The sequence below is a fragment of the Halichoeres trimaculatus genome, unplaced genomic scaffold (assembly GCF_033239565.1).
Source record: "Halichoeres trimaculatus isolate MK-OKI-2021-1 unplaced genomic scaffold, fHalTri1.1 fHalTri1_scaffold_5, whole genome shotgun sequence".
NCBI lineage: Eukaryota > Metazoa > Chordata > Actinopteri > Labriformes > Labridae > Halichoeres > Halichoeres trimaculatus.
In genome coordinates, this window is record NW_027437183.1 from 33,581,901 (window position 1) to 33,826,807 (window position 244,907).

The 244,907-nt window shown below is 41.6% G+C and overlaps 8 protein-coding genes across 9 annotated transcripts; 4 read left to right on the top strand and 4 right to left on the bottom strand.

Moving 5' to 3' along the window:
• Nucleotides 1-3,582: 3,582 nt before the first annotated feature.
• On the bottom strand, nt 3,583-13,290 carry vamp5 (vesicle-associated membrane protein 5). The gene is made up of 3 exons (XM_074669780.1): nt 13,008-13,290; nt 7,624-7,767; nt 3,583-4,651 (listed from the first exon to the last, which is right to left on the bottom strand). Exons 1-3 carry the CDS (start codon nt 13,008-13,010, stop codon nt 4,493-4,495), a joined length of 306 nt encoding a protein of 101 aa, XP_074525881.1. The 5' UTR covers nt 13,011-13,290; the 3' UTR covers nt 3,583-4,492.
• A 16,283-nt stretch (nt 13,291-29,573) lies between these two features.
• On the top strand, nt 29,574-46,385 carry ppm1f (protein phosphatase, Mg2+/Mn2+ dependent, 1F). 2 transcript variants are annotated; one of them, XM_074669774.1, is made up of 8 exons: nt 29,574-29,653; nt 31,649-31,877; nt 36,569-36,699; nt 38,411-38,619; nt 38,718-38,906; nt 40,760-40,903; nt 42,384-42,477; nt 42,931-46,385. In XM_074669774.1, the coding sequence occupies exons 2-8, from the start codon at nt 31,711-31,713 to the stop codon at nt 43,323-43,325; spliced, it is 1,329 nt and encodes a 442-aa protein (XP_074525875.1). In that variant the 5' UTR covers nt 29,574-29,653; nt 31,649-31,710; the 3' UTR covers nt 43,326-46,385. The 2 variants fall into 2 exon arrangements, with proteins under 2 accessions (XP_074525875.1, XP_074525874.1); XM_074669773.1 differs by lacking the exon at nt 29,574-29,653 and adding an exon at nt 29,681-29,810.
• A 9,380-nt stretch (nt 46,386-55,765) lies between these two features.
• LOC141790346 (Golgi-associated plant pathogenesis-related protein 1-like) lies at nt 55,766-57,778 on the top strand. Its single transcript, XM_074670168.1, has 4 exons — nt 55,766-55,772; nt 55,860-56,060; nt 56,408-56,485; nt 57,618-57,778. The coding sequence occupies exons 1-4, from the start codon at nt 55,766-55,768 to the stop codon at nt 57,776-57,778; spliced, it is 447 nt and encodes a 148-aa protein (XP_074526269.1).
• Nucleotides 57,779-77,301: 19,523 nt separating this feature from the next.
• Nucleotides 77,302-82,186, bottom strand: LOC141790117 (alpha-(1,3)-fucosyltransferase 7). The gene is made up of 2 exons (XM_074669775.1): nt 82,093-82,186; nt 77,302-78,396 (listed from the first exon to the last, which is right to left on the bottom strand). Exon 2 carries the CDS (start codon nt 78,340-78,342, stop codon nt 77,302-77,304), a length of 1,041 nt encoding a protein of 346 aa, XP_074525876.1. The 5' UTR covers nt 78,343-78,396; nt 82,093-82,186.
• A 798-nt stretch (nt 82,187-82,984) lies between these two features.
• abca2 (ATP-binding cassette, sub-family A (ABC1), member 2) lies at nt 82,985-192,689 on the top strand. Its single transcript, XM_074669749.1, has 49 exons — nt 82,985-83,368; nt 119,810-119,903; nt 129,806-129,917; nt 130,093-130,256; nt 133,087-133,208; nt 134,043-134,153; nt 137,035-137,211; nt 137,545-137,766; nt 138,357-138,763; nt 141,303-141,462; nt 143,821-143,949; nt 144,206-144,373; nt 147,467-147,563; nt 148,283-148,456; nt 150,204-150,306; nt 153,914-154,028; nt 154,323-154,513; nt 155,012-155,162; nt 155,243-155,447; nt 155,643-155,807; nt 157,277-157,457; nt 158,813-159,025; nt 160,541-160,737; nt 161,131-161,304; nt 161,794-161,984; nt 165,046-165,166; nt 165,354-165,644; nt 166,390-166,611; nt 169,286-169,388; nt 169,547-169,872; nt 170,115-170,328; nt 172,413-172,518; nt 172,600-172,711; nt 172,810-172,870; nt 173,600-173,774; nt 173,905-174,020; nt 176,207-176,354; nt 176,523-176,646; nt 176,748-176,880; nt 180,190-180,310; nt 180,505-180,683; nt 181,762-181,903; nt 183,373-183,507; nt 184,693-184,796; nt 184,883-184,975; nt 188,003-188,105; nt 188,430-188,567; nt 191,111-191,320; nt 191,515-192,689. The coding sequence occupies exons 1-49, from the start codon at nt 83,303-83,305 to the stop codon at nt 191,548-191,550; spliced, it is 7,602 nt and encodes a 2,533-aa protein (XP_074525850.1). The 5' UTR covers nt 82,985-83,302; the 3' UTR covers nt 191,551-192,689.
• Nucleotides 192,690-195,477: 2,788 nt separating this feature from the next.
• Nucleotides 195,478-197,917, bottom strand: LOC141790120 (galactose-specific lectin nattectin-like). Its single transcript, XM_074669779.1, has 7 exons — nt 197,838-197,917; nt 197,446-197,511; nt 197,099-197,114; nt 196,574-196,665; nt 196,310-196,441; nt 195,858-195,969; nt 195,478-195,682 (listed from the first exon to the last, which is right to left on the bottom strand). The coding sequence occupies exons 2-7, from the start codon at nt 197,509-197,511 to the stop codon at nt 195,528-195,530; spliced, it is 573 nt and encodes a 190-aa protein (XP_074525880.1). The 5' UTR covers nt 197,838-197,917; the 3' UTR covers nt 195,478-195,527.
• A 2,539-nt stretch (nt 197,918-200,456) lies between these two features.
• Nucleotides 200,457-207,796, bottom strand: paxx (PAXX non-homologous end joining factor). Its single transcript, XM_074669777.1, has 7 exons — nt 207,598-207,796; nt 206,293-206,353; nt 206,140-206,189; nt 205,736-205,920; nt 205,519-205,569; nt 200,878-200,968; nt 200,457-200,793 (listed from the first exon to the last, which is right to left on the bottom strand). The coding sequence occupies exons 1-7, from the start codon at nt 207,696-207,698 to the stop codon at nt 200,745-200,747; spliced, it is 588 nt and encodes a 195-aa protein (XP_074525878.1). The 5' UTR covers nt 207,699-207,796; the 3' UTR covers nt 200,457-200,744.
• Nucleotides 207,797-211,601: 3,805 nt separating this feature from the next.
• On the top strand, nt 211,602-225,220 carry LOC141790114 (NLR family CARD domain-containing protein 3-like). The gene is made up of 9 exons (XM_074669769.1): nt 211,602-211,726; nt 213,114-213,189; nt 213,343-213,568; nt 216,091-217,894; nt 218,004-218,177; nt 218,272-218,445; nt 221,775-221,942; nt 222,046-222,092; nt 224,501-225,220. The coding sequence occupies exons 1-9, from the start codon at nt 211,614-211,616 to the stop codon at nt 225,043-225,045; spliced, it is 3,327 nt and encodes a 1,108-aa protein (XP_074525870.1). The 5' UTR covers nt 211,602-211,613; the 3' UTR covers nt 225,046-225,220.
• Nucleotides 225,221-244,907: the final 19,687 nt, after the last annotated feature.

Here is a 244,907-nt window from a genome sequence, read left to right on the forward strand (position 1 = left end):
TTGAAAAAGCAGATGAGATAATATATTTACAAATAAATGTAAAAAAAAATTAACCTTAGCAAGATTGGCAAGCTAAACTGTCAGCATAATGTACGGAGTTGTTCCACACAGCTGTGACTCTAGGTTAAATAACCCAGAGAAACAAGCAATTCAGGGGTAACTTTCCATCAGTGAAACACTGATATGGGAACCAAAATAACCATAAATTAGATAGATGTTTGGTATTGTCTTACAATGACAGTTTGGCATTTCACCTGTAGCTTTCAAGAGTTCTGGCTCAGCATTAAAGCCATAATAACACAAAAGGACCTTTGATTCAACACGTTTTTAACAGGGGGTTGGTTTCGTTGGAAGTAAACACTGTTGAGGTGTGTCTGTGTTGGAACGTTTGGATTGACATGACATGTGACAAGTTTTGGGTGGGTGGAAGGAAATCAACTGAAATCAAACATGATGAGGAGCTTTGGAGTTAAAAAGAGTGAGTTGAATAAAATGAACATTAAGAAAAAGGTAAATTGGATAAAGAAATCTGATTGATGTTGGCTCTATGAAGATGAAAGTTAAGTACAGTTGGTACACTTTTGTCTTTTACTTCAGGATTCAAATTCATTGTCCTCTGAAATATAAACTAAAAATGGAGAAAAAAATGTTTTAAAATAAAGTTTTTTCTTTAATGTCGTGATTTTAAAAAATTACAACCATGCAAACAATCACTAAGCTGTGTAACTGGAAAACCACTTTTGAAATGGATTTATAAATGAGGGCTGTGTTGGTTGGATAGCTGTGCCTCATAATATCCGGGAACATAGCATTTTAGTGTGTGTTGATTTATTGTCCAACTCAGTTCTGACTTGGTTACCCAAAATTGCACGCTAGCTTTTAGAATCATAATTCTTCTGCCTTTAATGAGTGCTGCAGAGAGTTTCTGTCACAAATGCACCAATTGAAGGTCTTCACTTCACCAGAGCTGGCTCATCAATTCTTCATAAAGCGTCCAGACAGGCTGTTCTCCTGCAGTTCATTGACATTTTGCCATCATGAAATTGATATGAGAAGCATAACACCAAGAAAAATGTGATAAGAAGGATAACTTCAGAACTGTCCTGCACACATACTGCACTTGACATTGGATGATTTGCCTTTAGGGATTTCTGGCTCTAACTTATTTCTCACAATTAGTTTAACGATCATATCTACTTTGATTACATGTTGTTAGCAGGAGGTTGGCTGAACCAAAAGCAGAGTCTGTTAATGTGTTTCTGTTGGTTGTAAAGTTTTGGCACAATGTGCCATCAAATTCTGGGCGGGGATAACTCATTAGTGGAGTCGGTCGTTGGACAATCGAAAGGTTTGCTGTTAAATCTGGGTCCTCCCGACTACATGTCCTTGGTCCTTGTGAAAGAAGTCAAAGCTACTTTCTCTCACAGTCAGGTACAGTTTAACAAACCAACAAGTTTAACACCAGGCAACTGAAGAGAAAAGAATATACACAGAAGCTACAGAAAAAACACAAACTATGACGGTAAGTGATTACATGGGAACCAAGAGCACAAAAAAACTTGAGAACTGTACCACAATGACAGTTTGACATCTTAATGATACCTTCAGGGATCCTGGCTCAAACTTTTCGCAAATCATATATATACCCAGTGGCATCCCAGTGTAGGTCACTGGACCCAGTGATATCCCAGTGTAGGTTACTGGACCCAGTGATATCCCAGTGTAGGTTACTGGACCCAGTGATATACCAGTGTAGGTTACTGGACCCAGTGATATCCCAGTGTAGGTAACTGGACCCAGTGATATCCCAGTGTAGGTAACTGGACCCAGTGATATCCCAGTGTGGGTAACTGGACCCAGTGATATCCCAGTGTAGGTAACTGGACCCAGTGATATCCCAGTGTAGGTTACTGGACCCCGTGAGGTTTTCTCTGAGGGGCAGGAGGAAATGTTGATCCTCAAAAATTAAATAAATAAATAAATAAGCCACCACTTTCATGGTTACAACCATTTGTGACTCTGATTAAAAATACATACACATACACATGCATGCACGCACACACACACACACACACACACACACACACACACACACACACACACACACACACACACACACACACACACACACACACACACACACACACACACACAGAAATTTACCTATGTGTTCTTTATCCAGCTACACTGTAGTGTTTGAGCATAGATACTGTTGAGGAAGAACCCATGAGTCAAACAGGAAGTGTTTTATGGTCAGTCACAGAGAGAGACATTGCTCTGGATTGTTGGATTTCAATAAACCTCTTTTAGAGGTGTGTAAGCTCTGTTTTTGCTTTTTTTGTCTTACTGTTACAACTTACCTCAGGATGTGTTACAAAGGGCCTCCATGTATTTGACGAGGATGAGGTCTGTGATATTCTTGCAGAGGTTTGAATTGGTGCCATTCGTAGTAAACAAATGTGGGAACTTTGCATTAAAGTTTGAGAACTCTGACTCAAAAATTTAGTGAGTTGGAGGTATTGAAGCAAGCGTGTTATAGCCATACCTGGTCTCCTCCTTGTGTCACACAACTGCTAAGTTCCTAAATTACCTTTTTGGTCCATTCAGGATCTGAACAAAAGAAAATTCAGTTCCTGGAAAAAAAAAACTCTTTAGGAACAGAAGTCCTCAAGGTGAAGTCAAAGTGGAGCTCCAAGATGAACGGAAATGCTAAGAGAAGTAAACAAACAAAAAAAAAACAGTCATGAAAGCTTGCTGCTGAAATAAGTATTTGTGAGACCCTAAAAAGTAAACCGCTAACAGACTATCACTTATTTAAGAGTAGAATGACAACAGCGACCAGGCTGAGCTCTAACTTATCATCTGAGACTCTGTTTGTACCCAGAGGCTGGACGTGGAGGACTTTTTTCTTGCTGTCGTAGCAATCATTTACCAGCAGGGGGTAGGGCAGAACACAGTAACTCAGGTTGGTTCTTCAGTGGGACTTGATAACAGAGCAGGTTCACACCACACATGAAAGTTTAGGACACAAATACTTCCTGCTGTACGTATGTTCATACATGTATATGTATGTTTCCTAAAGATTCAACTCTTCCATCAGCTATAATATTCTATTGAGAATAACAGAGATAGTTCTTTTTGAAGAAACCTTGAAGGTGGCTGGTGACATTGTGATGAAGAGAAAGATAAAATGACGCAGCCTGTCAGAGCTGACACAGGCTTAAACTGAGCCCAGGAAAATAGAAAATGAAAAAATACAAGGTGAGATATCTGACAAAAACACTGCCATATCCATATCCCTAAATAAGCCATAAAGGAAACTAGAAAATTATTTTCTACGGGTTACAATTTAAACTTTTTGGTATTCGACTGAGAAAAAATGAAACATGTTTAGGTCTTACAGGTTTATATCATCTGGGTGCTGAAGTAGAGGTGTTAAAGAGCAGAAATAAGATTGGAAAAAAACACAAAACATGAGCAAAGAGTGAGCATTTAAGGGCATTTATCTGTTAAAGATACCAAACTCATAGAAGTGCAGATGATTTAAGATTGAGAGGCCTTCTTACACAGCTTTATACACACTTTAATGACACGGACACGTTTCTACATGTTTGACTAAATACACAAAAAAAGTTTGATTAGACAGAAAATCTGATCATTCTTGCCAATTTAAAGGTAAATGCTCTCATGTGAAAGTCAGCTTTTGAAATTGAGCTGGTTACATTTTTACCAAACCACACAGCAAAACCTGAAATGTGAGCAAGTGTTTTGTTTTACTTATTTCTGACAAAGTGGTCTGATAAGATTATATATGAGCTACACTTACCTGACAGGTCCAGAAAATGTCTTCCTTTAATACAAAGACAGAAAGTCTTTTTTTAAAGATGTTTTTCTTGTTTAAAAAGACTTAACATGTATGTTTTTGAAACAGACATCATTTTTGTCCTTTATTGCAAAAAGACATTTTTATGGGACTGAATGTTGCTCATATTTAGTCACAGAAGTTGATTTTAACCAAAAATAAGACATAAACGCTCAGATTTATTTCACTCTCTCTTTTTTTTTTTTTTTTAACTCAGTAGCAACTGAATCATCAGAAAAATAGATTCTCTCTCTTAAGTTCAGCATCGAAATTTCTTCCATTTTCTCCTCTGGTGCCCTCAGTTGGGAACCACTTCCCACAACTAACAGCACGAAGCAGATTTATTGTTGGTTCAATTCTCTGTATCAGTGGGGACATGCCGAACAGTTCTTGTTGAAATGTTATCTTCATGATAACTTGTGCCTTCTTCTAACCTCCTCTGACAAAGACACGATCACAGCGAAGCAGCCGATCAATCAATGGTACCATATCAACAGAAGACTCTCACCCTCATGTAGCAAACACACAATCTTCACATACTGCAGAAATCAAAACAGATGCTGGAGTCTGACAGTCTGTACACCAGGTCACATGGTTTCTATGCCTTGTTTTGTTATCCTCATCCTCAGGTTATTCTTTTCCTGTACCATCAACAATGGCAAAGATTATGAGTCCGATAATAACTAGCGCGGCGACCACCCCGACACCGATGAACACCAGCTTCATCTTCTTGTTTTCCCACATTTTCTTCTGCTTCACCTGATGTGCAGTCTTCTCAAAAGCTTTGCTCTGGAAAGAAACAGAGTTGAAACAGAGTTTAATATATGGTTCTGTAACCAAACCATCATAACATGTATGGTAGCCTAAGAAATGTTACACTTCACTTTCTGGTAGCTTTTGGGCCCTTACTGAGGAATCCCCCCCAAAAAAGCCTCCTGCTGTTAAAATGTAAAAAGTGAAGTCTGAGCTCCAAGAACTGCTCCTTCAGACAGGGGAGGGGTTGGCAGGTCCATGTGAACCTGGATTGGGCTTTGATAGGGGCCCCTGAATGCAAGGGTTCAGCTTAGGGCTGCATGATTATCGCAATCGCAATCGCAATCGCAATTGCAATGTCAGCACATGCAATTCAGATTTTTCTCCATGATAACCAAGCAAGTCTGTAGGCTCATCATGACACAACTCTTTTTATTCGCAAGCACAATCGCAATCGCAATATTGTCCACCTAATCGCAAATCGCACCTTTTCCCCAAATCATGCAGCACTAGTTCAGCTCCCACATTTGAAGGGATTTCTTATGCATCTTGCTGGAGATTGGTGACATGGACCCCTTGGGGCCATGTTCAAGTCTTCACTGTGGAAAGGGCTGTTCAGGTTGTGGCCTGAAAGCTATTGGTGTCATCATTACAGCAAACCACTGGTGGACATCAGCAGTGAAGGGGGTCATCAGAATGAAGGAGGCCTGTAAGGCCTGCTAGTCCAGACCTGGGTACTGGTGGTTAATAAGGTCATGGACTTCTGGTTTGCTAAAAAGAAGTCCTGAAAAACCACAGGGCAGCTCAGTACAGTAAAGCAAAGAACAGCTGACCCAGGGTGTAGAGCAGGGGAAGGAGCACCGCAGGAGACTCCTGAATCTGACTCACACCCCCTGAGGAGGAGATATCAAGGATGGAACAGTTTATAAAAAAAACAAAACCGTTCGTTTTTTCTCACTCGGTTCGGGGCACATGTGCTTCGTTTGGTGTTTTTCTTTTTTCTTCATTCTAATACTCAGTTTGAAGCGAGTTTGTAGCTTCAATCATACGCATGTGCAACATGAGGCAAAGGACTAAGAAAGTGGAGTGGCTCCACTCTCGAACGATGTATCCCCTAATTCACCAGATGATCAGCTCAACTCTACTTCAGTGGAGATCCACCAAAAGCTGCTTCTGGACGAGACAGCTATAGCGCCATCTACAGGCCTGGCATGCTTACTACAGTGTTTCCAAGCCCTCAGCATTTCTGTGTAAACGCAGATTTTTTTCACTGCGTTTTACACAAGGCTTTGCCTGGACCAGCGTGGATTACCACTGTTTCAGCATGGCTGCCTCAACCAATGATAGTGGTCTAATGGGTTAATGTTTCCCTGAGGGAACAGACAAAAAACAACAACTACAACAGAAAAAATAGTTTAAGTGAATTAAAAAAATCAAAATTTGTCTTTAAACAACAAAAAATACTACTTTACTTATTCATACATGCACATATTTTTCTTTAAAAGTATATTTCAGTTTAATCAGGCTAAATAAAAGAACTCAGCACACCAATTCATAGGGCTGACTCCTGTGAAGTTTTGCCTCCACCCGCTGACGAAATATGCCACCCACTGATCCCCCATACCAGGCATAGGCAAACTACGGCTCGAGGGCCACATGCGGCCTGTTTAACGTTTTAATCCGACCCGCCGAACTTGAAAAAATTAAATGAATAAACCTTGTTAATGTTTAATTTTCCCTGCAATTCTGATGTTTTCCCACTAGATGGCGCACAGTAGATACATTGGCTTTGTTGAGGTGAAGCGTAGGCCTATTACTCCACGTTTGCACTTAATCCCTCTGACCCATCAGTCCTTCTGTAAAGTTGAACGGACCTAAGAATTGACTGAAATTGACGGACCTAGACTGAAAAACACGTTTTTTCTGTCATGGTTTTAAAAATGAAAAAACAAAAATGATGAAAGATTGTGTCAAAATTGTTTGTGTGATATTTTGATATTAAATGTGAACATCTCTTTATAAAATTTAGACAAATAACTCACATTGAAGGTTTATACTATTTTGTATTTGTACAAAACGGAAAAACAGCTTTATGTCTTGTTTCTGTTCGTGTCTTTTATACCCAGGAAATAGACTGATAAAATGTACCTTGGTCCAGCCCCTTTGTCAAATGTTAGAACCCATTGTGGCCCACGAATCAAAAAGTTTGCCCACCCCTGCCCCATACTGTTTGGCTAGATAAATATCTTTTGGTTTTATTTTTCAAATAAAAACATTTAAAAGGTTAAAGGACTGTGTGATAACAAAATAAGTGGTTCATGCCCTCAGGGCAACACCATAGAGGGTTAACACATGTAACACCATACTGCAAAAACTGAAATCCAAGAGAGTGTTTGTCTTCTTTTAGTAGTTGAGAATAACAAGCAGGTTTTTTAGGAGTATCTCTCTATCTACACACACACACACACACTCAGTTTCAGGACTCAGTGGGACTCTGTACTCCAGCAGAGTCCAGCAGCATAATGTGGGAATCTTGTGACCTGCTTTCTGACCTCCGGACGGACATTTGCCTTGTGGCACGTCCTGCACTCACTTTGTCATACCCAGGGAGACCAGCCTGCTTCATTCATCTTAGGAAACAATAGGAAATACCTCTCTAAAAATATCCCCATAAAACACTATCAGGATGTAAATTGTACATTTGTTTTCCTCTCCAGCTCCACCTAAGGAGTATTTTTAGACATCAATATGACTTTTCCTGAGCGCATGTGGACAGGGGGTCAGTAAGCAGTAAACAACACCAAGTCATTCACCTGAACCATACAGCTCAAACACACACACACACACACACACACACACACACACACACACACACACACACACACACACAAACACACACACACACACACACACACACACACACACACACACACACACACACACACACACACACTGACAGTGAAGTGTGTTTGTTCTGTCACTCAAACAGATTTCAGGATCCACCCTACCCTCTCCAGCAGAACATCAGCCCGGTCCTCCAGGTCACCCAGTTTGCCAGCTCTCTCATCAACCTTCTCTAGGTTGTCCAGCATGATGACCTTCACCTCCTCCGCTGCCTCCTGGGTCTGCTGCAGGCGGCTCTTTCCGTTCTCCTACCCAGTCAACACACACATCGAGATTACACAAAGATAAACCAAGTTATTCAAGCCTGATCCCAGAATTTTAGGTGCTCATGATGAATTAAGTTCCTTTTAGTAAAGGAGGCAGTATCCCTTTAACTTTTCCAGAAATATACACACAACGTTTAATAGAAGATAAATTACAAGCAGCAACTACTGGTCAGAAAATGTGAGGCCCATGTGGAAGTAGGGATGGGTGCCGAATTAGGTACTTTTATAGGTACCGACTGAATTTTGTCAAAAGTACCGAGTATCGACTCAGGTAAAACCAAAAGGTACCATATTTAGGTATCTAAACACATCCTTGTGACTGTGAGGGAATAGAAGAGTAGGCAATTTTCCACGCTGCGCATGAACACACCATTGCAAGGTTATATATCAAAAATAAATCTGTTAAATTATTTTTTAAAAATATTTCATTAGTAAACAAATTGATATTCTCTACCACATAAACACAAGAAAGTACCGAAAATTGGTACCGTTGAGTACCGGTACTGATTGCCAGGTAACTGGCTTTGGTACCGTATCGTTTCAGGTGTGAAAGGTACCCATACCTACGTGGAAGTGTTAAAAAATGTAGTTCTCAGAGATTCTGCTTGAGGCTTTTGCATTAAAAAAAACAGAAACTACAAACACACCATGCTAAAAAAGATGATATAAATATATAACAGTTGTGGTTTGAATAGCTCCTTTCTCTACCAGCACACACTGTATTGGGTTTTCATAACTTATTTCTGAACTTAAAAAAACCTGATTGACAGGCAGGCACCCTCTAGCTGTCTGCAAAAAGGCCAAAGACCCGCCTCTTTACCTCATCCATACTCAAAGTTGAAATTTGAGGTCTACATTTTCTACATGGCTCCTGCGAGAGAGTGGCTTCAAAACTCTGAACTAAAAACAAATGGGTGACACCACAGAGACAGCATCTATAATGTACTATACAGCATATTGTAAAGTGTTGGTTGAATCTCAATTACCTCCCTAAGGCCTGATCCTTGAGCCCTTACAGGCTTTATTGAGACCCCCTGGAAAGTGGTTGAGAGCATGAGTCCAGAAGGGCTCACAATGACAAAATTCAGAATGGGTCAGTACTTTGGCACTTCTCACATAACCTGCATTTCATCATCTAGCTCACGTGAGAAGCATTATGAAATATTATTGAACAGTTTTCAGTTAAAAATAAATTTAAATTTTTACCAAAACACTCATATCAGCCAAATCAGCTTTACCAGAGAAACAAAAGAAATATGACCTTAAAAACCTTAATATATTAATCAAGGCAGATGTCTGTCTAACATGAGTCTGGTTCTGTCCGAGGTTTCTGCCTGTTAAAGGGAAGCTGTTCCTCTCCATTGAAACTTATTAAATGCTGCTAAGTGCTGTACTCATGGTGGATTGAGATGAGATAACACTCCTGATCTTGTCTTGATGTTGTGTTTCTGTTAATAAAATGATATTAACATTAATGGGTCTAGACCTGGTAGTGTTTCTGGAAAGTGTCCTGAGATAACGTTTGTTATGATTTGGTGCTATACAAATACAGACTGATTGATAATAAAGCTGCAACTACAGTATGTGTACAGATTAATGAGGATTAGAGCATTTATTCTTTAGGATGGACAGACATATATCTAAAGCATCAACAAAGGTTTTAATTTCTATGACTTTTGTTTGTCATCTCTTTTTTTTTATTTCTGTGTCCAGTGGTTGTTTGCCCTGCCATGTTTTAGGGCTTCCCTGGCAACTCCATGTTTCTATGGTTTTATGACACATTGCAATGAACTCTGGGTAATTCCCTCAAGCTAAGTCCACAAATACGCCCACTTACAGAAAGGGTTTAAAAAGTCAGTGCCAGAACCCTCATAGACATGCCTCAAAGTCAGAGCAGAACATGTGCATCTGGTGAATATCCAGGCAAAGAATTAGATACACACATAAACTTTAGAAATCAGTTTATTAGGGGTGAGTACTGTCAAGAACATCATGATACTTGGGTCACGATATTCTATCCAGTTAACTATTTGGTTGAAAATAACTTTTCACTTTATTGTGGTTGAAATAATGGAAGTCAGATGCAGAGTTTCATACAAACACTTAACTTGAAAACATAAAGTTTGTCAAGTTTGTTGCTCAAACGACTAGAATTTTCTATCAGTCAGTGAATCTGATAAACGCCACTTGGTGTAATCAATGTTACTCATAAAAAATCTGATATTGTGCAAAACATGAATATGATTATTATTTTATCAGTCTACAACACAGCAAAAATTAAACTTAAAATGATTTTAAACTTACTGACCCAAGAACACAGAGAAACATTGATGTTTATGGCATCAAAACCCACATCATCAAGTTTAGGAATGAAATGTTTTAAATACACTTTGAGATTATATTTATTATACAGTTTATGAGCAACATACAGTGGAATAGCTCTTTAGCGCCATCTACTGCAGTGGAGGTGCGGAAGACGTATTGTACTTCTAACTCACCTAAAATTTGAATTTTTAGTTTAACAAAAAATATTGATTTTAAGAGCTGAAATATAAATAATTTTCTACAGGTCAAAGTATTGCTATTTATCGCTAATTTTTTCCCACACCTCTAGTTTATTAGATGCTAACTAATCATAGCTTTGTCTAACTCATGTTCATGTAGGTCGGGGTTTCCCAAACTTCTCAGTTTGTGACCCCAAAAACAGCAAGCCTGTGACCAGTAAACCCTTGCTGTATGACTACACTCACCCAAAAACTGGCAAAACAAACTAAAAAAGGGCTTGAGATACTCATTTTAACTGATTGGTAAAAAATTAGATTTCCTATGTGCGCATATTGCTGTGTTTCTGAAATGGATCTACTTCCACTGATACTGTTGTTATCGGTTTAATGACATCAGGGGTCTCCAACAAAGAAATGTGAATAAAGACCATACATTTTCTGTTTATTCTTTTATATAAAATCTAGCCCCTGCTCTTGTTTATCTATTTGTGTAATGGTTAAAACATGGAATAATAAATAGTTTTGATTTTGGAAGTTGTTTTGAGGCACAATTAGTGATGGGTACCTTTCACATTTGAAACGATGCGGTACCGATCCCCGGTACCTGGCAATTGGCATCGGTACTCAATGATACCAATTCTTGGTACTTTTGTGTGTTCATGTGGTAAAAAATATTATTTTGTTCAATGATAAAGTATAAAATGTTTTCAATTTAACATATTTATTCTTCAATATATATTCTTGCAATGCTGTGTTCATGTCCAGCATGGAAAATTGGCTACTCTTCCACTCCCTCACAGTCACAAGGATGCATTTAAGTACATAAACATGGTACCTTTTGATTTTACGTGAATCGGTCCCCGGTACTTTTGACAGAATTCGGTTGGTACTGATTTAAGTATCTAATTTGGTACCCTAGGCACAATAGGGGGACACAACCCCCACTTTGGGAACCACTGCCAAAGCTAAATTAACAATACATGTGATTAGATTAATGAATGTAGCTGACACGTTTCAGTCCCCCTGCCCCCCTTATACTTCTTTTAAAAGATTTTCATGTTTTTACATGAAAGTACACCGTAGATCCTCTTATTCCTAAAAAGTCCATTAAAAAAATCCATTAAAGGCTAAAAAGTCCATTAAAGTCCAAAGCATGATTTCTGCAGTACTCAGACTTCACATGAAGGTCATTCACTTTGTTCATCAAAGCAGTATTATTTTCTAGTTACATGTGAGCACATTTCCAAAAGCTCTGTCAAGTGATAATCCAAAATCTAGCTTTTAGGACCAGTTGACCAGGTTGTCTGTTTGATATAGATCAGGCTGGATTTAGGTTTGTTTCATAAACACAGCAACATTCCTGCAGTGAGTGTTCAGTCAGGTCAAGCTGTGACACGTTTCTTAAGTAGAAAAAACCAAAAGCACATTTACTGGTAGCTGTCGTTCAGCTTGTTCAAATCATACCTTGGGAAGGATTATCATAAAAAAAACCAGCAGTCTAAATCAGAGTCAAGAAAGTGAAAGAAACCCATTGTGATGAGGTAAAACAGGCTTTCCCAGTCTTAGAGGAAAACGTTCAAGCAGAAGTGAGCAGGACAACAACTCAGCAGCACCACAGACAGGTAAAAACCCATCTGTCGGCACATTGGAGCAGGAAATTTAGAGAGTAATTGTGCCATAATAGGTATTCAGTCTTGAGTAGTAAGAGGAAATCCCCAAGTCAGATGTTGACAGGAAGAGGAAACCAACAGATAAAACACGTAGCCAACACCCGCAGCACCTGTGTTTACCACATGTCCCACTGTTACTTTCTGTTCTGCAGTGAAAACCTGAGACTGAGCACGCTTCAAGTGACTGAGCCCTGAGTAACGAGGTAGCCCAGTTTTAAAGAAAATGTGGGCAAACAAAAGTGTGTGTTTAAAATTCAGCTGAGGACGTCGTTACACAGGAACTGCTGCCCATTCCAGCTCCCTTCTTTGCTTCCTTCCTTCCCTCACTGCCTCCCTCCCTCCCTCCCTCCTGTCTGCATTCATCTACCTGGCATTATTTAAGGAAACCGCACCTACAGTATTTTATGGGTTTTCATTAAAAGGTGTTATCTGTTAGGAAAACTGCTGCACTCCTTTTGCTCTGTGACAAAAGTGTGCTTGAAGAGAGCATGCTCTGAGGCTCATGATGATGATGTTGGCCAATAAAGTCACCTTTGCTCATAACCTGGTTGACTTTCAAAGAAATGCCTGTTTTATAAGACATTTATTACTCTGTGCACACCACTTTCACCCAGTTTCATCTCTATTTATGGCTTATTTATGGCTTTCCTGCTCCTATAATCAACCTGAAATTGACTTTAACCTAAAACTGTAGTTTTCTTAAAGTCTGTTAGTTTTATATGAGGCTCTAAATGTAAGTTATTTATAAATGTTTCACTTAATTTCAGCCTTAAAGTAATTTTATTTACAATTTCGAGTCACTTATTTTAAAATCACATCTATAAAGTAGTCTTTCTTATTGTTATTTATATTATGCACACTCAACATTTTGAAGTCGTCACATTTGACATCGACTCTAGAGTCCACTCCACCAACCCTGTGCGTAAAGGGAGCCTGCTCAGATTGATCCTGTTTTAAAGAAGTTTCTCGCTCCTTTCTGGAGGTTTTCACCTGTTATTAAAGTTATTCACTGTTATGAATAGTTTGTATTAAATGACAGTGATCTTACCATGTCTGTTGCGTCTCTTGTTGTGTTTGTGTTGAAGTCGTCCGTCACCGGATTGAAAACATTGAGAGGACTCCAGTCAACTTCGCAAACAGGAAACTAAACGAAACACCTCTTGAGTCGTAAACCAAGCTAAACGCTGTGCATTGCTCTCACAGAAAAGCCTGTCTAACGTGTTGACGTTTCTATTTTAAAGTATCAGAGCTCGCCCACTTCGCTTTCACTTCTCTCAGCTCGGTCTGTGTGATCTCGCAGTGGGACTTTGAGCAGTCTAACCGCGGTGCGTTCACGGCAGTCCAGGAAAGGTCGGAATTACCATAGTTGGTCATGTGACCACACGCAGACGGGACGTTCCCTCGCCCCTTTGAATATTAAATGTTGTGGACAGGTTAGTGCTTCTGTAAGAGCCTTTGTTTGCGAAAGGTGAACTCGCTGCCTGGATTTCCCCCACCTTTTTTTTTTTTTTTTTTTTTTTTTTTTTTTAACCAGCTTCTGACGGAAGCATGTTCGATGGAAGCCTGTTTCCTACTAGCTAAAAAAAAATAAAATAAAAAAATAAAAGAAGGGATTCTTTATTTGATAAGTCATAATAATAAGGTATCTCATCATGGTAACCTAGAATTTTATAGTTATGACATAGTATCACACAAGTATAGCTCAGTATTTCATTAGCTACTAAGCCATATCTGTGACCTAGTGTCCCACAATTATAAGAAATGTATTCATAAAATAAGATATTGAGTCAAAATGTTGAAACACTAACTCATAATAATGATTAACTTTTTCACAATTGAGAATTTTGAGATATTGAGTCATAATAACGAGAAACTATCTTATAATTATGAACCAGTATCCCACAGCTATGAGATACAGAGTCAAACTAATGGGATACTTTTTCATTATGAGAAGTCAAAGTTGTGAGTTTATGGGTCATAACTGTGACCCAGTATCCTACAGTTATTGGATACATAGTCATGTTTATGAGATACTAAGCCATAATAATAATATACTATCTCATAATTATGATATAACTAGTCAGCAAGAGAGTATTTCACACTTTTGCCTGAATGTCTTTTAATTCTCAGATATTAAGTTGTAGAATGAGAAACTATCTGATAATTGTGACCTGATATCCTGCATTTATGAGATGCTAAGTTATAATAATGACGTACTTTTCCTTTTTTGTAACTAGCACAAATGGGCTTCCACGACATACTGACTTGCAATAAAAACACAAAAACAGCATCATTATGACATTTAAGTTTTCTTGTTATAACAATATAACCCAGGCCTACTGTTAATGGTGTTACAACATGCGTGCTAACTTGTTATGTGCTAATGTTAAAGGTTTTGCATTTTTCTGTGATCAATCATACCGTTACGTCCAAGGAATGCTCTCGTTACTGCAAGATAAAGAGCTACAGAAAAGAATCACGTTATAATGTTATATTTTTATGTGTCCTACTTACTTGACAATGTCTTATTATAACATGAAACACATTGTCGTAACAGGAAACTTTCACATTATAACATGTTACCTTCATGTTTTTTGTTCCCGCTGTGGCAGCAATACACGTCCATAGGTCCAAATGCTGAGACACAGTATTGGTAAAAGTAGTAGAATAAAAATGATCTCAATATTAAACCATTTTTTATGGCTCAGTTTCATCATGACTGCTGTATCTACATCAAGCAGTAATCTCCAGTGTAAAAAAAACGAGACAATCTCCAGTGAACTCTCTCCAGTGTCCACTTGAGGCTGGCTTCGGAAGTACAGGAAGTCTTGTACTCACCAAGCCAAAAAAAGCTGTTTTCAAAGCAGAAATTAACATATTTACAGCCTGGTTCAAAGAACGTCTCCTGTCTGAGTCGCTAATTTCACTACTGGCACTCACTGTACCGGGGGGTCCATTTTTTTTAACACGGCCGTTCAGAGGATAATAAGATCACGAGCTCCCCCAATAAGAGGCACAGCCGAGAGTCACGTGACAGCCGGCGCCCTATGGCTGTAGGCGAAGCCCTTGCCACTACCAACATGGCCGCCATGCTTGATTTGCTTCAAAATTCGTTTCAGAAACAGATGGGTGACGTTGAGGAGCCTATGTCCAGTAATTATACAGTCTATGATCTATGTTAGTCTGAGAAGTATAGTAGCCTTCTTATTACTTTACAATACAGACACAACATTCATAACTAAAATATTCAGACAGAGTCACTCAATTATCATTGTGTGCAAGAACAAAGCAAAGCTCTGTTAACAAAAATTCTTCACAGCAGCTCATATGTAAGCATGCTCTCTGTCTTTCTCAAAACACACAAACACACACTCAAAGCATTCAGGGGTATTCAGCATTCAACCTTTAAGGGTCACAGGGGTTTGGAGCTGAATAGATCTTTGAGGCAGGGTGGATAAACCAATCTAAAATTTAAAGCCACGACAGTCAGTCTGGATTTCCATTAAACCGCGGAGGGAAGTGGAACCACCCAAGGGAAACCCAGGATGAGCATGATCACTGCGCAGAGAATGAGCCTCTGCTGTATTGAGGCAGAGCTTGGCACTACAGTACTAGAGAAGTTTATAACTATATGACTTCTTCTTTTGTAAAAAAAAAAAAAAAAAAAAAAATCACATAGCATGAATTTCCCTTTGAAGTGCTCTGATCAGATCTATGTTGGCTCTGTTTTTCTGTAGGGGGCAAAGTGTAAGGGTCAGTGTAATCTAAAATTATGGATCTTAAATCTTTTCAGTTCAAACCTCATCTTATGCAAACATTTATTCTGTGATTTGCTGACCTTTTGTGATCCGAGCTAATACTTGGTGAATCTAAGTGTTCACTTTCTGCCACTATCAAGATCGGAATGGATTTCATTTCTTTTCCCTCTCTGCTACTGTTTGAAATATGACAAAAAGTAAACTTTGTCAGTTTGTAAGTAGTTTAGTAGCCAGCTATGTTTAGCACTACTGACATCTTGGTACTCTAAGACATGTCAGTGTAACGTTAGTGAATCCTGGTTACCTCCTGCCAGTCATCTACCAAGCAGAGCTAACGTAACCTCACTCTTCATTTTATTGATAGACTCTCAAGTTTGAACAGACCACTGCAGAATAACTGCTGACTGTGGGTTGGATGGACATTAGCACAAACAGTTTAGCTCCTGTGTTAGCCTTTAGCTCATGCTCTATCTCTCTCCTGTTTATCTGTCTTCTGCTCTTCTGTCCTTTTTCTGTCGGACAGTTAGGCTCCTGTGTCCACTATCACTACAAAATTAATCACAGAAATTGTTTTCAGCAGAGAAAAACACTAATCTCTATCTTCTCACTTCTAAACTTGATCAGCCAGTGTGGTGTTGTCATAGAGACTTGGATGAGCTGTACATCAATTCGGTCTTGCTCGACCCAATCGGGAAATAGTATTTAGCATTAATCTATACTAGTGCTGATAATCTGGTTTTAAAGTGTGGGTTATGATCGGGCATCTAGAAGGGAGACTTTTTTTTAAGATCACTTAGGAAGTCCTCAAACCCCTTTAACTAGAAATTTTGAAATTTAGAAATTTAGAAATTTTAATCTAGAAACAAGTAGGCATTGAGAAGTATTTCAGAGTGTTGAAAATAGAAGAAAATGCTCAACTCTAAATTTAACTACATGAAAAAGACTTCTTGAAACACAAAAACAAGTAATATTTGCTGAAAATAAGTTTTGTTTTCTTTTTGAACTTTTAATTTAAGCAATTAAAGCAGTGGAACAAGAAAATACTTTATTAGGAAAAAACCTCGGTATTAGAGAAGTATTTTTTCTGCTGCAAAGAAATACACTTTTTTGTAAATACTATTGCCTAAAAAATGGACTTTAGGGTGTGTGAATGTACCAGGATTTGTGGCTGCTGTGTCTCCTCCACATAGTTTTTACATGATGCCATTCAATGGTTAAAATCTGTTTTCAACACATGTATTTTGTGTTTATCTTTAACCAAGCAAATTTTGGGGGTTACTTAATTTTGAATCAATTTTTATTTTGATTAAATTTGGTGAGAGAACCCGTTTAGCTCTGAATTTTACCAACCATTTAGACCAATATATTGAGACATGGTGCATTTGATAAGATCTTTGGTATGTACCGATACACGGTACACGTACTCGACGAAACCAGTTTTTGGTACTTTTTTGTGCTTAAGTGGTAAAACAATCAAATTGTTTAATCATAAGTATAAAACGTCTTCAGTTTAAAATATCTATTCTTCAATATATAACCTTGCAATGCTGTGTTCATGTACAGCATGGAAAATCGGCTTCTCTTCCATTCCCTCACAGTCATAAGGATGCATAAGGATTTAGGTACTTAAACATGGAATCAGCTCCTATCACAGGTAACTGGCTCCACCTCCTTCTCGTTCATCCTCGCAGCGTCTCAGCTCTTTTACACAGTTGGACGCTGAGCTTCTTCTGACTTCAGTGGGGAAGCGTAGAGTGGGTTGTTCCACTGTGGAAACTGGACAGTTGTTGGATAAACGCTGGGCTTTGTCCCGCCCATCGGACGCTCAGCGTCTCTGGGTGTCAGTGGGCTGGCCTGGACGCTGGGCTTCTGGATGATGATTGGATGATCTGTCTGAGGCCAAATCCCTTTTTGATTGAAAGTGAAATGAGCCAGTCAAGGATCTTGAAGTATAACCCTCCACCAGGGCATCTTCTGTGTTTTACAGTTAGTTGTTCTGGACTGATCCTGAGGTTTTGTTGATCCCCAGCGAGTTTACTTTTCTTAAAAACGACGAGCGTTGTGTTTAAAGATTCTCTCTCTTTTCAACAAAAAGCAGCTCCAGCTCCAGCTGCGAAGCTTCTCCCCCTGTCAGTCACATTTGACAGGATCAATCATGAAAAATTGTTCAGGAAATTGCTGGGAAGAGGTGTCCCTAAATTCTTAGAGAGAATTTTAGCGTTTTGGTATGCCCATCAAACTTTTTATGTAAAATGGGACAATGTTATATCTGCGCCATTTTGTGTGTGTAATGGGGTCAGGCAAGGAGGTATATTGTTTCCTATTTTATTCAATGTTTACATGGATGACTTATCTTATCAACTGAATAGGTCCAATACAGGCTGCTGTGTGGGCAGTACTATTGTGAACCACCTTATGTATGCGGATGACTTGGTCTTAGTCAGCCCATACTCGGCTGGGTTGCAACAGTTGCTGAAGGTTTGCTCTCAATACGGCATAGATCATGATATTAAATACAACCCTAAGAAAAGTCGCATCATGATAGTAAGAAGTACTGGAGACAGGAAATTGAGGTTTCCGACCTTTTATCTGTCTGACAGCCCTCTTGATGTGTGTGAGGACATTAAATATCTTGGTCATGTCTTGTCTAATGACTGGACGGATGACAAAGACATCTATAGACAGTGTTGTAAATTATATGCTCAGGCGAACATGCAGATAAGGAAATTTTCTATGTGTTCTGTCCCTGTTAAGTGTTCACTGTTCAGGGCTTACATTACCCCACTATACACTGCTCATTTGTGGTCTAACTTCAAGGCACTGAGTATGCAGCGGTTCAAAGTAGCTTACAACAATGCTCTGAGGCTTCTGCTTCATGTCCCAAGGTGGCATAGAGCCAGCCAGTTATTTGTGTCCAATCAGGTGCCAACATGTGAGGCTTTTTTAAGAAAGATGATGTTCAGTTTTATCTGTCGACTTGATCAGTCTGAGAACAACATAATAGAAGCCTTAGTCAGCCCAAAGAAAAGCTGCTATAGATTTACTTCTAAGCTGAGGCGACATTGGTGTAATAGGATATACAAAATCTAATAGCTCTGTAACCTGCCTACTTTTATGTCTGTTTTTTTTTTTTTTTTGTATTTGGACCTGTGTCTGCAATAAAGATTTATTATTATTTACAGCCTGTCATAGTCTCAGCTCCAGCTGCTAACAAGCTGACACGCAGGGTAGAATTTACGTTTAAATAAATAAACAAATTTGATGATGTAGGCCGGAAGAAAATGAGCTTCCCCTCCTTGACTGACCAGCAGCCGCCACTGCTTCGGTACCCATCCCTAGTTTAGAATATGGGTCATTAGACATTAGTAGGATGCAAAGGTCACCTGAGCTGCATCAAGACCTGACACAGTATGTTACAAATTTGCAACAACAGGCATCAAGCAGGTAAATGTTAGCTAGTGCTAAATAATTAGCAGTTTGGGAAGGGGTTTATGGTCTCCAGCACCACCATTTTTGGGGGTTTTTAGGTTGAAAGTCTGGAGCTCCAGCTCTACGGCACCTGAAAATCAGTATCATAACGTCTTAACACTAAAGCACATTGGTCTTTTAATCCACAATAAGAGTGTATCTCTGTGAGTAGAAAGGGAAACACTCCCCTCTTAGCAGAGTGCTACAGGATGCCACTAATCAACCAAGTCTCTCAGAGGAAGAACTACACAACAGAAGTATCATAAATCCACCAACACACTTTTACACAAGTTAAAGTCCGACAGCATCTCATTTATTCTGCTTCACCTTTTCCACCAGCAGCAGCAGCAGCAGCAGCAGGCCTCTCTGGGCTCAGCCTGCAGCAGAACACTGTGTTCTGTTGGGTCACTTATAGGTGTTGGCTCCTTTATGGGCTAAACCAGGGTGACTTGCTGGTCCACCCTGAGGAGAAGTATGTGTAATGTGATATCCTCTCAGGGCCTAAAGGCATGTCTGCACCATTAAAAGCCACATTTATACTGTACATGTAGTTTTTTTCTCTCTGGATATCACCTTTAACCCTTTGCATTTGAAGTTGTCATCTTATCCCACAACCTGTCAACAGTGGGTCCTTGTCTTGCCTCACTAAAGCATTCAGCATCTAAGTCCGAGTCACAAAGCATCTGCTCTTTCTCTGAAACAGCACAATTAAAGCCCAGTTATCCATCAGTTAGTAAAACTGGATGGAAGTGGAAGCTGCACAGGCTCCAAATTCATGACTGCAGACAACATGACCCCAAAGACTTAACTGCGTCACTCATAGAGCAAATTAAAATTCTTGGCGGGGTCTAATGTTTATTCAGTGACAACTTAATGCCAAACAAAACTTCAACGGACAAACCCCATTAACCCTGTTTTAGGAAAGGCCCAATCATTGTTAGACAGTAAGGAGATGTGGTGAGATACACTGAAAACAGCTATTGTGTTCTTTATCAAAAAGACGCCATAAACATATCCTGGGAAGCTGGAAGAGATCACAGAGGTTGGAAAGTGAAATATCAGAAACAGGAAGAAGGGTAATTCACATATTTTGAAACCACAGTAAAAACAGAAGTGTTTTACTTACATAATTGCATTGGTTAATAAATCCACCTGTATCCAGTGTTTGTTTGATGAGCTGTAACAAAGCCATGCTCACTGTATCACAGAGGAGAAAGCTCTGCAGGAATACTGAGAGTTAATACATGATGAAGTCATGACAAATCAAAGTGGCTAAATAGGAATATGTGATGGTGCTGTGTGATGCTTTGTCATTACAAGCTACAGACAAAGCGTAGAAATGTGGGTATTTATCTAAACTTTGCACATAGAGTAAATAAATTTGTGTTTGCTAGATTATTTCTTTGTTGTGATAGTGCTTCTTGGTATTAACCTTACCCTGTTGTAAAGCAGTGTTTCTCAGTTTTTTTCAGACCAAAGACCACTTATCCCCCAAGAAAAATCTTGCGGACCACCACGAGCTAAATAGCCCCAGAACAACACCTCAGAGAACAAACTGATCTACTAGAAACTGGAGTCATATATGTTCAACTTGCAAGGGCTGCAACTAACAATCGTTTTGAAAATTGGGTTAATACACCAATTATTTTTACGATTAAAATTATACATTTTATTTCTTCAATTCCCTTTATTCATAACAAGTATTTTTTCCCAATGACAGTGCACAAAAAGTGCACTTAGTCCCTCAAAGTTTGGTGTTGTTTTTTTTTATTTATTTCATTTTTAATTATTTTATTTTATTTTATTTTATTTACATTTTTTTAGAATGAGGGAGAAAATGGACCTGGAAATCTGGGTATAACTACATCACTGATATATTATTTCATAATACTTAAAAATTCCAGTATTTAAATACTTAACTACTTAGATTAAATTAAATAACTCAAACTCAAAATAATCAAAATAACTTTATTATTATTATTATTATTATTATTATTATTATTATTATTATTATACTATATTTATATAGCACTTTTCAATACGAGTAACAGATAGCTTCACAATGTACAGTAGAAACAGGTAAAAATGAACAGCAGACAGTAAAAACAAATGAAAACAAGACAAGCAGCTCAGCAATAAAATAAATCATTAGAAGCAAAACTAATAAAATCCAGATAAAAAAAAAGATAAAAATAAGATAGAATTACAAAATAAAACATTTTATACAAAAACAAGTCTTCAGTAGAGAAATTAAACAAGGGACTGGTTGTGAAAGTCTGATCTCCTCTGTCAGGCTGTTACAGAGTCTAAGGGGTCCTGCTGAGAAGGCTCTGTCACCCTTGGTCTTGAATCTAGACCCTGGAACAGCCAGTAGAGCACTGCCAGAGGATCTCAGACTGCGTGGGGGTACATATGGGGTTAAAAGCTTTCCTGCATATGACAAAAAGGTTTTAAAAATGTCTATTTTCAGTATAAAACAGAGACCCAGGCTAATCAAACAAATTCACTGTCACCATTTGAAATAAACATAAACTCCACAGTCAAATGTTCTGCAACAAAATACAAAGTGGTTAATGGCTTTTCTGTACTTTTTCTAGTCATAGGAAAAATACTTCATCAAACCTAATAATCACTCTTTGTTTGCTATAATATTGATGATAAAAAAGAACAAATGTGAACTCCTGGTTCAATCAAAGCCCCAGCCCCCAAACTTCTGGTCAACGTGGAGTTTGCCCTTCTTCCCAATGAGGGATTTTGTCGATGTGGAGAGTGACACCTCCTCCAGGAATTGTTGCCTTGATAAGAGAGTCCACCTCTTCATCACCATGGATGGCAAGCTGCAAGTGAAGGGGAATGATATGTTTCACTGTCAAGTTTTTGGAGGTGTTGTCTGACAACACTAGTACTTCAGCAATGGGGTACTCAAGCATATCAGCACTGTGTACAGCGGCTGTGGCTCTTGCATGACCCTGGCTGGTTGTGTGGGTCTTTAAGTGTTCGTGGATATATCGCTTAATATGTCATAATGTCCCAACACAACCCACGCACGGCCCGCCTGTGTCATCATGAATTGTTTGTTTACAAGAAGTCTGGTTTCATCAGAGTCAGCAAATGGTCAACACAGAAACCATGGCTGCGACATCAGTTAAGTCTTGGCTTAGCCCTCTTATACCCTCGCCATTGTTTAACATGTCTGTCAAGAGTATTATTCGTAATCAGTGATCATTCGTCATGGATTGTACGCCATGTCCTTGTTGTGTATGCGTGCTTATGCTTATGATTGTGCATGAAATGGACTATGCTGAAGCGCACCACTCTGAAGTGTGCCAAAGCAAGGAAGTGTACCATGACTGAGCAGGATAAGGAGTGGTCTGGACTTAAGGCTTGAAGCATACTCGGGCATGGTACTATACATCATCGTGACTGCGCCCTTGGCTCTAAAGTGGACAGTGACATGATTTATTCATATAAAAACTGAAGAAACTGGTGTTAATACCAAGCAGCAGCCTGTGGTTTAAAAATATGCAGCCTCTGTGAAAGTGCTAAAAACCGCAGTTCATTAAGTGCCCACTAGAGGTTGGCTGCAGAAACACCAAAAGCCACACAGACTCCCATTAAAAAAGCTGATCTTTACATTAAAAATAAACATGTTAACAGCCTGCTTCAAAAGATGGTTTCAATCTTAATACGTAATTTCTTTAACAACACACACTGTACAGGGGTGATTTTTTTTTTTTTTTTTTTTTTTTTTTTACTATAACTTGTTGTTTTCAGAGTGATTAAGCTTATGAGTTTTGCACATATCAGGGCAAAGCTGACAGGTGGGCACCCTGTAACTGACTGTAGAGACACTAAAGACCCGCCCCTTCGCCTCATCCTAACTGAAATGAAACTACTGCCTCAGATAATGGGCCTCAGGAACAGATGGGGGATTTACAGACATCATACAGTCCATGGTTAACACTCGGGACAACTGCAAACACAGAACCACTGAGTCATAAATGGATAACCAAATGAGAAAATACATCCTGTGGCGTTGATATGTTGTTATCAGAGGAAGCAGGGGGAGCAGCCTGGCGCCTATTTAAAGCTGTTTGTCATATTACATAACCTGATGAGCTGTGTTTGTGCTCTGTATTACTGTCATATATTTTACATATACAGTAAACAAAAGGGGCAATTTTAACTTTCCCTTTATCTGTAAATAAAACATTTTCTACATTTAAATTTATTTTATCGGTATGTAGTAAACTTTGATTCTTTTTTATTGTATAGAATAGCAGTGAAGCACACAGTGGTGCAAGTACATACATGCTCTCATGCTAACTACAGTATGTTGTTTACAGTAAATAGCAGTTGATGAAATGCAGGAGTGTACGATGATGCTCTTTCTTACACAACACAGAGACATGAATACTGATGTACAGGGTGAGCAGCAATCAGGTAACAGGAAAATCTCATGTAAACAAAAAGGATTAACTTAAGCTGTATAACTTCAGTCCATATTTGTTTGAAATCGTATTCTTTACCTGCATCAGCCACCAACATACTCTGCAATTTGTTTGAATCTGAGTCATCGTGTGTACAAAATCCCACTATATGTTCACTGTTGATTCAGAATGAAGCATTTCCCGACAGTAGCTGCACATGAGGCTGTGTCAGGTCAGAGCTGTTTGGGCCAACAAAAGGCTTCTTCTGTGAAAAGCAGCCCCAGCACAAAGACCATATTCAGCCTGCTGAGCGAGCCCCATCTACATCATTGTCTAACACTCATCCATGACTGGCAGAGTCACATCCACATGACTACAACTGAGTCTGAGTCCAGGATGACTTCCTGTCAGAGACAAACAGGCCTTCAGTGATTGGTTTTTGTTTGTGCTTGTTGTCCTTAATACTGATCAGATTTTTTTTGAAGGTCGATAGAAACATCACATTTTAGTGACTGATTGTCGACTAAACCACACAGTCAGCCCTCAAAGATGGAAGCAAAGCATTGTTGGGTAAACAGTCCCTACCTGAGCTGACTTATCCTCCTGGTGGCTTGTTTTGCCTTTTTTGAGGGTCTTTTGCAGAGTGGTTCTCATAGGCCTTGTTCAGTTTTATAATATATATATATATATATATATATATATATATATATATATATATACATATATATATATATATAGTACTCAGGTTATAACAAGAAAGACAATAAAAGTAAAAATCACAGTACAAAAATGAACAAAGATGTACCGTAAGGAACTAAATCCATCCAAGTCTTTCTTATTTCTAGTAGTCTTAAAACATGAATATGAGCCAAAGTTGTGTGACAAGTCCATAAAAAGATCTTATTTTATGTCTTATATGCTCATACAGAGTGAAATAATCTGCTGATGGGATAAGAAAAAAAATGCTTGTTTTTTTTTCTCTATTTTTTTTTTATTTGAGACAATTTTAATTTGAGAAACGAACTATATAAATATTGCATACCTAAGTGACGGTTTCTTTTTACTCTTTACAAGCTTTTTTGTTTTTAAATAGGGTGTTTTCTGGACTTTTCAGTTGAATGTGGCTCAACTTGAGTTGAACAGATATTTTTCACTTGCAATGAAATTTTGCTTCAGTAGTATGTACAGGAAGATGGAATCACATGCTAGGCATTGCTGCCAGTCATGCCTCCTCCGGTGCCCATGGGTCAGCTGCGGGGTGACCAGCCACGAACCACCAATCAACATTGCACTTCTGTTATCCTGGACCATCTCCTGGTGGTGGGGCAGTAGCAGGGACGTCTCCCTGTCACCCCCTGCAGGTGATTTTGGGGTTAGCTCTCCTTCAGCCTCTGCCAGCTGTTCGGTTGCCTTCTTTAGGATCCTGTGGTCACTCCTGTTACCTCAGAAAGCATGTGGTTGACAGCCTCTTCGAGCCTCAGCATCCAGCTTCCAGTGGATAGATGGTAGTCTTTCAGCCAGCCATGCAGCACTCAGCAGCCAGCTCTGAGTAACTGGCCTTTTTGTGCTAATATTACTAAGCCCCACTTGAGTGGCAGCTTGTTGCAGGAGCTTTCTCTTTACTCCCCTATTTTCTCCCTCCTTTTTGTCCTCTTGTTACTTATCTTTGTATTTGGAACCTGTCATTACTTTTTATGTCTCATTTGTTGGTCATTGTCACCAAACTGGTTGCTTCTGCAGTGGTGCTTTTACTCTTTCAGTTCCTGTGTGTCTGGAAGTCCTTCATGAAACCATTGTTGCACTGTTTACACACAAGATTTCACCTGTTAGCAGCCTGTAGCATGTGGGTGCTAAATGGTGCTAGGCTCAATGTCCCCTACGAGCTGAGGAGAAGAAGGCGAGGACAAGGTAGTGTTTCTATGGTGTGAGCCAAGAGATGACATCAACTTATCCCTCCATCCATTGTAATGTGGAATGTAAGATCTATCTCCAGTTGGATGGACAAGCTAGCTGTGCTAACCCGGCACCAGAGAGAATACCAGGGGGCAGAGAAGCCTCATGCTATTCACAGAAATGGTTAATAGGGCTAAATCTGAACATTAACACCACATTGGAAGGATTTCCCCATCTGTGGGCATACAGGATTCAAGGGAGCAAGACTGTTCAGACTTGTGAAGGAGACTAGCTCAGTCCTGGACCGTGTGGAGGTGAAGGCTGATTGTAGAATTGCCAAGAAATGCCAAGCAGTGGTCTCTGATGGACATTTTTCTTCTAATTAACACTTATTTTATCATTCTATTTGTAAATTCTTGATCTTTTTGCACCGTATACTTACTTTTTTTGCTGCTGTATCTCTTAACTTCCCTTTGTGGGAATGAAGTACATGGTATTGTATTGTATTGCATTGTATTGTATTGTATTGTATTGTATTGTATTGTACTGTGAGCTATATGGGGAGCACAGATGTTGCCTTGGTGGACCCTGCCACTATGTCAGGGAGGAGAAATGTAGCCTCAACTGGGAAACGGAGTGGCCTGTCGAGGTCGACTGTCATGTTTCACTCCTGGTCGGGGGAAAATGGCCAAGGTGTTTCTTTTGGCCTGATGTTTCTCCTCCCCTCACATTCTGTGATGAAGCTGTGGTTCTCTGCAAGGGGTATCCATTTGCTGCCCTATCAACGGTCCTCCAACACTCCTTCTAGCTTCCTCAGGACCTTGTTGTGGCGCTATCTATAGCAACCCTGCGAAAGTGCGATCTCACAGCCTGGCTAGGTGTCATGGAGGTTTGCATTAGGGATGTTGCAGAATGTGTAGCATTCCTTACCCCCCAAACCACTGGTGAAGGTCCAGAGGACAGGAAATCATGAGCCTCATCTGCAGGATCTTCTATAGGTCTGTTAAACTTAAGTTTCGGTCGACAACGGATCCCTCCCAGGTTTTCCAGGTTTCCCAGGTTCCTTATCAGCCCTGGGAAACAGCCTTGATCTTGTTGCACTCTTTCTTCATCCTCCTTAGATTTCAGTGGTTTCTTCCACTTTAGAATTTGCACAAAAGTAAGGAAATTTGTGTTTGGTAGATCATTTCCAGATGCTCAAAGCAAGAGTCATTGGCAGAGGCAGTTTGGCAAATTTTTCATGGGTGCAACCCACATACTCAGCTCTGCTGCTCATCCCATAAATGCATGTTCTTTACAAATGTGGCTCCATGTCAGGAGGCAAAAAGCAGACAGCACAGCAACATAAGGGTTTTTGTCAAGGAACACAAATTGCCTCACTTTTTTTAATAATATATCTTTGCTCCTGTATTTACCAATAGCACAAACGTCAGTTTGATTGTTACCTCACAGTTGTATCTTCTTATTTCGGAGCAGATGTGTTTAGGGCAGGCACTCTGGAAACTAGCCTAACCAGCTGGTCTTGATTTCTCTTAGCTCCCATTTTTTTTATCAGCATTCTTCACAATGCTCAAACATGACCCACTTTCCTTTGGGTATTTGTTAAGTTAAATGTCCCTTTCATTGCGGTGATAGTACTATCTCAAAAACTTCCCCAGCACCCTGTTTTAGATTTCTTTGTAAAGCTTCCTCATGTTTCTGTTCCTCAAAGTAAATAAGATGAAGAGAAACCAAACGTGTGGGAAAGAGTGTAAATTTTCCCTTGCACTTTCACCTAGAGCTGATTTTAACCAGAAAACTTCCAGGGAAGCAACTTATTTCTGCTTCTTCAATGCTCAGCATAGCTGGACTCATTATTAAATGCTGAGGCTGTTTGATGTACATACTAACATAGAATACAACTTTATTTCAATGCTCTGGTTGGGAGAGCAGTTAGCTGCCAGCTACTGTGAGCGCCGCCATGGTAACCAACAAATAACATCAAAATCCATAAAAAGACATCATATATCCAAAGTAAATTAATACATAATAAATGGTTAATATCTATAGAGACTGTAATTTGAGTCTTTATGTAAAGAAGTGATATCATTTTTACACAGTGTGGATTATTTTTTAGTTTAAATGTGATGACATTCTGACCTCAGAGGGATTTTTTTGATCACTTTCAGATCACAATCAGCTGTTACTGGTCAAATCTTTGATAAAAAAATAAATAATAATAATAAAGAAAGAAATAGAACAAGTACAGAACTGATGCACTGACCTGACTGATGCTAAACTAAACAGCAGAGAGGTGCTGAGTAAGCTCTGACTGAGGGAACCTGACCATTGACCCAGCAGAGGAACCATGGAGGGTTTGTAAATGATCTATTTCAGCTGCTCAGTGATGAAGCACAGAGACTGTGTGTGTGTGTGTGTGTGTGTGTGTGTGTGTGTGTGTGTGTGTGTGTGTGTGTGTGTGTGTGTGTGTGTGTGTGTGTAAAAACAGACTGAAAACCGACCCTTACCAGCTGACCCTGGTGGTGTGTGCCAGAAAGCTGAGGTCTGATCTCTTGTTAGTGTCCTGAATCAGCTCTTGAGTGACCTCTGCTGGTGATAAAAAAACCTCACAGCTGCAGGAGCTTGCTGAGCTGAAGTAAGGGAGTAAAAATCTGAGCACAGCTGTGTTTCATAACCCTCCAAAGCTCTTCAAGCTTTGAATGATTTTATAGATGAGTTTTGACAGAGTTCACACTTAAACTGTGAGCAGTAGAAAAGTAAAGATTGACACATTTCAGTAGTTTCGTTTAGAACAGAGATTTTACATGTTTTGGATTATTCCTTCATGAAACCCTAACCCTCTCCTATAATGTGTCCTTAGTTTTTATATTTGATTTTTCCTTAAACGCTGTGTTTGCGGGTTGAATCTGTAGTATAGTATGAAAAATGTAAAAGGATGTAAAAGCTGTGAGTAGAATTGAAGACCACGACCACCAACAACAATAAAAATCAACATACTCAATCTTAATTCATTACCAGACTGCTGTACTAATCATAATGCATGAACTGCATCCATACACCTTCTTCATTTCAAATCTTCTGAAATTCCATAAGATCTTCTGATCTCTGTAACTTTGATTGTGAACAAAGTGAGTTTGTACGATCCTGATATCCAGCCTGATGGATGACCCATATTGCTTTCTTCATGCAGAGTAAAAAAAACAACCTCTGAACAGTCACCATGAGCATTAAACCTTAATTCTAGTCCTTTTTGCAAAGCCTTTTTAAAATAACAGTGATGAACCTGGATCTAACTCAAAAATCATGAAAAAAGTGAACACATAGGTGTAGCAGGCCAAATTTACTCTAGCAGGGTATATTTTGGCCCAGTGGTATAAAAGAGGCTGGTACAAAATATAGGGGAGGCAGCACATGCCAAAATAAACTCAAGGGTAAAACTGACCTGGGCAAAAGTATAACTGAGGTATAATCTATCCTGGGGAATAGTCTGGATGGAGTTATATTTTGACCTGTTAAACTGGTGCTCTGAGATATGCCAAGAACATTTAATGTTACAGAATCCTGGTTATGTCCTACCAGTGCTCATCTACCAACTCCAACCTCACCAAGCAGAGCTAACGTAACCTCACTCTTCATTTATTGATAGACTCTCAAGTTTGAACAGACCACTGCAGAATAACTGCTGACTGTGGGTTGGAATGAACATCAGCAAAAACAGCTTAACCCGTGTTTTAGACCGTGCGCTATCACAGCTTTCTTCTGCTCTGACATCCTTTTACACCATAACTATACAATAAATCCACCCCTCCTTCTTTTCTCTGAAAAAAAAAAAGAGAGGCAGATCTCGCTTCTCAGTGTTAAACTTTGTTGGAGGTGTGTAGTGTTGTGATAGGGACTTTGTGCCATAAATGGATTTGTTGAGTTCAGAAAAAAACTATTTTGTGGGTGATTCTTTCTACTATTGCCTCCGCCCTGTTATAGGAGCCCTGGCCCTTTAAATGGTCACTGAACGGAAGTGTGATGACGTAGACGCTAGCCGTCCAATAGCGTGCTGCGCTAACCGCAGATCTCCAAACAGTACTGAGTGAACGTTGAGCTTGAAGTATCTGAAACGGAGTGGTTTATCGTCAGGCCTCACAGCGCAGGTTAGTGTCTCTGTCGGTGGGTTTTATTAACTCTTTGTCTGAGTCAGGGCGTGTTTCTCCCTCAAACTCGGCGTTTCTCTCAGCTGGAGTTTGAGGAGGTCTAGTCTGGGGTAGTTAGCTGCTAGGCTAGGAGACTGTTCCGTGTGAGCTAACTCAGGTAAGATGAGGAAACGGATTTCTGCTTCTCAGAGTGTTTTTCCTGTTTCTGTGATAAGTGTTGTTACACTTGCTGGCTGCATGGCAGTGAAATCTAAGGGTCTTAACCACAGACTGTATGGAAAACAGCGTGAACACATGGGGAGGTTAACATGGAGAAAAACATGACAGGGGTTTTACTTGTCAAGAAACGTACAAACAAACTACATTAACAAAACTGTTTTGTTATTTGGTTTATATTCCAGGCACATGTCTCTATACAGAATAATTATTACATTGGCTCTGTTCTGTTACTTCTGATTGCAGCTTTAGAGTTCATTTACAGCTACTCTTACAAATGCATGGTTTGCAACTTTATACTGTGTAATTCACTGTTCATAATCTAATATACTAAAATTTCAAACATACTAATGAAATAACCCACTGCTTCTAATACACGTAACTGATAAACTACATCTGTCAGAAGTGTGTAAAACCTTTGGTATGACCTGGATTTCTGCATAAATTGGTCATAAAATGTGTTCTTCATCTTCATCCAAGTCACAACATTACACAAAAGCAGTCCGCTTAAACGTAAAGCACACAAAAAAAGGATATGTTTTCATGATATACACAATGTGAACATTCACAGTAGAGGGTGGAAAAGTATGCAAACCCTTAGGTTTAGTAAATGGTTGACCCTCTTAAAGTGGCAATAACCTCAACCAAACGTTTCCTGTCTTTAGATCAAACCTTCACAGGAGGAGGTCAGGAGGAATGTTAAACCATTCTGTGAAAAAAAACTGTTTCAGTTTAGCAATATTCTTGGGATGTTTGACGTGATTTGCTCTTTTAAGGAACAGCAACAGCTGATCTGTCCAGGCCCTGAGGCAGAAAAGCAGCTCCAAATCATGGTGCCCCCTCCACCTTGCTTCACAGCTTGATGGTGGCGTGTCTTTTTTAGATCCACACATAGTGTTGTGTGTTCCTTCCAAACAACTCAACTTTGATTTTATCTGTCCACAGAATATTTTTCCAGTAGTGCTGTTGAACATCCAGGAGCTCTTTTGCAAACTTCCCTGTTTGTACTCCATTCTTGTACATCTCGTAGATTTGTCAACAGAGATGTTGGCCTGTCCTGGAGATTTGTGGTCTGTAGCTGACGCCTTAGGATTCTGTTCACCTGGTTGAGAAATCTTTGCCGTGCTCTTGCAGTCATCCGAAAAGGATGGATACTCCTGGGAGAGTAGTAACAGTGCTGAACTTCATTTACAAACAGTTTGTCTGACTGTGGTCCAAACATCAAGGCTTTCAGAGATATATCTTTTACCATGGATGTTAACATGTGTTCAATAGAATACATGAAAATGTATAATTGTTTGTGTGCTATTAGTTTAAGCATGCTGTGGTTCTCTTTTGTTGTGACATAGATGATGATTAGAATGCATTTTATGACTAGTTTATGCAGAAACCTAGGTCATATTCCTGAACGCTTCTATAAAAACTGTCTGCTTGGAAGCTGATACTGACAAAGAACACAGTAAGGGAGAACATAAAGTCAGAAAGAAAGAAATAAAAAACAAAATGACTAATTGGACCGGGAAAAGATTTATTTTTTTCAGAGAAAAATAACTTGGAGCATGCCAGTTGTTAAAGTTAATATTGTGATTATTTGCTTTCATCTGTTTTTCTTCTGAATTAAAAAAAATGAAGTTAACCTAAGTAAGGATTCATTATTTAACAATATTGATCACAGTTTATGAGAAATTTTCATGATCTGGAAATCAAAACATCCATCTTCCATTGGTGTGCTTCATCATAAAAGTTCCAGAGTGACATTTGATTTTTTTTTTCTGTTAGGTTTAAGAGTGAGAAGTGATAACCTGTCCACCTGAGAGTTTTCTGCTGTCAGAGTTGGAGCAATGGAGGAGGGGGAGGCTCGCAGCTTTCTCAAGAAGTTTGTGGAGGAGTTCCCTGCTGCTCCAGAGGAAGGCAGCCCACTGCCAGTGTCCCCCCTGAGCCGCAGGGTCTCTGAGGAGGAGCTGCATGGAGAGAGTCTGGAGCTGGGCCTGCGGCTGCTGAGTGCAAGGTAGGCCTGAACACGAATCTTAAGACCTGAAGGTTACGAATGAATAAACATACACAGTGCGAATGAATGCTCCCTGCTCTAAATAGTCTAATTAAAAAAATCTCAGATCCACTTATCAATAACCACTTTATTCTTATTTATTTGTGTTTATGTATTTGTGTTGGAATCAAAATTAACAAAGTGCAGTTTGCTGGGTAACACTGCAAAATAAACAAAACACATTAGAAGTGATTTGTGGAGTAGACCAGTTTGACTAAAATCAGTCACAAATAAAATTACTTAAATATTAAATGCAACAGGTTTGGCTGGATTCCATCCTGCACCCAGTTTGTGGACCATAACCTTCAATAATGAGACCATCACACCAAACTGGTACCCCAGCACCCCCAAAATTAACATTAATGTTAAAAACTCCATGTTTTTGTGTTTGAAACAGTTTTTCTGAATCTTAGCCCATTCCTCATCCCATGGCTAGCAGTTCACAAACATTATCTTCATTCTGCAGTAGCTTTCTTCAAATCAAATAAAAGTTATTTTCTGATGTTCAGGTCAGGTAACTGAGAAAGCCAGTCTAGAATATTCCAGAAATGAACTACTCTGAGACTGAGCCTTGGTGGACTTGAGGTTTCCTTTAGATTGTTGCCCTATTGTATGGTCAAACAACCTAAGAGATGACATGTCGATGGTTTCCTGATACTTGATCAGAGAATTGTTTTTAGAATCTATCCGCCCCACCACACCAGAAGATGCGAAGCAGCCCCAGAGCATCACCTGGGCACCGCCATGCTTAACTGTAGGCAGGTTGTTCTTTTCAACATATGCTTCAATGATAATCCAAAGGCTCAAAAAAATACAGTTTTGTCTAGTTAGTTCTCTGAATTGAATTCTGATACATCTGTGCTTTATTCATGTGGTTTCAAGGAAACTGGAGTTGACTTATCTTAAGCTTTTGGGTCAGTGAAGGTGTGTGTCCTGGAGTTCAACCATGGAGGTCTTTAGTGTTTGACGTGCACATTACTGTGCAAACTGCTGCAACCAAGTCCTGCTGCAGTTTTATTCATTCACTCAAAGGTTTCCCGTCTCCTCAGGAATCTGGTGGCAGCAGTTGTTAGCTTCCTCTCTATGCCAAGTTGAGGTAGTGTTGCTGCCGTTCTATGCCTTTTGAGCTTGAATCAGTGTCCTTGTTTGTGCAGGACAATAATCTTTTCACTTACCCATATTTACCCATGCAGCCTGATGTTTGATTTGCCTGAAGCAGACCTGATGCAACAAATGACTCCCTGAGTTAGTTGCATCAGATGTGCCACACTTGGTTTGCATTTGTGGCCTCTTAGCAGCATTTCTCTTCAGAGGGTTGAATAATTTTGAGATCAGTCATTGAAAGTGGCCCTTAATGTTGAAATTTGAGAAAATATAGCAGTTGTGTTTGATTTGTTTATTAAAAACACTTAGAAGTTTGCACGTTTTGTTAATAAACCTTATTTGTGGTTAGGGTAGAATAATTTGGACGAGAAGTCTGTGATAACTGAGAAAAGCAATTCTTTCCACGGTCTTAGCTCGAGAATGAAATGAATATAATAAAATATTTCTGATTTTGACTTTTAGATGTATTTTCTTTAAAAAATACAGGCACTCCATTATGCCGTGACATCATGACTTGGGCCTTGTTTACACAACAACATTAACACTGAAACGCTGTAGTGAGCATGCCAGGCCTATAGGTGGTGCTATAACTGTCTTCTCCGGAAGCAGCTTTTGGTAGAGCTCCACTGAAGAAGGGTTGAGCTGATCATCTTGTAAACTGGCGAATAGTAAGAGCAGAAGTGGAGCAACAGATGCACATTTTGTTGCAAGACAGTCAGCAGATTCAGCAGATTGGGCAGCACATGCACAACACGGTGCTCCACGTCGATCGTAAAAACGATACTGTTGTCCTGTTGTATGCGCGCACGAGGCGGAATGTGACGTCAGTGTTTCCACTGAAAACGCCGGTGGTACACCAAAATCTGTGACCCGTCGGAAACTGTGACTGCAGGGGGCAACAGTGAGTTCTTTTTCGGCATGGCCGTCTTGGTAGACGGGGGAGTAGAAGAAGTAGAAGAGCATTTACGCGAATTACAAAGGGATTAAGCTTTACGAGGTTTCTTACCCATGGATAGCAGAGAGTTCTTACCAATATACCCTATTTGGGACTCTTAACTGTATGGATATGAACAATAAAGTGATTTGTGCTGCATCAAAATGTATAACTGGAATATGTGTGTGTGTGTGTGTGTGTGTGTGTGTGTGTGTGTGTGTGTGTGTGTGTGTGTGTGTGTGTGTGTGTGTGTGTGTGTGTGTGTGTGTGTGTCTGCGTGTCTGTGTGTGCGCGTGTGTGTAAATTTGTTGGTGCTTTACGCATATTTACAGGTGCATAGAGTTAATGTGACCAGTTAATTGCCGTCAGAAAGTGTTACCCCACTGTATCTGCGTGATAATAAACCCAGATCCTAAACGTGTATATATGAACTCCTCCATCTCTCCACTTAATTCTGGACCCAATAAAAAAAGTGTCACCTATAATATGGCCAGCAGAGCCCAGGTCACTATTTCTGATAGCCATCAGAAACTGTTACCCTACTATATCTGCATAATAATAAACCCAGATCATAGATAATAGGTATCTAGGAACTTCCCCACCTCTCCACTTCATTTTGGACCTATTTCAAAAAATGTGTCACCTCTAATGGGCCAGCAGAGCCTAGGTCACCATTTCTGACAGCCATCAGAAAGTGTTACCTTACTTTCACTGCATTATAATGAACTCAAACTTAAATTCCTTAACCCCTCTGTTGTTTGCATAAATGCTCTTCTACTTCTTCTACTCCTCTGTCCACCAAGACAGCCATGCCGAAAAAGAACTCACTGTTGCCCCCTGCAGTCACAGTTTCTGATGGGTCACAGATTTTGGTGTAACACCTGCTTACTGTTTACACGGCAACGTTGTTGACAGTGTTTTAGAAAAATCCCACTCTGGAAGCCGTTCTCAAAAGTGTGCATTTTTGGTCGGCCATAATGCAGTTTCTGTGTAAACGCGAGGCTGAAACGCAACAAAACTTTTGCGTTTCAGCCTAAAACCGTTGTCGTGTAAATGGCCCTTTAGTCTTTAAAACATTATCAACTGTTGACACCAGAGAGTGTTTCTTTAAGATCCTGACCTGAAAAAAAGAAACAGATCTTGTTGGATTAAATTCCCCTGGCCATCAGTTTCACAAATGATGATCGGAGAAACACAGCTGAATTTTGGATTTCATTTTCAATCCTAACCCCAGTTAAGTTTTACACAAGGGTAAAAAAGTCAACATATCAAATCCACTGTTGTACTGTCTTTGCTAAATAATGATAAATGAACCTAGATTTTGTAATTCAGCTAAAATTAAGAGCGGCCCTCTGACTGGGGATCCTCTGCCCAAGGATCAAAGTCTTTCCTTTCTACTCCCTTCATGATAATTTTGCAGTTTATCTGTGTGTAACCTCTGTGTATGTGTGTGTACATTCCTCACATGCCTGACAGCTCTGTTCCTGCCCGGCACGTTCTCTCTGCCTGTTTTAATCTGCTGTTTGTGTTCATGCTGCTGAGGGGACAGAATAACTGTTACTGACACACAGTTTGAAAAGAATAACCAAAACAGAGAGCTGCACAAGAGCCAGACTGAAACAGAAACAGGTTCTATATCAGGGTGTATTTGGCCAGGAGCTGCAGGGAGAGGATGCAGACTGGTAGATGAGTTGAGGTGTTTGTGCTTATTGATGGCTGAGGCTCTGCACATGAGCAGATCTGCAATTGTTTTTAGTGGTATCCATACTGTTTTTTTTTTTTTTTTTTTTTTTTATTGTTACAAACCTGCACACATCATGTTATCTGTGCTAGGCCTGCTTCAAACTTCACTCCAGAGGAACAGAATCAAGTCTTTGGGCAGCAACTAATAATATCATACCTACACCTTTTCTCTACATGCTGTATATTAACTGATTGAGCCACAAGGATGCAAACAAGTTTATGGTGCACATAGGTTAGCAAAGAATCCATTATCAGCCCTTTATTACCCAAGTATCATACAGGCCACCTGGACTGTTTTTTTGTTATTTTGGCCTTAAAGTCCCTCTGAGGAGTTTCTTGGTGATCTTGAAAAAGTCTCACTTGTAGATGCCTGATCATCTATGCCACAACTTGAATTGAGTTTATCAGCGCCAATATAGGTTATTCCTAAACGCTATTTCTCAGCTTCTAAGGTCAGAGCAGAAGAAAACTAAACAGGAGAGTGATACAGGCCTATACATATCATATGTTCAATATGTGGTTCAGTTTTTTGTGTTTCCTGAAAAAAGACAGGGCCATTATTTTTAGAGGTATGTAGCCAATAATTTGGCCCTCAGTGCTCCCTTCTTCTTTCCCTCTTTCTGTCCCTCTGCTCACTCTGTTCCCTGTCAGGAAGACTTGATATCCTGTCTGCAGAAACACCATTGTTCTCCTGAGTTCCTGTTTCCACAACCCGCTCTCCTGAGCTGCTCAAATGTAACTCTGGAACGGAAAATGACAAACAGATAATTGAACCTGAGCCGTAAACGTTTTATTTCTGTGCTGATGTGGATCAAACCTGTCAGGAGAGATGAATCCTGTCAGATCATGTTTTCCTTCTTTGTTGGTTCAGGGGATCTCCGGCAGTACTTAGCGCCCTCATGTGCCAGGCAGCTCTGTCCCAACTGCTGCAGGATGACCTCTCACCTCATCACTGCCCACAGGACGCTGAGGTCAACCAGGAAGAGGAACAGGAAGCAGTCTGTGAGTTATGTCAGGTTCTTGATTTGAGCTATGCAATGTGTGACTCACCCTCAGTGATAAAAAAAACCCTGCATCATCGGAAAAGAGCAAGATGTTTTAAAGCTTGTTTTGAAATTAACAACAGTTACTGAGGAAACAATAAACAGCTGATTTAAGCTGCATTTCCACCAAGCAGTCTAGTTCAGTACGATTTGGCATGGTTTGATACGGTTAAGTTTGATCCCGTTTGCGATTCCACAGCAAACTGTGCCCTCTCGTGGTAGGTGGTGTGTAAGCCAGATGCTGAAAGCTGCAGCTGTTGAACAATAGCCTGACGCTGTAGCAGTGCGACACAGTTTGCCCCTCTAATAAATCCAACAAAGAGGAAAAATGTGACACAGTAAACAAAGAGCATTGATGGAAGACATGGAGCATTTCGTCCTCTCTGTGATTGGCATGTAGCTCTTTGATACAAAGAACAATCAAGCTTTGTTTCAGAGAAGTCTGTGTGCTGCCAGGAGAAATGCAGCCACTGTCGCACGGTAAGTGACAATTCTTTCGACCCATCAACGGTCTGCAGTGTTGTAGCTCCACCTTCTGTTGGTTGGATGGGTTTAGTCTGGCACCCATACAGAAAGGGTCCCAAAAAGTGGGACGGCTCATCTCCGTTATTTGGGGATCTGTCTCGGGATCAGTCACTGGAAACGCTGTGAAATACGTGCTGTGCCAAGACAAACCGAACCATACTGCTCGGTGGAAATGCGGCCTAACAGTCATTAAAATCGTTCACTTTGTCAAATGTTAATGAAATCACTATTTTGGGGTTTGCGAATCACTTAAAGCCAGCAAACACACATTGTTAAAACTTTTAAACTAGGGCTGTCACTTAAACATGTTAATTAGATTAATTAATTGTACCACAAATTAATGCCTTATGAAAATTAGTGCAGTAACTAATTGGCTGCTGACTTTTTTAGAGCACCTTGAATAATCTTTTAAGACCCAAATAATATTTTTTTCTATGACTATGTAAACACCAATACTACCTTAGAAGAGTGGACTCTCTTTTTTTATGCTTCTCTTCCTGTTTCTGATCCAAAAAACAGTAAAAACATACTTGTTTTGATTGTGTTTACCTTGTGTGGTCCATCCTTTGATCCTCTCCTGGTCTCCGTTGTCTTTTTCTTAGGACCACAGCGACACATCCTTAGTTGGAGCGTGAGCTGCCTGAACTTTTCTGACTTGCAGCGTCTCGCTATGTCTCTGTCATCTCACATCTTCTCCTCATATCCATGCTGATCTCTCATCCAAAGAGCGCGCCGCTCTCACCCACAGTAGTTTATGAGCAGGATTTTGATTGACAAGCGCCGTAGGCCCCGCCTCTATAGACGCCGACACTGACATATTAAAATTAGCCAGTTGAAAAAAATTATATTTATAATCGTCTCTTCTCTGTGTAGTCATTAAATCAGTCATTCACTACAATTTTGTAATTTCCTAAAATTCAAATTCTTTATTTGGGAAATTTAAGCAGATATGAGATTAAAATGTGATTATTTACAAATCCTGTAATGAATTAGAATATTGATTTAATCGCGTGACAGCAGTTGCTAAAATATTATTGCTTATGGTAAAAAAAAGAAATCTGCTTATTTTGAGCAATCTTAAATGGAGGGATCTGTTTTCTTCATTTTTGATTTTATTAATTTTTTTGTCTGTATTTCATCATCAGTGTTGCAGTCGGAGGCTGTTGGACGTCTCTTCTTCCACCAGCTGATAAATGTGGCGCTAACATGGCACCAAAACCTCCCAAAGCTCCCTTCTCCTCCCTCTGCTTCCCAGTACCTCCTCTGCTCCGTTCACGCCATCAAGAACACGAGGAGGAAGATGGAGGACAAACATCTGGCCCTGCCTGACTTTAACCAGCTCTTTGGTTTCCAGGTTGGTGCGTCACCTGTTTTTAAACATGTTTACCTTTTATAACGAATGAAACACACCACTCACGCTTCTTCTGTCTGTCCCTCTGGGCTCCGCTCCAGGACGGAGTGAAACGATCATACTTTGCCGTGTTTGACGGCCATGGAGGAGTAGACGCTGCCATCTTTGCGGCCACACACCTCCATGTTTCTCTGAGCAAGCAGGAGAGTCTGCAGAGTGACCCAGCCGCAGCCTTTAAAGATGCCTTCACACACACAGACCACATGTTCAGAGGCAAAGCCAGGAGAGAGGTACTGAGATATTAAATTCACACCTTCTGAATGAAGAAATACGTTTAATTTCTCTCATTTCAATCCAAATTAAAATCTTAAGCATGCATGAATCCTTATTTTTATGAATATACAGCTATGTTTGTTCTGATAACCAATTTAGTGGCTGATAAATTAGAAAATCAGCAAAATAATCTTTTTTTTATTATGTATTACAGAAGGGTGTTTCACTTTTTTTCTACAATAATTTGTCCTTTAGTTTTTGTTTAACTTTACAACAAAGAGGAATCTTCCTGTACAAAAACATGCAGAGAACAACAAAACAACTCTTAACTCTTTGCCTTGTTCAGAACCCTAAACTTGCAGTAGTCATGCTAAAGTTAGCCTTGTGCTTGCATGTAGCTTCCTTCTATCCTCCTGTTTGGAAAACATTTACCTGTTAGTATTTTAGTGTTTGGAGTTTTCAGTATTGTTTACAAAGAGTACATGCAATATTTCTGAGGTGAAAGTAATCTTTTTTTTTAAAACCAAAGTTATACTGCTGACTACTAGCATATCAGCAGTTTTCCATACACATTAGCATCAAGCTAGCGCTGTTTTCTATATGGTTTTTGGCACAATAGGTGTAAAATGCACAACATGTTGAATGTGCTGAACAGGGATCCTTTGTGAGGGTAGTGGTCATGTATCATAATTCAGTTTTACAGACAGAAACTACCTTAAGCTAGGTTAGCACAACTTTAATAATGAAATGCCAAAGAAAAGTGTGACCGAGGCAAAACGCATGGATCACTCATTGTGACACCTGGCAGAAAGGGTTGAACTGATATGGAAGTCATGATGAAACATTGTTTGTTTCACAATGTTATAATAAATTTACCAGTCGCCAAGCTTCACTCAGCCCACCTGTGTAATGTTGCCTGGCTGTAGCTAACTCCTGGACACAGCAGTGAGGACGTAGGATTGAATGGGGAGCGCCATCTAGTGGACAAACATTGCAAGGACTCTGACACTTAACAGCTTAACTGCTTTAGGAAAATTAAGAATGAATCAGCATCTCATCCGGATGATGATGATTATTTTGAAAAGGGCTATAATGGGCTAGCTATATTGATTGGACCTCATTTTAAAGTATCAAAAAGAACAGAAGTTTATGAAAAAAGGTCATACTTGCACTGAAAGAGGGAAGAGATGGAGTCAGAGTATAAAGGGTGAGTAAGGAACCAACTTTTTGGTTTTCAGTCAATTTCAGACTTGTTCTAAAGAACGTACAAAGACGTCCACACCTCTGAAGAAACGTGCTGGGAGGTGCAGGGCTTTCATATCTTTGCTACGCTTGTTAAAGTGATTCATCCTTCTTCTGCTTTGTCCTGTAGTCTGTTACACCCCTGTGTATGAAAAAACTCCAAAACAAAAGAAAGAAACCCCAAACTGTTGTCTCTCACTTGGTGCTATCTTTTTATAAAGTTGTTTTCATGTCTGCTGAAGAACATAACCGCTTTCACCTGATCTAGTCTGTCACCGCTCCAGGCTTCAGTAATCAGCAGTGTGAGGTTCCACTGGCTCTAGTGGGTCGTGTTTCCCCCCTTTTTAGTTTTTTTTTTTTTTTTTAAATACATGAAATTTAGGGTTTTTTTTGTTTTCCATTTATAAACGTGTCTGCCTAACATTCCATCTACAAGTGTTTCTGCTAAATCTAAATCAAGGCCCTCCCACCAGTCGCCAACAGGAAATATACCACATGAAATCTTTTGACCATTCAGAGCCGTTCACCAAGATCTGAGTATTTTCCGTGAGCTGTCCTGCAGAGTAACCCAGCTTCAGCTGAAGACTGATGAGTCTGGGTTTTTTTTGTTTTATTTTTGTGTTGTCAGCGTCTGCGGAGTGGCACTACGGGTGTGGCTGCGCTTATCCAGGGTCAGGAACTGTCGGTGGCCTGGCTGGGAGACTCTCAGGTGATCCTGGTCAGACAGGGTCAGACTGTCACACTGATGGACCCTCACAAACCAGACAGAGAGGTGAGGACGTCACACATTTATTTCACACATCTGCCCTTTAGTGACCTCTAGTGGCCAAGTGAAAAACAGGTCATAAGATATTGGTGCAAGCAGTTGTACTGTTTAGTTTGGGTGCAGCAGGCAGGTCCAAAGGCCAGTCATGGCCACAGATCCATTTTCATACGGCCCCCAGTTTTAATCTTAGAGTTTATTAAATATGTTACTGAATGAATCATGCCCTTAATTAAGTGAACATTAACATTTTCTGTTAAGGTCATAAATCAAACTAAAGTCTATCTGTGAGCCCTCACTGAACTAGATTTGGACTGTGCATAGTCTACTTGTCTGAAATTAAAGCTCTGTTCATTTGGCAGAAATGAACTCTTACAGCTGACATTACAAGCTGCCAGCACCCTTCCTGTCCTGTCCAAGGTTAAAATAGTTTAGGATTTGTCATTATAGTTAAGTTTTATTTAGTTTTGACATTTTTTTTCCATTATAGTTTAGTTTTCATTAGTTTTGACTTTTTTTCCCATTATAGTTTAGTTTTAATTAGTTTTAGAGCAGGCATTCTAGTTTTTATTTAGTTTTGATTTTTGCAACAAGGCTTAGTTTTAGTTTAGTTTTAGTTTAGTTTTAGTTTAGTTTTAGTTTTTCATACCGTATTAACCAGGTGCAGGATTCAAAAAGGTCAGAGTAAATATTTTGTAATACTGTTTATTTTCCAGTCCAACATAGTTTTCACTGCTCAGTCAATGCTGATACAGAAATGTTGGCTGCTGCCTTAAACACATGAAAATAATATAAACTTAATATAAGAATATAAACATAAATTATATAATGTTATATAATAAATATAATATAATTAAATAATGTTAACATGAATTAAATAAAAACAATAAAAACATACATTATATAAAACAATATGAGCTTTAATAATTAGAAACTTGGACTCTGTGACAATAAAGTCAGACTCACATGAAATTAAACTATTACAGATGCTCTGATTCATTGCTCCTCTACGTTTGGTCGCAGCACAGCGCACAGCCAGTCAGTGCAGTAAACAAGCACATCCCAGTACGTCGCTATGATGGTGCCGTACGGCACTAACAACTGCCTAAAACTGTCGTAAAATTGGTTGGGAAAATGTGTCAGATTAATTTAAATCCTAAAGGCTATTAATATCGCCAAAAACTACAACTAAGGACATTTTTTAAAATAATTTTAGTTAGTTTCAGGTAGTTTTGTGAACGTTCGTTTTAGTTAACTATTATAACCTTGGTCCTGTCTTGTCCTTGTTCCTGTTTTTCTCTGTGTTTTTATCTCCTGAAATATATTAAATCCAAAAACCAACTCATGTCAGACTTAGGTTGGTTTCAAGAATAGTGCAGATTAAAACTCACTGAACTCATCAGGTGTTCAGTGAGTTTTGAAGTGTGTTCAGATGCGGTGCTGATCTTCAGATTTTGATCTTTCTTTGCTTGTACTATCATCTGTCCAGGATGAGAAGCAAAGGATCGAGGACCTTGGTGGTTGCGTCACCTTCATGGGCTGCTGGCGAGTGAACGGCACATATGCTGTGTCCAGAGCTATCGGTGAGTCCACCTCATCCCACAACCAAAGTTTCATATTCATTTCACATACCCCTGAAGGTGTGTTAAACCAAAGAGTAAGTAACATTCATCCAAGTACTGAAAAAAAGAGAAATGCTGGTCAGAAAGTTTGATTTGAAAACATTTTAAACAGACATTTGTACAGCTGACAGAGCTCCCTGTTGAACATTTCAGTCACTGCACCAGAAAAACTTTATTTCCTCTCTTGCTCACCTCATCAGCTGTTTGTCCTTTTTAGTCCTAAGATCCACACCATGCTTTACTACCTACAGTCTGACATATATCTAACCAATGTATCAGTGAATAATATCTGCTCAGCTGTCTTTGTTTTCTGCCCTGTTGATGTGTTATTTGTCTTTTACCAATCTTATTAAAGTGGTCTATGAGACAGAAGAACGATGTATTGATGTGTCAACCTTCATGTTCCCTCTCCAGGAGACTTTGACCAGAAGCCCTATGTCTCTGGCGATGCTGACTGCTCCACAGTTCAGCTTCTTGGGGACGAAGACTACCTACTGTTGGCCTGTGACGGCTTCTTTGACGCCATCTCCCCCTCTGAGGTCCCGCGCCTGGTCCTGGATGCTCTGAAGCAGCCCGACGACCCTGATGAGCTCGGGGGAGACGCTCTGCTGGATCAGTCCGATGACGCGGTGGGACTGAGGGTCGCTCAGAAGTTGGTAGGTCACGCTAAGTCGGCTGGCTCTAGTGACAACATCACAGTGATGCTGGTGTTCCTGCATCCACCGCTCCAGCTGCTCACTCGAGACTCCGCAGCAGGAACAGCAGAAGCTGCACAGGACTCCACCTCCCATGGTGCACCACAGGAGTGAAGGGAGAGGTCTGCAGCACAATCACCACTGTGCCAAGCTACTGACTCTTTTCTCAGCCATTGGATTGTCCCCTGGTGCTGTTCCACACCCTGCAGACTGTTATCTCTTAAAAACACTTCAAACAAGCAAACAAACACAGCTGATCAGATTCTTTTAAAGGTCCTGAAGGTGAGTTTGGATCTGACTCGCCCCTAAAGCATGATCCCCAAGTCCAGGTAAACACAGGCTGTGTGTGTGGCTTCGCAAAACTACACGTTCACTGTCATATGTGACTTGGACACTCTGTCCTCTCTGCTACCATTTTGTTTCTGATGTTTGTCTCCAGCGTCCGGCCTGTTGCTGCTCTATAGCGCCTTTAACTAGATGTTGTGAGAGCGCTGCTCAGCCCATTTAGAGTTTGTGGGGAAAACGGAGACTTTAGCCCTGTTTCCACCAAGCGGTCCGTCATGGACCGGTTAAGTTTGGTACGGGTTGGATCAGTGAAGTCCTGTTTGTGTTTCCAATCCGGGCCTCTCTTGGTAGACGTTGCGTAAGCTGGATGCCAATGGCTGCGTCAACTACGTTATAGCATGAAGTCATAGCAGCGTGACACAACGTACCCTGCTAATAAACCCAACAAAGGGGAAAAATGCGCCACATTAAACAAAGAGCAAAGTTGGAAGACATCCAGGAGTTTGTCTTCTTTGTAGTTTTGATGTGGCTCTTTATCAAAGCTGTGTTATGCTTTTCGTGCAAATGTAAGTCACTGAAATGAGATGCACGAGATCCATGTAAGGCTTTTATGCTTTTTAACACCCCATGTCTGTTGCTGTCCATTCCCAAACTGCAGGGGGCAGTGTATCACAAACATACGTCTACCAGAGAACTACACAAGAGTCGAAAAGTTTGGCTTTGTTTTTTTTTTTTTTACATTTCTGTCCCCAAGATTTTTCCACTTTCTTTTAACTGATTCCTCTTCTTTGCCAAGAGTGGCCGTAATTTCACGCCATGAATTAGTTACCATTCGATTATATTAGTGACCATTCAGTTATCATGGTGATCTCTGCGCGAAGTGCGTAGACTGTAAACAAAATGAACGTCATCTTGCTCAGCTCAAAGTGAGGTCTCCACTAAAACTGCTCCCCCTTGTGGCTGGCTGCAGTATGGGTCAAAAAATCTGGCCCTCTCGTCATTCCAGATGGGCTGTGGTCAAACTTTAAATAATCAATACATCTTGTAGAAATGTTTCTCACCTCAGATTGTTGTGGTGATTATCAGATATCATTTGGCTGCCTTGTATTCAAGTCCCCTTTTTAATGAAAATTTTCATTTTCATTAGTATTAAGAGGTGAAAACAAGGTTTTATGTCATGTTTAATGATGACTGACAGCTGCTGTTCTTGTGAATTTTTTTCAGGGATTGTGAAATATGTCGGGAGATGTAGTCAAGATATAATTAGACTCTCGAAAGAGAAACAATTGTTTCAACCAATCAATGGACTGGAGTGTTTTCAGCTCCTCCTTCTGGAATTGGATCAGTATGTCTGGCACCCAGAAGGGTAGCAAAAAGTGGGATGGTACAGGTCGGTAATTTTGGGACCTATCCCAGTTTTAGTCAATGGAAACACCACGAAAAGTGTGACGTACCAAGACAAACTGAACTGAACTGCTTGGTGGAAACGGGGCTTTTGAGAAATGTTTGTGCTGTGGATGACAACCACTTTCTGATTGGCTCGAATTATTTATGTTGTTTTTCTTCCCTTGATTGGTCACATTCTTTTTCAGGCTTTTGACTGTAGTCCTAACACATTGACACAAAATGATGATTTAGAGATGATTTTTAATCTAAAAAGGATTTACATATCTCTGTTTTTCATGGTTCGTTGCACTGTCACAGTTAAGATTCTTCTCTTTTTGTGAAGCCACACTCAAAGCGTGTGTTATGGGACCTTTTATGAACTTGTGAAACAGTCTCTTGGGGTCTGCTAAAGTGTCAAAACAAATACTTATCTTTACTTCCATCACCTCTGTGCATCAAAAACCTTCTCAGTGTCCGGACGAGTCTGTTACTTCAAAGTGTCTGTATTCTCTGTTTTAATATTTATTATCAAACCACAGGTCTCATCCTTGTGTTTTCTTTGTATTATCAGTATTAAGTGGCCTCTGGATTCACTAAAGCTGTACAGTTCCTTAATGACCGACAGTTTCTCTCCTGAGTTTCTCCTCTAAGAAGAAAGCTCTCATGATTTAAGTTCTTATTTTTTGTCCCTGACAGGCTCAGGTTGGTGTTTTAGTTCAAGAGGGAGATGAGTGTGATCCACAAACAGCTGTTACATCACTGAAGCTAATGTAGTGTAGCCTCCTGGCTGCTTAATTAGCACGTCTCAAAAGTTCACTTCAACTAGCCTGTACTCTGTGTTTCATGCAGGTCATATCAAACCTAACATCCCAACCCCACGCCACCCCCACCCTGTAGAGAGACAGCAGAAGCACAGGGTGCAGCAGTAAAATAACACAGATTAAGTCAGTGGTGGCCCCTGTGTTTTCAGCCATTCAGATGCTTAAATGTGTGAGTTTAGGTTTTAACACACCAACCTGAAACTCAGCCTTTGTGAAACACCAGGAGTAGTAACTCTCCTCAACTTCATCCTCAGTGTTCAAGTGCCTAGCAGCCTGTAAGATCTGTCTGTAAGCAGTCCTGATGCTGAGCAGAATAACTCCTGAAGTGTTTTTTCCCCTGAGCTCAGAGCAGGAAGTAGGAGGACTGAATCAGTTAAGGAGCTGAATCTCTGCTTTTTTTGGGAGCTTCTTCCAGGAGGAACACAGAGACAGAAGGGTCACAGTACAGAGGGTGTTTCTATAATGAGGTTGTGATGTTGTGCCAAACTGGCTTCATAAGCTCAGCATGCTGTGGTGTGGTGGGGGAGTATGAATTGATCACTTTGTTTTCCAGTATTACTGTTTTTATATTTCTCTTTAACATTTCTAATCATGCCTTTTATAACGCTTTCAAGATTTCATCTGTAATAAAGATAAATCTGCTGTAATATTCTGTATCGCTGTGTGTGTGTTTCTAAATAATAACATGAGGTTTCACATTTTCAGCTAGAAGATGTTTCTGAATTAAACCTGATTTCCTGCACTGAGCTGGGCGCTGTTTGGCCTTTTTTTTGAAACTTCATCTTGTTTCCTCTGATGTTTTTTTTTTTGTTTGTTTTAACTCTCATATTTTCACAATGATAAATGATGAATCCGTTTATTTAAAGATGTCAGCTCTGAGAGTTGTTGAGTTTCTGCAGAATGTACAGAGCTTTAGCTTTAGACAAGTAGCCTATGCACAGTCCAAATGCAGTTTAGGGAAACCTTACTGGATAGACTTTGGTTTGGTTTGTGACCTCAACAGAAGATGTAAATGTACACATCATTTAGAACATGATTAACTTCAGTAAAATGATTAATATGCTGCAAGATGAAAACTGGGGACTGAATGATAATGAAACTCTCTCTGCAATTGGCCACCGAGCCTGACTTTGGAAATCTCTGGTCCAGTATCTGTACATCAACAATCAATGGCACTTCTCAACCACTAGGTGACAGCATTATCACAGGATCCATAAAGATTAGTCAGTCTTTGTAGAGTTTTTGATAAACAATGCTTCTGTAAATAGTCCCCATTCACAGAATCTTCAAACAGAAATGTTTCAGTCTTTAAGACACTACAAAATAAAATAATATGAGGGTAATGAAGGATCGAGACAGTGGATAATCTGTATTCATATTTACCTCACCACAGACACTGGTAGCTGAGACAACTGAGCAGAAAAACAACAACACAAATTTAAATGGCATCTTTTAAGATCTTGTGTCTGCTCGTCTTGACAACTTCACATGATTTGCTTGTGTGAGTGACTGATTTTGTGTTTGTTGTGAACAGCTGTGGGATGGCATTCAGCAAAGTGGTGAAGTGTAGGGAAGTCGCTGAGAAAGAAAGACTTTTAGTTGAAGCACTTTATGATGCTGGATTGTTTTCTCTTTTAATGAGAATAATCTGATACCTTCAAGGTATTCAGCGAAGGCCTAATAAAAAATATTGAAAGAATTTTTGTAATCCTAAATAATTATTTTATTTCTTTATTTTGTTTAATTTTGTTTTTATTTATTTATTTTACTCAATGAAATCATAGCTATGACTTTTATATTATTTTTATAAACTTGTCCTGGCAAACAATGGGTTAATATAACTAAATGGAAAATGGACCAATCACAATTTTCCTGTTGATGGTATCTGGGTAAATCAGCGACACATTCTGGCAGGCAGGGCCTTCAGTAACTGCAACGAATGCCTGTGTAACTCAAGCGAAGATGTTTTTTTTACAGTCTATGATGTGGACACAATTTGACACTGACAGCTGTCTTAGCCAATCATATTTTGTTAAGTTGTGGGCGGGATCATTTCCTGTCATCTTCTGGGGATTCGCCAATACTTACCAAACACCCCCTCCCTGCTCCTCTGCACTCTGACGGGGCACATTTTACTTGACCAAAAACACAAATAAACAAACTCCCACCGAAAAAATCTGATATCGGTCTGCATTCACGCTTTATTTAGATAATTTTCAGCGCGTTACTTTCACGCAAAAACACCGCTAAATAAGGCTCTAGTTCTCATCGTGTAGTAAAACGGCACTACCTCCGCTGCAGAGCCACAGCTGGCTACGAGACTCTCGCCACTTAGTATATCAGTCCGCGCGCAGCGTGCAAGATATAAACAAACGCAGGTAGTCTGCCAGGACAAAGAGACACGATGAGAACTAGAGCCTTATTTAGCGGTGTTTTGTGTGAAAGTAACGCGCTGAAAATTCTCTAAATAAAGCGTGAATGCAGACCGATATCAGATTTTTTCAGTGGGAGTCCGTTTACTTGTGTTTTTGGTCAAGTAAAATATGGCCCCGTCTGAGTGCAGAGGAAAGAACCTGACGAGCAGGGAGGGGGTGTTTGGTGCTCTGGGCTTCTGCTGCACAAAATCACTGCTGTAGGGGTAATTTCTGCCCTAAACCTTGTGATAGGACCCAACTTGGTCCATCCCGGAATATCACTTTAATGGGTAAGCGCCGAACTGTAGCTGTGAGTGAGTGAGGAGAAAAGAGAAGATCTAGTTGGCAGAACGTGAAGAGAAATGGTGGAAAGTAATGGAGAAGACCGTGTGGTTGCTGGATTACTTGAAACTCAGTTTTTTTGTTTTTTGTTTTCAATTTTACATCTTAATTTTTCTAATTGTTTGAAGTTGTGTTAGGTGTTGCAGTGTTCAGTCACATGCTAAATTTGTAATCCCACAAAACTATCAATATACTAAACTTCCATGTCACATGATTTTGGCTATTGTTTTTATTTCTTGGTTTGATTGTTTATTGCCACGTGTGGTCCCATGGTCCTACTGAAGGCCCAGTGGCTGGGGCCACGGTTCGCCATTGATCATTTGGCAGGCAGAGTGGGTGTTTATTTTCTAGATTCCCTTAGTTAAAGTTAGTATAGGTGTTTTTAGCCTGTAGCAGACCTTCAGTTGTATTTATCCCTCCAAGAAGGTAGTATCCTTTAAGGGGGTTTTGTTAGTGTCGCCCATCTCTTTGTTTTCCTTTCTACTGCTGTTGCTGATATTTGTCATTTCATGTTTTCATATAAACTCTTTATTTGTGTTTCTGCTGGGTTTTTTTTTGTCTCTGTATTGTCTGCGCCTAAGTCTCTGATCAGCCCCGACCGTCTCTGTTTGAAAATGCTGACTCTGACTGACTTGTAATCAACATAACAAAGAGGTGAAGCGGAGGCTGGTCTCAGTCCTCCTGCATGGTAAACCTGTCAGTCAAGTTCAAGCCTTGATATAATCAAAACAGAAGTAATTTGGAGAATTCAGCCCAGGTACAGAGTGTATGAATACAGAGAAAGACTAGTGAGATGAGATACTGTGGGGCTTGTTAGGGCCCGAAATGTAACAACGACGGAAAATGTAATAATAATTAAAAGTAATAAAACCCAGATCACATTATCTCGTCGATAATAAAATTATAAGTGTTGAGCCTGGAATGTAATAAAGCCCAAAAATTTGTGGCATCTTGGGCTTAAAGTTACCACATTTGGGGTCGTTGTTACATTTCGGACTCTAACAGGGCTGTGAAGATTTATATCTTTGCTGGCAAATCATGCGTTCAAACATGGGTGTCTGTGGTGTCTCCTTGGATTTTGCTGCAAGCCTGAAAAGGACACTCAGGGAACTGCACTTCGGTTTTCACTTCTGCAGTGACTGTATTTTTGGTTTACTAACAAGCTGTGTTTTTGATGCAGATGAATAAAGAGCAGATCTACTTCTTAACACTATTTTCTTTGTTTGGAACGACTTTTTACTGGATACAAAGTGATAAGGTGACACATTCATTTATTATTGAAGAGTTACATAGAGCTATCGTTAAAAGGATAAGTTTGGTTTATACAGCTTTTACATTGTTTATAGAATAAAGTAGAACAAAATACTCACCCAGAAGGTTTTCCTGATCCAAGCAGTGCTTCAGGAGATATTTAGATCCAAAATCCTGCAGCGGAAAACTCATGTTTTTCACCAATATTCCATCATGGTCCGCTCCGGGTTAGTCCTCTGCTGCAGTCTGTGTCACTCCAGACAGCGCTGTGCGGCTGTACTGACCTCTGAACTGACGAAGACTTTGTTTACGTCCGCCCCTCCACGCGTCGTCATGTAGCCTGCCGTCTTCCCCTGAAACAATGAGCCGCACTGTGCATACGCTGAGGGGCAAACGTAAACGAAATCTTCGTCAGTTCAGAGGTCAGTACAGCCGCACAGCGCTGTCTGGAGTGACACAGACTGCAGCAGAGGACTAACCCGGAGCGGACCATGATGAAATATTGGTGAAAAACACAAGTTTTTGGACGATTAATGCAGTTTTAGGAGCTGCGCTGTCTTTGCCCCGATGGATCCCATTATACGGACGTCCACTGCACGATTTTGGATCTAAATATCTCCTGAAGTACTGCTTGGATCAGGAAAACCTTCTGGGTGAGTATTTTGTTCTACTTCATTCTATAAACAATGTAAAAGCTGTTTTAACCGAACTTATCCTTTAACAGGCGAACACTGTAAACTCAGTTTGACCTGTAGTTTTATCAGAAGGCTTTATCAAACATTACTAACAGCTCGGTGCTCTGACACATGCCTGTAATGTGTAACACGAGTAAATCCTGGTTATGTCCTACCAGAGCTCATCTACCAACTCCAACCTCACCAAGCAGAGCTAACGTAACCTCACTCTTCATTTATTGATAGACTCTCAAGTTTGAACAGACCACTGCAGAATAACTGCTGACTGTGGGTTGGATGGACATTATCACAGCTTAGCTCCTGTTTTAGCTTGTGCTCTATCATTCTCCCATTTATCTTTCTTCTGCTCTGACCTATTTTTTCTTTTCTCCAGTATCCAACATACACACATACAAAATACAAAATGAATCCAAGAAATACATTTTAGTAGAGACAAAAACCACAGATCCCTCTTCTCACTACTAAACTTTGTCAGCCTGTATAGTGTTGTCATAGCGACTAGTGCCATAAACCAATCCTGTACATCCTGACTGGGAAGCTGAGAAAAAAACATTTAGAGATAACCTACTTTAGCGCTCATTATCTCATTTTAAGTTGTGGATTAAAATCAGGAATATGTGTATAGACATGATTTTTTTCAAGATCACTAAAAGAAGTCCTCACTGTCCCTTTAAAAACATTTCTGGATTTTTTCCCAACTGAGTCAGTAACTGTCAGGAATACAGGCATTCGTATTTGCTGTAGCAAGCCTCTAAATTTTATCCAGACTCCGGGTCTTTTGGGGTTAGATATTGTAGAATATAGTTAGGCGAAGATGTTGATTGGTTTATGGTTGATCCTATGGGAGGGCACTGAGATAAGAAATGATTGCCTTTCTGAAATCATCTGTCACCTTTGTTTGGCGTGGATGAGAGAAGCAGGGTGTATCTTTTGTTGACTGCTGTCTTCGTTAGATTTCATTTCACTTCATTTCACTTCATTTCACTTCATTTTCCACCACTTATTATGGTCCAGGTCGCGATGGCCGCAGTGCCATCAGCAAAGCCCAATGACCCCTGCCCCTGACCACTTCAACCAGCTCCTCTGGGGGATACCAAGGCATTCCCAGGCCGGTCAGGTGATATAATCTTTCCACCCTGTCCTAGTCTACCCTGGGGTTTCCTCCCAGTTGAACATGCCCGAAACACCTCCCCAGGGAGGTGTCCAGGAGGCATCCTCATCAGATGCCCGAAGCACCTCATCTGGCTCCTCTGGATGCAGAGGAGCAGCAGCTCTACTCCGAGCCTCTCCCACGTGTCTGAGCTCTGAACCCTGTCCCGAAGGCTGAGCCCAGACACCCTGCAGAGAAAACTCATTTCAGCTGCTTGTATCTGCGATCTTGTTCTTTCAATCACTACCCACAGCTTGTGATCATAGGTGAGGGTGGGAACGTAGATTTACCGGTAAATTGAGAGCCTTGCCTTCTGGCTCAGCTCTCTCTTCATCACAACAGACCGTTATAGTAAGATAAGATAAGATAAGATAAGATAAGATAAGATATACTTTATTGATCCCTGAAGGGAAATTCATGTTGTTTGGCCTCTCTTCCAAGCAAAGAATTGTACACTCTGATGGCTGCAGGGAGGAACGATCTTCGTTGTCTCTCGGTCCTGCAGCACACAGAGGTAAGACGTCCCCTGCTGCTTTTTCTCTGGACTATGATGGTGTGAATAATGATAATAATGGTGTGATAGTGTCCGCATTACTGTCGATGCCGCCCCAATCCTTCTGTCAATCTCTCCCTCCATTTTCTCCTCACTCATGAACAAGACCCCGAGATACTTGAACTCCTCCACTTGGGGCAAAGACTCTCTCCCGACCTGGAGTGGGCAGTCCACCCTATTCCAACTGAGAACCATGGCCTCAAACTTAGAGGTGCTGATCTTTATCCCGGCTGCAAACCGCCCCAGTGCTAGCTGGAGGTCAGTGTTCAATGAGGCCAGCAGGACCACATCATCCGCAAAAAGCAGAGATGGGATCCTGAGACCCCGAACCTGACTCCCTCCACCACTTAACTGCGCCTAGAAATCCTGTCCACTAAAGTAATGAACATAGTCGGTGACAAAAGGCAGCTCTGGCGAAGTCCAACCCTAACTGGGAACAAGTTTGACTTATTGTTGGCAATACGGACCAAGCTCTCACTCCAGAAATACAGAGACTAAACAGCCTGTAACAACGGGCCATCGACTCCATATTCATGAAGCACACCCCACAAGATACCTCGGGGGGTGGAGCCAACCATGCCCTGTAAGACTCCTTCTTTAGCTTTGGCACCCTCCACCTCTGGTGTCCATCAACACATCGGGGGATTACTGCCGCGACAAGCACCAGCCGCCTTGCGCCCACAACTCCCGACAGCTGCCTTGGCAATGGCACACCTGAACATGATCCATTCGGATTCCATGTCCCTGGCCACCCCTGGGATGCAGTCAAAGCTCTGCCAGAAGTGTGAGCTGAAGACCATCGGGACGGTGTCCTCAGCTTGGCGTTCCCAGCAAACCTTCACTCTTTGTTGGATCATTGTTGAATATCATTTTTCACTTCACCACTAAATTGTAATCAGTTTATTATTGTTTGCATCAATAAAAAGTTTTAAAAAAATCTGATTTAGCAAGTTGGACACATTACTAGGCCCAACCTCAGCCTCTCAGTAACTTTTTTGTTCTTTGAAGTCAAATAAAAATACCTCAGGACCATCATCAGAACCTACTTTGACAAGATTTCTAGACTCCAAATCCTGAAATGTGGTCTCAGTGGTAATGCTGTGGACCAGTGATGTATTGATTGATTGATGAAGATTAAATGTGCTCTGAATTGTTTGCTCATTTGATTCATAGTACACAGTCGACTTTGCATTCAATAATGTTGTGTCAAACAAGATCATTTTTTAAAACCTCATTCAAGTTGATAAAAAGAAAAGAAAAAAAATTCAGGAAGGTTTTATACCGCAGGAGAGTTAAAGGTCCCATATTCTGCTCCTTTTCTGCAGTTTAATATGTATCATTGATGTTTTCATGAAATGGTAGTAACAGGTTTTGGTCCAAAAAGCCAATAAATCAAGCACAGCAGCATTGTTTCCAGGCTCTCATAGCCCCTCTGTTCAGAACACTCTGATTTATTGGGAGTGACCTTCATATGTAAATGAGCCACTGCTGACACCGCCGCGCTCTTCCACATCTCTGAGAGCGACGCCACAAGCTCCGAGTGCACAATGTTTAGAAAACAGTGAAGCTCATTTACCCTAACATTACAGACTAAAACAGCTGGCTAACTACAGCTAAAGTTAGCATCCTGAAGCTAACACAGAGACAAGGGGGACACTGAGGAAAAGCTCTTACATCTGCTCCACAGCACACAGCATTTAAAATACTCACATTTCCAGGGTCAGAGGTTTGTTGGAGGATGGTTGGTAACGCCTGGATTCAAGACCAGTCTATTCTCTAGCTCTCTGTTGTACTGTCCAAGTTGGAAAAGCAGTCGGCCGTGAAGGGACTAGCACACACATGCACAGTTTTACTGGATGTAGCTGGAGCATTTCCTTCGTAAATGAACGCCCCGATGTTCGGCCAAGATTATCTTCTAGTGTGAGCGGTTGACAGATGAATCTTTAACCCCACGATCGTCTCACAGACTTGTTGGAGCCGCCCCGATAATTTTCAAACATGTTTGATATTTATCTGGATGATTACAACATTCATTCTCACTGAGGATGACAGCAGCCGAGAGAGAGAGAGAGAGAGAGGGAGAGACCCCTTACAAGAGACCGGACAACAGACAACAAACGCAGGCTAAAAATGAAAGGCTGCACGCAGTCAGCTGACTGCACACTCCTCTGGCCCACTCCAGCCAGTTCAATAATGGCTTTAAAAATAACACATAACCACGCCATTTTCATACAGTGGCAAACTGTTGTTTTATCAGTGATCGGTGTGAGATCACGCCATTATTGGCTGATACAGCAACAGTTTCACCTCTGTCCCTCTGCATGCGCGTAATGGATGAAAGGCACCGCTGCAGACAGCTCCTCTTCTCTCTCCTCCTGTCCCACCAGTGCGCTACAAACCTCAGATCAAACAACTGAGCACGTGTGGTCCATCACTCTCTCTGGTCAAATAATCTTGGTGAAATCATGTAGTGTGTGCTGGTCAGTATTTTTCAAATCTTGTTGTTAGAGCGTGCTTAAGATTTAAGAGAAGATGATCTGTGAAGATTCTCCTTATGTGTGAGATACAACCCGATTTCAGAATCTTTTAAGATTTGTAAAATCCTGTAGTGTGAGCCAGGCTTTAGTCTTGTCTTCTTCTTAGATGGGAAGCTTGTGCATGGAACTATGTGGTTGTTTACAGCCAAAAACAGCCACACTCCTCTCCCCGCATCTGGAGAGATTTCTCTCCAGATGCAAGGAGAGGAGTGGGCGGGGAGGGGGAGAGGGGGGTTTTTGCTCCGGTGGACCAATCAGGTCAGACTTGCTCCTGAATATTCAAAAAAGGGACTCACTAACGTCTGCAGAAGTTTTAAACAGCTCGTTTTAGGTCAGGATTTTTTTATTAACAAGAACTACTAAGCACAGGTTTTGTCATTAAATACCACATTTAGTGGGCTGGGAGGAAAACCAAAGACCCACAAATTTCACTAAAAGACTTAATAAAGTCATTTTTGCAGAATATGGGACCTTTAACTACCTCCTGTTTGACAACGTGTATATGTCTATGGTTTTTCGTTCTTTGTTTTTTGTTTTTTTTTTCACTTGAAGTGAGATGATCTGGGATGGCAGCCCAGACTAAACAGAAAACCTGTTTAACTCAACCCGAGGAGCAAACCGTAAACAAAAACACCAACTTATTGCCACAACCTTGATTACTTCCTGCAGAAGAAATACGTTTTATGCCCTTTGTTTCTGAGCTATCTGATTCTGATGATAAAGATACAAAAAAAAGTCTTCAGAAAAATTCAAACTGACACGAGGAGAATGTGAACTATCCTGCAATCAACAACGCTAAGTTGTTTTCACAAACGGTAAATGGCACAGAGGCCAGTGATGGGTGTGAGTCTCCTCCTTCATGTAGATAAGGCAGGAGAATGAAGGCTTCCTGATATAAATAAGTCACCCTGTCTCTCAGGACATCACTCCAGACTTAGAGGAAACACCCTGAACAAGGTAAGACAGCGAGAGGAGGAGGGAGCTGCAGTCATGGGACATTAGTGTTTACTGCCATGAGATCAGGCTCCTGTTGCAGCAAGTTTGGATGAAATCTAACACTGGGTTTGTCATTTCCTCTTTACACTTTCTCTGAATTTTAGCCTTACTGGTCACAGGCACAATGGCAGGTTGGTGCATCATCACCATCATCATCCATGCAGCCTAAGCTGTCGACTCAATGGGCTCATTAACTGATAATGTCACATAATGTTCAGATGCTCGTTTTCAGCAGGAGTTCTTGAAAGCCCACAACGCCTACAGGAAGAGGCACAGTGCCCCGCCGCTGGAATACAACGATGAGCTGAACGCCACTGCACAGAGTTGGGCCAATCACCTGCTGGCTTCAGGTGCCTTTGGGCACAGCAACACCAGGGATGGAGAGAACATCTACATGTCTGCAGGAATCAAACTGACAGGTAGACTCATCATCCAACCCCTCTTTCTTTTCAGCAAGCTGATTTATTTTTCTCACTCTAAAACAAGAACTTTAAAGATAAAACTCAAGTTTTACAGGAGCAAAGAAGCTAGCTGGAACATACTCAGAGGTTTCCTGTGATGTAACTTCATGACTCCTCTCTAATTATTCTGGATTATGTTAGAGAAGCTGCCCATCTGACTGTCTCTGCTCTGAAACACAGATCTTTTTTTGTATCAATGCATTTAAACTATTTCCCTGTGAGGCTGAAAGATGAAAAAAAGATCATCTATCCTCAAAAAGTCTTGATATCATCTTTTTAAAAATGTGTTTCCTCATTCACTGCAGGTCGAGATGCCGTAGACGCCTGGTTCAGTGAGATCCAGGATTACAACTTTTCCTACCCCGGGTTCTCTGGAAGTACAGGTGAACTCACCCCACCTCCTGGCTTTAAAACAGATTAAACAGATTAAACAGGTTATACATTTGTCAGCCTGACTTCTAAAATGAATCATCACGCAGAGTTCCTGTGAAAAGATTGTAGCTGGTGAAGAAATAAACTGATAATGAAAGTAATGCTTTTTTAGGACCAACAAAACAACTAAAACTATCATAGTGAAAATGGACCATATCTTTTTTCTTAATTAATGTTTTTTACAATGTACACATTAAACAAACTGATACAAGACAACAGCACAAAACCCATAAAAAGAAACCAAATCGATACGTTTGAAAAACAAAGAAAGAAAAAATGATTACATAAAAGTACCCTTGTTGACAACACATCAAAAAATCAAACTCAACCTTCATAATTTCATTTTTCTTCATTTTATTATTATCATTTTTTTTGTTTTTGTTTTTGTTTTTAATTTCTATGAAGAGACGCTACATGCCTTGTTTAACCCTCTAGCATTGAACCTGGTATTTTGCGCTCACTGCACTTTCTTTTTTTGTGACAATTTTAGCTGTGTTCATGCTGCTGGGCTGAAATTTTCCAAGGATTGGTGTTATCATTCCAACTTTAATTTCTCAATTTCAGCACCTCAAATTTATCAAAACATATGGTTTATTTCAAAAACTACCTCTCTTCATGAAAGTGCCCAAATGTGCCCAATCTACGTCCATTCAAACCATGTTTTCATTCCATGTAGGATCTCCAGACAAACACAGCAGAAAAAGTAGTAAAAATATCATGAAGCCACAAAAAGTTTGGTGTCCATGACCAACAAATTAGCCACACAAAGTAATGATCCACTCCAAATACAAAGATGATGAAAAAGAGACAAAACAAATGACAAGAAACAGACAAAGAACAGAGAGCTGATGCAAAAGGCAGCCATAGCCAACAGGGCGGCGCCTAGCAAGTTTGACGTGTAATTTCATTCTAAAGTTAGCTAATTATCTTCACCACAGCCAGCCAGCAGGGGGAGTTCTCAATCTTTTTGAGATCATTTGTTTGCATCAGTCGGTGAACAGTCTATGGCTCTGACCTTTGTGAGGATCCAACATGTTTAGGTCCCAGATGGATGAAGCGTTCACAGCCTGTTTCCTCCTGCAGGTCACTTCACTCAGGTGGTGTGGAAGTCGACCACTGAGCTGGGTGTGGGCATGGCCACTGATGGATACAGGGCGTATGTAGTGGGCCAGTACAGGCCTCCTGGAAACATGAACATGCCAGGATACTTTGCCAAAAACGTCCTCCAAGCAGGTAAGACGTGATCTGGATTATGATTGATTTACTGTTTACACAGAAGATTAACGCTCCATCAACAAACTCAGTGGAGAACAAATGATTTAAGAAACTAAGATTTTCTGTCTTGTTTTTGAAAAAACAGTCAGAATTCATTACATTTAAACTGTGAAGGAAAAAAGTTCCCATCAGCTGTTTGAGGTCTGCATGATTCAAGTATAAAATGCAGAAATGAAAATCAAACATTTCAAACCAAAGTTGAACAAAACACCACTTAATAACTGACTGACTTATTCTTATTACCAGCTGCTGACTGCCTCTTCTTTTCATACTCCATCAGTTACTATGTTTGCTGTCACTTTCCAGAGTAAAAGCTTCACACTTTACAACTGACAGGGAACCTGGTGGAGGAGGAGGAGGAGGAGGAGGAGGAGGAGGAAGAACAGCAGGAGGAGGGACAGGAGGAGGAGGAGGAGGAGGAGGAGGAGGAAGAGGAAGAGGGAGGAGAGGAGGAGGGAGAGGAGGATGGAGAGGAGGAGGAGGAAGAAGAGCAGGAGGAGGAGGAGGAAGAGGCAGTAGAGGAGGAGGGAGAGGATGAGGGGGAGGAGGCAGAAGAGCAGGAGGAGGAAGAGGATTAAGCTGGAAGAAAACCTGCTCACTGCTGTAGAAGATCTGGACCAAACCACAGACCTCTGCATACAACCACATAAACTTGCTGGAAACTCAAGCTGTGCATGCTATGAAAAATAATAACAATAAAACACCATGACGTAAAAAATCTCTCCTTTTACACGGTTTCAATAGGTGTGTGGAATAAATGTTTGTGTTTCAAAATGTTTGGGAGAAAGCAAGAAATCAGAATAATAACCATTATCTTATTTTAGAGATCGTAACAGTAAGTCACACCATGGAGCACACGTACCTGGGCCTGGTAATTACTGGCTCAGGACCCCAATTAACAAGAGAAGCATGAGATTTACCAACCACCCGATACAAACACAGAGTTTATCTGGAACAGCAGCGTTTCTGAGCCCAGAAGAAAACACCACACTACAGGAAAAAAGATCTGCTTTTTCAAAATTAAGACCACAATAATGAGAAATATTACCATCAGTGGAAGTTGGAAACGCAATCAACAACAGATTAGAATGTTTTAACTTATTAAAGACAGAGTTTAAATTAGGCAGATTATTTGGCAGTCATTAAAGAGCCTTTAAAGAGACAGACACCTACTCAAAACACACTATCTGATCATAAACAGGCTGATCTAGAAGATTCTGTCAGCCCAATATGTGACAGATTGTCCCTGCTGTGAAAGACAGTTAACAAGGTGTTATTTGGTAACAAAAAACATCCATGACCGTATAAATATGAATCAGTGTTGGAGTATTATTATTATTATTATTATTATTATTATTATTATTATTATTTTTTTTATTTATTTATTTATTTATTTATTTATTTATTTATTTTTTATGTTAATACTCTTCTTGCTCTCAATATTTTTTTTGATCCCCTATTTGATCATTGGCTTTGGCAACATGTTTTGTTGTTATTTTCATTTCTTTGTCCTAACTGACCAGAAACAGCTGAACCAGTCCAAACAGCCCACAGAGCTCAGAGGATCCACTCAGATGGTTTTATTGTTTTATATTCCAAAGGTATTTACAGATAATTTAATCATATACACACACTTCATATAAAATAAGGTATTTACACAGTGCTGGTGATCGTTATTTGATATAAAGTCTTGGCATTGATCTTCCTCCTCCTCCTCCTCCTCCTGAGTCAGACTCTCACAGCTTGGTCGTGGTCTGGGGTCTTGGTGTGCGCTGAGTGCTGGTCTGAGCTGATGCCGTCGCTGTGGTCCTGCTCACAGCTGTCTTCTTCTTCTGACTGAATCAACATTAAACACAGTTAGTCAGAGTCCTGCAGGTTACAGCAGCTCTTCATCAGTTCACTGTGAAACCAGCTGCTCTCACCTGTTCCTCAGGAAGAGCTTTCCTGCTGGAGAATCTGGATCCACACATTTTTCCCTGTTGCCTGTCGTGATGAATCTGTGACAGGAACCAGAGAAAACCTGGTCAGAATCAAAACCTCTCAATGATCCAGGATCAAGACATGAGGGCACACTGCGTGGTTTTACTCACGTGATCTCTGTGCGAGGACAGAAGACACTGGGCTGATGTATGAAGGGCCCAGCCTTGATGATCTTTGAGTGGACCTTGCCCATAAACCAGCCTGAACACTTGCACCTTTCAGCCATGTCTGGTTGTCCTGTGTGAGGAAAAGACACAAAGACACTAAATATAAAAGATGATCATCTTCAGATCTTCAGAGCAGACAGAGAGCAGCAGGATGATTATCAGAGAGAGGACGGCTCCACACACACACACACAGATTTACACCCACTGAATCCGGAACTTTCTACGATCAGGAACACGTTTACACTTCACTAAAGATTCATTTCTGAATAACTCAGGATGTTATTCAACACAAGACTTCATGTCTCTGCTGCTCAAAGCTCACTATAACCTCATTTCATCACTTTGACTTTAAAGCTCTGCTCAGAAACTTTCAGCAAGTGTTGATTTTGGCGCCCCCTGTGGTCAGAGCGATGCATCTTATCTCTCTGATGAGTTTCTCTTGAACATTAAAAAGTGTTTTATTAAAAACATTTTGAGTGTTTTTTTAGTTTTAAAAATATTTTCTGTGCATTTTTTGTTCTTTTTTTGTTAAAGGTAAAAAACAATAATAAAGTAAAGATTAAATTTTTTAAAGCAGCGTTTAGATGAACATGTTTGGTTTAAAAGTAAGAATCAGAGTCAGAGTGAATCAGATAATCTGATGACAAAAATCCAGATGTCAGGTTATAAAATAATGTCTCACCTTGTGCACAGAGGACGAGCAGGCAGGAGAGGAAGGCGATGATGGTTATCTTCATGGTGTGTGTAGAAGTTTCTGGATCACACTCCTCTGTGTGTCTGTGTGTGTCTGTGTTCAGTCAGGACACTGATGGTGTTCAGCTCAGGACCGTCTCTGTCTTTTATACACAGAGGGCGCCGCTGTGACTCATGATAACACAGTTTCACTTTCCAGTTTCCAGTTTTCCTTCAACATCCTGTTTCTTGTAATCTCAGACACTTCTTTGATCTGAGTTTCAGCTCCAGAGTCAGTCTGCAGGAGACGTCTCTGCTATAAGTATTAGTGTGTTTATGCTGAATGTGAAATGTTAATAAAAACAGGTTTTGATGGTTTGTGGTCAGTGCAGTGGATTGTGGAGCTTTGTGAGCTGATTGTGAAGAAGAAAAATGTAAATTAAAGTTTTTATTTCTTCCTCTTCACATCATGTTAGAATCTACATCCTTTCCTGATAATTTAAATAGTCTGATGTTTCAAGGCCTAGCTTTAGAAATCTTCGTCCCACTCACATTGCAGTCGTTAAATCCTCTGAATTACTCATAACTGGCCTGAAGGATATAAACTCAGAGTATATCAGATTATTTTAGATTTACAAAGTATAAACGTTTGTCTCAGAAACACAGCTGCTCCTCTGACAGAGAGCTGGACTCTGCTGAGAGTCTCATGAACACTGTTCATTGGTTTTCTTTGGGTCAGCACCATCCTTCACTCTGACAGCAGAGTCTAAAAATGTATTAATTAAACTTAAACTTTACAGCATTCAAAACAACTTTCATTTATGGAGCATGATGGAGTCCTTTTAGAGGAAACACTCACGTTTTTTTAAAGAAACCACCATCAGATTACTCAGACTCAGACAGAATAGAGAAGTGTGTTAAAGATGGTCTTCAGATTTCTGTGTGATGAAACGTTTCCTCAGTAGGACGTCTTGTGTCTCTTGCTCAGATTGCATCATGGTATATTTGTGTTCATGTGTTCATGATTATCTGGTAGCTCTGTTCTGCAGTGTCAGCACGTGTTCCTGTTTTATTATTCAAAGTAATTCTTCTACTGAAACAGGAACTGAAACCAAGAGGCAGAGGGACTTTTCCAGGTTCAAATGGGACCCCTCAGCCCTCGGATGTAAAGGGGAGGTGAGAGGGGGCTGCCAGAGGAAGCTGAAGGCTGGTTCATGGGAGGCTGATCTCTGAGGGGGTAAGGGGGGAAGAAACCAACAACTGTTTTTTCAGACTCAGACAGAATAGAGAAGTATGTTAAAGATCGTCTTCAGATTTCTGCGTGATCAAACGTTTCCTCAGTAGGACGTCTTGTGTCACTTGCTCAGATTGCATCATGGTATATTTGTGTTCATGTGTTCACGATTACCACATTTTCCACACTACAAGGCGCTTCGGAGAATAGGGCGCACCTTCAATGAATGGCCTATTTGAAAACTGTTTTCATACATAGGGCGCACCGCATTATAAGGTGCATAGAATAGAAGCTATAGTAGTGGCTGGGGTTGCGTTATGTATCCACTAGATGGAGCTGCGCTGAAGGGAATGTCAACAAAACAGTCAATAAGTCAGTCAAACTCAGGCTACATCCACACGGAGCCGCACATTTTCCTATCCAACTATTTTCTGTGCTGTTTTTAAAAAAAAAGTGTGCTGTAAAGACAAAGCCGTTTCTGCCGTCCACAAAAGTCGTTTCCAGAAATCAGTTCAAATGCCAGACCTTTGGGGGGCGCTGTATTGCTCTAACAATAAACAAGAGAAGAAGCCCGGGCCAGCCAGTGAGCTAATGTTAGCACTCAGCAGAATTCCCCTTAACAGGTTCTTACTGCTTACCGCTGTTACTCCGGCAACGCCCCCTAACTATGGTAGCCATGATTAATCAATATTGACCCATATATAAGGCACATCGGATTATAAGGCTTATTATAATTACTGTCGGCTTTTGAGAAAACTGAAGGCTTTTAGGTGCGCCTTATGGTGCGGAAAATACAGTATCTGTTTTTTTCAATCAAAAATCTTTTTTTTTTTTTTTTAATTCAAAATTATAGGAAAGATGCACCTCCAAAAAATGCTGATGGATTTGCCATAGATGAAATTGAATCACTGTCTTATAGACTTTAGTGTTTTAATTTTTGGTCCCATGTTTTTGTTTTTAAAAGAGTCGAGCCAACGATATATCAAGGACATTTTTACAAGACTGGCATAGAAATATGGAGTCAGATCAGTCCCTTTATTCCTAAGTGACATGAACCTGTATGGCATCCTCATCTGTAGTTATGTACATCAGCGCTGTCTTACCCCTGTCAGCGTCCTGTGACCCGAGATCTGGTGCAGTTTTGGTCCAGACGAAAGTAGTCCGGGAACATGGCTGGGGTCACGAAAATAAAGCGTTTTTCCTCTCAAAGCAATTTGTGTTCAAAAGAGTGATAAATTTGCATCACAAAACTGCAAACCGGAAAAAAGTCAGACTCCGTTATCACTTGGCACTACTTTCTGGTGCGTATCACTGAGCCCCGCGGTGCATCCAGCTGCCTGGCGCGCGTTGTCATCGTCATAACAACTTAAAAAAGTTAACAATAACATGTCTGACTACGACACTGATGAAGATGACATTACATTTAGCACAGAGCCAAGGGGATATCTTTATGAACCTGAATATACTAATGCTGAAATTCGTCAGATGGAGTTAGAACGGGTAGAAAGAGAGACAAGGCACAGTCATGTCGCTCCTGGAGCCACACATCACGTGAAAGAGAGAGTGACAGACATATGGGGGTGCACTTGTCAGAAGTACGAAGTCATGCCGAAAGAGGTGGAGTGGTAGAATAGAATAGAATAGAATAGAATAGAATAGAATAGAAAATACTTTATTTATCCCCGAGGGGAAATTCAGGAGTCACAGCAGCATTTAAGAAAACAAAAGTAAGAAAGTGTATAGAAAATGCAAAAAGGTCTATGAGAAAATAGATGACGACATCCCATCCACCACTCTCCAGCCCAGCCAGTCTCCACCTCCACAGGGTCCAGGACTGAGCCTCCCCAGCAGTCTGTTCAGTCTCTGTCTGTTTCCCAAAGCCCAGGTACCTTGCCTTGCCTTTGAAGGCAGTGCCTCCGAAGCCACTTCCTTCCAATCCAAGTGTCCTGCCTCTGCTCAAAAGGAGATGCTAATGGAACAGCCTACAAAGGCATATTTTACCATCAGATTCCTGTCACAGTTTTTTGTGTAATTGGAGTCACATTGTCTTACATAACACGTGTTGCACTGTGGACAGTGCTTAGAAAGTTAAAAACAAACATGGGAGTAGACCGTATGCTCAAGCGGCCACAAATATTGTCATGGCTTGCCACTTTTGTATGCTTTTTGCTTTTTTATTGTCACATCATTGACACTCTGCAGGTGCAGTTTCTCAGTAATTATAGTTACGTGAGTGACACACAAAAGAGTCAAGTGTTGGACATGGTATAAGTTGTTATTTTCAGAGGAGTATTTTGTTGCCTACATTTGAATTGGAATTTACCACGCGCCTCCACTGGAGTGTCTCTCTCTCTGGTGCGTCTTTTCCTTCCATTTTTTCCTTTTTCGTAGATTCACGCGTTGCATGTTGGGTATTTATAGCCATGGCAAGGCAGCCAAGGATACACCTGTGTATCCTTGGTCAATTCGCCACATGCTAACCAAACGGAGGACATATGCCTCCGGAGGACATGAACATTGGAACAGCACTTGGGCAGCATCTGATGATGTGGATGCCTGCCCTCGCCCACCCCACGCCCACATCAGACCAAGGCAAGGCAAGGTACCTGGGCTTTGGGAAACAGCCTCTGTCTCCTGGATCCTGTCTGCTCACAGCAGGCGAAACTCCTCCAATGTGGCGCCTGTTTCCGATGTCAGCTCAGTCAGCCACGTCCGTGAACAGCACGATGCCGCTGGGCTAGCACGGCTAGCTCGTCCATCTCACCGGAGGTAGACCCCACTTTCCCTCCTCCTCCTCACCTTAAGGGAAATCATCGTGCCTTACACTAGTTAGCATTGACATGCTACAGGCTGCTAACAGCCAATTTCACATGTAAACAATGCAGCCATGGTTACATGTAGGATCTCCAGACAAACACAGGAGAAAAAAGTAGTAAAAATATCACTGAAGCCACAAGAAGTTTGGTGTCCATGACCAACAATGAACCACACAAAGTGATGATCCACTCCAAATACAAAGATTACGAAAAAGAGACGAAAAAATTACATGAAACAGACAAAGAAGAGAGAGCTGCTGCAACAGGCAGCTACTTGGGCAGCGCCGAGCAACCAAAAAAAAACAACAAAAAGTAAAATATGTAGAAACAAGTTAAAAAAATAAATAACAAGTAGAGAAATAGAACCATAGATAAAAGTGGAATAATCATAACAGGTCAGTGACTGGTGGCAATAAATAGGCTTACAAAAATATATTAATATACAAGCATTATATATCAATTCAAGGAAAGAATGAATTGGATTGTTTGTTAAGCAGAGAGATGGATGTTGGGAGAAAAGAGAGCTTATATCGATTTGTTTTGTGTTTGTTTGCTCTGTATCGTCTCCCTGAAGGCAGAAGTTCATATTCCGGAGAAAGAATATGGGAAGAATCATTCAGAACTTTCTTTGCCTGTTTAAGGACGACACTGTCAAAGACAGACTGGAGAGAAGGGTGGTCTTTCTGACCTATCACCTTCATAGCTGATTTCATCAGTCCACTGATTTTTGATTTACTCTGGATGGATAATGTGCCAAACCAAGCTGCCAATCCATATCTCAACAGACTCTCGAAGATGGCATTATAGAAAATCAAATTCAACTCCACTCATGTTTGTAGTCGCTTAATTGAACTTTTCCATCAGTGACTGTTATTCTCTGCTCACTTCTGGATCATTTCACCGATAGATAGATCAGAGATACGAGCTGAAAAGCAGAGTTTGTGGACATCAAGTCAGTAACATGAGAGAGGAGGGTGAGCCGTCACAAAAGGCCCATGTGTCCTTTGAATTTTCTGGTTTTCATCCTGGATTGTTTGTCACTCAGTTGTTGCTTCTCTGCCACCTTACTTCTGTGCACTTTTTTCCCCTGTGCCTTGAGGGTCCTCGTGACAACGACCCCCTCAGAGATCAGCCTCCCATGAACCAGCCTTCAGCTTCCTCTGGCAGCCCCCTCCCACTTCCCCTCTACTTCCGAGGGCTGAGGGTTCCCATTTGGACCTGGAAAAGTCCCTCTGCCTCTTGGTTTCACTTCCTGTTTCAGTAGAAGAATTACTTTGAATAATAAAACATGAACACATGCTGACACTGCAGAATAGAACTACCAGATAATCGTGAACACATGAACACTAATATACCATGATGCAATCTGAGCAAGAGACACAAGACGTCCTACTGAGGAAACGTTTGATTACACAGAAATCTGAAGATGATCTTTAACACACTTCTGTATTCTGTCTGAGTCTGAGTAATCTGATGGTGGTTTCTTTAAAAACGTGAGTGTTTCCTCTAAAAGGACTCCATCATGCTCCATAAATGAAAGTTGTTTTGAATGCTGTAAAGTTTAAGTTTAATTAATACATTTTTAGACTCTGCTGTCAGAGTGAAGGATGGTGCTGACCCAAAGAAAACCAATGAACAGTGTTTATGAGACTCTCAGCAGAGTCCAGCTCTCTGTCAGAGGAGCAGCTGTGTGTCTGAGACAAACTGCAGGGACAGGAAACGTTTACACTTTGTCAATCTAAAATAATCTGATATACTCTGAGTTTATATCCTTCAGGCCAGTTATGAGTTATTCAGAGGATTTAATGGCTGTAACAGAGTGGAATGAAGTCACAAAACCCAGAAAGAAAATGGATCTGTCATGGTTCCTCCCTCACTCCCTAGTGTTTCAGTTGTTTTCCCCTCCCTTGTGTGTGTAGTTTTTTTTTCCCCTGGTCTGTCTGTCTGTCAGGGCGTGGCTTCCTGCACTCTCTGGTTGCCTGTCTCCTCCACACCTGCAACTCATCCACCTATCAAGCTCCTGCAGTATATATAGCCCTGCTCCTCGACCAGTCTTCGCCTGAGTGTTCAGTGCAACTCGTGGTACCAGCTTTAGTCTAAGAATTTTTCAAGAGAAACTTTTTGCATTCTTCCTGAGATCAACTCTGTTGCTAACTCCTGGTTTTCATTTTTTGTCTCAGGATCTCACCTCACCCTGGATTGAAGTTTGTTCTGGCCCACCTGCCCTGCTCCACCAAAACCTCAACCTCAGATCCTTTTGCCTCAATAAAACTGGAATTCAGTCTTCAGAATTGCTGTCTGATTTTTTGGGTCCTGGAAAGATACCTTTTGACAGAACACTCAGGCCAACATGGACCCAACAGAACAGGATCAGGAGACTGACACCTATACAGCATTAGTCAGTCAAGGAAGATTACTGGGACAACATGAACAGGCTCTTCGGAATCTCACTGAGAATAACCAAACTCTGGTAACTCAGATTGCACAATTAACTGCTCAAGTTGCCATGTTAACTTCTCATCTCACCCAATCAGCTACACCTGCACAGGCCACCGGGCCCGTGCCTCCTCCTCCCCCAGTGGCTCCTCCAAGCAGAGAATCTTATGTTCCTGACCCTGAACCTTTCTCAGGCGAATTGGATAAATGCAGGGGTTTTCTGCTCCAGTGCTCCTTGGTGTTCAAACAGCGGCCTCAGACTTTCCCTTCAGATCAATCTAAGGTATACTACATCTTGGGATTATTGAGAGGGAGGGCCTTGGCTTGGGCAGAAGCAGTAAATTCCAACCAGTCTGTGGTCAACCTGTCCGTTGAGGATTTTACTGCTATGATGAAATCAGTCTTTGACCATCCAGATCACAGTGGAAATGCTGCTAAACGTTTGTTAAATCTTCGCCAGGGATCTAGGAGTGTGGCTGATTATTCTGTGGAGTTCAGAACTCTGGCGGCTGATTCCAAGTGGAATGACGAGGCCCTACGAGGAGTGTTTGTAAAGGGGCTCAATGAAAGTTTAAAGGATGAACTGGCTTCTCGTGATGAACCTACTGACCTAGATTCTCTTGTTTCTCTCGCTATCAGGCTTGATAATCGTCAGCGAGAACGGCAAAGGGAGAGGGCTGGACGATCAAACCAGTCAGGTGCCTCTCGCTCCTCCACACCTCATCTCTCAAGGGCAGTAGTTCAAACTTCTCCAGTAGCCCAAGCAGCAGCTTCTCTTCCTGAAGAGGAACCCATGCAATTGGGTCGAGCTCGCTTAACTCCAGCAGAGCGACTCCGTAGAATAAGTTCGGGTGAGTGCCTTTACTGTGGAAAATCAGGTCACTTTATCGCTTCCTGTCCAGTGCGCCCAAAAGACCAGGCTCACCAGTAGTAGTGGGGTCATTGGTGAGCCAAACTGTTTCCCCATCTCCAAGTAAACCAAGGATGCAAGTTCAAGCCACCCTTTGTCATGGACAGTTTTCCCTGCCTCTCCAAGCTTTGATTGATTCAGGTGCTGAAGACAGCTTTTTAGATAAAGAGGTAGCCCTTCAGTGTGGGATCCCCTGTGAACGCTTACATGCCCCCATCAGGGCCAGTGCACTTAATGGTAGTTTTTTGGCCAATGTAACCCACCGCACAGTTTCTGTACCCCTGGTTTTGTCTGGCAATCACCGTGAAAGCATTCAGTTTTACATAATTACCTCCCCTGAATCTCCCCTTGTGCTTGGTCATCCCTGGTTGAGGAAACACAATCCTCATATTGACTGGAGGGCTGGAAAAATTATAAGCTGGAGTCCTTTTTGCCACTCAACCTGTTTGCAGTCAGCTGTGCCCCCGGCAGAGGTCACTGTTGCTCCCACCAGCCAGGACACTCCTGATTTGTCCACTATTCCTCCTGAGTATCATGACCTGAAAAAGGTTTTCAGCAAAGACTTGGCCCTCACCTTGCCCCCACATCGCCCCTATGATTGTGCGATAGACTTGCTCCCAGGAGCTCCTCTCCCCACCAGTAGGCTTTACAACCTATCACGCCCTGAGAGGGAGTCTATGGAGAGGTATATAAAAGACTCACTGGCTGCAGGCCTGATTCAACCTTCCTCCTCCCCTGTTGGTGCAGGGTTCTTTTTTGTTTCTAAGAAAGATCGCACCCTTCGTCCCTGTATAGACTACAGAGGGCTCAATAACATCACGGTAAAGAACAAGTACCCTCTACCTCTCCTGAACTCAGCTTTCGAGCTTCTCCATGGTGCAACACACTTCAGTAAGCTCGACCTCAGAAATGCATATCACTTGGTGAGAATCAGAAGTGGTGATGAATGGAAAACAGCTTTTAACACACCCCTGGGACACTTTGAATACTTAGTCATGCCTTTCGGACTCACAAATGCCCCAGCAGTGTTTCAGGCTCTTGTGAACGATGTTCTGAGGGATTTCATTAACCGCTTTGTGTTTGTCTACCTTGATGATATTCTCATCTTCTCCCGAGACAGGTCTGAGCATGTTTCCCATGTCCGCCAGGTTCTCCAAAGGCTCCTGGAGAACAAGCTCTATGTGAAAGCGGAGAAATGTCAGTTTCACGTCAGTACCGTCAGCTTTTTGGGATTCATCATTGAGAGCGGGCAGGTGAGAACTGACCCTGAAAAGATCAGAGCAGTGGCAGAGTGGCCAGAACCCACTAACAGAAAACAGCTTCAAAGATTTTTGGGTTTTGCTAATTTTTACCGCCGCTTTATCAAGGATTATAGTAGGGTTGCAGCTCCACTCTCATACCTCACTTCCCCCAACATTCAGTTTTCCTGGACCACAGAGGCAAGACAGGCCTTCTCAAAGTTAAAAGAGCTTTTTACATCAGCTCCTGTTTTGGTCCAACCAGATCCCTCCCTCCAATTCACAGTTGAAGTGGATGCCTCTGACACTGGGGTAGGCGCTGTTCTCTCCCAGCGCTCTGGCCCTGACCAAAAGCTACATCCATGTGCTTTCTTCTCTCGTCGCCTCTCCCCAGCTGAATGTAACTATGATGTTGGAAACAGGGAGCTACTTGCGGTCAAACTAGCCTTGGAGGAATGGAGACACTGGCTTGAGGGGGCAGAACAACCTTTTGTGGTCTGGACAGACCATAAGAATCTAGCCTATATCCAAACAGCTAAACGTCTTAACTCCCGCCAGGCTCGTTGGGCACTGTTTTTTGGTCGCTTTAACTTCATTCTCACCTACAGACCTGGTTCCAGAAATGTCAAACCTGATGCTTTGTCCCGCCAGCACGTTTCTGAGGAATCACCCTCCAGCCCTGACACTATCCTCTCCCCCTCCAGTGTTGTGGTGGCAGCTGTTTCCTGGGAGATTGAATCTGTGGTGAGGGAGGCTCAAAAGAATCAACCAGCCCCAGGTAATAGCCCACCTAATTGCCTGTTTGTGCCTGATTCAGTTCGTTCCCAGGTTCTTCAGTGGGGACACAGTTCCCGGTTTGCCTGTCACCCAGGCATGAGTCGTACCTTGTCCCTTCTTAAGAGACATTTCTGGTGGCCTACCATGGATGCCGATACCCGTGCCTTTGTTGCAGCCTGCTCTGTTTGTGTTCAAGGAAAGTCCTCTCACCGCCCTCCAGCCGGCCTCTTACGCCCTCTGCCTGTCCCTTGTCGGCCCTGGTCCCACATCGCCCTAGATTTTGTTACTGGACTACCCCCTTCACAAGGTAATTCTGTCATTCTCACTATTGTTGACAGATTCTCAAAAGCAGTTCACTTTGTAGCTCTGCCCAAACTCCCATCAGCCCAAGAGACTGCGGACATCCTGGTTCTCCAGGTTTTTCGTCTTCATGGCATCCCCCTGGATATAGTCTCTGATCGAGGCCCTCAGTTTATATTGCAGGTTTGGAAAGCATTCTGTAAGGCACTTGGGGCTACTGTAAGTCTTTCCTCTGGCTTCCATCCACAGACAAATGGCCAGACAGAGAGGGCAAACCAAGATCTGGAAGCAGCCCTCCGATGTGTTACTGCTACCAATCCTTCTTCCTGGAGTTCCCACCTTTCCTGGATAGAATACGCCCATAACACCTTAACCAGTTCTGCCACAGGTTTGTCTCCATTTGAAGCATCTTTGGGTTATCAACCACCTTTGTTTCCCTCCCAGGAGGATGAGATAGCTGTTCCCTCTGTTCAAATGCACCTACGTCGCTGTCGAAAGATCTGGAAAGACACACGCTTGGCTCTACTTCGCTCTGCTGATCAGAACCGGCACATGGCTGACCGACACCAGACCCCAGCCCCAGAATACAGACCAGGTCAGAAAGTTTGGTTGTCTTCCAAAAATATTCCTTTGAAGAGTGAGTCTAAGAAGATGTCACCTCGTTACATTGGCCCATTTGTTGTGGACAAGATAATCAATCCATCTGCTGTGAAACTGAAGTTACCAAAAGCTATGAGAGTCCATCCCACCTTCCATGTTTCCCAGTTAAAACCAGTCTTTTCAAGCCCTCTCTGCCCTCCTTCCGATCCCCCTCCACCCGCCCGGATTGTTGATGACCACCCAGCCTTCTCTGTACGGCGCCTACTGGATGTACGTCGTCGTGGTAGAGGTTATCAGTACCTTGTAGACTGGGAGGGTTATGGACCAGAGGAGAGGTCTTGGGTACCTCGATGCTTCATTATGGATTCCCGGCTTGTCAGAGAGTTTCACAGGGCCCATCCTGATAAGCCTGGAGGGTCGCCAGGAGGCTCCCATTAAGGAGGGGGTACTGTCATGGTTCCTCCCTCACTCCCTAGTGTTTCAGTTGTTTTCCCCTCCCTTGTGTGTGTTGTTTTTTTTTCCCCTGGTCTGTCTGTCTGTCAGGGCGTGGCTTCCTGCACTCTCTGGTTGCCTGTCTCCTCCACACCTGCAACTCATCCACCTATCAAGCTCCTGCAGTATATATAGCCCTGCTCCTCGACCAGTCTTCGCCTGAGTGTTCAGTGCAACTCGTGGTACCAGCTTTAGTCTAAGAATTTTTCAAGAGAAACTTTTTGCATTCTTCCTGAGATCAACTCTGTTGCTAACTCCTGGTTTTCATTTTTTGTCTCAGGATCTCACCTCACCCTGGATTGAAGTTTGTTCTGGCCCACCTGCCCTGCTCCACCAAAACCTCAACCTCAGATCCTTTTGCCTCAATAAAACTGGAATTCAGTCTTCAGAATTGCTGTCTGATTTTTTGGGTCCTGGAAAGATACCTTTTGACAGGATCACACAAAAACATTACATCAGATTTGTATTTATTTATTTTTCAAACTTACACAGATGCTGTGTAAATTCTGAGTCTGACTTTCAGAGATTTTACAGCTATTGAGGGAGGTGCAAGGTGCTAGATCTGATGAAGAATCACTACAATGAGGATGGGGGCAAATTCAGAATCACTGGTAATGATACAATACCGTTGTTAGGAAAAAAAAACAAGCGTGAAATAGCTTCAAAGCTGCTGTAGTTATGGTCATTCTTGATATTGACTTGTTGCAGCATGTCTGTGTTTTTGACCCGTTTTGCCTTCGTGTGACCTTTAAATCCATTTCCTGTTGAGTAACCCTGATTCTGGGGATTTCCCTCATGGATCAGAGAGGAAGAGAAACTTGGGTTAGACCTTCAAGATGACAGTGGCACAGTCCTATGACAAGAGTCCAGCTGGAAGTCTTAAGGGCAAATGTTGATACAATTTATATAAAGCATCCCAACTATTTGTGCAACAAGTTGTAGATTTTATTATTTTTAACTTTTTTTATTTAGCTTCACAGAGACATACTGGACAAAACCATTAAGGAAAAATGATTGTCATATGTCAATTAACACCCCCTGTTCTACACAGTTGTATGAATCTGTAAAAATCTGTAAAAAGAAAAAAAAAAAAAAAGGGACGAAGACTGAAACCAAAACTGGATGGACCAGATCTTCAGGCCCTCAGGCTGAAAGACATGGCTCTGTGGTGGAAATTACTGCATTAAAACCATCATCTGTGAATAGGGCATCAATGCATCCATGAATTTAGATTCAGAGTCTACCTTTCATGAAGGAAAACATAAAAATAAACATGGTCCAGAAATGATTCCTGCCACAGCTGAAAGTGTGTTGGAAAGACTTGGTAGCGGAGACGGTCAGAGCCGCTGTCCCTGCAGCAGGAGAATGGACAGCGGGGCACATCGGAGGACATGAAGCGCGTCACCTTGTGGGCCAGCTCCCGGGACAGATTTAATCTGTTCCTTTGTCATTAATAGGGGAACAAAATGAAGAGACAGTTACACAGCTGGCTTATCCATTCAGAATACTTTTGATCCACCTACACTCCTGGTTTGTCATCACCAAATAGCAGAGCCTTTGGTGATATACTGTATACTCTCCCGGTGTCTCCACCTCATCCTCCTTACAATAATGTACTCCACCTTTTTAGATCACGTTAAAAATAAAGATTAAAACAGAGAAATATGGGAAATCACGGGTAAATCCTGAGTGACATACATTTATTTTGTCTCTTTTTTCTTCGTCTTTTCTCTCCCTCTTTTCTTTAAATTAAATGAAATGAGAGAACCAGATATATACTCAGTATCAGATGTTAAGGCTGTTTATTGTTTAATTGTAAGACGTGCATCAAACTTCCAGCTGCCGTCAGGTTAACTTTCCATTATGACAAACGGCTTTAATCTGACATCAGATGTGATAAGACAGTTAATATAGATACAAATGTAAATGCTGGTTCAAACGGTTAAATAGTGATTGCTGTGATTGTTTATTGCATTAAAATGTGTCTGACACTCTGGAAACCTGCCTCTGAGGCTTTATTGACATGAGCGCACATGTGCGCCTGTCACCAAATTACAGCTGCGCAGGGTGCGCTCCGCTTTGCGCCAAGAATAGACCAGGTGGGAGCTGGCGAGCTTTCAGTGCACTTTCTGCGCTGTTTTTGGCACAAAATTGTCACTGCGCCAACATGAACCTGCCGACACCCCCACGGTCAAGTCCCCCTGGCGCGCCGTCACGCCCATCTCTGTGCAGACAGTCTGCCAAATTGTCAAATTGGCAGCACAAGGCGGTGCGTCACACTAAATTAACACTGCACGGGGTGCGCCAGGCTTGCGCCCCCCTGTGCTGCCCCACAAAATCAGACTCCTGAGTGTTAATTCATTAATGATATCTTATTGTTTTTCTTTCACATAGATCCCAGATAGAACATAGATTTCAGATAGATCCCTGGCTCCTGTCCTGAAAGTGACCCGTCCCTGTGATTAACCTTGTGGTGTGTGTGACAGTTCCAGATCTGGTATTTCAGCCACAGATCTGACAATATGAAACAGTGGTTTGGAGAAAATGAAAACTGTTTCAAAGAGAAACACAAGTTGTTTTATATTCAGTAACAAGAACTTCACTCAACCAAACTGTTTTGGTTTATGATAAACTCTGATGTTAAGAAAGAAGAAATAAAAACTTCAATTTGCGTTTTTCTTCTTCACAATCAGCTCACAGAGCTCCACAATCCACCGCACTGACCACAAACCATCAAAACCTTTTTTTATTAACATTTTACATTCAGCATAAACACACTAATACTTAAAGCAGAGACGTCTCCTGCAGACTGACTCCGAAGCTGAAACTCAGATCAAAGAAGTGTCTGAGATTACAAGAAACAGGATGTTGAAGGAAAAAGGAAGAATCTGGGAAGCGAAAGTTCAACTGGAAAGTGAAACTGTGTTATCATGAGTCAGAGCGGCGCCCTCTGTGTATAAAAGACAGAGACGTTCCTGAGCTGAGCACCATCAGTGTCCTGACTGAACACAGACACATACAGACACACACAGAGGAGTGTGATCCAGAAACTTCTACACACACCATGAAGATAACCATCATCGCCTTCCTCTCCTGCCTGCTCGTCCTCTGTGCACAAGGTGAGACATTATTTACTTTTAAACCAAACATGTTCATCTAAACGCTGCTTTTGAAAATGAATCATCTTTTTTATTTTTTTAACCTTTAATAAAAAAAGAACAAAAAATGCACAGAAACATTTTTGGGTGGATAAAAACTAAACAGACACTAAAAATGTTTTTACTGAAACACTTTAATGTTCAAGACAAACTCATCAGAGAGAGCCGTCCTCTCTCTGATAATCATCCTGCTGCTCTCTGTCTGCTCTGAAGATCTGAAGATGATCATCTTTTATATTTAGTGTCTTTGTGTCTTTTCCTCACACAGGACAACCAGACATGGCTGAAAGGTGCAAGTGTTCAGGCTGGTTTATGGGCAAGGTCAACTCAAAGATCATCAAGGCCGGGCCCTTCATACACCAGCCCAGTGTCTTCTGTCCTCGCACAGAGATCACGTGAGTAAAACCACACAGTTTACCCACATGTCTTGATCCTGGATCATTGAGAGGTTTTGATTCTGACCAGGTTTTCTCTGGTTCCTGTCACAGATTCATCACGACAGGCAACAGGGAAAAATGTGTGGATCCAGATTCTCCAGCAGGAAAGCTCTTCCTGAGGAACAGGTGAGAGCAGCTGGTTTCACAGTGAACTGATGAAGAGCTGCTGTAACCTGCAGGACTCTGACTAACTGTGTTTAATGTTGATTCAGTCAGAAGAAGAAGACAGCTGTGAGCAGGACCACAGCGACGGCATCAGCTCAGACCAGCACTCAGAGCACACCAAGACCCCAGACCACGACCAAGCTGTGAGAGTCTGACTGAGGAGGAGGAGGAGAAGGAAGATCAATGCCAAGACTTTATATCAAATAACGATCACCAGCACTGTGTAAATATCTTATTTTATATGAAGTGTGTGTATATGATTAAATTATCTGTAAATATCTTTGGAATATAAAACAATAAAACCATCTGAGTGGATCCTCTGAGCTCTGTGGGCTGTTGTTGGTTCAGCTGTTTCTGGTCAGTTAGGACAAAGAAATAAAAAGAGGAGACATCAGAGGAGATGGGAAGAGAGGCTGATAAATGGTGTTTGTGGACATGTGTTGTTAAATGGTTAAATGTAGGAATTAGGAAGCTGTCCAATCAACCAATCACAGGACTTGAAGCCTGTGTCACTTCAACAGATCTTTCTGAGGTTTTCAGGCTGCCGACGTACATCTGTGTTGTGCTGGGACATATTAGCGTGGTGAACCAACTGTTTTAGGGTATTCTGCTTTATGATTATCTTTAATCAGTAAAACAAATGTAAAGTATAGTTTTATGTTCACAATCCAGGATTTAATCAGCACCAAAATTGATTATTTCTGGAAGCTGTTTCTCAGTATCAGTGTTCAGCCAACAAAGTTTAGTCAAAATCTTTTTATTGGGGCACAAACATGTATCCAAACAGCGCAGTTAGCAGGCAAATCTACAAAAGTGGGAGCCATACACAGACAGACAAAGAGAGTTGCTAACTGCTCATGGAAAGTTAATGAGGCATGGACCAACAGCAACAGCCTATGTTACCATTTTCTTTTTAAGTAAATGAAAATAACAAGGTAAACAAAAATCAAAACAAGAACAATAAACAAATTGTCCATGAAATAATCCCAAACCTCTCACTGCTAGTGATATAATAATTCCCTCAGACCCGTGAAAGATCTTGTTATGCATCTGAAAAAGAGAGATGGTGGAGCTGCATCTGGATCATGGTTTAATGTGAACAGAGTTCAGGAAAGTTCCACAAAGTTTCACTACACTGTGTGTTTGAATGTTGGAGTGAGAATCTGATTTTCTCTATCTTTAAGCAAGTGCCCCAGCCATTGTACATGCTGAGGAGGGGTAGCATCCCCCCATCTGAGAACTACGACAAGAGGAGAAACTTTAATTTAACGTTAATGATCCAGGACATGGTGTGATCCTGTCATCAGAGGTGTTCACAAAGAGCTGAGTCTTTAGCTGTGTGAAGGTAGAAAGAGACAGCAGATCATGGAGTTGTGTGTTTCAACAATATGCTGAGGACAGGGATGGTCACAAGACCAGCATCAGGATCATCATCACAGTTTTTGTGGTTTTTAATCGACATTCCTATCTATCTATCTATCTATCTATCTATCTATCTATCTATCTATCTATCTATCTATCTATCTATCTATCTATCTATCTATCTATCTATCTATCTATCTATCTATCTATCTATCTATCTATCTATCTATCTATCTATCTATCTATCTATCTATCTATCTATCTATCCAGAATGTGCACATGTGAAAAGCCAATAAGATGAGTGATGGCATTAAAAGTTATGATAAACAACAACAACAACAAAAACAAAAGCAAAGAATTAAAGAATACAAAATCCTCGTGTCCACCTTTAAATCACACAGTCAGACACCTGATCATAAGACATTCAGAAGATTTCGGTCCACGGTTTGTTTCCTACCATGGTTTTGTGGTCACGGTTTCGGTTCGGTTCGGTGTACAAACCATTCCATCCCTGATCAAAGATATGATTTATGACCAACAAAAAAAAACAAAACAAAACAAAAACAAACAGGAAAACATACTTCATTTCCTGTTTAAATAACAAAAAGTATCTGTTTAAAAATAGCTTTATATCTTCAGCTTGAATTGTTTTTTTTTTCTTCTCCGGGATAGTTTAGTTTTCCTTCTTACAACACTTTTTCAGCTGCTTTAAATTCATCTTGGGGCATTCTTTGGTCTTCCCTGGCCCTCAGCTGTTGACCCAGCCTTCCAGGTCCTCATAGACCCTGCGTGGGGGTAGCCTGGGGTATTGAACACAGATCTGGCACAGCCTTTCTACCCAGTCAGTGTAGGTTTTTATTCTGTGAGTGTGGTGCCACTGAAAGTACTCCTCATACGCCCTCCTGTCAGCTGCCACACGCTTCAGATAGGCAGCCAGGTCCTCTGTGCTCCTGAAATCTGACACATGGATAAAAGAGCCAGGAGGGGCTAGGGCCTCGTAGGTGGCCCTGTTGGGGCCGAGGACCACCGGTACGACTCCTGCTTGGAAAGCGTTTCTCCAGAGCTTCTCGCTGATGTAGTCTGTGGATTCAGAGTTCTCAAAGGAAAGGTAGAAGAAGCACTTTGAGATGGTGGGCAGCAGCTTCCTGTCTGACAGTGCTCTCCCATTCCACCTGCCGTACACCTGTACAGGGACGGACTTCTTTAGACTCTGGTAAGCAGCAGCCCTCGCCTGCTCAGGCCGGTATTTGCTTACCACCCAGCTCACTAAGCAGGAGCGGTTTGGAGCAGCTCTCAGGACCAGTTCATCCCCTCCTGGAAGGGTCTGTCCATACGGGACAAAGATGTCTGCGTCCCGCCTGTAGCTCATGGTCCAGTTGAAGAGGCTGTTGAGATGTGAGAGGTTCCCACTGTTGATGGGAGGCTCCAAAGACAGCCACACCCAGTGCTGGGAGGCCGGGCGGTCCTTGTGCAGAGGCAGCAGAGACAGACCTCCTCTCAGCTCAAAGTGATGGAAGACCACCACGTCTGCAGCTGAGAGCGTGGAAGTGTCACGAGAGAGAAAACAGCCGCTGATGTTGTACTCGGTCAAACATCTGTCTCCACGGAGCCTAAAAGAATGTCCGAACGGCCTGTGCCACAGCAGGATGCTGAGGTTCCTCTGAGGAACATGTCGGTGATGTTTCAGCGGAGACAGCGTCTGCTGCAAGACTCCGAAATAAAGCAGAGACGAGCTGAGGAGGGAGAGGAGGAGGAGGAGGAGGAGGGCTTGAAATGCAGACGGTATCATGGCTGCTGGATGTGTTCCAGGTCAAAGGGGCACAGATCACAGGTTGAGTCACACCTCAAAGAGAAGAAAGACAGGTCAGAGACTTCATTTCACTCTCATGAGTTTTTCAAAGAGGAGCAAGGACAGAAACATCTGCTGCTGTAAATCAAACTCTGTTCAAACACAACAAATGATTCTTCATCTCCTCTGAGTCACTGGTTGTTAAGTTTTCACAGTCAGGAACACTTTCCGGGTCATGGATTCCCATCAGCCTCCTCCAGGTTTGAAGAAGCATTAAACTGAACATTTCTGCTGAAGCTAACGTTGGGCAAAGTGAATTTACTTGGCGACATCTATGTTCCTCACTCGTCTCTCCTTCTACATGGATCTTTACGGCTGACTCTCCTCAGAGCAGGTGACATCATCATAATCATTATCTCCTCTCTGACCACTGATAACACTTGCTCAAGTTGTTCTCTTAAGTGATTGTTTGAATAATTGTTAGGACACAAGGACTGACGTTCTGTGTGTAACAGGAGCGCCCTCTGCTGGGTCCCTACAGACATGATACATGTGCCCCATGTTGTGTTGATACGTACGAGGCTAAAAGCTAAATACAAATGCAAATGTTTAAAGATGCTATGAGGAAACAAATTTTCTTTGTTCAAGTCAACTTTTTACTGGATACAACACGCTAAGGTAAGGTATTTATCAGAACAGTTACGCAGCGCTACGGTTTGAATTGTGATATCAAGCAAATGTTGTAGTAGCTATATGTAGTGCTATCGGCATCTGCTCTGACATATCTGTAGGGTAATGGGACAACAAGTGAACACTGTCAGTTTGTAAGTAGTTTAGTAGCCGTTTATATTTAGTGCAGCTGGCGGCCTGGTGCTCTAAGACATGTCTTTAATGTGTAACGTTAGTGAATCCTGGTTATCTAATCTACCAATCAGAGCTAACGTAACCTCACTCTTCATTTATTGATAGACTCTCAAGTCTGAACAGACCACTGCAGAATAACTGCTGACTCTGGATTGGAATCAACATTAGCACCAACAGTTTAGCTCCTGTGTTAGCCTTTAGCTCGGGCTGTATCTCTCTTGTGTTCATCTTTCATCTGCTCCTCTGTCCTTTTTCTGTCTGACAGTTAGGCTCCAGTGTCCACCATCACTACAAAATTAATCACAGAAATCGTTTTCAGCACAGAAAAACACAGATCTCTTAGGGGTCATTTACACGACAACGGTTTTAGGGTGAAACGTAAAAGTTTTGTTGCGTTCAGCCTCGCTTTTACACGGAAACAATGTTTTAGCCGACCTAAAATGCAATCTTTTGAAAACAGCCTCCAGAGTGGGATTTTTCTGGAACACTGCCAACACTGCTGCTGTGTAATCAGTAAGCTGGTGTTTTCAGTGGAAACGCTGACGTCACACTTTGCATCGCGCAAGCGCATTCAACAGGACAACAGAGCTGTTGTTACGATCGTCGCAAACTACCATGTTGTTCTTGTGCTGCTCAATCTGCTGTATCTGCTGACTGACTTTATACAAAATGTGCATCTTTTGCTCCACTTTTGAATTTAGTATTCCCCAATACACCAGATGACCGGCTCAATTCTACTTTGGTGAAGATCTACCAAAAGCTGCTTCTGGACAAGACAGTTATAGCACCACCTACAGACCTGGCATGCTTACTACAGCATTTTCAGTCCATCAGCGTTTCCGAGTTGACGCAGATTTTTTTTCACTGCGTTTTCACAGCGTTTTAGCGTTTTCAGATGAAATGTTGTCGTGTAAACAGGGCCTTAGTTTTATCTTTTTATCGACTACACTTCATCAGCGTAGCATTGTCATAGAGACCTAGACGTGCGTGCCCTAGATCAATCTGGTCCTGCTTGCCTGGATTGGGGAGCTAAGAAGTGGCATTTAAGAATAACCTGTGAGTTTTTTTTATCTTGAATTTTCCTTCAAACACTTTAACAATGTTGATTTGCTGCAACTTCAGATTTCTGTTTTTAAGCTTCATCAGACAAATCCTTTGTTCATCTTTCTTCTGGTCAACTCACCAACTTTCATCTGAATCTTTATTTTCCATCTGTTGCTACCCTGAGAGGATGTGTCTGTAGTTGAGTGATGACCTAATGCACTCAAGATAACAACGCTCACATGAGATAGACAGATTCTCTTAAAGGACTTTAGGAGCTGAACTTTTGTAAAACCTGTAGTGAAACTATCTGTGTCAGTTCTTCTTCTTAGTGTTTCCTCCTCTGTGTTTCGCAATCCTCCCTGCTCAGAAATCTGTTATGTCTCTGCTCTAATCTGACCGACGCTTTCGGCTGTCAAACTGTTTCATGCAGGCATGAGATGGGGCATGTTGTGAAAGGAAACTGGCAGAGAGAAGTGAAGATGACACACCCTGGCAGCTCAAACCCCACACAATAATCAGATCACCTCAGAAAAAGGAGTTCAAATAAATTAATATGAATATAATGACTATTTCTACACTGCAAAAAACTGAAATCTTATCAAGTGTTTCATCTGATTTTAAGTAAAAATGTCTTTTTATACTTGATATGAGCCACATTCACCTGATAATTCAAGAAATACACATTTTTTTCCAAATTGTTCCAAGACAAAAATGAGGTCTGGACTGCTTTTCACAAGTAAAAAAAAATCTGCCAATAGAAAAAGAGAACAGTTACTTGTATCAAATCATTCTGATTTCAAAAAACATGACAAGCAAATCTGTCTTATTCCATTGGCAGACTTTTCTTTCCTTTTTTAAAATTGTTACAAGCAATTCAGACCTATTTTTGACTCTAAATAACTTGAAACAATATGTTTTTCTAGACTGGTCAGATGAATGTAGCTAGTACCAAGTATAATAAGACATTTTTACTTAAAGGTTTAGTTTTAAAGGTAGGTTTAGTTTTTGCGGTGAAAAAGTTTGCAGGGACATCTCACTCACCTGTGTGTAATGATACCTGACTGTCAGCTGCCTGTAAATCCTCAGCCTTCTCAACACGTCTCATAAATAATAGTCATGTTTCTGACTCATCTTTAGTGCCAGATTCTCAGATCCTTGCTGGTAGAGGCGGAAAAAATTCAAAGCAGTCTTTGTTTAAGATCATCTCCACCTCCAGGCTGGTCTTCTGGGTTTAACTGAGTCTAATGTTGAGGATCGAAGGAGGTGAACCCCTCACCCATCAGCACACGAGGAGACAACAGGCCCCTCAGTGTCACACTCTCTTATTTCTCTGATAAAACATCTGCTCTGTGAAGAATGGAAACACCCAGCAAGGTGGCAAAAATTCATTGCATTCAAAAACCACAAGCTGGTCTTTCTCTTCCTGTTTGTGTGTATGTGAGAGTGTGTGTGGGCCCTGACACAGTCATGTTGGCACAGACTCCATCATAGCATCTGCACATGCAGTTTAGTTTTGTCACAACCTGCTCTCTCTGTCTCACTGTCAGTCACACATTCAGCACAGCACCACTCGTCCTCTGGTTTACGTCATTTGCTTTTGATATAAAACAAATTAAAATCACAGCTGAAATGTGCTAATTGCAACAATTTTAATGTGTTTTAAACTTTATTTTGTCCCACAGAGGAAATCAAAAAGTGCTTTATGACCATTCATACCAAGAACTTTTATTTTCAGGAACTACTCTTTCAGGACCTAAACTGCATGATTCATGTGGCCCAGAGTTGTCTGGAGCCTGACGTCAAAATCAGAGCAATGACATACAGAGAGCAAACTGCAATTACAGTGTCAGACCAGGAGAGGGCAGTGCACCTTAGATCAGTCTCTTCATGTGCAGCATCAATCAACACTGTGAAGGAGAGCAGGCAGATTTGTTAAACATGTGGCAGAGATCTCCCATTGTTTTATTTAAAGGCCCTGTTAACAGACTTGGATGTATTCCTTGCACACAGCTTATCATTAAAAATGGATTATCATTAGAGTGGATTCTAAAAGTGCATCCACAAGTTTACACATTTCAGTGGTTGAACCAAAACTTTGTTTTGATGAACGTTTCAACACTTTAGTTTGTGTTTTGTTTCTGATAAAACTGTGATGTTCGCACTGTGTTTCTTTTTTTTTTTAATTTCATAAAACAGTGCATTCCACATGTCGACACATTTCAGTGGTTGAGTCAGAGATTTGGTCTTATTTACATTTCTGCAGAAGAGAGGATTTATATTTATTTTTCAGATTATTTAGATTCAGAATTAGATTCTTTATTTAAAAAAATAAAAATAAAATAAAATAATAATAATAATAACAATAATAATAATAATAATAATAATAATAATAATAATAATAATAATAATAATAAATAATAATAATAATAATAATAATAATAATAATAATAATAATAATAATAATAATAACATATAAAAAAAAAATGCATGCTTAATGGCAATCGCAATATTGGTCCCAAAAAATCGCAATGAAAATATTTTCCAAAATCGTTCAGCCTTCATAAAGCTCTTCTCTCCACATTTTATTTTCTGTGCTGAATAAAGTTGGCTACAGTATTTAAACTAAATCCGGCCATGTCCGCTTGGTTTTCAATGATATTTAGCGGGTCTTTTGTTTTGAAGGGGAGACCGGATGTGCTGCGTGACTCTCCTCTATGGACTTGACGTCGGGCTGTTGCCTCTGGTTTCCTGCTGTAACTCTGTGGAGCTGTGCAGCCGGTGCTCCACCGACACACGGAGGATGACAGTCCCACTACGACTTTCACCGCCGGGCACCGCCACATTAGCATTCCTCTGTGCAGCGACCTGACTGAATACTCTTCTTATTGGTATCTGTTCCCTTCTGGTGTGGACACATCGGAGCAGAGTGACGGGCTTGGACGGGATGCTCGGGGACGGGATAGATATTCCCCGGTTATTTAGATGCAGTCACAGGCCACCGCCGCCGGTCTGCTACATTTAGGACACACTGAAGCAGAAGTGGGAGGCAAACATGGGCTTCATGCACCAGCTCCATCTCCTGCTGTGGAAGAACATCTCCCTGAAGAGGAGGGGACCGGTAAGACCTCATATGCACACACCTGACGGGCTGATTATTCTGATTATATAAGGACGAGCAGGGCAGTCGTGTTACAGTGTTTTCAGGCAGACGGGCGTCGGTTCAGTCGGGTCCGCAGCCGGTGCTCAGGCTCCCAGCACCGGTCTGTGTCTGCTAATGTTCCCGTCAGACGGTGGAAACACACCGCAGTGAGCTCAGACAGGAGGAGATGATGATGTGATCCTGGTCTCTGGATGTGTGCATGCTGTCAAACAGGTTGTTGTGAAGGATAAACAACTGTTGTATAACCAGGTTGATGCTATAAAAGGCCTGCTGTGCTGAGGACAAGGAAGTTTGATTTTTATCATCATAACGAGCTGCAACTAATGTAAGAGGCCTGACTGATGTAATCACTTCACATGATAAATAACACGTGATGAAATGATTCCCCTGACCTTAAAGCCAACCACCACAAGCTCCACCTGTGGAAAACACTCAGCCAGCAAAAAACCACCCTGTTGGTGTATGACTGGAATATTTATTCATGTGCAGAGACTCTGTTCTCCCTCAGGATACCACACTGCAAATGGGCAGCTGCACCTAGAATAATGTGGAGATAGATAACAAGAGAATGAAAATACAAAGTAAAAGACACATTTCATGATTATATGACATGACTGAAATTACTGGGATGACTTTTATTTTCTTATAATGATCCAGTTTGATAAAAATGGCAGACTTAAAGTCCTGTGAAGACTTACCAAGTGACATTAGATAGTCTCTCTTTTGTATATTTGCCTGTTCATAACCCATGATTTAAGAAACCATTATCAGAGCCAAAATTGGTCTTTTCTAAATTTGATTGAATCAGACTCTCCGAGAAGGGAGATCTGGCCTTTTCTAAAAAAAAAGTATTTCTTGGATTTGCTATAGCCAGTAGTACACCTTCAACACACTAAACTACATTACAAACTGAGTTTTCGAAGTAGTCGTGTTTTAAATAATTGCTCTATGTAACTGCAAATAAATACATTTATTACCTTGTCGCATTGCACCCTGGGAAAAAATTCTCTTGAACAAAGAAAAACAGTTAAAAAAAAGATTTGCCCTCAATTTATCCTGCAAAAACACTACCTTTGTTTGAGATATTAGTGATAGCAGTTTGTGGTGTCAGTAACTACAGTTGCTGCACCTTTTTTAGCTTAGTTTGGACTACTTGAGCTAGAATGACAACAGTGGATCTTGAAGGTGGCACAGAGGATGGTCGTGATGAAACGGTGGAGATACTAGTCAGATTAATTTAATTCAACTTGTTACCAGGAGAAAAAATGAAATAAGATCAGTGATCTCTTCTTCTTTTTAAAAAGCAAGGCAACAGAAAAGTATGTAGGCTCTAAAATGACAGTATACAATATTATTATTCTTTTATTGCAATTACAAGTTTATATCCTTAAATCCAAAACATTGCTGTTATTGACTTTTAACAAGCCTACACATTCTGAAATGGGCAGGAATGTCTGGGTGAAAGACAAAGACAGCTTTATTGTCATCATTCACTGCACTGTGATTTGATTTCACAGAGATGAAATGGTGCTTTTAGTCTTTAGATGTAATTTACAGATATTCAGAACTGTAAATTTACTGTCAAAAGAATGCATTTATTTGAAGTACCAATTTAAAACTTGATTTTTGTGCTTGAACAGGAAAACAAAAAGCAGTGTTTTTATAAGAAACAGGGTGTGATTTGTTTGGGGGACCCTGTCAGTGCTCCATCCATGCTCCCCAGTGAGCAGAGTGAATGTGTCCACACTGAATAGTCTTCTCTTAAAGGACCAGACATGCGTTTGTTACCTGCTCAAAGGTTCCCAAAGATGTGGTGAAAAAAGGGTGAAACTCTGTAGGTAACACACCAACAGGAAAGCCAAAAGGGGGGCAAATGAAGCCCAACACTAGAGCAAACTGTTAACTTAAACTAGTTAGCTGGATTCTTGTGACCTAATGTGAAACCTTACCTGGTTAGGCTTTAGAGTCCCCGTTCACCTGAAATCCTCTGCTATGTGATCTGCCCTCATCCATGGTCCTGAAACTTCATCAGCCGGATTGCAGGTGTGGCTGTCGTAAAAAACTAAATGTTTCATGTAGGGATGGGTACCCAATAAGGTACTTTTAAAGGTACCGACTGAATTATGTCAAAAGTAGCATTATAAGGTTATACATTGAAGAAGAAATATGTTAAATTGAGGAAAGTTATAATTCATTATTAAAAAAATTGATGTTTTTTACCACATACAGCCAAAAAAGTACCGAAAAGTGGTACCATTGAGTACCGGTACCGTTTACCACATACTGGGCATCGGTACCGAATCGTTTCAAATGTGAAAGGTACCCATCCCTAGTTTCATGTCTTTAGTTTGTGTTAAAGATAAATGTTCAGCTGTTAAAAATGTAAGAAGACAGACCTACAGTTAATTTAAAAAAGAATTAGGCCATTTATTGCTTGTTTTTTCATAGTTGGAAAAAAAAACAAAGAACAAACATCCTCCCTCTGTTGCTGGACAAATTACACCCCGAGTCGGCCAGCCGACTGTTCAGTGCATGTCTAGTTTTTACAGTGATATCATACATCTGAGTTGTTGATAGCCAGCTCGCTTCATATCCTGAAGTCTTAAGTAACTAGGCAATCACTCTTTAGTTTCTTTCTGTCGTTCATATTCCCCTCATTCACGTCATCAGTGAGCTGTCCGTCAGGTGAGCTGTGCCTTTGATTGGTTAAACTGGTGATCTTGATCTCTTCCTAACTGTTAGTGGTTAGAAAAAAGTCCACTCCCTAAACCAAGTTGTAAACATGTTTATTAATACTGTTAAACATGTTTTTGGTTGGGGTGCTTGGTGTGAACATAGTTCCAGTCTTTGTAGCACAGCTCTTCCACATAAGCATCATTTCTCCTGGCTGGTGGTTACCACTTGGTTTTCAAATGGACAAATCTTCCATGTCATCTGGAGAGCTGTCATCACAACAAAGATGAATATGAAGCAGCAGTAGCTGCAGCTAGCATCACCACCACAGATATAGTGGACACTGTTGCCTCGGTTCAGCACAGAGACAGTATTTTAGAGCTGCAGAAAGTTTTTTTCTGTTGCGGTTCCTTGTCTTTGTCACGTTAAAGCCTTCATCCAGCTACAAGGCTGAGATGTGTAACTCAGCAGGAGTCCATCTGTTCATGGTCGGACATGTGTCCCTAATGTTGTGGATCAGACTGTGGAGTTGAGTTGAGATCACATCATGCAGGGCAGGTAGAGGGATAGCTACAGAGACACTGTTTCAACCCGTTAGCTACCTGGAGAAGGTATCATGTGGTGTAAACTCACTGATTTTGATTCATTCACTACATCAGTTTTGTGTTGTCTCGGGTAAACTCTCTGCTGCTCTTCAAAGGGGCTGTGAGGAGTTTCTAAGTGATCTTGAAATAACCGTCCTCATAGATTTATGCCTGATCGTAATCCACACTTTAAAATGAGATTATCAGTGCCAATATTGCTGGTTACAGGTTATTTTAAATTGCTACTTCTTAATTTCCCAATCGGGTTGAGCAGGAACGGATTGACTTACCACACGTCTAAGTCTCTATGACAACTCCACGCCAGCTGACAAAGTTTAGGTACGAGAAGAGATAAAACACAGAGATCTGTGTTTTTCTCTGGTGAACACAGGAACCTAACAGTCAGACAGAAAAAGGACAGAAGAGCAGAAAGAAGATAAACAGAGATACAGCTCGAGCTAAAGGCTAACACAGGAGCTAAACTGTTTGTGCTAATGTCCATCCAACCCACAGTCAGCAGTTATTCTGCAGTGGTCTGTTCAAACTTGAGAGTCTATCAATAAATAAAGAGTGAGGTTACGTTACCTCTGATTGGTAGATGACTGGCAGGACAAAACCAGGACGTTACATGTTACAGACATGTCTTAGAGCACTGGGCTGCCGATGTCACCAGCATATAGATGGCTACTACGTTTGCTTGATGTCACATTTCAAACCGTAGTGCTATGTAACTGTACTGATAAATACCTTACCTCAGCGCATTGTATCCAGTAAAAAGTTGACTTGAACAAAGAAAATTTGTTTCAAACAGATCTCTATTTAATTCCAAAACAAATACTCACCTCGCTAAAAGAAACTTACGACAGTGTGCGGAGACTCCGGGCCAGAAGGTGGCGAGGGAGTGCAATTACAACAGATCCTCCTCGTAACATCTTTAATCAGAACTGTAACACTTGTTATGTTTTAGAGTAATGCTAGCTGCAGCTACTACTGCTTTACAACCCTTAAAGCCAGTTTTGTTTGGTGACATTTTCTCAGGAAACACAAAGGATTCTCTTTTCCTCCTCCTGGGAAACTTGTTGCGTATGTTTTTCAAGCCACTATCATGTTGTTTCTGACACAGGGAGAAACTTCCACACCAGTAAAGCATTTTTACTGCTGGTTGGTCTTCTGAGTGCCTAACAGTGGACCACATCCCACCACCTGCTGTGGCAGACTATTTTTCTTGTTTTGTCAAATAAAATGTGTAATTTGATTACAAAGAAAGAAAGAATTACCATCATGGGGTGATAGTTTATTGGACTGATGCTACCCTGTCAGTGGTAGCAAATGAAGTCAGAACACCATTTCTATTTTCATTCTGGCTCAAATGTTCATCTTATCTCCAGTCATCTAAAAACATCTGCTGAAGTTAAAACTTTAACAATGATGAAAGAATATCCCACATCAGTTTGGATATACGTTTGGAAGGTTGGATGATTTATTTTTGATTTCCAGTCTTAGACAGAGAAAAACATTAGTGTCTTGGGTGAAAGTCCTGGGTTTGTTAGACCTGGTCTTTACTCCTGTGATACCTGATTTATCAAAAGAGGATCTTGTTGTCTTGAAATTGTTTGATGTATTTGTTGCAGTGCAGGATATTTAAAAAGGGTTGTGTTGGATGTCAACGTCATTTGGAGTTAAAAGGTCATCTGTTCTGGTTTGAGTTGTTTTGACTCCTGCCTGAGGATCTGATGCTGGTGGGGACTTTTTGTCATATGACTCTGATAGTTATAAGTCCAGAGCCGACCTAACCAGTTTTTCTGTTTGTAGGAATGCTGCAGCCTTAAACCCATCAGTTTGTGATCCCGTCAGCCTGATAGGAAACATCATTTTCAGATTGAATGCCTCTGTCGTCCTGATGAAAACATGCTGCAAATATGCTGTGAGCTCTTCAAATGCCATCGTCCAGATGTGTGCTACAATCTGACGTGCTGACCTCCTCATCCTCCACATTGTGAGGCCTCTAAGCCGTGCCTGCTCTATTATTAGCCATCAGAAACCAGCGGCCTGTCAGCTGCTGGGTTTTGGTGATGTTTGTGCCGTTTTTAAAAGCCAAAGCTGATCTGTCCTCAGGCAGCCGCGTGTTTTTTTTTTTTTTTTATCTCTGCCTGCTGCCTTTGCTGGTGTCCTGATGGAAGGGGTTGTGTTTGTGTGTTGGGATGAGGATGGAGGGGGTACAGCTATTTTTAGCTCTTCTACCTTCCTACATCACAGTGGGAGGAGGCACGTGCGATGCACCGGGGAGCCTCTGTAATAATAATAGTAACAGCTGCGTCATTTCTGTCTGTAGATTTATAATCAGGCCGCTGGGGTCCGGCCTCTCTGAAGCTGTCTGCAGGATTGATGATGAGAGCGGAGCGTCCACTCAGCACTTACAGAGAGCTCCAGTACCATATGTTGGTCCACACTCACGGATGTAAAGCTCCTGCAGTAATTAGAAGAACATCCAGGCCCAGATATCAGGATTACACGGATTAACTTCTGAAGTATCTTGTACCATCTCTTATAAGATGAACGTACGGTGATAGAGGGCATCTGATTGTTCAGTGACGTGAAATTACTAAGAAATAAAGCTACTGTGATAAGGTTTGAGGAATGATTGTGAAACAGACTGAAATTAAAGGGGACATACCATGCTGATCCCTGATTTGATACTTACATATAATATAATAAATTTGATATCAAGACCTTTCACCCCCTGAATTTTCAAAAAATGAGATATTGTATTTTTTCTGATATCCTAGAACGAGATTTGATGCCTCTGAAAATAGGTCATTGCCAGATGGCCGCGAGATTTCGAACGTCGTGACGACACGAGGATCCTTTCTTTTTATTGGAGTAATCTGATAAAGCAGCTCCTCCTCTGTGATGTCAGTTAGTCACACAACCACCACCGAGGGATACACCCACCAGGTCCGAGTATAAACGTATAAACTATACATGTTACAGTGCCGGTTTGACTCACCACACTGAAGCGTCCGGAGATGATCTGTGTCCAGGTGGATTTTCTTCCTCCTGAGCTGCAGAACCGTCCAGGTCTGACTCGGGGTCCAATACAAAAGGACGTATCCTACACTCTGCCATTTTACTAGTGCTATCAATGCCTTACGGTGAAGTTTTGGCAAACAGCAAACTCGCTCGGTCTGCTCCATCCAGTGTGGGGATTTTGTAAATACTGCCATGTTGGGGTTACTGGAGGTCATTCTGGAAACGGAGCGTTTCAGCGAGATCTTCAGAATGGCCTAAACTGAGGATATTAAGAACGCTATTGTGGGGCAATGAAGGAACTAAATGACTTGTACTGAGGGCAGAAATGCTTTACAGGCATCCTAGTCTGGTATAGTGAAAAGGAGAAACAAGCATGATATGTCCTCTTTAACAGTAATGTCTGTAGATGACCAGCAGAAGCTCACAGATCAGTGAAGAAAATGTGAAATGGCTGTTATGTTTTGGTGACATTCTGGTGTTGTACATGTGTGGGCTCAGTGAAACCAAAATTTATCTCTGTGAACATTTAATCTTTTCAAAAAGAAAAAGACAAGTTCTACTGGAATCTGATTGCTACAGAACCAACGTTTATTTCAGTAATGGATTACTCTGACAATTATGTATATGATTAATCAACGAAGCTAGGAAAAAAAGTACGAGAATGCATAATAGTAAAACTCGCAAAACCAAACATTTGTTGTTATTTTAGTTGATGACTGTTGATTGCTCAGTGATATAGAACCGTTTGTGTGAATTTAGTTTAAGCTGACCAGATGCTACATTTATTAAGTATAAAACGTAACATGAATGTATTGTCACTTGAAGAATCAACAGTTTGGGCAAAATAACAGAAAATATATTATTATGTCATCAGATAAAGAACCTAGTGGGCCAAAAAGGCAAATAAATAAAAATGTGTCCTCAATCTTTTCATCTGCAACACAAACAGTTCACCCCCTCTGCTCTACCACTATCTGTAGCAGCTAATGCTAAAGCTAATGTTAGTTTAATGAACTCTTTGTGGTTTTTAAACGGGGTGACGATTTAATAAAAAGACTAAACGAGTCCTAAAAGTCATACTATACATTTCACAACATATGAAAGGAGTGTAAGTGAGATTTTGTAGCCTTTATTGTAGCCTCCTTTATTCTGAGCCAGACCTCACACCCAGCAGTCTGTGTGCTGGTCTTTGGTTTGGGAGGGTTCCTGCTTTATCTACACAAGTTTATGCCTTCATATTTGACGGTCTGTACACGTCCACAGATAATACAGTCATAAACAGTGAATGACTTGTGTGTTTAATCCTCTGAAAAACGACTATGAAATTGTCTTGTGAGTAAGCGCTTTGGCCCATTTTTCTCAAATACTTGGAACTTTTAAAATCTGGGAGTTGTTTCCAACTTACTGCGTGTTATATTAGAGTGAAACAGTTTAAATTGGAGAAAAACACAAAAACTGAATTTGGTTTTAGAAGAGAAGGAATAAAAATACTGTTCTGGAACATAGACAACAAATTTTCAAGTCACCACACAATAATTCTCCAGATTCTCCTTTGGTCTAGAAATCATGCAGAAACCTCTGTGGAGGTTTTACGCTCCAGGGGATGTTCTTATAGGCATTTTAGACAAACTCAGCTCGGTATTTCTGTGCTTTCCTTTTATCTGTACACTCACTATGTATTCGTGGGCTTCCTTAAATGCCTGAGTGAAGTTACTTAAAAAACCCCAGATTGGCTGAAAGAGCGCAGTTTCAGCTTTTAAAAACCGTTGAGATTTTTCGGATTGTGTAAACCATAGAGGAAAAACGGTCATTCAAAGTGCGCTTGTACAAATCTGTCGGCACTGACACATTCAAAGCTCCCTGAATATCTCTCCCCCTGCTGCTGTCCTCCATCCACTCAGTGGTTTCTCATAGAGCTGGAAGTTGTTAACCATCAGTCAGAATGATGCTATTTAGGTAAAAATTGTGTTTTTGGAGGTTAACCCCCTAGAAAAGCTTGACAAACCAGTGTACTCCCATTACTTCTGAATTGTATGGACCCTTTTTGGACTGAGTCAGAGTCTTAGAGCAGTGGTTTTCTAAGTGGGGGCCATGGCCTACAGCCTACTTGTGTGAGTCTCGCTTTTGTTTGTTAATAATTTCCTGATCTAAACAAAAGTAATAATTTTTAACAAGTGAATAAAAGTTAGAATAAAAAAAAAAGATATTCTTAAAGTTCACATTTCTTTAAATATTTTGAAACGTTACCTTTTTCCAAAGGGGTCCCTAGTCAGAGGCAAAAGCTGTTTGAGGGGGGCTTTGTCAAAGTAAAGTTTGGGGACCCTTGTCCTAGAGTTTCCATGAAATGAGTCTCTGAGATGCTCTTAGTTTATATTATTTGATTGATGGTGTAGCTCAGGTGGAGTCCTGTCATTGACAAAAGACTGTTTAGTGCATGTTACTGGCCTTGAATGTGTTTCATTCGGTTACTCTACGAAAGCAGGGACTGTGGTTTAACTCCAGAATCTACTGCATCCAGTTGTTGTTGTTTTTTTCTTTAAGAAGAAAGAGTCTTCAAGCTGCTCTTGGGAGAAAAGAAGAGTCTTTCTTTGCATCAGGAGAGGGCGGCTCAGATGACACACACTCTGTCCTAACTAAGAAAATCTGCTGCTCTAGAGGACTGGAAACACAGAGGCACAAATTATACTCACTTTCTCTGTCTAAATTATTGTCCACAAAGGCAGAGCAGTGAAGCATGTTACTAAGACACAGGGTGTTTTACAAAGAGAGGGAAATCATTTTCAGACAACAAGTCATAAAACCAGAATGAGGTCAATATTTTTTAAAGAATTTAAAGTCAGGGTCTGCAGGGACTTACCTGACTTGTAAGTCCCTAAACATAACAGTCAAACTGAGCTCCTCCTCCTTGGATCAGTGCCAGCGGCAGCACACACCCACTACCTTCAACCATTAGCACAAGCTGATCATGGGTGTTTGACTCATATCAACTCACATTGCACTTCGCCACGTGCGGCTCTCCAAGTGCCCGAAAGTGAGTGAAGGTGTGCCAAGCTTCATCCTGCTTAACCAAGCTTTATCTGTTTGGCGTTTTGTTTTTCTTTCTCTGTGCTACGTCCACTATCGTGGCTGCTCTGATAAGCTTCCTCCACTCACTATTATCAACACTCAAAGTCACTTGTGCACTTGGTGCGCTGTGATTGGCTGATGTAACCACGCTTACTCTCCGCCCACAGACGTCCCAACAGAACCGAAATATCAACCTACAGACAGAGGAGAGGGTTGAGGCTGACACAGACACTGATACACATGTATAGAAGCCCAGAGGAGATGATTGAGCAGGATTATTCCCGTATAATTTGACATTTTATTTTTTTATTTTCAGAAGTGGGGCTGTTCCTGCTTCTTTCTGAAAGTATGACTTTATTTTGATTTGAACTCTCTTTAACAAATAAAATGAACATTTCTTTGATTTTACGCACAACAGGATGTGTCAGGTATAACCAGTGATATCCCTTCTTATCTCTCAGGCTATCATCGTCTTCTTTCATAAGAAAGCCTGTTGACTTTGTATAACGTGCTGCAGTCCTCCTCTCTGTGACTTCCTCATTGCTATTAGTGGCACGGCTGTTGAACACTGAATTTGTGTGTAACCAAATGCGACAGGTGTGTAGCACCAGCACCCAGCAACAGTGAACCCACTGAACAATGCAGCTCTGTGGAAAAGAGGAAGCAGGTAGAACATCTGTGTTCATAAATCACCTTGAGGGAGAGGTAACGTGAGCAGTTTTGGAAGATAAGCTGTGTGTATGATGCATGTTTTGTTGCCCTTTGAATGTAAAAGGTGTGTGTGTTTGTGTTGTGGGTGTGTCCTGGGTTTGACACACAAACATTGGACAGAGTGACATGCTGTGTTTGTGTGTCAGTGACAAAATTGAAATCCAGCATCTTTCTGCACATTGATACTCAGTTTTGTAAATGAAGGTCTCTGAAGTTTCTTCAAAGCCGCGTTTCCACTGAGCGATTCAGCTTGGTTTTTCTTGAAACGGCTAGTGTTTTATGCTGTTTCCATCCCGGGACAGATCCCCAAATAACCAAGATGAGCCATCCCACTTTTTGGGACCCTTCTGTAGGGGTGCCAGACTAAACTGACCCTGAAGGTGGAGCTACAACACTGCAGACTGTACACTGGTTGTAAGAATCATCATTTACCGTGCGACAGCGGCTTCATTTCCCCTGGCGGCACACAGTCTTCTCCGAAACAAAGCTTGATTGTGTTTTGTAACAATGAGCTACATGGACATCACAAAGAAGATAAATTCCTGGATGTCTTCTGTTTTTGCTCTTTATTTACCTTGTCACGTTTTTCTTCTTCATTGGATTTATTAGCTGGCTACACTGTGTTGTGCTGCTTTGGCATGTAACATCCAGCTTACACGCCGCCTACCACAGGGGCACAGTTGGCTGTGGAAACTCAAACAGGACCAGGCTTAACCAATCCAACCTGTACCAAACTGTACTGATCTAAACCAGACTGCTTGGTGGTAACAGGGCTTATCGTCCATCCACTGCTGATCTCTCTGTGCAGTGAAAATGACCACGGCAACGTACACTGGGCTTCTGACTGAAATGTGCTTACATGTCTTGATGCATGACTGTCTCATGCTGCCAAGAATCCCTCTGTGCCGTTAGCTGCTATAAGCAGAGAAGGAGAGGAACCCATGGTGTGGCCCTCATCCTACCCTGACCTCAACCCTCCTGAAAACCTTTGGAGCAGAAGATCTCTGTGGGTGGGAAGCAGTTCAGATCCGAACTGGTCTAAAAAGAAAACCTGCCTACTATACATGCACATGATTTGACCCCACTAGGTCTTGGTTTGGTTTGGCACTTTTTTGATCCAGTACGCCAGAAAAACATGACTAACACTGATATTATATTAGACACAACACAATTCCCCTCGTCATTGTTTACTACACTCATTATACTACTCCCTTGGAACCGTGTTTACGAGATCAGGTCTTTATAACGGGGCTGCTGACTGAGGGCTCACTTTAGTTTTGTTTTCTGAAGCCCCACAAGAGGCCTGGTATTAGATGACGTGATCTACACCGCACTGAGTGCTCTCTGCTTCGTACAGTCCCTCCTGCTCCTCACTGAAACACACACTGATGACCACAGGTGACTGCAGTCTAAGCTTACAGCACTTAAATGATCACAGGTGAAATTAATAATACTCAGGATGTTTTCTGGTGAGTTGCTGAGAAAGTCATAGGACATTTTTTTAAAGTACCATGGTAAAAAGTAAGTAGTGGAAAAAAAATTGCGGGCATCCTTCTAAATACATATATATATATATATATATATATATATATATATATATATATATATATATATATATATATTAGGGCTGGGCAACGATTAAAACTTTTAATTGTAATTAATCGCATGATTTCCCTGATTAATCATAATTAATCGCATTGTAAAAGTGCCATAACATCTGTCATGCAAACACTAAATCAGTACTTGTTATACAGTAATAGTTAAATCACATATTTAGTGCAAATCAAATTTACAAAATGTAAATACAAAATTAAAGCTTATTGCCACTGTCAGGGCATTAAAGTGATATTCCTGGATGGAACAAGTTGGGTCCTATCACAAGGTTTAGGGCAGAAATTACCCCTACAGCAGTGTTTTTGTGCAGCAGAAGCTCAGAGCGCTCACACCAAACACCCCCTCCCTGCTCGTCTGCACTCAGACGGGGCCATATTTTACTTGACCAAAAACACAAATAAACGCACTCCCACCGAAAAGCTCTGATATCGGTCTGCATTCACGCTTTATTTAGAGAATTTTCAGTGTGTTACTTTCACACAAAAACACCGCTGAATAAGGCTCTAGTTGTCATCGTGTCTCTTTGTCCTGGCAGACTACCTGTGTTTGTTTATATCTGGCACGTCGTGTGTAACATCCAGTTTGGACCTGAACAGATATATATATATATATATATACACACACACACACACACACACACACACACACACAGTGGAGGAAATAAGTATTTGACCCCCCGCTGATTCTAAGAAATAAATGAAGAGTGTATGATTTTTATGGCAGCTTTATTTAAACGGTATTAGAAAGGATATCAAGAAAAAAATCGAGAAATTTACATGAAATTAAAAATAAAAATTAATTTGCATTTCATTGCGGGAAATAAGTATTTGACCCCCTACCAACCATGAGCAATGTAGGCTTCCACAGACCATTGACAAATTCATAATCTCAGTGAAGTCATTACCTTCATTAGAGACACCTGTCCCAAATTGTCACCTGTATAAAAAGCCACCTGCCTACAGACCCAGAGACACTCCATCATCTCCACCATGGGCAAGACCAAAGAGCTGTCTACAGATGTCAGGGACAAAATTGTTGACCTACACAAGGCTGGCATGGGCTACAAAACCATCAGTAAGAAGCTGAATGAGAAGGTGACAACTGTTGGTGCTATTATTCGGAAGTGGAAGAAGTACAACATGACTGTCAATCAACCTAGGCCCGGGGCTCCATGCAAGCTCTCACCTCGTGGGGTCTCACTGATCATGAGAAAGGTTAGAGATCAGCCTAGAACTACTCAGGAGGAGCTGGTTAATGATCTCAAGGCAGCTGGGACCACAGTCACCAAGAAAACCATTGGTAATACACTGAGACGCAATGGTTTAAAATTCTGCAGTGCGCGCCAGGTCCCTCTGCTTAAGAAGGCTCACATCCAGGCCCGCCTCGAGTTTGCCAATGAACATATCAAATGATAAGTTCGGTTTATACAGCTTTTACATTGTTTATAGAATGAAGTAGAACAAAATACTCACCCAGAAGGCTTTCCTGATCCAAGCAGTGCTTTGGGAGATATTTAGATCCAAAATCATGCAGCGGATGTCCGTATAATGGGATCCAACGGGGCATAGACAGCGCCGCTCTTAAAACTGCATTAACCATACAAAAACTCATGTTTTTCACCAACTTTCCATCATGGTCCGCTCCAAGTTAGTCCTCTGCTTCAGCCTGTGTCATTCCAGACGGCGCTGTGTGGCTGTACTGACCTCTGAACTGATGAAGACTTTGTTTACGCTGGCCCCTCCGCACATGCGCAGTGCGGCTCATTGTTTCAGGGGAAGACGGCAGGCTACATGACGACGCACGGAGGATTGTTGTTTATAAGAAAACAACAATAACAAAACTAAATTCTTGACAGTTTAAATATGTCAGTTCCCAATATTGGTAGTATCAAAGTCAGCAAATAAAAAATAATTTCTTCAAACCTTGAACCAAAAATAAACCATCAACATCACCTAATGAATATTTTGTCATCCTGCCAATAGCAGCAGCAGAGCTCTAATCCTGTCTGGCATGTTCCCCTCCAGCCTGTTACACTGCTGAGGGCTCATCTTGCCCTATTCTTCTTGAATTACTGCCTTTAATTCTTCAAAATTCTCAGGTTTATTCTTTGGAACAGACTTTTAAGCCGCGTTTCCACCAAGCAGTCCGGGTCGGTTCACTATGGTTTGGGACGGTTTGGTACAGTTAAGCCTGATGCCGTTTGCGTTTCCACAGCAAACTGTGCCCTCTCGTGGTAGGCAGCGTGTAAGCCAGATGCTGGAAGCCGCAGCTGTGCTCTGCAGTGTGTTGCTCCACCTTCCGAGAGCGGATTGGTTCAGTCTGGCACCCATACGGAAGGGTATCAAAAAAGTAGGCCGGCTCGTCTCAGTTTTTAGGGATCTGTCCCGGGATGAGTCAGTGGAAACACTGCAAAAAGCGCACTGTACCGAGACAAAACCGAACCGGTCTGCTTGGTGGAAATGCAGCTTTAGATAATACACCACAGGTTTTCAAAGGGGTTCATGACCAAGAAATGATCTGGCCACTCAAAGACCTGGATCCCGTGCTCCTGCAGCCAAGTTCTCCTGGTCCTGGATGTGTGGTGGGGGGCTTTATCTTGGTGTATCATCCAGTTTGGATCTGAACAGAACAGAGCATGTGCAGAAGGGAGCATGTGGGTTTGGAGAATGGCTCAGTCCTGGTCAGAGTGCAATGAGCCGTCACAGACAGAGAGATGAGCAACAGCAGCACTCATGGACCCCCAAACCCTGATCCTGCCTCCACCATGCTGACTATAGGTTTTGTACCTGCTGCAGGTGATGCTGGGCCTGGTCCTCTGTGTCCCCTCACATGAGCAGGAAGAAGATAAAGCTGGTAACTGGACTCATCTGACCACACAATCTTCCTGTAGTTCCTGGATGTTCAGGTCTTTTGTGCTTGGACCCAACGACGATGGGCTACCCTCTGTCTCTCACTGATCAGGGGCTTCTGACAGCCTTGTAGGATCTAAAGTCATGGTCTGAGTCAATCACACTCAGTACAGGTAGAACACAGGACACAAGTTTGGTTTGACCACTGCTGCTGAAGTTCCTGTGATGCCATTTGGTGGTTTTCCCTGCTCATGTGGATCAGGATGTGCTGTAGAAACCCTTGGATGCCCAGATCTGGGTTTGTCTCCCAAGCCGTTGGTTGGTCTGTATTTCTGCAGACTGGATCCAACTGCTGAAGGACTTGTCTGCACTTCCTGGTTCTCTGGCAGCATCTCTACCTGTGGCTGAGAATCTGTATCTTCTGGTGTTTCCTGCGTTAGGCTCTTGTTTTAGTCATTTCTGTTTCTGAAAGTCACCAAGCAACAAAAACTGTCTTTTAATTAAAAAAGCACAACCTTCATTAGTGGATCACTGGAACCAAAATGACACAACAGTCAAAATATCTTGTACTTTTGTGGACCCAATCAATCTTAAGTTCCTAATGCTCTTTTTTTAAGCATTTTGGCTGTGACTGTGCTAAAAAAATGCACTTGAAGACCTAAGAGTGGTTCTTAAAAAAAATCACTAATACATGGTGTGTCCAAAAACTTTGTTCCACCACTGTATGAGGTACATTAGATATGAATGACTTTATTTCTGCTCTCGATCATTGAGGTTACACATTTGTACTGAACTTAAGATGCCAAAACAATTCAAAGTTAGGGTCATTAAAACTTTCCATAGAGGGAAACCTGCAGAGCACATTTCTGTCCTTGCACACACGGTCATTTGATCCTTTGGTGATGTTAAATATTAAACAATACAGCTCACGGAAGAGTTAATTTTACAGGTCAGGTATCCAAACAGGTTCATGCAGGAACAAAATGACGGCTCACTCTGATCAAACTAAGACCAAATAGGGTGTACGGTAAACAGAAACCCAAACACATGACCGTGCCTACAGTGTCTCCAGCAGCGGAGTGTCTGACCCAGATCTGCTCTGTCTTTGAATGATAGTCTTACAGTGAGCTGGGCAGAGCACACTGACTTTGTATCTATGGAGACCTGAGAGAGCCAGATTTCAGCATGGAGAGGGGAAGAGAGAGACAGAGGCTGATAGCATGTGGGCTGAGAGAAAGAGAGACAGGAAGGAGAGAGACACGTTGTTAGAGGATGAAGGATGAAGCTGCTGACTGATAACAGAGTGTGCAAATCTGTAGCACAAGGTTAACAGACAGCTAAATGAATTATAAATGCTATCTGTGAAGTCTAATAGACCAGCAGCTGGTTCACAGAGGCTGGGCCCTGAGGGCTGCAGGGGTCAGGTGTAAATCCTGTGAGGTAACCATCCTCTGGAGGGGCAGCTTTAATCCCAGAGTTCTTGTGGTTCCTGGTGGTTCAGAGTGGAACAGATATATTTATATTTGAGTTTAAAAATCAAAGATATGTCCCCTGTCGACTCTTGGAATAGTATCAGTTTTTATTTAGTCCATCCAAACAGACACTGAAGGCTCCACACAGAGGTGAATGTTATGGTCACCATGTCTGCCTGCCCTGCCTGGATGGGTCAAAGGACGTGTTACTTACTGGGAGTTGATGCTGAAGGAATAACTCACAGAATTCCTGGTGGTATACTAGGATTATCTCCTGTCATAGTGGACATAGTTAACCTCAAGCCTGTTGACTCCTGGCTTGGCTGCCCTCAGATATGGAATGAGCAAATGATACACTGATACATATTGTATTTTATCTTCCTGATTGGTTCCTGCTCCTGTCTGCTCCCATTAACTTTTAAACCCATGGGAGTACCGTGGGAATGCTGTGGGATCCCCCCCAAAAAATATCAGTCGCTAATGTCAAGCAAGTCGCCTTAGGAAGGATTGATGATGGACTGAAGCTAGGAATGGGTACCTTTCACATTTGAAACGATACGGTACCTATGCCCGGTACCCGGCAATCAGTACCGGTAATCAACAGTACCAAGTTTCGGTACTTTTTTGTGTTTATGTGGTAAAAAATATCAGTTTGTTTAATAATGAAATATAAAAATAAAATCAATTTAACAATTTATTCTTCAATATATAACCTTTCAATGCTGTGTTCATGTCCAGCATGGAAAATCTCCTACTCTTCCACTCCCTCACAGTCACAAGGATGCATTTAGGTACCTAAACATGGTACCTTTTGATTTTACATGAATCGATACTCTGTACTTTTGACAGAATTCGGTCGGTACCTATGGAAGTACCTAACTCGGTACCCACCCCTAACTAAAGCCCTCCTTTTTCTCTGTACTGGTATGTGATCTATCTACACTACCTGTGCAATCATGATTGATGTACAGGGCACCCCTGACACGGCCCTCCTTTAACCGAGAGACTGCTGTCTGACTAAACATGTATCAGTTAACAACTGGAATCAGGAAATCAGATGATCACCCAGACCACACTGCCCTCGTGTGCTTTGGAGGAGTATTGCTGAGCAAAAGAGACACATCGGCTGCTGCTGCGGTGTACAAATATAAACCAGACTGATGCTTCTTTTTTCTGCCTTCTGCACATCTGTGCTACATTTCCTGTGTACATGCAACAGATACAGATGACATGTAGAGTTTTCCTGCTGTATAGGGGCCAGAGCAGCAGGTATTGAGTATGCTGAACATACTCACAATTCACCGAACTGAAACCAAATAAATGTAGACAAAGAAGTAAAACTGTAAGCTAAAATAAAACAGTGATTTAGTATCTTCAGGCCAGAGCTCAGTTTATTCTCACTGAAGTGTCTCCAGTCTGTGAGCTACGTTTAAAATATCTGCTCTGTCCGGATTAGATGTGACGTTGTTTAAAGCAGAGAGTACTCTCTGTTATAAAACGAGTCCAGCTTAGATAAATCCTGCTGACAGTCACACACAGCAAAAAGCACTTTTCATTACGGCCCATTATGGTGGAGAACAACTGCTGGCACAGAGACGCTCAGTGCGCTCAGCTGCCAGTCTGTGCCAGCAGCAGGATTCAGCAGCAGGACTCAGCAGCAGCAGCAGCAGAGGTTGGTGCTGGAAAGAGAGCCTGAGATAGCCCATGAATTATTGAGATTTCCTCTTTCCTCCTGGGAAATGCAGCAGGCCGGAGTCTTAGATTAAATCTGCAGATGAGAGGGAGAGAAGAAGGAAGCATGAAGAGAGCGGGGAGAGCGACAGGTTGTGCTGGGTTCAGATATGGCTTTGGTTGGTAGGGGAGGAAATCAGGAGATGTGTTGAAACAAAGACTGAGAGGAGTGCCTCAAACCAGTGCCTAATAGAAACTCTCATAAAGTGCTAACAGTTCACTGAGATGAGCTAGTTCATCCTGACTCATCGTGCAGATGAACTTGAGCCTTCAGCTGATAGTAAAACAGCAACAACATTTACTCACGTCAGGTTCTGCACAGTCAATAAGCTTTATTACCCCTGACAGATTAAACAGGCTGTGGGAGTGTGTTCAGGGAGGAGGATTTTGTGTCACCACTGATCTGAACTGAAGTGGGATGTTGATCCTGGCGTCTGAGGAGCCATGTGCACCAAGAGGAATGTTCAGGAACCAGGAAGCTGCTGTAGAAATGTCAGATTTCAAACTTTGTCATCAGTGATTTTTGTCCCTCTGTGTGTCTAGTAGGGATGAACAATTAATCAAATTAAACCAACATTGCAGTGTTACAGAATGCGATTTTTAAATCACAAAAGTTGCAAATGATAAAAAAAAAGTTTCATGCTCACAAACCTGGAGGGAATATTGTGGTTTGTACTCACTCCCCCTTAAAGTAGAAATAAACAGTATGATGTTTTTTTCTGGTAAAAACCTTGTTTACATTAGTCTGTACGATTTGTTACACTTACTGATACTGGAGGTCACTAAAATTTCACAGTGTTCCTGTTCCTTTTTTTTTTCAATTAAAGAGTCCGCACTTTTACATTTCACATTTAAGTGTTTGAGCCAAAACTTTGTTTTAATTTATATTTCTGCACTTAAGTTTGTGTTTTGATAATGAGAAAAGATCATTAAGATTTTTATTCATTTGGTATTTATATTTATGTTAACATAGTGTTTTTTTTTTATTTATTACAAAGTGCACTCCACGTGTTGACATATCTCAGTGGCTGATCCAGAGATTTGTTTATTGTTTAATGTTAGATTCATGGAAGAGAGGATTGATATATATTTTTCATATTATCGTTCATATAAGGCCTATTGTTCAGCAGTGCTTCCTCTGATTTTATTTAAGGTAAGTAAGGATACTTATATAACATGTCTACAAGTCTTGCGTTAAATCAATCTGTCAATATTCTGCCGTGATTTTATAGTTAAAGACGTGTTATTCATATCGAGGTCATCTCATTTCATCACAACATGTAGGCCTGGCCCACGGAAAAGAATAGTTCGTATGTTAACAGTATCCTTTGTCATGTTGGTCATACTATAGAATGATCTATTGCTTGTGTTTAGTGAATAATGCAGGAATAATGCATACTTAATCAAAATAGCAGTATTGGTAAAAAATATATATCAATCTCTACCATGTTTCTTTACATTCCCTGTTTTATTTTGGTAACTGGTTCTTGTTTCAGATCCTTCTCTTCTGACCCTCACATGTTTCCTTTATGCTGAAGTGTCTGCAGCTCATTGTGTCTCATTGTCTTCCCTCTTTGGATGTTGTCAAACTGTCCTCTACCCAAGCTGTAGAAACTGATTTGGCAAACACATAGTATTTAGTGAGTGAGAGGAAAAGCAAAATCTGTAAAATGTCGATGTAAAAAAAATCCCAGATGAGATGGAAAAATTTCTCAGTATGCAACAGGCCGGTCTACCCCACAATACATGGTGCAAATCTTCTTCTTCTTCTGTGAGAGAAACTCTGCTGAATCTTGTCATTTCTCATCCTTACAGCAGTGATACCATCTCACAGCTTACTGTTCATTTCAGTTAAAACTATCAAAGTCAATATAAGACCACTCATTTACTTTTTAAACCATAGACTGAAGCTACAGAAGTTTTTTTTTTTTTCCAACAGATTTCCAAAGCAATACCTTCTAAATTTGTGTATTGTAGGTTTGTTTTCAAAACAGCCTGTCCTCCCTGCCCTCAGTACCAGTGCCAACCTTCACTGTTTTTAAATTTGATTGTTTTCCTGCTTACTCTTTGGTTTTGTTTGCCTTGTGTTTGCTGGCTACAAGTGTCTGAGTGTGTCACACATTGAGTCTTGTGGTCAGTGGTGTTTGGTGTTTGTTTCAGAAAGACACAAAAAGCTACTGGGGCAGTGTCAGTTCAATATTTGCCGTGCCCTGGTGTTGTCTTCTATAGCGTAACGCAAAAGTTTAAACTTAAGCTGGGATTACTTGTGATGTACTGTACCGTTCTGATGCTTTAAAGCATGTGTCGAGAAATCCTGGAAGAGTTTAATGAAGCGTGCATTAGTGCTTGTTTCATTCAGGGTGAGTGACTTCACTGATGATGTTTGAAGCCTGGTTGGCTCAGAAAGTGGTTCAAGTGTTGGTATGATTAGTTAACATACTGCAACTGATCTGTTCCCACCTTGCTGGTCAGTGTTGGAGATCTGTTGGTTTGCAAGTGACATAGAGGAAGGGATGGTCACTGAATAAGGTACTTTTATAGGTACTGACTGAATTCAGTCAAGAGTGCTGGGTACCGATTCACGTAAAATGGAAAGGTACCATGTTTAGGTACCTAAATACATCCTTGTGACTGTGAGGGAGTGGAAGAGTAGGCGATTTTCCATGCTGGACTTGAACACAGCATTGCAAGGTTGTATATTGAAGAATAGATATGTTAAAATGAAAAACTGAGATTTTATTATCAAACAAATTTACATATTTTTTAAAAATATTAGGACAAAAAAGTACTGAAAACTGGTGTCTTTGTGAACCAATACCCATTTCTAGGTACCAGGCATTGGTACGATATTATTTCAAATGTAAAAGGTACCCATCCCTACACAGAGGTGCATTTTGTTAACCTGATTCAGAAGTAGGAAAAGTTGTTTCTAAAAGGAGGAATCATCTGAGCACCAGCACAGTGGAGCATGTTTGATTACTGAACAGAAATAAATAAAGTCCTTAAGTTGTACAAGAACATTCACTGCCTTTTTAATGTTCACAAGCACATACAACACCCCTAAGTCTGTTAAAACACTGCAGCAGTTTAAAAACTCACAGTTGTCACTGTGAGTTTTTAAACTCTGACAAAATTATTTATTGATCAATATTTGAAAAGTAATGAGAGATTTTTTAGTATTTTTTGATGATATTTTATTATGAAAATGAATACATGAACAATGCATAAAATGCACTTATTAAGATGAATAAATTTCCTTTACTTGGTGGCAGTTATTTCCATGGCTGCACTGCTGCAGGACAGTCTTGAATGTTTTGCACACCTTGAATATCTTGAACACATCCTCACACGGACACTCAACAGGCTGTAGTTTTTTCAGCACTTCACTTTTCATGGCTGGTGGTAGCAGCTTGGTTCCATCTTCACTCCACTGCGTGTTGATAGCGTGCTCTCCCACCCGTCAACTCACACTTTGCTGTGTGTGTGTTCAGTCTGGTACCTTTCAGGACCACCAGACAGCTGAAGTCCCGTGCTCCACACCCCACTGATCATGATCTCCTTATTCATGTTGGGCTGTGAAACCTTGTTATGTTGTTTGTTGCTGTAGTCGAGCTAAATACCATCTGGTGTCAGACAGTTTATTTTATTTTGAAAGTCACTAGATGTTTTATTGTGGTTTCAGTGTCTGACTTCCTGTCCTGCTTGATCTGCTTCATGCAGATGTGTTGTTGCAGGAGAAAGTCCTGTGTTTCTGATCATGAGAGCTCCCATCTGCCGGAGCTGGTGTGAGTTAAACAGTGGCTAGAATAGAAACCTATGAATCTGTATTTATCCTAGTCTGCTGAAGACAGCACTATATATTTGGCAGTTTTTTTTAATTTAATTTAATTTAATTTAATTTAATTTAATTTAATTTAATTTAATTTTGTTTTATTTTATTTTATTTTATTTTATTTTATTTTATTTTATTTCATTTTATTTTATTTTATTTTATTTTATTTTATTTTATCTTTTGGGCTTTTAAGCCTTTAATTGAAGAGGACAGGAGTTGGATGGAGCAGGAAACAGGCCGAGACAGGAGTGACATGGAGGAAAGGAGCCACAGGTTGGATTCAAACCCCAGCTGCTTGCTCAAGGGCTTGCCTCCTTTGGGTGCACAACAGAGACCACCGGGCTCTGCTGGAGGTATTTGGCAGTTTGATCCACTCCTAAACTTCAGAGAAGTTGATGCAGTGCAGAGTGCAGGAGCTGCGTGATCAGAGCCAAAATGACAAACCTGATTATTCTGATCAATACCAGGACCACATTTATTAATCACAATGATTCATAATTAAAGGGCAAATTTTTCTCTCATCATGATGGAGAGTAAAACTGAAACTGGCAGCCTGGATGCTTTCCAGCACGCTGTCACCACGAGCACAGTACAACACAGCTTTATACATTCTGTCAATGAAAGACGAGGTCGGATCAGGTACATGTGACAGAGAACGGATCCTTCCTCCATATTGACACTTTAGCCAGTGTGTATTTTGCGCTTCACTTACCCTAGTAGATCAGCAGGGACAGCGCAGCAGTGCATTGTGGGAGAGTATACTAGGCTACATTATCCAGGAAGGACTCAGATACAGTGCATGTGAAAGAGTTCAGGGTGAAAGGTTGGTTTACAGGATTCAAACAGTTGGAGAAATGTTCAGCTCCTGATGAGTTTGAAGAGAGGAAACATCTACAATAAAAGTAAAAATGTCATGATTTTTTTAAAGACAAACAAAAAAGGAAATAAAGAGTAAAATGTACCGTTTTTATTGCAGTGTTAAAACAGAATTTTATCCTGTGCATCTATTTTTTCACAGTTTAGAAATGTCTGGGTATATTTTTAGAGTCTGATCCTGCAGGATGCTCCTCAGTATGGAAGATGACACATTGGATGATTCACAGAAAAGTTGCTGTGTGGCTTTAAGTGGCAGTGAAGCCTGTCAGTGTCCTGCAGAGGAACAAGTAACAAGGACAGCAGCTCCTGTACCGACACAGCCTGTCTCCCTCTGCTCCCTACCTGTCTGCTGAGTGCTCTGTGTTTGTGTGTATGTGTGTGTGGGTGTGTGCGCTCACGTCCCCCTGGAGAGATGACTTTGTCCTCATACAGTGAAAGTTAGAGACAGCAGGTATGCAGATGAGAGCTGGAGGAAAAGAACTCAGTACAAATTCTGTTACAGCTGTGTTTTCTTGTGTTCAGGTTGTGTGTGTGTGTGTGTGTGTGTGTGTGTGTGTGTGTGTGTGTGTGTGTGTGTGTGTGTGTGTGTGTGTGTGTGTGTTTTAGTGTGTTAACCCTTCAAGTTTAATCCTATAAACCTGCATGTATTTATCCACTGTAACCGCTGCTTGTTACTGTCTGCTCCTGAGACATGTTGTGTAAACAGTAGATGGTATTTTTGGCTCTGATATACATGCTCAGCAGACATCTTCTGTTTAGGTTCTGCAGAAAACTGAAGTCAGGGAGCTCATCAGCTTTGTTTGCTCTTACTACATCCTCAGCTTCTCTTTATATGTGTGTTTGATAGACGTGTGATAAAGGTAATAGCTGTGTAAAAACAGTTTCCACATGCACTGACCCCAGGATGTGACCTTCAAGCGAGCAGGACAGGTGATTTGAAGCTGGTGTGAACCAGGTGAGGCTGTAATGTGGAAGTCTGCGCCACAAGGTGAGATTATTCATGAGGGATGGGTCCTGAATTTGAGGTTTTGAATATTTATTACATTATCAAGAAATCAAGCATTGTTACAAATACTCTCATTGAAAAAATAAGAAATCACTGCTTCATCTTTTTTTTTTTTGTTTACAGATGCTTGGCTGTAATACTGTATTTCCACCAGATGTTGGCTGTAGTGCATCTTACGCTGTTTGTGACTGCACTGAATAAAAGAGGAAAAACCTTAGCAAGCATAGCCCGAAGTACGTGCATGACTGTGAAATGTCAACCAGTTGCCAAAAAGATGCTAGTGGCAATTAAATGTTTTTTTTTTAGCTTTAGCTTGCTAGCTTTAGCCTCTTTGCTTTCCAGGTAATCCAAGGCAAGTTGTTTTACCAGGATTTGCTTCGTTTCCTTTTTCAGCTCTTTTTTCTGTCTCTTAGTTCACTCAGTGTTTTTCTGGATAAGCTCTTTTGGCCGTGATCCTGGTTTGACCATGAGCTCATAAGCTTTGGTGCTTTTGGATATAATCGAGTGTTAAACAATGAATTATGTATTATTTGAAGTCCCTGTGAGGACTTTCTCAGGGAGTTTAAAAAAGCCTCACTTTCTAATATGTGCCTGATCGTAGTCCACATCTTAAAATGAGACAGTCAGCGCCAAAATACGTTACTTGTAAATGCTCTTTCTGATTACCCGTGGTCAGGTCAGGTCACCCAGGGCTGTATTGATTAATGGCTCCAGACTGCCCCTATATGGTTGCATTTTGCCCCTAAAATGTAAAACAGCGTGAGTAGATATCTTATCTACTCACGCAGGTGCAGCCAGTAAATTTGCTTTACTTCTGCTCCACACTTAAAACCAGTTGTTGGCGACAACTTACAAATGCTGATAATACCGATCGGTCTTGGTCTTGAGACTACTCTCCTGTCTTGTCAGGGCCTTGACAGTCTTTAGTTTGGGGTCCCTTGGTCTTGGACTGAGTAAGCAGTCTTGAAAGGATTTGTAACCTGTAATATCCAGGCACGCTGCTGACCGTGTGAATTGTGGCGTGCTGCATGGCGTTACATGATTGAGTAGTTGTTCCTCTTTTACCTGGGACTTTTACCTGTCTTTCACTGTGACTCTGTGTGTTCCTCAGCACCCTCCATTTAGCATTAATCCATCTGTTCATTAGAAAGTAACATCATGTACCTGGAACAAGGTACATACTAAAAATCTGGGGTGTGTCTAGACTTTTTAGAGTGGGGTGCCCCGACCAGTGCACTGACCTATGCAGGGGGGGCATGAATAATTTGAGCCCACACTCCAATAAATGGCATTTATTTTTTTGTTTTTTTAGTTGTATTAAAATTACAGGACCAACAGGCAACAGCTTTGAATAAATAAAAAAATAAAAATGAATGAATAAAACCCGCACAAAAATATTATTTGTGGAACATAGTGAAAGAGTACCATTTTTTCCATACAGATATTAACTAAGATTTTAAAGGTCAGGATTTAGTTCTTTAGAACTATGCTGCACACTTACTCTTGTATTATGTTTGTAGTATGAGGTTTTCAGAGTAAAAGCAAGTCCTCTTCCTCCATCCAGCTGACTACAGACTCACAATCAGCCCTCTTAATTATTTAACATGTAACACTAACAAATGAGCTGTGAGCATGTGCTCAATAATACAGCAGAGGGTGATCCTATGTGTCTTGGGCGTGGCAGTGTGTGTGTGTGTGTGTGTGTGTGTATGGGCGGGAACCAATCCCTACAAAAGCATTTTAATCAACACTGGTCTGTCACACTGTTGTGATTGTCAAAGGGGGCGTGGCCTGATAATCAGACTCATTTTCAAGTCAATGTGTCGACTCACACTGACAGGTCGTAACATTTATGCTGCTGCCTTTACTTTGCCAGCTGCTGGAGCTGGGATGTGTCAATTCATTATAGGACAGATCAAGCAGGGCAGGAAGTTGTGCACAGAATTTCAAATTCCAAAATTAAGCTTTATTAGCATAAACGTTTTTTTTTTTCTGGTCTTAAAAAAAAAAAAAAGTTACCAAAGCCAATCCACAAATAAAAGGATTGGGAAAACAAATTGACAAGCAAACATGTATTAAGAACAAGAAAGTAAAAGCATCAATCGTAAAAAGAAATTTAAAGAAAAATAAATAAATAAACTCACAATGATCTACGTTTAAATAGATTAAGATATTTTTTTTGTTACCTGATAACACCTTGAAGTCTTTCTAACTCCAGGGTGAGATGTCACATATTAGGTTAAATTGAATTAAGAGTAAATTAAGTAATTATCAAATTAAGAAACAAACAGAAACTAGCTAAAAACTGTGTACAGTAGGGTCATAGTTGGGGGTGGGGCTTCTCGTGGGGCAAAAACAATCCTTCTTAAGGTAAGTTCAGGTGTCTTTCAGCCTCAGTGCTCTCATACTCAGTCCTGTGCTTTTTTAGCTTATGAAGCTTTAAATTCAGGTTTTTTATTGTGTGGAAGGAAACACAACCAATCCTCAGATCTGTAACTGGCAGTTTGTGTGTGATGTTTTATGGGTTGATGTTTTAAACATCCAGCTCAGGTTTGTGTGCTTTAACTCTGGTAATGTGGGGTCCACATCTGACTGCTGTGGCTCACACTGAGACTAGAAATGTAGGAACCAGCACACTACAGTGATGGTGAGAAGATATTTTCCTCTCCTCAGCTTGAGCTGCTTCCTTGTTATCCTATTCATGCTCCTGCTAAAAAGATCATTTGTTCCCATTTTTCCAATTGTTGAGACATAATCTCAGTTAAAGAGCCGTGAAAGGCCATGTTTGCCGTCACACTGAACTCAGTCGTGTTCTGATCGAGTGTCTGATGAGTCTCCATGAATTAACCGTCTCTGCTATCTCCAAACAATACAGTCTGTAAACTAGCTTCTACTAAAGGACCCTTCTTCTTCTCCATGCTGAGGTTGGGTTGGTATCTGTGTGTGTGTGTCTGATTGTGCATGTGTGTGTGGGTGGAGTCCACCCTCACACTCTGGCTGTGTATCTCTAACATTGAGTCCATTGTAATCCTAAATGTTTTGAATGACATCACTTCTGTGCAGCACAGAGGGGACTAACAAGGAGGACAACACACAGGCCTGAGAGAGTTTCTGTGTGTGTGTTTCTTTTAGAGTGTGACATGTTTGGCTGTAGCAAAATCAGTGTTGGGCAAGTAACCTTTAAAATTACTCAGCTATAGTTACTTTTCCAAAAAGGAACTGAATTAGGAACGTAATTACTCCTTCATTAATGTAAGTTGTAACTTAGAAAGATAAATATAAGTTACTGTTTTGAAAAACCTTCAACTATGAAAAAGTAATTTGGGTTTTTGAGCAGGTTTTGCGCTTGGATTTTTTTGCCTTTTTAGTGCCTGAACTTCCGTCCTATAACTAACTCGCCATTGTTGCATGTCTGGTTCTCTGTATGGCAGCTTGCAGTGTGTTGAGCTTTGTCTGTCTGACTCTGATTGGCTCACCATCAAATTGTACTCTAGCTTTAGCCAGTCATCATTACTTAGTGTCTGTCACCATTTCTCCAACGCCAAAGAGGGACCATCATTAGCCTGTAAAAAAAAAAAAATGGACGTCATCTCACTCAACTGAAATGAGGATGCCACAAAAACTGCTCCCCCTGGTGGCTGGCGGCGGCTGTGGCTCAATTGGAGGGTCGGGGTTTGATTCCAGCTCCTGCAGTCACATGGTTGAAGTGCCCTTGAGCAAGACACTGAACCCCAAATTGCTCCCACTGTTGGCCAGTGGTGTGTGTTGGTTAAAACTGATGGTTTCTAATGGAAAGCCTCTGCCATCAGTGTGTGGATGAGGTGTGGCTGGGTGAATGAGGCTGGCAGTGTAAAGTGCTTTGAGTGGTCAGGGAGAGAGACTAGAAAAGTGCTCTATAAGTACTGATCCATCTACCATTTTACCATTAACTGGCTGCAGTGTAGGTTAAAAACTCTGTCTCCCTATCCATTGTGGTTGAGCTGTGGTCAAACTTAAAAAAAAAAAAAAAAAACACGTGGTAGAAATGTTTCTCACATCTGTATCTTATGGTGATGGGCTGGCTATGAATCAGTGGTAAATGCAGAGTACTCATTTCTCAATGAGAAGGTCAGGGGTCTGATCCCAGCTCCTGTACTAACATTTTATCTACCATCAGTGTGTGAACGTGGTGTGATTGGGTAAAATGAGGCTTCTGTTGTAAATCGCTTTGAGTGGTCAGGAAAGACTAGAAGAGCGCTGTATAAGTACTGGTCCATTTACCATTTACTAAGTTGCATCGTGTTTAAGTCCTCTTTTCAAGTTTCTTTTTCTTTAGTTATTTTTTTCATTAGGTTAAAAACAGGATTTAAGTCACATTTAATAGTAATTGACATCTGCTGCTCTTGTGTAGTTTTTTCAGGGATAGTAAGTTACATTGGGAGCAAGAAGCAAGAGCCAAGAAGAGATTAGACTCTCTAAAGAAAAAATCGTGATTGGCATGTAGCTCTTTTTGACACAACAAACAATCAAGCTTTGTTTGAGAGAAGTCTGTGTGCCGCCAGGAGAAATGCAGCCACTGTCACACGGAAACTGATGATTTTTTAGACAAATCAATGGACTGCAGTCTTGTAGTAACCTGACACGCCACACAGACAGTTTCATATATCCGCCACGGAAATATTTTACTAGCCCATCTGGGTAGCAGCTCTTCCGATTTGTTTTCAGAGGCAGGACTTTAAAAAAACAGCAGCTGGTGATTGGACGACCATTCTGATTAACACACTCACCACGGACCAATCCACATCAAGCCACGGTATGACGTAGCTTATGTGAGCTGATGCTTCTAAGAAACAATAGATGAACAACTACTGAATCACGAGAAACAGCTGTGAAAAAGGCGTTAGACGACAGCTTCCGTTTTTATAAATTTAACTTAAGAATCAAAGGAACGCTGGCAAGTACGAAAGTCTGCTGACATCACGTCTGCTCCCACAGCTCCCGCCTCTCTTCTCTGATTGGGCCGGTCAGAATTTAGCCGAGTAAAATCGTTGGTCGTTGGAGTCTGGCAAGATGGACCTGCAAGAGTTCAGAAACTGAATCAGGCAGGTCCGTCTGCTCTGCAAGGTTAGTCTTGTAGCTCCACCTCTCGAGATCGGATCGGTTTAGTCTAGAACCCCTACGGAAGGGTTCCAAAAAGTGGGATGGCTCGTCTTGGTTATCCGGGGATCTGTCCTGGGATAAGTCAGTGGAAATGTTTTAAAGTGCGTGCCGTGCCGAGACGAACCGAACTGAACCACTTGGTGGAAACTGGGAAATAGTCTCTACTGCACGGACTCTAGCTGCACAATGGCCGCACCTGTGACAGAGGTTTTATGGTTTCAAAACTGTACGACGGTCAACGGAGGAGCCACACTGTTCATTCTGTCTACAGTCAATGGGAAAACCTGAAAAAAAAATTATTTGCATCTCCTGTGCTGTGCCTGGCTGAGGGAGCCAGGTGGACTAACAGCTGCTATCAGTGAATAAGAATGCTCCACATTTCTTCGTTGGTAACGGTAAGATCAATGTCACGTTTGAAGAAGTCATTAACTGGACGCTGATACACTGTTTGTGCACAGGTAGTTCTCATCCTGATCAGAAGAATGTGACATCCCTGGATAACAGTAGTGTCAGTGAATGGGATGTGTTTCGTAATGAGGCTCACTTGAACAGAGAGGGACAAATCTTACAAATAAATGAAACATTGATCATTTAAATGTATGCAAACAGCACAAGTTAGAGACACCATTAGCTCTGCAGCGTAGTTCTGGGAGAATTCATCCTTTAACATGCACTCTGTGAATATGATGGTGTCTTTGTGTCTGCAGGTTTATCGGGTGCAAAAGCTGTGCATGGGTTATGTAAGACAGGCCCAGCATCTCTGAAAGGTCTGAGTCATTTCACCCTGAAAGCTTTACTCTGAACTCTTTATTGCACAGCTATGTGATGACAGCAGCCTTTAGTTCGGGCTGTAAAACGTACAGATCAGATGGATTTTGTTCTGGAGAGTCTGAAGCGTTCCACTAAAAGTCTCTCTGAAGATCTCCCGTGTGCGGTTTCACACTGATGATTCATAATGTGTGTAGGCACAGTGTGAAACATGCATGAGCAGATCTGTGAGGCATGTTCGCTTTTAGAAACACGCTTTCTCTGTGAGAGGAGCTTTGATTTGTATGTGGATGGTTTGCTTCTTGCTATTGAAGGATTGTAGATCAGCAGTGATGGGGGCAATGAAAGCGTTTAATCTGAACTGATTTATTCTAACAGAAACACCAGAATGTGCCTGTGTCCTTGTTTTATTTTCTTCTTTAATGTTTAAAGGCTCATTGAGGCTCTGTATGTGTCTGATACACTTACTGAAATGAACCATCTGCTCCTTCTCTGCGCTCATGTTCATACTTATGCAAGTTTCCTGGAAGCTTACAGATCAAAGTTAGAGAGTGCACAGCTAACTGTGATCAGGGTTTAATATATCAGAGCATTTTCACTTTTTCCTCATTTCATCTCTGGAAGACGCTCTGAAAATCTGTTGGTTTAAAAAGCTGTTCTGGATGGTTTGAAGAACTTGTTCAGAATAGACTTGTTTTTCCTTGTAGTGAGGATTATTCAGACAAATGTGAACACAGCAACCACACTCTGTTTCAGAAGCAAACAAGCCAGTCCAGTACTGTAAAGAAAAGTTGGTCTAAGCTCTCATCCAATCCAACCCTGGAACATTTTTATTCCTCAACCATTGTTGTTACGCACGGTTTCCTTCCAATTCAGTGTGAACAGAGGAGCTGGTGCTAACAGCTAAATCACACCAGAACTCAAGTCAGTGTGTTTTAACTAGGGATGAGTATGAATTTGAATTAATTAATTGAATTGAATCAATCAATTCTCTTTCAATTTATTGATTGCTGATTACAATTTTATGATTTTTTTACAGAGTTTAAAAGTTATGAATATTAAAAGAATCAAATTTAGCCTGCCTTCATCGCTGGGCCGCTCAGACTCTTTTAGTATACTGTCAGCCATGAGGATGATTTTCTTTTCTTTCATTAATCATTACTTTTCTTATGAGGATAGATGACCGGAATTTGCACACGTAAATCATTAAAACATGAGAAAGAAGAATGTCATGAAAACTAGGGATGGGCGAGTACTGGTATTGGTATCGGGTATCGCGCTGATACCAGCAGCTGAAAATCTTGCGTTGAGTAAGTCCTTCTCGCCCATAGTTGCCACTACATGCTGTGGTTTGACACCAGAATAAATGTGCCTCAGGTCCTGTTTAAACAATAGGAATTAACCATATTATACTGTTTTATTTAAATTTATTTAAAGGTCAGAAGAGCAGAAGAATGCTAAACAAGAGACAGACCGAGCACGAGTCAAAAACACTTGCTAAAGGCTAAACCACCAGCTAAAGGCTGAAACTCAAGTTTAAGGCTAAAACACAAGCGCTGGACTGTTTGTGATCATGCCCATTCCAACCCACAGTCAGCAGTTATTCTGCAGTGGTCTATTCAAACTTGAGAGTCTATCAGTAAATGAAGAGTGAGGTTATGTTAGCTCTGCTTGGTAGATGACTGACAGGACAAAACCAGGATTTACTGACGATGTGTAAACCACATCCTGTCATGAAAAATAGATGCAAAACATAAGACTTTTTAGTCGATTAAACTAAAAAAAAACAAGGCATAGACCTGATTAATGAGAGAGGAAACACTAAATCACTTCTACTGTGATCTGGCACTGTATGAAAAATAAAATTAACTTGACTTACAGGGGGGGCGGGTGCCTCCCCTAAACAATGGTAGGAGAAACACTGATGCTTTTTTAAATTCAATACAACAACTTAATTTCAGTTTCTAGTGCTAAGCTAAGCTAAGCTCTAAGCTCTGCCCATAGTTTCTACACCATGAAGACTCTTCTGAACTCTGGCAGCTTTATGCATATTAGAAATACTGTAAAAAAGGAATTGTTTGCCTCACTGTAAATGCAAACTGGCATGTTTACCACTGAGATGAGACGTTACAGCAGTCCTGACTCCAGCTGTCTGATGTGTATGTGTTGGACTAGTGTATTTCAGATGGTTCCACAGGGCTGCTCTCATACCTTCACTTCCTGCTGTCAGTATCTCAGTCACTGAAAGCTCCTCTCATTCATACTCTGACTCACAAGTTTGTAAAACTCTTTGAGAAGTTTCCAACATTTGACTGATATGCTCATCTGCCTTAATATCTATGAGACATCTCCCTCCTCACTGACTCACTTTGCTAATAGGCTAATTGGCTAATGTTGGTGTCATGGAGTTGGCTTCCCACAATGCAAAGTGTTACAAACACACCTGTTTTTTTAAATCTATGCAGGTGATGTGATGATGTAAGGACAGTGGTGTGAAGCCTAGCTACAGGTTGACAGCAGTCTCAGAGTGCAGTGTGCGTTTGTTTGCTCTGTGTTAAAGGTTTTGAACTCTCTGATGGGGTGGCATATGTTTCTTGGGAAAGACATCGATTTTTTTGTTCCTTAAAGGTTAAATAAAGGTCAGATAAGAAAAGAAAGCACAGGCTGTGTCAGTTTTTTCGAGCAGATTCAAAGGTGAAGAAAGTTGAAGCTGGAGATGAGTTTATGGGCGGTGGTGATGCAGAAAGTTTGACCTCTAACATGTAAATGTGGAGGAGAAGGGAGGCTGCAGCTCTCAGAGCGCTCTTCTGTTTTATTATTCAAATCAGACATTTGCTTTGGTTCCTCTGAGGCATGAAAATCAATACAGGGTTTAAAGCAGAGACTAACACTCCTCTGAAGGCTGAGTGTGTGTCGTAAGAGGCTTACAGTATTTATGAACTCACATCTACAAATATTCTGCTCCACGACTCTGACTGTTGAGCTGATGGTTTCAAACATGTTTGTTTAAATTTGGTTTGTTTTCATGTTTTTAAAATCTTCAGTGACAACATCTGTAAGAGGCCTTTCTTTTTTAGAAAGAACTCTTTGTTTTTTGTGTGTTTGTTAGTGTGTGTTGTGTGTAGTGTGTGTCTGTGAGTGCTCTCCTCTCCGTGTCTAAAAGGCTTGTTTGTCTGTCCTGACCTTCACAGACAGAAACACACACACAGACACACAGACACACCAGCTGTTTATGGACAGGTTAGTGTGTGTGTGTGTGTGTGTGTGTGTGTGTGTGTGTGTGTGTGTGTGTGTGTGTGTGTGTGTGTGTGTGTGTGTGTGTGTGTGTGTGTGTGTTTGTTTGAAACAAAGACATCATGGTTCTCATGTAACCAGAGAGCACTGTGCTGTCATAATCATCATTCAAGCAAGCGCGCGCACACACACACACACACACACACACACACACACACACACACACACACACACACACACACACACACACACACACACACACACACCACACACAGTGCCCTCATGTGGCCTCGTCCTCATACAGCCTGATGGGCTGGATGAAGAGCTGTTAGAGGAGCTCTCCTGGTTCAACTCCGGACGCTGTAGGATGAAAGTGGAACTTTTCAGAGCCTCTTTTTGAAAAATGTTAAAGGTTGTTTCATAATTGGCAAACCTTGGTCTTATTTTAACATAATTTGGAATAGAATATCTCATCTGTCGGGATAACAGTGGAATAAACAGCTGCTCATTAATCAGAGCAAGTGGATCACAATGAGATTCTTATTCTGGTTGTTAGGGAGGCTGAAGACCTTTTTCTTAAAGAGACAGTTCTTAGATAATCAGATTCATACTGAATCAGACAAAGCCACTATGAAAACTAGCATTGCTATGACTCACTTTGCCATATGCAGCATTGTTTATATTAGAGTGTTGTGAGATGAATAGGCGCTGTTTTTTTTTTAAATTTATTTATTTATTTTTTTACAAATTATCATCCCAACAGGATAAGCTGGACCTTGGTGAGAGTGATGGCTGGTCTTTCATGTTGCAAGTAGTACGCAGCCATCCTATTTTTGCCTGAGATGTGACGCATAAATTCAGTGTAGTGAGGATTAAGCGAGAGAGGAAGTAAACAGAAACTACCTAAAAACAGCCAGAGACTTTCAAAATAAAACAAACTGTGTCAAAATCGGTTCATATTAAGCTTGACAAAGACAGTTTTGAGGTTTTACAGCCCAACATGAATGAAGAGAGACTCATAGATGGAGTGGTATGCGCGGGGACTCCTTAGTCTTTGACTCTAGCTGTCTGTCAGTCATGCAGTGTGTCAGGCTGAACATGGAGCCATTGTGTGAGTTGAAAAACACAGTCAACATGCAATGGACGGAGTCAGACTGCAGTTGTATCTGGTGTATTTGAGGTGTAAAGTTTTGTCGCACCCTGAAGTAATTCCTCTTCTATAGTCGCCGGCTCAGTGTACATTGTTACCTAACTAACACTGTTTTCAGTTGTTTTAATGAACTCTTTCTCTCAAAGTCATAATGTGACTAGCTCAAATGCAGTTCATGTAAGACATCATAGAGCTATGGAGCATCCATATTTTCTCAGGTGGTCCTGTGGCAGCTTATGTAATGAAAACTGCAAAGTCCTCAGCAGAGCTGGCAAACTAATAGTGATACTGTGTTCGATTTTTTTTATTTTTGACCTAAAAGTCCATCAACTTGTAGTTCCTGGTGAAAAATTCCATCGTTTGTCTGTTTCCACTACTGCTCAAAGACCTGGATAAATTATGCAAATCCAGCTTGTGACATAGGGACATTATTACTGGTTGGGAAGCACTGCTTGAGTGGGAGCTTATTGCAGCAGCTCTATCTAATTTGTCTTTTTATTCTACTTATTTATTTTCTTTTTTAGTCATTGCATTAGGAGTCTTCAATTACATTTATGGCTAATTTGTTTTTCATGGACGCAAAACTGGGAGCGTTTGCAACTGTGTTTGGACTATTACTTTGGCCCCATGTGTGTCACTGGATCCCGTGTAATCATGGTTGCTTTATTTACACATGAGATCAGCTGTTAGCAGCCTACAGCGTGTTGATGCTAACTGGTGCTAGGCCCAATGTTCCCCACGAGCTGTGGAGAAAGAGGCAAGGACAATGTACGGAGGCTGCGATGAGAGCTAAAAAGAGGCAATACCGACCTTTCCCACCATCAATCATATGGAGAAGATCTATCTCCAATAAGATGGACGAGCTAGCTGTGCTAACCCAGCACTATACCAAAGGGCAAAGTAACATCATGCTAGTTCTAAATCCAAAAGCTCCAGTTGATTTTCCTTGGAGAGAGGACTGAAGAGAGGTGAGGGGAACCCAAGGACTTTTAGTTCATATTGTTCACATTTTATCTTGTAAACTGGAGAAAGTTTGACAAAAATGCAATGCAATCTAACTGAGCATTGAACCCAAATCGGAAGAGATTGGATTAGATTGGATTGACCTTGTCTTTTTTTCAAAGTTTCCCCTAAAAAAAAAAAAAAGGAAATGTCCTTCATGAAGGGGTGATTTTTGTAAAATCATAAATTTAGAATAACAGTTGGAGTCTGTCAGGAACAAAAACAGGAACTTCAAGTTCATTTTCATTATGTGCAATAATGCAGTGACTTCAGGCTGTTTCACTCCTGCTACCTCGGACTGTCTACTCAAGATACAGTGATCTAAAACTTTGTTTACCTAGAAAACATGCAGACTCCAGAATTTGTAAAAACAAAAACAGCAAGTCAGGCTCAGAGGTAAGCTGAGGTGAACTTGCTTTAACTCTCCATCAGGGAGACCGCAGCCATTTGAGCTGCAGCTTTAATTTGTGCAGACCCTACAAAGAGTGGAATTTATAATACCTGACCGTGATCCCTCTGAATATTCATGGGAACAAATTGTGTTTGAGTTATAATAGTCAGGTAAGGGGGCAGACAGGTCAATTACTTTTCCAGGTGGTCAGTCTGCACAGTGTTTGTCTTTGGAGGTGGACACTGTGTCCGATTAGAGCATCACAGTCATAAATCCTTGCTATCTTGGCGCAGTAATGTTGTCCCCCCTCCTCCTCCTCTCTCCTGCAGCCTGAGTGTGAATTATGAACGTCTGCTTCAGGGCGTCTGCTGCGTGTCCAGCTCAGAGTCTGCCTTCTTAATTGAATTCTTAACTACTGTCACTTCTCTGCTCTCTGAACTAGAGATGGGGATAACTAAAGAGGGACAGCAAAACAAGGGTTATAAACTCATGTTGGGTTATATGGTCAAATTCATTTGTCTCCTTAAGGAAGTTATCGGATATGAATCTATGCTCATGATCATAGATCACACTCTGCATGTTGAGCACACTGAATATAACCTTTATGTTGACGTCATGGACCTGAGTGTGGGAGCAGTCAATCTAACCCAGAGTATGATCCACAAGCGAAGAGATGGGGCCTGAAAATGAGAGTTTCTTTGTGGCAGGATCGCAGCACTGACATTGGTTTGGATCATAGACTGTGTATAGAGTGGACAGCATGGCTCCGCCATTTATCATTGTACGGTTTTGAAGCAAAAATATGGCTGCCTCAGGCGCCACCATTGTAGCAGTTTGGAGCCAGATTCTGCGCAGTAGAGACCATGAGGGATTCTGGATACACAAGAACTGCAGCTGTCAATCATCGTAAAATGTTAAATAAAGTTTCGTTTTTAAGCTCGTATAACTAATGAAAACGAAACTTTTCCGAAAAAAGAGGACTTGGATACAAGACAACCAAATGATATCTTTAAATCACCAAAACAATCGGATGTGAGAAACATTTCCACGGGATGTATTACTTTTTTAAAGTTTGACCATAGCCCATCTAGAATGGCTGGAATGCCGTATTTTTAAACCTATACTGCAGCCAGCCACCAGGGGTAGTAGTTTTTGTGGCGACCTCACTTCGAGCCAATCAAGCAGACGTCCCTATTTTTTTTAACAGTCTATGGTTTGGATTTGTTACAGCACATATCAGATTGTTTGCTTTCTTCCTTTTTCCTCCACAGTGGGTGCTGGCCTTTGAGATCTTCATCCCACTGGTCCTCTTCTTCATCCTCCTGGGTCTGAGGGAGAAGAAGCCGGCCATTCCCGTCAAGGAAGGTAAGCAAATGTGTCGGAGGACCAGGGGGGTCCCTGTATGTTTTGGTAATTGGATTTTCCATTCAGAAAACAATATTGAAAAAATCAAAAACAAGTGGTTATTCAATTTTTGTTTACAAATAAAAAAATGAAATTAAGAAACCATTTAATTTTCCATTTCTGTTTCTAGAAACAGAAAATAAAATACCAGAAGACAGAAACAAAAAAATGCCTTTTTTTCATTTGTGCAACTGAAAGTTTCTTTCAAATTAAGAGTTTCAGTCAGGACAGTGCTGTGTAGGACAGAAGATTAATTTCGGCGCTGCTGTGTAACAGCAAAGAGTGTGTATGCGTGTATGCGGGTGCGCGCTTGCGGCTATAGGGAGAGTAAATCCTTACCAACTTTAACTGGCATTTTCTATGCCCGTTCATCACAATTATAAATAATTAAGTTACGAAACATGTATTTGTATTATACCAATATCAACAGAGACAAACCCCTTAATCCAAAAAAACATGCACGCACATTAGTGTTGTCCAATCTCAATGCAGAGATTGTGCTTGTTTGTTTGTTTGTTTTGTATTTAGTTTTTCAAACGGGACCTACACATGGAAGAGGAATGATGAGGGGTTATTATAAAAGGAGTGCATGCTGCAGAGACACAAATTGGATTAGTGCTCAGGACTAAGCACCAAGCAAAACGTCAGGTTTATACTGTCTCAGACTCAGTATCTTATATCACCAATTATGTACAACTAATAGCTTATATAGGATTATAACCCAAAAGGTCAACATTAAATGCTTTCATTTTTTATGTATTTTATGTGTATTTCACTTATGTATTTGACAGTGACCCCACACTGAAGCAGACTATATGGGTCCAAGGGTTCATTGGGTCCTTGTAGGGATCAAACTGAAAAGCTGTTTTAGTTTGTGGTCACCCATGTTTTAGCCTACACAGAAGTCCTGACTAGCGCTCTTACTTTGAAAGGCAACTTCTAGTTGCACAATATGAAAAAACAGTCGTTTTTTTTGTTTCTGTTTACTGACATTTTATTTTCTGTTTTTGGAAATAGAAAATGAAAATCAACCAGTTTTTCTGTTGTCATTTCTAAATTTGAAAACAAAAATCAAATAACCACTTGTTTTTTGTTTTTATATCATTTTCTAAACGGAAAATCCAATTACCAAAATATACACGAACTCAGGAGGATGAGTCCTGGAAACAGACCTCACTACTTCCTTTTCAGAATGGTTTTATTTTTGTGGTGGACACGCTTCTTCTTTTGGGTATTTTAGGGTAGGTTTGATTTTCAAACCTGCCTGAGCAGAGTGATCTGCTTTTGGCATGTATATGAAAGGATCAAAGCTTTCAGGCCGCAGGTATGAAACATGGCAAACGACTCACCTGTTCGTGCCACAAGCAGAGCATGGTTCATGGGCAGAGAAGTAAAATGTGAGGGGATAAACTGACTTTTTATTAATTATGGTTACATTACGGTCATGGAAAATTTAGTAACACTTCTCATGTTCTTATCAAAGTATAACTTAATCTGTTTTTGGTGCAATGAGACAAATATTACTTTTATTTTGATAATCTGTCTAAGACGAACAGCGAAAGAATTTGGTTTCAAAAGTTTGTTTTTGAGTCTGCTGAATTTTCTTAAAAATAAGTTGCAAATGATTGTAATCCCTTTTTAATCTAAAAAACAGTCGTCTGTTTGGACCGGATCTCTTCCTAAGAATTTGGAAGTAAAGCTAATATTTCTTATTTTACTTCATGCTAAAAATAATGGGTCTTTAAGTTAAAGATTTTACGTCAGTGTCTTTTTTTTCTCATACAACAAACAACAAGACAAAGATTTGTTTGACTTTAATTGACCTAAATCCAATTCCATACCAGCTTAGGAGCCACGGACCATAAGAGAGTTTTTACAGAAGGAAGAAGGATTTCTGTGCATCAGAGCTTAACAACAACTAGCTATGGTTTAAAGGAACATTTCACTAAGATTGTGTCCTCTTAGTGTGGTCACAAACAGATTCTAAACGTGATAAAATGAAGCTGATGCTGCAGATGTGCGTCAGTAGCAGGGAGTTAAGGTTGTAGAGTGAGTCTGTTATCAGAGGAGAGCTGTCCTCACTGGTGTTCAAACGCCACCTTCTCTCCTCTCCACACGAGGCTGCTTCAGGTTTGTGTTTTATTCAAATCCAGAGGGTGAACACTTCTGCTGAGTCATGTTTGCCTGCAGTTGTAAAGATGCTCCTGAGCAGCTCCCTGGTACATCTGCTGCTGTTTAGACATGTGAGCACCATGAGCTGTAGTATGTTCAGCTTCTAGTGTCTTTCTCTGTTTGAGTTCATGTCTGAGTCTGGTCCATGTTTTTGTCTTGTACTTCACATGTTTTTTTGTTTCTGTTCTCTTTTATCTTTTTTTTGTGGTCGTTTTTTCTTTTTCTTTCCCGTGCGTGATGCATGTTCACGACATGTTGGACGGAGCAGTGTGTAAGTGTTTTCATTGGTTAGTTTTACCCAGACTCCTGATGACCTCATGAAAAACATTCAGTTTAACCTGTTAACGTGTTAATCCTGGTTTGGGGTGTTTCTCTGTGTGTGACTGTGTGTGTTCTTAATGAGTGTCTTAATCCTGATCCATAATACACATCATGAACCTGCTGTTTTCACTCACTCAGAGACTCACAACATGTTTTACTCACAGTAGAGGATCTTTGATAAAGGCCTATGGCCTTGACCCTGGAGAGCCACAGTCCTCTAAAGTGGACTCATCAGTTGGATGCAGAGCTGTGACGCATAAATTCAGCGCAAGGAAGAGCTAGCGGGACAGGAAGTCGTGACCAGAAAATACCTGAAAAACCAAGTGACTTTCAAAATAAAACAAGCTGTGTCAAAATCAGTTTGTATTTAGCTTGACTACGATGACAAATAGACATAACGAGCAGGAACAGACCAGGAGTCAACAGGTTTGAGGTTTTACAGCCCAACATGAATAAAGAGGGACTTATTAAAGGTACCCATAGTCTGCTCCTTTTCTGCAGTTTAATATGGATCATTGATGTCTTCATGAAATGGTAGTAACATGTTTTGGTCCAAAAAGCCAATAAATCAAGCACAGCAGCATTGTTTCCAGGCTCTCATAGCCCCTCTGTTTAGAACGCTCTGATTTAGTGGGTGTGGCCTTCATATGTAAATGAGCCACCACTGATACCACCCCGCTCTTCTGCGTCACTGAGAGCGGCGCCACAAGCTCCGAGTGCACAATGTTTAGAAAACAGTGAAGCTCGTTTACTGTAACATTATAGGCTAAAACAACAGGCTTACTGCAGCTACAGTTAGCATCCTGAAGCTAACACAGAGACAGGGGGGACACTGAGGAAAAGCTCTTACATCTGCTCCACAGCATCACAATTGTGATTCTTCAGTATTTATGAATTCTAAGATTTTTGCGATTTTTATTTTCCTTTTTTAACACCAGACCAGGTGAAAAAGTGAAAAAAGGATGATAATGTTTAAAGATTATATCAGGCGCCAGAGAGAAACATTTCACCCTCTGCTGGAGAAAGGTGGTTACTTCTTTCCAATCCAGTTTTTAAACAAAGACTGAAATGAAGAAAAACAATTTTTTGATATTTTTTTCCCGATTTTGATATTGTCTAACAAAAAATCCCGATGTATCAATTTTCATTTTTTTTCCTCCACCCCTACTTAAGAATATGAAGGTGGCCTAGTTACATCTAACACAGGTGCAAAGTAAAATTACTGGATGTCCAGACCAAACCTGTGCAGATTTTCAAACTTCTACACATTCACATTTTGTAAATCCCAGTATCTCTCTGTAAACTGATCAAAACACTCCATTCTGAAATAGGACGGGATCTTCATGAGATCAGAACACCGGCCAATCAGAGGAAAGAGGGGTTTGTGGAGCAGGGAGCCTTATGCACTGTTTCCACCAAGCAGTTCTGTTCAGTCTGCCTCTGTAGGACACGCGTTTTGTGGTGTTTCCTCTGACCAAAACTGGACCCTAAATTACCATAATGTCCCACTTTATGTACCCTCCTGTTAAGATGCGGGACATATAGATCTGACCTCAGAAGGTGGAGCTAGAGACACTGCAGTCTGTTGATTGGTTGAAAGAATCGTCACTTCCAGTGCGACATCACTGTCACAATATTATGTTCATGATGTAGCTATCAGCACCTTGCTTTAACGCCACCCACGAAGAAGAGCACGGTTGGCTTTGAAAACACAAATAGGATCAGGCTTTACCGATCTAACCCCTACCTAACTGGATTGATCCATACCAACCCTCTTAGTGGAAACAGGCTTTGAAGAGACAACAGCTTAAACTTAGTGTTCAGAGTCTGAAATAATACAATATATTATGTGAAGACCTGGTCTACTGCTTTTTTTAGTCAGATGTGTCACTCTGTGAGAATATTCACTGTTAAAAGAGGAAATCTGTGTCTTCAGGGCTCTGTAATTATCACGTCTAACACCTTCCCCCTGGCAGCTGTTAAAGCCATTCAACTTTACTGAACAGAGATGGACTTTATTTCAGCTGCTGGCTTTGCTCACTCTCATGGGTCCTGTAAAGACTTCAGTTTTAAGCCGTTTTGATTCTTCTCTGATGTTTCTGAGTCTCTGACTGACTGAACTTGTGTTTTCACTTTGAGGACAGAGACAATGAATCCGTATCCAGCTGTGATTGTTCCCCTCTCTGTCCTCCTCTACTGTGACACACTAATGTGAACATAAACTAAATGAAAGAAAATAATCCATAACCTAAACACATGGGCAGCACAATATAGTAAAAAATTTTACAATACATGTTTGTGATTTCTTTTTTACACTTGGTCAAAGTGTTAAACTACAATAAAGATTTCTCTTTGAGGCTTGATGTGCAGACTCCACCTGTGTGACCTGGTGTGTGATTCCTCTGTGTGTCAAGATGATCACGTTCCTGTGGACGAAAAATGCAATTGTAATTCTATCTGCACAAAAAGCTGTTGTACTAATCAGTGGATATAATTCTTGTCTCATTCTGCAGGTTTTGTTCTTAAAGGGGGAGTTCTGGTATCTAGCATCACACCTTTTCGTAATTTATACACAGTGGGGAAAATAAGTATTGAGTGCATCAACTTTTTTCTCATCACATTTATTTCTAAAAATAACAATTCAAACAAAATTTTTTACCAGACATTGGTTTTAACTCAAATAATCCACACATGAAGAGAAATCACAACGTTCAGGGCCATAAATAATGCTTATGTGGAATTTCGTACGATAACACAGGAAAAAAGTATTGAACACTCTAACTGAGAATCATCTAATACTCAATGGAGAAGCCTTTGTTTGCAATGACAGCTTCCAAAAGCTTCATGTATGTTTAAACTAATCGCTCACACTGCTCAGGTGTGATTTTGGCCCATTCCTCTGCACAGATTGTCTTTAAATCTTGAATATTTTTTGGTGCCCTCTGGTGAACCCTTTTCTTTAGTTCTTTCCACAAATGTTCAATTGGATTGAAGTCAGGTGATTGACTACGCCATTCTAACAGATTGATTTTCTTTTTTTGAAACCATTTGAGAGTCAACTTTGTCGTGTGCTTTGGATAGTTGTCCTGCTGGAAGGTCCAGCCACGTCTCACCTTCATCATCCTGGTGGATGGCAGCAGATTCATATCAAGAATTTCCCCATACATGGCTCCATTCATTGCTCCGTCAATGAAATGAAGTTTGCCAATACCATGAGATGAGAAACAACCCCATGCCATGATGCTTCCACCTCCAATCTTCACTGTTGGTGAAGTGTTTTTGGGTGATGTGCAGTGCCATTTCTCCTCCAAACATGGTATGTAGTATGACAGCCGAAAAGTTCAGTTTTGGTCTCATCTGACCAGACAACATTCTCCCAGTATTCTACAGGCTTGTCAAGATGCTGTTTAGCAAACTTTAAACCAGCTTCAACATGCCTTTTCTTGAGGAATGGAGTCTTGCAGGCTGAGCGTCCATAGAGGTCATGGCCATGGAGTGCATTGCCTATTGTTTTCTCTGTAACAATTGTACCTGCTGCCTCCAAGTCTTTCTGGAGCACTTTCAGGGTGGTCCTTGGCTTGTTGAGTAATCTTCTGACTATCTTTCTGACTCCCTGGTCAGAAATCTTGCTAGGGGCTCCTGTGCGTGGCCTGTTGATGGTAAGGTGGTGCTTCTTCCACTTGTGAATAATGGCCCCAACGATGCTGACTGGAATATTCAGGTGCTTTGATATAAGTCTGTAACCAGTTCCGTTCTGATGCTGAGCAACAATCAGGTTGTGAATGTCTTCAGAGAGCTCTTTGCCTTTACCCACCATGAGGTGTGTCGTATTTCATCTTGGTGAAAAAAACAACCTTTTTATAGCACCATCAATTTGCTCTAGCCCAGCTGATGTTGATTTGCACTAATTGGAAGTTTAAGTAATAATTACTGACAGATTTCATGTGGTATGGTGCATTTCCTTGCCAAAGTATACAGCCTGTCCATGGTGCGTTCAATACTTTTTTCCTGTGTTATCGTACTTAATTCCACATAATCATTATTTATGGACCTGAACGCTGTGATTTCTTTTCATATGTGAATTATTTGAGCTGCAGAAATTTGTCAGTGTTCTTGCTTTTGAATGTAAAAGCGATACACTCTGTGAATGAGAGCTGACTGAAAACCATTCTTGGTGAGTTCTCCATTGAGTCTTTCGTGAGGAAGAACAGAGGAGCAGGCAGTCTGTGCTCGTTTGTCGATCAGGACTAGATTTAATCACAGCTTCCACAGCAGATCTCAGTGCTGTTGGTTGAAAAATGAAGTCTTTAACTGAAGCATCAAGGAATTCAGAAACAGCTTCAACTTTTGGTCATAAAGTCATTTGAATGTGTTAAGAAATACCATCCGTGTGTAAAAACCAGAAACCCCCTTTAACTCTTGTCTCTTTAGGCTTTAACTCAGTGAAGAACGCTGATTAACTCTTTAACTTGAATCTTTCTTTCAGAGAGCTGGACAGAGAGGACACATGTCAATGCTTGGAATGAATGGACCTGATTCATTTACTATTTTTATTTTAATTACCCTTTGTGCTTGAACAAGCTGTTTAGTATCAGTTTAAACTCTTTTTACTGCTGATGAAAACACCGTCTGATCTAACTGCTTTGAAAACTCTCAGAGCTCAGCTTCAGGTTTATTCTGGGATCTAATTCATGAGCTGTTTTTTTAGACTTTATTTTTACCCCTGAACTTTTGAAAACTTGTTAAAAGGGATTTCTGTTCATGAGACATAAATAAAGCTGCTAAAAATATCTGCTGCACATTTTAAACACAAACTACCGTGGTCTATAAAGTCAACAAAGACGTACTTTATCTCATCAGGAATGTGCAGATGGAAGATTTTAATTTCTCCTGAGAGTTAATCAAGCTCTGAATCCAAACTCTGGCTTTATTTTTCTCACCGTCTGTTCTGCATTTTCTGCTCAACTCTCTGAGGTTGTTAGAAACACAGTTTAATTGAACATTACTTCATTAGAAACCTGGTTCTGTCCCCTCGAAAAACACATTTACTGCTTCCCTTTAAAGCACAAATATGCTTTTTTCATTTCTGGAAATGACTTTGTCCATCAGGGGTAATCATCATGAGAAAAAAAATCTCTAGAACAAAAAATAGACGATTATCGCTCATTTTAACAGCCCTAAAAAGTTAGGAAGCTGTGTATGATTGTTTGCTGCTCACTTAAAGCTGAGTCAAGCGTAGTTTAGAGAGAATGTTTTAGATGTTGAAAGAGTTGACAAACCTCTTAAAAAGTTTTGTAATGCTCAATAACAGCTTGAGGCACATCTCTGAACAGGTTGTGGGCATATTTTCAAGAATCATCTTTCTGACGTTAAAATGACAAAGAATTGTTAAAATGTCATATGATATGATATGATATGATTAAAAGATCCAGTGAATCGGGAGAAACTTTTGTACAACAGGGACAAGGACCAAAACTAATACAATATGGACCAAATCTTCAGGCCATCAGGGAAGACTGCATTGAAACCAGACATGGCTCTGTAGTGGAGGCCACTGCATTTCATAATTTCAATTAAAAATCAATTCCATTCAAACTTCAAATCAATTAAAAAATCACATTTTTTTTGTTTTAACAACTGATTTTTTTTAGGTCTTTTTTTTTTCACTGTGTTATTAGTAGGATATTGGTAAGATTTTGTTTATGTCAATGCTCTCTCATCTATGCTTATTGATCTGATTATTTATCAATTCCCATATCAATTCCTCTGATGAGTTTTCTTTGTATAAAAGGTAGGCTGTACCGGTTTTCTGTTTCAACAACGTTTTTTTGAGCCAAGAAGTAAAAAAAAAAGCAAAATCTATCATTGGATCTCGATATCTCAGGTAACTAAGAAATAAAAACAAGTAAAAATTGCACGTTATTTAGTGCTGTTGTAATGTTTTGTAAGTGGGATAAATTTTCATCAACAACGGTGGATGGGCGCGCAACTTGGGTGCAGAAGCACTGCGGAGTATAATGGTTTGTCAACTGATGTGGAGGAGCTAACCACCAAAAGATGTATTTTTATACTAAATATCATCACTTATACAGATGGTGAACAGCTCTCAGGTTTGTGAAAAAGCAGTGAGTGAACAGAAGATATCAGCAAGTGGACAGATATTAGGTGGACGTTTTTAGCAAAACTTGATAGACGTTGTCTCTGTTGTGTAGTATTGTTTTTGACAACTGACCACAGAACAACCGTACATTTTGATGCTGATAACAGGTTGAATTTAGTCTTTAAAAACCGCTAACTCGTCTGAATGAATGGAGCTAAACCAAGCTAAACTCTGCTTCTGCGGTCATGATGCGGTTATGATGACGTAGACTTATTGACTGAGGTAGGCCGTCTAGTGCCTCCAAGTGGTTACAGCAATGCTGAAGTCAGCCATGAACCTGCACGTAACTTTTCCTCTATCTTCCTGTTTGGAAAACATTTACCCGTTGGTACTCTGACGTTTAGAGTTTTCAGTATTGTAAAGCGTAAATGTGATATTTTTATGTGGTACTATATGCAAAAAACCCTAGGTAATTAGCATACATCGATAGCAGTTAACCGCGAGCATATAAATTCAATTTCCCATCAAGCTAGTGCTTTATTTTCTATATGTCGTATTTGGTACATGAGGAGATGTCTCGCATGTTGAATATTTTGAATAGGAATCCCTTGTGAGAGAAAAACACACATTTCTTTTGTGTGTTTAGTTTAACGGGGCTTCTGACAGCGCCTAAATTAGCTAAGTCTAGGGAGAAGTGGACATATGCTCGGGCTGCTCTGGCTTAATGTAAAGATTGACAAGGGAACTGTTGTCGATGTATTCGACCGTTTCTTATTAATTCTTAACAGGAACCGGTTAGCGATACTCATCCCTCATTTCTGTCTCTACCCCTGATGCAATAGTGGTTTTTGTGCACCAGAGATAAAAAAAAATATCTTCCTGTCCTGTCTTTAATATGTCTAAAATGTGAAATGGGCTTGAGCACAAGTGTAACCATGGTGACATCAGCCCGTCTTTATGAATGAACAGATGAAAAATATCCAGGTCCATGGTTTCATTATGAGCTCTGTACAGCTCTGTGGTGATGACAGGTCCGTGTTCAGCATTGACATGTGTTTACCTCTCTGCCTGTCAGCCGCTCCTCTCTCTTTTTCTCCTCTCTAACACAGAATCTCTTTCCTCTTTCATTCTCATTCCTGTTGCTCATCATCCTCCTCTTTTTTCTCCACCTTAATCTTATTTATTCCCTCTCTTCCTCCCTACTCTGTGGTTTTGTCTTTTCTTGTTTTTTTCCCCTCCTCCCTTTTCCCCCTTCTTCCCTCACATTCAGCTTTTTACAGCGCGGCTCCTCTCACCTCGGCCGGCATCATTCCCATCATGCAGTCTCTGTGCCCGGATGGACAGAGGGATGAGTTTGGGTTTCTGCAGTACAAGAACTCTACGTGAGTAGACAGCTTTCAGCATCTAGAAGTCTGTCACTTTTACTCATATTTTTCAAGTGTTTGTGACACAGAACAAAACACAGGAGAGATGCTTATTAACAGTCTGTACTTGGACTGTACCCAAAGTAGAACATAAACATGGATCTGTTCCTGTTTTTAATATTCCCTCTGTCAGTGTGACCCAGCTGCTGGAGCGGATCAGCGAAGTGGTCGAACAGAATCGCCTCTTCACGTCTGACCGGCCAGGTTTTGGTCAAGATCTGGAGACGTTGCAGCACCACTTGGAGACCCTGAGCTCAGCCCCGTTTCCTCCAGACTACAACTTCAACAACAGCCAAGGTCTGATCCACAACCAGTCTGTGACTGATGAGTGAACGCGGTGACGTTCTTTTTCAGATCTTTGGCTTGTGTGCTGTTGTTGCTTTTTGTGCTTAAAGATTTCTGATCACCATGATAACTGAAGCCGGAACGATGCAAACTGTCAAACGGCAGCTCTACATAACTATTAATTCCTTACTTCATCACTCTGCATCCTGTGAAAATTTGTCTTGAACAAAGAGAAGCAGAGTTAAAAAGAAGATCTGCTCTCCATTCTTTTTTTAGTACAAATGCTCACCTTGGTAAGAGCTTATGACAGTGCGTGATGGTGCTCATGGGAAACGGAGTCTTTATCTTGGAAAAACACAACAGATGGACCTAAAGGTGTCATTGGAATTGGCATCAAACAGATGGTGCTCACAGAGCCTTTAAGTTAAAACATAATAGATTCAACATCAGTGAAAAAACACAGACTTACATGTGCAGATGTTTTTAAAGTACGTATGAAAAACTGTTGGTTTGCGTTGATTGTGGTGCCCCCCATGGATAAAAGCTTGGTCCCCTAAATATTCTTTTAAACCTCCTGAGACCCAACCTTTTGTCTGGTGGGCACTTAAAGGGCGTATTCAGACCAAGGTTCATACCTGATCCTCAGTCTTCTGTTTAGCCACGCTGTTGCTCGCATGTTGTGGGTCAGGACACGCAGAGCATAGCGTCTCCTTGCTGCGTGCATTCGTCTTCGCTGTTCCAAAATGTGAAACAGTGTTGTTAAGCCTTCTTTGAAGGAGCTGCTCTTGAAACTTAAAATGATTTTGCAGCTCTAATAAGAGCACAAACACACGTTTACCTCCATTTCCTGGTCTGTATTCTGTGTGCTGCCCTTTGTCAGTGCTGTCCAATGAGAGCACTGATCATCGCACACGTGGATGTGTTTACTGAATATAGTCCACTTGCAAAAAGTACAATCTGAATATGAACCACACCAAACGAAAAAAATAAAGTCTGCTTTTGGTCCAGACCAAACAAGTGGACCAAAGGACTTTTCTGGTCTGAATACAGCCATAGAGTGGGTTGTTCCACTTTGGAAACTGGACGGTCATTGGATAAACGTTGGGCTTTGTCCCGCCCATCGGACGCTGAGCGTCTCTGGGGGCCTTTTTCAAACCGCCCCCTACACACTCCCCCTCCATGACGGAGTGCACTCCGTCACGGAGTCACACTCGCAGCTGAACCAAGTTCACTTCACCAGGGTGTAGGGTATAAATACAGCTTTGGGACAGAAACTTCACTAGATCTCAGGCGGAAACAGATAAACAAAGAACAAAAAGAAAATAGAACGTAGAAAATACAAAAGAAACTTACTCCCACGCTTCTTTGGCTGCATTTATTTTTTTTATTGCAGATTTTTTCATGTTTCATTCTGGCTTGAATAAATTATTTCGTTTTTTGTGAATATTAAACGCTCAAATAAACACGAACTGTCTGAACAAATGCAAGGCAAACCTTAATCAATAACATGCACATCTAAAGTTGTGAACATCTGCATGACAATCATTAAATATTTGTGTTAGTTTAACAGTTTGTGCAGGCACATATGCGTGAAACTTACATTTGTCTGTTGCTTCCTCCATGGCTGACACCGGACACAATTTAGCGCTGCACGTGTTCAACGAGTCAGCATCCGTGCAGACTCGCTTGTGGAGGGTTTTATTGCCCACTACCCCTCCCCGCAGATCGGTTTGGGATGGCCCTTAATGTGGCGGACCCTCCGCGAGAACGCGCAAACGAAGGGGTAGTGGGTAGGGAGAGTGTGTAGGGGGTGGTTTGAAAAAGGCCCTGGGGGTCTATGAGGCAGTGGGCTGACCTGGACGCTGGGCTGCTGCATGACGATTGGATGATCTGTCTGAGGCCGAATCCCTTTTTGATTGACAGTGAAATGAGCCAGTCAGTGGTCTTGAAGTATAACCCTCCACCAGAGCATCTTCTGTAGAGAGGAGCTTCTCCTGTTTATAGTGGCTCAAGTCTTACACCCTAAACACAATGGGCCAAGGCCATTTAAGCAGTCTAGCTCTGCTGGCCATTGAGAGAACACTGGTAAAATCCCTGGAAAAAACACCTGGTTGGTTCGACAGGGTCACAGATCATTTTCTTGAAAAGGAACGGAGGGTAGAATTTACGTTTACTTAAATAAACAAATTTATGATGTAGGCCGGAAAAAAATCAGCTTACCCTCCTTGACTGACCAGCAGCTGCCACTGCTTTTGAGATAAGGAAGACTGAGTATTATAAAATATCTTGGTATTTGATAAGTAATTGGTTATTAGTTCATTATTTAGTTATTAGTTATTAAATTTATTGTACATAAATAAACCAGTTTCATCCAGAAAATCTGGGCATTATTTGTACCTTCCTCTATTTTGTGATTTTACGTGGGGAGTTGCTGTAGAAGTCTTTTGCAGATATTTTCCCAATCTTATTTTCACTGAAATGGGTGTAATGTTGTGATATCACCACAAGATGACATGAACATTGTACCTAAATGTGGCTGAATGGTCAAAGTTATAAAGAATGAAGTACGAGTCTGAGAGGCAGAAATCTCTTTAAATGAGTATGCAGGGTCTCAGGAGTTCACGTCATCTTTGAATAACTGAGACTTTCCAAAACTTAAGCCCAGCATTTGTATATTTTAAAACTCAGGGCTGTGTAAATAGGTAGTCCTTTGTAGTTTCATGTAAAATCTGACATATTTCTCTTTTTAATGAACTCACAGAATAGGGTAACCAACAGTCACAGAGGATGAATTCATGTGTGTGTTTTTTCATGTGTGTGTTGTGATTTGTGTTGGGAGCAGGCTTCACGCTGGCCAGTGTGTTCAGGAATCAAACGGCTTTCCGTCAGTTTCTGCTGAAGAATCTCTCTCTGTCCGACTCGGTCAGCAGCTTCTTGCTGGACACTCCTGTTAGTCTGAGAGAGGTGAGCACTCTGACTTTACACACACACACACACACACACACACACACACACACACACACACACACACACACACACACACACACACACACACACACACACACACACACACACACACAAACACACACATCACCTTATCTGACCTTTGGGCTTGCTTTATTTGTCGCTTTACTCTAAGATGATAGTACAGCTCTTCGTTTAAAAACAGTAATATGTATAGCTGGATCTCAAGTCTTCCCTCTTCTTGGTGTTACTTGTACAGATTAAATACAAAAAAGGTTTATAAAGTGGCTAAAATACCTAAAAACTTCATCTCTGCAGCTGTGGAATCTGCAGGAGTTGATTTACAACCTTGACTAATAAAAAGCATTGACTGATGCTGATGTCAGGATGAAACACTGTGGGTTTAGGAAATCAACTGAAGGTGATTGATTTTTTACATGTTGTTCATCATCAGAACAGCGGTGAGAGCAGGCAGGTGTCTGCAAACATCTATTTCAGGAAGAGAATAATAACATCTGCATCCCTCATAAACACGTGTGATTGTGTCAGTGTTATGACAGGAGACCAAAAACCAAACCAGCAGCACTCAGTGTTTACAAGACTTCTGTATTCAAGACTGTCAGACTCTAGGTTTTGTTAAGCTTTTATGTCCATGCACAACTCAAACCACATAAAGAAGAAGCTAATGGAGAAAACTGCAGTTCCCAAAATGTCCGCAAGAGGCTCGCTGAGGTTTATTCCACATGTCAAATGTAAAACTTTAAACATCTTTCTCTCTCTTTCTGTGTTTATCTTTGTGTGTTTGTGTGTGTGTGTGTGTGTGTGGGCCTACAGGTATACAGTCTCATCTTTGGGACATCTCTCAGGGATGGAGGAGGAGGAGCCCAGCCTCTAGGAGTGAAAGAGAAGAGACAGACACCTGAAGAAGAAGTTCATCATCTGCAGGTAAGTTCGTGAAAACACACACACACACACACACACACAAAAAGTTTTTTCCAGGCAGAGGTGTTTTTATATTTCTCTGTCCTAACAGAGACACACTCCGTTGAGAACATGTGCATAAGCAGGCCGGTAGATGAACCATCCATCCTGTCTAACACCATAAAAGAAGTCGTTGTACATTGAATATTGAGCCGTTTTGTAAGTGTGTTGTAATTGTTGACAGTGTTTTAAACTGGTGAATTAAAAACTATTTTATATATTTTTCCACAAAACTAATTTTCAAAGACGACATGAAAACAAAAATGTTTCGCAAGAGGCAGTTTGGACTGGGCCTGAAAACCGATTTCTGGAAATGTTGATCGTCTGATGTGGAACACAGTTGACATACTTGCCTTATTAGGGGTGTCTAGTTTATCTGAGGCTCTGAGTTTAATTCTCATTAGCAAGTTGTTTCTTTATGGAGCCCCAGAGGTAAAAATGCCAAAAAAATGCCAAAAAAATAAGTTAGCAATATGTAATACCATGAGATATTATTTGCACCCAATAGGCTCCCTTGTAAGCCCTCAAAACCTTCTTAGCACATTAAACTGTCTATTTAGCACCAAAAAATATTCTTGTGAGCATGTTTAAGTTTTTTTTGTGAACATGATAACTTTCATGTGAGCTCAGAAACTCTCTAATGAGCATGTAAAACTTTCTCATTAGCATGTAGAACTCACCCATACACACTGAAAACTTTATCATAAGCTGTATTTCTGGTGCGCGCAGGAACACCTTTTTTTAAAAAACATTTTTCAACCGATTTCCCTTTAGGGGCTTTGTAATTCTCAGCTCCCTTTGTTGAAAAATGTTTGCTTTCAGAGAAACCCTCTGCTGGTTATGGAGAGAAACACTTTAAAGGGGCTGTGAGGAGTTTGGAAGTGATCTTGAAAAAGTCTCCCTTCTAGACATATGCCTGATCAGAATCCACACTTAAAAACAGATTATATGCACATTGTTGGTTACAGGTTATTTTAAAATGCTACTTCTTAGCTTCCAGTTCGAGTCAACCAGGACTGGATTGCTTTACAATACGTCGAGGTCTCCATGACAACACTACGCCGGCTGATGAAGTTTAGCAGAGAGAAGAGATAAAACACAGAGATCTGTGCTTTTCTTTGCTGAAAACGCTTACTGTGATTAATTTTATAGTGATGATGGACGCTGGAGCATAGCTGTCAGGCAGAAAAAGCACAGAGGAGCAGAAGAAAGATAAACGTGACAGTGATACAGTCCGAGCTAAAGGCTAACACAGGAGCTAAACTGTTTGTGATAATGTCCATCCAACCCACAGTCAGCAGTTATTCTGCAGTGGTCTGTTCAAACTTGAGAGTCTATCAATAAATGAAGAGTGAGGTTACGTTAGCTCTGCTTGGTAGATGACTGACAGGACATGACCAGGATTTACGTTACACTGACATGTCATAGAGCACTGGGCTGCCAGCTGTGCTAAATTTTAATGACTACTAAACTACTCACAAACTGACAGTGTTTACTTGTTGTCATGTTAGCCTACAGATATATCAATGCACCAGGCTGCTGATGTCGCTAACATATAGCCGGCTGCTAAGTTTGCGTGATGTCACATTTCAAACCCTAGTGCTATGTAACTGTACTGATAAATACCTTACCTCAGCGCGTTTTATCCAGTAAAAAGTCCAACCCAATCTCCATTTAATTCCAAACAAACACACACTTCGCTAAATTTAATTTGCAAAAGTGTGCGGAGACTCCAGGCCACAAGGTGACAGGGAGAGCAACTAAAACAGGTGCTCCTCATTAGGTATGTGCACCTTTCACATATGAAACGATGCGGTACCGATGCCTGGTACTTGGTACTTTTTTTGTGCTTATTTGGTAAAAAATATAAATTTGTTTAATTGTATATATTTTTAGTTTTTCAATTTGACATATTTATTCTTTATTAAATAACCTTGTAATTCTGTGTTCATGTCCAGTATGGAAAGTCGCTTACTCTTCTACTCCCTCATAGTCACAAGGGTGTGTTTAGGTACCTAAACATGGTAGCTCATGATTTTTTGTGAATCGGTACCTGGTACTTTTGACAGATTTTGGTCGGTATCCATTGAAGTACCTACTTCAGAACCCATCCCTACTCCTCATAGCATCTATGAGATAAGATGACGGACAATATACAGGCAGCAAACAGCCCGGTCTGAACTGATTCAGCTAAAAAGTTTATCAGTAACGATGTGTTTATGATTTTCTCTGCAGGTTGTTTAGATCCTCAGCTCGAGTCATTTGGATGTAGAAATGTTTGGTATCATATTATCATTTTGTTGAATCCACAGCATGAGGCTGTTCACTTACAGTAACACAGACTGTCTGCAGCACATTAGAGAGTCTGTCTTTACCTGTTTGCTTCAGGTGAGATTAAGCTTTAGACTTTATTGGATTATCTACATGAAGATAACAATCACAGCGTCTGATATCTAAGAATATTTTTTTGTGGAAACAGTGCCAGAAACAACCAACAAACACTCTGAAGCTGAATGTCTGACTTGTATGAGGAAGTCTAAGAAAAACTGTTACCACAGCTCAGAGAACAAACACGATCCCCTCACCCTGACACCGTCTGGTGATCCAGCCTCAGCTCCAGGACTGAGCTAACTGAGCATCTGTAAACCTGCGGACTTTGTGCGCCACCGCGGCTTTGAATCCAGCTTATATCTCACGTTATTCATCTGAAAATCTGTGGCAAGAAAATCTGTCTTATAATCGGAAAAATCTGAAAAATTAAAATGACTTCTGTAGGTGTTCATGATCAATTTTATCTTCTTTACCTCATCTAAATACTTTTGCTGTTTCTTCCCTCCTGGTGTAGGAGCAGCTGCTGGGAGATGTTCATAGTTTGGGTGGAGGTCTGATACACAAAGCCTTACATGATCCATCGAAAGCAGCCCACAGGCAGGCTCTGCTCAAACTCATGTCCCACGCTTTAGGCCTGACCAAGGTCTCAGGGAACCAGAGGAACGACCTGCAGGGCCTGAAGGAGGTGGAGGTAAACCCACTGGCTCTCTGAGCCATCTTTACTAAAAAAGGTTTAAATGTTCTGAGATTATCTGGAAGACGTCAAGATGTGTGATAAGAGATTATAATACAAGGTGGATATTTTTGACCAAAAGGCCACCTCACAATCAAACATATCACACGAGACAATAAGTTAATACTGAAACTCATTTCAAACCTCTCTTTGAGTTTATTTCCATTTTTATTGATACTGATGGGACACTAATTACTCAGAGTGAAGAGAGTGAACTGTTGCTGAGGTGTAAGTACAGTGACATGATTACTGTGACTGGGTTATTAGACACCTGTAGTGTTTCCTCCACAGGGTGTCCTCCTGACGGGGGCCATGCTGGAGGTCCTCACCTGTGGGGAGGGTGGAGCCAGCGAGCTTGGGAAAATAATGTTGGTGCCAGAGAAACAGCGTCCGGTGCTACAGGCCTATCGCAGCGCAGTGTGCAGCGGAGGGGAGGGTCAAAGGTCAGAGCGCTTCAGGCAGATGAGTCGTGAGCTGAGAGAGCAGATCAACATGCAGAGCGTCACTGAGAAGGTACAGAAACACCTGCTGCAGACTCACCTGTGTCAGCTGCTAGTCAGGCCCTTTTTTAGCAAAACACAGAGACAGAATTATCTGGAGTCTTACAGTGTTACGTTTTTACATATGTTCAGTCAGTGTACTCTGAATGGTCTCCAACTGGATCCTGATAAGTTTGAAATAAAACTTTAGTCCTGAGCTGCTAATGCCAGGACACTAAAATGTTTACTGTTTGTTTTATTCCCTGAATCAAAGAAAACATTAAGCAAACAAAGCAATGTCGAAGTGACTGAATGACCTCTAAGAAGGAAAACAGGAGAGCAAAAGGAGAACTTTGAGAACTGAACCACAGTAAGCTCTCTGCAGCTCTGCAGCTCTGCAGCTCTGAGGCTGAGTGCTGCCTGCGCAGGAAAAAAACAGTGAAAGTCATCTGGTGCATGTGAGAGCAGTTCGCGAGTTCCTAACTCACATGATGTAAGTTAAAGTGGAATGGACCAGTTAGGGCAGAAATTGACTCTAGAAAGACTGATACACACTCTAAAAATCTGAAAGCAGTGGAGACGATGAATTCAATCCTTTAACTCTCCTCCACCCTCACCCCTCAGCTCCACCTGGAGCAGCCCCACTCTCTGGCTCCTCTCTCTCAGCCTTACCTCAGGTCCCTGTTGAAGGACCTGGCAGACATAGAGAGACTCCTCAGGGATGTGGACCTGCTCTCTGGACTGGCCCGCCTGCTACCCAAAGGAGCCTGTGCTGGTCGGACCCAAACCTTCCCCACAAACGTGACCTGGCCCTTGAACGCCACCACCTGGGGCCCCAACACTACTGACACCCCCAGAGAGGAGGAGGAGGAGGAAGGAGGGGAGGACAAAGGAGAGGGTGGTGGTGGAGGAGGAGGAGGAGGAGGAGGAGGGGGGAAGGGAAAGGAGGAAGCTGAAAACCCTCACTCTCAGTTTTCAGCGTTTGTGCAGCTGTGGGCCGGACTGCAGCCGATCCTCTGCGGGAACAACAGGTGAGATGAAAGCTGTGTCCACCTGAGCAGGATGATTCAAAGGGCTCAAGATATTGATGCAACTTTGTTTGGGGTCAGCTTTAGCTATGAAAATGAAGTGTGTTTTTTGCTGGGAGCCATATCACTGTTGGTGGAAACATGCTAGAGTCAGAGCAGCCATGCTTAGCATCTGATCTGTGTGGTTCAACAATACAAGAGAGAATAAACATTAGTTAAGCATTAGCGCACTAGCACAACCACAAGATAGTGTGACAGCAGGGTGGGAGCCTCTCATTATACATAACCTTTAAGCCTTAGGGGCCATTTACACAGCAACTGTTTTAAGACAAAACCCAAAAGTATTGTTGTGTTTCGGTCTCTCATTTACATGGGAATGGCGTTTCAGCTGACTTAAAACGCAAACTTAAAAAAAAACGGCAGCCAATGGCAGCAGATGTGCAGCCAGAGTCTGCGCAGTAGAGGCTGTGAGAGATTCTGGGATAGTCTGAGTGGAGCCAGGTGACAAAAATAGTGATTATTTTTTTTCTCTTAAGAGTCTAATCACTTCTTGACTCTACTGCCTGATATGTTTTCAATCCTCGAGAAAAAATACACAAGAACGGCAGCTGTCAACCATCGTTAAACGTGACATAAAACCTCGTTTTTAGCCACTTAGAACTAATGAAAACAAAACTTTTCAGTAAAAAAGAGGACTTGGATACAAGACAGCCAAATGATGTCTTCAAACTTCCACAACAATGGGATGTGAAAATCATTTCTTAAAGGTGTATTAATTTTTTAAAGTTTGACCACAGTCCATCTGGAATGACTGGGGGGATGGATTTTTGACCTATACTGCAGCCAGTCACCAGGGGGAGCAGTTTTTGTGGCGACCACTTTGAGCCAAGCAAGATGACGTCCATTTATTTTGACAGTCTATACACTTCACCCATGCGCACAGTCCAACAGTACCATTGTTACACTTGTCGTGGTTTACCGTGTTGTGCTTGTGCTGCTCAATCTGCTCAATCTGCTGACTGTTTTTAACTAAATGAGCATCTGTTGCTCCACTTCTGCTCTTAGCATTCACTAATACACCAGATGATCGGCCCAACTCTACTTTGGTGGAGATCTACTAAAAAAACGCTTCTGGACAAGACAGTTGTAGCGCCACCTACAGGCCTGGCATGCTTACCACAGTGTTGTCAGTCCCTCAGTGTCTCTGTGTTAACACAGATTTTTTTTCTATGCGTTTTGTGTTTTGAGTGAAACGTTGTTGTGTAAATGGGGCCTTAGGGCTGTATTCAAACTCAGCCTGTTCATTTGTCATGAGTAGAGAAATTAGCGATGGAGAGGAACCGTTTGCACACCAGGCTGTGAACATGTTTATGTCTGCTGTGAAGTCAAACATCATAACATGAGGCTCTGAGGACATATCTACTGTTTGTAAACAGTAACTCAACACTTTGACCTATGATGAATGACTCCAAGTTTAGTGTGAAATTAGAGAGCGGTAGAAGACACCAGCATGTGCAGAGGTAGATTTACCTGCTCACGTTAAATTATTGACAAAAACACAACTTGAAGACAAGATAAGGCGTCTGCTCTTCATCCTAACCCACTATGAGCTCTTTGCAGCATTAAGTTACAGAACACACTTCCTCTAACAGACAGAAACCTGGAGCAGGACCAGACCCATGTGAGACAGAGGTCTGATGAGACGGTGCTGGAGTTAGAGACAGAAATAGAGATGAAGAAAGAGACCAGAAAGATCTCTGGTCAATAACTTTAATGAGACACTAAATGAGATCTGGGTCATAGCAAGCCACCAAAACACATCAAGGTACCAGCAGTTTTGTGTTCTTGAAATATTAGCTGACATGGTAATTTTTTCGATGATAATCCGCATATATAAACAGTTAAATGTGGACACAAAATCAGCTTCTGTTAACTGTATAACTTATTATTCATCACTCCATATTGAGTTGTTTAATGTCTCAGCTCTGTGATTTGGTCTTAAGCTGGGCTCCAAACCAACTTTTTCATTAATGACACACAGAGAAAACTGGCTTCAGAACGTCAGCTGCCAGTGTGATTTGTTTACAGTCAAACCTGACTGAACTGAGGTTGGATACAGGAACACATTTACTGGCTCACAGCCACAGTTTTTGTCGGTGTTTCAGTGGAGAGTGTGACCCTGTTAATGGCTGACTCTAGCGAATGCTTTAAGTTGTGGATGCGTTTGAAAGGACTGTTTTTATGTTTGAGCAGCTGCTGTAATGAGTGATCTGACACAACGACCGGACGTTTTGATGCTGCTGACAGTTTAATTCACTATATAAAGCTTAACAACTCATCTAGATCAATGGAGAGAAATACAGCCTGCCAAAACATAAACATTTTTTTTTAGGCTTTAAAGAGATCCATGAGGATGTGCTCACTTTCAGATTCAGCCTCTTGTGGACACTGGATGAACTGCAGTTTTTTATTTATTAGAAACGGTTGCATGCTGACTCCTCTGTGTACTTTCTGGTCTCTAACTCTTAATCTCTGGTTGCAGGATCATTGAGCCAGAGGCTTTGAAGCAGGGGAACATGAGCTCTCTGGGATTCACCAGCAAAGAACAGAGGAATCTGGGCCTACTGGTTCACTTAATGACTACAAATCCCAAGATCCTTTACTCCCCCATTGGCTCCCAGGTGGATAAAGTGATTCAGAAGGCAAGTTACACTCACAGTTTTATTTTCTGGTGTGTCTGTGGAGTGTTCATCATCTTAAGGAGCTGAAGACTTTAGACACTTAATGTAAAGAGTCCGGTAATGTGATAGTTAGATTTTAAAAGCGAATGGAGGCAGGATTGTTTTATGATGGTGTTAGAAACAGCAGTCAAACACAGATGCATAGTTTTTACTCTGTGGGCAGGGATTTGTATCCTGTGAGTACCGATTTTTAACTGTGTAGATTTAATTTTTAATCGTGGCAACTCATTGGTTATCGTGGTGCAATGATTTGCAAGCCATAGATGCAGATTTGATGTGGACTCTTTCTGTACTAATCTGTTTCCACAGATGAGCAATCCAAGTGCACAAAATATAAATCCATCCCCTCTTATTACAAACCCACAAAGCCAGGGTCATTTAGCATGAGTTTAAAGGAACAGCCAGCCAAAGTTTGGATAAATTTTTTTATGATTTATTACATAATAAATTAAAATTTAAAAGTGAATTTTCTTATAAGTAAATACCTAAATAAATGAATGATTTAAACACTTTTTAGTGGGGATTCAAAGTGTAAATATTTAAATGTGGGGTAACACTTTACTTTAGAGGTCCACAAATTTCATCACACTTAGGTAATAGTTAGACAAAGTTTTGTTCTTATTTCTGTAAAATTACCACATAACTTCTTTAAAATTAGCACATAACTACTTTCACATAATGTCCAAGTTTGTTGTCACAAGTCACAATTGGTAGGTTACTGTTTTTTCCATTTTCTTTGAAATTTACTCCAAAATGCAAGGTAAGAAGGTGACAATCGGCAAATAATTTCTTTGAAGCACAACCCACCACAAAATGTTTTTAGAAGTATCCGAACATTTCTGCTAGAAGCAGGTGATAAATAGCTGCTTAGTCATTGAACACAGAAGTTAGGTTCATTGTTTCCTCTGATAATTTCCTTTGAAATGTTCAGTGAATAATTCAGTTTCCCAATAAACAGTTAATAGTTAGCCATTTGTGATTTAATTTCACTAAGTTCTTTAGTACCCAGTTTGTTGATATGCATAATTGAAATCACATAAAAATGATGAACTTTTATGATGAGGCCGATAATGTTTTACATGATACAACTGAAGGCTTCAGATGTGATATTCACCAAGAGTGGGGTTGTAAATTGGTCTTACCTGATTGTGATAGACACTGTGAGTACAGGCGCACTGCAAAACAGAATCTGGACAGAAGTTATGAGCTAATTTTCACAAAATTCTCTCTTTTTTTTTTTGTATATAACCTTTATTTAACCAGGTAAAAAGACCAATTGAGATCAAGATCTCTTTTACAAGGGGGACTTGGCCAAGAGGTCAACAGCACACGTCACAATAAATAACAGACAAACAATAAACAATACGATAGAGCATCCAAAAACTAAGGACAAAGGTTGAAATATAAAGTGCAAGAGAGGAAGTCACAATCACAGTTTTAGAGTACAATTTTAAAAACACAAGCACTGTTCCAAGGCCTTGCAATGCCTGTCAGTCAAGATAGACATTGCGATAGACATGAAATTTCAGGGGTAATTTCAAAGAAATAAGAAAAAACTTTGTCTAATTATTACCGAAGTGCCATGAAATTTGCAGACCTCTAAAGTAAAGTGTTGCCAAATGTTGAATTTTTGTTACATAGCAATGACTGCTTTTCATTGCTCGGCAATCATTACTGACTTTCAGATATTATTATTTAGAGATCATTAGGCCCATTATTGTGCATTCAGTTCTGTGTAATCAGCAGCCAGCAGGCTATAAAGACTACACAGTTATTTTTTTTTATGTTTCGGGCAGTGGGGGTGCATCAGCTAAGTCAGGAGGTAAAAGGGGGTATGCAGCCTGAAAAGTCTGGGTACAGCTGTTTTAGAGGATTTGCTCACATCATCAACACTGCATCATTATTTTACTAAACCAGGATTTTATCCCTGTACGTGTGGATGCAGCACATCAGTGAATGGCTGATCCATTCAGAATCGGACTGTCAGCAGGAAGTATTAGAATTAACTGAAGGTGTGATTTCTTCACCTGTAATCTTCAGTTTACACGACCACCTGATTCACTGTGTCACATGTAACCCACTCTTTGTCTGAGCGTTAGCACAAACCTCCCCTGATCATCTTTGTGTGAGCTCAGTCTGACTGCAGCTCTGTGGTCTGTTCACTGAGCGAGTGGGCTGCAGACCGAGTGAGTGTGGGAGGCTGAGAGATAGAGAGGGAGGAGGAGGAAACTGTGTGGACAAGTTTCACAGAAAATCTACCAAGAGAAGAAAAGAAAACATTTGTTCAGGTTTTTTTTTCAATTTTCTCCTCACGTGCAGGCTAACGAGACGTTTGCATTCGTTGGGAACGTGACACACTACACCCACGTGTGGCTCAACATCTCAGCCCAGCTCAGGACGTTCCTGGAGGAAGGATGGCTGCACAACCGCCTGTTGTGGCTGCAGCAGGTATGCACAGTTGATGGGTTAGAAGGGATTTAGTGATTTTTATGGCTGCTACGTCTGAACCAGCTAGAAGTGAACACATTTTAAATAAGTCTCTTCTCTTCTTGGTCATACAAATCCTGTTATGGGCTTATCATTCTGGGAATGCTGATGACAGAATCTAAAGACGGTTATGTTGAAAGGGTTGAAAAGAATCTGTTTTCATGTGATAGTGCACACATCCGGCTCCATTCATGCTCTGTCTGTCTCTTGTCTGCAGCTGTCCTCAGAGCTGCAGCAGCACTCTGAGCTGTTGAACGGCACTGACAGCGAGCTGATGCAGAGTCTGATGGAGGGAAACTACACTCTTCCTAACACCTCCACCCTGCTGGAGCAGCTGGACACCATCGATAACGCCGCCTGTGGCTGGACACGTTTCATGTCTAAGGTCAGTTTGATGTAAACAGACTTTATAGACCTCGTAACAACCTACTTCCAGGTACGGACTGACCATAGGGAGATTTAGGAGGTTTTCGAAACGGCTGGTCTGTTCCAGGTCGGTGGCAGGGGAGATTTTTTTTTACCCAGAATGCAGTCCTAGTTGACTGTAGCTGCCTGCCCTCGCAGCCGCAGGTAGCAAGCCCAGCCTGTGTCAATGATCTACCCTGTTGGCCTGAAAAGATACCCCTGTTTTTATGACAACCCCGCCCCCCTTTCAAGGCTTGTTTTTTGGAAAAAAAACGAAGAGATGATGTCTGTAAGCTCAAGAATGAATGAATATTCCTTCAGAGAAAAAGAGCCATGATTAAAGTACTTGTGTCTGGTGTTGCCATCTCACCACATTTTTGCACCAACAAGCCCCAGCCAGTGCTGCCGGACAAACACAACGATAACAAATACAAACATCAGCACACTCAGTATATTGTAGCAACGGCACACTGGCGTTTCCTGTGATGATGTGATCAAGATCACTTGAAACATTCATTCCTTCAGTCACAGGCCAGCAAACAGCTCCGGCCATGGTGTATTGGAGATGATGTCATGTGTACTGTCAGTTTGAACAGATCTTTGTTTCTATTGAAATGTGATTGGCTCAGCAGCTCAGTCATTAAACCATTGTTTTCTTTTAAGGAAAGAAAGAAAGCAAAAAACATGGAAAGAGAGAAAGAAAGAGTACCAGAATTGTTTTAAAGAAAAGAGCAAGAAAAAAAAGATGGGTGGAGCAGAAAAGCTGAGGGCAAAAAAAAAAAGTTTAGCACAGGATGCAGCCAAAATGACGGATCTTTCCGTGGCGAGGAGGCTGAGCGCAGTGCGGCCAGTCAGCCAGGCATGTAACACAAGACCACGCAGCAGCAGCACAAGTTAGCAAGCACTGCCTGTATGGCTCTATCATGATGATGTTATGCTTAGTACATCAGTCCAACTCTGTTAAACTCAGGAGAAGGAGAATGGCTCCTGCCTACCTGGGGTCCCTCATCCAGGTCTACACTTCTTCTGGCCCACTACGCTCTGCTTGTGAAAGACGCCTGGTGCTCCCAGCCCAGTGTGGCTCTAAATCTCTAGCCAGACTCTTCTCCTCTGTTGTTCCCAAATGGAGGAATGAATTAACTAACTGTATATGATCCACAGAGTCCCTTTCTACTTTAAGAGACATCTGAAAACTAATCTGTTCAGGGAACACTTAATCTGAGCCTTCTCTACGGAATGAATTTCTTATCTTAAATCAAGAGCACTTTTAATTGATTTGAGAGCAGTATTTTATTGATTTCATGCTCAAACTTTAAAAATAGATAGATATTAAAACTCTGCTCTTTTGCGCTCAAATTTGCTCTGGGCGTGCTCAAACTGTGTCCTTGTGCTTGGTTATAACCGAGCATTATAACCGAGCGCGAGGGCACAGTTTAAGCACACACAGTATTGAAAATTTGAGCACAAGAGCAGAGTTTTGAGAGACAATACCATGAAATTTGAGCATAAAATGAATAAAATACTGCTCTCAAATGAATTAAAGGTGCTCTTGAATTAAGACAGAAAATTCATTCCATACTTCTCCTCTGTGTCTTCAGGGGTAGAGTGAGTCAGAAGGTCTCAGACCCAGGTCTTAGCGAATTTTCAGCACTAACTACTGAATATTGTTAAGAGTTGAAGTATATTGTTGCAGCAATCAATTGTGTTTTGTTGGCTAGATTATTCCACATTATTTAAAAAAACAAAATAAAAACACTGCACTTTATGGCAGCACCTGCAGCCAAATAACTTGTAGCACTGTTGTTGCACTAAGGTTTTCCTTCTGTCTAAATTCTTGCTTGTGTTGTCCGTCTCTTTGGACAAAAGCGTCTGCTAAATGAAACTGTTGAACTGTGGGGGTTAAAGTCTGTTTCTGAATGTTTGCCTTGGTTTTGATAAGCTGCTTGTTTTTCATTTTTATTGCTCATATCATTGAACACACACGTACGCATGCACCCATAGGCTTGATTGTTTTTATACTGCCAATAAAAGTATGTCCTAAAATTAAAGTTCCATTTGCGTTCATGTGATTAGATAACAGTCTGCTCCAAACCAAGCTCCTGGGCTGAATTCCAACCCCAGCTGAACCCCTGCCTTCATCATTATAGAGACACTGTGCATTCTAACAAAGAAAGCTGTGGTTAGCTCCTTTTGTTCTGATGAGTTAGTTTTCTTTAAACTCAGAATCAAGCTGTCAGCAGCATAAAAATGTGTATTTGTTCTTTGGTATGTTGTCAGAAATGATACTTTACCATGAACTCAAGTTCTGTGGATTTCTGACAGGATCATAATTGTTACAGAGTAATTGGTGTTTTGGGGTTGAAAGTGTTCACGCTAACCTTTAGCAAAACATGTCAGTGGTTGTTATGAAAACAATTGGAACGTGCAGAATTATTTGCAAGCATACTACAGTTCATATTTAACTTTAATATAAGAAATAAACCCATCAAATGTGTCTTTAAATGAAAAACTAAAGTGATATTTTAGAGGCGCTCTAAGCTGTTAGTCACCAGTTAACAGGGTCACACTTTACACTGGAACACCAGCAGCTTCTGGGGCTGCCAGCTATTAAATGTTTTCAACCTCAGTTAACTGTATATAAGATAATATAGCAGTGAAGTTCTGAATGAAGATTTTATCCAAATCCACTGGGCTTTTCTCTTCCTCAGCTGAAACAAGTGATATATAGTTTGATATATGAATAAGTAGCTTATTTTTAGAAAGGTAAAGTTTTTTTCTGTTGAATTAATTTTTTTTTTTTTTTTTGAGAAAAATTCCTCGAGGCTTGTCTGTCTGATGATATTTGAGCTGAAGTCACTGAAAATCAGGCCGGCTAAGACAAAATTGCTGAACATAAGTCTGTGTTTTAGATAACAGTCAGGGAACACAGCTCAGTGTGACAGCTTATCAGATGATTATCTAAAGTAAATGGTTACTGCATTAGATTTAGGGTAAGATACATAAAAATTTTGTACAACATTCTGGAGGTGCTGCCACTCACTGTGATAGTTTAATGTTTCTTTGTCCCTCTCAGGTCAGTGTGGACGTCTTTAAGGGCTTTCCAGACGAGGACAGCATCGTGAACTACACCCTGAACCAGGCTTACCAGGACAACGTGTCTGTGTTTGCCAGTGAGTTGCTCTCAGCTGTGCCCTGTGCAAAAACACAGAATAAAAAAAACAGTGCAATGCCCCACAATCTAAGTTAGAAATATATACAGAGAAACACAGAGAAACACAGAGTCACCAAGTTCAGGATAGAACACAGAGTAGTAAGAGTCAGAAACTCAATGCATATAGACATGTAGACAGGATGAAGATGAGCTTCTGAAGTTCAAACTGAGCATCAAAATGAAGAAAGGTGATTTAAGGGACTTTGAATGTGGCGTGGTTGTTGGTCTGGGTATTTGACAAACTGCTGAGCTTCTGGGATTTTCACCTACAACTATCTCAAGGGTTTACAGAAGACTGAAAAGCGTTGCCTGGTCAAATGAGTCTGGAATTTTGCTCCACATTCAAATGGTCGGCTCAGGATTTAGAGTAAAAATAAAAACATGGATCCATCCTGCCTTGTATCAACGGTTCAGGCTGCTGCTGCTGGTGTAATGGTGTGGGGATTTTTTCTTGGCTCACTTTGGGCCCCTTAGTACCAACTGAGCATGGTTTGTATATTGGATTCAGGTCATGACTGAACTGCAGCTTGGCCTCAGTTTCTCAGTGGTGACACTAAGTTAGTGTTATTTTCCAGAAGTAGTTGTAGATTAAAAAACGTCTTCTTCAAACATGCACTTTATGTTCTATTTTATCCACCAGGACCCTTCAGACCTAATCTCTTCTCTTTCTTTCTCCAGGTGTGATTTTCCAGACTAACAATGACGGCTCACTGCCTCCTCATGTTCTGTACAAGATCAGACAAAACTCCAGCTTCACGGAGAAAACCAACGAGATCAGACGGGCGTACTGGCGCCCTGGGCCCAACACTGGCGGGAAGTTCTACTTCCTGTATGGCTTTGTTTGGATTCAAGGTAAATGAACACTGCCCACTAAACATCAGACGTCTGATGGACGTGCAGGTCATGTCCTTATTGTGTATGTCAGTCCAAGACCAAGCAGGAGTAAGTGAGTGAGCCCACTGCATAAAGACATTTAGAGGACGTACTTTCATTGTCAAGGAGACGGACGTCTACCTTTGGTCTCCTGAAGGTGCAAACTGTTCCTCTGGACTAAATCTTTTTTCTGACCTCTTCTGAACATCCATTTATGACGTACCTCCCCACTGCACAGAGAGATGTTCAAAAGACCTCTGATCTTTCACCGTCACTTGTGGAAGTCTAATTTTAAACATTGGTTTTGAAAGTAAGAAACATTTCATTTGCTAGTCCTGATTGACCGGCGACCAGTCCATGGTGTGCCTTGGCAAAAACAGCTGGGATAGGCTCCAGCCACCCATGACCTTAAACAGGCTAAGCAGCGTAGAAAATAAATGGATTTTGTTTTCTTGTTTGTTTCCATTTCCTGTTTTCCATTCTAAAATGGTGATGTGTTATCCTGTACTGGTTCATTTTCCTGTAGCTTCATTTGGCTCAGCAGCAGGTTTGAAGTGGAAATGTATAATGTCCTGTTTGTATTTACAGTTACCATCTACAGCTAAGAAAATCAAATGAAGCTACAGGAAAATGAACCAGAACACAATGCCACCTTCAGAAACTTGACTACAGTTATGACCAGAAACTGGAAGTAGTATGAAAACAAAAAGAATGCTTAAAATGGCTCCAGTAGCAGCAGCGACAATAGTTCAGCCCCTAGCGACTTGACTTCTCTTTTAATGGGTAGCTCTTATACGGAGGTACTGTGCCCGTCAAAAATGGATGCCCCGTAGAAGTCAGAAAAAGACGTCATCTGGAGTAACAGTCTGCCCCTTCAGGAGACCAAAGGTAAACATCCTAAAATGATGGTTAAAGGACATCCTTTGAACGCCTCTTTGTCCAGTGTGTGTGTATGCTCTACACATGGTACAGACTTAGAGTAATAAGCTAGTAATGTTTGACTTGTTGCATTACCTCTGTGGTCAGATTCAGATTCAGAAGAGGCCTTATAGTTTTGGGGGGTGTCTGCAGATAGTTTCAACCTGAATCGTAAATCAGTTCACGGACACCAGTCCCCGGGGAGCTGGTCCGTGTGTCAAACTCATTGTTTAATATTTGTTTGAGTAAGAAACAGACTTATCCCGGTGAAGTGCTTACTGTGTGCGCTGTGGAAAGGGAGCACCTGTGAAGACACCAGTGGAAGCTGCAGCAGCAGCACTTTCTCTCTGCAAGTCATCTTTTATTCAGGAAGCAGAGCAGGAAGCTGCTCGGCACACAGAAAGTTGATCCACAAAAAATCATCCAGACCGACAAGACGCAGTGCGAGGAGCCTGACAGAGGCAATTTACGGCTGATATTAGATATGAGGAATAAACTGACAGGGCTGTGTTACCTCCAGAGGTTTGTGTCAGGGCAGATTTCCTGACTGGTTTGATTCGTTCAGATCAACATTCTGGTTCCAAGAACATGGAAGCAACAGTGATCTTTCATTTCATCGGTAGAAAGTTACTGGATTACTACCTAACAGTGAGGACTTCATTTTGCTTCATTTTGCGTCAAACCTTTGGTCTGTTAAGCTGGACAAATAAAAAAAAAAAACAGGAACCATCAGAAATACAGGAAGTTGAAAAACTAAAGACTCAAGTTACTGATAACTCTGATTTTTGGTTTCTTTCTCATCCTCTAGATATGATAGAGCGAGCAATCATCAACACATTTGTGGGCCATGACGTGGTGGAGCCAGGGAACTACGTTCAGATGTTTCCTTACCCGTGTTACACCAGAGACGAGTAAGAAAAAAACACTCGGATGTCTTCTCCAATAAGTTCAGGTCATAACGAGTGAAGTATAGAAGTGTGTTTGAAAATACGTTTTACACTTTATTTAACTACCTGGTGAAACAAACTGTGTTCCCCAGATGTAGCAGATACTCATCATTATCTACAGATTGTGTCTCAAATCTTTACTAGCAGGCCACTCAGCACACCCCATTCAGGTGTCAGTTGGCTTTGTTGTCTAAAAACAGTTTGTATGGAGAGCAAAAGCAGGGGGAGCCCAATCCAGAGTAATGACATCCTGGCTCTGATTGAAGTTAATCTGAGGAGGATTGATATCTCTCTATACACAGATATCTGCACAAAGAGCAACAGCATTCTGTTATGGATCAAACGTTTACACCGAGACACTGATCTGCTCAATGCAGAGTCACTGAAGACAGTCAACGTTGAGATTTCCTGACTTCCCGAATGCATCAAAAATGATAAATCTACCTTCATTCAACAAATAATACAAAAGTTTTTTTTTTTTCAAGTAGTTGAGGATCGACCTGACCTTACCACTGAAGGAAGACAGTGTGTGTTTATATTGAAACAAAGACACCACAAACAGATAAATGGAGTCCTGCAAGGACTTTTTGAGTGATCCTGAAAAAGTTTCACTTCTATATGCATAGGCAGTCCAGGAGAATCCTGTTAAAATGAAAAAGGACGTCAAAGCAGATTTGATTGTTGTCCTGCTTTAAACAATAGCACTGCGTAACCATAAATAAATACATTACATTGTTGCTTTGCATTCTGGGGAAAGTTTTCTTGAGCAAAGAAAAGTAGTATGAAAAAGAAGATCTGACCTACATTCATTTGCTTCAAAACAACACACCTTGGCAAGAGTCACGTCTTTATGACAGTGGGTGCCAGTGCTCGTGGGAAAAAGAGTCTTTTTCCCGGAAAAACTCTAAATCCTTCTCTCAGAGGATCAAAGTTAATGTTGTCAGGTACTCGGCAACCCTGTACAGTTGCCGAGTACCTGACAACAGGTACTGACAACAAGCAGAGTGAGAATAAGACTGGAGATCTGACCGAGAAACTTCACAAAGAAACAAACTTAACCGTGTTATTGGGCTCCACCACCAACAAAGCCTGCCTGACACTTTAATACTTCCACAGTAAATCAGAAATTGAAAAGCCTGCTCTCTATTCATTTGCTTCTAAACAAGTCTATGGCTGTTTTCCAAACCACCTACTACATACTACTTTTACCTGTAGTATGTAGTATGACGGGCCTGTTTTGTAGAAAACTACTCCGGATTTAAGTTTTGGAAGGCGGAGCTACAGTTATTTTTTTTTACCTTTATTTAAAATGTACAAAACAAACTCTGGGTAGATCGTGACATTTTAGTTGTTTTGTTAATCATACCACAGCAGAAACATAATTTTTAATCTTACAACAAATGTGATGTCCTTTATTTAAAAGAATCTGGGAGGGATTTAGTTTTTATATTTACAGCTGATGGAAAAAACACCCCCACATGATCCACATATTGGAAAAAAAGGTAATTATTGGTTTATGCATTAATTTGTAGAAGTAAACACCTCTTTTACAACCAAATGTGACAAGATTTACTGGTGTTTCACTTTTAATTTAATCGAATGGTTTGTCTAATGTTAGTGTTGTGTTGTACAGGGTGGGCCAGAAAGATTTACCCATCCTATATCTCGATTTTGTTTGCTTAGCTTTCGTCCTAGAAACTTGAAATTTTGGATAGTTTCTCTTAAAAGGCATAGCTTTTGATGTACCTGAGTTCATTTGTTTACTCCTGATGATCGTCGAGTATGGCATTGAAGGGTAAGCCTGACCAGATTGTGGCCTTGAGGGAGGCTGGACTGACAACAATGCAAATCATGAAAAAGGTGAATGTTTGTCGTAAGACTGTCTACAATGTCATAAAACGATACAAGGAGACTGGCAATACCAGCAGCAAGCCAATCCCTGGAAGAAAACGTTCAGTCCGGACTGAAAGGGTTGTTGAGATGGTGAGGAAGAGAATCCAAAGGAATCTTCACAGGAGCATGAGAGCAACAGCAAAGGAAGTGAACATCTCAAGAACTTCACTGAGAAGAATTGTCAAACAGGATCTTGGACTGAAAGCACTAAAAATGCAACACAGAAACTGATTTCAGCCGCTTCTAAGAAAAAACAGATTGACAGGGGGAAAATGATGCTGCAGGCAATCCAGAGTGCCGCAGACAAAGTCCTGGTTTGGTCTGATGAGAAGATCTTCACCGTTCAGGCAGTGGTCAGTTCCTAGAATGACAGGGTTTATGCACATAGTGCACAGCACCTACCTGAAGGCTGCAGAACTCATTTTGGTCTTCTGAAGCCAGCTGGAGTCATGATGTGGGTTGCTGTTGCATCTGATGGCTCAAAGTCTCCTTTGGTCTTCATTCAGGAGGGTGTGAAAGTGAACAGCCAGGTGTACCTTCAAATGCTTGAAGAAAAAGTGTTGCCTTGGTGTACCGATGCGTTTGGAAACCAGTATGTCTTCACACAAGATGGAGCACCAGCTCACACATCCAACGTCACACAGGCCTGGTGCAAGCAGCACTTTCCCAGTCTCTGGGACAAGAACATGTGGCCTCCGTCAAGTCCGGACATCAATCCAAAGGACTTTGCGATCTGGTCTATCCTGGAGAGGGAGGTCTCAAGAGTATCTCACAGCAGTGTCACCACTTTGAAGACAGCTCTGATGAAGTCAGAGCTTGATGCTGAGACAGAATGGCGCTCATGCCAGGCAGTACCAGGTCGTCTCCAGGCTATAATAAAGGCAGAGGGTGGCCATATTGAGATGTAAATCTTTTTGGTGACAAAGAATAAAGTATAGAAACTGTGTTCAATGTTTGTTATGTTTGTCTGCAAGCATTTTGAATAGTGCGGAAAAAAATGGGTAAATCTTTCTGGCCCAACCTGTTGTTGTATTGCCGACTCATCCCGATAGATGGCGGTAATTCACCAAAACCTGTCACTCACATTGACAAACAGCATTAGCGCCATGCATTGTGGGAAACAGTATGTCAGGTAGACTGGTCAGTTTCATTCTGAGAAATTTTCCTGGATCAGTCGGACATCCGGGTATTTTTGGCAAACTGCAGATTTTGCAAGTTTTTGTATACTGACCACTACGTACTGAGTTTTGACCAAAAAAGTAGGCACTGCTAGTGTAGTTGGTGGTTTGGAAAACAGCCCATGTCTTGGTAAGAGTCATGTCTTGATGACAGTGGTTGCTAGTGCTCATGGGAAACAGAGTCTTTTTTCTAGAAAAACACACGCTTTCCAGTTAGTCCTCAGAGCGCCCTTACCACAAACAGGACTAACTGGACAAAAAGACGCCGTAGAATTAGCATACTGCAAACAAAACATCATCAGCCCCACGATAAGACAGTTTTTCTTTTGTATTTCCTTCAATTGGCCGACTAGTCTGCCCTAAAGCATAAAAGTCCCACCCAGGTATAGCACAAACAGGACTATGCCCCAACTGTTGCACAGGGAAGGCTTTAGCTCAGATGTGAGGTTACACTTCCTGTCTGATCTCCTCTGTTGTGGTTTTTTTAATGTGTTTTTCAGTTTCCTGTTTGTGATCGAGCACATGATGCCTCTGTGCATGGTGATCTCCTGGGTTTACTCAGTGGCCATGATGATTCAGCACATCGTGGCTGAGAAGGAGCACCGGCTCAAAGAGGTCAGGCTGAAACGTCTTACCTGTCTGTATTTTATACATCCTGGTTAATATGCCAAGAGGGACTTATATCAATGTTTATGGTTCTTTTTTTTCCTTGTCTTATTTTAAAAAGACAAGGCTTTCTCTGGTTTTTATGTTTATATTTTTAAAACCCTGTGTGCAAACTGAAACCAACAGACATAAGATCTGACAAACGTTTGGTGTGTGTAAATCACAGCCAGGTGTAGCACTGAAAACCAAGCTTATGATAAATAATGCAGGTCAGTTACAGATTGGGATGTGATTCTTCCCCAGGTGATGAAGATGATGGGTCTAAACAACGCAGTCCACTGGGTGGCCTGGTTCATTACCGGCTTCGTCCAGTTGTCCATCTCAGTCACCGCCTTGACAGCCATCTTGAAATACGGCCGTGTGCTTCTCCACAGTGACCCCTTCATCATCTGGCTCTTCCTCACCATCTATGCTGTGGCCACCATCATGTTCTGGTCAGATCTCAGAGTTCCCCTTTCTAGGATTTTTTAAGCACATGCCAAAACATCTTTGAAATAAAACCCCAAACAAGAGCCCCTGGATCAAATCTTGAAATGTAGTTGTTAAAAGAGAAAAGGGAAATTTAGACAAATGAGACCATCCTGCCTCAAATTTGGGTCAAACCGCCTTTGCTCAGTCCTCTGGAGGCCTGTCAGTAGAAGGACTATGGTCAAACCTTGGTGTTTTGGGGCCCGCCTCCCGGAGTGTAAATGAACCAGCAGATCCTTATGTGATGACCTCATCATTTTAGCAAGTCTCGTGGAGATCTCATGCTATTTTTAGACTGGTCTGTTTTGATCAGTTTACAGACAGATTCATGGATTTCTACAACGTTTGAATATGTAGAGGTTTAAAAACTGCGCAGGTTTAGTCCAAACACTTAATATCCATGTTTGAACTAAGATTGTTTAAATCACTAATGATCCAGAGGTTAACTTCTCTTTGTTCTCCAGTTTTTTAGTGTCGGTGATCTACTCCAAAGCCAAGCTGGCCTCAGCCTGTGGAGGAATCATCTACTTCCTCAGCTACGTCCCCTACATGTACGTGGCCATCAGGGAGGAGGTGGCTCATGACAAAATCACCGCGTTTGAGAAGTGCATCGCTGTAAGGCCCTTTAACTTTCAATGTGAGACTTGTTTACGTTTGTAATCTCAGATTTCACTGAGGTGAATTTTCTCCTGCAGTCCCTGATGTCCACCACTGCCTTCGGCCTGGGCTCCAAGTATTTCGCGCTCTATGAGGTCGCGGGTGTCGGCATCCAGTGGCGAACGATCAACCAGTCACCTGTGGAAGGTGATGACTTTAACCTGGGTCTGTCCATGATGATGCTCATCATCGATGCTGGTGTGTATGGGGTCCTCACCTGGTACATCGAGGCTGTGCATCCAGGTATGGAATCAATACCTCCTAGATTTTTAATCAGTTTGACTTTATGAATCAACTGAGTTTCATTTACTGCGTGTACATGGATGACCTGTCTCCGCCTGGTCTCAGGTTAAAGGATCATTTGTGTGTTTTTTTAAATTTTTTTAACAGTCTGTTTATATTCAGATTAATATGACTTAATGCGTTTTTCTCCTCCAGGAATGTATGGACTGCCGCGCCCCTGGTACTTCCCCCTGCAGAAGTCCTATTGGTCTGGTAGTGGGCGTGTGGAGACGTGGGACTGGCCATGGTGTGGGGGTGGAGCTGCCAGGTTGAGTGTGATGGAGGAGGATCAGGCCTGTGCCATGGACCAGAGGAGATCAGGTACAGAAAAGGATTTGTTTAGGACTTGAAGATAAACAAGTTTTCTCTTAATGTGGTTGATTACCTCCACCAAGGAAGTGTTTTTTCAGTAGTGTTTGTCATTTTTTTTGTTTGTAAACAACATAACTCAGAAAGTAACAAACAGATCTTGATGAAATTTTCAGGAAATGTTCAAAATGAGTTAAGGAAGAAGTGATTAAATTTTGGAGGTGATCTGGATCACCGTCTGGATCCAGGACTTTTATAAAAGATTCTTTATCATTGTGAGATAGGGCTGTTTTCACCATATGTGTTTATAACTCCACCATAAATGGCTGGATTGCTTAGCAAAACGATACAAGACAAGGTCACCATAATTTCTGACAGATGTAAAAGTACAATCCAGATCCTGACAATATTCTGGATACTAAGATCCAGAATATGAAATATGTACTGGGTCATCATCATTTTCAACACTGTCAGGAAACAAATTATCGTACAAACCTGCAACTAAGGACGCGGTCACACTGGCCAATCGTGCCGTGCCTAAGCACGCTTCAGCCGTAAAGCACGTTTGGAAAGGCCAGTGTGACCTCAACTGTACCGTGCTCAAGCACGATTCCCTTCCGTGCTTCGGCACGCTTCGAAGAGGTGGGCTTCGGCACGGTTTATTTCATGCACGAGCACAAGCACAAGCACGAGGACAGCGCGTGCATTCTATTACGTATAATCACCGCGAGAGCATCTCTCGACGATCATTTTAAACAAAGCGGGGGTATTAGAGGGCTGTGTCAGGCGAAAACGACTTAGTATAAGTCCAAAAGTCTCTAAAGTTGTAGCAGTGTTCTCTGTGTCACATTGTGCTGACTCTGATGAGATCGCGCTTCATGTAAACAGATGCTTCACGTTGACGTAGGCGGGTAGTGCGCGTGTGTGATACCCGCTTAAGTCTGGTTCATATTGGGGTAGTGTGACCGCCAGCCGTACTCTCCAGCTGGGGAACAGCGCTGCAGGTGGGCAATCGTGCTTAGGCACAGCACGATTTGGATGGCCAGTGTGACCGCGCTCTAACACAAAATTGTAGCAGGCAGTCTGCTGAAAGGGAGTATGACATTAAAGTAGGACTAAAGTGTTGGTGACAATCATAACATGCTTGGTGGAGGTCTGCGCTCTTAGAGGGCCTTTTATGGTTTTCTGTAAGACTGTGATTGAGTCGACACTCTTTCTTTTTTTTTTTTTTTTTTCAAAAGTCAGTCTTAGTTCACTGACGAATCATTCTCTTTCTTTCTCAGGGTTACATGACAAACCTAAGTGGTTTGGTCCCTTTTTGCCTTTACATAGAAGACATCCATGAACATTACTTTAGAAGACCTGGCATAAAGCATTTTGAGCTGCCCCGTTAACAGGACAGTCCACTCAGGCAGAGAATATCTTTAGCAGTGAAGTCAATTATGCTCTGTTCATAACAGTTTTTCTTCTTGTGACTCCAGAGGAGATGCGCGGCATCGAGGAGGAGCCCAGCCACCTCCCACTGGTGGTGTGTATCGACAAACTGACCAAAGTGTACAAGACAGGCAGCAAGCTGGCCCTCAACAAACTGAGCCTCAACCTCCATGAGAACCAGGTGGTCTCCTTCCTGGGACACAACGGGGCTGGCAAGACCACCACCATGTGAGTGGGTCTCATTGTTTCTGTGTGTTCAGACTAGAGATGCTCCAGTACCGATCGGGGGTGATACTGGTGTATCAGTGTATCTGTGCCCCTCAAGGCTTGATCCGTATGGGTGGGAAGAGATCCATGGTGCCAATCCAGGCAAACAACTCCCTGCATTTTTTTTTTTTTATCAGCGCTCTTTGCTACTTGATGTGAAATGTTGCCTCTGATGCACTTGGTTTGTTATTACAGGGTATAAAAGTTTACATTTGAAAAGGACTTGTGTACATTCTGAAGATTTTTTTTGATGGTTAACATTTTAATATTTCAGTTACGATAAATATTAACTTCAGTAACTCATAAACTCATTTTTTGCCTTTTACCCAAAACATTACCAGTTAGAGGTGTCCCAGTCCGATATTGATATCGGATATCGGTCCGATATCAGCAAAAAAACAAGCATTGGTATCGTATCCGAATGCATCTAAAATCTCCGATATAAGCAGTTTCTGTTACCCATTGGTTCATGATAAATGAGTCAGTTTTTCTTCATACCTACTGTTGCTGACTACTGTTCTTTGTTTGAACAATATCACTGAATGAAGCCTTTTCTAACATGACAGACATACTACAAAATAAGTAATAAAAGTATGTATGTTTAATACTGATATTGTATCGGATTGATATCGGTATCAGCCAATACTCAATGTTGCAGTATCGGTATTGTATCGGAAGTGAAAATGTAATATCGGGACATCCCTATTACCAGTCTTATCCCACAGGCAGGGCATGCAGGTTATTATCTAACTCTGGTATCAGTTCAGTATCGGTATCATTTGTGGTCAATACCAAAGCCCAGGTATTGGTATTGGTATCATAACCACAAAAGTTGTATCGGTGCATTCTTAGCTCAGACCAGAGACTGTATAGAACAGGAACGTGGTCACGTCACCCATCGCTGTCTGAAGAGGCTGTTTGAAGCTCATGGCAGCTGCCGCACTGAAAATGCTAAATCCAAAGAGGAGCAAAAAAAGTTAAAGCAGTTAAAGCACACCCAGTCGACTCATCTGTGCCTCCTCTCAGACAAATAAAGATCATTTTTCTGATGTTCAAACAAGTAGAGTGCTGAATGCATTGGATATTCACGCTATTTGCATGCATTATTCAAATCTGTATGCAAACATTCTGACAGATAAAATGAGTGATGACACTTACAACAGTGTCTGGTTAGAGTTTGTTAAAATGATCTATGACATGGTGAAGTTGACCCCTGTCTGCAGAGTTTAAACATCTGACTTCTGTTCTGGTTCTCCATCCAAGTGCACACGTGTAACAAAAAGACAAACTGCTGTCTGTTTCTCGTCATGTCGCAGGTCCATCCTGACAGGCTTGTTCCCGCCCACCTCGGGTTCAGCCACCATATATGGCCACGACATCCGCACAGAGATGGAGCGGATCCGTCAGAACCTGGGCATGTGTCCACAGCACAACGTCCTGTTTGACAAGCTGAGTGTGGAGGAACACCTGTGGTTCTACTCCAGACTCAAAGGCATGGCTGAGGAGGACATACGCAAGGAGATGGACAAGTCAGTTCATGTCTGCTGGGATTCATGTTGAACCAATAAATGAAAACAAAACATTGACCTCACACTACCAGAAACAACTCCTTAACATACACTAATTCTGCTTCTTGATCTTACCTTCAGTTGTTCACAAAATAGTTGTAGATGTTATTATTGATGTTCATGGTGCTTTAGCAGTCACAGTCTGTTCTTGGTCTTTTCCCTGAGTGTGTGAATGTTGCTTTAATATTTTTGTTTATTATAATTATCATCAGTTTGACCAGTCAGGGATTGTTGGTGGATTAATCCACAGGCGGTGCTTTTGTGTATTTTTTATTTAGTTTTTAGTCTTCGGGAGGTTTCGCTGTACTGATCATTAGAGCACAGAAAGATGTTGTAGAAGCTGCAATGATATTGGCTGTGTTTCAGTTCAGGGGCTGCAGCTCTCAGAGGACCCAGCCCCCTGTAGCCTGCATAGACCACAAAGGCCAAACTGAATTGAGACACTCGTGTCTACGAAGCATTTCCTGTTTGTCACCCTCAACATCACACAGCCCCGCCCTCGCCTGTCAGACTTACATTACTTTTCAAACACGTAAACCAAAACCTCACATTTAAAACAGGATGATTTTTTTCTTCTTTTTTACTTTGCTTTATTGTGATTATTTTCATTATTATCATCTTTAGCTTTATATTTACTGGTAAAGAACCACCATTTACATGAGAGTAAAGCAACAATGTACATTTTCAACTTTTGAACAAGTGCTGGGGGGATGGTAAATTTAAAAGGGTAAGATACAAGCTGCTGAAATGATTTAATGTATATTTGAATTCACTGTAAAAAATGATAAACAAAAACACCAAGTAGGTCCCCCCATTTATAAACTTTTTTTTATATAATGACAAGATTTATTAAGAACTGTTTTTTTCTTAGTGTATTACTTAAAAATGAGCCCAAACAACACATTTTTACACAGTATAACAAAATATTCTTTCATGTTTTAGAAATACAATCACACAGTTGTTGCCATGAATCCTTCACATCTATATCAGGATTCCTTCTGTTGTTCAGCCGTGTCTATCATCCTCTGCATTTGCGTGCAATGGATCTTGGGATATGTAAGGCTAGGAAGGATTCACCGAATCCGTCCTTCATGGCCCCGAAAAGGAGGCCGGATTCGTTGGCTGCATTAGGAGGAGCCTTTGAAATGGGACAGCCTTCGATACACCGCTGTGACGTAATTGGTCTTCAAATTCAGCCTTTGTAGGCTGCAGCCACTGAATTGGGACACAGCTGTTGTTGACATTGATTTTCAGTCATGGTTAGCTGCTCTTCTTCTGGCACTAGATGGCAGCACCTGCAGCAAAATAACTTGAAGCACCTCTTTTCGCACTAAGGTTTTCCATCCAGGCTGAACTCTTGCTTGTGTTGTGTGTGGCTTTGGAAAAAGTGTCTGCCAAATGAAAGTGTAGGATGGTAGAACTGTTGGTGGCTATTTCAGTAACAGATGTGTGTTTGTTGTGTGTGTGTGTTTCCAGGATGATTGTGGACTTGGAGTTGTCCAACAAGCGTCACAGTTTGGTGCAGACGTTATCTGGTGGAATGAAGAGGAAGCTCTCTGTGGCCATCGCCTTTGTTGGCGGCTCACGGGCCGTGATCCTGGACGAACCCACAGCGGGCGTGGACCCGTACGCTCGCCGGGCCATCTGGGACCTGATCCTCAAATACAAACAGGGTGAGTGGATGATCAGAACGTGAGGACGATGGCGCAAGAGAAATGTCATGGTTTAGTTTCTTGTTGACATTATTATGATTTCAAGAAACTTGATGATCAAATTGTTCCTCCTCCAATGGCAGATTTTTCTACTCTCAAACAATTCAGCCTTTTTGTACATTAATATCTAAAAATGAAACATTTTTCTGGATTCGTCATAGACAGTGGCTCATATTAAGCCTTTTTTCCTGAAAACAAGACACAAACACTTCACCACATCTCAGTTTCTGTGGTGAATGCTTCAAGTATTCTTTTAAACCTCAACAACTTTAAGACCCGTAATTTCACACTGATAATGTTTCCATTTTATTCAAGTCCATATGTGAGTGTAAGTGTGTTATTTTTCTGTCTCAGGTCGCACCATCCTGCTCTCCACGCACCACATGGACGAGGCCGACCTTCTTGGGGATCGAATCGCCATCATCTCACATGGCAAACTCAAGTGCTGCGGCTCACCGCTCTTTCTGAAGAGCACGTACGGAGACGGATACAAACTGACGCTGGTCAAGAAGCAGAGTGAAGGTCGAGGTGTGTGTATGTGTGTGTGATCATTTCCTTTGTATGAGAGAGTTACTCCAAGACTCCATGTCGGGAGTTTGACAGATCACATTAAGTGTTTCATCATTTTCCCTGTTTTTTTCTCTTAGATTTGTTTTAATCTAGTTAACAGTTAAAACCTGAGTCTGATTAACCATTCAGCTCATCAGAAGTTACGTTTCTTTCTGAACCAGAAAGAAACTTTCGCCTTCATCAAAACTTAGAATATTGATAACCAGACCTTCTTTATTCTCACCACAGGGCCTCTCAAGATGGGCCTTAGTGGTTCCTTAAACCTTATTTCAGGAGGAAGTAACTGAATCTGAAACATTTGTTAAACGAATTTTTGAAGATGGTGTTATATTTTAAGAAAAGTTTGAACTCTGAGGGCTCAGAGAGCACCTGTTGGTGAGTGTATCTGGTTGTATTGATATTAATGTTTCGTCCTCCATCCATCATGTGTTCACTCTCCTCCTCCAGGTCAGGGTGTCCAGCCTCCCTCCTCTTTGTCTCCGTCCTCCTCTCTGTCGCCTTGCTCAGAGGCTCGGGTCACTCAATTCATCCGTCAGTTTGTGGCGTCCTGCCTGCTGGTGTCCGACTCCAACACCGAGCTGTCCTACGTGCTGCCCTCTGAGGCCGTGAAGAAGGGCTGCTTCGAGAGGCTGTTTCAGGTGAACATGATCCCATGAACTGTCATCTGGTGTTTGAGTTTTTAACTTAATATTCAGAGCATCTTTCTTATGGAGTCTACAGAAAGGGGCGTCTTTAGTCAGTTTATTGTTTAGTTTATGGGCGAACATGTTGACTGAGTTAAGTCAACACACATGACGCGTTCAACAGAATTCTCCTCTTTAAGCTACGCTCATTCAGAGTGCTAAGTAAAGCCGTGTCTCCACCAAGCAGTCTGGTTTGGTTCGTCTCGGTACGTTGCACATTTTGTGGCATTTCCACTGACTTATCCCCGGGACAGGTCCCTAAAAACTGAGACCAGTCGGCCTACTTTTTCGGGACCCTTTCCCATGGGTGCCAGACTGAACCGATCCAATCTCAGAAGGTGGAGCAACACACTGCAGACTGTTGATTGGTCAAAATAATCGTCACTCACCACGATAGCAGCTGTATTTCTCCTGGCGGCACAACTTCTCTGAAACAAAGCTCGATCGTTCTTTGTATCAAAGAGCTACATGAACATCACAGAGAGGATGAAATGCTGTGTTGCATTTTTCTTCTTCATTTGATTTATTTGCGGGGTAAACTGTGTTGTGCTGCTACGGCGTCACGCTATTGTTTAACAGCTGCAGCTTTCGGCATCCGACTTACACGCCACCTTCCACGAGAGGGCACAGTTTGCTGTGAAATGCAAACAGGATCAGGCTTAACTGTACCAAACTGTGCCAAACCATACTGAACCAAACCGGACTGCTTGGTGGAAACGCAGCCAAAGATGTACAGCACAAAGAGGTTGGATTACATCTTTATAATACAATAGACAAAGTATAAAGACAAAAGAATGGACAAAGACAAAGACTGATTTGGGGGACACTAGAACCAAAACAATCAGTGGGTCGGCTGTCCGTCCTGCCAAGAGTCTTTGACACTTGCAGGCAGACTTGTGGATGTTTGCAGCTAATTTTAGCTTTTTAAATTAAGTAAACTGGACAGGAGCCAGTCAACTGTGCCTTTGAAATCCAAAACACACACTCAGGTAGGTTACTGTATGAGTCATGCTGAGTCATGCTGAGTCATACGTTGATGTTTAAATCACTGAAAAACCCTCTGAGCAGCAAAAACAAAAATATACTGAAATAATTAACAGAGATGGCTTACTTTTGAGGCATGGCAGCAGAACTTTATATTGTTCAAAAATATGTGGAAAAGTATTAAAACAGAAGCTAATATTAAGTAACGATGGACAATCCGTCTTTCATTTTCTTCTTTATCATCAAACACATTTTATTTTAAGTCCAAGTAAAGCTGTACCAATGTCCATGTAGATTATAATTCATCCAGGTCACGGTTTTTCTGAAGACTGGAAAACAAGGGAACTGGACTGTGGAGGGTTTCAGGAGGCGTTTTACCACTCATCCAAGAAGCTTCATCGGTTTCATCAAGCTGTTTGGATGAGAGGTGAAACGTCTTCCCCAAAATATTATAACTTAACCATTTCAGTTTGTCATCATCAGTACCCCAAAATATATCAGGACTTTTAACGTACATTTCATTCATCAGAAGAGCTCTCAACTCATCGCAAAAAGGACAGAACAGAAGAAAATGTGCTTTGGTCCTGACTTCACCCAATTCACATAATTCACAAAGTCTGTGTTCCTCCTGGATGTTTTTAACTCTGCCAACTTCAAGAGCAAGTGGGAGGATTCCTGTTCTTAACTGAGCAACGAACGATCTTTGACTTCTTGTTAAAGTAGCTGTTACGTAAAATTAATGGCCATTAATTGTGTTTAATGTGGATATATATTCTCAATTTTGGCTTCAACAATTAATTAATTAATTAATCAACATCTTGACCGTTACTTTCTAGTATTTTAATACAGGCACTTTACTATCATTTTAATAGTTGCTTTACTAGTATTTTCATACAGTTACAGTAACATGAGCGCTGATATGGAGTACAATAGCACAGTTCTTTTACAGACGTACAGCACCCCGCTACACAGGTGTTTAACCAATGATACAAAGTAGCAGCAATATGCAGACACAAAGTAGCAAGCAAGAGGAAACGAGTTTGTGTTGGCGGAGCCAAATAAATAATTACATAAAGCAAACAAATTATTCTGTCTTGCTTATTACTGTTAACTAGTAAAATACGCTTGAACAACTGATGCATACAAGCAATATCACGTGAGAGCGAGTGCTGTTGTCCTGGATACCAGCGCTGGGGTGCTTACCTGCGGCATTCTCCCACATTATTTTCTCACCTGGAATATTTAAAGCGGATGCAATCTCTCTCCAACGCTTGTCCTTTTCCCATTGGAAAAGGACCATTCCCATCTCTTTGCAAGAGATGTTGTACAGACATTTGTGGTCCTTCCACAGGTAGATAAGACTGTCCTCCTTCTTCGCTGTCCATCTCACCCGTACGCTCTATTTGCTCACCATTCTTGCCTCTGATAACTCCTGTCTCGCGGTCATTTCCGGTCATCGTAGGTGGCTCACTCTGATTGGCTACTGTCATCCTCAGCGAATATGGGTCGCGTAATTATCCTGATAAATATCAAATATCTGACGAGTCTGTGAGACGATCGTGGGGCTAAAGATTCATCTGTCAACCGCTCCCACTGGAAGATAATCTTGGCCAAACGTCAAGGCCGATTTAAGTCCCCGACTAGATTTCTTTCCCAATTTTCGGGAGAACCAAATCTGGGTTTAATCGGGCTGAGAATCCTGTAGTGTGAGCCAGGCTTAACTCAGTTTCTTGAAAAAAAGGGAAAGTTCTATGTTTTACGAAAAATGAAAATCTTCTTATTAATCCTATTCTCTGTCATTTTAATAAATCTGTTCCAAAGTCTGATCATTTCACATTTTCTCACTATTGATCCAGGAATCCAACCTGGAACAATAGTAGTTAGGAAGTTGGCAACCCTACCTGGTAGTGTTGGTGCAGCAGAGATGAGTGTGATGTGAGTTGTGTTTGATAAGGACCTGGAAGTGGGAGTGAGCTGGGATTAGTTTTTGAAGCTGTAGATGTGCTCTCCTCTGTGGCATGTGGCCCTGCAGGCTCTGGAGCAGAGTTTGGACAGTCTGGCTCTCACCAGCTTCGGGGTGATGGACACCACTCTGGAGGAGGTCTTCCTCAAAGTGTCTGAAGAGGACCAGTCTCTGGAGAACAGTGATGCAGGTAAGTCCACATTCCTCTCCTACGTGTCAGCTTTCATAAATTAATCATGACCTTAAGTGTAAAAATAGATTCCTGCAGAATGTGCAGCGTCAGAGTTTAAGTTCTGACATTTTCTTTGAGTTTCTGTTTTGGCTCCAGGCTGGAATGATAATCAGCCCCATCCTCTCGTTCTCACTCTCTCGAGCAGATATGAAGGGGTCCCCAGGGGGCAGCTCAGTGGGAAAGTCCTCAGTGGGCTCAGCAGGCCTGGGGTGTCCACAGAGTGAGGCGGGCCCTGCGGTGGAGGGGGATAAACCAGAGGTGGAGCTGAGTAATCTGGTGATGTGTTCCAGGCTGAGCCAGAGCCAGTCCTCCCTGAAATCCTCCTCCTCAGTGGGCTCAGTGCGGGGGGACGAGGGGGGGCTCTATGCAGACTTTTACGGAGATTACTGTCCACTCTTTGACAACGGCCAGGAGTCGGACTCTGCCAGCCTGAGAGGTAAGACGACACCAGGAAAGACGCACCAATGCTTTAATCCAGTCTGCAGAAAGGAGATTTTCCCTGATTAATCACATTTTCTAAAACGCCTTAAAATATGCCGCCTCCTTACACTTACACATTTCTGAGGAGCTTTGGGTAACGTTGTGTTCACTCCAGGCGTGAATAAAATAAATCAAGCAGTTAATGGGCACAAACATGCTGCATTCGAGGGGGGAATTCCTTCAAACTCCACTCCAGCATGTCCCCATAAATAATTCTTCCACATAAATCATGCTGCAAAATTCACAACATTCACCCTCCAAACAAAAACTTGTATCTGATCATGTTCACTCTCTTAAACCAGCCAACAAAACTTATGTTTCAGCTCCATTTTAGATGGTTTTCAGAGTTTTCTCCTGGAAATATCCAGCTGAGTGTCAACATGTAGGAAAGAACAGCTGACTTGTTTTAAATCATGCCTGCATTATTTCAAAGCAAGATCCCACTTTGCATTGAGATCTTTTCTCACCTTGGAGATATTTTGATTCCAGTAACCACCTGATAATCATACATCAATCTGCTTATTATCCAGCTACAAACTAAAAAACATGAACAAGAATAAACTCTAACTGTTTCATTTCTGTTAAACCGCAAGTTTTGCCCTTAAATTAACACTATTGATGAGCATATTATGCAGCACAGCTTTGTTTTCTGATTTGCAGAATTACCCAGACACATGCTCTGTAACTCTCTCCTCCTGCAGATGCTGAGAACCCGTCGTCCCCGGAGGAGGAGGAGGTCCTGGAGGGGCAGGGCAGCTTCAAGCTGGAGGGTTGGTGGTTGAAGCTGAGTCAGTTTCACGGCCTCATCGTGAAGCGGTTCCACTGTGCCAAGAGGAACACCAAAGGCCTGTTCTCTCAGATCCTCCTGCCTGCTTTCTTTGTCTGTGTGGCCATGACGGTGGCTCTGTCTGTGCCAGAGATCGGTGAGTAAGAAGAACTCCACACGTCTCTGAGTGCTTTGAAGTGATTCTATAATCAGGGGAACATTTCAGTTATATAAAAAAAGTGAATAAATTATGTGCTTTTTTGTTTTATTTTCTATAGGATTGCAAATGATACACCTGGAATATACTTAATTCATTAGTTGGCGAGCTTAAGCTCTAAAGAATTCTTGAGTATTTAAAGGTCCCATATTCTGCTCCTTTTCTGCCGTTTAATGGATCATTGATGTCTTCATGAAATGGTAGTAACATGTTTTGGTCCAAAAAGCCAATAAATCAAGCACAGCAGCATTGTTTCCAGACTCTCATAGCCCCTCTGTTCAGAACGCTCTGATTTAGTGGGCGTGACCTTCATATGTAAATGAGCCACCGCTGATACCGCCCCGCTCTTCTACGTCACTGAGAGCGGCGCCACAAGCTCCGAGTGCGCAATGTTTAGAAAACAGCGAAGCTCGTTTATTGTAACATTACAGGCTAAAACAACAGGCTAACTGCAGCTAAAGTTAGCATCCTGAAGCTAACACAGAGACAAGGGGGACACTGAGGAAAAGCTCTTACATCTGCTCCACAGCACACAGCATTTAAAATACTCACATTTCCAGGGTCTGAGGTTTGTTGGCGGATGGTTGGTGATGCGCCTGGATTCAGGACCAGTCTATTCGCTAGCCCTCTGATGTACTGTCCAAAGTTGGAAAAGCAGTCGGCAGTGAAGTGACTAGCACACACATGCATAGTTTTACTGAGTGTAGCTGGCACATTTCCTTGATAAATGAACTCTGGCCACTTAGTCTTGTCTTCTTCCGAGATGGGAAGCTTGTGCATGGAACTATGAAGCTGTTTACAGCCAAAAACAGAGCAGTGATGGCTCTTCAACTTTGGCATTCTCCTCCCCGCTGCTGGAGAGATTTCTCTCTAGCAGTGGGGAGCTGAGTGGACGGGGAGGGGGTCTGGGGGTTTCTGGACCAATCAGGTCAGACTTGCTCCTGATTGGTCTAAAAAGGAAATCGCTGACGTCGGCAAATCCCCAAAATCCAAACAGCTCATTTTAGGTCAGGATTTTACATTCACAAGCACTACTAAGTACAGGTTTTGTCATTAAATATCACATTTTGTGGGCTGGGAGGAAAGCCAAAGACCCACAAATTTTACTAAAAGACTTAAAAAAGCAATTGCATCATATGGGACCTTTAAGTTACAAAGAAATTTGAAGCATAATTTAGTCAACTGTTTAATGGTTAAAATTTGTGACTATTTTTCCAACATAAATCCATATAATACTGAATTCAGAGTTATTCTACATTCTGTGCGAGACTGCACTCCCTAGAAATGTCCCTCATCATTTATATCACAGTTTAGACAAAATTTAAAAGAATTATGGCTCAAAAAATCACAGTAACACAGTTGACAAAACATGGTAACACGGTTGACAGGACAAACCTGTCTCTACAACATTCAATTTTGTGATGCTAACACAGCTGACATTTTCTCCATTTTTTGTCCCTTGTGCTAACTGCAGACCTTAAACATGGCTACACTTGACCTCCGTTACCTAATATTTCTGCTCATTATCTTTTCAGTTTGCTCCATATAACATATATAGTAAGAACAGCAGAAAATATTGATAACACAGTAGACAATCAATTGATGCGCCCCATGTACAGACAATCATTTTGATGAAATATTGTTGAGGAGGATTAAAAATATGCAATACTTTCTTCATGGTTCCCACCAAAAAGGATGTGTCTTCAATTGATTTAAGTCATGTGACTATGGAGCAAACCATTGCTGATATATAGGGTTTTTTTTAATGGGTAACAGTCAACACAAAATGAATTATATTATCCATATAAATTATTAAAATAGTTTTTAAAACACCTTTGTTATATTTTAATGAATATTTTAAACTCTTCCAAGGAACTTAATGGTTACTGTGGAATATTGTCTATGTGCGAGCTAAAGACCTGAGTCGATCATCTGAATTCGGCCAGTGGAGAAAGAAGAGGTAATAAAGACATAACAAAGCCCATTTAGCAAAAAAAACACCTTAGAAGATGAAGACAGGCCGGCATCTTTATGTTCAGCACAGTTGGACATGAGAATATTCAATCTGTGCTGGTTTTAATCCTGATTCATTGCACTGCAGATGAATTTGTTGATGCTTTAGGTGAGACAAGTGTGAGTGGCAAAGCTGATGTCAGTCAAAGCTGTTTGAAAAGGCCAGAAATGGCTTGGATAGACAAAACTGCTCCGCCGTCCAAAGCATGAAGATGACACAGATTGACCAGTGTTTTAAAAATGAGTTTGTTGACTGACAACTTCCAGCAGGATGCATCCTTCTCAAACATCTTTACATTATCATTAAATACTTTTCTGACAAGAATATTTTGACATGTACAGAACTAGACTAGGATCCATTCCTGTGTTTGAACAGCTGTTTTAAACTGGATATCCGCTGACATGTTCAGCTGAAGGTCTCCAGTTTACAGGGTCACACTTTAAACTGGAACACTAGGAGCTGACAGAGACACACACTTACCGCAGAACTAAATGTAGACCCTAGCTCCTGTGGTTGAAAAACAACTCATAGTTGAATTTTTCAGACCTTTGATTTTCACTGTAACATTTATTACTAAGAGTGTTCACTTTTTCTTTTCAGGGGATCTGCCTCCTCTGATACTGTCCCCGTCACAGTACCATAACTACACACAACCCAGAGGCAACTTCATCCCCTACGCCAACGAAGACAGACCCCAGTACAGGTGTGACACAAGCTGCCGTACCTCTGTTTAAAGAGTCATGGAGCTTTTCAGTCAAAAAAAAAATTGACTTTAGACTTTAAATCAGTCTGCTTCTCTGCTTTAATGCCCATTCAGAGTCAGTACAGTACAGAATCTAACTCTGACATCCTGCCCCTCAGGAGTAAACTGTCCCCTGACGCCAACCCACAGAAGATCATCAACACCCTCCGTCTGCCCTCAGGTGTGGGAGCTACCTGTGTCCTCAAAACCCCCTTTAACAGCACTCTGGACCAGCTCGCTCAGACTCTCAACCCCAGTGCCAACAACTCCAAGACCCTCGCAGCCCGCTACTTTGACTCCATGTGTCTGGACTCCTTCACTCAGGGCGTACCCCTCTCCAACTTTGTGCCCCCTCCTCCCTCACCGGCTCCCTCAGACGACCCCGACCCCCGCTTCGAGGATGGACTGTGGAACTTCACAGTCCCCCCTCCAACCACAGTTCACGGTTAGACTTCAGAGTGTGCTGTTTCACACTATCTGTGTAACAATATCAGCAGAAAAAACTTCAAAGAATTTAACAGTAAAAACTGGATTCTCTGAAACGTCCAGCAGGGGGCAGCTTTTGACTACAAAAATCATTACACAGAGAGTGTTTCAGTACTCTGCTGTCCTGTTGGAGCAATCATTTGTTTTATTCATGCCCCTGTGGTGTGTTGACTTAAAGTTGTCTCCTCCATGTTTCTGTAGAGCCTGTGACCTCTCCCCCAACCCTCCCTCTGTCCATCCATGAGCCTGTGCGTTGTACCTGCTCCATGCAGGGGACGGGCTTCTCCTGCCCGAGTGGGGTTGGAGGGCGGCCCCCACTCATGAAGGTGGTGACGGGCGACATCCTGGTGGACATCACTGGTAGAAATGTGTCAGAGTATCTGCTCTTCACCTCAGACAGACTGCGCCTGCACAGGTAAGGCTCGGTAGGATGCAAAAACTATGTCAAAGGGGCACTTAGACCGGTGTAATATCACTTTTATTAAACTTCAAAACTGACGTGATTTTCCTTACCTTGTTTTTTAGAATATTAGCACACTGCTGCAGTATTTCACTGTACTTTTCACTTTGTGATAAGGTTTTTTCAATGCGCCACTACTACAACCTCATTCCCCAGAAAATTAGACTCCGTGTAAAGTCAGCACAGGAACTGGATGGAATGGTTTGAAAGCTGTTGAAACTTGATCAATGTATCACATGACAATGAAATGAAAACTGTACTGTTCATGTCATATGAATAACAACAAAATAACCCCCTGCCCAAAAATAAATAAATAAATAAAAATACTCCCCCCTCCCAAAGTTGAGTTTTTCCACTGAACGTCATATTTATGGCATGAAGTACATGTTATGCAGTTTTAAATGAAAATGGATCGGTATGCTCCCACAATTTTTTAGAAATCAGCTGCAAGCAGACAGATGCACACAGCAAAACTGATCGACCCTGTCATGGACAATTTCAAAGCAGACATTGTAATCACATCGGTTCTGACAGGGGGGACATTTCTGGCTCGTGTGAGCATTTGATGAGCACAGGGTGGACCTTCACTTAGCAACATGATTCAATTAGCAGGCTGACTGTTTACTGTTTCAGAAATATATTTGAATTTTTGAAAGGTTTTTGTATCAAATGAGGGTTGAAGTTACCCCATAATGACAGAGTGGACAGCAGTGTCAGGGACATGTGCAACATGTTCAGTATGATTATAAAAATATAATATACATAATGGAAATGACTATTGGGGGCAATAAAACCATGTAAAAATGATTTTGGTATTATTTAAGCACGTATTACTCACAGAGCAGTGCCTGGGCGATACCAAAATCATGTACTATATTCAATGAAAAAAATGTGTAAAATGAAGAAAAAAAACTTTTCAAGAGACTTAGAATTGTACTGATATGTGTGCAAATGTTTGTCCACTTATAATAAAACCTCACAGTTTCAATATTCTGCTACATTTTCATGATGACTGAGTGACTCTAATGAGGACGCCAAAGGCACTTCATGGTGGTATTGACCCATTTACAAACTGAGACCACCTGCTGATTTGGAGTGTGTACACTGCAAACAACTGAAACTTATTCAAATGTTTGTGTCTTACTTTTTGTAAATAAATAAATAAATAAATAAAAATCTTATAATATGAGCCATTTTCACCAGACAATCCTGGAAAATGTCTTATTTCAAGATGTTAAAGAAAAAAGTTGTGCCTGAATTGTTTGTGAAGAGTTAGTAAATCTGAAGAAGGTGTACTTGTTTAGATTTTTATAAGACATTATTCTTTAATGAAACAAGACGAGCAAAAAAATAATAATAACAGATTTGTTTTACTCTTTAAAAGCTACTTAGGCATCATTTTTGTCATTTAATATCTTAAAATAAGACATTGTACTGGACATTACAGAAAAAGAATGGTAAAAAAGTCAAACTCCTTTCATAGATTAGCATTATGCTTATAGGAAAAAAACATGAAATCATGCTTAGGTTGGAGGCTTTGCAGTGGAGTAGCATTGTGTGTGCAAAAACAGCAAGTCCCTGCTAAACACAAACTATGCAAAAAAAAAAAAAAAAAAAAAAAACGTCCACAGACAAAGGTTTCGAGGGATTTTGAGCTTATTCTGTAACTTCAACTACATAGCCATGTCTGGTTTTAGTGAAGTGAAAGGAATCAGTTCATCAAAGATGAAAAAAAATTAAATCAAAAACAGCAAAGGAGATAGCAAAAGTGGATCTGACACTAAGTACTCACTTACGTCTTTAATAATAAGACAATAAAGAAAAGAAAGTATAGACGGGTATATGCCTGACGTGTTGATGGTAAACCAAAAAGATGTTAAAGCAGCAGGTTGGCTTCACTTTTGTGCAACAGGGGAGGAGACACATGGTCCTTTTTTTACAGCCTAAAATTAATCAGCAGTTTTCACTTTAACTCCATCTTGAGGTTCAATTTGCACCAGGAAAAGTCTTCTCTTGACCGCATCTGTTTGTCTTCATAGATATGGTGGCTTAACAGTGGGAAATATCCAAAAATCAATCCCAGCATCCTTTGGGAGCAACATACCTCCGATGGTCAGGAAGATAGCAGTTCGCAGATCAGCTCAGGTAAGTTCCAAACTCTGAACCAAGAAAATTTCATAACCTCAGTGTTGGTAACACACTGACAAAGAAGCCACCTGTGTGCAGGTTCTGTACAACAACAAAGGTTACCACAGCATGCCCACGTACCTGAACGTGCTCAACAACGCCATCCTGAGGGCCAACCTGCCAGCATCCAAAGGAAACCCCGCTGCCTACGGTAAAGACAGGAGGCACAGCATTAACAGAAACTTATTCAGAGGACTTGATGTGGCAGATTTGTCGAACTCTGATGTGTTGATTTGTGTCGGACTGCAGGTATCACTCTGACAAACCATCCAATGAACAGAACCAGTGCCAGCCTCTCTCTGGACTACCTGTAAGTGTTTTCACTTTACAGAACCTTCGCCAAAGAAAAAGTGAGTCATAGTGTCAAAGAAAAGGTCAAAAAGAACAAAAAGATCCCAATAACAGTTGTAAAACTAGAAAAGCACTCAGAGAGCACAGACCTCCACCAAGCATACTGTGATTGTCACCAACACTTCTGTCCTACTTTAATGTTATACTCCCTTTCAGCAGACTGTCTGCTACAATTTGGTGTGAGTTGCAGGTTTGTATGATCATTTGTTACCTAACAGTTTCGAAAATGATGATGACCCAGCACATATTTCATATTCCAGATCTTAGTATCCAGAATATTTCCAGGATCTGGATTGTACTTTTACATCTGTCAGAAATTATGGTGACCTTGTCTTGTATTGTTTTGCAAAGCAATCAGACCATTTATGGTGGAGTTATATACACATATGGTGAAAACAGCCCTATCTCACAATGATAAAGAATCCTTTAATGAAATCTTGGATCCAGACGGTGATCCAGATCACCTCCAAAATTTAATCACTTCTTCTTTATCCCATTTTGAACATTTCCTGAAAATACAACACTCTGAACACTTTTTGTCAGTGCTCCCAAAATCATTAAAAACATTTAAAAAAATACTGAATCTTAAATAATAAAACTGACAGCATAATGGTTATTTTGGGACCATGCAGGGTCATTTTTAGTATATTTGAAATGTCTCACAGTTTCCATTCTGCTGCGTCTGCAGGCTGCAGGGCACGGATGTGGTCATCGCCATCTTCATCATCGTGGCCATGTCCTTTGTACCGGCCAGTTTTGTCGTTTTCCTGGTTGCAGAAAAATCCACCAAAGCGAAACACCTGCAGTTTGTGAGCGGCTGTGACCCTGTCATCTACTGGCTGGCTAACTACATCTGGGACATGGTGAGGAGGACACACAGTGTGTGTGTGTGTGTGTGTGTGTGTGTGTGTGTGTGTGTGTGTGTGTGTGTGTGTGTAGATACAGCATGTTTGTTCAGGTGTGAACATGTTCTGTCCTCTCGTCTCTCCTCAGCTGAACTACCTGGTTCCCGCCACCTGCTGTGTCATTATCCTTTTTGTGTTCGACCTGCCGGCGTACACCTCCCCCACCAACTTCCCTGCCGTCCTCTCCCTCTTTCTGCTCTACGGGTGAGACATCCAGCTGCACTGAAACACACTTATTTATTTTACACATATGTGCATGGCTAATCTACTTCCCTTCGTAAAATGATGCATTTTTGTTTTGTGTTTTTCTGGAAATGGATGCAAGAGAATTTTTCTTGATCCCGTAGAGAGGCTGTAGTGCCAGTCCGACCCAGAAGTGCGGGACTAAATCAAAGTTATGGGGCTCTAATTTCGTGGCGCAGCGCAGGAGGCGCAAGCCTGGCGCAACCCACGCAGTGCCGATTTGACAATTTGGTAGAACGTCTGCGCAGAGATGGGTGTGACTGTGCGCCAGGGGGAGTTGATGGCGCACTGAGGGGAGGTGTCAGCAGATTCATGTTGGTGCAGTGACAATTTTGTACTAAAAACAGCGCAGAAAGTGCGCTGAAAGCTCGCCAGCTCCAACCTGGTCTATCCTCGGCGCAAAGCGGAGCGCACCCCACGCAGCTGTAATTTGGTGACAGGCGCACATGTGCGCACATGTCGTCAAAGCCTCAGAGGCAGGTTTCCAGAGTGTCAGCCACATTTTAATGCAATAAACAATCACAGTAATCACTATTTAATGTAACTGTCTGAACCAGCATATACATTTGTATCTATATTAACTGTCCCGTCACATCTGATGTCAGATTAAAGCCGTTTGTCATAATGGAAAGTTAACCTGACGGCAGCTGGAAGTTTGATGCACATCTTACAATTAAACGATAAACAGCCTTAACATCTGATACTGAGTATATACCTGGTTCTCTCATTTCATTTAATTCAAAGAAAAGAGGGAGAGAAAAGACGAAGAAAAAAGAGACAAAATAAATGTATGTCACTCAGGATTTAGCCATGATTTCCCATATTTCTCTGTTTTAGACTTTATTTTTAACGTGATCTAAAAAGATGGAGTACATTATTGTAAGGAGGATGAGGTGGAGACACTGGGAGAGTATACAGTATATCACCAAAGGTTCTGCTATTTGGCGATGACAAACCAGGAGTGCAGGTGGATCAAAAGTATTCTGAATGGATAAGCCAGCTGTGTAACTGAGGAGCTGGCCCACACGGTGACGCGCTTCGTGTCCTCCAATGTGCCCCACTGTCCATTCTCCTGCTGCAAGGACAGCGGCTCTTACCGTCTCTCCAGCACACTGTTTCCGCGGTGCTGGGGATCAGTCAGACCAATCAGACGCTGCGCCTCGGCTGCAGGGCATTTAAAGGCAAGGAGAGGCGCTCATTTGATTGATGAAAACAGCACTGGGCTGTGTTAAACCAACTCACAGCTTTTCTCCTCTCTCTCTGCCATTTGTGCGGAGGGAGGCGTGGACGCGCACCTCTGCGCTCCTCTGCGCTTCTCTGCGCCTCTCTTGGCACTGCAGGAAACTTGCAAAGTGTGCGGGTCATGCCCTGTCCGCGCGGCGAAGGCCGGCGCAGGGCAGGTGCGCCTGCGCCTGCGCTTGCGCCTGCGCTTGCGCCTGCGCTTGGGCTTGCGCTCGCGCTTGCGCTCGCGCCTGGTTTACGAAATTAGAGCCCATGATACCTAAACAAACTGTTTCCTTTTTGCAGAGTGAGTTCAGGTCTCTCTGTTTTACATTGGTTATCTTGGAGCAGATTTTAACAATCTTTCCAGACTATTACAGTCTTTGACAGAGAGATTATAAAACCAACAGAAGAAATAAAAGCAAAGGAGACTCTCAATAAAAGACTGGTAAAAACGACAAAGTATTCCAGGACTGCCCATAAACAAAATAAAACCATCCATGCCATGCTGCGTCTCATTACAAAGTGTGAGACTTATCTATTTTTGTTAAAAAATATGAGCATGTCGACATGGTCAGGAGTGAGCCTTGTGTGCAGCTTGTCTACAGTTAGCCCAGCTGCTGAAAACACTCACTCAGCAGGGACAGATGTGTCAGGTATAGCCAGGTATTTCCGTGCTATGTTTGCCACTCTTGGAAACCTGCCTTCATTTACCTTCCACCATGCTGCAGGACCTGGGTCAAGGAGTGGTGGTTGATCTTTAAGAAAGTTGTCCACTTCTGTTTGTTTGTCTTGTTGTTGTCAGAGGTCTGCTTCTCTTGTGTTCCTGAGTGTGCATCAAGGATTTCTGGCGCAAATTGCACCCTCATGCTGGCTGGCTGGCGGGGAATTACAGGCTATTGATGCTCACATTTTGTTTCCTCCAGGTGGTCCATCACTCCCATCATGTACCCAGCATCTTTCTGGTTCGAGGTCCCCAGCACCGCCTACGTGTTCCTCATCGTCATCAACCTCTTCATCGGCATCACTGCCACAGTCGCCACCTTTCTGCTGCAGCTCTTTGAACATGATAAGGTCAGTTTCATTTTGTCATATCAGTCACAGATACTGCCAGGCACATCATGAGACTTAAATCTTTTATTTTCATGCTGTAGGATAAAGAGAAGTAACTTTTTTCATTTAGATTGTTTGATTTCAAACTTTGTGTTATTTTTTTCTCTGTTTTCTCTGTTTTGTCTCCAGGATCTGAAAAAAGTCAACAGCTACCTGAAGTCATGTTTCCTCATTTTTCCAAACTACAACTTAGGCCATGGTCTGATGGAGATGGCGTACAACGAGTACATCAATGAATACTACGCTAAAATAGGTCAGTGTGTGGTGCTGAAGACGCCCCCAGAGGCTGATCCATGAGTTTACAGAGTGGATAAATAAAGTTTGCTCACTAAGTTTTTCTGATTGTGTTTCCAGGTCAGTTTGATAAGATGAAGTCCCCTTTCGAGTGGGACATTGTGACTCGAGGACTTGTTGCCATGACAATAGAAGGCTTTGTTGGCTTCCTCATCACCATCCTCTGCCAGTACAACTTCCTTAGGAAACCCCCGTAAGTCCAGCAGGTGTAGGGTTCCATACAACATGAGTCAAAACCAAATAATATCTATGCCTGTTTTGTACGGAGCCCCTGTAATGACAAGGAAAAAAAAAATCTGGTGTGCATGAGATACCAACCCGTGCTTGTGAGATATTGTTTGCTCAAAGGACAGTTTTCCTGAAAAGTTGCACTCACTAATGTGTCTAACGTAAGCATGACAAAGTACCATATTGATCCAAACACAAGAGGATACTGGATACAAGACAACCCCTTTTTTCCAAGAAAGATTTTTGGGAAAAAGGCTTTTTGTTGGAAAAATTTTGTTTCATAAAAAAAATAAAACATTTTATTAGAAAAATTTAGTAAATCTCTAATAATAAAAAAAAAAAAAAAGATAAGACAGATGTTGTTTCTGACAGAAAAGTGTCATATTATATTGCAGCTCATATCACAATGGAGGAGAAATTATGATCAAATCAGCAAGACTGCTGTTTATAACAGTAAATGGAGCAATATCTAGTGCAGGGGTGGCCAACCAGTCAGAGACCAGGAGCTACAAAAATTACTGTAGTACTACAAAGACTTTCAAAGCAAGATTTAATGTGTTTGCAAGTGTGTTTGAATTTGAACTTGGAGCCATGTCAAAGACAAATTTCTGTTTATTGCAGAGGAGACATGGTTCAATCTATCAATCAATCAATCTATCTCTCTATCTAAATAGCTATGTGCACGTGAGTGATGAAAAGAGCACATGTAGAGAAGAGAAACTGAAACTTAAGTATCAATGTTGTCACCCAAGTACTGGTTAATACTGATCCCAGTATGTATTTCTATCTATCTATCTATCTATCTATCTATCTATCTATCTATCTATCTATCTATCTATCTATCTATCTATCTATCTATCTATCTATCTATCTATCTATCTATCTATCTATCTATCTATCTATCTATCTATCTATCTATCTATCTATCTACTTAAATATTCCCAGAAGGTAAATTTGGTATTACTATTGCTCTTCACATAATACAGCAGATGGAAAATAAGATGCAACAGGGACATAAAATAAAACAAGTGATTCATAAACAATAATAAGCAATACAGTAAGTGTTAAGTATCTGAACAAGTAAGCCAGAAAAATATTTTATACATAAAATATAGAGATTTTCCTCTCTTTTAGATCAGGTCTATGCATTTTTTTTATCAGACTAAATAGTCCTATGTTGTTTACCTTATTTACATTGCACGGTGTCATTTCTTTTTTTCATATAATTTTATTTTCATTTTTCAAACATCAAAAAAATACATGGTTGACAACAAAGATACGCAATTATAATAAGAACAATCAAAAAAGGGAAAACAAAACAGACTAAAAAAACAAACAAAAACTCGGACATAAACAAGAGACAAAACAAAACAAAACAATTACACAAAAAATAAATAACTACACAACACAAAATTTGACAAACCCACAACGAAAAACAAACAAGCTCAACCTCCTGATTTCAAGTCCTTTATCATAACATTAATCTCTATAATCCAGCGAAATGAATATACTCATGTAAAACAGTTCCTGTCCCTTATTTTAAACCATGCTATTTATTCATCCTGCTGAGTAAGATAAAAATTTCATCAGCACATATAATTCGTACCCAGACCACTGGAAAAGCTAGAATACTGTATTCACATTTCTCTTCTGCTCTCTGTAGCGCCAGCACATTGCTTTGCCTCCTTTTGTTCTTAGCTTGCAGGAACAGCACCAACAGCTGATCTCACCATAGCAACCATAACCAGTTTGGCAATGGAGCCATAAAAAGTACATGAGTGATTCTATAATTAGGGGTACATTTCATGTCCATGGGATATACTTATCAATTTTACTGAGTATTAACTTTAAGCAGAGACCAATTTTACAGTGGGATTTTAGGTGATATTTCACTTTTATTTTATACAGAAAGTTAACAGGCTCCATCATTTATTTACCTAAACATGCAAATCATGTGTTGGAATTTGTAGTTTTTTCGCTGTCTGATTACTCAGATGTCAAGTTTGGTATTGAAAATTAACACTAGAATACATGTTTGTGTTTATTGTTTTCAGTATTACTTGTTTAAAAAAATGATTAAAACACAACAAAGGTGTTTTAAAAAATATTTTCAAAATTCATATAGATAAAATATATTATATTTTGTGTGTGAGAAATCTGCGTCAACCGCGTTACCTGTTGAAAAAAAACCTATAAATCAGCAATGAATTGTTCCAAAGTCACATGACTTAAATCACTTGAGGTCACATTCTTTTTGGTGGGAACCTTAAAGAAAGTGTGGCATATTTTAACTCATCCTCATCAATATTTCATCAAAATGATTTTCTGTACATGGGGTACATTATTTGATCATCAACTGTGTTACCAACATTTTCTGGTGTTCTCACTATAAATATTAAAAAACCTAACTGTGAAGGAAATGCACAGAAATATGAGGTGATAAAGGTCAGGTGGTGCCATGTTCAAGGTCTGCAGTTAGCACAAGTCAAAAAATGGAGTAAATGTCAACCGTGTTAGCATGTGTTGTCAACTGTGTTACTGTGATTTTTGTGTAATTCTTTTAAATTTTGTCTAAACTATGATATAAATGATGACAGACATGAATAACTCTAAATTCAGTATAATATGGATTTATGTTGAAAAAATTGTCACAACTTTTGTCCATCACACAGTTGGCAAAATTATGCTCCATTTTTTTTGTAACTTAAATACTTAAGAATTTAATAGAGCTTAAGCTTCCCAGCTAATGAACTTAGTACATTCCAGGTGTATCATTTCCAATCAAATAGTAAAGGAAACAAAAAAGCACATAGTTTTTTCACTTTTTTTGTATACCTGAAATGTTCCTCTGAGTATAGAATCACTCACATACTGACTCCAAATACAAAGAGAACTGTAAAGACCAGAAAAAGTAGTAATGAAGGACAAGGAAGAGAGCTGTGCTGCATTGAGTGGCCGCTCAAGCAGCGCTCAGCAACAAACAATCCAAAATACGTCACACCTGTAAATCACACCTGTAAATCACACCTGCACTTGTTCAGAATATTTCTTGGCCAAACATTGTAAGATTTTCTCATGGTGTTGCTGTGTGTCAGAGCTATCAGTGTGTGTTCTGTATGTTTTTGAGATTTTCAACTTTTCCATTTTCAATTTTAAACACAAAGTTCATCCACTGACTCTTTCTCCTATTTTAGACCAACTTCAGTATCATTTTCTGAAAGTGATGTTAAACCCAAATTTTAATAGATGTGTGTGTTTGTGCGTGTGTGTGCAGGAGGGTGCCTGTCAGCTGCCAGCCTATAGACGATGACGACGTCGACGTGGCTTGTGAGAGACACCGAGTGCTGCGAGGAGACGCTGACAACGACATGCTGAAGATCGAGAACCTGACAAAGGTCTGAAACTCTGCACAGGGGAATTTAAAGAACATCCTCAAGTTAAACTTTGATACTCAGGTCACACTCAGTCTGACATTTTAGTTCTGGTTCTGTTACTGCTACTGAGTCTGATGTTCTTTAGGCATGCCTGGTAGATGGTTACAGACTTAACTATTTGTCCCCTTTAATGCTTATTCTTGTGTCTCTCTCAGGTGTACAAGTCCAGGAAGATGGGTCGGATCCTAGCTGTGGACCGGCTTTGTCTTGGGGTGCGGCCTGGTGAGTGTTTTGGTCTGCTGGGAGTGAACGGAGCTGGAAAGACCACCACCTTCAAGATGCTGACGGGAGACGAGTGCACCACTGGAGGAGAGGCCTTCATCAATGGGAATAGGTAAGGAACAGGAGAATTAGAACCCCAGAAGAAGAAGGGCGCACAGCTATGAGATGTGATGTGTGATTATTTCCTCCACGGGATAAATCATGAAAGTTTTTTGGTTTACTTTTTTTGTCTTTCACCTTTTGAGTATACACTGGATTTCTAATCCGCCTGTTACCGGAGTCGTGTTTCCACCAAGCAGACTGGTTCGGTTCGTCTCGGTATGGCACGCATTTTGCAGCGTTTCCACTGACTTATCCCTGGACAGATCCCCAAAAACAGAGACGAGCCGGCCTACTTTTTTGGGACCCTTCCGTTTAGGTGCCAGACTGAACCGATCCGCTCTTGGAAGGTGGAGCTACACACTGCAGACCGTTGATTGGTCAAAAAAATTGTCACTCACCCCGACAGCGGCTGCATTTCTCCTGGTGGCACACAGACTTCTCAGAAACAAAGCTTGATTGTTCTTTGTATCAAAGAGCTACATGCCAATCACAGAGAGGAGGAAATGCTGCATGTCCTCCATCTATGCTCTTTGTTTACTGTGTCGCGTTTTTCTTCTTAATTTGATTTATTAGCAGGGTAAACTGTGCCGCTCTGCTAAGGCCAAACACTATTGTTTTACAGCTGCGGCATCCGGCTTACACTCCGCCCACCACGAGAGAGCACAGTTTGCTGTGGAAACGCAAATGGGAACAGGCTTAACTGTACCAAACCGTCCCAAACCGTACTGAACCAAACAGGACTGCTTGGTGGAAACGCAGCTTTGGTTTATGATGTGGTACACTTGGGTTTAACAACATCCCCCTCAGCCTCATCTGTGCCGAGAATCCAGTGATAATTTAGCACAGTTACACACAAAGTCCATATGTGTTGAAGCTGAGTCCAACATGTGATGAACAGGCCAGCAGAGTGTGTGAACGTCATCGTTGGCATGAAACAAAAAACTGTCTTAAGGATTTGGGTGAAACAAACCTTTATATCTGTGTGTGTGTGTGTGTGTGTGTGTGTGTGTGTGTGTGTGTGTGTGTGTGTGTGTGTGTGTGTGTGTGTGTGTGTGTGTGTGTGTGTGTGTGTGTGTGTGTTTTGACAGCATCCTGAAGGACTTGTTGCGTGTGCAGCAGAGTATCGGTTACTGTCCACAGTTTGACGCTCTGTTTGACGACCTGACAGCCAGAGAGCACCTGGAGCTCTACACCAGACTTCGAGGGATTCCCTGGAAGGACCAGGAGAGGGTCAGTCATTCTCACATACACACACTCACACACTCCCTCTCTTTCTCTCTCTCTCACATTCTCACACAAACATGTTTGATTTGCCATTCTTATTGCCCCCCTAATGCAGCCAAGGCCTCAAAAACTAACAGTGAACAGCTAAAAGCTAAGTACTAATACTGTGATTAGCTTCTCCTCCCCTTTACGGTATTTATTGTTTCAACGTTAACTGTTGTTATTTCTTGTGTTAATTACTTAATTTTATTTTATTTCATTTTACTACTAACTTTATTTTCACAAACAAAATCTATAACAAACTTTGTTCATCTTTGAGATATCACAACTCCAATTAAGAACAAATGGGACACTGTGTAAAGGGTTGATTAAAACAGAATGAATTTGATGTTTTGAAATAATTTAAACTGTATAGTTTTAGGAATCTTGTAAAAATGACATTTTAAATGTTGAAACTAATCATTTGTGAAATGAAAACACAAGTTAAGGTGATTTTAAGTCTGATGTTAGCAGCACATGCACGGTGGCGCGTTCCTCCCACAGTCCAAAAACATGCTCAACAGGTTAATTGGTCACACCAAATTGTCCCTAGGTGTGAGTGTGTGCGTGTATGGTTGTCTGTCTATGTGTCAGCCCTGCGATTGACTGGCGACCAATCCAGGGTGTACCCTGCCTCTCGCCCAATGATTGCTGGGATAGGCTCCAGCCACCTGCGACCCTAAAACAGGATAAGCGGTATAGAAAATGGATGGATGGATGGATGTTAGCAGCACATTTCAAACAGTTGGCACAGTAACATGTTTACAATCATGTGTCATCAGCTCTTCTCTTAACAACACTCTTTGTGAACTGGGGGAGAAGTTTCTGGAGTTTAGAGTGAAATGTTGTTTAATTTTACCCTGACAGAGGATTTCAGCTGCTCAGCACTTCAGATTTTGTTTTCATGATGCTCCAGATGTTTTTAGCGGGTGACCACTCAGGACTGCAAGCGGGCCAGTTCAGCACCTGGACTCTTCTACTACAGAGCTATACTGTTGTTGAATTTGGTTTATCATTGTGTGACTGAAACAAGCTAAGCCTTCCTTTATAGAGGTATCAACTCAAAACCTGTACGTCTTGCCAACATTCATGGTTTGAATTCAGGGGAAACATTTTAGGGAAAGTAGAAGATTAAACATAACTCAATCTTATCAGGACAGATCAACAAGGGAAATTACAAAACTAAATTATTTTAGATAATGACAGACATTTAGTGAATGTAAACTCAGGTGACTGAACAGTGACAGAGCGGTGTGAACCCCCCTCAGCACAGACCTGCCCACCACTGAGACGTTCCTCCAGTTTCTCCCTGATGATCTTAAGGAGTTCAGTTCAAACCAGAGATTGTTGACAAGTAGTAAACTCCTCACCTCTCTCCTCTCCACACCCTCACACATAACTCCCACTGACCTCCTCTTTGCGCCTCCCTCCCCCAGGTGGTGCAGTGGGCTTTAGAAAAGCTTGAGTTGTCCAAGTATGCTGACAAGCCTGCAGGGACCTACAGCGGAGGAAACAAGCGCAAACTCTCCACAGCCATCGCTCTGATTGGATACCCCTCACTTATCTTCTTGGTAAGAGACTTTGGTTTATGTTCAGTGGATGTGTTGACACACAAACTACTCAGATATGTCTGAACCAATAAGACCAGTAAGATGAATAAAAGTCACCCAGCACTGGATAACCTTTTAAACTGATGATGTCCTCAACACTTATTCACCCAAACATCTTTTATCCTGCATCTATAGGGATGCACAATAGATTGGTATCAATATCACTTTCAGCAGATGTTGGTCATTTTTCAACATACCAGTATCGGCTGATATTTACTCATTAGCTGCCGGCCATTTTCAGAGCAAGACCCAATAATATCGTTTTCTCTGACTATGTAAACACCAAAACTACCAAAGATCTCAGAGTTTTTTTTTGTTTGTTGTTTTTTAACCAATATTGATAAGTAAAGGTCGGTTATCAGTAGGGATGGGTACCAAATTAGGTACTTTTGTAGGTACCGACCAAATTCTGACAAAAGTACCGGGTTCCGATTCATGTAAAGTCAAAAGGTACCATGTTTAGGTACCTAAATGCATTCTTGTGACTATGAGAGAGTGGAAGAATAGGCAGTTTTCCATGCTGGACATGAACACAGCATTGCAAGGTTATATGTCACAGAAAAAAAAGATGTTAAATAGAAAAAAATGTATATTCTATTATCAAACAAATTGATAAATCTTACCACAGTAATGCAAAAAAATACCCCAAATTGGTACCGTTGAGTACCGGTACCAATTGCCAGGTAGCGGACATCAGTACTATATCGTTTCAAATGTGAAAGGTACCCATCCCTATTTATCAGCCATAACAAAAATATTAAGATCTGATATCGGTATTGTCCAAAATGTTTATATCCGTGCATTCCTAGTCCTTTAATCGTTCAACATCTGTCATGATCTGGATTGACAACAATTTATAACGCAAGGTATAGGTTTGAGCCTGACAAAGAGCTAAATGTGGTTATTGAAAACTCAGATTGTTTTTCTCCTTCAAATGATACTCACGTCTGTTGTCATCAAACAAGGCATCAGTGGGGCTGATTGGGGTAGTGCTAATATGCTAGTACAATAGATACCTAGAATCAATTTTCACAACTTGCCAGATAATCAGACCTCATCACTCGCTTTCCAAGCAAGCTCTTTATTCAGGGAAGAACTTTGATCTAATTTCTTGTTCTTCTGATGGATTTATTTGTCTTCATCCAGGATGAGCCGACCACCGGGATGGACCCAAAAGCCCGCAGGTTTCTCTGGAATTTAATCCTTGACATTATCAAGACGGGCCGCTCTGTGGTGCTGACCTCTCACAGGTAAGACATCTCACTCCCCTCATGCAGTGAGAACTTCTTCTTCTTCACCATTTACTGAATCTTCCCTGTGGTGTGTTTCTCTGCAGCATGGAGGAGTGTGAGGCTTTGTGCACCAGACTGGGCATCATGGTGAATGGCAGGTTTAAATGTCTGGGCAGCATCCAGCACCTGAAGAACAGGTCTGCAGAACCCAGATCCACCTTTATGTGTTCTGATTTCTTCATGTGATCTTACCTGCACATTTTACACTGAGTGTGACATTAACAGACAGTAACTTACAGGTTCTGTGTTAGTGAAATAACTTTCTCTCTGAGTAGCTTTTGAAAGAAACACTGTAAGAATGATCTTTTATGACCAACAAAGCTGGATTTGTTAAAACATCTAAAACTGTTAATCCATCATCCAAAAGAAAAAACTTTATTAACCATAGCAGCTACTTATAACAAATGTTTAATTAAGACACTTTACAGCCAGAGCAAATCTCAACCACACTCTGTTTTATCATTAACAAAGAGCTAACATCAAGACAAGACAACATCTGTCAGAAAGTATTCACAGCGCTTCACTTTTTCCACACGTTATGTTACAGCCTCATTCCATAATGGAATAAATTCATTTTTTCAAAAGCCCACACACTACACCCCGTGATGACAACATGAAAAAGTTATTTTGAAGTTTGAAGGGCCCAGAAACATTTCTGCTGCTTTGAAGTTCCCAGTGAGTCCAGTGACCTCCATCATCTGTAGATGGAAGAAGTTCAGAACAACCAGGACTCTTCTTGGAGCCGGCTGATTGTCTAAACTGAGCAATGGGGGGCCTTAGTCAGGAAGGTGATCAAGAACCTGATGGTGTCTCTGTCAGAGCTCCGGTGGTCCTCTGTAGAGAGAAGAGAACCTTCCAGAAGGACAACCATCTCTGCAGCAATTCACCAATCAGGCCTGTAGGGTAGAGTGGACAAACAGAAGCTACTCCTCAGTAAAAGGCTTATGGCAGCTCACTTAAAGGCTCCTGAAGGACTCTCAGGACCAGCTAGAAAGAAAGTTCTCTGCTCTGATGAGACACAGATTGAACTCTTTGATGTAAATGCCAGGCGTCATGTTTGGTGGAAACCAGGCAAGGCTTATCACGTGGACCATACCATCCCTACAGTGAAGCATGGTGGTGCCACCGTCATGCTGTGGGGATGTTTTTCAGCAGCAGGGACTGGGAGACCAGTCAGGACTGAGGGAGAAGAATGCAGCAAAGTACAGAGGGATTATTTGTTTATCAACAACGTGGGATGTGCGCGCAACTTAGGTGCAGAAGCACTGTGAAGTATCATCAATCTGATCAAACATCTCTTGAGCAATCTGATCTGTGCACCGACACTCCCCATCCAACCTGATGGAGCTGAGAGGTGCTGCAAAGAGGAATGGACCAAGCTGCCCGAAGAGAGGTGTGCCAAGCTGGTGGCATCATATACAAAAAGACTGGAGGCTGTAAATGCTGCCAAAAGTGTATTAACAAAGTATTGAGCAAAGGCTGTGAAGACTTATGTACATGTGGTGTCCTAGTTTTTTATTTTCGATAAATTTGCGCATAAAAAAAGGTGTTGTGTGTAGAATTGTGAGTGAAAAATGAATTAAGTCCATTTTTTAATGAGCTGTAACATATAGGGCTCTAATTTCGTAGACCAGGCGCAGGCGCAGGCGCACCTGCCCTGCGCCGGCCTTCTCCGAGCGCACAGGGCGTGACCGGCGCACTTTGCAAGTTTCCTGCAGTGCCAAGAGAGGCGCAGTACAGGCGCACATGAGCGCAGAGCTGCGCACGCCTCCCTCCGCGCAAATGGCAGAGAGGGAGGAGAAAAGCCGTGAGTGGGTTTAACACAGCCGAGCACTGTTTTCACCAATCAAATGAGCGCCTCTCCTCGCATTTAAATACCCTGCGACTGAGGCGCAGCGTCTGATTGGTCTGAGTGATCTCCAGCACCACGGAGAGAGTGTTGGTAGCGGAGACGGTCAGAGCCGCTGTGCCTGCAGCAGGTCAATGGACAGCAGGGCGCATCGGAGGACACGACGCGCGTCACCGTGTGGGCCAGCTCCAGGGACAGATTTAATCTGTTCCTTTGTCTTTATCCGGAGTAAAAAATTAAGAGGCAGTTACACAGCTGGCTTATCCATTCAGAATACTTTTGATCCACCTGCACTCCTGGTTTGTCATCGCCAAATAGCAGAACCTTTGGTGATATACTGTATACTCTCCCAGTGTCTCCACCTCATCCTCCTTACAATAATGTACTCCATCTTTTTAGATCACGTTAAAAATAAAGAGTAAAACAGAGAAATATGGGAAATCACGGGTAAATCCTGAGTGACATACATTTATTTTGTCTCTTTTTTCTTCGTCTTTTCTCTCCCTCTTTTCTTTGAATTAAATGAAATGAGAGAACCAGATATTTACTCAGTATCAGATGTTAAGGCTGTTTATTGTTTAATTGTAAGATGTGCATCAAACTTCCAGCTGCCGTCAGGTTAACTTTCCATTATGACAAACGGCTTTAATCTGACATCAGATGTGACGGGACAGTTAATATAGATATAAATGTATATGCTGGTTCAGACGGTTACATTAAATAGTGATTGCTGTGATTGTTTACTGCATAAAATGTGCCTGACACTCTGGAAACCTGCCTCTGAGGCTTTGATGACATGAGTGCACATGTGCGCCTGTCACCAAATTACAGCTGCGTGGGGTGCGCTCCGCCTTGCGCTGAGGATAGACCAGGTTGGAGCTGGCGAGCTTTCAGCGCACTTTTTTGGCACGAAATTGTCACTGCGCCAACATGAATCTGCTGACACCTCCCCCTGGTGCGCCGTCAACTCCCCCTGGCGCGCCGTCACACCCATCTCTGCGCAGACGGTCTACCAAATTGTCAAATTGGCAGCGCACGGCGGTGCGCAGCACAAAATTAGCACTGCGCAGGCTGCGCCAGGCTTGCGCCCCCCGCGCTGCGCCACGAAATTAGAGCCCTAAATGTAAAAAAAGTGAAGCACTATAATTTTTTTCCGAAAGCACTGTAACTAGGAACAGCTGTGAACATACAATGCAATTATATGTGTAAGTTTATCAGATTTAGAAATACTTGATCCAAGAAGAAATGTGGTTTATATGTGTCCTTTGGACTTGGATTAAAGATGTAGTAAAAGTCTCTCTGACTGTGTTTGTAGGTTTGGAGACGGCTACATGATCACGGTGAGGACAAAAAGCAGCTCTAACGTGAAGGAGGTGGTTCGATTCTTCAACAGGAACTTCCCTGAGGCTGTGCTGAAGGTAGATTTTTGTAGAAACATATATTTTTTAAAGGTCTATCAGCTCAGACAGTAAGAACCCACAGAAGCAGGACTGATGAAGATTTCCCAGCAAGTCCTAAACCACAAAGCCTTATTTTACCCTCCAGGACAAGCAGAAGCATTGACCCTGTCTGTTGGATGTGTCCATAAATTAACTTGTGTTTTAATTTCATGAACAAAAGATCTTTCTCCATGAATGAAGTGTTTACCTCGCCCTAGTCTTATCAGAAGAAAAAATCCTTCTTCTGTTTGAGTTGTTTAGATATTCAGATATACAAACCCTTCTGAAATCATTTACCTGCAGGAGCGTCACCACACCAAGGTCCAGTACCAGCTGAAGTCAGAGCGCATCTCTCTGGCTCAGGTGTTCAGTAAGATGGAGCAGGTGGTGGAGGTTCTGGGGATCGAGGATTACTCCGTCAGCCAGACCACTCTGGACAACGTGAGTCAACACTGAAGCTGTCACCAACACTTTTGAATGTAGCACATTTACTTTAACATTCATAATAAAAGCTGCACACGTTTGCAGTTTGACCGTCTTTATTGTGTTCAGCAACAGGCTGTTTCTGTGCAGATGTGGAGCTCTCTCCAGTACATCTGGCTTTGCTAATGACTCCACTGAACCAGTTTGCTCAAACTGGCACCAGTCAGTGTCTCTCCCAGTCACTGATTTTCTAAACTCTTCACTGTTTGTAAGTAGTTACAGCTGCAAACATTTTGGCAGCAGAATACTGCGGAGAATAATGGTTTTGAAGCTAAAGGAGGGAGTTAACCAACAAAAAAGGTAACCTTTACCAACATGAGATCACCATGATGGAGGCAAACGACTCCTGGCTTTGTGAGAAATCAGTGAGTGAATGAAGACATCAACAAGTGGACAGACATTGAGTGTGTAGATCATGATGTATTAGTGGAGAAATCCTGTGTGTACACCAGAAAGGAGTTTAAACACACAAATCACTTGACTGCTTTATCTATGGACATTTACAGACCATCAAATATAGAATCATAAACTTGTGTTGATAAACCAGAAACTCTTCCAAACCAAAGACCAGCACACAGACTGCTGAGTCTGACACCTGGGTATAATACAGGAGCCAGAAAACTACATCCAGACAGAGTACTGCCTCAAGTATAACAGAAAAACAATGGTTAATTATTTTGGGATCAAGTTTAATAATATACTGTAGTTTTACCGTGAACATGAAATCTCTGTCTGGTAATCATAGTTTAAACTCCCACTTATTATTTAGTCTCCATTTTTAATTCTATGTGTCATATTTGGTCATAGCCTCCAAATCAACTTTTTTTAATGAACCACACAAGTAATAGCTGCAGATGTTGGTGGTGTTTCAGTGTAAAGTGTGACCCTGTTATCTGGTGACTGTGCTTTTAGTGTGACATTATAATTATATCTGATCAGTTGATTTTAATATTATAAGACTACATAAATCAGGATGCATTCACAAGGACTCCTGTCATGTTTCAATTAAACAATCACCAACTCATACCTTTGAAGGTCTCCAGTTAGCACAGTCACCTTTAACCCCAAAACACTGGTTGCTCTGTAACGGTCGTAGTGAGAGTTCAGTAGAACTAGAGTCCACAGTGGAGTGTTGTTTCTGACAACCACACAACAACTGGACACTTCTGTGCTACTTACAGTTTTAAAGCTATGGTCTACGATCTGAAACCCAGTTTGGCTAATGAGACACATTTGAAATAAGCAGCCTGCCCGCCCCACCTCACACCTCCCCTTTGTGTTTCAAGATCCTGCCCCCCAGTTCGTATTGCCCTACCTCGCCCCCTCCGACAGAGCAAGAAGGCGGCTGGCAGAAAAAGTAACAAATACCACAGTCATTCCCTCTTGTAACACACGGTGGTAGCTTTTTCAATTGGACCGCTGCGATCAAAACCATGAATTAGCCGGTGAAGCAGGTCTGGCGTTGCCACTGCCAGCTGATCAGAGCAGAGCCAACTGTGGACTTTTCTCGGCGTGTCTTCACCAGCTCAGTTAACAATGCTAAAGATGTGTGGTTAACTTATGCTAAAATCTTTTGAAAGAGCCGACCTGTTCCGACCAGCAGCGTTCAGTCATTAGCCAGTACAGGCACAGACTAACCAGAGTTATTCAGCTGACATCTCCCACTGTGGTAAACAAAGTCATTACCTGTTCAACAGAAACTCAGCTGTTTCAGCGTCAGTCTTCAGTCCCAAATCCCTCTGCAGCTTTTTCCACCGGTCGTACATTTCTCCAATATTCAGTCTCTGTTGGCACCTGTATCGCTCATAATTCTTCCTTGCTTCAGCGTTTTCCTTGAAACGTCTTCATTTTCGTCCCTTCCCTGTGGAGGGTAACAGTTACAGCTTCCTGGTTTCAGTCTTTTCCGGCTCCATGACGCATCATTAGCTGAGCAGCTAGCTGACGTGAGAGGGGTAGTGGGGAAGGACGAGGTTGGACCATGGGCAGGACGGTGCGGAGCAGTGGAGACAGGGGATTGGATGGACTAACGTGCAAACCAGAAATGAGGGGAATGGTGGTTTGGATTGGTCAATTATGATGCTTTTTTGCAGCAGGCGTACTGAATGGATTTTTTTCGTTCCTTTTCCCTTTTATATTGTGTAGATCTGACCATAACGGCCTCATAAATGGTGTTATCAATAATTACCAAGCTTCCAAATTGTAGACCGTAGCTTAAAGAACACCGACTCATCTGAATGGATAGAGCTATTTTTTTATAAACAGCAGACCACCATTTCCTAATAGTGCCTGACCATCACCTCATCTGGAAAAGAAAAGAGATACGGTGTGACTGTTCACATCAGCTGCCTATCTTTCTATCCAGCATGTGCTGCTAAGTAAGACAGCTGCTAGCTTCTCCAAGAACCTTCTGGGTTCAGAACCAAAAGAATCTCTCTCTGTGGTTCATACATGTGCAGCCTTCTACCATAGATTTGAGATAATTCCTCTCCCTTTCCACTCAGGTGTTTGTCAACTTTGCGAAGAAGCAGAGCGATAACCTGGAGCAGCAGGAGGTGTCACCCCCCAGTGGTGGGCAGTCGCCTCTGCAGCGTATCCTCAACCTGCTGAAGTCTCGGCCGGCGAACACGGAGCTGAACGCGCTGATCAGCGAGGCGCCTGAGGAGCTGGAGAGCGATGATGATGAAGGACTCATCAGCTTTGAGGAGGAAAGAGTGAGTCTGTCACAATCTCAGATCCTACTTTTTCATTCTTGACCTGGTTCAGGACCTGGGCTTTAGGGGGACTTTCCTTAGTAATCAAACATTTTATTGTTTTTTAAAAAGTACCATGTAAATAAAGTTATGAAAGCCTCTTTCCATATAATCAAGGGTGTGTATTTTCTGTGTGTGTGTGTGTGTGTTGTCAGGTACAGCTCTCCTTTAACACAGACACACTCTGCTGAAATGAGCCTAAAAACGAGCAGAGAGTGACGGTGCATCTGTCTGAGCTCTGAGATGGACATCAGAGTTGCAGATTTTACTCTGGAAGAGGCAGCGTGAGCAGAAGAGCAGCAGATCTGTGTTTTAGCCTCAAATTCTTCACCCAGGAAGGACTAAGGGAGTTCACATGGGATCATAAGGACCAAGACAAAGACCTGAGGGACGTAGAGACGGAGATCTTGAAAACTTTGTCCTGGAATGTTTCATATTTGTGTTTTAAGAAGAATGTATCTCTGGATGTCGATGCAGACGTCTGCTTTGACCCCACAGGTGACCCCGTCACACGGCCTGGTGTAACCTGAGCGGACCCTTGTTCCTGCCTTGAGAGCATGCTGTGATGAAGTAGTAATGTAAAACAGTCTATTTTTCTGTGGCAAGAAGAGTGATTTATTTTGGATATTGAAGCAGCTGCAGATGGCGTGTGAGGTTTATTTTGCACTAACAGAGGACTGAGTGAAATGCACCATGGGAAGGTGTGCAAGCTGTCGGCCTTTTCTTTTCTAAATTGATGTCAGAGACAGAGAAAATGTAACAGCATGGTTATTGTCCTGATGGTGCCTCCCCTCTATAACACTGTACATTTAAACTTTCTACTGAATGCTTCTTTTGTGCGTTTAACGTTTCATTCTGCCGTGGACTCTGCCAAGAAGATCCTCTTTGAACCGGACACAGTGTAAAATAATACTTACTCCTTTTAACAGTCTGAAAGTGGACTCTGCTCTTCTTCCCTGACAATAACTGCACTACCATCACTGTGATACTAAAGGGAACCCTCAGATCTGGAGAACTGTGATTGAACTCCACTTCAGTACATGTTGGATTAGTTTCACATCCTTTTTGTGGACTCAAAATGTGCTGAATATCCACTCCTACAGAAAGCCTGGATGTTTCTCTGACTGTATGTTTGCATATTGGTTTGAGACCCCACCCTCTCTCTATCTCATGAGTTTTTGTGTTAATTCAGTTGTAACTTGTCCGGTCATGTTAATGCTGTTTCACTTCTCCTTTCACAGCTAACTGCAGTCATATTTTTGCTGATTATCATTGAACTGGTGAGATGTTTTCCTACTTGAAGGGATTATCATTAAACGCGACAAACAGATGTGATGGTTTTCTTCTTTTTAAGGATTAAAAGCTCTACGAGGGTTGGTAGCTGAACTTTGAAATTTTAAGACTTCAATACAAACGCTCACCTGTTCAGCTGCTCGGTAACACTAATCCCTAATCAGCCAATCACATGGCAGCAACTCAACATGGTGAAGACAAGCAGCTCAAGTTCAAACTGAGCATCAGAATGAAGAAAAAGAAAGGTCATTTAAGAGACTTTAAATGTGGCATGGTGGTCAGTTTGAGTATGTGACAAACTGCTGAGCCACTGAGGTTTTAACCCATAACCATCTCTAGGGTTTACAGAGAATGGTCCCAAAAAGAGAAAATATCCAGTGAGCAGCAGTTCTGTGGGACAAAATGTCTTGTTGATGCCAGAGGTCAGAGGAGAATGGACAGACTGGTTGGAGCTGATAGAAAGACAACAGTAACTCAAATAACCACTGGTTACAACCGAGGTCTGCAGAAGAGCAACTGGTTGGGACAATGTTTTGATGTCGGTGTGCTGTGCCTTTTTTCCCTTCACACATGGTGTTGTCTCATCTCATTTCATTTTCCTCAGCTTATCCGGGTCCAGGTCAGGGGGGGTAGCAGTGCCATCAGTGAGGACCAATGACCCCTGTCCTCGGCCACTTCCACCAGCTCCTCTGGGGGGAAACCAAGGCTTTCCCTGGCCAGACGAGAGATATAATCTCTCCACCTCATCTGGCTCCTCTCGATGCGGAGGAGCAGCGGCTCTACTCTGAGCCTCTCTCGGATGTCCGAGCTATGAACCCTATCTCTAAGGCTGCGCCCAGACACCCTGCAGAGGAAGCTCATTTTAGCCGCTTGTATCCGTGATCTTGTTCTTTCGGTCACTACCCACACCTCGTGGCCATAGGTGACAGCTTGAACGTAGACTGACCGGTAAATTGAGAGCCTTGCCTTCTAGCTCAGCTCTCTCTTCACCACAACGGACCAGTTTAGTGTCTGCATCACTGCCGTAGCTGCCGTGATCTGTCAATCTGTCGCTCCATTTTCTCCTCACTCGTGAACAAGACCCCGAGATAGCTGAACTCCTCCACTTGGGGCAAAGACTCACTCCTGACCTGGAGTGGGCAGTCCACCCTTTTCTGACTGAGAATCATGGCCTCGGACTTAGAGGTGCTAATTTTCATTCCAGCTGCTTCACACTCAGCTGCAAACCGCCCCAGTGCAAGCTGGAGGTCAGTGTTCAGTGAGGCCAACAGGACCACATCATCTGCAAAAAGCAGAGCGGGGATCCTGAGACCCCCAGTCTCTCCAGTCTACCTCCAGTCTGCCTATCCAAAGGCACTGTCCCTGATGTCCATGCAATGTTGCAGAGACGTGTCAGCCAAGACAGCCCTACAACAACCAAAGCCTTGAGAAACTCAGGACGGATCTAGTCCACCCCGGGGCTTTGCCGCTGTGGAGTTGTTTAACTGCCTCAGCAACTTCAGGCACGGTGATAGGGGGGCCCAACCCCAAGTCCTCTGGCTCTGCTTTCTCTACGGAATGCATGTTGGTGGAATTGAGAGGGTCCTTGAAGTCCTTCTTCCACCACTATCACTATCCCTCTCAGTTGAGGTCAGCAGCTCCCCATCCCCACTGTACACAGCATGGACAGAGGGCCACTTTCCCCTCCCGAGTTTGCCAGAATTTCTTCAGGCCGACTGAAAATCTTACATGGTGTTGTTTTCCTTCCAAACAATTCAACTTTGGTTGAATGATTTGGCCAGTAGTGCTGTGGAACATCAAGGGCTGGTCAATCAGAGGGAAGGGGATTTGTGGAGTGCTAAAATCTTCTGTTTCTCCAGTGTCCACTTGAGGCTGGCTCTGGAAGTACTTCAACAGCAGAAATTAACCTATTTACAGCCTGGTTCAAAAAACTTCTCCTGTCTGAGGCGTTAATTTTACTTTTGGCACACTGTAGGGGGGTTTCGAACCCGGCCGTTCAGAGGATATTAAGATTTTGAGCTCGCCCAATCAGTGGCCCAACTCAGGGTCACGTGACCAACAAGCGCCCTATGGCTGTACTTGAAGCCCTTGCCCCTACCAATATGGCCGCTATAGCCGACGTGCTCCATTTTCTTTTTTAGTAACAGACAGATGACGTCGGGAGACTATGTCCATGTTCTATACAGTCTATGATCAAAGCATGTAAAACTACAACAGGGGGCACTAGAGGAACAGTACATAGCTGAATAAAAGCCCAATACCTCCTCTTTAAAATCAACCTTATACAATAATGTGATACACAAAAACATGAGCAGTGATTACACAGTGGATGAAAGGAGCTTTCGAGTGAACCTTCTAACTTCATTTTTATCTTTGTCAGGAGAAGCACAGGCATCAGACCAGAGGTTAATAGAAGTAGACATGTTAAAAACAGTCAGACCATGCTGAGGGGAATTTAAAAATTCTGTTTCCCACAGTAAAAAAAAGAAAAGAAAAGATGCCTGAAAAGGAGCAGTGAGGAGCTCCAGACATTGTTTCAGTCATTGTAGGTTTTTTTTTTAATCTAATACTTTGTTCAGACTGAAATATCCCATTTATAGTCAGGACTGTCACTGCATTATTCACAAAGGTTAATTTTCCCTCAATGATTAAGTATTAAGTGTGTTATAGTGGGTTTTTTTCAGGCAGTACTTTTTCCCTTTCATTTGTAAATGATTACATCTGTTCTGCTTGTCAAACCCTAACCTCTGAGCTGATTTTTATTTTAAACATTTTGATCATCGGTGTTGGAGAGAAGTCAAAAACAGAGTCATAATGAATGCTGAGAAGTGATTTATTGAAATATTTCAGATAATCCATAATGCCAAAAAAATCCTCAGACAGGGATGTCACCAGGAGCCTCGGTGAAGGGATTTCCGTCTGGATCACTGAAGATGTTGTGTTTTTGTGCTTTTTTGACTACCACTGGGTCTCGGACACAGAGGAAAGCTTTCTTGACATCACATGGAGCATCGTTGAAAATCTGCGCCGCTGTAGGGAAAACACACAAGACTGTCAATCATGACAGAATATGTTGAAGGCAGACACGCCTGAAGAAACAGATTTTTTTTTATCCATCAAAGGTTGTTAATGGTTCATTTAAGATTCAGTACAACCAAAAGATTTCACAAAAACCACAAAAAAGCAATGAAAAGTAGATTTGTACCAGTGTGCATCAGCTCCATGCAGTCTTCAGGTCCCTTTTGGTTGTTTGGTTCACCATTGGTCCAACCATTGAAGTCAAATTTGTCACCATTGCTCCATTTCCAAGCCCCCTCCTAGATAATAAAAACCAACACTTCTTCAGTCAGTGAGTGATCATTTTTGTTACTGACCATGGTGGTACACCCTCATCATCAGCCCTTCACTTTGACCAAGGTTCTGTCTCTGCCTCAGGTTCCTTCGTGCTGATATCTGTGCACACCTTTAGCTCCATATCCCCCCTGTTTTCAAAGAACTGTCGGTCTTCATCCATCCAGTCCTGACAAGTCCTCAGCTGCCACCATCACCAGCGAAACTTTGCAGGAACTTTTATTTTTCTCCATTTTATTTACTCCAAGTATTTCCCGTAGTACAGCAGTCAATATCTCTTTATATAATTAATCAGACATAACTCACCTTTACTGCATCATAGCCTCCAAGCCAAGTTCGTGTTGGTCCGCCTGCAGACTGCCTCACCAATTTTCTGACAAAGTCAAGTTCATCATTATGAACAGAAGCCAGATTTCCACCTTTAGCTACACATGCATCCTAAAGTTAACAAACAAAGTGAGAGGCAGAATTAGAAGCAGAAATATTATCACCAAATAAAGGGTCACAGAAAATATTAACATCAGAAAGATTCTTGTGACAAACATGCAGTAAACACAGTGTTATGAGTACCTCAGCTTCACTCCAGTCCTTGAGTTCGTTAAAAAACTGGAAACAGCGAGAGTTATGTGCTATCCAACCTTCAGGGCAGACCACACAGCAACCTTCAACAACACAGATGTCATGTCAGAAAGACTTTCAAATACAAACAGCTAAATAATACATTAAGTCCATCAGCTGACTGAGAAAGGATGGAGAGTTATCAAACCCTCTGGTCTCTGACTGTGAGAGTGTGCTCTATGAGCCCTGTGTGTGTTTTTAGAGGATATCACCTCAAACTCCTCCCTCCACTTTATTTTCTCTCTTAAACTACATCACAGCTGATAGAGCTGCTGGAAGCTGCAGCTGGACTCAACCTGAACACGGCTTCATCTCCAGCTGCTGCTCAGACAACCTATACAGCACTATTTCAAGGACAGACTGGAACCAGAACTGAGACCAGCTCAGGCCTTCAGAGCACTTTGACAGCTGGAGACCATCTGATGCTTGGCTGCAGACACTAAATATGACTCCATTATGACAGAGGCCAGTACCTACCTGCTGGACAGTCAGCCTGTGAAAACAAGAAAAACATTTTAATCAGTTTAACTCTCAAGATTAAAACTGAAGACATGATGTTGGCGGCTTAACAAAACAGAAGTTTACTTTCAGGATTTTTGGAGAGGACATTTAACAAAGAAACAGAAAAAAGGAGCCGTGACAAAGTCCACTGAGGGAGTTTGGCTTCGACCCTCCTCATTAAACATGTTCATTTTCCAAAAATGTATGGATTTAATTGAAGAGTTTCTGAAATTTCCGCGACCAGAATTATCTGTCATCAGATATTTGTAGTTGGAGCACACAGCTCAGCCCACAGAGCTCCAGAAGAATCCAACAAGACTCACATCTGCTCCCATCCACAGTCCACTGCTCAAGCCAAGGAGCACAATGAGTTGATAAGTGAGTGCCATCTGCAGGAAACAGAAAGAGCTAAATGTTAGCTTAGCATGAGAGTAGAGTGATCCATTTGAACAGTCAGAAAGAGAAATGTCATCTTAACTAATAGAGCTGAGAGAAAGACAGGACTGAGAGAAGCTTCACCACATGACTTCTCAAATGTCCCTTTGGGGAAATCATCTCTGAAGCTGGAACTTAACAATATCTGATTCCCTGTTGTTGGTGAATGTCTTCTAGTTTTACATCTATTATTGTAAATGAACAAGCACAGTGTGGCACAGATCAAGAATATTTAATATGAAGCAGAGGCTGCAGTAGAAGGTAAAAACCAAACCCTTACCTTGTTCTGATGATCAGATCAGACTGGTGTAATGAAAATTTTTAAAGTTCACAGTATTTATAATTTGCGCCACAGAGGAAGTTGCTTGTTGACATCTGACTCACAACATTAAGTTGGTAAAGGGAAGCTGTTTGGCTGATCTCAGCATTAAATCAACAGATGTTACTGTAATTTTTTTTTTTTTGACCTCTTCAGTACCTCAGGCAGCACTGCAGGAAAAACAGACATGACTCTGTGGAGATCACTTCATGCTGTAAAATGTAAAATAAAAATCTACTGATCCAGGAAAATTTCTCAGTATGAAACAGGCCAGTCTACCTGGCATACTGTTTCCCACAATGCACAGCGTTAACGCTATTTGTCAATCCAGGTGGCAGGTTTTGGTGAATTACCGCCGTCTACTGGGTCGCTATTACAATTACAATACAACAACATTAATGTTAGACAGTGAGATAGAAGTAAAGAGATGAGAAAGAAACACAGGTAAGTCAAAGAGGTGTTTACTTCTACAAATCCAAAGCCCTTATAAACCAATGATTACATTTTTAAACCATACGTGGATTATAAGGAAGTGGTTCTTCCATCAGCTGTAAAGATAAAAGTTCAATCACCTCCAGAATTTTTAAAATAAACAATGTAACTTAGATTAAAGGTCAAATATGATGTTTCTGCTATATGATAAACAAAATGTTTTGTGCATATTTAATAAAGGTTAAAAAAAATCATCTGAAGCTCTGCCTTAAAGGTCCCATATTATGCAAAAATGACTTTATTGAGTCTTTTAGTTACATTTGTGGGTCTTTGGCTTTCCTCCCAGCCCACAACATGTGATATTTAATGACAAAACCTGTACTTAGATCTCTAAGAGTTGACATCTGACTCACAACATTTAGTTGGTAAAGGGAAGCTGTTCGGCTGATCTCAGCATTAAATCAACAGATGTTACTGTAATTTTTTTTTTGACCTCTTCAGTACCTCAGGCAGCACTGCAGGAAAAACAGACATGACTCTGTGGAGATCACTTCATGCTGTGTCTTTTGCACTATAAAGGAGATGGACCATCCAGCCTGTTATCATCTCACAGTTCAAACACAGAATGTACAATTTATGGACAAAGTGTCTAACACCACCCATCTGTTCCTGATGCAGAGTAATAAGTCAACTGTCAGCAACAGCCTCCTTACCAACAGCTACAGGGTGTTATAGAGTGTAATCAATCACTTTCAGTTTGTACTGCATCGCATCCAAATATACCTATACATACTATACTAGTATACTAAAAAGCAGGTTGTTATGAAACTGAAATAAAGAAAGAAGAAACAAAAACACAAAACAACAAAAACAAACAAACAACAGCAACAAAAACAAATAAACAACAACAAAAAATAGAAAAGCAAATAGATTAGCAGGCCTTACCTCAGTGGGAGAGTCTGTTGTCATGACCCTGACTGAAAATAATTTTGTAATGAAGCCTAAAAACTGAAGCCTGAAAATACAGACCAAAGTCCAGCAAAGTGGCCTCCCTGAGATCCAGCAACAGCAACAGAACACCCAAAAGTAGTCCCCTCAGCAGGATAGCCAAAGCAACACAAGTTGCATCAACTGTTGCAGTTGCAGCAACTGCAATATTATGATTGAACTGAATCATTAAATGAAATAAATCTTTTCCTACTGAACTGTGGCTGATCTGATGTCCCTCATTGGTCTTTGGTGCTCCTGTTCAGCGGCTCCAGTCAAAAACATTTCTCATAAAGAAACTGACGATCCCCTCCATGAGTGAGCTACCACCTTATCGTGGTGGAGGGGTTTGCGTGTCCCAATGATCCTAGGAGCTAAGTTGTCGGGGCTTTATGCCCCTGGTAGGGTCTCCCATGGCAAACAGGGGTTGGGCTCGATGGTGAGCGCCTGGTGGCCAGGCCTGTTTCCATGGGGCCTGGCTGGGCACAGCCTGAAGAGTCAACGTGGGACCCCCGTGGGCTCACCACCCGCAGGAGGGGCCATAGGGGTCGGGTGCAGTGTAAGTTGGGCGGAAGGAGACCCCGGGGCAGACCCACGACACGCTGGGGAGAGTACATCTCTCGCACCTGACAAAATGAACACCTCAAATGTAAAACTATATTTAAGAGTAAAAACTGAAAATAAATATTTTGTTTAAAAAAAATTAAACAGCTAAAACTATCAAATCTATTTTTGGATTTTGAATCAGTGCATATTTATGAAATTCAGGAATAAACTTTAAATTTCCAGTTTTATTTTTTTCAGATGATTTTTTTTTAATTTACAAAATTTTTGGCCTTGATTTAGCTCCATACATGAGCATGTTCATGTCACTGTGCACTGTTGTCATGACTACGATGCATGCATGCAGCACTTATAAAGCATGAAAAAACTGCTTCAATCTTTTGTTTTATTTTTGTAACTTTTTTTTTACTGTTTATTTATTAGCTACTTGTTGTTTTCAAAATTTAGACTTTCCAAATTTCAGCAAAATTCTCTGTCACACTGCCCCCTATCTTACCTTCAAAGTAAAACAACACACCAGTTGTCTTTAATATGATACAGTTCACCCATAGAAAACAGATAGATGGATGGCACAGTTAATTACAAATGTATTTATTGATGCGAAGCACAAATTCAATGGTACACAGAGTTTGTTGCAGCTTCACTGTTGTGTTTAATTCATTAAAACCAACATTCTTATCATAAAAAGGGGTAACAATTTCATCCAATCCCATTTAAATATGATTTAAAATCAGTGTTCAGGTAGTCAGTATGACTGATGTAATGTTTTAAAAATGTTTTACCACACAGCCTGTTAGAGTTAAGTTATGTTGATAGACTGTTGTTACATCCTTCATTGGCTCTGCAGCAGTACTTGGAAAAAATGAGTTTACGTTGTCTGAAGGGTCAGTCTTCATCTGCATCATCAAAGGCCACGCCAGTTGCTTTCAGCTTTCTGCAAAAGCACATCAATATGTGTTAGTTTACATACATCCACATCAAATTCATCTCCTGCCAGAGGATACTCCTACTGAAGTACTTTTTAGCTCCAGGGTTGATGAGTGAAGCTCCGGGAAGTCGTTTCTTCAGTGCTACTGGAGAAGATCCATTCTGCTGCCGGGGCTCAAAGTCTGAGGAAGAAATGTCTTCTGTGAGTCAGTGACCAGAGGTGACAACACTTTTATCAATTTACCAGTCTACTGAGTGCGTACTATCAGGCAGATTAAAGGGTAAAGACGGGTGTTTAAGTCTTTAAACAGAGCGCCCTAACAGTGTGGAAGTGTTGGATATAATCATCCTCACTGGATATGTGATGTCAACACAGCATCTGTTAAAAACTGCTGGACTGTTGGGTCCATGTAAACAAACCACCGTGCAACAAACTGCAGCTGCTCCACACCCCAACATGTGCTGCACCTACAAAGGTGGGGGGACCCCTCAGTGCTGCTTGTTGCTTCAATCTTTACACTTTTATAAATGTTTTGAGCACATAGGCACAGAACAAATGTCACAATCTTAAGAAGTATGTATCACACAGATTTTCTGATTCATGACATAAAGACTGTTTTCCAAACTGCCTACTACACCAGCAGTATCTACTATTTTGGCCTAAATTCAGTTTGTAGTAGTCAGTATGCGAAAACTTGCAAAATCAGCAGTATAATAAAAATCTACTGATCCAGGAAAATTTCTCAGTATGAAACAGGCCAGTCTACCTGGCATACTGTTTCCCACAATGCACAGCGTTAACGCTATTTGTCAATCCAGGTGGCAGGTTTTGGTGAATTACCGCCGTCTACTGGGTCGCTATTACAATTACAATACAACAACATTAATGTTAGACAGTGAGATAGAAGTAAAGAGATGAGAAAGAAACACAGGTAAGTCAAAGAGGTGTTTACTTCTACAAATCCAAAGCCCTTATAAACCAATGACATTTTTAAACCATACGTGGATTATAAGGAAGTGGTTCTTCCATCAGCTGTAAAAATAAAAGTTCAATTACCTCCAGAATTTTTTAAATAAACAATGTAACTTAGATTAAAGGTCAAATATGATGTTTCTGCTATATGCTAAACAAAATGTTTTGTGCATATTTAATAAAGGTTAAAAAAAATCATCTGAAGCTCTGCCTTAAAGGTCCCATATTATGCAAAAATGACTTTATTAAGTCTTTTAGTTACATTTGTGGGTCTTTGGCTTTCCTCCCAGCCCACAAAATGTGATATTTAATGACAAAACCTGCACTTAGTAGTGCTTGTGAATGTAAAATCCTGACCTAAAACGAGCTGTTTGGAATTTCTGGGGCTTGCCGATGTCAGCAATTCCTTTTTTAAATATTCAGGAGCAAGTCTGACCTGATTGGTCCACAGGAGCAAAAACCCCCCTCTCCCCCTCCCCGCCCACTCCTCTCCTCGCTTCTGGTGAGAAATCTCTCCAGATGCGGGGAGAGGAGTGTGTCTGTTTTTGGCTGTAAACAACCACATAGTTCCATGCACAAGCTTCCCATCTCGGAGGAAGACAAGACTAAAGCCTGGCTCACACTACAGGATTTAAAAAATCTCAGTGTTTCCCATTAATTAATGAGACTGTGGCGGCCCGCCACAGTCTCATATGGAGAAAAAAATACGATCCGTCACTTGGTCAGATCATTGCACAGCTGTAATTTCCTACCGCACGGAAACATGCGAGAACAAGAGTGCGCGCGCACTGGTCACACTCATACACGTCGCTCTTTACTTGATACGTTTGACGCAAACCAGATTCCAGAGACACTGGAGCGGGACGTCTGACTCTGAGGTACATGCAACGTCTTTTTTGGGCATTAGCGCTCATGCTAACTGCGGCCGTGGCCACAGTAGCTCACTGCGCTGTCTGCCTCCCTTCACTGGAAGAGGACCGGCTGCACCGCGCACGTCTCGGTTACAGAGTTTCAGTGACGAGAGCGGCCACACTGTTTCATTATCACCGCGCAGTCAGAGTCAGTGCAGGCACACAGTACAATCACCTGTACAATACCAACGAGCTGACGCGGCTTATTATTTCATATTCTCCTCTCCTGGGGCCTCATTTTTTACAGTGTGTAAAAGTCCTCTTAAGTTTCACTTACGACGAAAAGGCAAAACGTGCATACCACCAAAATATACACTCTTTTCAGATCTATCAAACTCTGCGTACACAGGGCTGCACGCTATTCCCCCTGATAAACCACACCGCGCTGAGAACAGCGTAAATGTGGTGACGTGAACACACCTCGTTTCCCGCCTTCAGCACGCCCGAACATAACCATATATGGTCAATGCAAATCAGTAAGTCCATATTAAGTAGCCATGTGCGCTGTGGGATTTTATAGTGACATCAGCGTAAGATGTGAACACAACAGACAGAGAGAGCATGGAAGAAGCTGAATTTCTCTCAAAGCCAGATACACAGCAATATCAGGAAATATCAGTCAGAAAATGATCTTGCATTGATTTAGGCTACATTTGGTGATAAAGTGGGCCGCAGCAAATTTAGGAATCTTTATTTATTTAGACAATTTTCAGCAGTCACTGTAGAAAAAAAAAAACGGAATGAAAACACAACACTCCTAAATCCATATAAGGGAGTAGAGAGAAGAAGAATCGTAATCTGACCCTTTATCGCAAAAAAATCTTTTTTTAAGATGTTAAAACAATATAAAGGGTTTCCACTTTGCTTCCCTTTCACCTACTCACATCCTCTTGCTCTCTTTTCTCTCATCAGCTTCAAACACACACCTTGTTAACTCAGGTGAGAGAAAAACCGGTCTCAGTAGCCTGATAACGGATCACAGATCATGGAAATAGTGTAAATAACCTGTTGTTGAAATGCTGTTCAGTAAATTGTTCAAAATATTGTGAGTAAGTGAGTTTTTGGTTTTGTTTCTGAATCAAATTTAAAATATTTCTGATATGCCTTTGTAGGTTCTTATTTATCAGTGTATGTTCATGTCAATGGTCCCAAACTGCACTTACTGTAAGGGCGATACATCGCGCTTAAAAACGCACACACACATTAAAACCGCCGAGGGTCAGAGATTCCCCCACCACAGTCTCCTAAAATCCTGTGGGAAACACTGAATCTTATAAGATACTGAAATCGGGTCGTATCTCGCACATAAGGAGAATCTTCACAGATCATCTTCTCTTAAATCTTCAGCACGCTCTAACTACAAGATTTGAAAAATACTGACCAACACACACTACAGGATTTCACCAAGATTATTCGACCAGAGAGAGTGATGCACCACACGTGCTCAGTTGTTTGATCTGAGGTTTTTAGCGCACTGGTGGGACAGGAGGAGAGAGAAGCGGAGCTGTCTGCAGCGGTGCCTTTCATCCATTACGCGCACGCAGAGGGACAGAGGTGAAACTGTTGCTATATCAGCCAATAATGGCATGATCTCACACCGATCACTGATAAAACAACAGTTTGATACTGTAAGAAAATGGCGTGGTTATGTGTTATTTTTAAAGCCATTATTGAACTGGCTGGAGTGGGCCAGTGGAGCGCACAGTCAGCTGACTGCGTGCAGCCTTGCAGTTGCACTTTGAGCCTGTGTTTGTTGTCTGTTGTCCAGTCTCTGGGGCTCTTTCTAATTGTCTGTTGTCATCCTCAGTGAGAATGAATGTTGTAATCATCCAGATAAATATCAAACATGTTTGAAAATTATCAGGGCGGCTCCGACGAGTCTGTGAGACGATCGTGGGGCTAAAGATTCATCTGTCAACCGCTCACACTAGAAGATAATCTTTGCCAAATGTCGGGGCGTGCATTTATGGAGGAAATGTGCCAGCTACACTCAGTAAAACTGTGCATGTGTGTGATTGTCACTTCACGGCCGACTGCTTTTCCAACTTTGGACAGTACAACAGAGGGCTAGCGAATAGACTAGTCCTGAATCCAGGCGTTACCAACCATCCTCCAACAAACCTCTGACCCTGGAAATGTGAGTATTTTAAATGCTGTGTGCTGTGGAGTAGATGTAAGAGCTTTTCCTCAGTGTCCCCCCTGTCTCTGTGTTAGCTTCAGGATGCTAACTTTAGCTGCGGTTAGCCTGTTGTTTTGGCCTGTAATGTTACGGTAAACGAGCTTCACTGTTTTCTAAACATTGTGCACTCGGAGCTCGTGGCGCCGCTCTCAGTGACGCAGAAGAGCGGGGCAGTATCAGCGGTGGCTCATTTACATATGACGGCCACGCCCACTAAATCAGAGCGTTCTGAACAGAGGGGCTATGAGAGCCTGGAAACAATGCTGCTGTGCTTGATTTATTGGCTTTTTGGACCAAAACATGCTACTACCATTTCATGAAAACATCAATGATACATATTAAACTGCAGAAAAGAAGCAGAATATGGGACCTTTAAGAAACTTAAAACCAGAGTAGTATACTACAAAACAGACCCAACATAACAGTCATACTACATACCACAGCAGCTCGCAGTGCCTACTACATTCTACATTCCCATGTAGTGATTAGAAAGTGTTTCTATTTGTAATACTGCTATGCAAGACGACAGAGTCCTCAAATGAAACTTAACCAGTACACACTGTGGGGGCCCGAACTTGATTCTCATAGGTCAAAACTTAAACTAAAAATGACTCTGACCCCCACCATTCCACCCAATACACAGACTCTTGTAGAGCTTCAAAAACGTACCTGTGTTTCTCCTCTGGGAGTTTTTCACTGGACTGATGGATGAGGACACACCTGCAGTTCATAACATTTACAGTCAGTAAGAGGCCACTCATTTCCTGTACCTGTGCAGTATTCCAGACAAATAAGGTCGCCTCTACAGGGCTGGTTGTGCAAAATGGTGAAACAAACTTCCATCTACAATATATGAATCCCAAACAGCCGGATGAGTCACACATACATTCACTGTCAGTCTGCCTCAAACTGTCGGCCATCTTGAACAGCAGCTCTTTCAGCTCTTCTTTGGCCTGAGGACCCTCCAGGCGGTTCAAGGTCAGACTGAAATCAGCTGGACCAGGACCCAAACAGAGATCTGCACTCATGCCATGAACCACAACAGACATGGCACCACGACTGGAGGCAGACCTGTGCGAACCAGAGGGGAAAAAATCAGCCTCAAGTAATCATGGGTTCATCTTTTAAGAGTTTAAATCTGCAGGTAGGTGATTCAAGAGAGCTGACCGTTACTTTCAAAGCATTACATTCAGGCAGAGGTGATATGAAGCATGTCTGTTGTTGCTCTCCTGTCTGTAATATATCTGTGTAAACCGGGAGCATAAACAAGCAGCTGTTTTATGGTCTCACCTGAATATTTGAAGGAAATCGTCTGTAGATCTGAGGGAAAACTTGTGTCTCTAAAAACAACAGGAGGAATCAGAATAAGCAGGCTCAAGCTACAAGTGATGCACAAAAAGAGGGTCAACAGAGGACAGGGAGGGGTGTTCATGGTAAACTTACAAACTGGTCCAGTGTGTCTGTGGTGAACTCTGAGCTCCAAACATCAGCAGCGTCTGTCAAACTGTGAAAAACTGAGAACGTTAAACACATTTCATCAGGCGTTCCAACCTGCCACACATTATTTATCATACTGTTTAAAAATTAGCAAACAGTATGAATATTTTACTTTTGGTTTTCTTTGCTTTTTTAAGACAATGGAACTGTTGAGTGTTTGTTGACATTTCAACTGAGTCTCAGGGAGGTTTTTCCTCGTGGGTCAGACCACAGTATTAAAAGCTGTTATTTGATTTTTCTTTTGTTTTACATTACAAATTAAATTACCTGGTCTGTGTGGCCTCTTTGTTGGAAATAAGAACTAGGACAAAGCTAAACTATCACTATGATTATGAATATCAGTGTGAGTGTGAGCTCTCTTTACAACTTCCTGAGCCTCTCTGCATTGTGTCTTATCCAAAAGTCAGCTGGTATTTTGTCCACAGAAGATGGCTCTGCTGAGGGCTCAGCAAATAAATGCTCAATGGGGAATTCATAAGATCTGAGGTAGAAATGTAACTAACAAGTTTAAAACCAATATAAATCAAAATTAAAGCAATTGTGATTTAATTTCCAGAGCTATAAACTCTTTACCTCAATTCGTCTGTACTTCGTCGATCCGAATTCCATTTAAAAATAAGTTATTTATATATTTTTCAGCTCTATGTACATAAGAGAATGTAATTAAAGACTACAACATAAATTTCGACAGTCACTCTCCAATTCGGCATACATTTTATACAATAGGAAATCTTTATAAATAAAATTCTAGCTTATTTAGCTTAGGTTTTGAGCCCGGGTGTTCTGCCTAACATTCCTATCCAGATGTGCGTCAAAGCGACTTTGCGCATGCGTGTTGCCACTCTCCTGGTCCTTGAATGACTGAGGATTTAATTTTGTTTCGACAATTCTTCTGTTACCTTTTATCAAAGATTTCAAGAACAGTACCAAAACTTTCGCCCCTTGGTCTTAAGGAAAACGACCTCTTGTGTTTGAAAATCAAACCAGCGAGAGAGATGTTAGCCTGTGATATGCGAGGGGCATGATTGGACAAAGAACCAAAAACATCAGAACACCTGCTCCGACGAACAGAACAAACTTCATCAAGTAGACATCGTAAAGTGTCCCAGGGGCATCGATATTCAGTGGTGATAAATAAAGGGGTGATTACGAACAGGTGGACTTTAAATGCCTGTTGTTTTCTTCTTTTCGGAGATACATTTTTCATTTATTTAAATCACATTCTCACCAAACTTCCATTTATTCACTCACCAGATATCTACGAGTCCGTTTTTCCTCCTGGTGTAGCAGATAAACTTGGTCTGGGTCTTTTTATCCACCACAGTGCAGCAAGATGTTTGTTTCTCATCCATGTTTCCTCAAACTTGTCTTTTAATCAACAAGGAAGTATATTCTTCTTCTTCTATGAAGCTTCTTCTTCTTCGGATGTACCGGCGGATCGCAAACAACTTTTAGACGCACACCGCCACCTAGTGTACGCAAATATATAGCATCACGTCACCAAGACTTGTGGCTCTCATCCCTTATGCCTCTGACAGCCTTGCCAGGCTATACTCTACATTTTCTTTTACCCCACTCCTCTTACGGCAGTCACAATTTATTTTTTCTAAACCTGGTCTGATCAACCCTTTGTCAATTATGATTGGCTCCCCTCTGCCTCTTTCTTAACACTGTTTTTTTAAATGACTTTTGTATATATTTTTTAAACCCCTTATTTTCTGGTCCTCCTCACACCTTTTCTGTCATGTTCCCACCCTTTTTTCCATATTTACTGCTTTCCTTATACTATCTTAAAAAGGACTCAGGCTTTTCCTTTTTCTTTCTTTCTTTTTTTTTAAATTAACCAGCAGCCTTATTACCTTCCACCACCCCACATATGCTGGCAGCCAATAAAACTGCACAGTACCATCCCTGTGAAGTCTGATCAAACTCTGCTGAAAATCCATGGTTAGATCCTTTTGATCTAACCATGGATCACCTGCTCCACAGGCAGCCTCTGGAGGTTCTGGTTTTTGGTGGTCTCTATGAATCAATATCTGGTTCCAGATAAAGGTAAAGGTAAAAGTCTTCATTGCTGTGGCACATGTTGTTCAGAACAGCAGGCAATGACCAGGGAAATTGAGGACATCCACTTCCAGTGACTTCAGAAAAATGGACCTCCACCTGGTTTTCAGGATACTGAAGGCACTCCCTACAACACACCTTGCCTTGGACAGGTGACTGTTAAAGGACATTTAGAGCTGGTTGTGCAGAGGTGCACTGTAAGGCGTCATGAGGGAAATAGGTTGCTTGAGGAGTGTAGCCACCGTCCTGAAAGATGCAGAAGCCCTGTGGAGGGTATTTCTGTTGATAATATATAGCATTGTGCTTTAAAGCCCTGGCATCATGCACTGACCCAGGGAAACTGATGAAGACATCCAGAAACTTTGCTGAGCAGTCACACACTGACTGTAACCAAATAGAATAAAACATTTTCTTGTTCAGGTAACATGCTGCATTTCCTGTAGACAGCTTCACCCACACGTGGCAGCCATCACTGCTGCCAACAACCCTTTAAAAGACTCATGACTCACTAAGCCAGCACCCAGGAGAGGGAAATCCTCCCCTGCTGGTAAGCTGACAGTCTGCAGGGGCAGAGAGTGGACCTTCTTACTATGGACTACATGGTGCCTAGTTGTTCATGGGATCCCAAAGGCCCTGGCCACAACATGGTGAGAGGTACCACTGACTTGCCAAAATGAAAAGGTCAATTGCCTTACAACGTCCACCTATGAACCTATGAAGTACAGTTCATTACAACAGCTCTGCTAAGTCCTCTGAGTTCATGAAGTTCTGTTTATTTAAAGTTGTTGACTTCATAGTTGTTGGTGCCGTACTGAATGAAATGTTGATGAGGTGTTTCTATGTTTCTCTCCTTTAAACTAGAATAGTCTCTGAATATAAGGCAGCTCAGTACAGTGGCACTATCTTAATGGTGAAACATATATTGATATAAACATCTACAGCATTTTACAGGGGTAATGCCCTACATGAAATAATGATTCTCTGTTATATAAATAAACATACTTGAATGTTCTCAGCAAAGAGGAGCAGGATACTCTGCCGGCAGTGATAACAGCCTGAAATCACATTCATTTAAAAAAAATAAATATCCACAGTTAAAGGGAACACAGTTTTTGTCAGATACATTTGACAAATGACTGAAGACCAGTCCACGGTGTACCCCACCTCTCACCCAATAACAGCTGGGATAGGCTCCAGCCACCTGCGACCCTGAACAGGATAAGAGGTTCAGAAAATGAATGAATGAATATTAAACTAATGGGCAGATAATTTGGCACACGGATCAAACAACGATTGATGGTTGCGATCATTGACCAGCAGAAGAACACCTGTGGACTTTGTGAAATGTGATCATAGTTTCCAGTAAGATAGTAGATTTTAGAAGATAGTAGATATCATGCAGAGCTTCAGTAAGAACATGGTGTTTGCAGAGAGCTTCATGTGAGTGCACTAAAGGAAGTATGTGGTTTGACACACAGAAGCCTTTTCAGGAACAGGTGGGTGAGGTCACAGCAGAGACCACACACTTTAATTGTATAGTCTGTTGGCAGGTCTAGCTGTAAAATAACATTTCTAGCATTGATTAATTTTTTTAATATATTCTAAAGTGGGTTTAAATTGATTTCTAGCACAGACTACTGAATTTATTCTAAAATAGTTTTGAAAGGTTTTGTACTGTTGTCTTGTGCTGTGCTCTACTTCCTCTCTGAGTTTTAACTTTCGTTGTCTCCTGATGTGACGCAGGTTATTTTCAGCGTCTGGTCCAGTGCTGCTCTCCGTGTTGAAGTTTTGGTAAGTGACGCTTTTAACTGTTTTAGAGGCTCTTGGTTGAATTCATCACAGTGTTAACACAGCTGTGAGCTTACAGTTCATCTCTGGGCTCTCGGCTGCTCTGAGAACTGATGTGTGAGAAAGTTTCTCTGCTCAGAAGTTGAAAATCTGCAAGGGATGAAAAGACGTCCTGTGTCAATGTCCTCACTCAGACTCACGCTCACTGACTTTGAGGCGTGTTCACGCTAAATCTGTGAGGGCTGTGGACTGGTGAAGTGTGTGAAAGGTCCTGAACTGACTTTTTGAGCATTAATGCGCTCTCTCTGTTAGTGGGACTATTTACAGATGTGTCGTGAAGACATAACCCAGAGTTGATAGTAATGTCACATGACACACAGGAAGAGACAGAGGGAGAGACACACACACAGAGCTGAAACAAGAAACACCAGAGAGGAAACCAATGGTGAAAAACAGTCTGTAAGTTGAGATATATAAAACATTTTTTCTGCCTTACTCTGTCTAAATTTACACATAGGATGGATTGATCCAGGTTTATATTGTAAAGATGCCAAATCAAGAAGGGAAACAGATGTTTCAGTAGAACAAAAGAACAAAGGAAGCAGGACAGCTCAGGTGAAAGTTGTGGGAATTTTTCTGCCTCTCAGATTTTCTCCAACTGTCACTAACATTTGACTGGACACAGCAAGAAATAAGAGGAAGTGACTTTGTGTGTGTGTGTGTGTGTGTGTGTGTGTGTGTGTGTGTGTGTGTGTGTGTGTGTGTGTGTGTGTGTGTGTGTGTGTGTGTGTGTGGGTGGGTGGGGGTACTGAGTCACAGTCACAGTAACCACTCATTTTTTTCTCTCTGGTGACATAAATTTAACTTCTGCTCATCAAAGAGTCCTAGCATCAAACTGATGTTCACATCACATTTAATCTCTACAAAACATAAATATGAAATTTTGTGAAAACAAACATGACAACATTGACCTGTTCTTATATCAGTTTTCTGATGCCAAACTCTGATGAGCTACACAAATGATTTAAAGACAGAAAACCTTTAGATGTTAAGTAATTTTAGTCGACTGATTCTTTGTTTTTTTTCTTTGGTTTACCCACCGTTGGCGGGTGGAAACAAAAACGATTGTTAGTGACTGTTGTACTTTATTAAAAACATGTCAGCCACATTAGATCAGCAGCTGTGTGGGTGAAAGTTTGGTGAAACTTTTGATCGAGACTGACATTTTACAGTGAAGTCTGGTCCAAACAAAAATCCTGATCCACTGTCCTCAGACTTTTTTGTTCTTTACATCTTTCCAGAAATGGCCAAAAAAATCTAAAAGACTAAAACTGAAAAGCTCACAGTGATGATGAAGGTGGATCATCAGTGTCATCAGTCACTGATGATGATCTTTTTCTCTATCAGGATTCAGGATGGAGGGGGATCAGAGACCAGAGTCTCCTGGACCCAGCTGTGTGTCCATGATGGCTGTCCAGTCTATGGGTCATCCTGCTGAGTCTGAAGGTGGACTTTCTGCTGATGAAAGGTGAGATCTGAAGCTGGATTTTGTAACTCCTCCTTTGAGCGTGATAAGGCCCTAAAAAAAATTCAGACCCGAAGAAAAACAATCTCTGGAGCTACATTTAGGTCTGTGCTAAATGTTTTCCAACTTCCTGAACCTTGTATTTCAGTGGATTCATTCTGATTTATTCTAAAGGAAAGTTGAAGGATTTCGATTGATTTTGTGTGTGTGTGTGTTTATATATATATATATATATATATATATATATATATATATATATATATATATATATATATATATATATATATATATATATATATATATATATATATATATATATATATATATAAGTCTTTATGTAAAAAAAAAACATGTCACTACTGAAATAAAAAGAGTTTTAGTCAGAAGACAGGGCTTGGTTTTAGAAACACCATCAGTGTAGTGTTTTCTGTCTCTGTACACATATTCAAAACTGTGTTTGGTAGCCATGCTGTGCCCACCATCGTTGAGCTATGCCAACAAATAGCATTAAATGTTCCTTAACACTGCTGAACCCAATGGAAAAAAATTGGGAGTGACAATGTATGATGTTATGATTTGAGTAAGTCTCATTTAATATAGTATAATACACAGAAACATGTCATACAAAGATAAATCTGAATTATTTTGATAAATTTTAATTCATTTGATTTTTAATACATTTATTTTTGTGAAAATGAAACATTAAATGTCAAAAAGTCGAGCAGAAAGACTTAGAGACTAGTTTACAGACCATGACACTGTTAAACGGTTCAACAGACCATGGCCCCCAATCAAGACCAGTCTGGTCAGACACCTGGTGGGATGGTGTTGTGACTTGTTTTGGTGATGGATCAGGGCCTAAGGCTTCCCTCAGGACTGGTCTGGGTCCAGGCCTGTCAAAGTTTTGACTGTATGCTACACTGAAATGTTACACAGCCACAAAGCAACACTTTTTCCCCAAGGATTCAGATAAATACAGACATTAAAAACAGCAGTCTGCTCGACTTTTTTGTCTGGTTGATTCTGACGATGATTATATTGATCCTGAAAGTGATGGAAATCTGTCACAGCGACTGACTAATTCCCGCAGCCAACAGAAATTGATACTTTCAAGTTTATAAATAGATCGACTGTTTGTCTCTGGCTCCGTGATAGAGAACTCTGATCCCTGCAGCCAACAAATGTTAGTTATTTCCGTTTGTCTCTGTCTCAGACTGAGCTCAAATATCTTCTGTAGATCGACCCTCTTTGAGCTCCTCAGTCTCTTCTCCTCTGGGTCCACTCAGCTCAAACATGATCACTCAGGATTCTGGCCGTGTTAATGTTGGTGTCATGAAGCTTTGAACCACCTTCCTTCATTAACTCCTAAAACTTCATGTTTCCTCCACAGAGATCAACAGAGCTCAGAGGATCTCAGGGATCAGTCCGACCAGCAGCATCTGACCAACCTGGACTCTGTATTAAAGGCATGTACCAAACATTTATATGATGAAGGAGACAAACCTCAGGGTTAATGCTGTCTCATCGTTCTGTTTGATCTTTAAGAGCACAGATGACTGACATGTTGTGGTCTGCCAGTTTAAACTAAACTTAATGTTCAGTGTTTCATTCTGTTCCAGCTGCTGGAGGAAAACATCTTCAACTTTGTGAAGGACGAGCTGAAGAGGATTGAGAGGGCCCTGAGATCAGACTACCCAGCATGCTTAGAGGGTCAGGGTGAGGAGGGGGTGGTTGTGGATGGTGAGGATGAAGAGCAGAGGAGGAGCAGAGATGCTTTTCTGGAGATCACCCTGCACTTCCTGAAGAGAATGAAGCAGGAGGAGCTGGCTGACTGTCTGCAGAGCAGTAAGTGAATATAACAGAGCCCTCAGCCTCACTGGCTGGTTGTTAGATCCATCCTTTGATCTGATGTCAATAAACTGTAAAGTCTTTTTCAAATTCCTTTGATCTTGATGTCGGTGGCACAACAAAACCAAAAAGATCTTTTCAAAGACAATATCTTTTGTAAAGTTATCACAAAAAGTGAATGAATCTGTTTAGATGATTTCTTTGTTGTTACAGAGCTTCTCGGTAATAAATCTTTCACTGTTGTGAAGCCTGTTTGTTTCTCTTTTACATGGAGCCACATTAGTAAGAGACATGTATTTGTGGGATGAGCAGCAGAGCTGAGTTTATGAGTTGCACCATTGAAAATTTGCCAAATCTTCTCTGCCAATGCCAAACAGCTTAATCTGCTGTTGCTACTGACTCTAGTTTGGAGTTTCTGGTGCCTCCCAGGTAATCAGTTGATGTCTGATCCAAAAATTGGCATCTGACATTTGACTGATCTGGATCAGGCTCTTGTGTGCTGGGGCAACTTCAAGCTGGTGCTTTTTTTCAACCAGGCTTCCCACAGTATAAGACTTATTGCCAACAAACACTGTTCCAACAAAGAACTAATCAACCAAACTTTAATGTCCTTTTTTTGTGTGAAGTTTAGTTCAGTGTAAATTTCCAGTGAACTTGGTCTGACAGCAACTCACTCATTCCATTTACAGTGCATCTGGAAGGTATTCACAGTGCTTTTTGTTTTATGTTAAAGCCTCATTTCAACATAGAATGCATTCTTTCCCTCAAATTATACACAAAACATCCAATAATGAAAGTGGGAATTTTGGTTGTTGTTTGTGTTGGTTTGGCTTGCATAGTGACTGAGGCACGATGTTACACGAACAGCTACACCTGGCAGTGTACGGCTGGGAGTCTGAGCTCAGGAAAAACTAACACGCCTCTCACAGACAGATTTTTCTATATATTTGCAGATGACTCGTACACAGGAATGTAGCAAAAATTAAGTCAACACAGACAGCCAATTGGGAGGCCTGCCCCAGTTTTAACCAATAATTTGTGTGTATTTTCTGATCTTGTAGAAAAAAACACTTAGACTTTTCAGCCATTTAAACCTTTATATCTATTTGCAAATCAGCCTACTCATTTGCAGATTTGTGCAACTGATGGTTAATATTTTACACTTTTGCAAATCTGTTTGCATATCTTTGGACTGACTCACATTTGTGAATCAGTTCATGTGTATGTGGATACACTGACGCACGCACACACAATTTTGCTACAAGAATAGCTCCAAAGAGGAGTGTCCGTGCACAGCCATTTTCAGATCTCTCCAGAGATGTTTCATTAGATTGAAGTCTGGGCCTTGGCTGGTCCACTCAAGAACATTCACAGAGTTGTCCTAAGCCACTCCTTTGACACTTTGGCTGCGTGCTTAAAATCGTCCAGCTGAAAGATGAACCAACGCACCAGTCTGAGATCAAAGCTCTCTGGAGCAGGTTTTCATCTTCCCCTTAAGGACTTTGCACACTGAGTCTGTTTTTTTTTCTTTTTTTGTCTGAAATTGAGTGATGTTATGAAAAGAAGAAGTGCTTTTTTTCATGCTGAATAATGTAACCATAGCTAACCATAATTAGTCAGTGCAACAATATAGTTTAACCTCTAACAACATTCAATAATCAGAACTAAATATTCACTAAGAGCTGGGTCTCAGACCTTCTGGTTCATTCTACCCCTGAGGACAAAGAGGTGAAGGGTCAGATTAGGGGCCTAAGTGTTCCCTGGACAGATGAGTCATTAGACAGACAGGCAAAAGTAAAAAAGAAGCTCTGTGGATAGTATAGAGTTAGGTAATTCATTCCACCATTTGGGAACAACAAAGGAGAAAAGTCTGGCTAGAGATTTAGAGCCGCGCAGGGCTGGGAGCACCAGGCGTCTTTCACAAACAGAAGGTGGTGGGCGCGAAGGAGTGTATGCCTGGATGAGGGACCCCAGGGAGGCAGGAGCCGTTCTTGTCGATGTTTTATAAGCCAGGAGAAGAGCTTTGAATTTGATTAGAGCTGCTACTGGAAGCCAGTGAAGAGAGATTAACAGCTGGGTGACGTGTGCTGTTCTTGGATGGTTAAAGACCAGACATGCTGCATTCTGGGTAATCTGAAGAGGTTTAAATGTACACACAGGGAGGCCTGCTAGAAGAGAGTTGCAGTAGTTGATGCTTAAAATCACAAGGGCCTGTACCTGAAGCTGTGTGGCCTGTTGTGTCAGGTAGGGTCTGATCCTCTTGATGTTATAGAGGACAGATCCTCAAGATCGAGCAATCGAGGCCACATGAACCTTAAAGATCAGCTGCTCATCAATCATAACACCCAGATTTCTGACAGAGTTTGTGGCACAAGTTGATTAGAATCAAGTAGGACATTGGTCTGTGGTTGAACTGGGGGACATGCTGGACATGATTATGTTTTTAAAACATGCACTAATACAAAGAAGATTTTGTGCAGGATCCACTCATAGTTTTCATATTTTGCTTTCATGTTCAGGAACCTATGATGCAGTGTGTGAACGTAAACTCAAGTCTAACCTGAAGAAGAGGTTCCAGTGTGTGTTTGAGGGGATCTCTAAAGCAGGAAACCCAGCCCCTCTGAACCAGATCTACACAGAGCTCTACATCACAGAGGGAGGGACTGGAGAGGTCAATGAGGAACATGAGGTCAGACAGATTGAAGCAGCATCCAGGACACCACACAGAGCAGAAACAAGCATCAGACCAGAAGACATCTTCAAAAGCCCACCTGGAAGACAGGAACCAATCAGAACAGTGCTGACAAGGGGAGTGGCTGGCATCGGGAAAACAGTCTTAACACAGAAGTTCACTCTGGACTGGGCTGAAGACAAAACCAACCAGGACATCCAGTTCACATTTCCATTCCCTTTCAGAGAGCTGAATGTGCTGAAGGAGAGAAAGTTCAGCTTGGTGGAACTGCTTCATCACTTCTTTCCTCAAACCAAAGAAGCAGGACTCTGCAGGTTTGAAGAGTTCCAGGTCCTGTTCATCTTTGACGGTCTGGATGAGTGTCGACTTCCTCTGGACTTCAACTACAATCAGGTCCTGACTGATGGTACAGAGTCCACCTCAGTGGATGTGCTGCTGACAAACCTCATCAGGGGAAGACTTCTCCCCTCTGCTCGCCTCTGGATAACCACAAGACCTGCAGCAGCCAATCAGATCCCTCCTGAGTGTGTTGACATGGTGACAGAGGTCAGAGGGTTCGGTGACCCTCAGAAGGAGGAGTACTTCAGGAAGAAATTCAGAGATGAGGATCAGGTCAGCACCATCATCTCCCACATCAAGACCTCCAGAAGCCTCCACATCATGTGCCACATCCCGGTCTTCTGCTGGATCACTGCTACAGTTCTGGAGGATGTGCTGAAGACCAGAGAGGGGGGACAGCTGCCTACGACCCTGACTCAGATGTACATCTACTTCCTGGTGGTTCAGTCCAAAGTGAAGAGTATCAAGTATGATGGAGGAGCTGAGACTGATCCTGTCTGGAGTCCAGAGAGCAGGAAGATGATTGAGTCTCTGGGAAAACTGGCTTTTGAGCAGCTGCAGAAAGGAAACCTGGTCTTCTATGAGTCAGACCTGACGGAGTGTGGCATTGATGTCACAGCAGCCTCTTGGTACTCAGGAGTGTTCACACAGATCTTTAGAGAGGAGAGAGGACTGTACCAGGACAAGGTGTTCTGCTTCATCCATCTGAGCGTTCAGGAGTTTCTGGCTGCTCTTCACGTCCATCTGACCTTCACCAAGTCTGGACTCAACCTGATGGAGGAAGAACAAACAACATCCCTGACGTCCAGAAAAAGAAAAACCAAACCAGCAGTGACACATCTCCATCAGAGTGCTGTGGACAAGGCCTTGCAGAGTCCAAACGGACACCTGGACTTGTTCCTCCGCTTCCTCCTTGGTCTTTCACTGGAGACCAATCAGGGTTACATTCAGGGTCTGCTGACACAATCAAGAAGTGGTTCACAAGATACAATAGAGACGGTCCAGTACATCAAGACCAGAATGAATGAGAATCCCTCAGCAGAGAAAAACATCAACCTGTTCTACTGTCTGAACGAGCTGAACGATTGCTCTTTGGTGGAGGACATCCAGTGGTCCCTGACGTACGGGGGTCTTTCCCCAGAGAAACTGTCTCCTGCTCAGTGGTCAGCTCTGGTCTTCATCTTACTGTCATCAGAAAAGGATCTGGACGTGTTTGACCTGAAGAAATACTCTGCTTCAGACGATGCTCTGCTGAGGCTGCTGCCTGTGATCAAAGTATCCAGTAAAGCTCTGTACGTGAAAACTAAAGTATAAACAGAATAAAACTTGATTTTCTTCATTAAGAAGAAAACACCATTCTTCATAACGACTTTCTTTTATGTACTTCTGACCGTTCTTTAGGTTGAGTCAGTGTAACCTGTCAGAAAGAAGCTGTGAAGCTCTGTCCTCAGTCCTCAGCTCACAGTCCTCCAGTCTGAGAGAGCTGGACCTGAGCAACAACAACCTGCAGGATTCAGGGATGAAGCTCCTGTGTGAGGGACTAAAGAGTCCACACTGTAGACTGGAAACTCTCAGGTTGGTACAGAGCTGTGTGAAAAGTAAAACGCTCTGATATGACACTGTTTTATCACTCAGTTAATCACTTTAATGTTTTATGATTCTCTTTTAGACTGGGTCAGTGTAACCTCTCAGAGAGAAGCTGTGAAGCTCTGTCCTCAGTCCTCAGCTCACAGTCCTGTACTCTGAGAGAGCTGGACCTGAGCAACAATGATCTGCAGGATTCAGGAGTGGAGCTGCTGTCAGCTGGACTAAGGACTCAGCACTGCAGGCTGGAAACTCTCAGGTTGGTGTGCAGCTTATTGGAAACTTTGAGTTGTCAGACAGAAAACAGAAATATGCTGAAAAAGTACAAGCTCTAATCACCATGGTGATTATTTTTAAGAAAATAATTAAGATGGATACAAGTTCTCTTCACCCTGTTTCCACTGACTGGCAAGTTCTGTTTTGCGTCTCTTGAAATTTAACCAAAGTTCTTTAGTTTTGCTGAAGAAACAGATTGTTGGCAGAACACCATGTAAAAAGCTTAAACACTCTGATTGCAGATGGGATGAATGACCCTTGGTGGTGCTCCTTGTAAAGTGTATCAATCAGCTGCTGAAGGGGCTGCTCTGGGATTCCTTGTATCAAGCAGCAAGCGAGAGGGGTTGTTCATGATGGTTGTCAGCTTGCCTAACATCTGATCCTCATCCACCTTTTCTTTGTAGTCCAGAGTTCAGTCCAGGGTAGAACTGACCCTCCTGATAGGTCGGTCTTTTTCTTTGCTGTCCCTGTCTGTCCCCATCAGACCACAACATAGAAAAGTGCTAGTGTTGTTACCATAGTGTCATAAAATGTCTGTAACAGAGTCCTGCACACTCCAGAGCACCTCAGTTCCCAAAGCAGGTGCAGATGGCTAAAGCCCTTCTGGTACAGGAGGTCTGTGTTGTGTGACCAGTCCAGTTTATTGTTTGGGGACCACCAGGGTATCTGTATGTCTCCACCCTCTCAATGCCCTACATGTTCACTGGGTGGAAGTCCATCACCACTCCCTGGTCTCACTGTTGTTGGGCTGAAGGTGATTTACTTCACATCAGTCGACAAAGTGCACAATGATCCCCCTTTAGTCCAGACGTCCCCCTCAGACACCGGCAGCTATGGCTATGTTACAGGGGGTGTACAGGGTGATGAGAAAGAGAGAGAGTAATATCCACTCATGCCACAGACCACCCTGTCAGACACAATTCCTGGGTCCTCACATGTTGTCCATGCAACCTGGTGACTGTCCACTCCCACCCTTTCCAGGTTCCCCCTGAGCAGTGAGCAGTGAGGGCTGTATTGTGTTGAAGGTACTGGAGAAGTTAAAACATGACTCTCATAGTGTTCCCCAGGTAAAACAGGGATCTCTGCAGCAGGTGCATTACACCATCATCTACCCCAAGTAAGCTCACTCCAGGGGTTCCATGTTTGTGCTCAACTGTGGGTGGAAGATTTTAAGGATGTTCTTAAAAACCGCACCACTAATTGAGGTAATTGGAAGACAATCATTATATGTAGCTCAAAAGATGAAGCTGGTCTGAAATGCTTCCATGCCCTACAACTCTTTCCAGGAGAACGTCCTATTCTCAACTCCCTTCCTTCTGATCCACTGCCCTTGATTTACCTGGGATTTACCTGCACATCTTGTTGCCTCCTCTTGGTGGCACACCTCCTTGATGACCAGACCTTGAGGCTGAGCTGGAGTTGTCTTGTGCCAGGATGGGCTGCTGTCCTCAAGACCTAGTCCTCCTCTCCCTAGTTGCACATTGCCAACAATGTCTTGGTGAGTCTGCTGTAGAGCTGCCGCTAGGGTCCACTTCCTTCCTGTCACCAGGCAAGGGGCTGGTTGGTCAATGCATTGGTCACAGGATTCCCTCAGTGTCATTTCCAGCTGTACCTTGGTGCACTTGAAATCCTTCACCAGACTTGTCTCAGGAAGCTCCAGAATGCCTCTTCCATACAAACCTACGATGCTAGGGGATGCCTGGGGAGACCCAGCCAGTTTTTGGCAAATGAGCTGACCAACCTTTCCAGTTCCTCTTGGTACCTCTTAGATGTTCAAAGACCACATAAGCCTTGGCAACAGCCCCCAGTTAAAGGCACCAGCGCTTTAGCCTGCTGGGGAGCAAGAACCTGTTGCAGCTTTCGGGGCCGTTGATGGTGTCCTCCCTGAGCTGGTCCACCTGATCTGTGTCCTTGAGGGTGGCATTGCACCAGTATCCAAGACTCTTGACTGGCTTTTCCATCACTGTTCGTATGTGCTCCTCTCTGATGTGGAAATACTGTTCCGGCAACTTACCTTTGATGATTGATATGCTCCTGGACTTTCTTTGCCTTATTTCCACCTGAGCCACTCAATGTTCCTCTCTAAGGCATCAGATCAGAAGGTCCAAGTAGTTTAACTTCCTTGGGAGCAAAGTCTTTGGGACTGGAACCAAGCAGGAAGTTTTTCATGAACATTGGATGGGCTGATACCATCTGGACCTTTAACTTTCTTTGCCTTCATCTTCCTTATCTCACTTCTCACCCGGTTTGCAGATATAAAAAGGGCAAAGCTGGGGGAGGCAGAGGGGGAAGAAAGCAAAGGTTATCTGACTGAAGTGCTGGTTGGTCTGGGATTTGGAGTGTAGGGGGCAGAGTGGTACCAGAACCAAACCTATTGAAAAACAGATTCTGTTCAATGGTTCACTCCCAGTCTTCAGTGTCAGAGCTCCTTCCAAGATCTTTTAGGCCTATCCAGACCTCCTGTATGTTGTAATGTAAGTGTTCCTCCATCCTGTAGGTGACCTTTCCTCAACAGCTATTCTTTTCAGGTTGTTTCTGAACCCCTTTCTTTTCCAGAAGCAGGGCTACTTCAGGGGTCACAAAGGGTTCATTATTGGAAAATCATCGTTCTTTCCCTTTGGATACAGTGTTATTCACACAAAAGTTAATGTAGTCCATGATGCAGTGGGTCGGAGTGTCAAAGTCCTGTTCATGTGGGCTGCATAGCACTTCCTAGCCTGTGGTCTGGAAGCAGCCCTGCAGCATCTCAGTGGCCCTAAGTCTGGTTTATACTTCAGAATCAACCCTATGCCGTAGCAGCTGATGCATTTGAGAGGTGTGTTGATGCGCTTCTGTGTTGATGTGTCTGTGTTGCTATGCAGTACTGTGACAAAACACATGAGGCCAATGTTGCCTGTATGATTGTCGGTTGGCCTGTTTCCAATCCTGGTACATCTTATGCTTGTTTATTCACAGCAACTTTGAGTGTATTATGTTATAAAGAAGCTGAAACGTGTTTCCAGAAGAGAAAGGGACATTGTCAGAGATAAAATGTACGACTGAGGAAATGTTGTAAATACATAAAGCAATCCCCAGTGCAGTGTTGCTCTTTAACACTGATGTGCCCAGGGTTTCACCATCTCTTTGTTTGATACAAATTTAAGCAGACTTCAAAAAGTAAAGAGGGCGTCTGCCTCCAAGACTGATAGATTATCAGGGGCCTGACATCTGGAGGCTTGAACTCATTTAACTTGTTACTGTGTGTGTGTGTGTGTGTGTGTGTGTGTGTGTGTGTGTGTGTGTGTGTGTGTGTGTGTGTGTGTGTGTGTGCAGTCTGTCAGGCTGTCTGGTAGCAGAGGAAGGCTGTGTTGCTCTGGCCTCAGCTCTTCTCTCCTCCTGTCTGAGAGATCTGGACCTGAGCTACAATCATCCAGGAGAACCAGGAGAGACGCTGCTGACCGCTCAGCTGGAGAACTCAGACTGCAGACTGGAGACACTGAGGTACAGACACACACAGCTTGAAGACTGAGATGTTGCAGTTCACCAACATTAAAACACATGTGGAGAAAAAGATCTGTGCAAATAGCTTCGTTTCTTCCTATAGGTTTGACCATGGTGGACTGCAGAGACTGAGACCTGGTCTGAAGAAGTGTGAGTGTTTTAAAGTTTGGTTAATTTGAACTCCACTGCACAAAGATGGGTTTAAACCAGGATTGAGTCATAGGAGGGGGCAAAATAATAAGATAGAGAAAGAAAGAAGACACACACACACACACACACACACATTTGGTAGACCGTCTGCGCAGAGATGGGTGTGACTGCGCACCAGGGGGAGTTGACAGCGCACCAGGGGGAGGTGTCAGCAGATTCATGTTGGCACAGTGACAATTTGCTGAAAGCTCGCCAGCTCCTACCTGGTCTATCCTCGGCGCAAAGTGGAGCGCACCCTCCGCAGCTGTAATTTGGTGACAGGCGCACATGTGAACAAAGCCTCAGAGGCAGGTTTCCAGAGTGTCAGGCACATTTTAATGCTGTAAACAATCACAGCAATCACTATTTAATGTAACCGTCTGAACCAGCATATACATTTATATCTATATTAACTGTCCCGTCACATCTGATGTCAGATTAAAGCCGTTTGTCATAATGGAAAGTTAACCTGACGGCAGCTGGAAGTTTGATGCACATCTTACAATTAAACAATAAACAGCCTTAACATCTGATACTGAGTATATATCTGGTTCTCTCATTTCATTTAATTCAAAGAAAAGAGGGAGAGAAAAGACGAAGAAAAAAGAGACAAAATAAATGTATGTCACTCAGGATTTACCCGTGATTTCCCATATTTCTCTGTTTCAGTCTTTATTTTTAAAGTGATCTAAAAAGATGGAGTATATTATTGTAAGAAGGATGAGGTGGAGACACCAGGAGAGTATACAGTATATCACCAAAGGATCTGCTATTTGGGGATGACAAACCAGGAGTGTAGGTGGATCAAAAGTATTCTGAAGGGATAAGCCAGCTGTGTAACTGTCTCTTCATTTTGTTCTCCTATTAATGACAAAGGAACAGATTAAATCTGTCCTGGGAGCTGGCCCACACGGTGACGCGTTTCGTGTCCTCTGATGCGCCCCCCTGTCCACTCTCCTGCTGAAAGGGACAGCGGCTCTGACCGTCTCCGCTATCGAGTCTTTCCATCATACCTTCCGCAGTGCTGGGGATCACTCAGACCAATCAGACCTGCGCCTCGGCCACAGGGCATTTAAAGGCGAGGAGAAAGGCTCATTTGATTGGTGAAAACAGTGCTCGGCTGTGATAAACCCACTCATGGCTTTTCTCCTCCCTCTCTGCCATTTGCGCGGAGGGAAGCGTGGATGCGCTCCTCTGTGCTCCTTTGCACTCCTCTGCGCTCCTCTGCGCCTCGACTGCGCCTCGACTGCGCCTCGACTGGCACTGCAGGAAACTTGCAAAGTGCGCTGGTCACGCCCAGTGACCAGCGCACTTTGACCAGGTGCGCCTGCGCTTGCGCCTGGTCTACAAAATTAGAGCCCTTAGCGACTTTTAACAACTTCTGGGACAGCAAATAGCTACTTTTTTGTAGTGTATACAGTAGTTCAATGGTGCAGACCGTACTCAGCACATACAGTTGTACACACAGTAGTCTGCACGATACGTGGACAGAAAATAATTTAACTGTGGAGGGACGTGTTTCAGATTCAAGAAGTGGTTATTGACACATGAACTGTGGGTGCAGCAGTACCCACGGTTTAGGTTTGGGCCACGGTTTTGGTTTGGTTCCCATACGTGTTTTGTCCATAAAGATAACAACTTGGGGGTTAAAATTGATTAAAAACTAAACCATAGAATTTAAAAAGAGGCATTTAGATCTAAAACTAAACAGAACAGTAACAGTAACAGTACTTAAAAAAAAAGATCAAAATACATAGAATTAATATTTCTTTGCAATTTTCCTTTAAGACAAAGCATTTAGAGTCATGTTATTGTTCATTATAATCACAAATCTCGTCCTAATACAGCAGATCAGACAAAAAGGATGACAAGTATAACACCATCGTTTGCTGAACAAAATTAAACGGAAGCTGAAGGAATCTTTGGGATTTTTCTGTTTTTCTTTCTTTATTTTTGTCAGAAACAAACGGAGCAGCTTAACTCTCACCTCTTGTCCAGCAGTTATCTTGGTAAACAGCAGAAATACAACAGGGCTGGAGAATATGATACAGAGCCCTGTCTTAAAGCTGTAGCTCTGACTTTAAACTAAACGTGAACTCTGAGGTCAGTCTGAGAGGACTGATGGTTCAGTTTTATTTCTGATACTTATTCAGCTCATGTGTTTGTTGATTCAGATCTCCATTAATTTCAGCTCCAAACATCCTGACTGACATGGTGCCTGGATTATTTAAATATAACTGGATTATTGATCATCAGATTCAGATGATTTTAATGTTAGTTTGATTGTCTCCTGGTAACTGTCAGTCATGTTGTTTATGAATGAACAGATGATCACCTGCAGCTGTGTTGTGTCTCATTCTCTCCATCAGACGCCTGTGAGCTGGAAGTGGACACAAACACAGTTCACCCAAAACTCCATCTATCAGACAACAACAAGACGGTGATGGATGGGAAAGTGAGTCAGCCATATCCTGATCATCCAGACAGATTTGACAACTGGGTTCAGCTGCTGTGTAGGACTGGTCTGACTGGTCGCTGTTACTGGGAGGTCGAGTGGATAGAAGGGGTTTTAGTATCAGTGAGTTACAGAGGAATCAGCAGGAAAGGAAAAAATGTAGCCAATGGGGTTGGAAACACTGCTCACTCCTGGGCTCTGATCTGCTCTGAAGAAAAAGGCTACTATGTAAAACATGACAGAAAAGAAACACACATCCCTTCTCCCCCTCTCACCTCCTCCGACGATTCTCAAAGAGTAGCAGTGTATGTGGACCACTCTGCTGGCACTCTGTCCTTCTACAGAGTCTCCTCTGACTCTCTGATCCACCTCCACACCTTCAGCACCACATTCACTGAACCTCTTTATCCCGGGTTTGGGTTCTTTCCTAGTGCCTCGTTGTCTCTGTGTTCTCTGTAGGCTGGAGAAACTCTGCTGACTGAAAATCAGCTGATCTTTCTGTTTCTAAAACAAACACCTACTCATCTGAAGTAAATGTTTGTTTATATGTTCTGAAAAAAACATGAAAACATGACTGTGTGTTGTGTCTGTATCCTCCTGTTACTGTACATACTGAACCTGTTTCTTTATAATACTCTCACAGCTTTTGGCTTTTTTGATCCACTGGTTTCATTCTAACTTGATTTTTACAGTTCAGTTTTTGTTCACTGAAAAACTTGAAATCTTAAACAATCACTCATGTCTTACTGTAAAACACATTTTCTGTCTACAGTAAAAAAATAAAATCTGTAAAATTGTTTGATCAGATAAAAGTCTTGGTTGTTTCTTATTTTGATTAAAACAGTGCTGTAAACACAAAAACTCATCATAGAAAGTTAAATATGTTTCTTTGTATTGTACAGTGAGTTGTCATTCATAGTATATACTTGTGTCTTTTATTTGATCTGTGTGCACACTTTGTCCCCTCTTCCTGCTGATACATCTCCCTATGAAGACAGCTCCTATCAAAAGTCAGAGGAACGGAACTGAGAGCAGATTAGACAGCAGCAGACTGTGCACTGACTGTCTCATTTAAAAACACACGGGAGTGCGCAGATGCGTGCGGATAAGATGGAGTGGATCGTCAGCAATCTGTTACTTATTAAAAAAAAAAATTCAGGAACATGTCTGTATAAACCTTCAATGTGAGTTATTTGTCTAATTTTCATAAAGAGACATTCACATTTAAAATCAAAATATCAGCTAAACAATTTAGACACAATCTTTATTTATTATTATTATTATCATTATTATTATTATTATTATTATTATTATTCATTTTTAAAACCAGGACAGAAAAAACATGGTTTTCTGTTTTTCTGTTATGCCGTTTTTGTTTTAAAACAAAAAAACAAAAACAACATGTCTGTTTTTTGTTTTTTTTTAATTTTGTTTTGAAACAGAATAACGAAAGAACGAACCATACACGGATTAAAAATCCCATTAATAATTCCATCCTCTCATATTCTAAATTTAATTTCTAAACAAAATCAAAACAGCGAAAAATAGACTTATTTGTTTTCTGATTTTTGATTTGAAAACGAGAAATTGAATAACAAGTCGTTATCCGTTTTTCGATTTTGGATTCTAAAATGGATATGGAATGAACGGATGATACCCTGATAATGTTGGCCGTTGTGGAAAAAGATGCTAAAGTTAAGACCAGTGTGACATCTGCTATCAAACAGGTGCCGCTGTCTGACAGGTCAAACCTTCATTTCAAACCTTTGCAGAGTTGACATTCTCGTTGAAGATGTCAATGCATCCATCCATCCATTTTCTGAACCTCTTATCCTGTTCAGGGTCACAGGTGGCTGGATCCTATCCCAGCTGTCATTGGAGTACACCCTGGACTGGTCGCCAGCCAATCTCAGGGCAGACACACAGAGACAGACAACCATTCACGCACACACCATAGACTGTATATAGAGTAGACAGTGTGGCTCCGCCATTTATCATTGTAGGGTTTTGAAGCCAAAATACCGCCATCTCAGGCGCCACCATTGTAGCAGTTTTGAGCTAGATTCTGCGCAGTAGAGACAATAAGGGATTCTGGGAGAATCTGAGTGGAGCGGGGTGACTAAAATAATGATATTTTTTTTGTCTTTCAAGAGTCTAATCACTTTTTGACTCTACCGCCCGACATATTTTACGATCCCTGAAAAAAATACACGAGAACGGCATCTGTCAATCATTGTTAAACCTTACTCGAAGCTTCGTTTTTAACCTTGTATAACTAATGCAAACTAAACATTTTTTGGCGAAGTGAGGACTTGGATACAAGACAGCCAAATAATATCTTCAAATCACGACAACAATCGGACATTTCCACAAGGTGTATTAATTTTTTAAACTTTGACCACAGCCCATCTGGAATTGACATGAATTTCCTAGAGTGAGGTTCACTCCTGGTCCTCTTGATCTGACTGCGTAATAAATTTGTGGGCCACTTTCCTAATACTGGCTTGAAGAAGAGACGGAGTGCAATGAAGAAGAGGAGATCCAATGGCAGCTTCAGTCCAACATCTTTATTTGAAGTTGACACACAATGATGGCACACAGACAAAACCCTCCCCTCCTCTCCCTAAACCTGATGTCCTAGCCTCCTTTATACTACTGGGGCGTCCCTTAATGCATGCAAGCTATCCATGTATGGCAAACGGACTTTGTGTCTCCAGGTTGTTTTTCTGTAACCTGTAGTCATTGAGCAGACTTTGGTCAAGCCAGCTGTGGGCACTAAATCTTTCAATCCTGGCGAAATGAAGAGTCATCTCAAGTACACGGCTAGGCCAAACTTGTCCAAGGGTCAAAGGTTAGCTCCTGCAGGCCCCTGGACCTCTGCAGGCTGCTCTGCAGTTCACTCTAAATGAATCCACTCTGAATGAATCCTCAACAGAATGACTGGAAAGCTGTATTTTTAAACCTATACTGCAGCCAGCCACCAGAGGGAGCAGTTTTTGTGGAGACCTCACTTCGAGCCGGGCAAGTGGACGTCCATTTTTTTTTACAGTCTATGGCACACTCGCACCTATGGACAATTTTGAGTGTTCAATTAAAGCTATGGTCTACGAACTGAAACCCACTTTGGCTGATGAGACACATTTGAAAAACACAGCCTCACTCACCCCTCCCCTACGTGTTCTAAGATCCAGCCCCCAAGCTCATATCGCCCTTATTTCCCCCCTAATAACACGCCCCCTCCGACAGAGCAAAAAGCTGGCCGGCAGAAAATGTAACAAACAAGACAGTCATCCCCACACAGTGGTAGCTTTTTCAATTGGATCGACGCGATCAAAACCATGAATTAGCCGAAGCAGGTCTAGCGTTGCCACTGCCAGCTGATCAGAGCAGAGCCAACTGTGAGCGAGGCTTTACCTTTCTCGGCGTGTCTTCACCAGCTCAGTTTACAATGCTAAAGATGTGTGGCTAACTTATGCTAAAATCCATTGACAGAGCCGACTCGTTCCGACCAGCAGCGTTCAGTCATTAGCCAGTACAGGCACAGACTAACCAGACATCTTCCACTGTGGTAAACTAAGTCATTACCTGTTGCGGCGAACAGCTGTTTGCCAGCTGATATGTGAAGCTCAGCCTCGGTTTCCCCGTGACGCATACAACACACAGCCAAACTCTGTCTGAGATTTCTGTGGTTTTTAAGGAAGCACTGACCAGAGCAGGTAGGCACCTGTATCCACCCTGGAGCGGTCCCGGTGGGTGTTTAAGTAGTTCAGCATGAGTTCGGCCACCGTGGGAGTAGTAGTATCCACTGTTAAAGCGAATTAGTTTGTGTTTAGCCCTATGTGTAACTGTTGCAGCGAGCGCCCCCGTCCTGTCAGCTGGTTTGTGTGCACATTAATTGCTCAGCTGTGTCAAATCAAGCAGGAGGAAAGGAGATGGTAAATGTGAGCTGGTCAGATCAGTTTGGGTTTCTCATCAAGCTATCGACTGTGTGTGTACCAAAATCTAAGAGCTGAACGGACAGCCAGTAAGATCACACTTATTTCTTTTGTGGATACAGCAAGACACTTGTTGTAGTGGGGAGGCACTGTGGCTTGGAGGAGAAATGTTTGTGATTGTTTTGGATCCATGGCCGCTAGTGAGGAAATTAGAGAAAGTGATCATTTTTCCGCCTGAAAGGTGTGTTTCACTGTTCAATAGAAACTCAGCTGTCTCGGCATCAGTCCCAAATCCCTCTGCAGCTTTTTCCACCGGTCGTACATTTCTCCAGTATTCAGTCTCTGTTGGCATCTGTATCACTCATAATTCTTCCTTGCTTCAGCCTTTTCCTTGAAACGCTTTCGTTTTCTTCCCTTCCCTGTGGAGGGTGACAGTAACAGCTTCGTGGTTTCAGTCTTCTCTGGCTCCATGACGCTTCAGTAGCTGAGCAGCTAGCTGACGTGAGAGGGGTAGTGGGGAAGGACGAGGTGGGACTATGGGCATGACGGTGCGAAGCGAGGGAGACAGGGGATTGGATGGACTCACGTACCAATCCGAACTGCGCATGGCATGATAGGTCAACTAGTATGCAGCTTTGCAGCAGATATACTGAATGGATTTTTTTCATTCTTTTTGATCTTTATATTGTGTAGACTGGACCATAGGACCATTACAGCCCTATAACTATTATACTATAAGTATTATTAAGATGTACAAAGCTAGCCATAGCTTTAACCTGATGAGCATGTTTTCGGACTGTGGGAGGAAGCCGAAGTGCCCGGAGAGAACCCACACATGCACAGGGAGAACATGCGAACTCCACACAGAAAGGCCCACCAGCCAATCTGGGATTCAAGTCGGTGGTTGAAGATGTCTGAAACAGAAAATGAAGCACATTGGCTATAGGGGCCATGTTGGTCAAATGACCTGAGCTGAGTCTCTGATTGGGCAAGCTCGCAATCTTAATATCCTCTGAACTGCCGAGTCAGAAAAATATTCACCCCCCCTACGGAGTGTGCTGATAGTAAAATTAGTGATTCAGACAGTAGACATTTTTTTTTAAACAAGGCTGTAAATAGGTTAATTTCTGCTTTGAAAACCTTTTTTTTTTTTTGCTTGGTGTGAATGTGACTTCCTCTACTTCCAGAGCCAGCCTCAACTCAAGAAACAGCAGATTTTAGCACTGTCGCATTGTCTCATTTTCTTAGACCTGAGGTTGCTGCCTGTTCAAGACGCTGCTGTAAGAACTCAGAGAAGCTGATAAAAGAGAATATCCAAACTATACAATATCCAAACTTCTGAAAATCCACCTCATTAGAGTATAAAAACATTTGATAAAAATTTGAAAGTTTTTTTTTCTGCAATATTACAATTTTGCAAAATTCTGGGTGTAATGGAAACACATCAAATGTTTCCACAGAAAATTCCAGCTGACTGTTTACACGGCAACAGTGGCCCCTGCGTTTCAGAAAAATTTCCCTCTGGAGGCCATTTTTTAAAGTTTCTGTTTTAGGTCGGCTAGAACACTGTTTCTTTGTAAAGAAGAGGCCAAAATGCAACAAAACCTTTGCATTTCATCCCAAAATCATTGCTGTGTAAATAGCCCCTTAGCTGCTGTCTCATTCAGGCTCCCTGTTCAACAAACCTCCTTCCCGGAGGTTTGGTTTACAAACAGATTGAAGGATTTCCAGGAAATATGAGTATATCACAGTTTGAAACTTGCAGCTCAATGACTTTTATCATAAAGGTTTGAGGTAAATGTATTAAGAAGTAAAAGCCTGCAGACTTCCTTCCTTGTGATGCTTGTTAATTAAAACAAGAATTGATATTACAGACAGGATTTCTTAACTAATGAAGATATTGGTTAAAACATGAAGAAGGAATATCTGGTTTGATTTGTTGTGGCAACCGCAGGGATTAAAAGTGGAGCATAAGAACAGCTCCTGAAAAAGGCAGATGTGTCATAAAAAGGCATCTAATTGTTCCCTGATCTGTGTATTTTTTAAATGTGTGTATCATAAATGTGACTTTAAACATTAAAAATTGTAATTATGTTTGATGAGTCGTCCTTTAAATTTTAACTCTGGCATTGAGCACACATAAACCAGATTCATGGGGTCTTATTGAGCAGTTGAGAGAGAGGAGGGGATGATTTCCTCAAATGTTATTTCACAGATTCAGCGACCCTGACTTCCCTGACACCTCTTGGTAGACTTCCTCTCAAACCTACCTCAAGAAGGAGGGTTATTTAAGAAACAATTATCTATGGTTAACCATAGGTTGCCTTTGGATGTCTGTGTCACTCGTTTTGTTGGTAGCCTTTTGGACAGGAATCCATAGTAAACTCTTTCATACAAAATCTAAACACAAGGGCTTTAAATCAATTTCATTGACTTCCATAGAGAATTTCATGCTTATTGATCTGATTCCTAATCGATACCCTTATTAATCCCCCTTGTGAATTTTCTCTGCAAATAAGTAGCTTTACAGGTTTTCTGGGTCAACAACATTTAATTGAGTTTATAAATGAATAAATATTAAATTGGTTACTGGATCTGGATTTCTCTGGACCTAAATATACAAAAATAAGTAAAAATTGCACGTTATGTGATGTTGATGTACTGTTTTGTGATTTATCATTGACTCAAGTAGGCCATCTAGAGTCTCAGCGTGGTTGTAGCATTATTTAAAGTTGTTTGGAACCTTGCTGTAATTATGAAGCCAGCCATGGGCCCGCACCTAACTTTTCTTTCATTTTTCTGTGAGTATTTGAATTTTTGAGTTTTCAGTATTTCTTACAAAGACTTACTGTGATATGTGATATGATATATGATATATGATATGATATAATATGATATGATATATGTGATATTCTGAAGCCGAAGTTATACCACTATATGATAACCGCTAGCATATCATTGCAAGTTCCCATGTACGCTAGCATCAAGCTAACACTATTTTGCTTTTATCGTTTTTGGTAAATAAGGAGATTTATACCATGTGGAATGTATTAAACGTTAATCTCCTGTGAGAGGGTAATGAACATTTTTCTGTGTGATCACTTCTTCTTTAAAACTTCAAACTAAAATTCCTGATTCAGAGTTTTCTTGAGAAACGTCTAGCTGCTAAGCTAAGATAGCTGCAGCCGACTAGTCCATGTTAGGTCCAGCAGCTCCGGCACAGTGTAAAGAATCAAAAAGGGAATTGTTAAGCACAAAGTCTAATGATATCAATGGGATGAAACATTTCTTATTGATTCTCAACAGGAACTGATTTTCAATTCCAATCCCAATGTGTGAGTGAATGTATCCAAAAATACATGAACTGATCCACAAATGTTTGAACAGATTTGCAAACACGTGAAATACTTACACATGTGTGCACAAATCCATGAATAATGCACTCGGAGGGATTCACAAATGTTAAAAAAAAATAATAATAAAAAAAATTTGTCATTTGTAAACCTTGCTGCACTCAGTGTGGATTTTTGATTTTTTGTTAGTGATTATTTTCTGTACTGAACCCTGTTTAGAAATATCTACATTCAGTTTCTTTATCCCTGCATTTCGAAAAACAAGAAATCCTTCTTCAATGTTGTTATCCTGATTGAAGTCAGACTCATGTGAGAAAAGCATCCTAAACCACAACACATAAACACTTCAACACATCAACACATCAACACATGAACACATAAACACATGAACACACACATCTTTATACCAAACAATCACACCAAGATGAGGGAAAATAGAAAATACAATAGAAACAGTTCAAAGATCAACAAGTTCAAAAGCATTTGTAACTTTATGCACTCTGTAATGTCAAAGATGATATTTAGAAAGCAAAATTATTGTTTTTTTTTATTTGCACAACACATTTTACAACATTTGAAGAACATTTGAAGAACATTAAAAAAGGGGAATTGTTTTTGCGCTGTCTGTGTCTCATCAAATGTTTTATAAAGAAACACAGACTACACAACAACACACAGGGGGTCAGTTAAGGGGGGGGCAAAGGGGGCGTCATGAGGTCACTGGTGGTGACTGGGGGGTCTCCTGTTTCTCCTAAAAAGACCCAGGAACCTTTTCCTCAGTGACCTCTTTGGTTTTTTTGGAGCTTCGTCAGCTGCTTCTGCTTCCTGATCTATTGGCTCATCAGGGGTTTCCACAGCGTCCTCCTCAGAGGTTGTTGTTATTAACTCCTCTTCCTCCTCCTCTTTGGCAGCAGCCTGCTGGATGTTGCTGATAGTCTCCAGGAGCGAGGTCTTCTCCTGCTGCCACTGGGCCTGTTGTTTGTCTATGTCTTCACAAGCTTTTTTCAGAGAGGCCTTCAACTCAGAGGTCTCTATCTGCCGTGCGAGGAGCTGTGACCTGTCGATCTCTCGATGACATTTCAGGACCATCAGCTCCATTTGGGCCCCGTGCAGCTCAGACACCGTCTTGTTGGTGTCTTTGGTGTGTTTCTCCTGGAGTTTGGCTTTTTCCTCCTCCCACTGAAGTCTGGAGTTCTCCAGGTCCTCTTTGGCCTTGCAGAGATCAGTCTTCATCCTGCTAGCGTCCCTCTCTTGAACAGCCAGGATGTGGGACCTTTCCTGATCCCACATTTTCTGGAGTCTGTCCAAGTTGTTTTGGACCTGGTTCTGGGCTGCCTGCATCTTGTTTCTCTCCTCTGTGTGTTTCTCCAGGAGATGGAACCTTTCTTTCAGCCAGTCAGCCTTCATGTTGTTTGCTGCTTCCTGGGCTTGTCTCTGAGCAGCCTCCATCGTCCAGGTCGTCTCCCTCTGCTGTTCCAGGAGACGGGACCGTTCCCCCTCCCACTGCTGCCTCTGAGTCCTCAGGTCCTCTTGGGCCTGGGACAGAGAAGCTTTAAGGCTGGAGGTCTCTGTTTGCTCTGAATGACGAAGAGCTCTTTCCTCCTCCAGCTGCTGCCTCTGGGTGTTCAGCTCCTCCAGGGCCTGGTGCAGGGCAGCCTTAAACCTGCTGGTTTTTTCTTTTTCTGAATGGAGATCAGATCTTTCCTCCTCCAGCTGCTGCTTCTGAGTCTTCAGCTCCTTCAGCTCCTCCTGGGCCTGGTGCAGGGCAGCCTTCAATCTGCTGGTTTTCTCTTTTTCTGAACGCAGACGAGATCTTTCCCCCTCAAGCTGCTGCCTCTGACTCTTCAGGTCCTCTTGAGCCTGGGACAGAGAAGCTTTGAGCGTGGAGGTCTCAGTTTGGTCTGAATGATGAAGAGATCTTTCCTCCTCCAGCTGCTGTCTCTGAGTCTTCAGGTCCTCTTGGGCCTGGTTCAGGGCAGCCATCAATCCACTGGATTTCTCTACCTCTGAAAGACGACTGGATCTTTCCTCCTCCAGCTGCTGCCTCTGAGTCCTCAGGTCCTCTTGGGTCTGGGATAGAGAAGCTTTGAGCATGGCGGCCTCCTTTTGCTCTGAAGGATGACGAGATCTTTCCTCCTCCAGTTGCTGTCTCTGGGTCTTCAGCTCCTCCTGGGCCTGGGACAGAGAAGCTCTGAGCTTGGAGGTCTCTTCTGTTTTCAGGACCAGGCTCTTCTCTGTGTCTTGGTGCCTCTGCTTCTCAGTCTGAAGGCTCTCTTTAACTTTCTGCAGCTCACTAGCTGCTTCCTGTGCTTTGGCCTCATGAGTTTTAATCTGACCTTTGAGCTGCTCTAACTCATGAACCAAAGTCAGTTTTTCTGCCTCAGGTTTTGAGACTTGTTCCCCTTTCCTGGCATTGCTGTGAAACTGTACCTCAGGGATCTGGATCACAGCCTGTTTGGTCTCCTGTGGCTTTGTGTAAACCTTAACCAAAGGCTTTTTAACACTGTTTTGCAGTCTAGCAGAAACCATAGCGCTGTATGAAAGTCTTGGTGAAGGAACAGGCTTGTTGTCTGTTTCTGCTGGCTCTGACTGTGCTGGTGACTGGCTCGGCTGAGGTCCAGCCTGAGGTGTAGGCTGGGGTCCAGGCTGGTCTTGGGACAGGGTCTTAGGTGGCTCTGCAGGCTGTGGTGTTTGAGGCGCTGCAGAGTCCTCTTTCCCTTTGTGGCAGCCCTCTGCGTTTAGTTCCTCCTGAGTTTTCTCTGACGTCAGGAGAGGAGAGGATGCTGCTGAGTTGTCCTCCGCCTGCCTTATGTTGTTCCTCCTCTTCTTTTTCTTCCCAGCGTAATATCTTCTCACCTCCTCCTCCTCATCAACCTCAGTCGGTCTTTCTTCCTGCTGAGGGACAGGTTGGGCTTCATCAGGCTCACCTTGGGGCAGTGGCTCTGTTGACTCTGCAGCCTGTGATGTTTGAGGCGCTGCAGAGTCCCCTCTCCATTTTCTGCAGCCCTCTGCATCCAGTTCCTCCTGCGTGTAGTCTCTGAGCAGGACTGGAAAGGATGAAGCCAAATTGACCTCAGTGTGCATTTTGTTCTTCTTCTTCTTGTTGAACTTCCTGCTCTCAAAGTAGAAGTCATCCAACTCCTCCTCAACAACCTCAATAGGTCTGGCCTCATATTGAGGTGTCTGAGCCTGAGGGTAGACGGGAAGAGGTTTGTAGCTCTTATTTCTGCCTTTTCTGGCAGATTTCTTTGACTGTTGTGTGTTTTCTGCCATTGTGAAAGTATTTCTTTCTGCCAGGATTCACTCAGTGTGTCTGTGTCTTGCTCTGCTTGACTGAAGATACTGAGCTACAGGTTCTGATACACTTATACCCCTTCTACCAGGAACCTCTGTGACATCACATTCTATTGTGACATCACAACATGTGCCCTTGATCCTGTGATGTCATTATAGAATGTGATGTCACATTGTTTATTTTTAAAATCCTGGAAGTGATTGAACTTTTATCTTTACAGCTGATGGAAGAACCACTTCCTTATAATCCACGTATGGTTTAAAAATGTAATCATTGGTTTATATGGGTTTGGATTTATAGAAGTAAACACCTCTTTGACTTACCTGTGTTTCTTTCTCATCTCTTTACTCCTATCTCACTGTCTAACATTAATGTTGTTGTATTGTAGTTGTAATGCTGACTCATTCCAGTAGATGTCAGTAATTCACCAAAACCTGCAGCCCATATTGACAAACGGGGTTAAAGCACCGTGCATTGTGGGAAACAGACTGATCTGTTGCATACTGAGAAATTTTCCTGGATCAGTATGACATCTGGGGATTTTTTAATATACTGCACATTTTGCAAGTTTTCGCTTGTACTGTTACTACTACAGACTGAATTTAATCCAAAATAGTAGATACTGCTGGCGTAGTAGGAAGTTTGGAAAACACTCTTTATGTCATGAATCAGAAAATCTGTGTGATACATACTTCTTAAGATTGTGACATTTGTTCTGTGCCTATGTGCTCAAAACATCTATAGAAGTGTAAAGATTGAAGCAACAAGCAGCACTGAGGGGTCCCCCCACCCTTGTAGGTGCAGCACATGTTGGGGTGTGGAGTAGCTGCAGTTTGTTGCTGCTGTGGCGTCTTTATAGACTTATCCTACGGCTGATTTGCGGGGGCCGCCATCATGGCTGGCCGCCATTAATGCGGTGGAACAGCGGTATCTACTACCACCCGCTGGCTGCGAGAGAGATAGAGATGTTGGTAATAAAAACGTTGCAGAACCACAAGAGTACTGAAATCAGAGGGCCATAAGGCTTAAGTTATGTTTTACAGATAAAGGATTTTGCCCATGTCAAATATTCATTTAAAAAATAACGTAAAAAATGTGAATTTAGGTCCAGAGTTCACGCTTGACTCTATCTGCGACCAACCTCCAGAATTCACTCATAACACTTATAACCAGCCTTTGAAAGCAACAAAACAGCCTGAAACACAAACGCTCATCTAGTATCATGTCTTACAAGAGCAATGATGAAGCCACACACTTTAGTGGTCCTACAAAATTCTGCCTGAGTTAAAGAGAAGAAAAACCCGAACCTAACTTCAGCCTGAGCTGACGATCATGTTATAGTACTGCAGCCTGTCTTTAACTACACTACGGGATCTCGAAAGTGATGGAAAAAGTCACTTCTCCATTTATTTGCTTTCAAGTTGGATAGAAAAAGTCACAAGTTTGACGAGCTGCCTCTTGTTTACCTTTTGATGCATTTCACACAGTAAACAATCAGTACCTTCAGTACACCCCCAGTTAGCTTCTTAGCTTCTTTGCTATCATGAGCAGCTCACAGCTACGTTTCCACAACACAAAACACCAACAAACACTCTGCAGGATGTTGCAAAACTTTGAATGAACTATGTTGCTCACCCATTGATGACTTAAGTCCTCACAGTCTGATAAATCCAGCTGCAACCGCTGTTCACCTTAAACTTTGACATCCAGCCGTCCTGCTTTCCTCGCCATCGAAAGAAAAAAAGGTCATCTGGTTCTGGAAAAGTTAAGTGATGTCCTCCGTTTGTTGAAAGTTAACTGCGGTCTTCCGGTCTTTGTTAACTGCTGTCCTTTTGTTGTTTATTTCTCCATCAGATGAGCTGAAGTTACGTCTTAGTGCTGTGAGCCTGCACATGCTAACCAGCTAGGTCTTCGTATTTAGCTCATGAATATTCAATTAGCCATGTGCTGCTTGGGAACAAGCAGGATAATCACTACCTGGTGTCTGCACAAAGAAAGTTCTTCATATAAAATAAAAACAATAACTATGAACTAATATATAGGAAAATATAAAGTATTTGATTATCATTTTTTAATTAATTTACACCGTGTGGCTGATTACTGGGTACCATCTTGTGGTAATCTACCGTAACTGCAATGGAAAGTAGAAGGAGGAGCAGGAGCACAGCACAGTCCATAAGGTGTCAGACAGGGACACTCCGCCCGAAGCAAAGGCTTGTGCTGAAAACACTCATTTTTTTCAAAAGATGTAGTTTTCCACTGCTGTTATGGCAGCCTAAAACTGCACACATTCCTCCAGATCTTCATGGCATAGTTATATTACGGTGGTAAAGCAGAAATATTATGGTTTTGGTTAATTTGTCTGACCGCTCTGATTTAAACATACGCTAGTTAAGGAGCGTTTTCCACCGCAGTAATGGTGGCTCGTCACCTCGCGAGGTTCTCAGGATTGGTCTATAAGAGAGAGTAATGTGGAAACAGAGATGAACCTTGATGTGTTTTGAACTTAACATGAAGAATTTACTACACCCCAAATCTCTTGAACATCAAAATCTGAAACCAGACTTCCCCACGTCCCAGAGCTCTTCACTACAACCTCTGTCCTGTCAAACCACCAGTAGCTTCGAGTCTGCTGTTGTAGAGAATCCTGAAGTATCCCCAGAAGAAAGAGGACAACACGAGCAGGATTAAGAGCAGTGGTTCCCAACCCTTTCCAACTCGGGGCCCACTTTTAAGTCTCAAACATTTTCGCGGCCCACCCTTGACTGGTAAATACATAAAAACATACCACAACTTAAAACCTTTATAAATGGATTATTAATTTAACACAGACATAGTTTAGTGTTATCTAATGGCACAGTTTACAGTCAGCTCTATCTTTTTATCTGGGCTTAAAAAAGTATTTTAAATTTATCAGACTGGCTGATACACAGTGATATATGATACATTTTATTCTAAAATCTTACACTGGATTATAATATTTATACAATCATAGTTACTCATAGTTAAAGTAGAGAGTGAAGAAAAATGGCAATAATTTGTATGTTGTGCACCCCCCCCCCCCCCATCCACCTATGCCGCTGCTCTCATTGTGCCCCCCAGTCTGAAAGTCTGGACACGCCCCTGCACAGAGGTACAGTGTGGTATGAAGGCTTTCTGGTTTGATCTGTGAAAGCTGGAGGAAAACAACTCTGCTGATTTTTTAAAGAATGAGAGGAAAACAGCAAAACTATAACTTCTGTCCCAAAGAGAGCAGAAAGGTGACTCCTGGACGAGCGGGAGAAGGAACAGCGATCAGCTGCTCTGTAATATGCGCGAATGAACTCGGCATAGGCACCGATCATCATCACAGACTCCTCAAGCTGATCAGGATAAAGTTTAAAGCAAATATAAACCACAGAGTGACAGGGGCACTTCTGCTTGCGCTGACTTTACACACAGAAAACATGCATCTGTAAACACTGATGAATGATCAGGGTCAGCGTGGAATTGTTTCTTCTCCAGTAACTGTGCGTCTTGTGCGCATCGGAGCAGAACTCCGCTGTGCATGATGCTGATAGCTGAGAACTGTGCTCAGCAAATACCCACCAGAGCTCTGTCTCATATCATGTTAGACCGTGATATGATCCAACCATGAGTGTGAGTTTGTTCACATGAGAACACAGAGAGATGATTCGCTTCTGAAAGATAACTGTTTGAAGATAACAGGCAGCGTCAAAAAATGTTAGTGGCATTCTTAAAGTTTTAGTTGTATACAAGAGCTATGTGCAACGTAATTTGCGTCTGAAACATCAGTAAAAGAAAAGATCATAATTCAGAAGGCATGGCAGTTTTTATTTTGTTGTGGCGGTGTGCCACGATCCTATACATGTAGCTGAAACCCAGCCATACGATGCGTTCTGAGAGCACTTCTTTAAAAATAATGATTGAACATGCCGGACTGAGCTGAACTCAAGAGAAACATGTTGGAGGCTCCACACTCACTAACACAGCATCTGTAACATGTTGCAACGTTTTCATTTTTACATAATTACCCCCCCCCCCCCCCCCCCCCCCCCCCCCCCCCCCACACAAAGAAAAAAAAAAAAAAAAAAAAATCAAACTTTTTTGGAAAAGCTTTGGCGGCCCACTTGCAGTACCTTTCGTGGCCCACAGGTTGGGAATCACTGGTCTAGGCCATTTTAACACATTGGTTTTCTTTTTTTGAAACCATTTGAGAGATAACTTTGCCGTGTGCTTTGGATCGTTGTCCTGCTGGAAGGTCCAGCCACGTCTCATCTTCATCATCCTGGTGGATGGCAGCAGATTCATATCAAGAATTTCCCCATACATGGCTCCATTCATTGCTCCGTCAATTATATGAAGTTTGCCAACACCATGAGATGAGAAACAACCCCATGTCATGATGCTTCCACCTCCTCCTAATGGCCCCAACAGTGCTGACTGGAATACTCAGGTGCTTTGATATAAGTCTGTAACCAGTTCCGTTCTGATGCTGAGCAACAATCAGGTAGTGAATGTCTTCAGAGAGCTCTTTGCCTTTACCCATCATGAGGTGTGTCGTATTAAACTGCTTGGTGATAAAACGACCTTTTTTTTATAGGACCATCAATTTGCTCTAGCCCAGCTGATGTTGGTTTGCACTAATTGGAAGTTCAAGTAATAATTACTGACAGATTTCAGGTGGTCTAGTGCATTTCCTTGCCAAAGTATACATCCTTTCCATGGTGTATTCAATACTTTTTTCCTGTGTTATCGTACTTAATTCCTCAAAATCATTATTTATGGACCTGAACGTTGTGATTTCTTTTCATGTGTCGATTATCTGAGTTAAAACCAATGTCTGGTAGAAATTTAATTTGATTTGGAGTTGACACGTTCAATAATTATTTTCCCCACTGTAAGTCCTCCTCAGGAACAGGTTACGAGCTGGACTGGAGAGGTATCCAGGTGTTTTGCCACAGGAACTAGGGACTGTAAGAGGAAGTATGTGCTCTTCAACCGCAGGAACTAGGGTCTAGATCTAGTTCTGGTGTAACTCAACTATTCCTTGAAATGGCCCTGCCAGAGGGTTAGGGGAGGTCCAGGACCTGCAGGCTGAAGGTTTCTGATTAGTGGAGCAGCCACAGTGCCCTCAGCCCATCCACAGTGAGATGACCCCCAGCTGTGACTGACTTGGCTTGATAACTCCTAAACAATGGTCTTCTTTCAGCCTGATGGTAGAGTGTGTTTAAGATCTTACAATCTCAATAGCTATAAAGATGAGCATTGTATACCAAAATGACTGCTTTATATAAAACTTATCATCATGGTAGTGTATCAAGTGTCATTTCTTTACCCTATGAAAATAATGGCCTAGGTCAGTTTTTAATGAAATAAGTTTTTGGCTTAAATCATCTCTTGATAATGCTGGTCATCTCTGCATGCTTTTTAAGCCCTATAGGACAAATTCCTATGTCAAGAGGGTCACTTAGGCCATTTTATTTCTAGCCCAAGTCAAAATTTTGGATAATTTGGGGTAAAATATGTGACTTGGGCAATTTACCAAGCTTTCATTATGGTGGCTGCTTCAGGAGGAAACAGAAACTTCAGTGCAGATGATTCTTGAATCAGTTTCTACTGCTGAGTGATTATGTTCACTGTCATAAAGGCTAGGGTATGATGTGTAGTAATCCAGTCTAAATTTCACAAGTTATAGTTTGACTAGAAATTTAGCTACTCCTAGCTATTGGTAGGAGATGTACAAGTATCCTCTCCATACTCAGTGTATGATTGACCCGACATTTGTTTAGGTTGGAGTTATTTACATTTTGAGTTTGCTTTATGGAATTAAAGGACAGTTGATGGTCAGGTTTTAACAAGTTGTCAAAACTGGATGTTGGAAATGGGTTAAGTTAAAAAAAAAAAAAAAAAAAAAAAAAAAAAAAGCAAAGAAGACCTGGGAAGTGAGGAAAGGGACTGCCTCCTGACCAGTTGGATTTGCCTGATATTTGTTTGATTTAAAGGTCCTAAATTCTGCTCCTTTTCTGCAGTTACATATGATTCATTGATGTCTTCATGAAATGGTAGTAACATGTTTTGGTCCAAAAAGCCAATAAATCAAGCACAGCAGCATTGTTTCCAGGCTCTCATAGCCCCTCTGTTCAGAACGCTCTGATTTAGTGGGCGTGACCTTCATATGTAAATGAGCCACCGCTGATACCGTCCTGCTCTTCCACGTCACTGAGAGCGGCGCCACGAGCTCCGAGTGCACAAAACAGCTAAGCTTGTTTACCGTAAAGCGCCCATCACACCGCTGCGCGGTAACCGCCCCAAAAACCGCTTCTCTGCCGGCAGGGACCCCTGAAATGCAGAGCGTTTTTCAAAGCCGCTCCTGCCGCCTCGGCATGAGCATGGTGATGAAGAGGTGATTCGGTGAACATCACAGCAGAGCCCGCCCAAAAGTCCTTCACAACACTCCCTCCTCAAAAACACTACCCCCGAGTAATACCTTATAGTTTCTGTTTACTGTATGACGTGCATATGAAAGATTTTATTATTATTGTAGAGCTCTGGATATTCAGAAACCAGCAGTATTAGCTCCTCCATTGCTCGTTTTGCCCCGCGAAGCCTGCTATTACCGTGTTTTCTACTTCCTTCGATGTGATTGACTGTTCCCAGGCGGCTGCCGACAGAAAGTTCAACACGCTGGACTCCTAGCGGCAGGGGAAAATCTGTGCGTGTGAACGTGGGCGGCAACCGCTTCTGGGTCCTACCTCCTTCGCCAAAATCACTTGCCGTCTGCCGCCCATCCCTCATTAAAATGACTGGAGGCGGCACATTGCCGTGCGGCGGTGTGAAGCCCCCTTAACATTACAGACTAAAACAACAGGCTAACCGCAGCTACAGTTAGCATCCTGAAGCTAACACAGAGACAGGGGGGGACACTGGGGAAAAGCTCTTCCATCTGCTCCACAGCACACAGCATTTAAAATACTCACATTTCCAGGGTCCGAGGTTTGTTGGTGGATGGTTGGTAATGCGCCTGGATTCAGGACCAGTCTATTCGCTAGCCCTCTGTTGTACTGTCCAAGTTGGAAAAGCAGTCGGCCGTGAAGTGACTAGCGCACACATGCAAAGTTTTATTGAGTGTAGCTGGCACATTTCCTTGATAAATGACCTCTAGCCACTTAGTCTTGTCTTCTTCCGAGATGGGAAGCTTGTGCATGGAACTATGTGGCTGTTAACTGCCAAAAACAAAGCAGTGATGGCTCTTCAACTTTGGCATTCTCCTTCCTGCTGCTGAAGAGATTTCTCTCCAGCAGCAGGTAGAGGGGTGGGCGGGGAGAGGGTTCGGGGGTATCTGCTCCGCTGGACCAATCAGATCAGACTTGCTCCTGATTGGCCAGAAAAGGGAATTGCTGACATCGGCAAATCCGATTTAATGACAATTTTTTTGTTATTAAATATCACATTTTGTGGGCTGGGAGGAAAGCCAAAGACCCACAAATTTCACTTAAAATTTTTTGCATAATATGGGATATACCCTCCTTCCATGTGGTCCACCACCTTGCATGTTGAAGTGTGTCATCACCTCATTTGTGAAGAGTCTGCAATAGATAAAAAAAGAAGACAATTGTAACATGAAACTTATATCATTTATTACAATAAACATTGTAACCGACCACTTATTTTGTCTGTTCTATAGTATAGATGTTAAATTCATATGTGTAGTCATACCCCATACCTGTCCATGCCTCTGTTTGTGCATGTCTTCAAATCCTTGCCCCGAACATGAGACAGCTGTGCAATCTGTATATTAATAATCATCAACAACGCCAAAAGCTTGGAATTACTTAAGGAAGTGCTTTCACTCATGACCCTTCTGTACACAATAATAACACAAGAACTTTACCATTTTTTTCTTTTTGTTTTTGTGCACTGTGAATAAATTCAATATTACAAATTCAGGCATAGGCACATACACATGCGCTCACATAGACAAACCAGACATCCCAAAGAAATCCTGTTGACATGCGTATTATACTTTAAATACATTTTTTAATCAGTTGTGTTGGAATGAAACAAAAACATCACATCTGCTTTCAACACTGCACTTTTTACTGTAACCTTAGGCTGCTCAAAACTTGGGTATAAATGCGACCACTGACCACTTCTCAGTTCCTGAGCTTTCTGGCTGATGACATGAACCTGTATGGCATCCTCAGCTATAGTTATGTACATCAGCGCTGTCTTACCCCTGTCAGCGTCCTGTAACCCGAGATCTGGTGCGGTTGTCCAGGCGAAAGTAGTACGGCAACATGGCTGGGGTCACGAAAATAAAGCGTTTTTCCTCTCAAAACAATTTCTGTTCAAAAGAGTGATAAATTTGCATCACAAAACTGCAAACCAGAAAAGAGTCAGACTCTGTTATCGCTTGGCACTACTTTCTGGTGCGTATCACTGCGCCACGCGGCGCATCCAGCTAACCGGCGTGTGTTGTCACTGTCATTACAACTTAAAAAAGTTAACGATAACATGTCTGACTACGAACCTGATGAAGATGACATTACATTTAGCACAGAGCAAAAGGGATATCTTTATGAACCTGAATATACTGATGCTGAAATTCGTCAGATGGAGCTAGAACGGGTAGAGAGAGACGAGGCACAGTCATGTCGCTCCTGAGTGTGTCTACACATGTGAGCTGTAATAACTAAAACATAAACAGTAACAGAGCTTTGTCTGTTTCTTAAACCTGTTTAAAAAACACGTTACCATGAAGAAAACCTGCTCTCTGTTTATTCTGTGTCTTTCACGGCTCTAGCTGTGGCTCCAGGAGCCATGTTTCACGACTACTTTTGTCTGGACCAAAACCGCACCAGCTCTCGGGTCGCAGGACGCTGACAGGGATAAGTCGGCGCTGATGTACGTAACTACAGATGAGGATGCCATACAGGTTCATGTCAAAAAAACTGAACTATTCCTTTAAGGACATTACATCAAAGTTGGATCAGCCTATAGTGTGTTTTTCCACTTTAACTTTGAGTGTGACTCCAAATCCAGACCTCCATGGGTTAGCACATTTGATTTCCATTGATAATTTTTGTGTGACTTGTTGTCAGCACATTCAACTATATAAAGAACAAAGTATTTCATAAGAAAATATCCTTCATTCAGATCTAGGTTGTGTTATTTTAGAGTTCCCTTTACTTTTTTGTGCAGTGTATTCAAGTCTGTGAAGATGGTAATATTTATGATTAACTGTACTGTGTTGTCAATTCCTTTTTAGTTCAAATTTTCTTCTCACAGGACAGATCCTTTCAGTCTAAATGTGATGTCATTTTTAAACAGTGTTAAATATGACTTGCTATTATATTATATTATATTATATTATATTATATTATATTATATTATATTATATTATATTATATTATTAGTCAACACTTTCACTTTTGGGAAAGTGAAAGTCAACAAGTCACCTTTGTTTCTCATTGTGTGTGTGTGTGTGTGTGTGTGTGTGGGGGGGGGGGGGGGGGGGGGGGGGGAGTCAACACTTTCACTTTCGCGAAAGTGAAAGTCAACAAGTCACCTTTGTTTCTCATTGTAGAGAGGTGGGAGGGAATCAGGCAGGGATCATGCAGGCAATTCTTCCTCTTTAAACTCACGCAGAACAATAGAAGAATGCACCACTTTAACCACCATCACCAACAAAAAGGTCTGTCAAACCCTTTGACCCTTTTATTAAAGAAGTAAAGA

Bases quoted from the DNA above. Each gene is read 5' to 3' on its own strand.
- ppm1f (XM_074669774.1), top strand. From the start codon at position 31,711: ATGGAGGAGGGGGAGGCTCGCAGCTTTCTCAAGAAGTTTGTGGAGGAG. The intron at 31,878-36,568 runs GTAGGCCTGAAC...TTGTTGGTTCAG, and splicing joins CTGCGGCTGCTGAGTGCAAG to GGGATCTCCGGCAGTACTTA. The intron at 38,907-40,759 runs GTACTGAGATAT...TTGTGTTGTCAG, and splicing joins GAGGCAAAGCCAGGAGAGAG to CGTCTGCGGAGTGGCACTAC.
- vamp5 (XM_074669780.1), bottom strand. The intron at 4,652-7,623 runs GTAGGGTGGATC...GTTTCTTTCCAG, and splicing joins CTGATGTTCTGCTGGAGAGG to AGCAAAGCTTTTGAGAAGAC.
- LOC141790346 (XM_074670168.1), top strand. The intron at 56,061-56,407 runs GTAGACTCATCA...CATTCACTGCAG, and splicing joins TGCAGGAATCAAACTGACAG to GTCGAGATGCCGTAGACGCC. The intron at 56,486-57,617 runs GTGAACTCACCC...TTCCTCCTGCAG, and splicing joins CGGGTTCTCTGGAAGTACAG to GTCACTTCACTCAGGTGGTG.
- LOC141790117 (XM_074669775.1), bottom strand. From the start codon at position 78,342: ATGATACCGTCTGCATTTCAAGCCCTCCTCCTCCTCCTCCTCCTCTCC.
- LOC141790120 (XM_074669779.1), bottom strand. From the start codon at position 197,511: ATGGCACTCACTTATCAACTCATTGTGCTCCTTGGCTTGAGCAGTGGA. The intron at 196,442-196,573 runs GTACTCATAACA...TGTTAACTTTAG, and splicing joins AGGACTGGAGTGAAGCTGAG to GATGCATGTGTAGCTAAAGG. The intron at 195,970-196,309 runs GTGAGTTATGTC...TTTATTATCTAG, and splicing joins GAGGCTATGATGCAGTAAAG to GAGGGGGCTTGGAAATGGAG.
- paxx (XM_074669777.1), bottom strand. From the start codon at position 207,698: ATGGATGAGAAACAAACATCTTGCTGCACTGTGGTGGATAAAAAGACC. The intron at 200,969-205,518 runs GTACGTTTTTGA...TTTCTTCCTCAG, and splicing joins CTCCCAGAGGAGAAACACAG to ACTTTGAGCCCCGGCAGCAG. The intron at 200,794-200,877 runs GTACTTCAGTAG...GTGCTTTTGCAG, and splicing joins ATCAACCCTGGAGCTAAAAA to AAAGCTGAAAGCAACTGGCG.
- abca2 (XM_074669749.1), top strand. From the start codon at position 83,303: ATGGGCTTCATGCACCAGCTCCATCTCCTGCTGTGGAAGAACATCTCC. The intron at 83,369-119,809 runs GTAAGACCTCAT...TTTCCTCCACAG, and splicing joins CCCTGAAGAGGAGGGGACCG to TGGGTGCTGGCCTTTGAGAT. The intron at 154,029-154,322 runs GTCAGGCTGAAA...ATTCTTCCCCAG, and splicing joins AGGAGCACCGGCTCAAAGAG to GTGATGAAGATGATGGGTCT.
- LOC141790114 (XM_074669769.1), top strand. From the start codon at position 211,614: ATGGAGGGGGATCAGAGACCAGAGTCTCCTGGACCCAGCTGTGTGTCC. The intron at 213,569-216,090 runs GTAAGTGAATAT...TTTCATGTTCAG, and splicing joins GGCTGACTGTCTGCAGAGCA to GAACCTATGATGCAGTGTGT. The intron at 217,895-218,003 runs GTACGTGAAAAC...ACCGTTCTTTAG, and splicing joins AAAGTATCCAGTAAAGCTCT to GTTGAGTCAGTGTAACCTGT.